Genomic DNA, 288,358 nt, shown 5'->3' on the forward strand with positions numbered 1-288,358 from the left:
CAACAGTAATCTTATGTTTCTGTGTTTGTTGCCTCACCTGATTTCTTAATCAATTTCTGTCGCAGGTGACTCAGCAATGACAGAACTAGCACTGAAGCATCTACATCCATGTTGGACATTGACATCTTTTGATGAAGTTGAAGAGGAAGAAATTGGTACATTTGAAAGATCACTTCTAACCTGTTCTATGCCACATAACTTGCGTGTCAGATCTGTTGTGAAGGTTATGAATCCATATTTATGGTGCTGTTATCAGCTGAAAAAAGCAGAATATATGAACCGATATGGCAGTGTTAGGGAAATAACTCTGTATCATGCTACAAGTGAAAGTAACGTTGACTCTATAATTAAGAGCAACTTGGATTGGAGACGCTCATGGCGAATCAAATTTGGCCAAGGTGTTAGTTTCAGTCCATCACCCAGTTATGCCAATACATATTGTAACAGGAGCAGTGGTATTTATAGAGCAATGATTGCTGTAAAGGTACTAGTTCACACTACTTCACTAGGTGGTAGTTCAACAATATTGCCCCCAAAAGGTATTGATACAACTGTTGGAAATCGTGGGCAGGTTTATGTTAAGTATTGTGACAATGAATTTTACCCAGAACATGTCATTTACTATACAATCTGAGCTCTGCAGTTTCTTTTCTACTTCCTTTCTTGATGAAAGTGCATATATTTTTGTAATAAGTGTTTTTATTTAGTTTTTTTATGAATTCTGTTTTCTAATAAAAAGGAAATTATTTTCCTACAACAACAACAAAAAATTGCTATGAAACATCTGAGATGTAAGTCTTTTCTTCACATGCTGTATATATCCTGTTGGCAACAAGTTAGCTAGGAGCAAAGTAATATCTGCTGTCTTGTCACAATGGATGTTTAGGTGCTACCTCATTGGAATGTACTGCCAGAAATATTTTAAAGGGTGTGCCTGACAGACTCTGTGGTGCCTCATTAGTTACCCAGTAAGACACTCCAAAGCACATGCGAAAAAGCAGTAATTATCACAGGATCACACAACACTGAAGGCACTAAAGGAGTGTCTAAGGTAATTACCATTCTCTGTCAGAGAAATATTAAAATATGTGCAAGATCTTTCGCGGGGAAAGGGGAAAAGGATACAGATAATAGTACAAACAAAACAAAAAGGAAATATACTTTTAGCTCATCGGAGGGATAAAGGTTTGTTTTAACAGGGCTGTGATACATACTTTACAAAATACGGAGCTCATCCGTAACACAATTTTTTGTTCACTAATAATAGGAGGTCACTTGTTAAAACATTTTTATGTACGTATTTGAAGCATGGCCATTGTTTGAATACTGTAGCAGACTTAGTATAGAGTATTGTCTCAACTGACCACCAGTGTTACAATAGGAACCACCGAGACACAATATCATGTATTGTGTGTCCCTCCCCCCGCTCCTTTTAATATTCTCATGATGTCTGAAACACACAAATATAAAAGTTTCAGCAAGTGGACTCCTGTTATTAGTGACAAGAAAAAAAGATGATTAAGGATGCCTCAGTATTCATATAATGATTGCAGGCTACCTGACTGACTATGTTGTAAGTTAAACTAACATACATCACAGAATTAATCTCAAGACTCATGGCCATTCATACAACAATTGTCTGCCGGTAAACAAGCAAAAGGAGAAAGATGTATACCCCAGACACAAATATGTAGTACATTCCTTCTACACTTAGTTACTGCAGTAGATTAAAATGATTGCTCAAAATGAAACAAAGAAAAAGCCACACAATTCCTAGTATAAATTGAATCAAACAGTTATCAGGAGTTTAAAAAGTAACAGAGCTACTGAAAATCAAATATTTGACCTAAATGGTGTTACTTCAGGTTCCATAAAGATTGCAGCAGCATTCCATTGAGTCCTTAATAAACATATTAAATGCTGCAATGGAGACAGTGTTTTACAGATTCTTCAGAACTTAAACCAGGTTTCTTTACACAACAGAGTGTATGAGAAATAGAATACTACAGGCCAGTATAAAAATTGTTTTGCTAAAATACAGGGCCTGTGCAGTGCAGTAGATGCCGGGCAGCGAGTGCTCCTTGCCCAGCGATCAGATGCTGTATCACCTGTCTACTGCTGCGGTACGACAATACTACATTTAAAATATAAGCAAATAAATTCTGTACCCACCCATGTCACGCAAGGAGATGCTGGAACAGCCGGCCATTATTTTCCATGCATTTTTGACATCTACTCAAGAAATAATTAATTACACGCTGTGTGCCGTTTATCTGATGACCGCCTGCCAGGGTATTGCAGCCCAGTCATAGAAGCCGCATCTGCCGGTTTAATGGATCCCACGGAACTGCTCTATGCCCCTCTCCCTTTTTTTAGGTGAATTTTAGCCTGGAGGCTGTACAGACATATGCGCCTTGTCAGCCAGTGTCATTTGAGCTGTGGAACAGGTATCAAGAGTCTAGTAGGAAGTTTGCGAATGCAGCTATGGCAAGTGCAAATTCTTCAATTCCACAAGTGTTTATTTACAATTCGTACATGCATACGGAATCCGCTTGTACTGATCAGAAATGTTTGAACAGAAGTTTCCAGGTGTTAGACTTCCAAGTCGTGACGCAGCTCACAAATTAGCGAATAAATTTTGTGAAATGGGAAGGTTTTTTTTTTATGTTTGTGGGGTGGTCATCAGCACCAGTGCAAAGTCTCAATTTTTTCACAGTCCAATTTTTTTACCCTATCCAATCTAGCCACTATCGTGAATGATGATGAAATGATGAGGAAAACACAAACACCCAGTCCCCGGGCAAAGAAATCGGAAGTGTTCAAGAGAAGAACAGTAAACAACAACATACAGCACTCACAGAAGCTCTTCTAGAGGACATTGCATACTGCCTAGAAAATTCCCCTATAAAGTCTCTTAGACATCTTTTACAGTATCTCTGTGTATAAAAGGTGCTAAGCTGCTTGGGCTAAGGTCCTATAGTGTATCAGTAGTACAAGAACTTCAACCTGGTGACCCTGCGCACAGGGTGAAATTTTGCAAATGGGTTTAAAAACAAGTGCATGATGGTGAAATAGATCCTTGCCTCATTCTGTTTCCAGACGAGGCTTGTTTCCATTTACATGGGTATGTTAATTCCCAAAACAGTTGACATGGGAGTGCAGATAGACCTGTTGTGTTTCATGAGGAACCCCGTCATGATGAGAAAATAGGGGTGTGGGGCGCATTTAGTGGTGACAGAATTTTTTTTTTTAATGGCACAGTTACACGTGAAAGATAGATGTAAAACATTTTGCTTTTTTTCAACAGGATTCGGCAAGGGCTCATACGGTCAATGTTCCTTTGCACACAATTAACGACGTGTTTGATGAAATAGTGATTAGTAACAACATCTGGCTCACTAGACGTCCTGATTTAACTCCGTGCAATTTTTATTTGCGGGGTGCACTGAAGGACAAAGTCTGCACAGCAAATCCTCACACGATAGAGGAACTCAAGGATAATATCCATGAATCAGTTAATTCAATGTCTCAGAGAGTTACATCGTTTCATTAATAATTTTTTTAGTAGATGTTAGAAATACTTGGAAAATAATGGCAGCCTGTTCCAGTGCATGACATGGGTGAGTACAAAATTTATGTGCTTATATTTTACATGTAGTCATGTCGTACCACAGCAGTAGACTGGCGACACAGCATCTGATCACTGAGCAATGGAGTGCTCACTGCCCGGCATCTACTGCGCCGCACAGGCAGTCATCAGATAACTGGAACTCCCTGTATATGAAGAATGGTATTTATACAAAACAGATTTGTAAATTTTATAAAAATATTTATAAAACTTAACCTATCTCATTGTGTTAATTAATCATACTTGATGTAGAAGTTGTAACTATATGAAACATTTTGTAATGATATTCAATCTTATGTAATGTGTATTAAACAATGCACAGAAATTAGGCATCCTAGAAAGGTAAATATAATCAATCAAGAAGAGTGGAAGCAGCCTTTTTGGTAGTCGCAGGTTCAACAGTCTGGCTGATTGACTGATCTGGCCTCATAACATCAGCCAACATGGTCTTGCTGTACTGGTCCTGCAATGGCTAAAAGCAAGGGAAATCTATAGCCGTTATTTTTTCCTGAGGGCCTGCAGTTCTACTGTGTGGTTAAATGAAGACATCACCCTCTTGGGTAATAAAATATTCCTGAGGTAAAATTGTTCCCCATTTGGATCTTGTGCTGAGACTACCCACCAGGAAAAACAAAACTTGCATTCTACAGGTTGGAGCATGGAATGTTAGATTCCTTAATTGAGCAGGTAGGCTAAAAAACTTAGAAAGAGAAATGGATACTGAGAGTTAACAATGTAGGAAAAGACATATTACTACTTACTGTAAAGACGATACATCAAGTTGCAGACAGGCACAGTTACAAGACACTCTCATATCGTATAGCTTTCAGCCATAGCTTTCATCATCAGTAACACATGATCGAGAAGCTGGAGTCGGCAGTCGTATGAGCATGAGGTGTACTTGCTTTCTTTTGTGTGTGTGTGTGTGTGTGTGTGTGTGTGTGTGTGTGTTACTGGTGAAGGCTGTGGCCGAAAGCTATATGTGAGTGAAGTTAGATATTGTGGGAAGTTCACTGGCAAGAGGAACAGGACTTCTGGTCAGTTGAGTCAGGGCTATAAACACAAACTCAAATAGAGATAATGCAGGAACAAGTCTAATAATGAATAAAAAAAATACGGTAAGCTAGTGTGAACAGCATAGTGTGTGCATTACCATAGCATAGATAGACAAGAAACCAGCAGTCACTGCAGTAGTACAAGTTTATAGGCCTACTAGCTCTGTAGATGATGAAGAGATTGAAGAAATATACAGTGATATAAAAGAAATTATTTAGGTAGTTAAGGGAGACAATGATTTAATTGTGATGAGTGACTAAAATTTAATAGTAACAAGAGAAGGAAAAATAGGACAAGGATATGGACTGGGGGAACAGAATGAAAGAGAGAGGTGCCTAATAGATTTTGTTCAGTGCACGAATGAACCATTGTATATGTGAAAGAGAACTGGAAACACCAGACAGTTTCAAATTGTTTATAAAGTGGTAAATCAGGTATTTTGGAACTAGACTTCAAACGGTAAGGCCTGTACAGGCACAGATGTGGACTCGGACCACAGTTTATTGGTTATGAATTATAGATTAAAACTGAAGAAACTGCAAAAAGGTAAGAAATTAAGGAGATGGGATATGGATAAGTGGAAAGAACCAGAGGTTGCTGAAAGCTTCAGAGGGAGCATTAAGTAATGGTTGACTGAAACAGGAGGAAGGAATACAGAAGGGCAAATGGAGAGCTTTGAGAAATGAAGATTGAAGGAAGTGGAGGATCAATTAGGTAAAACAGCAGGTGTAATAGAAATCTTTGGATATCACGGGAGATATTGAATTGAATTGATGAAAGGAAAAAACATAAAAATGAAGCAGATAAAAGGACATATAGACATCTAAAAATTGAGGATGTAAGAACAGTTAATGCTGAATGATGTGCAACAACTTGTTTGTCACAAATCATTGAGCATTCTTCATCATGACAATGCCAGCACCTCAAACAACCCATTATTTAACAACGAAAAACATGAAATTGATTCTCCTGTTTCATCGCCTATCAACTTATTTTTGTTCTGTATGGCAAATAAAAATTTTGTCAACCAAGGGGTACCAACATCAATGTAAAAAAACATCTCGGAATGGATTCTACTCCACACAACAGTGTGTAAGTATTTTGAGAGGTTAATATTTTGAGAAACAATAAAACTATGTGTACGATACAATGCTCCTCTTTCATTGTTTTTGTAAAAACTTGAAAAAATATTATTATAGATAATTCTGACCTGAGGTGGTCACATAGATACCACATGCAAGATAATGACATCATATGATAAACGAAAATTCCAGGATGAAAACAACAAATGAAAAGGAGGAATGGCAATTTTTCTGCTGCAGCTGATTGATGTGCAGTGGCTCAAAAATTACAGTGCATAAATTTGCAGTCTTCTGAGGAAACTGCTGTTGTAATGAGCATTAACTGTGGAACAACCACAAAACTGAGTAGATGAAGCATAAGAGTGAGGGAAAAAGGTAGGGAAAACTTGATTGTAACATCAGGACAAGGGAGGCACTGGGCAGAATGGAAGATAGGATTGGATTAGGAAGGACAGCTAAGAGAGGACTAGCAAAGCGTTATGCCAGAGGTTTTTGAGAAAGGCAGCATGCGCGAGGGACAGTTCCCACTTGCACCTTACAGAGGACCAGGTGCTAATGGATAGCGGTGATTCAAATATGACATGGGTTTTGATGCCATTTTTAAAGTAATTTACATTGCTGTGTGCAGCATATTCAATAATTGGTTGGTCAAGTTTGCAGTTAGTCATAGTTTTCAGTGCTCATTCACATGGGTAGACAGTGGGTATGGTATATGGTGAAGCTCATTTCACAGGTGGCCTTAACTTTAATTGGATAGGAAAGTCCTGTGACTAGGACTGTATTAACGTAGAGGATCAATTTTAAGTTTATGTATAACTTTATGTCTACAGCTATGTGCTAGACACACTGGAAGCAATCTGGGAAAGAAAGATGAAGTCAAGATGGTGGGGGTGGACAAATACGGTAAGGCTACGAGGTGACAGCTTGGCAGAATGGAATGGAGTGGATTCAAATTGGAACTGTTTGACACAAGGTCCATTGTGTAGTTTTGGGCTGGCTGTGATCAGCAGTGTGGATGACAAGAAATGCTTCCACTGACATGGAGTACAAAATAAGCTTGTTCAAACAAATTTCGGGCTTGCAGCCGGTCGTCGTTCAATACTTCGCATGATATTTCAACTGGGCACCTGCTAGTCATCTTCAGGTGAGCCGTCGCAGACTGGCGAAAACATCCTCCGTTCCGCAATATGTAACGTACTGTAACTATTCTGCGCATGCGTCAAAAACTTGATAGTTGAACCACACTGCCCGCCGGCAGCGCCCTCACTGGTGGAATAGTGGAACTCAGTCGCCCTCTGCGTTGCTGTTTGCCGCGGCCGTCGACGCACTCTGTCGTCTTCGATTTGAGCAAATCGTGGAGATAATGGGATTCCATGCACTGTCCAGCTGGTAGCCGCTGTCACGGTTTAACAGATTTTCCGCCAGTCGTATTTCTACGGATTCTTTAATAATGGAGTCCCAGAAAGACGTTGCTGTGGACAAAATCATTGTTCTCTCATACTCCGTTGAAAGTCCAGTAGAAATACAATGTTCAGCAATAGCGGACTTGCTTGGCTGCAAAAGGCAGGTGTAACGTTGATGTTCAGTGCAGCGTTCTTTCACGGTGTGTGTGGTTTGACCTATGTAAGCCATACCACATTGGCACGGTATCTTGTAAATTCCGGTCTTTCGTAGTAACAGATTGTCCTTAACTGATCCCACAATGTCCGCAATCTTCGATGGTGGGCGGAAAACCACTTTTACCTGAAATTTTCGGAGGATTCTTGCTATTTTAAATGAAGTGGTGCCAACGAAACGAAGAAAAGCTAAACATTGTTCCGACATGTTCTCCTCTTTATTCACTTCCTGCTTCTTAGTTTTAACTGTTAGTTCCCTGTTAATCTGCCGGATGGAATACCCATTTTCGCTGAATACTGCCTTTAGATGGGCGAGTTCTTGAGATAAGCTATCTAGATCTGAGACAGTATGAGCTCTATGAACAAGTGTTTTAAGCAAACTCATGGTTTGCGATGGGTGATGGCAACTCGATGCTTGCAGGTACAAATCAGTATGAGTGTGTTTCCGGTAAACTGAATGCCCTAGAGAACCATCATTCTTCCTTCGAACCAGGACATCCAAGAAAGGCAAACAACCATCTTTCTCTATTTCCATGGTGAACAGGATGTTGCTGTGAATGGAGTTGAGGTGATGTAGAAACTCCATTAATTTATCTTCTCCATGAGGCCACACTATGAAAGTGTCATCCACATACCGCCAAAAAACTGTTGGCTTCAGGGCAGCTGATTCAAGCGCTCTGTCTTCAAAATCCTCCATAAAAAGGTTGGCCACCAAAGGAGACAGGGGGCTACCCATGGCGACACCGTCAGTCTGCTCAGAATATTCTTGATTAATAGACTGGGGGCTCTTCGTCTTAGCAGTGTAGACCTTCTAGTAAGTTTTGATGTGGTCTCACTTTTTACAAAAGTTCCCCTTGCAGATTCTTTGACACTGATTGGTAACCATTTTCCTGTTGATATCACTGATTTGTTCAGGCATGCATTTTCCTCAACTTATTTTATGTTTAATCAAGAATATTTTGAACAGAGCAGTTGAAATATCGTGCGAAGTATTGAACGACGACCGGCTGCAAGCCTGAAATTTGTTTGAACAGTCAATTTGCCGGGAAAATTTTAAAATTCACAAAATAAGCGACAAGCATGGTTAATCCTGAGTTTTGGACAGAAGATTATCACTTTTTAGAGAACTGAGACTTCTTATGCATCTACTTTTAGAATCTAGGTTGATGACAACATCGAGAGTTCTGAAAAAGACTTCTTCAAAAATTGTAATTTTTTTTTGAGCGGGGGGGGGGGGGGGGGGGGGGGGGGGGTGGCAGTGGGTGTATAGGTAGTTGTTAATGGTAATGTGAGAGATAGAGTAGGTCAGAAAAGCAGAGTGTAGGAACTATGACAGACAAGTGAGGCAGGATATCAGGAGGAGCATGTGAAACAGGATTTTGGCTGCATCAAAGAATTGTTTTCAGAGCTTGTGGCCATAGGATGATCAAGTTTATGGTGGATCTGGTCAGAGAAAAAAAGTTGGTAAAAGAGGGATCAAAACCGGAAAACACAATAATATAAATAGTTCCAGAAGCTAATAATACATAGGAAATAGATACAATTAGTCAATAAATATATCTAAAAACAAAGATGATGTGACTTATCAAAAGAAAGCGCTGGGAGGTCGATAGACACACAAACATACACAAAATTCTAGCTTTCGCAACCAATGGCTGCTTCGTCAGGAAAGAGGGAAGGAGATGTTTTTAGATATATTTTTCCCACGTGGAATGTTTCCCTCTATTATATTCATATCATTAATTTGAACCCAACAATTAGTCAATAAGTTAGACGAGGCAGGCCTTTTTTCCGGTAAGTGAACACATTTAAAAATGTGAACTTGAGAAGATGTGTACATTATTGTAATGAAATACATGCATTTGCCTTTGTTTGTGGAAATAAGCTTATAGACTTCTTGCATATGCAACAGAGTAAACTTTGTTAAAAAGGTTGAGGACAATGTATTATGTTCTAATACTTCCACATCACAGTGAGAACAATGTATTATGGCCTAATGCTTCCACATTGCAATATGTATCTTTAATTCTTCTATGGGGAACCTTACTGTGTAAATTTATCACAAGTATGCTTTCACAACAAAAACAGTTTGCAATTATTATTAAGAGGCCACCTAAACATTCATGAAAACAGTTTCTTCTCAAATTCCTGGATTAGGATTGCGTACTCGCTGTACATATACTCTAGAAGGCACCAAAATTAAAACTGATGAGGAGCTCTCCTGGTGAAGCAGGCACTTTAAAGGCTGACTAATAAAAAATATACTTAAAGAATGTATGAGTTTTACTAAAATAAAAAAAATTTAAGATATTATTGCTTGTGTGAACACACAACTTTGCATTTATCGGAATTATATCTCCATGCAATATAAAGGGATGATATTCTAGATGTGTGTTCAGGATGTAATTATTATTAAATATTTTTCTAGGAACAAGACTTATGATGTTTTCAGTAGCATCAGTACGAAATTGGCTAGAAGGTTTGCTGGACAAAGCATAACAAAAAAAGATTCTTCTGGGCAACTGTATTGCACTGGCCAAGAGCGAGCGAGCGAGCGCATGCCCCCCGCCCCCCTACACACACACACACACACACACACACACACACACACACACACACACACACACACACACACAGGAGTGGAAAAATGGCTCGCACATGAGCGGGAAGCAAGCGCAGGTGTACTGAGGGGTGCCTGCACCCTATCAGGCAGCACTGGAACACCCAGGATATCATGTAGACTGGGTGGTTGGCAGTATATCACTTCGGTAGGGATAAGAAAGATTGTGGGTAAGGTGTTCCTCATTTTTCAGGACACAGTGATAAGTAACTGAAGACTTCGTGAAAGATACGGTTAACTCATTCCAATCTGGTTGATACCGAGTGACATTGGTGCGCTCTTTTGCTATTACTTCCTGTGGGTTGTCACAGGATTGGAAGCATGTACAGATATGACATAGAAAGTGTGTTTGTCAACTGTGTTTTACCCTTGACAAAATTGTGAATAACTTTCTTTTGGGCTCATTGTAGATTCAGTCATTTCTTCATTTGAAATAAGAAAATGTTAAATTAGATACTACTGCACATTTTTGCAGCAGTTTATCTTAATAAAAAAATATTGTTATGAAGTATTAACGAGAATGACACGTCACATGAGAAATTAAAAATCCGGATTGCAAATTCCAAATTTTGTTACATTATTTACATTTATGTTGGATACCTGTTTGAAAAGAACCACACAATGGAAAATCCACAATGCAGCAACAACAACATGAATTACGAACAATACTCACCACAACCTGAGCTTCCACTCACAGACATGACAGTGGCCATATAGATGTATGAATGAGTGTATATGTTTTTCTAAAGCTGAAGGAGGGCTGTGTTCAATAGCTTAGTTACTTTCAAATGTGCTTAACTCCCATTCAAGACATACTGTATGTGATGAGCAGCAATCTTTCCTAATTCATTCTGTTTGAAATGTATGTTATATAAAGATTCATCCATTTCTATGCATGAAACTACATTTCAAATTCAGACATCCATAGACACGAAATGGTTCCATAAGCTTTTCACTTTCTTGCAGCTAGTTTATTTGGTTTCCTCGCACATCCCCAACAGAAGAGCAAAAAAACTTTTATTCAATTTTCAATGTTCATAACACAATCATCGTCATTATTATTATTTCATGTTTCTCATGCACCATATTTGTGTGATTTCTGTTATTATAATTGAACTTTTTAGTCTACTGAAACATCTACAAATTTTAAGCATCTTCATACCAGATATGGACAAGGATTTACTGCTATCCATTGAAATTATGCGATACTTTTTGAGATATGAGATACAACAGAAATCATACTCGACTATCTAAGTTCGACATCCATAGAGAGAATAATTATTTCCTGTTTGTTGAACGTATTCCGCACAAAATTAGTAACTGACAACCGAAAAGGTCAAACTTGTTTATTAGACCTATATTTAAAAAATATGCCTAACTATCATTTTTATAATAAAAAAGTAACACGTTATTACGCCAAAAATGCTTATCCTTTAGTAAGTTACATGTTAGGTGTAATAAGTGTCCATTTTACTGTAGGCAGCTGTCACACATTGCCTTCTTTAGTAGCTGATGACAATGAAGTGAAGGGCAAGACCTAATCCTGGCATACAGCCTGCTTCTATCAAATAGTGATGGCACCATTGAGCTTAACATTTCCGTGGGATTAATTTATCATCAATAGACCGAGCAAGGTGGGATGAAACGAAAAACACTGGACTTACATTCAAGCTGATCGAGGCTCAAATCCCAGTCCAACCATCCTGATTTAGGTCATCCTCAACTGCTAAAGGAAGACATCGGAATGTTTCCTTTGGAAAAAGGAAATGGCCAGTTTACCTCCCAAATCTGGATTTGTGCTTTGTTTTCAGTGTCACTGATGGGACATTAAACCCTACTCTTCCTCCCTTTTGATTATAAATATGTGGGATGTCTCCCATGACATTGATGCAAGGTTTGGTAATCATAAATTCTATACCACCTCATTTCATCCTCTTCCTGTTCTCACTTTTTCCACAAAACTCCACAGACGAAAATCTTGTTCTGTCAACTCACTTAAAACTGGCTACGAAGATAGTGTGTCACTGCATTTGCAAGTTGGAAATTTCACTCATGTATGTAACAGAAAAGAAATAAAAAATCAGTTTTAACACAATTTCAGCAGATCACATAATCTATATATTCAATGTCAAAAGCTCTTTTGGCAGCTCAGCAAGTAAAAATTCATTCTAAACTTGACATTATTCTCATTGTGTATTGCTTATTGTTATTACTTCTTACAGTATGCTTTATACAGAAGCAGTTTTTAGCAAACACAAGTTAATTTTTATGTGGACTCAAAGCTATGTTTGATCATTTGATATACAACACATGCTGTATGCATGAATAAAAGCATTGCCAAGAAGCTTTTACTTAACAGGTGGTAACAGGTACAGCCATACCCTAAACTGACAAAAAACAATGATGTTCATAAGCAGAGGGTGTGAGGGTGCATAGCAGATTTTCAATTAGCCTCGAATACTCCTTTATCACTTGACCCTTTGCTCTCTTGTGTCACAAAATTCCATTGTTTACAAAATCTAGCCTGCTTGTATCTTTCTTTCCTGCTTGCAGGAAACAATAAACATCATGCAAACATGACAATTACCGGTAAGAAGAACAAATAAGACATTTACATACTTTCAGACAATCTTGGAAAGGGCTTAGCTAACATTATGTGTAAAATGCAAACTATGTTCAAAAAATTAGTGAAATAATGAAAGTAGGTGCCCTCTTATGTGAAGTTCTGAAACACTGTGAAAATTGTCTGAATCCTGGCAACATTGTATAATAATAGGAAGTGCTACTGATGTTAATTGGAATGAGGATACACTTGCCATAAGAGCACATTACAGAAAATTACAAATGTTAACTTCTTAACTGCTACTATTCGCAGAGACAACATGGTCTCATAGAAAACTTGTAAAATGTAAATTTTCAAGGCCGGAATTTTCACAAGTAATAAAATATTCCAGGCTACTAGGTCGAAGGGATTTCACTTTCAAACCTGACATTTTGTCCCCATCTGTGGAGGATATTTTCGAGGTGTTGAATGTCCTATTTAACCCTGTAGCGAGCCAGAGTGTTAATCCGACATTCAACAAAGCTACAATCCTCCTTGAAAATGTCCTCTGCAGATGGTGTCAAAACATAGGGTTTTAAAGTGAAATGCCTTAGACCACAGCATTATAACCCAGGATGTCTTATAGAAAACTTCTGTGTCAACAAAGAAATCACAGTTACCAACAGAAAATTTGTCACTCCTAAATGCCACATATGTGAACATACCATCTACAGAAAGATGATGTTTTATCAAGCACAAGCTACACAGAAATGAATTTTTAAAAGCATTTATTAGCCACAAAATCATTAATGCAATGATAGCAGTTAAAGTCAAGAATGGAATAACCATATCAGTTCTGCCACGAAACACAGCAACTGAAAATTTTCAACTAGAAAATGAAACAATCACTGACAACAGGTCCAGCACTAGAATCATCATTCACCACAAAAGCAGTTGATGTAATTGATTCATCGAGGGTAGAGGCCTCCATAATTGCTTCACCAGTACCAGATGCAACTACATACTACACACTGCAACTTTAACAAAAAAAAAAAAAAAAAACAGACTGATTGTGCTAGAAGCCACCAAGTCATCAGATTCAACAGAAATTCCAGCATCAAGAGTTTGCAGCACAACGAAAAGGAAGAAAGGCAAGATATAGCAAACCTGTGTGTCTAAAATATTTTTGGTACCCAGTCTCAATACAAAGAAGCCGGTGACATGAGACAAGAAAAATATGCTAGTTGTAACAACTTAAAAGTATTTATTCTTAATATACAGTGTCTTAAAAACAAGAGCTCTGTAACTTAAAATTGAAAGCTCTGATGTTTGTTTTGACTGCTTTCGTATTAAAGAGCACTGGTGCAAAAGTCATCAACCAGAAAACATTAGTACTTCCCCATATAACTGGGTTAGTCATTGCCCTAGGAAGGAAGCAGATGAATTTATGTAAAATCAGGTGTTAAAGTAAAAAATAGATCTGAAGCTGAATTCCTGAGTACAGAAAAACATTTTGAAGCTACAGCAGTGCAGCTGAAAGTAGAAATGAGAAAAATACTAGTCATGTCAGTTTACTGATCGTCATATGATGACCCAGATTTTTTTTATAAATAAGACTGAGGCACTGCTGAGCATCTTAGATGATGAAAAATCATCAATTATACAAGGGGTCATTAATGTAAAAATGCATTATGTTCAAATAAAATTCAATTCCTCAATATTTCTACACAGTTGCAACTTATATGCTAATATAAATAGCCCTGCAAGGGTAACACACACATCAATTAGACTCATACACAACATATTTTAAAATATAGAAACCACAGATACCAAAGCTACGAATATAGATCTAGGAATATCTGATAACATTTCACTCACCATTAAAGTTTTAACAGTACCAATAAATACAAAAACAGTACATCAAATGTATAAAACAATTTCTCCCTTGAAAACTACATCCATTTTTCTATCACACTGACTAACCCATCTTGGGCAGAAATATTGTCACAAACAAATGCAAATGCTGCATAAAATCTTCTGTCTTCTTTTTTCATCAGAAATGTGCTTCCCAAACAGATTAGTCAAACACAAATGCATGGATCACAAGTGATATAAAAATTGTTTCAAGACTATGAAGACTCAACTCTGAAAACTTGTACAGACCCTTAAAAAAAGTAAGAAACTACAAAAAAAGTTTACAGAAGGCTTAATCTCTGGTAAAAGTATTAAGTAATGATAGATTAATAAGGAAGTCTGACAATACAGCATGAACTACATGGGAAATCGTTAACAGGGAAATAGGAAAAATCTGTAAGGAACAGAATACTGTACTCATATCCAGTGATAACATTAAAATAAAGAAGGAAAACGTGCCCAGTTACATTAATAACTATTTTCTGTGCCTGAAAAATTGAGCAAGAACTTTACCAGAGAAAATAACAGCACCAAAAGCAGTCAGCAATATGAGAATAAATCCCACTAATGATTATAAAACCACTGGTACATATTGCCAATTTATCATTCAGTAAGCGTGTCTTCCCACACAGACTGCAAATTTGTCAAGCTGGACTGCTATTAAAATGGAGATGCCTGTAAGGTAGGAAACTGCAGACCTGCACCCCTCCTTTAACTTCTCCAAAAAGCTTCATAAAACAGATGAAAATCAGACTCATGATCTACCTTGACACTTTTAATCTCCTGAATTGTAACATGCATGATTTTCATACAGATCACAGCACAGAAACAGCCCATAAGAAAGAGATCATTAGAAATTTAAACAACAAAAGTGTTGTGGAAATCAACCTAGATCTTTCCAAGGCCTTTGATACAGTAAATCAAATTATCCCTGACAAACTAGAGGCAATACGCATCAGGAGAATTGGGAGGAAATTATTTGAATCCTGTCTCCAAGCTAGAACTCAGTTTGTGGAACTCATCTCATCTCATAATAGGCAAAAAAGAAAATGAGTATCAGATGCTAATAAAGTGGAAGCAGGTGTCCCACAGGGTAGAGTTCTTGGCCCCCTATTATTCTTGATTTATAAAAATGACATGTATATTGCTTATTTCCGTTCATTCTATTGTGTCTTATGGAATAATGTTCTGGGGTGTACCAAAATCTCCCTTGAAAGACTTTTTTAAATGACAGGAAAGGACCATTAGAATTATCAGACACAGCTCTCCACAAACACACTACAGGCCCTCATTCATGCAGTTAAAAATACTTACAGTACCGTCTTTGTACATATTCGAAAGTGTACGTATAAATGAGCCCACTTGAGAAGTTTACGTACAGATGCATTTCTTCATTGTCACTTGAATCGTGCTGTTCACATTGTGAATGTCATAGGCCTAGTTTGTTTGTATGCTCTTGTAATTCTAAGTGGTGTGATAAATGTTTTATTCAAATTATACTGCATGTATGTCAACTCATTATTTACTTGTCAACAGAGTGTAAGTAAGACCAGTGCATTAGTTCATTGTATCAATTTTCTGAATTTTAAAAATTTTATTTTATATTTATTATTTTACTATGTAGAACAGTGCTGTGCATACCCTACATGGTATTATTACAATTCTTATCTCATGTAAGTGATGCAAAAAATGATCATGAACAAAACTAAACTTGCATATCACATATTTTGCAGAAGAAGTTGTTATTGTGATTAATAGATTGTACTTTCATTTCGAAGACACTTTCATTTGTCAATAAGTAAATGCCATAGCACAGTTGAATTGAACAGAAAATGCTCCTACAACTGTATAAGAGTCTGCTAAAGATGCACAGTTCTCAACATGGAAAAACTTAATACAGTAGTGCAGCTATGTTTAAAGCAGAAATTAACTGCAGGGAGATGCAGTGTAGGCTACATAATGATTAAGCAGAATTCTGTAAACAGAGTTAAACTGTTAATGATAAAATTGCCAATGTAAAGCTTTACTTACACATTCTGCCTCCAAGAATTTTTGTTGGCAATAGTATGCTATACTGTAAACATTCCTTTTAGCCACATTCAAACCACCCCATATGGCTTGATATATCTCAAAAATATTGAATGGTTTCAAATGGGGAAGTACTGACTTCATAATAAATATAGCAACAGAATGGCATTAATATAATCTGCCAAGTAAAATCTGAATGGGCTACTAGTACAAAATTACAAATTCAAATATGAAGAGAGTGATTTTGCAGTTGTAAGACAGTAGGCCTGATTGAAATCAATGACATTTAAAATTAACAAAAAGGAATTATTGTTTCCCCATCTTAAAATGGAAGAGTTGGTGAAAAAATAGCACTGTATGTAGGATTGCGGATTTCACATTTCTGACCATAATGTTTAGCAGCAGCAAACATTTCAACATTTGACATACAGTATGTAGTAGGCACCTCAGTTGTTTTGTACACTTTAATTGGCACTGATTACTGTTGTTCTAGGACGTGATGGCGGTTTAGCTCACATAGAACTTCACTAAAGTAACTTTCGCTCTAATCTGGTCTTTACAGAAGGCAGATTATAATACCAGTAGTAAATTATTACCTTGTTCTTATGCTGTTGCAATCTTGAACACAATATTCAGTTGTGCTTTGTTGTCTATAAACTCATAAGTATAGTTTTAACGACTGTTTTGGTAGAATGATTAGCCACCGATGTCACTTTTTCCGACGATTTAGCACCGCAAACCGCAAGGAAAATGAATCGTTTTGGTGATGTATTCAGTGCCCGGCACTATGGTATATTAGTGAAAATACCCATAAACATAATCCGCAGGTATCAACAAATATGGTATGTTTGCTTCGGAAACAGTTGGTTACTTTGCATGGTGTTCTCACTTCCGTGGGACTGAACCACAGGACACGTAGCTGCGATTCTTTTCGCATAATCACAGTCATCTGTGATCATGTAATACAAATGTACTGATGTTTAAAAAATTCAAACATCAAGAACGATTCACTTTATTCATTGCGGATGCTGTAGAAAACAGTGTAACTATAAATTGCTACTGTCACATAGTAATATATCATGCATTAACTCGTGAAATGATGCAAGAAACACACAATGCAGTGTTAATGATTTATTCTTATAGATCTAAAATGTAGAAAAGAAATTTGACAGCTTCTGGAGGCCAAAATCACAACGTGATACTGGTAATACACTCGCATACAAAGTTGACACGCGGCTCGGTGGCTGTGGCTAATGGTAAATGGAAGCGACCAGGCACTTCCCGTTAGTCGCTCCCATCAGCCACCGCGCCGACTGTCGACTTTTGTTTCTTGTGCGAATACGTCTCCAACGGCAAACTTTGACGTGGCTCTTTTTTTTTTTTTTTTTTTTTTTTTTTTTTTTTTTTTTTTTTTTTTTTTTTTTTGTCGTCGACTGACGTCGGGTAGCTACGGAATGTTTACGCCACGCTCATTGCGAACCATAAGTCCTTGCGGAACAATATTGTACGCCGTAGCGATAAAAGAACCATGTTTCTCTTCAAATCCGACAGCTCTGTGTGTGTGTGTGTGTGTGTGTCTGTGTGTGTTTTAATAGCAACCTGTAGCTGCCAGTCAAACGTGGACAAGTGTAATTTTGTCCACGTTTGACTGGCAGCTACAGGTTGCTAATTAACACACACACACACAAGCACACACACATTGCGAACCCTGTCCCACAACAACCAAACAACAATTAATATGCATGCCGGTGCTACAAAAAGGAGACGTCACAACCAAATACCAGGCGCCAAAGCCCCGCTGCCGTTGAGTTTTCCAGTGGTAAAAAAAATTAAGTCGCTGATTACGGATCAGAGTAAAAGCTTTCACTCAAGAGATAATTTAAACATTCAACTACAAGAAGAGCAAAGCATAAAACGTTTTCCAGCATAAGTAACATTCAGTAAATATTAATTGATATATATAGATGTTATGGAACTTCGGATATTTATCAACACAAAATTGCGAAAAATGTACTGAATATTTCAGTACAGACCATTTCACCCGCCATCGTCATGCATTTGTTCGAATAAACAATAATTCTGGACACGGGTATCGCTGGATTATGATGATTTGATAACAGGATGTCACGCACTTGTCTCGCTTCTTTTGATTCGGATAACGTCCATGAATTTCAGAAACTACCCTGGTGTAATTTGGTACACTAACATGCTTAAAATATATACAATAATGTATTGACATTAGTTTATTTTATTATTATGTACGTAATACTACATCCTGTATGATGAAGCCAATATCACTGTAAAATAATGTATGTAGAATACAATTCTTGAATATTTACACTTAGGTAATATTAAACTGAACATCATACGTTTAAATCTCTGTTTCCATAAGTCTTACGATACAGTGAAGACATATTTATCGTTTATAACACCCAAGTGTTTCTTGCGTTGGTTATCTGCTTACGCATGATGTGGCTTTCCTTTTACTTATGAAACTATGTTGGCATACCTGTTCGGTGATGTACTGCAGTTTTCAATCGTCGATGTTATAGCATACGTAGGCTGTTCTTTTACAAGAACGAAGGAAGTGTTGGAGAGAAGTGGTAAGTTTTTTTACTACCTTCATTTAATATTTACTGAATGTTGCTTATGTTGGAAAACAATTTTCGCTTTGCTTCCCTTGGGAGTGGATGTTTAAATTATCTCTTGAGCGAAAGCTTTTTCTGTAATCCGTAATCTATAAGACTTGAATGTTTTTACCACTGGAAAACTCAAGGGTAGCGGCGCTATGGGTCCTTGTATTTAGTTGTGCCATCTCCTTTTTTGTAGCACCGGCATGCATTTTAATAGTTGTTTAGTTGTTGTGGGACAAGGTTGACAAGTTTGATAGTGAGCTGCTGCTTCCGCCGAACTTCGAATTCTACAAGTCGCTAAGGCCGGTATTACACTATCAAATTTCTTTGTCAAAGATTTGATCAAAGATGTGATCCAATATTCCGTCCAATATATTTGACAAAGATCTTTGACGTAGCGCTAGAAGGGGTATTACACTGTCATCAAATTTTTCGTCAAAGTTCAAGATGGCTGACAACAACTTGTTATTAACCGCAGCAGTTCTACGTACTCCAATTGCATTGTGTGCACATGCGGAAAAGAAGTGGGGGGAAAAAATGGAACCATACATACGAGGTTGACAGTCTTAAAAGTCCTGGGATTACAACTTGATAATATATTCAGTTGGGAGGAGCACACCACAGAACTGCAAAAAGGCCTTAACAAATCTGTATTTGCAATTCGAGTGTTAGCAGACATAGGCAACATAAAAATGAAAAAGCTTGCATACTTTCATTCCATAATGTCATATGGGATAATATTTTGTGGTAAATCTTTAAGTCAAACAAAAGTTTTCAAGTTCCAAAAGCGTGTAATACGTATTATTTGTGGAGTAAATTCACGGACCTCCTGCAGAAACCTCTTCAAAGAACTGGGTATACTAACTACTGCCTCTCAGTATATTTACTTCTTAATGAAATTTGTCGTAAATAATATATCTCTTTTTCCAACAAACAACTCAGTTCATACATACAATACCAGGAACAAAAATGATCTGCACAAGGACTTAAAAAGCACTTACTTTAGTTCAAAAAGGGGTCCACTACTCAGGAACACTCATCTTCAATAATTTGCCAGGAAACATAAAAAAATTTAGTTAGAAATAGCTTCAAAGGAGCGTGAAAGGCTTACTACTGGCCAACTCCTACTCCATTGGCGAAGTTTTTAGTAGAAACAAATGATGTATTTATTCATACTATTAGTATTGTCATTTCAGCTTAAAAAAATCGACATGTTCCACATCCACGAGGATCTCCTCAGCACGGATCTATGGAACGAAAAACTAATCTAATCTGGGTGAAGCCGTGGGTTTTACGACGACACGATAAGGAAATACAGAAGCGTCCGATCTTACCCGTCGGCTTTGACCCATGACGTCACAAATATGGCGGAAACGACCATAAACGACAATTCCAATATGGCGGATATAAAAACATCGCATACGTATCATAAACACTGAAATACACAGGTTTCACAAAAAGCCTAATGACTAACGGGACAAGCGTGGGAAATTGGGGGTTTTTGGGTGGGGAGAAACTAAATATACACAAATGTAGCCACCGACCGCCATACAAAACCACGCAAAACGACGAAAAAAATCGGGACTAGTGCAGCAGGGGATACAACCCGTCGGCTTTGAACAATCACGTCACAAGTCGCCAGAGAGCATGTATTACAGAGATGAAAGAGCTGAGGAGAATGTTGAGAAACAAAGGAATGCGAGAGAGATAAACATTGATCTTGTCAAAGGCATAAGTGTTTTTTGACTTTTTAAAAAAAAAATCTCACGAGATAGAATAAACTGATCCTACTTTATTAAGCAATATCTTGTCAAAAGCCGAGAAGCGATTGTTCTTAATGTTCTAGCTCCCTTCAGTACGTAATAAGTGTTTTTTGACTTTTTTTAAAAAAAAAATCTCACAAGATAGAATAAACTGATCCTACTTTATTAAGCAGCTCCCTTCAGTAGCTAATAAGTGTTTTTTGGCTTTAAAAAAAAAATCTCACGAGATAGAATAAACTGATCCTGCTTTATTAAGCAATAGTGTTTTTTTGGCTTTTTAAAAAAAAATCTCACGAGATGGAATAAATTGATCCTACTTTATTAAGCAATAGTGTTTTTTTGGCTTTTTAAAAAAAAAATCTCACGAGATAGAATAAACTGATCCTACTTTACTAAGCAATATCTTGTCAAAAACCGAGAAGCGATTCTTCTAATGTTGTAGCTCCCTTCAGTAGCTAATAAGTGTTTTTTGGCTTTAAAAAAAAAAAATTCACGAGATAGAATAAACTGATCCTACTTTATTAAGCAATAGTGTTTTTTAGGCTTTTTTAAAAAAAATCTCACGAGATAGAATAAACTGATCCTACTTTATTAAGCAATATCTTGTCAAAAGCCGAGAAGCGATTTTTCTAGTGTTGTAGCTGCCTTCAGTAGCTGATAAGTGTGTTTTGGCTTTAAAAAAATAATCTCACGAGATAGAATAAGCCGATCCTACTTTATTAAGTAATCAGTAAAAAACTAAATTGAAACATAACAGCAAAAGCTTATTAGAACACAGAACTGCTTTATTATCTATGCCTCGAAGTGAAGCCATTAAGATCTATGACTAAGGCCGGTATTACACTATCAAATTTCTTTGTCAAAGATTTGATCAAAGATGTGATCCAATATTCCGTCCAATATATTGGACAAAGATCTTTGACGTAGCGCTAGAAGGGGTATTACACTGTCATCAAAGTTTTCGTCAAAGTTCAAGATGGCTGACAGAAACATATTGTTATTAACCGCAGCAGCTGCTGCTTGTGCCACAATTGCTGTGTGTGCACATGAGATACAGAAGCGGGGAAAAAAAAGGAAACGTACCTGGGTGAAGCCGTGGGTTTCACGACGAGACGAAAAAAGCATTCAGCAAAACTTGTTACGTGAGTTAATAGTGGAAGACGTCAAGTCATACATCAATTTCTTGCGAATGGATGAGCATACTTTTCAGTATGTTCTCAGTGAAGTGATTCCTCATATCTCAAAACACAATACTCACCTAAGAACTGCTATATCTGCAGAAGACAGGCTCACTGTAACGCTACGATTCCTTGCTACAGGAGAAAGTTACTCTAGCTTACAGTACAGCACTCGAATTCCACAATGCACATTAAGTAAAATAATACCTGAAACGTGTGAAGCAATTTACAAAGCACTAAAGGACTATTGTCTGAAGGTAAATAACTGTTCTATACACTTTATGTTCATGAAGATAAATTGTTATTATTTTATTTATTTAATTTTATTTACATGGCAAATGAGATGTGTGATACCACAAAATTAATTGAAATGTATGAAGCGGATGAGACACTTTACAATGTGAGGCACCCTGATTATAAAAATAGATTAAGAAGATTGGAGAGATACAAAATTTGTAGACACATATATATTTATGGAAGGGAATCTTCATCCTGTATTCCAGCCTGCTGCAAGGCAACCTGGATATATCCAGAGGTGGACGGTTGTGCACGGACTGTCGCATGCAGCAAATCCCACCTGTCCATTAATGTCCGCTGCAGACTGTGCATAGTGGCAGTGGTGTATTCCCTGCTGCCCACTCTTTCCATTTCACGCAGATCTGCTGCGATGTGGGCGCCAAGGGTACTATAGCGGTCATCATGGACAGGCATGGTTCTGGCAGCATCAGCCATAGCCTGAAGTGTCCTGCTGGCCTCCTGCATGACGTTAGTTGCCACGTCTGGCGTGACTTTCCTCCTTTTGGTGGGAGGCCGCTCTTGACGCAGGGGCTGTGGCTGTGCCTCGCTACATGCGACAGGCTCTTGCACGTCTTGCTATAAAATAAAAGATAAAAGCCATTAGTTACGTACTTCCTTGCACATACAAAAAATCTTATTTATTTACAGGTACCCTCAAGCAGAGGAGAGTGGGAGCAAATTGCAGAGGATTTCGAGAAGAAGTGGAACTGTTATAACACTATAGGAGCAATGGACGGAAAGCACATTCGTATTAAATGTCCACAAGCTAGTGGATCGCACTTTTTTAATTATAAATCCTTCAATAGTATCATTTTATTTGCCATGGTAGATGCTTCCTACAAATTTTTGTATGTAGATGTAGGAACTAATGGGCGTGTTGGTGATGCTGGAGTGTTTTCAAAAAGCAAACTATGTGAGTGTCTCATTGACCGATCTATGCTCAACATTCCTGAAGGCAGGAAGCTTGGGAACACAAACATTACAACTCCAATGGTAGTACTGGCAGATGACGCTTTTCCTCTGAGTTATAACATTATGAAGCCATACCCCTTAAAAGGAATCACAAAAGAAGAAAAGGTTTTCAATTACAGACTGTCACGAGGGAGAAGATTAGTGGAGAGCAGCTTTGGCATTCTTGCAAGTCGTTTCAGGATTTTTCTTACTACCATTAATCTGCCTCCTGAAAAAGTTACCACAATAACACTGGCTGCCTGCACATTGCACAACTTGTTAACTGAGAGAAGAAAACACTTGTACACACGGCAGGAAACTGTGTCTGCCATAGTAGGAGACTGCACTTATTTTGAGACACAAACCACTGAGGACCTACAGCAAATGGAACCAATAGCCTGCCAAGCTGCTTCTGGACGTACAGTACACGGGAGAGCAGTTAGGGAATACTTTAAGACATTTTACAATGGCGCTGGGAAGGTGCCCTGGCAAGATAATCACATTTAGTAACGTAAAATGTAAACAAATGTACATACTGCTAACATATCCTCAAACATCGGTGTCGGTGTCGCACGTTCACTACCAGCTTCACTATCCGTGCTCTCCAAATTGCACATACTTTCGTCGGCCTCTGTAGACTGGTCTAGAAATTTCAGCATTTGAAACCAGTACACTTGTGGTGTGTACACCGCCTGCGCACTGGCTCCACTTTTGCTTTTATTCATCTGCAATATTAATAATGAAAATAATTTAACTACTTGTAGGTTACGTAAACATTATTGTATGCTTCAAGTCGCTGCAGTGAACAAATTAATGCTAATCATTTGTATAACATGTAAACTTAACTTGCATAAATAAATATAAATGAATATGTCAATACGTACTTTCGCTTTTTCGTACGAGTAGCTAGTACGGAGGCCATTTATCTTCCTCTTTATGTCTTCGGCCGTACATCCTGGCCGTATGTCTCGGCTGATTATCTCTGCAATATTTTTATAACTTTCCAATCTTCTTAACCTATTTTTATATTCAGGGTGCCTCACATTGTAAAGCGCCTCATCCGCTTCGTACAATTCAGTTAATTTTGTGGTAGACGCCACACACCAATTGTATTTAGCAGCCATGTTTACAAACACAAAAGATGACAGAACGCTCCAGCGATGCTGGCGCTCGGCGTGGTAACATATCGCATTGCAGTGAACAGAAGACAAGCGATTTCTTTGATCAAATATACGGCCTCGGCCTAGATTTGATCAAATATTGGACGACATTTGTCAAAGATCCCTATTACACTATCAAAAATCTTTGACAAAGATATTGGACAAAGATCTTGGACAAAGAAATTTGATAGTGTAATACCGGCCTAAGGAATGACGTTATGACGTCACACACCACAACACGCTTACGTCACGGGTCAAAGCCGACGAGTAAGATCGGAGGTTTCTGTTGACCCCACGATAAAAGCATTCAACAAAACTTGTTACGTGAGCTTACAGTGGAAGACGTCAAGTCGTACATCAATTACTTAAGAATGGATGAGCGTACATTTCTGTATGTGCTCAATGAAGTGTATCCTCATATCACAAAGCACAATATTCACTTAAGAACTGCTACATCTTCAGAAGACTGGCTCACTGTAACACTCCGATTCCTTGCTACAGGAGAGGGTTATGTTAGGTTAGGTCACGTCTCCAATCTTCTTAATCTATTTTTGTATTCAGGATGCCTCACGTTGTAAAGCGCCTCAACAGCTTCAGACATCTCTATTAATTTTGTAGTTGTCGGCACACACCAATTGTATTTACCGGCAATGGTTATAAAAACACTACAGACGACAGAACCCTGCAGCGATGCTAGCGCTCCATGTGGTAACATGTCACATTGCAGTGAACAGAAGACAAGCGGTTTCTTTGATCAAATATACAGTGAGGCCCTAGATTTGATCAAATATTGGACGACATTTGACAAAGTCCCTATTACACTATCAAATATCTTTGACAAAGATATTGGACAAAGAAATTTGATTGTGTAATACCGGCCTAATATACCGGTAACAAGAAAGCAGTGCTTCATATACGAGTGTCATCTTTTAAGTAATGTACATTATTACGTAATTAAAACTTGTTCCAGTGTCATATACCATTGTCATGAATATCCACAATCATGTCTTGCGATGATAGATATACAGGGAACTAAGTCAAGCGGAATGACCAGAATGGTAACACTGTGTTAATGTTGGAAGTTGAGAATCTAGCTGATGTGGTTCTTTTGCTTCGGACTTCATCTGATTTGCTGCACTTGTAGATAACAATACTGAGAGTTATTTGTGGGTGTTTGTTTCTGAGTAATGGCAACTCAACTCTGCAATTGGCACACAGTACAGTCTATAGAATGCAAGAGGAGTACGGGGTGTTCAGTAACACACGAAACGAGATCTTTATGTTCTTATCCATTCTTGCCGCACATACACGTGTAAAAGAAGCAGAGTAATACATTTTTTGTACCTTACGCTAATGTCTGGCGTTTCATGTTTTGCTTCCACGAGGAGTTTTTTGCTTTGTCTAGGACGTTGTCGTCACTTCTGGTTTCTTTCCAGATTGCAAATTCCCGAGTTGCCAGTTTAATTGAGTATTCTGATTTACTTACTTGCTCGTTTTTTGTCTTATTTGTCGCTTATTTTTAAGAAAAAATGTGGGGCTAATGTTTTGACCTAACACCATGAAGAGTCCTCAAGCTGGTGGATGTCTGCAACGAGTGGGCTTAATTTTTATTCGTCGTGCTTACTCTTGTGCTGTTTTGCCTTCCATGTCTAGTTACACTGGTTGATATGGAGCCTCCACTTGCACTGCTTTGCTTCCAGTGTCTAATTTGACAACTACTGATACGTCCCCCACACTTGCACTTCATCTGTCTCTGTGTCAGCTTCATTTCCATTGCCTGCCACATTATTGGTGGTTCTCTTGATATCCTGTAGTGTTAAGTCACACAGAATGCCATTACTGTGCTGTCCATATTTCATAAAATCTCTTTTTTCATTGACAGATTTAATGTATCTGTTATTTCGAGTAAGTTTCTTGAATATTTTGTATCAGAGGCACAACTACTGTAGCCTATATTTCAACTAAAAAATGGAGTTTTTTGTAGTACACCATATCACAAGTCATGGTGTTCCACAGGGCTCCATTTTAGGTCCCTTTCTTTTTTTTTTTGGTCTGCGTTAATGATTTCCCATCACATGCTAAGGATTCTGAACCAGTACTGTTTGCAGATGACACCAGTTTATTGATGGGAATAAAGAAGAAAATCTTACTGCATCTCCAAAAGATATTACAAAAGGAGTGTCTGAATAGTTTACCAGAAACAAGCTAATATTAATCCCCAAAAAACGGTACTCATGAATTTCCACACTGATCAAAATAAAAATCCGGCACAACCTGTAATATGTATAGATAACCAAAACATTAGTGCTGTCAGTGAAACTAAATTTCTTGGGATTCATATCCAGGAAAATCTTAAATGGAGCACTCACATCACAGCCCTAAATTCAAAATCCGGCCAGGGTGGCCGAGCGGTTGTAGGCGCTACAGTCTGGAACTGCGCGACCACTACGGTCGCAGGTTCGAATCCTGCCTCAGGCATGGATGTGTGTGATGCCCTTAGGTTCGTTAGGTTTAATTAGTTCTAAGTTCTAGGGGACTGATGACCTTAGAAGTTAAGTCCCATAGTGCTCAGAGCCATTTGAACCTAAATTCAAAACTAGCAAAAATAAGCTATGTAGGCTAGTAACAATTCTCTGCAACAATACTAGTGCAGAAACAGTTAGGGCTGTATACTTTGCTCATGTACATTCTATACTGAACTATGGTATTATTTTCTGGGGAAATGTACACCAGGCCATAACAGTTTTCAGGAAACAAAAGGCAATTATAAGAATAATGAAACAAGTGAGCAGCAGAAAACCATGCAAACCTTTCTTTAACGATCTAAAGATCCTACCCCTTCCCTGCATTTATACACTGGAAGTAGTCACACATGTCAAAAAAAAAAAAAAAGCATACTGAGTAAAGAAAACCTTTTTCCTCAAAACAAAAGTGCCCATGATTACAGTAACAGGTCAGACAGTGACATACGTGTTAATCATTGTAGCACCACATTATGCCAAAAAGGTGTATATCATGCAGGAACAAAACTTTGCAACAGATTACCAAGACATATAAAATCTCTTCTTGAACTACAAAGCTTTAAAAAGTCTGTGTCATCCTACCTTCTGAAAAACTGCTACTATTCAATCTCACAGTATCTTATGCAAGAAAAAATCTAATTTGTATCGTTAATTGTAGAAATAAGTTATAAATATACAGTATTTCAGAAATTTGTAATTATTAACTGTATAGTTCCAATTTGTCATAGAAATTTAAATAATGTATGTTTGACATTTGAAAAACCAATAGCTAAAAATATTATGTGTCCAATATCCTGTGTACTATATATGTACTGAAAAAGAGATAGGCCTATATATGGACAAATAAATAAATAAATATAAAAAATGCATGATACAGTTTTAAAAACATCTGTCTGTTACAAAATTTTGAGCAGCAATCTGATTGTAAGTTGTTCGTTCATCCATCCAACAACTGTAAGTTGTTCATTCATCCATCCAACCACTGTATCTCATAGAGTTTTGTGATAGAAGAGGACTCTCAGTGATGTGGAAGGAGTCAATTTTATTAAGTGCTGGAATGACCAGCAGTTTGCATGCATTGTGTTTCCATGGAAATATGGCTATTTGCTCACTCATTAGGTCAGAATTGAATGCTACGACACATTTTCATACATGTCTGTAGGGTATTTGCTATTTAAATTAATGAGGTGGTTGCTCATCTTAAATAGCACAAGTGTGTGACCAAGCTTGATGTTTGTATCTAATAGATGGATCATCATCAACATGTCTCATGGTCTTGCTAGAGAAAACAGTTTGAAGAGGTTGGTGATTTGCCCAGGATATTGGTATACAATTTAGTAAAACAGTGAAACATTTTATCTATCAACAGGATTTGAATAAGTTGCCTCTAGAGTAAGAACAACCACAGTGATGTTGATCTACAGTTTTGTATTTGAGAACTGGCCCAGAAGTCCTCATCAGTAGCAGCTTAGTTATTTGATATCGACTGCTGGATAAAGGTGTCCTCAGAATTTTCTGTGCATTACAGTCTTTGGCTGTGTACATTGACATCTCTCTTGCATGTTTTTTAATGCCATCTACTCACTTTCCATTAAGTTCTTCTCTGTTGTACTCCAGCATAGAATTTAAACTGCTGTGCATCTGTACACTTGCATACATGTACTGCCCACCTCTTATTTCATTTTAATTACAGCCATAGGTCCTCTGTTTCAGTGTGTTGCTTGATCCGTGTGCATGCTTTCCTATCTCTGCAAGTAATTCCCAACATTCTTCTTGCTATTAGTTCTCCAAGCAAGCATCAGTATATATATTTTTCACATTAAAAGTTGTGGCCCATAATTATAAATTAAGACTGGTAATACACATGGTAGTAAACTTCCCTTTTCAGACAAACTGAGAGCTTTATACTAGATAAAAACTGAAAATTAATTTCTAAGTGCTTTCATTCACAGTGGCTAGTTTATACAAATGTAGGAGCAACCATCCAGCAATGCACTATATCTGGTATGTGGCAGATGTGAGCTGTTTTAAAAACAGATGCATTGTAGCCTGCACAATACTCATTGCAGTTTCATACAAATGGCTTATTAACAGAATGTATGATTCAGGTGAGGAGAAGTGCATATAATTTCAACTTCCACAATCAAAGAAACAGTGGTTGCATAAATATTCCATGGTTAGAACATATAAAGTTACATAGGGGATATGTGTCTCGCTATTACAATCAGATTCAGAAACTGTCATTGTCACTACAATTTTTTGTTTGTTTCGGTATGTTTATATCATAATTGCTATGACTGTGGTTTATTATAATATTTATTAATTTGATTGTAAATGGAAATACTTGATTCATGTATTTTGATTACTATTACCTTCTTATCCTATCGTTCCCTTCAGAGTACTATATTATTTACTTTACCTCATTTTCTTCCAGAATATGCAGTGCTCTTGAGGTATGTTTCAGAAACATAATGACAGATACTTTTTCATGAGGGTGTTCACACTCGCTTCTCTTTGGCAGAATATTTTAAAAGTAGTTATGTAGGTCATCTCCATTTGTTATTATTGCCCAGTGGTTTCTTCATATTGAGTTCTGCCTTGACTATCATTATCTGTTCTTTAAATTCCTTAGTCAAATGATATCTTTTTTCCAAACTTTAAAATCATCAGTCAGTATTTGGTTCGTGGTTGCTATAATTTAACCTGACTATTCCCCCACCCAAAAACAATAAAAAAAAATTAAACATAAATTTTTTTGAGAACTATGCATTTCATTCAGCTGTTATCAGTTAACTTCTGTGAATATCCTCACAGTACTTCCATGTGGAGCAAATTGATTGTTTACAATCTTAACATTACATATCCTTTTATTGATGAAGATTCCAAAGTTTTTCAGTCATATTCAAGAATAGTTTGTGTGAAAGTCTCTTTACACATGTACCACACTTTCCATCAATAAACCATTTTTATATTCACCCTCTCTACATTTGGTTTCACGTGTAATTCTGTTTCACATTGGCTTATAATATTACACCTAATCTCTGTGACATAGTCCATAGATATACCATCAGGCACCAAATTTTTTTCCTATTGTCTGTGTGTATTATTACCATTTGTCAACATTTTAAGATGAGCAGCCAGTTATTACACAAAATGAAAATATTACCTCACTTTTTGTTTTTATAGGTTTGTCGTCATTAGTAAGCACATTTTTTTCTAGATAACATCAAAGACAGTGTAAAAAAAGTTATTACTCGAATTATTTTTCCTAAAGCTAAGTTGATGGTTTTGGAATGTGCAGGAGGGTTCTTTGCTCTGGGGTGTGAAATGTGCTCAGGTGCCTCAATTGGTGAACCAGTTTGCACAAAAGGGAAATGACCAGGTTCAACTCCTAATCCAACGAACTTCTAATCTGCCAGGAAGTTTTGTTACATTTGACTACTGTGTCACTTGTAATTTCTGGATCTGAAATTACTCTTTGGTAATTTTTGTCTTGTGAACATTACACTGTGGTCCAAGGCATCTTTCTGTGCCTAATATTTCATGCCCAGTGCTGGAGACATCGTTAGAAGTTGTAAAAACTCAGTAGTTTGAAACTTAAAACCAAGCTCAACACTGTGTGATAATTACTCTGTGGGTCCTGTGTGTGGGTTGACTCATGCAAACTGAATGCTGTTACAAGAAAGTTATAGTTCATGTTATAAACTATCTAAAATTTTGTCTGTTCTAATTTGAACTGTGCTTACTTTTTGATTTGAGAGCTTACACTGATTTGTTTAGTTTGCAGAATTGTTAACGATGAAAGAATTGGCAAGGAGATATATTCCTAAATACTGGAGAGTGCGGCGGTCTGCTGAAGTTGTAGAAGAGGAACTCAGTGATTATGAAGATTTAGACATAATAGATATGATGCCATATGATTTGGATATCACATCTGTTGTGAAAGTTAAGAATCCTTATTTGTGGAGCTGCTACCAGCTAAAAAAGGCAGAGTACAGGAAACGATATGGCCACGTGTCAGAAGTAACATTGTACCATGCAACAGCAGAAGACAATGTACAATCCATCATTAGTGAGAACTTTGATTGGAGGTTTTCTGTACGAACAAAATTTGGCAGAGGTGTTAGCTTCAGTCCAGATCTTAAGTACGCTAATAGACATTGTAATAGCAATGCTGGATGTGCGAGAGCTATGATAGTTGCAAGTGTACTGGTATCAAATAAATGCCAGGGTTCATACTCTACTAAGATACCCACCAAAGGTTGTGATACAACTGTTGGGAACAAGGACAAAGTTTATGTCAAGTATTCTGATAACGAGTTTTATCCAGAATATGTAATATATTATAATGATGATTCAGAGCTATACTGAATGATAGATTTTAATTGGCAGTGATTCTTCCATGTTTGTATGTGTTTTGTGGAATATAATTCTGGGATTTACAATTTTTTTTTTCTGTCTCAAGTTTAGTGCCACTATATTCTTACCCTATTTACATATTGAAAAAAATCTATGGAAAATGTGTCATATATCTTAAAAATAAATAAAACTATTCTTACACATTTTGAAGTTTGAGTTTGTGTACAAGAAGTACCTGATTTATTCAGTTTTAAAGGTACTGTCTACAAAGTGCAGCCTGCAAACTTTTGCTTTCCTCCTTCTAAGTTGTCTTATTTGATCACTTTATGTACATTGCTGTAATAGATGAACAATGGGTTGTAGGATTCATGTTATAATGAAGTCTCTCTAAGTACTGAATGTGGGAGGGAGAACTCTCATCACTATGGATTTACAGCAGGTAACAGTTTGAGCACTCCCATTGGAGATCTGTGATCAAAGAAATACTCGTTGATTGAAAGGTTTCCAGTCAAAAAATAACAAAATGTGTGCATCATGAGGATGGTGCAAAACTTCTTTTGAGCAATTTAGAAAATGAGGTAGATCAAAAGCTAACGATATATATTTTCTGTTCATACATCTGTGTACCGCACATCAACCAGTTACCGACATGTGGTTACCTTTCCTTGTGTTCCTTTGTTGTTTCTATCCTAGTATTTTCATTATTGCAACAAGGAACTGAATGACCTCCTACACGCTAACCAGCATGGACTCCAAAAATATCTATCGTGTGAAACCCGACTTGCACTTTTCTCACATTACATACTGAAAGCTTTGTTTGGAAGTCAGGTAGATGCAGTATTTCATGACTTCCCAAAAGCATTTGACTCAGTACTACACCTACACTTATTATCAAAAGTACAAACGTGTGGGGTATCAAGAGAAATTTGTGGCTGGATTGAGGACTTTTTGGTAGGGAGGTCACAGCATTTTATCTTGGATGGAAATTCATTGTCAGATGTAGAAGTAACTTAAGGTGTGCCCCAGGGAAGTGTGTTGGGACCTTTACTGGTCATGTTGTATATTAATGGCCTTATGGACAATATTAATAGTAACTTTAGACTTCATGCAGATGATACAGTTGTCTCGTAGGAAGTACTGTCAGGGAGCTGCATGAATATTCAGTCAGATCTTGGTAAGATTTAAAAGTGGTGCAAAGATTGGCAGCGTGCTTTAAATGTTCAAAAATGTAAAATTGTACAGTTCACAAAACGAAAAAGCGTAGTGACGTATGACCATAATATCAGTGAGTCACAGTTGGAATTGGCCAACTCATACAAATGCCTGGTTGTAACATTTTGTAGGGATATGAAATGGAATGATCACCTTGGCTCAGTTATGGGTAAGCTGGGTGGTAGACTTCAGTTTATTGGTAGAAGACCGGGGAAGTGCGATCAGTCTACAAAAGAGATTTCTTGCAAATCACCTATGTGACCAGTTCTAGAATATTGCTCAAGTGTATGGGACCCTTACCAAATAGGACTAAAGGGGGATACTGAACATATACAGCGGAGTGCAACATGAATGGTCACAAATTTGTTTGACCTGTAGGAGAGTGTTAAAGAGATGCTGAAAGAACTGAACTGGCAGACTCTTGAAGGTAGAAGTAAACTATTCTGAGAAAGTCAATTAGCAAAGTTTCTGGAACCAGCTTCAAATGTTGACTTTAGGAATACACAACAACCCCCTACATATCACTCACATAGGTATCATGAAAATAAGATTAGAATATTTACAGCATGCAAAGAGACAGCCAAACAATCATTCTTCCTGCACTCCATACGTGAATGGGACGAGAAGACACTCTAATAACTAGTACAATGGCAGGTACCCTCTGCCATGCATATCTCATCAGTTTGAAGAATTTTGATGTAGATGTAGGAAGAGGTAAGGTTTTTACTTCTTTAAAATTAGTGTGCTTGATTTCCTGATGTTTGCATGATCTATGTAATTTCCTTTTTCCCACCTGTGTGTGTGTGTGTGTGTGTGTGTGTGTGTGTGTGTGTGTGTGTGTATGTGTGTGTGTGTGTGGTGTTGGTTGGTGATTTACTTTCAGTCTTTTCCTGGCTTATTGTTGACGCTTTCAGTGACAGCTTTCCTGAATTAGTACATCGGTATAAGTTCGTGTATATCCCTTCATATGGTCTCTGAACATTATGACAATACATTTTAATTTATCTACTAGGCATATCTTCCATTTAATAGGTTTTTCTATGCCTTGTGATTTGCCTGTGGGATTCTTCTTGGGGAGTATTGGGAATATATCACAAAATTTAGTTCTTGACTTTTAAGTGACTGTTGGCCCTCATTTCTGCAATTTTTTACTGCCAAGTTACACCAGACAATGCTGCTTTCAGGTCATTTAGTCTTCTTTATGAAAAATCTTTTATGGTCTGGACAACCAAAGCCACAATAGATTACATTGAGAAATAAAACTGCTTCGGCTTAAAATTCTTTTGTTCCTAGGTACTACCATTTTCATAGCACTTACAGCTGTATATTCAGGTGCAAATCTGTATATAAGTGGAAAAACAATTGTGTAGGAAATTAACAATCTCAACTCTTCTTTAACAATAATCAAAGGAATAGGAAAGATTGTTACTCTCCGTGAAGATGAACCATTGAGTTGGAGGCAGGCACGATGAAAATACATACATCTGCAGCTATAAGCCAAAGCCTTCCTCAGCAAAGAAAACATACGTACCTTCACACATGCAAGCACACCTCATGCACACTCAGCCAACGTCATCAGCAACTCTGATAACAGCTGCCAGTGGTGGAAGCCAAGTGTGTGATGTGTTTGCACATGTTAAGGTGCTGAGGAAGGCTTGGCCAATAGCTTCGTATGTATCAGTATTCTCATTGTGACTGTCTGCGACTCAATGAGTCATCTTTATGGCGAGTAGCGACCATATCTATTTCTTATATTGTTATTATTCCAACCTGAAGTTTCCAGTGTTTGATTTCAATCCTTCTTTAATAATTCTTGTGCCCTCTCTTTACTACTCCCACCACCTATATGTATGTTGAACTCACCACATAATGCAATTTTTAACTTAAGGACTTAAGGCATATAAACTAAGATAAGCAGTTCTCTATCTGTGCAATATTTTTCAAAGGTACCTTCTGGTGAATGGTACACAGAGATAACTATGAGATCAATATTTGTTAACACCAATGCAAGCAGTATAGTATCCTATTCTGTACAAAAGTTTTTTTAATTCAATTTCCTGTACAGCAAGACTGATTTTGCCATGCACAGACATATCACTGTGGGTTGTTGTTATCCGATACTTTGCATTTGGCATATCCGAATATTCAACAGATCTGTATTAGTCACCATGTTGAGTCAACAAGTGCTCGCAGATACATAAAACATCTGATTTTACTTGTACAAGCAAGTATAAAAGGTCCACATTAGTTCTTAACCCTGCAGTAGTAATGCCATGATTCCTATCATTAGTAGTTGCTCCAGACTGTCGGTCCAAATGGAGATAAACATAGATTTATAAATAAAAACCAAGAAGTTATTGTAAATATATAATTAACTACACTCCTGGAAATGGAAAAAAGAACACATTGACACCGGTGTGTCAGACCCACCATACTTGCTCCGGACACTGCGAGAGGGCTGTACAAGCAATGATCACACGCACGGCACAGCGGACACACCAGGAACCGCGGTGTTGGCCGTCGAATGGCGCTAGCTGCGCAGCATTTGTGCACCGCCGCCGTCAGTGTCAGCCAGTTTGCCGTGGCATACGGAGCTCCATCGCAGTCTTTAACACTGGTAGCATGCCGCGACAGTGTGGATGTGAACCGTATGTGCAGTTGACGGACTTTGAGCGAGGGCGTATAGTGGGCATGCGGGAGGCCGGGTGGACGTACCGCCGAATTGCTCAACACGTGGGGCGTGAGGTCTCCACAGTACATCGATGTTGTCGCCAGTGGTCGGCGGAAGGTGCACGTGCCCGTCGACCTGGGACCGGACCGCAGCGACGCACGGATGCACGCCATGACCGTAGGATCCTACGCAGTGCCGTAGGGGACCGCACCGCCACTTCCCAGCAAATTAGGGACACTGTTGCTCCTGGGGTATCGGCGAGGACCATTCGCAACCGTCTCCATGAAGCTGGGCTACTGTCCCGCACACCGTTAGGCCGTCTTCCGCTCACGTCCCAACATCGTGCAGCCCACCTCCAGTGGTGTCGCCACAGGCATGAATGGAGGGACGAATGGAGACGTGTCGTCTTCAGCGATGAGAGTCGCTTCTGCCTTGGTGCCAATGATGGTCGTATGCGTGTTTGGCGCCGTGCAGGTGAGCGCCACAATCAGGACTGCATACGACCGAGGCACACAGGGCCAACACCCGGCATCATGGTGTGGGGAGCGATCTCCTACACTGGCCGTACACCACTGGTGATCGTCGAGGGGACACTGAATAGTGCACGGTACATCCAAACCGTCATCGAACCCATCGTTCTACCATTCCTAGACCGGCAAGGGAACTTGCTGTTCCAACAGGACAATGCACGTCCGCATGTATCCCGTGCCACCCAACGTGCTCTAGAAGGTGTACGTCAACTACCCTGGCCAGCAAGATCTCCGGATCTGTCCCCCATTGAGCATGTTTGGGACTGGATGAAGCGTCGTCTCACACGGTCTGCACGTCCAGCACGAACGCTGGTCCAACTGATGCGCCAGGTGGAAATGGCATGGCAAGCCGTTCCACAGGACTACATCCAGCATCTCTACGATCGTCTCCATGGGAAAATAGCAGCCTGCATTGCTGCGAAAGGTGGATATACACTGTACTAGTGCCGACATTGTGCATGCTCTGTTGCCTGTGTCTATGTGCCTGTGGTTCTGTCAGTGTGATCATGTGATGTATCTGACCCCAGGAATGTGTCAATAAAGTTTCCCCTTCCTGGGACAATGAATTCACGGTGTTCTTATTTCAATTTCCAGGAGTGTATGTTTAAATTTTAATGGCAACTGAGACTTCCACATGTTCTGAAACAAGCTGATGAGACAACAGGTGCAGAAAATATCTTTGTCTAGTGCACTTGTCTGGGTTTATAGCAGCACGAGTTACTATAGGTTGATACCTGCAGCATGCAGTAGAGAATGAGGTATTACTATGGGCAATCAGTGTGTCTTGCAGAATTGTAGACAGCACACAACCGTCACATGTCTAGATGTCTAGAATAAAGGAGTAACACAGTACTGCTAATAACTGGAAGGTACTCGGGTTATGTGATTTCTAGGTCCAAACGTGCGAAAAGGAAAGGAAAAAATACATTCATGCAGACTGTTGTACCATGTTTAGCTACTGCAGGGATAATCACTGTATGATAGTTGCTGTAACTTAAGGGATATTACTGTCTACACTAACTTTCTTTCTATATAATAATATTTGGCCCTTATTTTTAATTTCAGACTCCATTTTATTGTAGAATTGGTTGATACCTGCAATAAGAAAATGCCTTATTACAGTATTCTTCAGCCATGTAGTAGTGTCCATTAGCATGTCCTATAGATGTATTCAACAATCTTGAAACTGTTGTTTACACTCTAAGCTTGTAATGTCTGTTCTTGAAAGTTGCTGCTACTTGAATTTTTTTTTTTTTTTCCCCATTCGCTTTTCCTAAATGGAAATCATCTCTCCATGTACTACTACTTGCTTATCACCAGTACGTATTATCAAATTTTTTTGTATCTGGAACTTGAATTTCTGACTGATGATGTGGCAGATGCTTGAGGGACTGGTCTTTCGTTCTCTGCAGATTTCTGAAGTACAGTTTTAATGGGATTTTTGGTTGTAAAGGTGCATATGAGTCATTTTGTACATATTGTTTATTTGTTGCTCTGCACTAATGGATGAGATTTGCTTACTGTAATGCTGAGCAGTGCTTTTCTTATAATGTACCTCATGCCAGTCCATGTTTGAGTTGATATAATAATAGTAATAATATTTATTCGACATCAAATAAACAGATAAAATCCCTAGAAATTATACTGTTTCAGGACATCCTACACATTATTCTTCTTATACACCAGTGTGCAAATGATAAACTAAAGTTTTGTATTTAACACTAAATTTTTAATTTTAATAAATTTTACATTTATCAATATGTTGGGCGAGTCAGTGTTATCTGATGATTATTGAATTTATAGTACACAGCAACATTTTAAGATTTAGTGACTTACTGTATTTCATAAAATACATAGTGAATAGCATTTTACATCTTATATGTTAATTTTGACAGAAATTAATCATTTATGATAATATAAAGTCCTTTAAGCACTTGACCATCTTTTTTGGCGCACTTGTCAACCCTCTGCATGAAGTTTGTCATCACTCTCCAACATGTTATGGGGTACAGCATGAATTTCTCGGTCAGGGCATCATTTAATTGAAAAACAGCATATGGTTTTCTCAAGAAAACCCCACAAGAAGGAGTCATATGGACTAAGATCAGAAGAGCAAGGCAGCCAGTCAACTTGCTTAAACCAAATATTTCAATGATTTATGCCTTAGTGGCAAAGTTCTGAGACAAGAAAATTGCACAACATGGTCAAATAACGTTTGGAGCTCACGATGACAGCTCTCCCATTTTCTCCAAGGAAATAAGGTGCCATGAAACCAGATTCCTGTAATCCAGCACACACTGTAACTCTGTCACAATGCTGGTGCAGTTGGTGAGGTGTTAATTAAAACAGCCGTTTAGGAAAAATAAGCATCATCTGACATTAAAATCATAATCTCAGGTTCTTCCTCCAACGTCTCTCTCATTACTTCAGCAAAACATTTCCTTCTCAAACAAAAAGGAGGTAACACTGACTCACCCAGTGTAAGAAACAGCATTACAGAATTTTGTATTATCATTTCATTGCTTGTGAATAACGTAAAACTACAAGCCTGATGTACTTACAAAGTGTGTTTCATAAAGGCAAAGAACTAATTTGGGGAATGAGATAGATTTTCAATTAAAATTCATTTAGTTGGTCTTTTAATTTGCTAATAGGAAGGGATGTGTGTAACATTGTTCTATGGCTATTTAAGTGGTATCTTAATTTTTGTCTTATGGTATGGTAGTGCAGGTCACAGTTTAAGTTTTGATTTTTTTGTTTTCACAAGCAATATTACATTTATTACACATTCTTGTAATTTTTGGAAACAGGTTCTGACATGGCTCTGGTTTTAGCACCATAAATATTTCTGACTGCTTTTCCCTGTTGTGTTAGCAATGTTTTTAGATTGGTTTGTGTTGTTGCACTCCATATTTCAGCCACATAGCTGAAATTTGATGAGAACAATAAGTAATATGTAGTTTCTAGCACAAATATATCTTTCCAATATTTGATAATAATTTTTATGGCAGATATGTTTTTAGACAGCTTACAAGCTAAGGAATCCATTTGCATGTCCCAGTTTAGGATGTCTTGGATTGTGAATCCCAAGAATTTTGTCTGTTTCTCCTTTCTTAAAGTGTTGATAATTTCATATCAAATGCTATCTGGTCCCTGATGCTGAATTCCATTACCACAGTCTTGAAGCACTTACATTTGTACTGGACCATTTCATTGATAACATTGTTGCACAGCACTGCCACACAGTTGTAGGCTTTTTATTTGCAAATAATAGATGTATTGTCTGTATACAATATTTTTTTAGAGTTAGAACCATACTTTATATCATTAACATAAATTAAGAATAGAAGGAGTCCCAACATGGAACTTTGAGGCACTCCGTATTTGATATCAGTAATTTTGTATTTGAATGACCCACTGTTTAAGCAACCCAAGTTGTGTCCTATTGCTCATATACAGTTTTATTAATTCATCTGCAGTTTCTCTAATTACCAGGTTCTACAGCTTGTCAAGTAATATGATGATGTTGACACAGCCAAAACTGTTTTCAAGATTAGCAAACACTCCAGTAATATGTGCTTTGTTCTCTATGGCAGTTATTATTTCATCTATTAACTGTGCTGTCGATACTGAAGTTGACATGTTTTTTCATAAAGCCAATCTGATTTTCAAATATTAGGTTGTGTTTATGCAGGAATATCGTTAGTGTAAATATCTTTCTGAGTTCTCATAGAAAATGCTAGTAAGATTGAGATGGGTCAATAGCTTTCAGTTTTAGATTCATCACCTTTCTGGTAAGCTGGCATTACTTCTTGTATTTTTGGACTGTTTGGGAAGCTAGCTGATGCAGTTAAATCATTTACAACTGTGGCCATGACATCAGACTTGTTATCTATGCATCTTTTTAAAGTGCTGGTAGCCAACCTATCATAGCCTGCAGATTTTCAATTTTTTTGTTGACTTTACTATGTATTTTCCATCCTTGCTGTTAGTTGATGACTAGTATATGGTTTGTTTAACTGAAATTCCTTTATATCTGTACTGGAGATGGTTGAAGTAGTCATGGATGGATTTTCCTACAGAAGAAATGTACTGAGAAAAGGAAAGGAAAGAGGGAGAGAATCATATTTTGATCTGATATTGGCAGTTGATGATACTTTATAGTAGCTGGTAAGATAACTGACTAATTTGTCCTTGCAATTCCTAAACAGCTATGCCACTGTTACTCGAGTTTCTTAACATTGTGACTACGTATTCACTTCTAGTTTATAGTAGTAGATCTTTTTAATAATAATGATACTGGTAGTTGTTAAATTCTACCTCTATTCACTTCTGGATTTATCTAGTTATTTATTTTTATTTTTCATACTTGTTTACTGGCAGTGTTATTTCTGGGCATGAGATGTTGAAGTAATAAGAAAGGTCTGATGAAAATTCACTGAAAGTAATGCAGTTTTTTTCATACCATTGGATGCACAGTTCTCTCTCCCTCTCTCTCTCTTTTGCATAATGATTTTCTGTTTCTACCAGTACCTAAACAGCAAGGCAGTAAGGAATGGAAAGGTACAGAACTGATGCATTGTATGTAAAGTGAGGCATGTTAGTTACAGAATAGAATAGAGTCTCATAACATACAATTTCAAGCCATTGACTTAAAATTGCAAGAGATTCTTCAAAACACAAAAACTTGTTTACAATTTTCCTTACAATACAAGTAATATAATATACAGTTCTGGATAATTACTTAATTAAGCAATTAATAATTTTTCTTCAAAAGTAACAAACTTCTAAGATTAACAGTCCTAAGTATTTGCTCTCTCCTGCTCAATTTTTCAGGTTTTCATTTATGAATTCTTCTACTGAATAGTAATATTTCTGCACTAGTTTCTCATATAAGGATTTTTTCAGTGTTTCTAAATTTATGCTGAGCAATTCTCTTCCTTTCACTTTGTTATAAATTTTCATACCCATATAATGTGGAGTTTGATTATAAAGTTTTAAACAGTGGGTGGGCAGCATAAAATTATTTTGTTTCCTGGTGTTGCAATCATGTTGAAAATGATTTGCCACAAATAAATCCGGGTTACTGTGTACAAAGATAATCAGCTCATATGTGTATAGTGAGGGAACACTTAGTATACTCAGATTTTTTAGCAGTGGGCGACATGATTTTCTTCGCCCTGCATTGTGCATATTTCTAGTGATAGTTTTCTGAAGTTTTAGTATTTGACACATATAGTCTGAGTTACCCCAAAATACAATTCCATACCTTATTACTGACTCAAAGTAGCTGTGATATACTAATTTTCTTATGCCCATACTGGTAGCATTGTACAATATTCTCATTGCATATGGTAGACTATTTAATTTATTTGCAAGGTACTGTATGTGTGACCCCCCCCATGATATATTTTTATCTAGTTGCATTCCTAGGAATTTCATACAGCTAGCTTCCTGCAAATCCTGGTTTCTGTGACTGACCTGAATATCAGTTAATTTTGCTTGTTTTGTTTTAAATTGCATTAACTGAGTCTTTTCCATGTTTAATTTTAATCCTTTTAAATCAAACCAGTTATCTAAGTTTTCTGAAGTATTTGTGGGTTTCTTGGCTATAGCGACAGACCACGCACAGAAAACTCCAACTTATTATGATAAGACACTTTTATTAAAGTTCATATAATTACAGAAAACACAATAAAAACAATGCAGAAATTCACAACACACGTATCCCTCAGTCAAGTAGTAGATGGAACCTCCAAAGAATCTCAAGTCTCCAAAGACCATTTACTCTGCACTTCACCGGTGAAGTTACTGGCGGTCGACTGTTGCCACAGAGGCCCCCCCCCCCCTCCTGGCAGTGCAGAGCACTGGGGGGTAGGACGTGGGTGTCTTCCTGCGTAGTGGCGTTGAGGTATGCTCGCTGGTTGATAGCACCATGTGCTAAGAGTCCATACTGTCTGTGCAGAGTGGACGAGTGCTCGTATAGTCCGCCATCCAATGGGGGCAGGGGGCGGACTGGTCGACCTGCACATGTGAACTGAACTGTCACAGAAGATGTCGTCGTTGCAGTACAGGTGGAGAGGGGGATGCAAATCCTGAGCATCCCGTCAGTGCTGAACGTTGCAGCTATGGCAGCCGTATCCATGCCATTTGGGATAGGGACTGTGCACAGGATGGTGATATGTGACGTCGGTGTGGACCCACGTGAAGTGTCCCCTATGCAGAGGACGAAGATGGATCCCTCATGGCGCTGCAAGGAAAGCTCATCGCGTGGGCATTCAGAAGCATTGATTGAGTTGCAAATTTCGTCAACAGTGGATGTAGGGGCACTAGAGAGGGTGGGGGGGAAAAGTAACGTAGTTCAGGAGAAACACTCTGCGGGGGTATTGGGTGCCAACACTTGGGATGGGGTAATGTCACACGCAACATGTGGTTGAGCCTGAGGTTGTGGATTGTCACACACAGTGCCTGTGTGAAACGAGGGTAGAGTATCGTTATACACAACCACTGAGTTGCCCACAGGTATAGGCTTGATGCACATACGATCATGGTGGAGCGCAGGGGAGTGGGCAGTCTGTGTGTGATCGGGGTCGTCACCTGACGGAAGAGCACTCGACCCAGGGGGGGGGGGGGGGGGGAGGGGGGGTGCTACAGATTCCTCGATTGTCCAGGCTGGTTTCACGCGTTGGAGGGAAACTGTCTGCCAGTGGCCACTGACGAGAATGTCCATAGTATTGTCCGTGCAAGGGACTACTCAATGCAGGCCAGAGTAAGGTGGCTGTTATGCCAGTTTGACTGTGTCATCCCGTAACATAACGAACTTGCAAGAGTCCAGTGTCGAATACAGGAATACCCGAGGACGGGTATGTGGTCGTGAAGGAGGCGTGCGGATCATGGCTATGTGTGTCTGGACATGCTCAACTAGCGTGGGGTGATCAGATAGGTCGGTGATTGCTTCATCATTGACGAACTCTGCGGGGAGAACTAGGGTCTCGCCAAACAGGAGCTCTGCGAGTGAAGCCTGGAGGCCTGTCTTGTAAGCCGTGCATATTCCTAGCATAACCCAGGGGAGGGCGTCGCACCACTCACAACCGTGGCACATGAATGCCGCTTTCAGAGTCCTGTGCCACCGATCAACCAGTCCATTGCTCTGAGGGTGGTAAGCCATAGTGCGGAATCTATCTGCCCCACAGAGGATGCAGAGTTTGTTAAACAGCAAGGATTCAAACTGTCTTCCCTGGTCGGTGGTGATGGATGTAGCGTAGTCAAATCGAGCTATCCAGGAGGATACGAATGTGTGTGCTACGGAATCCGCTGTGATGTCCTGCCGGGGTATTGCCTCCACCCAATATGTAACGCAGTCAATGATGGACAGGATATACCTGAAACCATCAGACACGGGTAACGGTCCTACGAGCTCCACATGTACATGTCAGAAGCAGCCTTTCGGGATGTCGAATTTACCTAGACTGGGTTGTGTGTGCCTGCCGACTTTGTTGCGCTGGCACTGTAAACAAGCACGAGCCCAAGTATGACAATCCCTCTTCACACCTAGCCTCACAAAGCATCCTGTAACCAGGTGCGTAGTAGCCTTAGCATCAGTACTTGCCAGGTTATGTAATGTAGTGAACACTTGGTGACGCAGCGCAGGGGGAACAATAGGCCGGGCGGTGCCCATGGATGTATCACACTACAGTGGCCTGTAGGTAGTCAGCCACCACATTTTCTGAACCTCGAATGTAACAGATGTCTGTTGTGTATTGGCAAATTAAGTCCATTTGCCGAAACCTACGTGGGGGAAGGTCAGCAGTGATGTTATGGATAGCCTCTGCAAGGGGCCGATGTTCTGTGAAAATTGTTATATTCCTTCCTTCGATGTCTGTGCAGAAATATTTTACAGCTTCATAAACTGCAAGCAATTCTCTGTCAAATGCTGACCATTTACGTTGAGCTGTGGATAGTTTTTTGGAAAAAAACCGGAGTGGTTGTGTCATGTGATTGACATGCTGTTGGAGGACTGCACCGATTGCAAACTCACTTGCATCCGCTGTAATAGAGATGTAGGCATCTGGCAAAGGGTGGGCGAGAGTGACACCACACGCTAACGCTGATTTAAGGTCTTCAAAAGCTCTCACCGTGGTGTCAGACCACTGTACTCAGTGACTGCCCGAGGTTTGTTTCCTGGCCAATGCATCAGTCAAAGTGGCTTGAATGGCTGCCACCATCGGCAGGTTATGATGGTAGAAATTGACAGTTCTTAAAATCTGGCGTAATTCATGAAACGATACTGGGAGAGGTAGATCACGAATGCAGTCAACCCACTCCTGCAGGATACAGATACCATCCGAGGAGACGGTGTACCCCAGAAAAGTGACAGCAGTGCAGCGGAGTTGTGACTTGTCATTATTGATCTCGACTCCGTTACATGTCAATAAGTCTCGTATCATGGCCAGGTGGAATTCATGTTCCCTGTCGGACTGGGAAAAAATTAGTATGTCGTCGAGGTATGCATAGCAATATGTGCAGTTAAACAGAAGTGAGTCTATAAAACGCTGCCAAGTTTGGGTCGCGTTTTTGAGATCATAAGGCATGTAACAAATTTCTTACAGGCCCAAAGGTGTGTTCACTGGTGTCTTTGGTATGTCACTCTGTTCCATTGGTATCTGTAAATATGCCTTGCAGCAGTCCAAACACTGAAGATGCGTGCTCCACTAGTGCTTGCACAGTCTTGTATGTGAGGTCTCGCCTAATTGTCTAATACAGTCAGCACATTGAGGTGACGATAGATGCCGCAGAGCTGCACTGTGCCGTCCTTTTTGGGGACTAGATGTATGGGCGAGGACCAGTTACTGTCCGATGGGCAAACAATACCTGCCTGTAGAAGTTCTTCCACTGCAGCTTTAGCAAGGCGTAGTTTATGTGGTGGCAGTCGGCATACTTTATGATGCACTGGTGGCCCATCTGTCGTGACAATTTTGTGTGTTGTGCCATTTGTGATAGCATTCAGCTTGGCTGGCAAACGCACTTGGGGGCCATCGTGAACAGGAATCGGTAGCACACAAGAGTCACTGACCTGTTGTGCCAGGAAACTGTCTGCATAGGTTCCATGAGGTGCATCTCTAGTGTCAGATGGTGGCGGTGTTGGCAGGCATTGTACAAGGCATTGTGCCTCGGTGAGGGCTTGCATAGCCGACGATATGGCATGGTTCAGTTCGGCGTTGTGAGCAAGGAGATTGCCAACTGCAGGGCATTCGGGCTGGAGCTGGGCAATGGGAGTTGTGAGGCTGTCCGCCAGTGAAGAGCACTCGATGGGAGCTGTGTCGAACTCGTCGGGAAACTGAGGGGGAGGGGGGCTGAAGAGGTGACTGAACATGCAATGTGAGTGGACGAGGCGTGGTGCAATAATGCGGCCAACTGAAGATCTGGAGACAGTCCGAAGTGGAAAAAGAAGTCAATGCCAAATACTGGATCTTCGATGTCAGCCACGTAGAAGCACCAAGTGAACTGTTTGCCAGGTATGAGTTCAATAGGTAAGTTGGCCAAACCATTGACTCGAAGTGGCGACTTATTTGCTGCTTGAAGGGACAGTTTGGTTGGTGTCGTGTCCTTTACAGAAAATGTGGGATGTATGACACTAACGTCTGCTCTGGTATCGACGAGAAAATACCGGCGCGAACCTAAATCCAAGGCACACAGACTTCCTCGTGAGGTGGGGGATCTGACAGAATGCAACGTCTGTGGGCACCCCTGCATGTATCGGCGGGCCGTGGCGCCTACTGCGGCCCGTGTGCGGTGTTTGGGAACGCGGAAGGCGGACGGCAGTTGCGAGTGGCGTCCCTGAAACTGGAGTGGAACCAGCATATGCCTGAGTCAACTGTACTTGTCCCGCAGTCGAAGCATCATGCAAGGGGAAGGTGGGGCGGGCAGGCACTAGCCCGGTTGGGGTGGGGAGAGGCTGTTGCCGACCCACTGGCGGTTCCAGGTCGTGGCTGCTAGATGGCTGCTGTTCCATGTGCTGTCCACGATACGCATGTGCCCGGCCTCTACCACCCGATGGTGGAAGTATAATCACAGGATTACCAACCTCGGCAGTATTAGGCACTGTGCTGCATGGAGGGAGGTGGCTGTGTCGAATAATGGCGTATGCCTGGTCTGCCAGCTCTAGTTTATCCTCGAGTGACACTGTGGTATGTGGAAGCAAATGTAACTGTAGTTCTTGCGGCAGCTTCACCAACCACAATGCCCAGAGCGCTAAGTTCGGCAAGATCTCGGTGCTGACCTGCGCTCGCAAGCGTCGCCACAGCTGTGAGGGTATTCTGTCGCCTAAAGTCTTATCGTAAATTATGTTGTGAATCATATCGGCTGGTGGACGAGAGAGGCGTTCGATGAGTAATGCACGAGCAGAGGCATATTTGTTGCTCTTGGGTGGGTTCAGCAACAAGTCACTGGTGAGATCAGGGTGGTCGTGCAGGTGGTTCACTTAACACACAAAACAAGTGCCGTCGTCCGCAGTGCCATGTATGTCCAACATCTTGTCCACCAAGGTACACCACATCACTGGGTTGTCCGTTTGTAATGGCAGCAGCTTCGGAAAACGACCGGTGGCCAGTGCTTGCGGGGCTGTAGGAAAGGCACGAAACGTACAGGGATTCTGCATGGTGTTCACTGGTACGAATGGTGACGGGCGATGTGTTGCGTTGAACGTCGGTTAGCTGTGTAGGTGAGACATGGTATCCAGTCCTTGTAGGCATAGAATCTGAACGGCCACACGACGAGCACAGCACGGCAGGCGTGGAAGGATCAACTGCCGATGCAGCCGAAATCTCGAGCAGAGGCGCGAGATCGCGATTAAGCGCCGAGTGACAGGGTGTAACCATGGCAGGTGTGTCGCCCAAGGTGTGCACGGGGCGGCAGGATGGATAGGCGTATAAATGGCCCGGCGTGGTTGGCCCAAATGTCCCTTCGACCGGCGTGGAGGGGAACACGTTAAATGGCGGGCCACTCTGAGGAGGGGAGGGGGCAGCCATGCGGGTGGACCCCGAAACTGGGTGGCCGTGTGGTCCATGTTGTGCGGTAGAAACTCGGGCAAGGGGTTTCCGGGATCTTGTGCTGGAGGAGCATTCTGTCGTGCATAGAGTGCCATAGAAGGTGTCCACGATGATGTGTACAGTGCCTCATGTGGTATGCCGGCAGAGGTTAGAGTCAGCCGGCCAGGGGAGTCAAACACCGGAGATATGAACATTCCTGGTGTATTAGTAGCAAATGGGGTAAAGCACTGCGCTTCACAGTCGAATGTCCATTCTGCGGTCACAGCGTCCTGCAATGCCAGGAAAACTGGAGGCTGTGACATTGTCTATTGGCGCGAAACCGGTGATACACAGCGAGCGAATGCAGCGTATTTTCGCGACTCGGGGTCACCAGTGTGGGTTTTTTGGCTATAGCGACGGACCTCGCACAGAAAACTCCAACTTATTATGATAAGACACTTTTATTAAGGTTCGTATAATTACAGAAAACACAAGAAAAACAATGCAGAAATTCATGACACGAGTATCCCTCAATCAAGTAGTAGACGGAACCTCCAAAGAATCTCGAGTCTCCAAAGACCATTTACTCTGCACTTTGCTGGTGAATTTACTGGCGGTCGACTGTCGTCACATATTTAATACAGTTTGTGGAATTCGATCTGTAATGTTACTTTCAATGATTAAAGATGTGTCATCTGCAAATAAAACTGAGTGTTACTCAATATTAAGTGGCAGATCATTTATGTAAAACAAAAACAGAATGAGATCTAAGATAGAACCTTGGGGTACTCCATGTGAAATGGTTTTCCATTTTGTAGTATAAGTTCCTCTCTATGATGTTATAACCACTCTTTGTCTTCGGTTGGTTGGATGGGATTTAAAACATTCTAATACTGTGCCACTAATTCCATACTTTTCCGGTTTTCTGAGTAGCAAGGAGTGATTCACACTATCAAAAGCCTTTGATAGGTCACAAAAAATTCCTGTGGCATGCAATGAATTGTCTAGAGACGAGCTAATTTTATCAACAAAATTATTTATAACAAATATTGTGGTTTTGCCTTTCTGTAATTCATACTGATTTTTTGAGATTATTTTAATTTTTTCTATGAAATTTTGAATTTGTATGGTGACTACCTTCTCAAATATTTTTGACAGTGATTGAAGAAGAGAGACTGGACGATAGTTTCCTATGTGTTCTTTTGTAACTTTTTTGAATAGTGGCTTAACTGCTGCATACTTCAGTGTGCCTGCAAAACAACCTTCTTGAAGGGAATGGTTAACTATTGTAGGTAGTGGCTGCGCAATTATTTTAGAGGCTGTTTATAACACTTTTGTAGGTATATCATCGCATCCTGCTGAGGTTTTACTTTTTAGTGACAGTATCACATTTTCTATATCTTTTTACAGTGGCTTTTATAAATGTACTGAAAAATTCTCTGGCAAGTTGCTCACTGCTGAAGAAATTTACCGTTTCTGGATACTCTGCTACATTGACATTAGATCTGTTTACATTTATAAGGAATTCATTAAGCAATTCAGAAATTTGAGCACGATTTACAATAGTTTTATCATCTACCTTGATTTCAGAAATATTGTGGCCTCTACCTGTGGCCCCTTTTTCAGCTTTGATCACTGATCATAATGCCTTTGATTTATTTTCACTATCCAATATAAATCTATTATTTGTCAGTTCTTTGGCTGCCTTTACAACTTTTTAAAAAAATATTTTTGTAATCTTTTACATAGGTAACAAAATCAGAACATTTGTTATGTTTTAGTTCCCTCTGTAGCCGTCTTTTTCTTGCACTCGAGATTTTTATTCCTTCAGTAATCCACTTTACTTTATTTCCTACTTTTTTTTATTATGTACAGTAAGGGAGTAAAGTTTCATTAAAAACGTGCAGGAATTTTTCCAAGAAAGTAGCAAAATTTTCAGAGCATGAAATACTATGATCTATAGACCACTCCACCTTATTTAATCTATGATAGAATAAGTTTATATTTTCTTTGCTGAACCGGCATTTGGTGTACTTTTTTCGAGCATGGTTCTATTGTTTTTGGTAACTCCATAAACAGAGCGCATTGATCAGAAAGTCCTAAATCTAAACAAAACTTATTTGCCTCATTATAAGTGTAACTGGTTAAAATATTATCTGTACATGTTGCAGACACTTCGTTTACTCGAGTGAAATAGTGAAATTTGCGCTGAAACCCGATGTTTGAATCATATCAATGAATATTGTTGAGTTATTGGCTTCACTGGCCGGATCTATGTTGAAATCAGCGGTTACTATGACTCTTTTCTTGGTTTCTTTTTGGCGTTTTCGCAATAGACACTGGAATTTCGACAAAAAATGTTTAGTTATTGCTGCTCGCGGAATTCTGTACACAGATAAAATTAGAATATTTTGCCCTAACTTTACGTAGTAGCTTTCAAATATATATTGTTCATTTTTGGAATCTAAATAGAGTCTTGCTCTATATTCCATTGGTCTTTCAACTACACTCCTGGAAATTGAAATAAGAACACCGTGAATTCATTGTCCCAGGAAGGGGAAACTTTATTGACACATTCCTGGGGTCAGATACATCACATGATCACACTGACAGAACCACAGGCACATAGACACAGGCAACAGAGCATGCACAATGTCGGCACTAGTACACTGTATATCCACCTTTCGCAGCAATGCAGGCTGCTATTCTCCCATGGAGACGATCATAGAGATGCTAGATGTAGTCCTGTGGAACGGCTTGCCATGCCATTTCCACCTGGCGCCTCAGTTGGACCAGCGTTCGTGCTGGACGTGCAGACCGCGTGAGATGACGCTTCATCCAGTCCCAAACATGCTCAATGGGGGACAGATCCGGAGATCTTGCTGGTCAGGGTAGTTGACTTACACCTTCTAGAGCACGTTGGGTGGCACGGGATACATGCGGACGTGCATTGTCCTGTTGGAACAGCAAGTTCCCTTGCCGGTCTAGGAATGGTAGAACGATGGGTTCGATGACGGTTTGGATGTACCGTGCACTATTCAGTGTCCCCTCGACGATCACCAGTGGTGTACGGCCAGTGTAGGAGATCGCTCCCCACACCATGATGCCGGGTGTTGGCCCTGTGTGCCTCGGTCGTATGCAGTCCTGATTGTGGCGCTCACCTGCACGGCGCCAAACACGCATACGACCATCATTGGCACCAAGGCAGAAGCGACTCTCATCGCTGAAGACGACACGTCTCCATTCGTCCCTCCATTCACGCCTGTCGCGACACCACTGGAGGCAGGCTGCACGATGTTGGGGCGCGAGCGGAAGACGGCCTAACGGTGTGCGGGACCGTAGCCCAGCTTCATGGAGACGGTTGCGAATGGTCCTCGCCGATACCCCAGGAGCAACAGTGTCCCTAATTTGCTGGGAAGTGGCGGTGCGGTCCCCTACGGCACTGCGTAGGATCCTACGGTCTTGGCGTGCATCCGTGCGTCGCTGCGGTCCGGTCCCAGGTCGACGGGCACGTTCACCTTCCGCCGACCACTGGCGACAACATCGATGTACTGTGGAGACCTCACGCCCCACGTGTTGAGCAATTCGGCGGTACGTCCACCCGGCCTCCCGCATGCCCACTATACGCCCTCGCTCAAAGTCCGTCAACTGCACATACGGTTCACGTCACGCTGTCGCGGCATGCTACCAGTGTTAAAGACTGCGATGGAGCTCCGTATGCCACGGCAAACTGGCTGACACTGACGGCGGCGGTGCACAAATGCTGCGCAGCTAGCGCCATTCGACGGCCAACACCGCGGTTCCTGGTGTGTCCGCTGTGCCGTGCGTGTGATCATTGCTTGTACAGCCCTCTCGCAGTGTCCGGAGCAAGTATGGTGGGTCTGACACACCGGTGTCAATGTGTTCTTTTTTCCATTTCCAGGAGTGTAGTATGTACGATTCTCCTCGAGTTAAATTACTTCTACAAAAGCTGCTTGCAACATAAAAATTGTCAAGGTTATTTAAGATTTTGATACTATCCTTTGTAAGCCAGTGTTCACTCAAGCATACAGTCTTGATATTTGGTATTTCTGATCAGAGGATTTGCAAGTCGTTAAGTTTTGTTTCTCTGTCATTTGTGTAATTTGAACTTACCCATTTATGTTCAAGTGCATTACGGACGTATTGTTACCTTTTTGAATATTCGTAATGGCATCTGGTTTGAAACGCTGTTTGTGTATAATGCTGCAAAATTTCTTTCTCTCTCTCTCTGTCTCTCTCTCTCTCTCTCTCTGCCAGTGCTTTCAGACCATCAGATAAAACACGAAAAGTGGCGAGCGTCCTGTTTAGAGTTTCAGAGACATTTATTTCAACTTCCAAATATCGTCGTTTTGGCGTGTGAAATCAGATATTGCGGTTGATATCGGTTTCGGGATCTGTTTCCCACAAAAGCGTAGGAAGTGTCTCAGGAAGGTTTCACAAGTATACCGCAATCTTTTTAGAGTCAAGTGTGGCGGTATACAGCGCAAAATTGAGCTACCTTTCATTAAGTGTATTTATAGACTTATTCAATTAGATTTAGGAACTCCTGAAGCAGCTCATGCTCAAAGATAAGGCTATTTCCCACAAACGCGCACAAAGTGTCTCAGGGGTGGTTTCACAAGTGTGTTGCGATCTCTTCCTCGGGATAAAACGTGTAATTACATTGCAAATTGTTTAAATACTCTTCCATCATCTGCAAAGCTCTCTCACTCTCTTTATGCAGTGTTAGTTTCTGTGACATCCTCAAAAAATGCAAATGTGTGTGAAATCTTATGGGACTTAACTGCTAAGGTCATAAGTCCCTAAGATTACACACTACTTAACCTAAATGATCCTAAGGACAAACACACACACCCATGCCTGAGGGAGGACTCAAACCTCCGCCGGGACCAGCCTCACAGTCCATGACTGCAGCGCCCTAGACCGCTCGGCTAATCATGCGCGGCGACATCCTCAAGTTATGTGTGTGACAATATTCCGCACGTTGCTTAAACCCCACATGTAACAACTCCTGAAGCAGTTCGTGTTCAATGACAAAGGGGATCCATATGCTGTGTATGGGAAGAAGGAACGCTGAGGGTATTTCCAACGCAACAGGACGCGCGCAGCCGCCCCTGCGGCTACCAGCGGTGCTGTGAGCCCAGCAAGTGGTCTCTGGGGCAGGGAGCACATGCGCACCAGAGTGAAGATCTTGCCTCTTGCACTTCGGAAGATTGACTAGGCTTTTATTGAATGATTTACAGTTACAGCAAATATATTTATCAGTATGTGTTGCTAAGTGTCTCATCTATTGAACACATAGTACAGACAGAAAACAATTACATCTGTCCTCTCAGTCCAGCAGTTAGACACAGACTGAGTCCTTTTCCTGCCATTTTTTCTCAGACTGCCATTTTGGATTACATCATAGGATAGGAGAGGGGAGCGCCGACGGCGTCCTGTGGTGGTGGTGTTGTGAACTAGGTCAATTGGATTCCATATCTCAAGGTGAGCACGCTGAACAGAGCGACTGTCTATAACAACTCAATTGTTTAAATAAGCAATATACTGCAATGCATACAAAATAAAGACTTACATCCATGCTATCCAGCAGCTGAGGACAGACTGAGTCCTTTTCCCACCAATTTCCACATAGGAGAGGGAAGTGGAGGGGACGGGGAGGGGAATTGGGGTGGAGTTAGGTCAGTGGAGGTAGCCCAACTGACCTGTTCCCACCAAAATTTGAGCTTCTCGCTATGACATCAGTATGACATTGCCACATGGATCCATGATCTTTAATAAATTTGAAACAATGCAGAGTTGGGCCATACCCCCTTTGTCCCACTACTAACATGACTGATGCACCACTTCGCTGAACCCCTAGGAATGCACGCCTGAGACCATCGCTTCCACATTTCCGTATGATGATCATCAGGTGTCAAACAATTACCTAAGACAATGATCCATGTTCCATTCCAGATGTTGCCTTGTCCATCTTTCTTGTGTGCTGCGGTGATTGGGGGAGGTTTCTGCTGTTGTTCATAACAGACAACTGAAGGACAGATTGATGGCGTGGAGACCGTTGCATACTATCTGGGGAGCACACTCCTACCATGTACATCCAAAAAGACAGCAAGCAGTTCTGCTTCCTTGGAGTATTTGCCCTGTCAGTCCATAAAGTTTCGAGACTGGATTAATAAACCAAGATAAAAAATTCTGCATGGCTGTGCTTCAGCAACCGTGCTTGCAAGAATTTCAAAGGATTGGAAATAACAGCTAACCATTTGCAAAATACAGGTTTGTTAAGCCTTCACCATTGTCTAGACAGTTTTAAAGTTATTTTCTTTAGACAGTATTTGACGTAGAATCACATGTCCATATCCAATGTAAGAGTCATTGACTTCGTCTAGTACCTATGTGTCATCCACTTACTCACCATTTAAAATACATGATTTAAAAATAGTAACTTTCTACTGTAGAACTTAGTCTTAAAACTTCTTACAATACCCTACAGTTGACAATGATTCCAAAAATGTGTAGGGTGCCACTTGAAAGGGTTGTATATATATGACACTGAAATATAAAATGTGGCATCGAATCCTGTAGAGCGTAAGTATGCCATGTATAGAGCTAGTGATACCCACTGACTCGATGCAACACAACGTGCAGTGTGCCGCTTGAAAGATTTGTATATACATGACACTTAAAAAGGAAAAGTGGTATCCGATCCCACAGACCTCTACGAGGCTGGTCATCAATGTTTTGTGTCTCACGATAGGGGTAAAACGTTGGAACTTGTGTACGCAATTAGACAGGCATATTCTTGTGCTGGCAACCCTTGAAGGTGCGAAGTGACAACGCGTGCACTGCCGCGGCAGGGCCGTATTTACGAACTACAACCCCTACGCTGAACTTGGGCTCTGGGTCCTACCAGGGAAAAAATGGAGGCGGCCAGCCAATAATGGACATCTCAGTCGTGCAGCCCTACGGGTTCAGCAAGGTAGTGGACGAGTCATATTTTATGCAGTATCATGTTCGTATGTTGGACAAGTCTCATTGTTATCGAATATAATTGTCAGGCTGTGAAGTATCAAGACAAGATCCTCCAACCTTTTAGCCTGTCCTACAGTCAACATTTCGGCTACGCGTTCATTGTTCAGTATAAAAGTGTGTCATTACACCATGCCTACCTCTTGAAAACCTTCTTCCAAGAGGTAATACCCAGCCGAAAGGAATGGCCTCCTGCACCTGGTAGTTAGAAATTAATTAGATAGTTAGTTACATGTTCCGTAGGTCATTTGAGCAACACTTTTATAGAAATTATGTGGTACGAGCCAGTTTACAGGATACGTATGGATGGCTGGTGTTAACAATAATGAACACATTACTTTTTATTCCTATTCATGCCACTAAACTTAAAAACTACGCTTTTATCTTTTTTTGTGCAGGCTATCAGTTTTTAAAAAGAAATTTATTCGTGGAGTCGAAGGAATGGTCCAGGAGAAATGATTTTAGGTCATATCTGAAACTTGCTTAGCTACCTGTCAGACATTTTATGGTATTGGGCAAATGATGAAAACTTTTTGTTGCTGCATATTGAACTCCTTTCCAGGCCATTGACAGCTTTAATAACGGGTAAAAGACATAATTTTTTCACTAGTGTTGTAGGTATAGACATCATAGTTCCTCTCAATTTGTGATGGATTATTTATGACGAAATTCATTAGCGAGTATATGTATTGTGATGGTGCAGTTAAAATGCCTAACTCCTTGAAGAGGTCCCTAAATGACGAGAGTGGGTGAACTCAGCATTTTATCCTTACTGCTCACTTTTGTGCAATCAACACTCTCTTTATAAGTGGTGAGACACCAGAAAATTCTTCCATGAGTATTACTAAATGGAAATATGTAAAATAAGTCAGTAGGTTAATTAGTTTCCAAGACTAGCAATTATACCAAGGACCAAAGTAGTTGAGCTTAATTGGTTTAAAAGCTGAGTAGTATGGTTCTTCCAGTTTAAGTTTTCATCAATATGTACACCCAAAAATTTACAGCTAACTAATCTATTTACTGACTCTTAATCAAGTGCTGCGTCAACTGCTGGTATGACCCTATCTGTTGTACTGAACGGAACATTGTGTTTCTTCTCTAATTTAGGTAGAGTCCATTACCTGACAACCACTTAATAATTATTTATATAATGTCATTCACAATCTCTTGATATTTCCCTCGATGTCAGTCGGTCATCCACCGTAGCCTAAGGTAACAAGTCAACTGCCCCTGCACACGTTTGTTTAATACATGATCAGAGCACTGTCACCAGACCGCAATCACCCTCCGAACTGGTGTACAAAGGCTGGGCTGGTTCCCTCCTGGCACAAAGGCATTACTGTTTCCACCCCTGACCTGTTTGCTTGCTTGCATGCTGCCATGCTTTCTAAAGCCATCTCCAAACTCTGAGATTGCAAGAACATATGTATTGTCACATGGTTTGCCAGAACATCATACTATTTACGCGATAGTTTTATAAATCAGCCACGTAGCAATATGTTACCAAAGTATATCTCCAGATATAATCTTATCCTTGGTATCATACTGCCTGGAGATGGCTGTAGAAAGCATGGCAGCAAACCCGAAACTTTAGTGAGGCGCAGCGAGACGAAACGTGCTGCAAACCCCCAAGTAACTAGAAACTTATCTCGTCTGCAAAGATCTTTACGTGAAAACTCGAAAAAATTGAAGAAACTGGTAGTCCCGCTCGTATTTTTTAAGAATACCTACAACAATGATAAAACACATTCCTAATCATTCTTGCGCTTCACAAAGTCAACTAAGGTGTTTCTCTTGTCCAAAGAACCAACAAACGTCTCTTGCAGCCGCTTTTCACTGTCCAGATGCACACAACACACATGACAATCGATGTTCTCTCAACCAAATAAAGACAGGAAATGTATACAAGCAGTCAACTGGTCAGTCTACATGGTAGGGAATAACTGCCCAGCACAAACACACAACCATACTGAACCTTCTCAAATTTCCATGGAGAACACACGCGATAACGAAGGCTGCCCAGCACATACTGAGTATTAGTTCACTGTTCACCCACCTAGAGGACGAAAGGTCAGGCCAGGTGCATTCTTGTACTCCGACCTGTCCAGTTCAGATGGCTCCCGCCGGAAGCCGGAAATGTCAACCGTTCTGGCCACACGTCACTGATCGCAGCGAACCTATTGTACATTCCCTACAAACTATAATATTTCCCGGCCGTTCGCTGTGGCCGAGTGGTTCTAGGCGCTTCAGTCCGGAACCGCGCTGCTGCTACGGTCGCAGGTTCGAATCGTGCCTCGGGCATGGATGTGTGTGATGTCCTTAGGTTAGTTAGGTTTAAGTAGTTCTAAGTCTAGGGGACTGATGACCTCAGATGTTAAGTCCCATATTGCTCAGAGCCATTTTATAATATTTCCCCAATGCCTGAATGCTGGCGATACCAAACAACATTGAGCGAAATTCCGCGTTGGATGGATATTCCTCATTTGTTTTTCTTGCGAGTGGTACCCTTGTATCTTAGGAAGACAGACATAATCGTCTTACAATCCGCCAGATGTTAAAAACAGGATCGCAACGGGCATGTTACTGCCGACCTGCATAAAAAGCGTTCTTTGTTCTACAGGCGCACGTAAATACCACTGATGATATCCATGTTAATAACTGTACAAGCTTTATAAATCGAGGTATGGTATTACTTCCGAACGACGTGGCCTTCCACCCAAGGACCATGACATTGAATATAGATGATAATCGAGGAATGTATATTAACAAACCAAAAGCGCAGGTACTCGTCGCCAGCGGCGTAAGCTCGTAATGAAATCATCGAATTTAGAAAGTGATTCGGCTAAGGAGTGTGATAGTAAGCCGGTATTTGCAACTCCCTCATGCTGCAGCTAACTATTTCTCATGCTAACAAACAGAATTTGTAAGGCATTCTATCCTGATGCCATGTCACAGGTTCTGCAATATATCCACTAGATTATAAGTGAGGGAGGTGGTGGTTGATTGAGAATGATGACGTACAGTAGATGGTGTGCTATGTGACGGATCACTTAAAAAATGCAACGCTAGATCGAGGTCGTAAGAAACGTACAAAAGCCAGTGGCCAATACACTGGCTTTTCAGATCTATAGTGTTATGCTTTCTGATAGAAATGCTGTCTGTGATTTGGAATCAAGTCTTTCCATTCAATCACATACCTGCTTTGGATCCTATGGAGATGTCTTTTAATGATTATAGCCACTGGTTAATCATATTCGTGGCACTCTCATATCTCGAAACGAGTCACCCTTTTCAAATTTATCTGCTACAGTAAAGCTGCAGTGTAGTTTAGACAACCCATGTGCATCATGTAACAGTTTCTCAGTCTCTGCCCCGCCATGCCTGCAGCTTTGTCCATGTGATCATCCAAATTTAAGTCAGAACTGGGCAGAAGTCGGAGAGCGCTATATCTAAGACTATCTGCAACCCGTGGAGACACAGGGTGAGCTGAGTTATTGTGGCAAGACCGTCTTTTCTGACCACTCGGTGGACATTGTTGTAGCTCTGCCAACTGTGTACGATGTGTAAGGCCTTCGCCAAACGAAGCTTTCTCCTGCAACGCAAGGTAGTAGAAAAGACAGTATATGCAGTTATGTGAACTGGAAGAAGGACGAGGATTTTGCTACTGCATTGCAATGCGTCTCCAAACTACATACAGGCACTGCAGTCCGAAGGAGATCGCATCCCTCAGGGTGCATTCACCCAAACATTCTCACTGTCATCGTTATTTTGTAGCATCCAACAGCGAAAAAAATTGTAAATTATAAAAACTCTGCTAACATCATCCGATAGAGATGTCAATAAGATTTGACCGCGTCCCTGTCTTCTGACACACACACACACACACACACACACACACACACAGGGGTTCAAAAAGTCTCTGCAGTGCCGTATGATTGTTACCCGCGCGTGCCGTATGCCGCAGTGAATACACCGAAATGAAACTCTGTGAAACACAAGTTATTAATTTATTTAATATTCATTTTTACTTACAAATTTTCACATTAAATGTCGAAAGTGTCCCCCCTGTTGTTGAATACACAATTCAATTCGTGTAATCATGTTTTCAAACGCTGAACCCGTACTTCAAAATTTATTAATCAAATCTCGCACAGTATCGCGATGTGGGAATGTTGTCTCCGTGAAAACTGAATTAAATGTTTGACGAGCTGAAAGTGTGTATTTACCGCCAGCTTTGAACACTTGTTCGACTAAAAACACACGTTCTTCAATGGTTAGCATTTTAACAGTGACAAAAACGAAACTAACGATAAAGGAACTAAACTTAAACGTTCGTGTCAACACTTAACGACACACACCAACGATACTGCTGACGCTGGCTGAGATAAACGAAACAGTGGAATGTTGGGAGAATCCACTTGAAGGGAAGTAACCCAGGCAGGCGAACAATCATACGGCGCTGCGGAGAGACTTTTTGAACACCCCATATATATATATATATATATATATATATATATATATATATATATATATATACAGCCTACAGGAAAATTAAAGAGACCTTTGGAGAAAAGAGAACCACTTGCATGAATATCAAGAGCTCAGATGAAAGCCCAGTTCTAAGCAAAGAAGGGAAAGCAGAAAGGTTGAAGAAGTATATCGAGGGTCTATACAGGGGCGATGTTCTTCTTGAGGACAATGTGAAGAGTTTTCCAGAGCACTGAAAGACTTAAGTCGAAACAAGGCCCCGGGAGTAGACAACATTCCATTAGAACTACTGGCAGTCTAGGGAAATCCAGTCCTGCAAAACTCTACCATCTGGTGAGCAAGATGTATGAGACAGGCGAAATTCCCTCAGATTTCAAGAAGAATATAATAATTCCAATCCCAAAGAAAGCAGGTGTTGACAGATGTGAAAATTACCGAACTATCAGTTTAATAAGTCACAGCTGCAAAATACTAACCCGAATTCTTTACAGACGAATGGAAAAACTGGTAGAAGCCGACCTCGGGGAAGATCAGTTTGGATTCCGTAGAAATGTTGGAACACGTGAGGCAATACTGGCCCTACGACTTATCTTAGAAGAAACATTAAGGAAAGGCAAACCTACGTTTCTAGCATTTGTAGACTTAGACAAAGCTTTTGACAATGTTGAGTGAATACTCTCATTCAAATTCTGAAGGAGGCAGGGGTAAAATACAGGGATCGAAAGGCTATTTACAATTTGTACAGATAGCAGATGGCAGTTATAAGAGTCGAGGGGCATGAAAGGGAAGCAGTGGTTGGGAAAGGATTGAGACAGGGTTGTTGCCTCTCCCCGATGCTATTCAATCTGTATATTGAGCAAGCAGTAAAGGAAACAAAAGAAAAGTTCGGAGTAGGTATTAAAATTCATGGAGAAGAAATAAAAACTTTGAGGTTCGCCGATGACATTGTAATTCTGTCAGAGACAGCAAAGGACTTGGAAGAGCAGTGGAACAGAATGGACAGTGTCTTGAAAGGAGGGTATAAGATGATCATCAACAATAGCAAAGCGAGGATAATGGAATGTAGTCGAATTAAGTCGGGTGATGTTGAGGGAATTAGATTAAGAAATGAGACACTTAAAGTAGTAAATGAGTTTTGCTATTTGGAGAGCAAAATAACTGATGATGGTCGAAGCAGAGAGGATATAAAATGTAGACTGGCAATAGCAAGGAAAGCGTTTCTGAAGAAGAGAAATTTGTTAACATCGAGTATGGATTTAAGTGTCAGGAAGTCATTTCTGAAAGTATTTGTATGGAGTGTAGCCATGTATGGAAGTGAAACATGGACGATAAATAGTTTGGATAAGAAGAGAATATAAGCTTTCGAAATGTGGTGCTACAGAAGAATGCTGCAAATTAGATGGGCAGATCACATAACTAATGAGGAGGTACTGAATAGGATTGGGGAGAAGAGGAGTTTGTGGCACAACTTGACTAGAAGAAGGGATCGGTTGGTAGGGCATATTCTGAGGTATCAAGGGATCACAAATTTAGTACTGGAGGGCAGCGTGGAGGGTAAAAATCGTAGAGGAAGACCAAGAGATGAATACAGTAAACAGATTCAGAAGGATGTAGGCTGCATTAGGTACTGGGAGATGAAGAAGGTTGCACAGGATAGAGTAGCATGGAGAACTGCATCAAACCAGTCTCAGGACTGAAGATCACAACAACAACAACAACAACAAATGGCTCTGAGCGCTATGAGACTCAACTTCTGAGGTCATTAGTCCCCTAGAACTTCGAACTAGTTAAACCTAACTAACCTAAGGACATCACACACATCCATGCCCGAGGCAGGATTCGAACCTGCGACCGTAGCGGTCTCGCGGTTCCAGACTGCAGCGCCTAGAACCGCACGGCCACTTCGGCCGGCAACAACAACAACAACAACCATCTGTATGCTGCCAGCTAGCATGATAATCAGCAGAATGTCAGTGGATGGATTGGATGGAAAAGACACTTTCGATGTACTGTAACAAGCATCAAAGTTGCTAGTGCGATCAATTTTAGCGATTTTACCAGTTTTTTTCGGTAATTTCAACGTCGACCAATGACTGGGCAGCATGCTTACCAGTTTCTTTATCATCGCTAACCACCTGTCCTCTACTTTGCGAATACCATTGTGAATGTATATAAATTGTGTCTCACATCCTCCCCGGCTGTGGAGGATGTGCCCATTCGGGCAAATAGATGAGCAACCATTGAGCAACTGACTGCCCAGATGAACTAAGGGGCTACCAACAGTGTCTCCTCAATGGCCGTTCAGCGAACATTGTTGCATATGGGCCTCCGCAGGAGACACCTGGTTCATCCACCCAATATGATTGCTGTTGATCGGCGACGAAGGCCGTACGCCAGTATCGCAACTGGACGTCCACTGAGTAGCGACAGGTAGCCTTTTCTGATGACTGATGGCCACTGGCGTGTACAGCGTGAAACGCCTGAAAGCAAAAACCCTGCAGCAATCATCAGAAGGGTCCAAGCTGGATGAGGGAATGTCGTGGTCTGGGGAATATTTTCGTGGCATTCTCTGGATGATGTAGTCATTCTGGAAGGCACAATGGATCAACAGAACTATGCATCTATCCTTGGGAACCATGTCCACCCCTGCATGCAGTTTGTTTTTCCTTGTCATGATGGCATCTACCCAATGCAATGTGCCCCACAGCTCGCAGTATACGTGCGTAGTTCAAAGAGCACCAGAATGTTTACCGTTCTCCCCTGGCCAGTAAAAACCCCGGATTTAAGCCCAGTTGAGTACCTGTGGGACGACCTCGATCGGGCTATTCGCGTCATGGGGCCTCGACAGAGAAACCTGGCACAGCTTGCCAAGGCACTGGGACCAGCACGTCCCTGTCGGTACCTTCCAGAGCCTCGCTGACTCTCTCTCTCTCTCTCTCTCAACGTTTCGCAGAGACCTGCACCGCAACAAGTGGTTATTCAGGCATTTGACAGGGGGTCACATTAATGTTACTGGACTCTGCATAAATATACTAACTAACGCTATTCCTGTGTCTGTGTCCTATGCTCTTATGTTTAAACACCAAATGAGCCGAACACATCATGTCATAAGCACGCTACGCATAGAGTAAATGAGGCAAGTTTTCCTTTTTCTTTTTCTTCTTCTTTTCTTTCGATTCGTTTCTTTGTCGTTATGTCTTTACTGGATCTTTGTGAACGTCGCATGAACTCTTTCAAATTCTCTGATGAAAACTTCACACAGTGTTTTTTATTACAGGAGGGGGCCTTGACGGAACACGCTGAGTTACCGTGCTGGCGGCAAAGTAGAATGTACTGAGCAGCCGATGACAACCCGCACTGTCCGCCTCGCTAGCACGTCAGTTTTCCCCGTGTTGAGACACGCAAGTGTGAACGAGAGTTAGGAAAAAGACCGAACAATTAAGAAGACCGAGAACTTAGTTGCTACCATAATTATCAAATTATAAGGCTGTTTACTGATCTTTTTAAAAAAATGGGTCAAATGGCTCTGAGCACTGTGGGACTTAACATCTGAGTTCATAAGTCTCCTAGAACTTAGAACTACTTAAACCCAACTAACCTAAGGACATCACACACATCCATGCCCGAGGCAGGGTTCGAACCTGCGACCGTAGCGGTCTCGCGGTTCCAGACTGAAGCGCCTAGAAAAAGCTCGGCCACACTGGCCGGATACTGATCTTTATCTTCAATCGTTGACTGTGATTCATTATTAATAAACAACTGAAAATCCTAACTGATTCCATTTCTATTTCAATTTGGCAGTCTGGATTTTAGTGCAAAATGACTCGCTAAAGATAGCGCCGATTCCTGCTTTTCTATTTTTGAGCCTGTTTATCATAGCTGTACATGTAACAGCCGGAGAGGCATTGAGTAAACTACAGTGCAGGATATAGCACACAACGAGATGCTGACAAGACTCAACGGTTTCCCGAGGCAGTCATAAAACCTTGGATATGTTTAGAATGTAAATACAGTTGTATTACTTCAGCAGGATTTACACTGATGAGCCAAAGAAGCTGGTACACCTGCCTAATATCGATAGGTTCCCCGTGAGGAAGCAGAAGTGCCGCAACACGACGTGGCATGGACTCGACTAAGTCTGAAGTAATGCTGGAGGGAACTGACACCATGAATCTTGCAGCGCTGTCCATAAATCCGTAAGAGTACGAGGGGTTGGACATCTCTTCTGGGGGGTTGGACATCTCTTCTGGACACCACGTCGCAAGACATCCCAGATATGGTCAATAATGTTCATGTCTGGGACGTTTGGTGGCCAGCGGAAGTGTTTAAACCCAGAACTGTGTTCCTGGAGCCACTCTGTAGCAATTCTGGACGTGTGGGGTGTCGCATTGTCCTGCTGGAATTTCCCAAGCCCATCGGAATGGACATGGACATGAATAGATGCAGTGATCAGACAATATGCTTACGTATGTGTCACTTGTCAGGGTCGTATCTAGCCAGGCGATATGGCCAAACGGTTCTAGGCACTTGTCCGGAACCGCGCGACTGCTACGGTCGAGTACTGCCTCGGGCATGTATGTGTGTGATGTCCTTAGGTTAGTTACGTTTAAATAGTTCTAAGTTCTAGGGGACTAATGACCTCAGATGTTAAGTCCCATAGTGCTCAGAGCCATTTGAGAGAGTCGTATCTAGACGTATCAGGGGCCCAATATCACTTCAGCTGCACACGCCCCACACCATTACAGGGCCTCCACCAGCTTCAACAGTCTCCTGCTCACAAGCAGGATGCATGGATTGATAAGGTTGTCTCGATACCCGTACACGTCCATCCACTCAATACAATTTGAAAAAGAGACTCGTATGATCAGGCAACATGTTTCCAGTCATCAAGAGTCCAATGTCAGCGTTGACGACGAGGCGAGAGCTTTGTGTCGTGCAGTCATCATGGGCACACGAGTGGGCCTTCGGCTCCGAATGATTCGCATGCTGACACTTGTTGATAGCGTAGCATTGAAATGTGCAGCAATTTACGGAAGGGTTGCACTTCCGTCACGTTGAACGATTCTCTTCAGTCGCCGTTGGTCCCGTTCTTGCAGGACCTTTTTCCTGCCACAGCGCTAACGGAGATTTGATGTTTTCCGGATTCCTGACATTCACGGTACGCTCATGAAATAATAGTAAGGGAAAACCCCCACTTCATCGCTACCCCGCAGATGCTGTGTCCCATCGCGCGTGCGCCGACTATAACACCACGTTCAAACTCACTTAAATCTTGATAACCTGCCATTGTAGCAGCAGCAGTCGGTCTAACAACAGCGCCAGACATTTGCCGTGTTGTATAGGCTTATCCGACCGTAGCGCCGTATTCTGCCTGCTTACACACTGTATCTCTGCATTTGAATACGCGTGCCTATACCAGCTTCTTTGGCACTTCAGTGTAGTTTCCTTTCCATAGTTGGTGCGTTTATAGCAATTGCCTTTGATTTCATTTCATTTCAGTTCAGTGTATCATAAAGCCATGTTGTGTTTAACATTTTCTTCTGCAACTAATAAACTACTGACAGTAATCTGGAAAATAACGGATTGTGACATGGTGCCACTTGTGTGGTTATCTTCATGTACAACAACAAATAAAAAGATGGCTACTGGTATATGTGACAAGGCGCAACTTTTAAGTAAATCAGATCGTCATGGCCCTTTAAAAGATTCGGAAGGCGTGTTGTTCAAATCCATGTTCTAGATTAGGTTTCATATGCTTTCCTTAAATCATTTCGGGTAAATGCCGAGCCTCTGGTATTACTTCCCCATCAAAGTCCAACTTAAATTAATTCTAATTATCTAGTAGCCGAAGAGACGTTAGACTCGAACTTTTTTTTCATGAAACTGAAGAAATGTGCTGTTAAAACTGGCTTTTGACTGCTGCCAATCCACTGCCATGCCTATTTTACTTTTTTATTGCTGTATTTAGATATACCACAATGATTTTCAAATCTAGGATGGGAATGTTTCAGTCTGCAGCTGAGCGTGTCATTTTGTGGACTTCCAGGCTGATTAAATCTGTGTGCTGCACCAGGACTTGAACCCAGACATTGCTCTTACTGACGGAGCCGACCTGATGCTACACGCCACAGCTTGAACTCTACCCGTAGGTCTTCTCTTTCTTTCCAAACTTCATAGAAAATCTTTTATTGGATCAGTGCTCCTGGAAGGAAGGATATCACGCAGCTCTGGTTCACTACACAGTTTAATTGTTCGGGAAGTTTTTATAATATTTGTAGTTGTCCTACGTGCTAACGCACGAAGAAAATGACGCCAAAAGAGACATCACATTACTTGCTTTCAGTTAAAGTATTTGCGTAACATCTACTTTTGTTGAAGGTAGAACCAGAAACTATTTTATTGAACTGCGAGCTATTCCGTCTCGTTTAGCAACATAATGTACTTATTTGTCAAATCCTTGCCATCGTTTCGCATGTCACCTGTTACACTCGGCTTATGTTTTTCTTCCGCGTAAAGTTCGAGCGCGCTTGTGGCACGGACTGCGTCACGCCTTGCGCATCGAGTACAAACGTCAACCTATGACTCAGCCAGTCTTTTCCGAGCGGATCCATGAATAGAACGCCGGGAGTTTGGTAGGCAGTGAACCCAGGTATTCCCCTCGTGTCGTTAAGTACTCGAGCCAATAGCGTGCCGCGTAATACGGCTGGCAGATCTGTGCTTCACTTGACGAGCGAACTCGGGGAAGAACCGAGTGTTTTTCCGGTCGGGAACATGAGCGCGACATATTCCCCGAAGCGACTGCAATGTAACTCGACTAGAGTAGCTTAGACGGCTTTAACACCAGGGCGCCCAGGCTTTCCCAGCCCTTTCTAATGCCCAGAGGGGTCATTTTGACCCCTACTATATAACACTATATTATATTTTAATGCTTTTACACGAATTACATTCCACCTAAAATACAGAATTGTGAATGAAATGCAACACAACACAGAAAAAATCAGTTATTAAAAAATAAAATAATTTCACTGTAACTCGTGAAACCCAAACAAGCGCAAGGAAGTGAGGGGGTTTACTTAGATTTAAATGCATAAAAAAACTAATTAACAGCAGTTTTAGCTAGTTCATACTTCTACACATGACCCTTTTGTATTCAGTTTTCTCTTTGTCCATTTTCCGCAAACCTTCATACAAACAGTGCACTTGTAAGTAGTTTCCATGCTATTTCGTCTTCATTATCATTTCGATTAATTTCATAATCGTCTGTGGCCCTATGAAATGAGCGATTCTTCACGAATTCAGAACGTAGTTCCTCTGTTTGAATACTGCGTGACCATTTTGTGTACTATGTCAACCCCACATCTACATCTACATCTACGTGATTACTCTGCTATTCACAATAAAGTGCCTGGCAGAGGGTTCAATGAACCACCTTCAAGCCGTTTCTCTACCGTTCCACTCTCGAACGGCACGCCGGGAAAAACGAGCACTTAAATTTTTCTGTGCGAGCCCTGATTTCTCTTATTTTATTGTGATGATCATTTCTTCCTATGTAGGTGGGTGCCAACAGAATGTTTTCGCAATCGGTGGAGAAAACTGGTGATTGAAATTTTATGAGAAGATCCCGTCGCAACGAAAAACGCCATTCCATTAATGACTGCCACTCTAATTCATGTATTATGTCTGTGACACCATCTCCCCTATTTCGCGATAATACAAAACGAGCTGCCCTTCTTTGTACTTTTTCGATATCCGTCAGCCCCACCTCATGCGGATCCCACACGGCACAGCAATACTCCAGAATAAGGCGGACAAGCGTGGTGGAAGCAGTCTCTTTAATAGACCTGTTGCACCTTCTAAGTGTTCTGCCAATGAATCGCAGTGTTTGGTTTGCTCTACCCAAAATATTATCTATGTGATCGTTCCAATTTAGGTTATTTGTAACTGTAATCCCTAAATAATTAGCTGAATTTACAGCCTTCAGATTCGTGTGACTTATCGCGTAATCGACGTTTAGCTGATTTCTTTTAGTACCCATGTGAATAATTTCACACTTTTCTTTATTAAGGGTCAATTGTCACTTCTCGCACCATACAGATACCTTATCTAAATCATTTTGCAAGTCGTTTTGATCATCTGATGACTTTACAAGACGGTAAATGACAGCATCATCCGCAAACAATCTAAGACGGCTACTGACATTATCTCCTATGTCGTTAATATAGATTAGGAACAATAGAAGGGCTATAACAATTCCTTGGAGGACGCCGGATATTACTTCTGTTACTACGAACTGTGACCTTTCTGACAGGAAATCACGAATCCAGTCGCACAACTGAGGCGGTACTCCGTAGGCACGCAGTTTGGTCAGAAGACGCTTGTGAGAAACGGTGTCGAAAGCCTTCTGGAAATCTGAAAACTATGGAATAAATTTGACATCACCTGTCGATAGCACTTCATGAGTATAAAGAGTTAGTTGTGTTTCACAAGAACGATATTTTCTGAATCCGTGCTTAACTATGTGTCAATGAATCGTTTTCTTCGAGGTACTTAATAATGTTCGAATACAGTATAATGTATATGTTCCAAAACCCTACCGCAAATCGACGTTAGTGATATAGACCTGTAATTCAGCGGATTACTCCTACTTCCCTTTTTGGGTATTGGTGTGCCTTGAACAATTTTCCAGTCTTTAGGTACGGATCTTTCTGTGAGCGAGTGGTTGTATATAATTGCTAAATATGGAGCTATTTTATCAGCATACGCTGAGAGGAATCTGACTGGTATGAAATCTGGACCGGAGGCCTTACCTTTATTAAGTGATTTAAGCTGCTCTGTTACACCGAGGAAATCTACTTCTATGTTTCTCATCTTGGTAGTTGTTCTTGATTGGAATTCAGGAATATTTACTTCGTTTTCTTTGGTGAAGGAGATTCGGAAAACCGTGTTTAATAACTCTGCTTTAGTGGCACTGTCATCAGTGACTTCACCGTTGTTATCGCGCAGTGAAGGTATTGATTGCGTCTTGCCACTGGCGTGCTTTATGTATGAGCAGAATCTCTTTGGGTTTTCTGCCAGATTTCGAGACAGAATTTCGTTGTGGAAATTATTAAAAGCGTCTCGCATTGAAATACGCGCTATATTTCGAACTTCTGTAAAACTTTGGCAATCTTGGGGATTTTGCCTTAATTTGGCAAGCTTTTTTCGTTGCTTCTGAAACAACGATCTGACCCGTCTTGTGTACCATGAGGGATCAGTACCATCACTTATTAATTTATGTTGTATATATCTCTCAATTGCTGTCGATACTATCTCTTTGAAAACATTCCACAACTTTTCTACACTTACATGAACAGATCGGAAGGAATGAAGACTGTATTTTAAAAAGGCGTTAAGAGTATTTTTATCAGCTTTTTTAAATAGATATACTTTGCGTTTCTTTTTTATGGCTGTAGGTGTTACGGTATTCGGCCTAGCAGCAACTGCCTTGTGGTCGCTAATCCCTGTATTCGTCACAATACTCACTATTTGTCCAGGATTATTTCTTGCTAAAAGGTCAAGTATGCTTTCGCAACCATTTACGCTTCGGGTGGGCTCATGAACTAATTGTTCAAAATAATTTTCTGAGAAAGCGTTCAGTACAATTTCGGATGACGTTTTATACCTGCCGCCGGCTTTAAACGTATAATTTTTCCAGCATATCGAGGGTAGATTGAAGCCACCACCGACTATAATTGCTATTTCACACGAACTATTTACTTCATTTTCGCTACAAGGCAAACTACCTCTGAGAGCAATAAATACTCCACGACCAACGGTATTTAATCTATCCTTTCTGAACACTGTTAGATCGTTTGAAAAAATTTCGGCTGCACTTATTTCCGGCCTTAGCCAGCTCTCTGTATCTACAACTATTTGAACTTCAGTACTTTCTATTACGGCTTGGAGTGCTGGTTCTTTCCCAACACAGCTACGACAATTTACAACTCCAATACCAATCGTTTCCGCTACGGTCGCAGGTTCGAATCCTGCCTCGGGCATGGATGTGTGTGATGTCCTTAGGTTAGTTAGGTTTAATTAGTTCTAAGTTCTAGGCGACTGATGACCTCAGAAGTTAAGTCGCATAGTGCTCAGAGCCATTTTGAACCAATCGTTTCTACAACTACCTTACTGTGTTTTACCTGCCCACTTTTAGACGGACGCCCCTTCTGTGGTTCCCTGAGATCCTCTAACCTAAAATAGACTGGGATGAAGGAAAGTCATCACTAGCATATTTTCTACTTTCTTTCCTTGAGACACTGTCAAGGAAATATAACATGTTGTAAAATTTTTCTCGACTACAGAGGGCCCTTCAAAGACCTTCTCTTCTTGCTCTGTTTACTGGTCCTACGATGGAAACTCACTTTTTTCCAATTTCTTGGAAAGTTTGAGGGAAATGAAGTAATTATCTGTATTGACATTTCTGCCTTTATACAGGAATTTTTCCTTAAGATGCATGACTTCATAATCTGAAAACTTTTCATCTCGGGACCGTGCCATATCATTACTAAGATAAAGGAAACCATTAAGAATACGCTTGCTGTCAAACATCTACAGCTAAACAGCACTTCTTTCAGGCTGCGAAACCATGATTTGTGTGAACGGCCATCTAGTTTTACTCAGGAAGAGTTGCCCTTCTATCATTATATCAAATCCGTGTTTGTAACACATGGTGCACTTTTCTATGAGAATGTTCCAGACATCAGAAACCAATGCAAATTTATCAGTGCGCAAACGTATAGAGCGTGTAGACTTCTTGTCGAACCTCAAGAATCCCATAATTGAAATGAATTTTTTTCTAACCGTGATTTCCACACAAAACGGTATGCGTCATGAGTCTTGTGATAGGCGAATATAAATAAAGGCAAGTAATGCTTTTATTCCTTTCATGGTCGTTGTCAAGCTATCTTTTCATAGTAACCTATGTTCCTCTGTTACAGTACATTTCAAAATATGTTTGTTTATGTAGTTGTCTATGAACAAGTGCCAAGCGCTTGATACGTGTTCATCACCTACGTTTCTTTTTTCATGTGTTGTAGCTCCAGAAGATTGTCTCACAATATTGTGAGTATAGACGTTCGCCTTGTGAATTAGGCATGCTTCTACCCAGACTGTGCCATCAGGAGCAAGTTCTTCAAGTATTACATCAGACAATGAAGAAGCAGTCGCTTGTTCTACACTCCGAGGAACAGAATCATCTCTCCTGTTCTATGAATCTTCTCTATCTACAAAACACAATAATACTTAAAGCAACGAAAAAACCGCGAAGTGTAGGAAAGCAATTACAAATTCTAAATTAAGTATTGTAAATTGTTTTTATGTAAGGATACAACTACAATAAATTAGCGGCAATAATAATAATAATATTCTTACTAGACTCTGTGTTTCCATTTTCAATATCTGAAGAATTAGTATCATTAATATTAGATGATTTATCTTCTCTAGTTTTCTGTGGTATAAACTCTGCTTTTGAGTTGCTAGACAAAAGGTCACCACCATCTGAATCATCCTCCTGAACTCTTTGTAACTCTGAAAGTATCTGATCTTCATGTCAAAAATGTTTCCAGTTTCAACCTTCACCTCACTATCACTTTTGTAACACAGATTCTTGCAAGGGAATGGCAAACAAAAGTACCTCGTATAGTCTTAGTTTATACCACAGTTATGTGAATGAAATTTAAGTATTACAAATAAAATTTAAGTATTACAATAAAATGGCCTGAACAAGGAAGTGCACGAAATAAACCGATATTTGCAAGCAAATGAAAAACAACGGTAAATTATATTGAGTCCATCGCTGTCATAAGATGATCGATATTTTCGCTGTATATTTCAGACTGTACTATAATACTCACTGTGTGTGGATTGCGTTGAAAGGCTGTGCAATATTATTGGAAAGACGGGAAACTTTTGAAAAGTTCTGCGCTTCCAGAGAAAAATTGTCCGTCTGTGTGCAGTATTGACAATATCGTTGCCATTTGCATACATGCTTCGTTGAAGTACTCTCTTGGCTTCTTCGAGATCCCCGTTGTGTTTCTGTACTAAAATGATTTGAAAGCCAGAAGAAAGATAATTAATACTAGCGTGCAACTAAATGTAGAAATTATTGCCGATATTATGGGATGTTACGGCGGATAATTATAAAAACCGGAAAAAATTAAGAATGATTCCTGTGGATCGTTGCTCACCAAATACAGGATAATGTACATATATGCGGTCAGCGAAAGCGTGACGGCTCCATGGCATTTGACAGTGTGGATAGACTAATATGGTTCGAATTCCAACAGGAATCAATAATTGACGAGTAGGGGCTACGTGGACGAGGGACGCTACATTGCAGTGTGCGGTAAGCTGAAAATTTGGGTCAGTTGGCGACCTCAGACAATGCTAAAAACTGGTTCAAATGGTTCTGAGCACTATGGGACTTAACAGCTGAGGTGGTCAGTCCCCTAGAACTTAGAACTACTTAAACCTAACTAACCTAAGGACATCACACACATCCATGTCCGAGGCAGGATTCGAACCTGCGACCGTAGCGGTGGTGCGGTTCCAGACTGAAGCGCCTAGAACCGCTCGGCCACCACGGCCGGCTCAGACAATGCTCCTAACGAAAGAGGAATCCAGGCGCGATTCACAGCACGACCTCATAGCTTCAATTGTGCAGGTACCTTGACATTTACGCTGTGAATCCAGGGCGTGAAACGTGCCTGGGCACCTCTGTCAGTAAGGTCACTGCCCGCGAAAAGCAATGATTTACGTACTGCACCAAATGTAGCTGCTTCCGTGTTCGTGGGTGGCGGTCTCTGAGGGCGGGGATGAAAGTGCATCCAGCCAGCTAGGAGTCTACGCATTACGCTACGGCAACGGGGCTTAATTATCAATTGCAGACCACTCATAATTCTGCAAAATTCTTCTAGTTGTGAATCGCCTTAGTTATTACAACGCCAGATTCTAAATAAAAAGGAATTCGACGCAATCGCGTATCTTCATCAAGTTTACTTGTCTGTGCTTAGGACGCATTTTCACTCTCTTCTCTTCTTCATTAGCTTTTCTCGCTTCTTTACGAGGTCGGCGATATTATGTGAGTTTTTGCAGTGTTAGTAACAACTACTGGCTGGATGCCCTTTCTGTAGCCACCACTGTCCCCCTGTCCCCCCCCCCCCCCCCCCCCGTCCACCGCATCCCAGACAGAATAGGTGAACTCTATCTGTCTGTGTCTACAGTAAATCTCTTGTTCAAGTGCGAGGAAGTTTTCTAAATGCTTGTATCTGAGACAGGATGCGTGTGTCGCGTGGTATTCACTTAACTGGATTTGGAAAACTACCTAAAAACCGCAACCAGGTTGGCTAGCGCACGAGTTCTCGTCGTCAGTCCGCGAGGCGGATTCATTCCACGTCTGGCTCGTCCCCGAATCCCCGACTTAGCACATTAGGCTATCTGGACGGATCAGATATTTTCACGTTCATACACACTGCAAAAAAAAGTTTTGCACCACCTCGGTCTGAGAGTTGCGGAACCTGTACAGAAAATTGGAATAGAGATCAACATAAGCATAATTTCTGCCATTTTTATTGCTCATGAAAAGCACACGTTGCATGTTGTACCACCATAAAGCGAGAACTTCAGAGGTGGTGGTCCAGACTGCTGTACACACCGGTACCTCTAATACCCATTAGCACGTCCTCTTGCATTGATGCATGTCTGTATTCGCCGTGGCGTACTATCCACAAGTTGATCAAGGCACTGTTGGTCCAGATTGTCCTACTCCTCAACAGCGATTCGCCGTAGATCCCTCAGAGTGATTGGTGGGTCACGTCGTCCATAAACAGCCCTTTTCAATCGATCCCAGGTATGTACGATAGGGTTCATGCCTGGAGAACATGCTGGCCACTCTAGTTGAGCGATGTCGTTATCCTGAAGGAAGTCATTCTCAAGATGTGCACGATGGTGGCGCGAATTGTCGTCCATGAAGACGAATGCCTAGCCAATATGCTGCCGATATGCTTGATCTATCGGTCGGAAGATGGCATTTACATATCGCACAGCCGTTACGGCACCTTCCGTGACCACCAGCGGCGTACGTCGGCCCCACATAATGCCACCCCAAAACACCATGAACCTCCACCTTGCTGCACTCGCTGGACAATGTGTCTAAGGCGTTCAGCCTGACCGTGTTGCCTCCAAACACGTGTCCGATGATTGTCTGGTTGAAGGCATATGCGACACTCATCGGTGAAGAGAATGTGATGCCAATCCTGAGCGGTCCATTCGGCGTGTTGTTGGGCCCATCTGTACCACGCTTATAGTGTCGTGGTTGCAAAGATGGACCTCGCCATGGACGTCGGGAGTGAAGTTGCGCATCATGCAGCCTATTGTGCACAGTTTGAGTCGTAACACGACGTCCTATGGCTACACAAAAAGCATTATTCAACATGGTGGCGTTGCTGTCAGGGTTCCTCCGAACCATAATCCGCAGGTAGCGGTCATCCATTGCAGTTGTAGCCCTTGGGCGGCCTGAGCGAGGCATGTCATCGACAGTTCCTGCCGCTCTGTATCTCCTCCATGTCCGAACAACATCTCTTTGGTTCACTCAGAGACGCCTGGACACTTCCCTTGTTGAGAGCCTTTCCTGGCACAATGTAACAATGTGGACGCGATCGAACCTCGGTATTGACCTTCTAGGCATGGTTGAACTACAGATAACACGAACCGTGTACCTCCTTCCTGGTGGAATGATGGAACTGATCACCTGTCGGATCCCCTTCGTTAATATGTGCTGCTCATGCATGGTTGTTTACATCTTTGGGCTGGTTTAGTGACATCTCTGAACAGTCAAAGTGACTGTGTCTGTGGTACAGTATCCACAGTCAACGTTTATCTTCAGGATGGTGGTGGTGGTTGTTGGGATGTTTAAGGGGGACTAAACAGCTAAGGTTATCTTCAGGAATTCTGGGAACTGGAGTGATACAAACCTTTTTTTGATGTGCGTATGAAACGGTCACAGGGCATATATTTAAAGAAACTAATTGTTCACTTTTTCTTCTACTTTATATATTATACTGAGATTCCCCCCATAGTAAGTAGGTAACTTTTATGTTTGTTTAATCTTCTTCTTTTTACTTCCAATTTAGTGACTTTATTTCGCTTCAGCATCGTAAGCACCTATTTACTTGAGAGAAATATTCATCTTTTTTTTTTCTTTTTGCCAACTAGGATCACGTAACAACTCCCATTCCTCAACTTTTCTTGTTTTTTCAAATTTTTCCCGTACTGCTTACTCTTTCCCCCTAGTTGTCTTTTCCTTTTTCTGTCCGTGTTGATCGCGATTTCTTATTTCTTATGCATTGAAAGGCTTCTAAATTTAGCCCTTTATTCTTAAAAAGGTTTCTGTCTGTTATTTACGATTCTTTTATGTTGTTTGTTTCTGCTTCTGTAATCCATGCTATTGTCGACTTCTTCCAGACGTACGGGAATTTTGTTTCGTGAGCCTGTTCTCATTCATTCGGTAGAGGTGTTCAAAAAGAGTTAGTCTTCTTTTAGCCATTCCTTCTCATATTTTCTCTATATTTTCCTAGATCTCCTCATTACTTCTAACTTTCCAACCATCCGTAGGCTGTATAGCACCCATTATTTTTCTAACAATCAGTATTTCAAGTACCTCTATTCCGTCCCGCATGTAGTTGGTCGTTACGCATTCACATCCATATAAATATTTTGGTCGTACCACTGTGGTATCGTTTTTTAGTTTTGTTTTTCTAGGTATGCATTTCTTGTTGTAAATTTTCTTTGTCTAACCCTTTGCTCTCATTATTTCGTCGACTCTTACATCTATTGCAAATTTTTCTAATCCATTCTGTTGTACAGTGTCTCCAAGATGTTTAAATTTACTTACTGGCTCTAGTTTAGCTACTTGTGTTTCTATAAATTTTAATGACTTTCTTATATTTGTCATCAGTTTCGTTTTTCCATCTGAAATTCTGAGACCATTTATATTTTTTGTCTCCTGAAGATTTATTTTTATAACAACATCTGTCAGATTAAAACTGTGTGCCAGACCGAGACTCGAACTCGGGACCTTTGCCTTTCGCGGGCAAGTGCTCTACCAGCTGAGCTATCCAAGCACGACTCACGCCCTGTCCTCACAGCTTTACTTCCGCCAGTACCTCGTCTCCTACCTTCCAAACCTTACAGAAGCTCTCTGCGAACCATGCAGGACTAGCATTCCTGAAAGAAAGGATATTGCGGAGACATGGCTTAGCCACAGCCTAGGGGATGTTTCCAAAATGAGGTTTTCACTCTGCAGCGTAGTGTGCACTGATATGAAACATATGAACATGTCAGCGGACACTTCGCGGCAGAGTGAAATCTCATTCTGGAAACATCCCCTAGGCTGTGGCTAAACAATGTCTCTGCAATATCCAGGAATGCTAGTCCTGCATGGTTCGCAGGAGAGCTTCTGTAAGGTTTAGAAGGAGACGAGGTACTGGCGGAAGTAAAGCTGTGAGGACGGCACGTGAGTCGTGCTTGGATAGCTCAGCTGGTAGAGCACTTGCCCGCGAAAGGCAAAGGTCCCGAATTCGAGTCTCGGTCCGGCACACAGTTTTAATCATCCAGGAAGTTTCATATCAGTGCACACTCCGCTGCAGAGTGAAAATCTCATTCTGGAAACGTCCGTCAGATTTTCGGAAAGTATTGCAGGCAGTTTACCGTAGTTCCATTTGTTTTCCTTCCTAGATTAATTGGTTCAGCTTTTTGATTTTTTAGTTCCAAATTCCAGATCCCTACAATTTTTTCGAGAATGTAGTTAATCAGTAAAGGTGATAAATCATCCCCTTGTTATTGTCATATTCATTTTTAACACATAGACCTATGTATTTTTGAAGTCAACTCCTCGTGTCTCCTATCAATAGAAGCACAGTAGCCTTCAGTTTCTTTATCTCTTGCATTTGGCACCTGACGACGATAAGTTTATGCCCTTATCAACAGTCCATCCGTTCATATACAGGGACTTACAGGAAACAGATAAGATGCTTGAGTAAGCGTCACGGCTTATCGGATTACTGAGAAAACTACGCTCTTGGCAAACGGGACATATCGTTTTGTGTCATTGTTTGAGTTAAATTCGCTTAGCATAAAACGACAGAAGTATTATTCCATTACGAATACTTGCAAGGTCAATAAACAGTGTTAAGTCCATATTTGTTTGTCATATGTTAAGTTTCAGTCACACTTTACCGCTTACTGTGTTTGCGCGAAATTTTGCGCTCCAGCGGAACGCATTCGAAACGCATCTTCAGCACGCCATACATCTCGTTCGTCCGACGAAATGATGTAACACTTACTAGATCAGACTCAGTTACATATCTGAAGAACGTTTCGACTGAAGCAGGGAGTTTGACGCTACAAACATCTAACATCATTGTGGAAGCACAATTTCCTATTTTTCGGGACATCGAATAACTGTCCCTGTTTCTAGACTAAACTACCTGTAAAAAAAATTATTGATTTACTGTTGTCATATAAGCAACCATGTTAACATTTCACGTTTATAATTGAAGGTGGATCTGTGAGAGCACCATAAATACGTTCATCCCCAACAAATTCACGGTAAGTATGTCTAATTAGAGCGCTAACATATTCTGACCAAGGCCTTTAGTTATCGCAGTTCGAGTCTCGATCCGGCACACAGTTTTAATTTGCTAGGAAATTTCATATCAGCGCAAACTCTGCTGCAGAATGAAAATTTCATTCTGGAAACATCCCCCAGGATGTGGCCAAGCCATGTCTCCACTATATCCTGTCTTCCAGGAGTGGCAGTACTGGAAATTTCGTAGAGAAGCTTCTGTGAAGTATGGAAGGTAGAAGACGAGGTACTGGCTCAAGTAAAGTTGTGAGGAAGGGTCATGAGTCGTGCTTGGGTAGCTCAGTCGGCAAAGCACTTGCCGACAAAAGACAAAGACCCGAGTTCAAGTTTCGGTCCAGCACAAAGTTTTAATGTGCCAGGAAGTTTCAAAGTCTTTAGTTATGTTGTTTGCTTGCTGACTGAAGAACAGGTACAAAAATGCGGTATCTACTCTTCGTAACTCTTTACGTTTACTACATTCACAGCTGTTGCCTGCTGATCTCCTACAGCTGAGCCTTGCTTCTTTACACTTCATGGTTTTGTGTACTTGTTACATGATGGCCGCTTGTCTCACTAGCCGATTACCGTTTATTAGTTTTAGAATAACTTGTCGTTTTATCTAGCACTGCAAAATTCATACTCTATGACCTTTGAATACATGCCGTATATTTAAAGCTTTATTGATTGAGAAAATGTGACAAAAATGTATAATATTAGAGGAATAGCAGAAACATGAGGCATCAAGTCTTGAATTGTAGGTTACATATATACACATAGCGCAAAACGGAAATTTATTTTCCTGGCAGTATAACCCATGAAAGCAGTTGAGGAATAGCTCCTCAGATAGCAACAGCAAGAATTAGTTCCTAACAGGCGACATCATTGTCCTCATAATTTTAGCTACTCAATAAGAATATGCATACATTTAAGTACAAAATTACCACATACAGAATTTTATAACATTGTCAAGTCCAAAATTAATTCCCTTTGGCAAGAGGACTGGAATTCATCAAGGCAACTAAAGTGTAACTATTAAGCAGCATTTCAAGACAAGATCCCTTCGAAACCCTGGTTTCACAAAACTGACTACAGCAGGAGAAGCATCTCCGATTTAATGAGGGTGGGACTAAACCACGAAAAATTGCCAAGCCGTTTGTACCGCCTCAGCCTACGTGAGACACCTTACTGTGGGTCCGGAAGTAAAGCAGTTACTGATGTGTACCACCTCCTATTAAGAATTCACCAAGACGATCTAATCTGTTACGCAAAATTTTCCTCTCCACGTGTTCACTAACACTTCCTTGGAATCAGGACTAGTTGTCATCTACGATGCAGTGATGAAATACCGAAACAAAAGTAATTTATATACATAGTGCATGTTCACAATGAGGAAAGAAGATCATTCAGAGAAAAAATGTAACATCAATGAAAGAAAAATTTAATTGCAGTGTTAATGACATACACACATCAAAAAAAGTTTTGTTTCACTTCGGTTCCGAGAGTACCGGGACCTTTACAGAAAATTGGAATATAGATCAACATAAACATCATTTCCGCCCTTTTTATTGCTTATGAAAACCACACATTGCATGTTGTACCACCATACAGCGAGACCTTCAGAGGTGGTGGTCCAGATTGCTGTACACACCGGTACCTCTAATACCCAGTAGCACGTCCTCTTGCATTGATGTATGCCTGTATTCGTCGTGGCATACTATCCACAAGTTCATCAAGGCATTGTTGGTCAATATTGTCCCACTCCTCAACGGTGATCCGGCGTAGATACCTCAGAGTGGTTGGTGGGTCACGTCGTCCATAACAATCTTTTCAGTCTATCCCAGGCTTGTGCGATAGGTTTCCTGTCTGGAGATCATGCTGGCCACTCTAGTTCAGCGATGTCGTTATCCTGAAGGAAGTCATTCACAAGATGTGGACGATGGTGATGATGCTGAGGTCCCATACTCCGAGGAGTGTAGGGAACGATGCGGGATACACACACCGCCGACCAGGTAAGGTCGTAGCGGAGGTGGTTTGCTATTGCCTTCCTCCGACCGTAATGGGGATGAATGATGATGATGAAGACAACACAACACCACCTAGTCATCTCGAGGCGGGGAAAATCCCTGACCCCGTCTGGAATGTTTGCACGATGGGGGCGCGAATTGTCGTCCATGAAGACGAATGCCTCCCAAATATGCTGCCGATGTGGTTACACTATCGGTCGGAGGATGGCATTCACGTATCGTACAGCTTTACGAAGCCTTTGATGAACCATCAGTGGCATACGTCGGTCCCACATAATGCCACCCCAAAACAGCAAGGAACTTTCACCTTGTTGCACTCGCTGGACAGTGTGTCTAAGGCGTTCCGTCTGACTGGGTTGCCTCCAAACACGTCTCCGGTGATTCTCTGGTTGAAGGCATATGCGAGACTCATCGGTGAAGAGAACGTGATGCCAATCCTGAGCGGTCCATTCGGCGTGTTGTTGGGCCCATCTGTACCGCGCTGCATGGTGTCGTGGTTGCCAAGATGGACCTCGCCATGGACGTCGGGAGTGAAGTTGCGCATCATGCAGCCTATTGTGCACAGTTTGAGTCGTAACATGACGTCCTATGGCTACACAAAAAGCATTATTCAACATGGTGGCGTTGCTGTCAGGGTTCCTCCGAACCATAATCCGCAGGTAGCGGTCATCCACTGCAGTTGTAGCCCTTGGGCGGCCTGAGCGAGGCATGTCATCGACAGTTCCTGTCTCTCTGTATCTCCTCCATGACCGAACAGCATCTCTTTGGTTCACTCCGAGACGCCTGAACACTTCCCTTATTGAGAGCCCTTCCTGGTACAAAGTAACAATGTGGACGTGATCTAACAGCTGTACTGACCGTCTAGGCATGGTTGAAATACAGACAACACGAGCCGTGTACCTACTTCGTGGTGGAATGACTGGAACTGATCGGCTGTCGGACCCCCTCCGTCTTATAGACGCTGCTCATGCATGGTTGTTTACACCTTTGGACGGGTTTAGTGACATCTCTGAACAGTCAAAGTGACTGTGTCTGTGATGCATTATCCACAGTCAACGTCTATATTCAGGAGTTCTGGGAGCCGGGGTAATGCAAAACTTTTTGATGTTTGTATTAGAAGTAATTATTCTAGTACTATTGTAAAACTTGAATCTACACAATCATTGTTATTATACGATCAATTCAGCACTTTACTCAATATTGATATTCTTAGTGTGTATTTTATGTAAATGCGTACAAGGAAGGCGGTTGTGTGGCGAAAGAGGCTGAAAAACAATAAAGTATCAATGACAATAATTACAACTATACTCTGTAATGGGTCACATGCTCGATTTGTAGAAATTCAGTTTCGCTAAGAGTTGAATCTTTAACTTTTACGTACGAAAAAAAGTATAGCTCGTATAATATGACAAGCAATACAAATAGAACTTGGGCATCACTTCATGATTTACTGTTAAAATTCCGAGAACGTATGTCCGTAGAAGAGATAACCAACTTATTGTTTTGTCCAATGCGTGCATTTCGAAAAGACCTTCAAGGAGAAATTACAGAGATTAGAGCTCACACGGAGATTTACCAACAGTCCTGCTGCTTTCGCGTTATTCGCAGTTGGAACAGGAAAGCGGAAGTGACAGTGTACACCAAGTTATTCTCCGCCATATGCCATTAGGTGGATTGTGGTGTGCCCGCATCTCGTGGTCGTGCGGTAGCGTTCTCGCTTCCCACGCCCGGGTTCCCGGGTTTGATTCCCGGCAGGGTCAGGGATTTTCTCTGCCTCGTGATGGCTGGGTGTTGTGTGCTGTCCTTAGGTTAGTTAGGTTTAAGTAGTTCTAAGTTCTAGGGGACTGATGACCATAGATGTTAAGTCCCATAGTACTCAGAGCCATTTGACCCATTTGACCCTTTTTTTTTTATTGCGGTGTATACATGTAGATGTAGATCACATACATTCTGCTGACTGCACATATTTCAATTTTAAATTTTTTAGGTAGAATATGCGACAGTGAGTATTTACAATTCAACTCCTCACCGAGCACCTACACTTATAGAAGTGATTGTTTCAGCTATCGTCAGTTATACTGAAGAGACAAAGAAACTGGTGCACTTGCCTAACATCGTGTAGGGCCCCCGCGAGCACGCAGAAGTGCTAATGTCTGAAGTAGTGCTGGAGGAAACTGACATCATAAATCCTGTTCACAAATTCGTAAGACTACGAGGGGGTGGAGATCTCTTCTGAACAGCACGTCGCAAGGCACCCCATATACGCTCAATAACGTTCATGTGTGGGGCGTTTGATGGAAGTGTTTAACTCTAGAAGAGTGTTCCTGGAGCGACACTGTAACAATTCTGGACGTGCGGGGTGTCGCAGTGTCCTGCTGGAATTGCCCAAGTCCATCGGAATGCACATGGACATGAACAGATGCAGTGATCAGACAGTATGATTTGTATGTGCCACCTGTCAGACTCGTATCTAGACGTTTCAGGGACCCAATATCACTCCAGCTGCACACGCCCCACACCATTACAGGGCCTCCACCAGCTTCAACAGTTTCCTGCTGACATGCTGGGCCCATGGATTCATGAGGTTGTTCCACACCAGCACACATCCATCCGCTCGACACAGTTTGAATGAAACGAGACCCGTCCTACCAGGCAACATATTTCCAGCCATGAACAATCTAATGTCAGTGTTGACGGGCCCAGGCGAGGTGTAAAGATTTGAGTCGTGCAGTCGTCAAGAGTACACGAGTGGGCTTTCGTCCCAGAAGCTTATATAAATGATGTTTCGTTGAATTATTCGCATGATGACGCTTGCTGATGGCCCAGCATTGAAATCTGCAACAATTTACGGAAGAGTTGCACTTCTGCCTCGTTGAACAATTCTCTTCAGGAGTCATTGGTCCCGTTCTTGCAGGATCTTTTTCCGGCAGCAGCGATGTCGGAGATTTGATGTTTTATGGGACGCTCGTCAAATGGCCGTAAGGGAAAATCCTTACTTCATCGCTACCTCGGAGAAGCTGTGTCTCATCGCTCGTATACAGGCGTATCCTACCGCAGCAACGTATTCTGCCTGTTTACGTATCTGTGTATTTGAATACGCATGCCGATACCAGTTTCTTTGGCGTTTCAGTGTAGAAGTGATTGTTTCAGCTGTTATCAGTTTGCGAGTGTAGAAAGCTCTGCTTATCAGTTGAAGATAAAAAGTCTAAAACGAGTCCGCAATCATGTTTGGCACTTTATACATGATTGTCTGTCCTGATCGCACATTACTACTCATTGCAGAGTTCCCGTTTTCGGTTTACTGTCCTCATTAGATCCGTTATAAAATAGGAAAAAAAACAGCCATTGGCAAAATAGGTTCAATTGTCTGCTTACCAAAGTGTTTTCCATTTTGTAACAGTTCTGGTGAAGATGGGGAAAGCGAAAACCGGTCATTGTGAGCTGAGTAGTAATGTGCCATCAAAAAGGACATCTGTTAACATAGACATCTCAATGCTCATAGGAAAATTATTTCAATATATCAGTTTAGTGGAGAAGCAATTTCTTACCAAAAAATGTTCCTTTATGCCAGCCAGCATTACCATTATTTCGATACAAAATGTTAGCGCCCATTTTCATGGATGTTCTGAAAAATGCCTGCCGGTGTGCGCCGTCTGCTCAGGAGTGCAGTTTTGCGATTGCTGATCGAAAAAGAAATTAAGAAGGGCAAAAGATAAGCGCAAGAGGGTCGGCGAAGAAAGAGAAGAAAAAAGAAAAAGGAGAAAAGGTAATAAAATGAATGGAAGGTTCTCCTCCGTGAATTAAACATACGAAAGTCCAGGGTTTTTTTCCTCGACAAAAGGCGGTTTCACTGAGATGCTAACATGGACGACGTGAGGACGAAATACGAAAGCTTTGGTAGAATTTACAGCCGTAACGTGAACGGCTGTATGCGTAAATTTTGGACTGCAGTATGCTGCTATTAAGCCGTCATTCCATCTAATTATCTACAGCATTCTGGCAATGTGGAACCAGCGGTCGAATGTGACCTTCTGTGGCCGTTGATGTCGCGTCTTCTGCCTGAATGTTACGAGATGTGTATATTTATATTATAATGTATTTTGTTCAGTCACACTCCGAGTATTCTTTAAATCGCACATCTAACAAGGGGCAATGCCTGAATGAAATTTACTCATTGTGTCTCATGACATTATGTGCTTATAACAGTCCTTCGGGTTTAATTATGTGATACAGCTCTTCTATTGAGAACAGTCGTTTTATAAATCTTGTTCAGGTTGTCGCGATATCACCACCCAGAGGTTAGGAATAGCTGTGTTACATACATTTATTTAAATGATATTTGCATATTCATCTCTATCTCATGTTTCAGATTAAACGGCTCTATAGCTACTGTATCCGAGTGCGCAGTTTTTCAACCTGACATTTTCTTCTATGTGCGCTTTGTTATCATTCAAACTGAGGAACCTCTATGTCGAGGTACAGTTGCACTGACGCACAGACGTGGGTTTAAGTTGATTGAGTTGTCTTCGCGCACCATATGACAACCACGGCAAGTAGTGATCAGACTGATTTCACCCGTCTTTCCCAATCGCTTTACTTCACGGAATATTTTTACGTAATATAATTAGAACCAGTGTACCATTCATAAAAATAAGCCAAACAATGGCTGAAAAATGACTTTTTAATGCCTGCCTGAATTATTTCAGTGAGGGACTCCTGCAAACAAGTTAAGATGAACAAAACCTTGCATGCACCAGTATTCTGTAATTTTATTTATTCTCGTGCCAGAAACATTCACAGGTGCACAGTTAGTATGTGATATAGTTTTTGGACAAAATTAGGCCACTTCCACTCCATTTTCTGTCACTTGGTGGAGGTCTTCTGCAATACATGAGGCTGGACACAGTCGACACTGACGCATGTGCTGGACAGTCAGGACTTCTCCTCCGTCACACTTAATATTGATTTCTGCACTGTAGCCCCATCTTTCCAGATTAAACCTTGATCTACCCACTCCTGATCTGAGCCCATTCAAATATTTCCAGGTCATCCATTTCTCGTCATGTCTTGGAGGCAGGGCTTCACAAATTCTTTACCAACCAGAGGGAAGGGAAGTCTTATCCCTCCGAAGTTGCAACCTGGCACTTTCAGCAGTGGTAGTAAATACCTTTGATGTTCTAAGGAAACTCTTCCTTGATTTCAATTGAAGCGGATTCTCTCCATACAAGCGATGGATTTGTTCTTGTTCCACTTTCTTTCGCTCCTTATTCGGCGCTATTTCTCTTCGAATGGGAGGTGGTGCTATTCCTGCAAGGTGGTAAATCCATTCGACAGGAGTATATTTAAACAACCTGTTATAATTCTGCAGGTGTCGTTGAGAGCTACGTCTACCTGTTTGGCCGCGGGGGACAGCCGCGTGGTCTTAGGCGCCTTGGAACGGTTCGCGTGGCTCCCGCCGTCGGGGGTTCGAGTCCTCCCTCGGGCATGGGTGTGTGCGTTGTCCTTAGCGTAAGTTAGTTTAAGTTACATTAAATAGTGTATAAGTGTAGGAACCGATGACCTCAGCAGTTTGGTCCCATAGAAACTTGCCACAAATTTGTAACATTTGTTTTTGTCTACCTCTTTGGCATGTGATGAATTACACCAAACATGACAAGTGTACTGTGTTGCAGAATAGACTAATGTCTCTCGAAAGTAAGGGATCTGTCCAGTGTCATTCCAAGGTATTTTGAAGTGTAGCAACGTTGTAACTCGACTCCTGACCATAGTATCATCAACTTGCGAGGAGGTTCCCTATTTCTCAAATGAAAATACACTTTTGTCTGTGAGGGGTATGGTTTAAGCTGATTTGTGCAGTAATATCTTGACAGATTTTCGAGGGCATTCGTGAGGTATTCTCCACTGATTCAAAGTCTGAGCTCTGAGTGGGGAGAACAAGGTCATTAGCATACAAGAAGCTCCTGGTGTTGAGGGCTGTAGGTTGGTCGTTTATACTCGTATAAAGGTGTTGAGTAGGACTGGAGTCAACACGTTTCCTTGTGGAAGACTGTTTTTCTGTATCCTCATCGACTGCGCTGGCCTTGAAACTAAACAAAGAACCTGTGGTTTTGCAGAATTGCTTCGATGAACCTAGTTAGGCTGAAATCCTTGGTCATATTGTTACCGTGAGTAGTAGTATCTGTTGGCTGACAGCGTCATAGGCCGGTGATAAGTCGACAGATACCACCCTTGTCACCTTACGAGTTTCAAACCCATCTTCTATGACCTGCGTAAGATTCAGCAGTTGTCGAGTGCAGCTTTTGCCAGGACGAAATCCAGCTTGTTGAGGTATTAGAAAGGGGTCAACTACAGGTAGGAGGCGATTTAAAATCATTTTTCCAGCAGTTTGAATAGCTGACAGAGTAATGAAACTGGTCTAAAATTCTTTGGATTGTTCCTTTTTTCTGTCATTCCAAGCATGTGTGTCAATTTTTACCTCTCTATCTACATTATTCCGTGGTTTATTATTTTTCAAATTTATACTGACTTTTTGATCACCCGGTATATGTTACAGAATAGTCACCTCGCTAGTTAGGGTTAAGTGTGTGTGGAGTTTTCCGCCGAGGATACTGCACGTCATGATGCCGATGAACAGAGACGGAAATGCGCAACGAAGAGAGTGAAAAATGTTGGCGCTTTTCACGAGTGTTTGGCGAAAACCTGTCGGCTCAGAAGTTGCCTCGTTGAGCGATAGGCCTACTTCCCCGGCGAGGCCGTGCACAAGGAACGTGATAACTTGCTCGTCAGCAGTGTCAAGTGTCGATCCCGTTCTCGGAATGCTGCGTCGCTGCGTTGGGAGCACGCGATATGCACTATCAGCTTGCGTGGCTCTTAACGGGCCGCCATGACTTCAGACGACAGCAGTGGAAGGAATGCGAGGAAGAAAGATTAGGGTTTAACGTCCCTTCGACGACAAAGTCATTGAAGACAGAGCACAAGCTCGGAAATGGGAAAGGATAGGGAAGGAAATCGGCCGTATTCTTTGAAAGGAACCATCCCTGTGTTCGTCTCAAGAGCTTTACGGAAATCATGAAAAGCTTAATACGGATAATTGATAGGGTATCTGAACAGCCGTCCTCCTGAACACGAATACGTTAGATTAGATTAGATGTACGTGTCGTGTAGTTGATCCGTAGTGAGGAAATCATAAAGAATGTAGATTATGTCCTGAAACAAGAATACATAAAACGTGTTGACACAATTCTGGAGCTGCTACTGTCCTTTACACAGATAGTAAGTGACATGCTCCTCATGGACGTGGAGTAAGTAAAAAATTTGAAGAATAATTTTCATTTACCTGTAATAACTAGACTTGTCACAGACAAGTAAATGTAAATACACCGGGGTGCCAAAAGTAATTCTTACGTTATTTTAGCCACGCATTATCTAACAGCAAGGAGTTTGCGACACCTACTTACGTACATTCATCACGTTACTGCACTGAAGGTGTACCGAAGTCAGATTTTTAACTAAGTCTCGCGTTGATATGTAGTGTCCATTGTATGAGTCGTCAGGTGCGTTTCCGCTGATGTTTCGGCAGATAATTGCAATTTCATTTTTGCAGTGTGTAGACGGAAGGGAACCAAACAAATACTGCTAATCATATGTTTCACACTGCACCCATTGTCAACCAAAAACTTCGATTTGTTTTCCGTCATAAACAAACTGACTGTTAAAGCGGAATTTTGCGCACTCATTTGATAGAGTGGAACAGGGCGACGCGCAAGGCAATAAGGAGCAAGTGTGGCAAGGACTGTTCTCGGAGTACTGGATATTATTTGTGTTTTACAGTCGCTGTTAATATCGATAAAAGGAATATCGAACTTCAATAATGTGGGGCCGCTTTATCGAATGGTCACGCAAAATTTCGTTTTAAAATCATTTTGTTTGTAATGGGAAATAAACAAACACTTTCCGTTGACACTAGGCCACGCATGTAAGACAGGATGAGTAGTATTTTTTTTTTTTTGTAAGCCCCCAGCAACACATTACAAAAAAGAAACCGCAAATACCTGATAAATACTTTAGGCTTCTCTAAAACTAAACATTATTAGTAGCTACACTTTTTATGGCTCCTCGCAAGTTATTGGACATGTGTGTTTCTGAATAATATAATGAATCTTTCTCGACCAAAGTAAGTCACCTTAATTCTTTAAGTGGATAGTTCTGTGAAAAACAGGTGTATTACTTAAGAACATCCATTGAGGAATAAATAAACCAGGTGTGATTAAAAAATAATGGGAGTTTTTTGTCGCGGGCTTAATATATCCGATTTTCAATTTTTTTATCTTGTTGATATATTCCTGACGTACGCTTGCATTTTCAACTGTTTTCAGTATTTAGTTTGTTGTTGACAGTCGAAAAGGTTATACGTGTTATAGAGTGCTCGACTAATTTTTACTTTCAAAAAACAAGGGTCCAAGAATTTGCATCAAATTTTGTTTGAGAAATGGAATAAAATGCAGCACCGCATTCGAAATGTTGACTATGGTTTTTGGCGAATCCACTATGATTAAGACAGCAGTTTACGAGTGATTTAAACGTTGCAAAGTGGGCCGAGAAGACGCTGAAGACGACAGCCGTTGTAGACGCTCTAGCACATCTATTACCGACGGCGATGTGGAGGGAGTAAAGAATCCTTTGGCTCATGGCATGCTACTTCTCTGGATGTTTCGCGCATGACAGTTGCAGCAGCAAGTTTTTCCCGAAAGTACTGAGTTTGGGCCAAAGACGACGTCGCCTACACATCGCTCAGAAATTGCTGAATGAAGTGAACAACGACCCAGAGCTTCTGAAGAAGGTTATATCGCGTGACGAAACATGGGTATACGGGTATGCGTCCCAACCAAAGCCGAGTCGTCCCGATGGAAACGGCCTGAAGCGCCAAGACCTTTCATATGCGACAAGTTCAATCGCATGTGGAGTTTCTTCTCACTGTTTTCTTCGTTTACAATAAAATATTGCATCATAAGTTCCTGCCTTATGGTCGTACGGTCAATATGGAATACTACCTGGAAGTTATGCGCTATTTGCGTTAACCAATCCGAAGAAAACGACTGGAATTCTGATAACATCACGAGTGGAAATAGCATTACGATAATGCTCCCGCTCACACCTCAATGCCTGTGTTTTTGGCAAAAAATAGAAACAAACCGATACGTTGCCTCATGCACCGTATTCACCTGACATGGCCCCCACGACTTCTCTCAATTCCCGGTGCTGAAAGGAACCATGAAAGGACGCCGTTTTGTCACCACCGACGACATAAAAACACAATCGTTGAAATAACTGAACACCATAACGAAAAGCGAGTTCCAGAAGTGCTTTCAAGGTCGGAAACAGCGCTGTCACAAGTGTATTTTATGTGACGGGGATTCCTCTGAAGGGAACAAAGTTGTTAATGGATAAATAAAGATTCATTAAGAGAAACAAATATTCCCATTACTTTTTGATCGAACCTTGTATTGGGAAGCAGTAGTTAGTACAATCAGTTCGTTGAGAAGGCCTTTGCACGCAGTCCTTGAGTTCGCACCATAAATAATTCGTATTGCACACTTTGGACTCGGAAAACTTCAGTTTGGCTTGACCAGTTACCCAAAAAAATGATCCCAGTTGACATTATGGAAAGCAAGTAAACGAGGTATGTTAGTTTTTTTTAAATTTTTATATCACCAATGGTGAAAGCGTCCGCACTGCAAATAATGATTTGCTTTCAAGCTTCAGCAGTTCTGCAGTAAGCTCCTCCCTATTTTATTGCCGGCCGTTGTGGCCGAGCGGTTCTAGGCGCTTCAGTCTGCAACCGTGCGACCGCTACGGTCGCAGGTTACAATCCTGCCTCGGGCATGGATGTGTGTGATGTCCTTAGGCTAGTTAGGTTTAAGTAGTTCTAAGTTCTAGGGGACTAATGACCTCAGATGTTGAGTCCTATAGAGCTCAGAGCCATTTGAACCTGTTTTATTTAGTATCAAGTCGTAATGCATTACGCCAGTTAATGCTGCACATAGGGCCTTCAAGTGTAACCCAACTCCCGAGGCGTACGAAGCTTATAGGAAACTCCGAAATAGAGCCAAGCAAAGCTTGAGGAATGCCAAAATCAGACATGCCCGCTCTGTCGTATGCGGCATATCAAAACCTGCTGCACTGTGGAAAAAGCTGCGCAGTTTCGGTATAGGGAAGCGAAGATCTGACGCTGTTTATCAAGCGTCTGCAGAAGAATTAAACGATGTCTTCTCAACAGCTGTAAACTGCCCCGCAGCGACAAATTACCAGCCCCAAGATATCAATCTCTCGAGAGACAAGTTTTTCCTAAAACATGTCACTACCGGCAGAGTACACAAGGCAATTATGAGAATCTCTTCCGAAGCAGTAGGAAATGATGGAGTGAGCATTGGCATGATTAAGAACGTCGTAAACACTATTACTCCAGTTATCACAGACATCTTCAACCTGTCTCTTGTCAGTAGTACATATCCTACTGAGTGGAAGCAAAGTTTAATTCAACCTATACCCAAGACTGACAACCCTAAGTCGCCAGGTGACTACAGGCCGATCAGCATACTTCCTGCAATATCTAAAGCCCTAGAATACATCGTCCATGAACAGCTGACGGACTACCTCAAAACTCATAACATCCACGACAAATATCAGTCAGGCTTTCGAAAGCACCATAATACAGCAACTGCATTAATCAAAGTAACTGATGACATTAAACATGCTATGGACAGACGTGAAGCTACCATCCTAACACTGCTTGACTTTAGCAAGGCTTTTGATACAGTTGACTTTGATATATTACTAATTAAAATGAAGCAGCTGAATTTCTCAAACAGCGCAATACACTGGTTCGACAGCTACCTCAAAAACAGAAGTCAACAAGTCATTTGTGGGTCGGAGAAGTCATCATGGAAAAACGTGCGCTCTGGAGTTCCCCAAGGCTCTGTCCTTGGTCCATTACTCTTCTCACCGTACATTAATGATATTTCTTCAGTGATTCACTCCTGCAACTACCATCTGTATGCCGACGACATCCAACTGTACATAAGTGCAAGCCCCAAGAACATTGCTGACGCAGCAGCGAGTATGAACGCAGATCTTTGCTCTGTTTCTCGATGGGCACAGAACCTAGGTCTGAAACTAAACCCCAAGAAATCCCAGGTCATACTTATATCTCATCCAAAGTTAATCAGTCGGTACTTTCGCGAAACAGTCCCTCAAATACTCCTCAATGGTACCCAACTACCACACCAAAAAACAGTAAAAGACCTTGGAATAATCTTAGATGAACACCTAAACTGGGAAGAACAAACAGTCACAGCTTGCCGGAAATCGCTCTCCTCCCTACATGCAATTCAAAAATTTAGAAAAATATTTCCAACCCATGTTAAACAAAAATTAGTCCAAACACTAGTCTTGCCTAATCTTTACTACTGTGATGTAGTTCAACACGGCACAAATAGCGAAAATTCGAGATGCCTCGAGCTAGTGATGAATGCTTGCGTTAGATACGTATGCAATATACGGTTGTATGATCATATCAGTCCTTCATACTCCCAGCTAGGTTGGATACGCCCACATAAGGCACGCGATCTCCACACGATGTGCTTACTTCATCGATTTCTTAGCCACTGGTGCCCCCAATACTTATCTTCTCACATTAAACACCTCTCATCATTCCACAACCGCAATACCAGATCGGATACGTCTAGCATCTTGGCTGTACCTTTACATAACACAAAATCTTTCTCCGTGTCATTCTCCATCTCAGCCATACGACTATGGAACGCGCTCCCCTGTGATCTGCTTCTTATCCAAAACCACTCAGCATTCAAGAGGGAACTCAAGACTTACATATTAGGGACGGTATAACCACCATTGTTGTGCCCCTCTCATCTTTTTCTTTCTCCTCTCCATCATAGCTTCGAATTTTACCATTCTATTTCTCTTCCTCTAACCTATCTACCTCTTCTATATCTCTTTCACTCCATTCCATCGTCTTATGTCTCTGCTTGATGAGAATAACTCACAAGCTGCAAGAATATAACGAGAAAATTCCCAACTAGCAATAGGACTGACATTCATAAAAGAAAAATATGTTTACTTTCATATACATAGTCATTATTATTATTATTATTATTATTATTATTATTCTTGATTGTTATAATTATTTTTTGATTGTTATAATTATCATTGTACTACTTTTATAATCTCTATTTTTTTTCTTTAACATTAATACTGTATAACATGTTATATGTCCTTAATGTTCTGTAGAAACTGAAATTTGTTGAATCTGAGTATGCCTGGTTAGGTGTAAGAGAGGGCCTGAAGGCCCTAATCTTGCCAGGTAAAATAAATGCATAAATAAATAAATAAATAAATAATTTGACACCGTCAGCCTTTTCTGTGTACTTATCATCATAATTTAGATATGTTCTGGGAGGAAGTTCTGAACCGCATTAGTGTGAATTTTCAAAACTTGGTGACGAAGAATTAGCTGGGACGCATTTACTAATGTCCAGGGACATTTTGTTAACAATTCTTTGAAAAATCATGCTTGATTTGCTGGTCATTGCAATATTTGTATCGTCTGCAATAAAAAAACTAAAATAAAATAAAATAAAAAAACCAAAAAACGGCATCTTTTACTGTTACTGTTGTAACTGCATTAATATGTTTAATATACATAAGAAGAAAGTAAAGACTCTAAGGTGGAACATTGTGGAACACCATATGTAATTAGTTCTCAGCTGGATGATGAAAGATAGCTTAATACAGGACGCTTTCCCACAGACACTCTTTGTGTTCAGTATCTTCTCACTGCGAACCTCGCTCATTAAAAACCAGCGGCGTAGTCGACCATTGTGGGAATGCAAAATCTGAAGATTTACTGGCGTCGTTGATGCAAGACATATCTCCATGTGTCCAACCAGACTACTCCACTTTTATGCGCTGTATTTGAACTGCTGATACGGTCGTCTTCCTCACGTATTGCGAACAAAGGTCTAAAATGTTCTCACTGAATTGACTCCATCCAAATAGTAAGGTATTTAGAGTACAAGGAGCGATTATCAGACGAAACGACTACATCAGTCGTATATATAGTGCAGACAAGAGGTAACGTCCACCAGGCCAGATAGCCACAACATTTTTGCTTTCAGGGTACTGCTGGTGATGATAAGGACTTTCTTACATAATCAATGGATTAAAAGCATTGAAAATGTGCTGTAATCTACATTTTTCTTTATCGCCACTCGGGACACATTTGGTTTTAATTAAAACTTTAACTACTTTATTGAAGAACGTCTTTTTCTCTAGGAGAACTATGATCACTGGCTATTGCAAAATCGTAGCCTTTTTCGTCTGTTTATTGATCTACTGACATCTCTTTCCATCCACCGAATAACATTTCATCAATCTTAGGATTGTTAAAACTGACGTGTTACTGTCAACGCATTTTGTACTTCACTAAAGAAACCAAGTACGTAGCTCACGAGGTGTTAATAACAGCCGGCCGGAGTGCCCGAGCGGTTAAAGGCGCTACAGTCTGGAACCGCACGACCGCTACGGTCGCAGGTTCGAATCCTGCCTCGAGCATGGATGTGTGTGATGTCCTTAGGTTAGTTAGGTTTAAGTAGTTCTAAGTTCTAGGGGACTTATGACCACAGCAGTTGAGTCCCATAGTGCTCAGAGCCATTTGAACCATTTGTTAATAACACGAATCAACGACAAAGAACGCGATAATGCAACAGACAGCAAAACATTACAGGATTGGTGATTTAAGGAGGGTAGGGGAGGTATAGAAGCATTCCGCTACAAATGAACTTGCAGAGGGAGAACGAAAACTTTCGCCCGGTTTGGGAGACAACACCTCGTGAGTTAAGGGGTAAATCGATGGCGGGTTCTCCACTTAAGACACATGCCTACATCGAAGTAATAATGGAGTTCAAAGAGGGGTCAGTTCGCTTGGTATTGTGTCATTCACTCGTGTTGTAATTAGTTTAGTCTCTCTACAGGAGTTATAACTCATCTCTTCACTAAACCCCCCCCCCCCCCCCCCTCAGCCACAAAAATCACAAGTTTCGATTCTTGAAAACTTACGATAAAACGTACAAACGAAAAATCATTTCTTAAAAAATGGTTTTCTGAAATTCAGGTTTTTAAAACATAATTTCTTAAAATCAGAACAACAAGACCACGAGATATAATATAAACAACAGGAGCATCATGTGGTTCGCCCATCGTCAAGTTCATTGGGGCCGGCGTAGAGGCGAATTATATTCGGTTGGTGCTTAAGTTCGTAGCGTTTTTCCATAGGTCTGTGCATATGTGTGTGTGTGTGTGTGTGTGTGTCTAAACATACCAGATACACATAACAGTGATTTTAGTCATCAATAATATGAATGACTTCCAAATAAAACTGGTGTATAGTGTTTTTTGCAGTCTAGCAGAATACGATCGGGAGTTATCGTGGTGGAGTAACATCACTTAACGCAGTCTTCCTGGTCGTTGTTCTCGAATTGCGTCAGCAAAACGTCTCAGCTGCTAAGAATAAATATCAGCAGTGATGGTTACACCTCGGGGAAGTAATTCGAGTACACCTAGGGGTGCCATCTGTCCAGATATATCTGAACACTCACCATTATGGACCTTCTCTTCCCGACATCTGACAAGACCCAATTTTGTCCCGATTTTGAAAAATACTGTTACGAGCTTGGCTCAAGTACCGAAGTAATGCCACCTGTTAAGGCAAAGCGTAAATGCAGCCTCAGTTAGTTTTATTTATGTCAACAAGTTTATGTTGGCAAGGTCTTCTCACAGATGGCTTTGCATGTTGTACATCCTGTATCAACGATGTAAGCACCTTCTAGATCTAGCGCCATCATTCGCGAAAATATGACTTCTCCAGCAGTACGGGGTTGGAACTATTTCAGTAGCGCCACCTTGAAGAATCGGCAGTTCATATTTGAATAGTTGTCTTATACGTAGTGGCGGCTGTTGTGTAAGAGCAGAAGAGCACGTGAACACCCTAAAACTTTTAACATTTGCGGATTTATTGGTTATTTTTCTTTGGATGCTGTTGAACGTAAATGTAGTTGTGGTAATCTGAAAGACGCGGCACTAAATCTACCGCGATATGCTACATTGCTTCTCCTCTAGACTCTGTTAAACTTGGCATCAGGGTCGCGATCACACCTTCAGTTGTGCACGTAAAAGGAGCTTCTGCGCATGCGCAACTGGCGTTACATTATTGCCTTACAGGCCAAATACACACGGATTTCTTAAACGCCCGTTGGACTCGCATTCGGGAGGACAAAGGTTCAAATGCGCGGCCGGCCATCCTGATTTAGGTTTTAAGTGATTTCCCTAGATGCCGGGATGGTTCTTTTGAGAGGGCACGGCCGACTTCCTTCCCTATCCTTGCCTAATCTGATGAGACCGATGACCTCGCTGTTTGGTCTCCTTCCCCCACCCAACCAACTGTAAACAACGTGTACGGTTCAGGACGTGCACACTTACCACTCAGCAAGTTTACGTCAGTGCCACCAGGTGGTAGCACACTGCAGCAGACTTTTATCTCCGTTCGCTTGGCAGCACACTCATCAGATATGCCAGTTCAAACACTGTATAGTAAAATTAGATCGGATAGGTATTTGTTGTAGTTATACTGATAGGAAAATCTGTTTTGTGGGATTTTGAATGAGATGCTGTATATTAAGTTTTGGGTTGAATCACACAGTAATCCATTTGAGGCGCTGAGAACCACAAGGCTGAGACGTGAGACTGCAGCATTTATTCCTGCTTCTGACATCTGTTGTTCTTATGGTGGACCAAGTCTGTCTGCGCTGTAGGCCCACACTGTATATATGAACATTCACGAAAAGCTGTCTCACTGGTTTCTCTGATGTTCACTTAAATGTAGGATCGACGACGATGTGCTCCAGGCCCTTACGGCCCTCAGCGCCACGTTTGTATTCTGGTCAAATGACCATGATGCTGGCAGACAGTACTATTTGAATTTAATCATTCCCACAAACGGCAGTTTGCGTTTGGAGTTGACTGTTTACAGTGCAGGAACTGACTTTCGTGTGTAGTGTCAACACGAACTCTGTGGAATCTATTTTAAATGCTAACAGAAAAGAAAATTACCAGGTAAAGTTAGCTGCAAAGGAACAAGGGCCTCCCACACCAGATTCGTTGACTGAGAAAATGACGGTATCAAATAAGTGTGAATACAGGCGAACATTTAACAGAGAAGTGTCTAATAAGTGTAAGTTGTTGTGTGTGTGCAACGTAAAAATGTCTGGTTTTCAGCCCGGAAGTTTAATTCGTTAAGTAATACATGTGACAGGGTTTTTGTATATTTGTCCGAAAAACTAAAAAAGCACGAAAACTCTCATTTACACAAAAATGCGAAACGGAGAGTAACGAAAGCTTAAACATTATTTCGTTCCTGCCCAAAGCTGTTCTTAATAATGTACAAAACAACAAAATTTCACATAAACAATTCTTTCCTTTTTCATACAAGTTATGCATATTATTATTATTATCATTATTTCTCTTATTATTATTATTATAGATGTTTAGGTATGTTGATAAGCATAAGTGTTATATAGCAGATGCTATTAATTTCACGCTGTCATATTTATTTGAATCTAAAAACCTTTGAACACTCAGAATGTATACTCACGAGCCACTACTGCTTATAACACGAGTCTTTCTAAACGGAATACGAACAAGGGCAAGTCAGTAATGTTTGAAGTGTTTACTGCGGGTATATAGGGCGTGAAGTGCATAGTGACTTGTACTTCGATGACTAAAGTGTTATTGTAGGCTATTTACCGTCTAATAAACTTATCGTGTTAACGCTTACGAAAATGACTAAGGATGGAAATAGAAAGTGTCACTTTTCGGATGATTCCACAAAAGAGTCGTCTTTTGCCAAGAAAGGACGTATGAACCAGGAAGCGTTGTGTGAGATTTGTGGCTGTTTCATCTCAGTAAGTCACAGAGGCAAGACAAATGTGGGGCATTACATTTCTACGAAGAATCATACAAATAGATTCGCGGTATCTTTGACATCAAAGCCTATTTCTACATTCATGATTAAATAACACACCCAGGAAGAAATGCTCGTCGTTGTTGCAGAACTAAAACAGCTTATAAAGTTGTCAAGCATTATCAATCCTTCAGTTCTCTTGACTGTGCCGTAAAACTGAATGCTGCAATTTATCTTGACTCCAAATTGCTGCAAAGCAGTCTACAGCCAGGACCAAAGCTACAGCGATTGTTAAAAATACTCCTGCACTGTACTCCGTGTCCGCATGCATAAAACAACTGCAAGAAATTTCATTTTACGGCATAGGCACCGACGCATAGAACCACAACGCTGAAAAAATGATTCCTTTAGTTGTTCAATACCTCACTGAAACTGACGGAATCCAACAGAAGCTGTTGAAGTTTGATTTGCTGAACAGCGAAACATCGGAGACAATGGCAACTTTTATCTAAACACATTAAGACAACTGCAAACTGCACAAGATAAATTATTCGCTTTTTATGGAGACAGCACCAATACCAACAACGGAGGGATTCATCGAAGCGACCAGCGGAAAGTGTTTCACCAAATTAAAAAGGACATAGGAAAAAATGTAGAAGGAATTGGATGCCCTGCCCATATCCTACACCCTACTACACTACATCAAGCGCTGCAGTCGACACTGAAATAATTGTCGGGAAAATATTTAATGATTTTTCAATACACACGATAAGGACAGAGAATCTGAAAAAGTTCTGCTTATAAGTTGATGTCAGTCATCTATCTCATCAGTCATCTATCTTTTCAGTAGTCCCATCAGAGAAATTTACTTCATGGTTCTGCAGTCAAACTTGGCTCTGGTTGAAAAAATATGTAAAAAGCGTGTAGAAGAAAAAGTCTCGATAGTTGAAATAAGAAATATATCAAGGGACACTCAGGGATATCTGAATGAAAGGAAGGCCACCAATTTTATTGGCATGCAAACCAAGATGCATTTGAACGAATTAAAGAATGAAAACCCTAACCAACAAATATCTAATTTGTTTTCGAAGTTTGAGGAGGAGGGCAGGCTTTCTATGCAATAGCATTTGATTACTTAGAGAATTTCTTATAATAAATATCGAGTATTTGATAGGGTGACGCAATCTGAAACCCCAGACTGGGAGATGACTGAAAACTCTATTATATATCTAACTAAAAATGGTGTGAAGATTTCAGGCGACAATTGTTTTCAGGCATACATGAATCTGAAGAGCATTTTACAGTTTAAGTGTGACTCGGAAGAATGGAAGTCTAAACGCTCCCTGGAAGAAAATTGTATTTGCTTTTTTAAGGAAACCGAAAATCCTATTATGCGAGTGTTTGTTTTCTATTCCTGCACAGTACGCCACTGTGGAAAGAGTATTTCCACGGATGTCTGCCCAATGGATTGATAAAAGAAATCGACTGCTGCCAGGGACTATGGAATCAATCTCACAGTGTCAGTTTAACTACAAGCTGAGTTGCATGGCGTTAAATAAATACGTAAAATAGAAAAAATACTTGCTGAAAAAGATGAAATCTTCCGAAAAATATGGGTACCAACTACTTCTCCCGCAAGTTCCACATAATTGTGGTCTAAATAAAATGTAATTATATTAATTAAATCTTTTACTTCATTTCTACACCCCCATCTCAGAGTGTCCCGACGAGGTCCCAGCTAGGTACGGCAACGCCATCACTGTTCCACCAGATGCGTAGCCTTCATCTTTTGTGGATGCATGCAGGTCTGTGTACGGATGCTGCTTTGTTTGGGCTCAACCATTCCTTTCTTTGTCAGCATATAGACACAATTTCTCGTCACCAACCACGATGAAGGACAGGAATGGTCGGTGTTCACGAGCTAGTTGATGAAGAGCAAGCAGAGATGTACATATGGCCACCCAATGATTTTTGTGATTTTGGCTTAGAGTATGCGGTACTCACACAACCGAGTATTGAACTTTTCCCACTGCATGCAAATGTCGTACGATGGTGGTATGATGACAGTCCACCATGTTTGTCAGTTCTCGAGTACACTGACGTAGATCATTGTGGATTAATGTGTAAACGATGTTCATCAAACGCCGAAGGTCTTCCTGAACACGGAGAGTGACTAGTGTCATAACGATCCTCCTTAAAACGTGAAAACCATTTTCTTGGAGTGCTCTGTCCAATGCCATTATCACCACACACGGCGCAAATGTTTCTGACCGCCTCCGCTGCTGTCACACCTCTATTGATCTCAAACAGAAGAATATGCCGGAAATTCTCCGATTCCTCCATTTGGCACTCCGCTTTCTAGCATCCACAGCTCCACTCACTATCTCCAAATAACAAAATAAGAATATGTAAACTGAAATAGCAACAGTGAACTACAAATAAAAAAAATGACAATCGGTAAATAAATCCACGGCAACCAGAATACCAAAATGCAAAAGGAAAACGCTACGAACTTACGCATCAAGCTAATAGTTACTTTGTACTATTTTGAATCTCCGGTGCTGATTTGTTCCAGTGTGTTAAAAAAAAAATTCCTAGGCGGTGCCGGAACGCCGTTCCATCCGAAATTAAGACCTGCGTTGTAGTACAATCCTGCAGTACTTACTTTGTACTGGTACGTGAAACTTGGCGGTTAGGCTTCAGCTTTATGGTTGACATCTATTTTCAAGCGTATAGCATTTCAGGTTTTTCAGCATGTCTGTGAGTCAAACGAACTTGTGACTGTTCGTTCAATATCCACTGGCAGTCCTATCTGGAACAGGCGCTATTCACTTAGCCATGTTGTAGCCGGTTGTAGCCACTTGGCGTGTCACCTCTGATGGCGCCGCTCACCGGCTGCAAGCAGGGTATCTTTGCGTAACTAGACAGTGTTTTGTTTTCCAATGTTGTATGGCTTTATCTCTGTGACAAGTGACTGTTCATATCGGTAAACATAAACGCTATACCATGTGTGTTGACTTGTGGAGTTTGCTTTGTGTTGTTTAGCTGTTCAATTTTGCATATTTGAAGAATTTTGCTCGTACCTGCTTTACATATTTGGTTTGTGGATATCAGTATGCCCCATTTCAGCAATCGAGTGTTTAAGAAAAGGCACAATGAGTGTAACAACAAATCTTTTGTTCTTTCGAAGGGAGATGCTGCTCAGGCTGCTTTCCCGACTACTCCAGATGAATGTTATAGAACTTCTTCCAGCAAGAAACTTTGTGACACCAAAGAAAAATTTGAAAACTATGAAAGTGACAGTAATGTGAATGAAATAATTAAATTTCTTGCTCTCTAATATTTTGAAACATAATGTATTATGCCAAGTTTGCAAATAAAGAGGACTGGAATTGAAAATAACTTCACACGTTGGTTTGGCATGTAAAATGTTACTGAAATGTAACAAATGTGCTGCAGAAGTTTCGCTTTCTAATTCCAAAAGTATTCCTCAGTGGTAATAGTGGAAAGAAGGTGTATGATATAAATGTTAGGCTAGTGTATGGCTTGCATTGCACTGGCAAGGGCAATGCTTCATTGACAATATTATGTGGAACTATGAACTTGCCAAAACCACCAACCAAGTTTAGATTTTATAATGAATTGGTGGGATCTTCTGCTGAAGATATTGCTCAAGCAATAATGAAGAAAGCTGTTGAAGAAGCTGTTACAGATAATGGGAATTGTAGAGATTTAACTTGCTTTAGATGGAACATAGCTATGTAGAGGTCATAAATCTCTAAATAGAGTTGTGACAGCTACCAGTGAAGACAGTTGCAAAGTAATTGATGTTGCTATTCTTTCAAAACATTGTAGATGTAAGGGAAATACCAAAGGCGAACATAGTGAAAGTTTTGAAGCAAATTTTCTCGGCATGAGTGGAGCAATGGAAGTAGAGGGAGTGAAAGCAATTTTTTCCAGATCACAGGAGTGGTATAGTGTATGATACACTATTTAGGAGATGGCGATTCTAAAGCTGTAGAAGAAATCAAACCTTATGGCAGTGAAATACACATTAAAAAACAGGAGTGCATTGGGCATGTGCAGAAGTGCATGGGGGCTTGCTTTCGCAAACTAAAGCAGACATTAGGATCCCAAAAGCTTAGTGATAGTAAAACCCTTGGAGGAAGAGGAAGATTGACAGATGAAGCAATTGACAGATTGCAAAGGTATTATGGGTGTGCAATCAGGCAAAATATAAGAAGCATTGAGCATATGAGGAGAGCAGTATGGGGATTATTTTTTCATACTGCATCAACAAATGAGCACCCACAACATGCACTGTGCCCCACAGGTAATGACTCATGGTGTAAGTACCAATCATAAAGGAAAATGCCCATAAAAACAGTTTTCCAAATGCTGTAATTGGTGTAATTAAGCTCATATTCAGAAATTTATCACAGCCAAGTTTATTGGAAAAGTGTTTACATAGGAAAACACAAAATCCAAATGAAAGTGTAAATAATTTAATTTGGATTAGGATTCTCAAAAGAGTGTTTGTGCAGATAAAAACATTGCATTTTGGAGTGTATGATGCAGTGGCAACATACAATGAAGGAAACATTATCACATTTGATGTGCTGAAACGTTTAGGTTTCCAACCAGGACACAACACCATTTCCACTCTGCCCCTAACTAATGAAGAAAGACTAAGAGGTGCAGGAAGAAGAGACAAAAGCCTACAACATGCAGCAAGAGGGAAGAAAAGACCAGTGGAAAGGAAACTAACTTTGTAAAAAGAAGAGGATGCTGATAATCCATCATTCATCATATTGGGCAGGAATGTATTAAAAAACTTTGGAAGCCATTTCCAGTAACTTCAAATTTTCATCTTTGGGGAACATTTTCTCAAAAACTGCTTACAGTATATCAGTGAAATTTATACACAATATCATTTACTTCTTTTCCTTCATTTTTATAACAAATTGTACAAGAATATTGCATAGTTCATGAGTTATAGAAGAAAAAGTGCAAAATTTTAGAGGAAAAGAAATAATCATCTGTTTAAAAAAATTGTAAAGCAAAAACCAATAAATATTTCTTAACATGGCGTCCAAATTTCAGAGCAATATGTTTAATGGTTTTAGAAAAAATGTTCCTTCTATTTGCTAAAATTAACATGGAGGAGATGGATCATTCCAGCTTTCCTTAACAAACATCTCTTCTTCAGAAACACTTGCCTTGCCATAGCTAGTCTCCACTTTATATCCTCTCTACTTCGACCATCATCAGTTATTTTGCTCCCAAATAGCAAAACTCATCTACTACTTTAAGTGTCTCATTTCGTAATCTAATTCCCTCAGCATCACCTGATTTAATTCGACTACATTGCATTATCCTCTTTTTGCTTTTGTTGATGTTAATCTTATATACTCCATTAGGGACACTGTCCATTCAGTTCAACTGCTCGTCTAGATCCTTTGCTGTCTCTGACAGATTTACAATGTCATCGGCAAACCTCAAGGCTTTTATTTCTTTTCCATGGGTTTTAATTCCAACCCCCAGTTTTTCTTTTGTTTCCTTTACTGCTTCCTCAATATACAGATTGAACAGCATGAGGTATAGGCTACAACCCTGTCTTATTCCCTTCTCAACCACTGCTTCACTTTCATGACCCTCGACTCTTATAACTGCCAATTGGTTTCTGTACAAATCGTAATTAGCCTTTTGCTCCCTGTGTTTTACTCCTGCCACCTTCAGAATTTTAAAGAGAATACTCCAGTCAACATTATTACCTTCATCCTCATAATCAACACCACCACCAACACCACCAGTTTGTCAGCTACCCATTGAGTAACGACTGATTCAAAATTTGGGCTTGAAAACAGTCTGCTATCTTCTTTCCTGTTCCTTGTTTAGACGTAGATTCCGACAATCTTTGAGAAGAAGAACCATCTACTGCAATATTTCTCTCTGTTACGCAACACAGGAGTACGCTATCTGACAGCTGAACACAACTGCAAGGTGTAACAATGTGTTTTCTGCAATCACAACAGTGCATAAGTGTGCCAATTATGTATTCTATGAAGTCCAATAAAATGTAACTGATTACAAATCAATCTAATTTAATAACACTACAACATAAACCAAAGGGATCATCTGACACATGTTATGTAAATATGTGGTACAAAGAAGAGAATATAAGTGTCACTTAAAACTAATGATACACATTTGTAATAGTACAGTATCTTTAATTTGTTATTGGAAGACAGCATATCGGAGGAGTGGGGCTCAAATTTAAGTCTTTCATTGCAACAATTAAAATTTAAAACACTGTCTGGGTCCATTGGACCCAGTGTATCCACAGTAGGATTAAAGTAAAAATGGAAATTTGTCCTGCTGACACCAGTTACTTACGACACAAACTTAATGAAATAATTTTTAGGAAAGGTTTAGGAAATTTTGTAACAACACTTAAACATTGCATTTGATTGCGATACAAAAAGCAAGTTACTAAGCTAAGCTCTATAGCTCAAATCTGTCATCCCACTTCTCAGGTGTTGGAAATAATAATATGAATATCCACCTAATAAATTATAGTGCCACATAGAACATTCGCATTGTTAGCAATAGGATTTTATACTACTCTACACACAGAAAGTGTTCCGATTTCTTGTGATGTGCTGAGAGAGGGAAACTGGTCCTTAACTATTTATGCAGTACACACCACAGTGGATTCAGAATTTGGACGCCATGGAAAACGTATTGTTTTATCCTCCAGCTCACTACACCGATCTTGGATATTTCCAGCCGTGCGTGTGGCGGTTGTGTCATCTTGGAAGATGAATCCCCATCTGCGCCACTGGATGAACAAAGTCACCTAAAATACACCTTCCTAATTACCTTTCCTTTCGTTGTTACGAACTGGATCACTGAGAAGTATGATATGATTGATATGATATCCCGATTCAGTACGGAACTACCACTGTGCTTCACAATTGGAAGGAGACTGTATGGTGGGACACTTCTCCTAGTGTTTTTGTAGACATACGTTCCTTGGTGTTGGGAACGTAATTGTCGATTGGTCAGACTGCATTACCTGCTGCCATTGTTCAGTAGTTGTGTTTTTGTCCTCCTTACACCTCTAAGGCCACTCGCTTGTTTTATTGGACGTTTGGAAATAGTGGATCTTACGTGTTGCTGTTATCCATTTATAGTATCTGTTGTACTGTTCTCATTGGCACACATAAGTTCAGCAGTCACTTCCGTGGCAGTAGTCTTATTAAAGGCAACAATCTTGTTCAGCGCCGCCTTGTCTGGTCTGTAATCTGGTTTAGTTTGTTTTGAAATATTGTATTGAACAACTCACCCCTTCCCCCGCCCCGATCTTTTGACTGTCGTTCTCTCGTCGTGACAACACACCTTCTAGATTCACGATTTACGACAGTTGGAAGCCGTGCGCGAGGGTCTGATCCTCAAACAGAACAGTAAGGCATGTTTGACTTTACCTATTCTCTCCGATTTTCCAGCCAAAGTTTTAATTTCCTGTCAGTTTTAAATGGCTGTTTTTTGTTACCAGGAATTTATTAGCAATGTGAAGTGTAAGAGGGAAATCTACAACGCAGACTGCATCAAAATTGGCCATAAAAACATTATAGTGATCTTGATTTCTCCTCGGTCTTTATTGTATATAGCATTTCAAACTTTCAGTCAAATTATATAATTTTGACGTAACTAAGCACAGTCGAAGTGACAGCAAAATAAGTAAAAAATTTAGCTTTTTCTAAAGATTGTGATTGCCATGGACATTAGGGACGATGAAACCATTCACAAATGGTGAAACTTTCCACTCGTATTTTACTGGCTACGATCATGAAAGTGCAAAGCAAGTTTCTTTCAATTAATGATTAATTAAACTAATACAGTTCCATAAATACGCCAACATATCCTCTCAAACTACATAAGCATAATAATGCAATAGTTCTATTCTTATTTACAGTCTATTATACCAATCGGTGCACGAAAGTTAGGAAATAAGAGCAACTAATCTGCATCTACATCAGTACTCTGCAATTCTTAGGAAATAAGAGCAACTAATCTACATCTACATGAATACTTTGCAATTCACACTTAAGTGCCTGGCAGAGGATCTATCGAACCACCTTCAGACTACTTCTCTACCGTTCCACTCATGAATAGCGAACGGGAAAAATTAACGCTTAAATCTTTCGTGCGAGCTCTGATTTCTAAGATTATCATTTATCCCAATGTAGATGGGCATCAACAAAGTATTTTCGTAGTCGGAGGAGAAAGCTGGAGATCGAAATTTTCTGAAAAGTTCTCGCCATAACGAAAATCACCTTTGTTTTAATGATTGCCAATTCAATTCGCATATCATATCTGTGACACTTTCTCCCTTATTTCGCTACAACACAAAACGAGCTGCCCTTTTTTAAACTTTTTCGATGTTCTCTGTCTTTCCTATCAGGTAAGAACCCTTTACGCACACCAGTACTTTGATGACGGTGCGTTCTGAAGATCCGTGGTTCGCAACAACAACATGGTGCGGACCACAGATCTTAAGAACGCACCGTCATCAACTTGACAGCGAGAGATATAAACGCGGGTGCAATGTCGGCACTTAAGAAAGGACTTAATTTCGCACCTTCACCGCGGGAAATTCCTGTCTGTGAAATAATAAGCGGTTTTGAACAGGCAGTCCACAAGCTCCCACATGAAACAGCGGGCGAAATACGGCGAGAAACCAGCCGTATAGTGACAAAAGCGAAGTTACCAGCATCCAACATGACCAGGGCTGAGCGCAACGGCCTTCGAGCACTACGTAATGATGAAAGCATTGTGGTACTTCCCGCTGACAAGGGCAATGCCGCCGTAATTATGGAGTTCGAGGACTATGATACGAAGATCTGTGCGCTACTGAACGAAGATACTTATCGGAAGCTCCCACGCGACCCGGCATCAAGAATAGTAAGAAAGACATCAGAACTTCTTAAGCGATCTTCAGTGGAAGACAGTGTGGCTAAGAATCTTCTCCCACAGGCGCCTAGACCACCTACTGCTTATGGTTTATCGAAGATACACAAGGACGGGACGCCATTTCGCCTTATCCTGTCCACAATAGGTTCTCCAACATACAAGCTGGCGAAGTACTTGGCCAAGCACCTCGCTCCAAATGTGGGACACTGCGAACAACATAACTCAGCAGAATTTATCAGCAGAATCAACCGTCAACGCCTTAGTGAGGGCGATATTATGGTCAGTTTTGATGTAGTGGCGCTGTTTACGAATGTGCCTATCAAAAATTCTTTGGATCTAATTTCCCAGTACTTTGTAAGTGACGTGGTCGAGCTATTTAGGCACACTCTTGCGGCCTCCTACTTCGTGTACAACGGCCAGTATTACGATCAGACAGACGGCGTAGCAATGGGTAGCCCGTTGGCTCCAGCTGTTGCAAACCTCTTCATGGAGAATTTTGAGGATATTGCCATATATACTGCGGCATTGAAGCCGAAGTGTTTCTTTCGATACGTTGACGACACGTTCGTCATTTGGCCACACGGACGCGAGAAATTAGACGAGTTTTTGGAACACCTCAATGGCATCAACAGTAATATCCAGTTCACCATGGAGGTGGAAAAAGGCAATGCATTGAACTTCCTCGACGTCCTTGTCCACCGTAAACGAAATGGGTGCCTTGGCCACAGCGTCTACAGAAAACCCACCCACACAGACCTGTACCTGCACGCCACCAGCCATCATCATCCAGCACAGAAGCGCACAGTATTTCAAACATTGGTGCATCGTGCAAGAGTAATATCAGACGACGACAACCTGCCCCACGAACTGAGCCACCTACGCAAGTTTTTCAGGAATAATGGCTACAGCACCCATCAAGTGAAAGAAGTGATTTCTGGGAAATATCAGAATAAGACCAGCGACGATGAGCAGGAAAAGAAACTTGCTTTGCTGCCATTCTGTGGCTTTGTGTCGGGCAAGATAAGCCGCCTGTTGAAAAGATACAAGATCAAATCAATCTTCAGACCTCCAAAGAAAATCCGTCAATTACTGAGACCTGTTAAAGACGCTGTAGGTCTCAGAACACCTGGAGTCTACGAAATATCTTGTGAGTGTGGCCAGAAGTACATCGGACACACAGTGCGTACTGTGGAACAATGCAGGAAAGAATATGAGAGGTATTATCGCCTTCGCTATCCAGAGAAATCTGCGTTAGCTGAGCATGCGTTAGAAAACGGTCACCACATAAAATTTGGCGATACCTATGTCGTGGCTCCCACTAACGGCTTCTGGGACAGTTTAATAAAGGAAGCTATTGAAATAAAAATTACCACAAACACCCTGAATAGAGACGGTGGCTTACAGCTCAGTGCTGCATGGGATCCAGCAATCGCGCAGTTGAAGAGGGCACATCGAACGCTAACTCAAAACATACCCATCTATGGCAATGTCACGGGCACCAGTGACGTCACAGCCGGCAGTTAGCGTATATAAGGGCGCACCAACAACCCACTGGCAGTGATAACACTTGACAATGGCCAAGGAGTGCTTGGCCGAAAGCTCGTGTAGTTTTAACCAATTGACGCGGTTGGAAACCCGAGAACATTTTATTCAATGTTATCGCCGCGAGACTCTGCATTCATACAATTCAACAGTTGTTCTTAAATCTGAGCCACGAACAGCAAGAATCTTCGATACATTCGCTTTTGAAGCGAAAGTAATTACTTTTCTAAAACCATTCGTGAATTTGAAAGTGGAGTGAAGTATAAGAAAGGGCGAATGCCATGGAAAGTGCCTATGATAGTAACAACAGAAATTCATGCTTCTCATGCATGAAATGGGTGTTTACCTTTTCTTGCTTTCAGTAGAGTAAGCTGCGAATACACATATTCAAAAGAATTTCTTTGTAAATAAGCTGTAGCTTATGTCACTCAATCAGTGTTGTTCAGCTGTTTCCACGACCATTAAATGGTACTTCATTTTCTTGATAACTTACTAACAGATGGAACACAAAAATATAACAACTATTTCGTTTAATAAATAGAAAATAACTAAAAACAAAAAATTAATTTAAGACGCATGTGAATGTCTGCTTTCTCACCGTTTGAAGAGCTAGTGTCGCTCCTGCTGTCAAACAGTAACAACTTTCGCAACCAGTGATTGTCGTGGCTGTATTTATTAGCTTGTGGTGCTACTCAATAATGGAGCCAAGGGAGTAGAGGAAAAGAGGGAGGTTGGTGTCATGACCTCCCCAAATAACATTTAACCACAAGCTTTTAATTTTATATATAGGGCACATATTAATATCAAAATTTTCCAGGTAACTTTTGGAGAATGAAGCAGCATTAAAACAAAGAATCTCGAAAATGGCAAGAAATTCTAAAAAAAAAATCATGAGCTTTGGTTAACACAGGATACTTCTCAGATGCTTTCCTGAGGATTGTCACATGAGGACTCACTTGCGACCTGACTAGCTGTAGAAAACACTACAGCTAGGGGAGAGGCGCCTATTCGCTGACGGTATCTGCTGCCAACACCAGCAGACTTCAAAAAGTTGAGTAAGGTAACACAGAGGAAAAAATGACAAAAATACTTCTCGAACATAGCTGGAACCACTGAAAGAAACAACATTCTCCCCATTTACATGTTCACATCGCTGTAGTCTGCAGAACAGAGTTCACAATCTTGTTGCTAAATGGAACATTATTATGATGAGTGTGCACTTCTACTTTATACCATGAGAACTATGAAGTTGTCAAAACTGATAAACTTTTTTGCTAGTATAATTCTTAAATCAGAGCATAACACTAGTACTTTGCAAAGTTTTGGATGAATGCTTTATAACTCACGCATTTTTCTAAATATCGATTTCTTGGTTGTTATGCTGAAGCAAGACACTAAGCATTAACATTAAAAATTACTATCATTGTTATTACTATTATTATGATTATATTAAAGTGTTTTATATGTTTTTCATTATTATTTAATCTTAACCATCTATGGCTCGTTAAAAGTGGGGTTGATGGCAAGAACCAACCTTGGATGTGTATCAGGTGTAACAGGTGTTAAGTGTTCTTATATGGCGAGGCGTGGGAGCATTTAATGTACCCAGAAACACTGTCGAACCTGATCAGTTTGGTGATACAAGTGGATGGGCGCTATGACCTTCAAATCTTTGAACACAGTACAGTTGCCATTCATCATTGTTGTGAGACTGTACCTCTTATCCATGTGCATCTTTTCAGGGGTATATTTGGAAATAACTTCTTTTTATGGGTGACAATCCGTGACCACATTGAACTGTGTAGGTGGAGGAGCTCTTGGAATAAAAGATATTTGGCGAATGAATCAGCATGTCCAATCCCCTGAGATAAATCCCATTGAGGACATGTGGGTTGTGCAGGGGAGACATATTGCAGAGTGTCCACAAGCATCAACGGTCATCTATTAGTTGTCAACCACGCTGGTGGAGGAATGGAGTTCTCTACCACCAGAACTTCTCACCAACCTTGTGCCAGCATACGTGCACATTATGACAGTGCACAAATGCACTGCCACCCATGATGAACACATACCCTGTTAAGAATGATGTCTTGCTTTCCGAAATGTCCAGGATAAATCGTGGTGACTTCAGTGTAATTATTTTCTTTGAATAAAAATGTAGCTTCTGTTCTTGCCACTAAATATTTCTTTTGGTTGCTTCTGTACAATACTGTAGCAGTTCTTTCTATGTATGGTCCAAGTTTCATAATGCTCTGCTACTTGGTAGTGACACATCATGTGAAAGGTCCTTTGGTCCTTACGTTTTGCACACTACTGTATTATTCATGAGTTTCCTGCTTTGAACTGGAATTTTTTGAGGCGATGATTTTATGTTATTTCAATGAAAACTAAAAAATATGAGTTTAAGAGGAGTTAAAGTGATAAATTATCAGGCTTGTGAAGGCAAAGAAAACAGAGAGAGATCACTATGAGATTGGGAATGTCAAAAACTTGTGTCCATTAAACAGTACAATCATACAATGAGTTCACATCCATATCTTACAAGATTCGTTCAGGCTGCCCGAGGAAGACAACACCCAGACAGGATCGTAAATTGCTTCAAAGTGGTAAATGTGACAGAAATGTTAGTGCTACTAACATATCGGGAGAATTTAAACCATCCTGTGGTGTTGTTCGCAATGTTGGGAACATGTTAAAAGAAACTGGTCTAAAATCCTTTTGTGCAGTATGTAAGCCATCAGTGAATGATATTAACAAGAAAACATGGTTGGATGAACTGCAGAACCATAGGAAAGACTCATGTTTTCTGATGAATCCTGCTTTGAAATCTTTTCTCGATGCAAGGTTCGAGTTAGAAGGATGATAACAGAGTTATTTCCTCCATCTTGTGTTGTTCCTGCTGTGTGGCAGCGTGGTGGAGCCGTCACGTTCGGGGAACGTAAAACATCTGAAGTGCTAGGTCGTTGCAGGTAGGTAGATGATACAATGAACAGTGACACATATTGTGAATTCGTGGAGGAGGTTATGGTGCCCTCTGCTGAGCGTTTACTAGGTGAAAATTTCATTGTGCAGCAAGACAGAGCACCATGTGACAGATCTCTAGTGGCAAAGGAATGATTTTGGAAGCAAGACAATTAGCTGCTTCCATGAGCACCATATAGGCTTGACCACAATTTAATTGGAAACTTGTAGAGTCCCATGGGTTACCATCTTGTAAAATGCAAACCCAAGAACTTGAACAAATTGAGATTGCGGTTCATAGGCTGTGGGATGAAGTTTCTAAGGAAAAGAGCGGAAATTGACTCAGTCTACATCTGACAGGACTTTGGCTTGGTACAAGGCCCAAGATAGACCCACAAAGCTCTAAAAATGTTGATTTAGTATTCAACACTTTTTAACATATGATAAATAACAGAGTCATTGTGAAATGAAAAAAATTGTTTTTATTCAGTGGTCTTAAATTTCTTCCAGTACTTTAAATTAATAAGGAAGTCCCAGAACTTTCTAGAAAATGTGAAAGGGAATAATTTTTTTTTCTTGCTTTAGCGAGACATGAACCAGCTACACACTGTATATACTGCCTCATACTTCGGCATCTCTATTCATTACACTACACTGAACTTCCATAACATGTGACCATTCTTGTCTCCTACCAACTCCTGAATGCTTTAATCGTCATTGTGTTATTAATTTACAAGTCATACCAAGAAGAACATGCTTTTGATGGCTCTTTAGTGTGCTGATACTTTCAGATCACACAAGTAACAATTCGAAAATTCTTTGACTACCGATATGGCGTTCCTGTAATTTTATTACAACAAATCATAGCAACAATGACACATTTTCGAGAGATATTCAATGTGCTGGTGCTTTAAAATGGCATATGTTCACAGGACACAAGTTGTCATATAGGGTACAGTCACATTAATGTGAACACCACCTATATTCGACATCAACGTTCATTTTTAATGCTGCCGCATATCGTCTGTGAGTAACTATTGCACGTTGACGTTGACCATGGGGGGAGGGGGGGGAGGGTCACATAAAAGTGACTGGACTGTGTATTTATAGCCCAGGTATCAGCTCTGTTCTGTTATTGGAAAACCTAAATCATTTTTTGGTTTCAGATATCTGGCTTTGCTTGTAGAAGAACAAACAATGGAAAAAATATCCAGGATATGGTGTAACATTTGAAATTTGTCACGAAGACAAAGCAAAATAATAAAATAAAGATAAGAAACAAAAGCACAAAATCAACTACTCTAGCATGAGTGAGTACAGCAAAATTAAATAACTTCCGAAGTTATCGGACGATGACACAATTGCCCCCTCCTACGTCAATGTCAAAACTTTTTTACTGAGAAACCTCAACGGTGACGTGAGATGATGTTTCGTTCCATCAAGGGTGAATCGGCCATTAGGCTGTTCAGGTGCAAAGAGTCTGTTATCCACCACATGGATTCCAACAGGATCAGACTCACTTCTTCGCGTTACAAGCTGCGTGTTAAACCACAGCTGTTTGTATTGGAGGCCAGAGGGCTGAAATGTGAAAACGTTACATAAAAACCTATCGCATGGTAGTTGCAGTGAATTGAAGAATTTGTTTGTATACTTTTGCATCTTCTGTTTAATCCCACTATATAATGTCATTTTGGTATGCTGTACTCTGATGAAATTGTAACGATACTCGTGACTACAGTCAAATATGAAACACTAGTGTAAGTGTAGGTGAGTCCCTTGCCTCTCACCATCAGGGTGCTTGCCTTAAGTGTGTCTCCTTGCGTCTCACAAATCTTCATGTTTTACTGACACAAATGTTCTAAATGGTGCCCATTTGCTACAGTATACATTGCAACTCTATTTCTGAAAGACATTCCTACATCACTAAGTGACTCTTCACTAATGTTTGCACATTCAGTGATAATTCTGTTATATTGTAATTTTTTCTGAAGATGTATCTCAGATCAAAGTGAATATTCGAATCAACAGCAAACTCATTTCAAATGTATTGTCACCAAATAAGTGTTTGCTTCAGTATTAATCCATTATTAGAGGAGTGTGTTCGTATTTCTCCTTACTTATGTCACAAAACTCTCCTTTTAACTTTGTTCAGTGTCATGAGATACGAAAATTATGGTAACACCATTATTGCAGCAGTGTGTGTATACACAGTGTGGGGCAGTTATAACTGTTTTGGGAAATATATAGGAAACAACACATTGTATTAAAAAGAGAACTGCAATAACAGTTGTTCATCTCAAAGGGAGACATCCAGTGAGACTACACTCGATCTCCCTACCCCACTCCCAGGAGGTGGGATGGGAGTCAACTTTGAACTCTTTAATAGGAACCCCACATTTTTATTGAGGATTCGAATTTTGCAGGAAAAACCACGTAACTTTTGTATCATACGATTTTGTCATTATGACACAACAGATTAGGATCCCAGGAGGAGAGAAGGATGGTATTTCTAAATTCTGTAATATGAAACCAGAGTTTTATAGCAAACCAAATTGATTCTCCAGACCATAACACATTACAGTGTCCACATTGTTGGTGTAATTATCTTCACAGATGGCGCCAAAACGGAAAGTAGTTGGAACAGGTCATTGGTTTGTTTATCAGTGCATTAACAAATACATTTATCGTTATCTAGGAACAATGATGTGGACCTAGTAGTGTTTTGTTCCTATTAGGCTGCCTTTTATTGTGAGTTCCCTTGCCTCTCACCATTGGGGTGCTTGTTTTAGATGATTCCCCCTCCTCTCACAATTAGGGTGCTTGTTTTAGGTGAACCCCCAATGCCTCTCACCATTGGGGTGCTTGTTTTAGGTGAGTCCCTTGCCTCTCACCATCAGGGTGCTTGCCTTAACTGTGTCTCCTTGCGTCTCACAAATCTTCATGTTTTACTGACACAAATGTTCTAAATGGTGCCCATTTGCTACAGTATACATTGCAACTCTATTTCTGAAAGACATTCCTACATCACTAAGTGACTCTTCACTAATGTTTGCACATTCAGTGATAATTCGCTGCCGCATATTTGCTGGGATTGTTGGTACCTCCATGTAACGTTTATCTTTTAGCGTTCCACACAGTAAAAAATTGGGAGGCAGCAAATGGGGTGTATGCACAAGCCACTCATCAGGACCTCCTCATCCAATTCATCGAACAGGATAGTGTCGATTCAAAACTTCTCGAGATATCCATGAATAATGCGCTAGATAGCCATTGTGTTGAAACCACATATCCATTCTTGTTTGAAGTGGGACATCTTCCAGTAGTATTGCCAAAATATTATCTAAAAAAATCATTATACATTCGAGCGTTCACATTATCGTCTATGAAGTATGGGCCAATTATCTGGGCATCTAACACACCATACCAAACATTGACTCTCCAGTGGCACTGAAGCTCGACTTATCTTAACCATCAGGGATTCTCCAACGTCCTATAATGCAATTATGACGATTAACATGACCACGATTCATAAACGTTACGTTATCACAGAAAAGTACCTGTGAATGAAAATCATAAATGACTGCTAGTTGTTAGTGTAGTCAAGTGCATAAGTTCAAGCCGCTATAAAAGTCGCCCCCGTACAGGGTTTGACGTAATGACAAGTGGTATGGGTGGTATTTGCAGAACACTTCATCACAAAATTCCTGCATCTTGCTCGATCTACAGCAAACTAATGTCAGGATATGCAGCAGTTACACCTAAAATATCCACTGAGGCATTTTCGTTCGTCACAGACCGTGCTCGGATTCTTTATGTGGGTTCAACCCTACCAGCTGCAGTAAACAGTTGGATAATACTAAGAAACGTCTTTGCAGAAGGAACATTCCTCTCGAGGAACAGGTTCACAAACCGTCGACGAGCTTCTCCTGCGTGCCCCTTTGATGCAAAGTATGAAGCAATGATATCTACCCTTTCTGCACTCGTCAACATCGTTGCACATGTAGGAAGAGATGATTGTGGCTCGAATGTTTGCAGTAAAGTGAATCGCGACCGCTTTGTGGCGCTGTTTCCTTGTCCATTGCTTGCAGTGCAGTCACAGTCGTGTTGGACACAATGGAACTACATCCTTGCACCTGGAGGTGATGCAGCTACAGGGAAAGTGTCAACACGGACTGCAACGCATGTTCACCATCCGTGCACCACAGAGAGTTATTTGAATGTTACAAAATATATCACAGACAATGGTTAACATATAGAACTCCCCTATAACTTTTGAACGGTTTGTAACATATTTTGATTTGTGTCGATTACAGCGCCATCCATCACGCAACGATAAAGTTGTTCCATGTAAAAGTTACTTTTTTCAGAGTATCCGAATCTGTAATAAAAATAAGGAGCTTCTATTGAAGGTTTAAAAGTTGACCTTCCTCCCATTCCCTCAGGATGGCGCAGGGGGTTCGAGTTTAGTGTCATTGGAAGTCCCCTTTCGAGACGAACAACTTTTATTACAACCCTTTTTTCATTCGGTGTCCCAGATATTTCCACAAGAGATTTTAACTGTCCCACTCTGTATATAGTCTCTTCTTTCTATAGCGAAGATTAGCAGAAATATGCTAGTACAAAATGCAGTTTTGTGCTGGAATATCAAACTTAGTCCACTGAGACCTGAATGCCCACAACACAGAACAGGTGGCTTACATTTGCTGTGCACTGTTTGAACATCCATATGATCATGCTGCATACATAAAAAGGAATGAAATATGGTTTTGGTCTGTTATTGTTTCAACTTTTTTAAGGCAAAAGGACATCTAACTCAGTTGATAAATCGATTTCATTGAAGCAGTATTCCCTCCCCCCCATGAACCATGGACCTTGCTGTTGGTGGGGAGGCTTGCGTGTCTCAGCGATACAGATAGTTGTGATTCCTGAAGAGGGGCAGCAGCCTTTTCAGTAGTTGCAGGGGCAACGGTCTGGATGATTGACTAATCTGGCCTTGTACCACTAATCAAAATGGCCTTGCTGTGCTGGTACTGCGAACGGCTGAAACCAAGGGGAAACTACAGCAGTAATTTTTCTCGAGGGCATGCAGCTTTACTGTATGGTTAAATAATGATGGCGTCCTCTTGGGTAAAATATTCTGGAGGTAAAATAGTACCACAGTCGGATCTCTTTCGTTATCAGGAGAAAGAAAACTGGCGTTCTACAGATCAGAGCATGGAATGTCAGATCCCATAATTGGGCAGCTAGGTTAGAAAATTTAAAAAGGGAAATGGATAGGTTAAATTTAGATATTGTGAGAATTAGTGAAGTTCGGTGGCAGGAGGAGTAAGACTTCTGGTCAGGTGAATACAGGGTTATAAATACAAAATCAAATAGGGATAATGCTGAAGTACGTTTAATAATGAATAGGAAAATAGGAATGCGGATAAGCTACTACAGACAGCACAGTGAACACATTATCGTGGCCAAGGCAGATACGAAGCCCACACCTACCACAATTGTACAAGCTTATATGCCAACTAGCTCCGCAGATGACGAAGAGATTGATGAAATGTATGATGAGATAAAAGAAACTATTCAGACAGTTAAAGTAGAGGAAAATTTAATAGTCATGGCGACTGGAATTCAGTGGTAGGTAAATGAAGAGAAGGATAAATAGTAGGTGAATATGGACTGGGAGTAAGGAATGAAAGAGGAAGCTGCCTCATAGAATTTTGCGCAGAGCATAACTCACTCATCGCTGACACTTCGTTCCAGAATCATGAACGAAGGTTGTATACCTGGAAGAGGCCTGGAGACACTGGAAGATAGATTATATATTGGCAATACAGAGATTTAGAAACCAGGTTTTAAATTGTAAGACATTTCCAGGGGCTGATGTGGACTCTGACCACAATCTATTGGTTATGAACTGTAGAATAAAAATGAAGAAATTGCAAAATGGCGTGAAATTGGGGAGATGGGACGTGGATAAACTGAAAGAACCAGAGGTTGTAGAGAGCTTCTGGGAGAGCATTAGGGAACGACTGACAAGAATGGGGGAAAGAAATACAGTGGAAGAAGAATGGGTAGCTTTGAGAGATGAAATAGTGAAGGTAGCAGAGGATCCAGTAGGTAAAAAGACGAGGGCTAATAGAAATCCTTGGGTAACAGAAGAGACATTGAATGTAATAGATGAAAGGAGAAAATACAAAAATGCAGTAAATGAAGCAGGTAAAAAGGAATACAAACGTCTCAAAAATTAGATCGACAGGAAGTGAAAAATGGCTAAGCAGGGATGGCTAGAGGACAAATGTAAGGATGTAGAGGCACATATCACTTAGGGTAAGATAGATACTGCCTACAGGAAAATTAAAGAGACCTTTGGAGAAAAGAGAACCACTTGTATGAATATCAAGAGCTCAGATGGAAACCCAGTACTAAGCAAAGAAGGGAAAGCAGAAAGGTGGAAGAAGTATATAGTGGGTCTATACAAGGGCGATGTACTTGAGGACAATATTATGGAAATGGAAGAAGATGTAGATGAAGATGAAATAGGAGATACGATACTGCGTAAAGAGTTTGACAGAGCAGTGAAAGACCTGAGATGAAACACGGCCCCGGGAGTAGATAACTTTCTGTTAGAACTACTGATAGCCTTGGTAGAGCAAGGCCTAACAAAACTCTACCATTTAGTGCGCAAGATGTATGAGAAAGGCGAAATACCCTCAGACTTCAAGAAGAATATAATAATTCCAATCCCAAAGAAATCAGGTGTTGACAGACGTGAAAATTACCAAACTATCAGTTTAATAAGCCACGGCTGCAAAATACTAACATGAATTCTTTACAGACGAATGGAAAAACTGGTAGAAGCCGACCTCAGGGAAGATCAGTTTGGATTCCGTAGAAATGTTGGAACATGTGAGGCAGTACTGACCCTACTACTTATCTTTGAAGAACGATTAAGGAAAGGCAAACCTACGTTTCTAGCATTTGTAAACTTAGAGAAAGCTTTTGACAATGTTGACTGGAATACTCTCTTTCAAATTCTGAAGGTGGCAGGGGTAAAATACAGGGAGCGAAAGGGTATTTACAATTTGTACAGAAACCAGATGGCAGTTATAAGAGTCGAAGGACATGAAAGGGAAGCAGTGATTGGGAAGGGAGTGACACAGGGTTGTAGCCTATCCCCAATGTTATTCAATCTGTATATTGAGCAAGCAGTAAAGGAAACAAAAGGAAAATTCGGTGTAGGTATTAAAATCCATGGAGAAGGAATAAAAACTTTGAGGTTCGCCGATGACATTGTAATTCTGTCAGAGACAGCAAAGGATCTGCAAGAGCAGTTGAACAGAATGGACAGTGTCTTGAAAGGAGGATATAAGATGAACATCAACAAAAGCAAAACGAGGATAATGGAATGTAGTCGAATTAAATCGAGTGTTGCTGCCGGAATTAGATTAGGAAATGAGACACTTAAAGTAGTGAAGGAGTTTTGCTATTTGGAGAGCAAAATAACTGATGATGGTCGAAGTAGAGAGGATATAAAATGTAGGCTGGCAACGGCAAGGAAAGCGTTTCTGAAAAAGAGAAATTTGTTAACATCGTGTATAGATTTAAATGTCAGGAAGTCGTTTCTGAAAGTATTTGTATGGAGTGTACCCATGTATGGAAGTGAAACATGGACGATAAATAGTTTAGACAAGAAGAGAATAGAAGCTTTCGAAATGTGGTGCTACAGAAGAATGCTGAAGATTAGATGGGTAGATCACATAACTAATGAGGAAGTATTGAACAGAACTTGAGAGAAGAGAAATTTGTTGCACAACTTGACTAGAAGAAGGGATCGGTTGGTAGGGCATATTCTGAGGTATCAAGGGATCACCAATTTAGTATTGGAGGGCATCATGGAGGGTAAAAATCGTAGAGGGAGTCCAAGGGATGAGTACACTAAACAGATTCAGAAGGATGTAGGTTGCAGTAGGTACTGGGAGATGCACAGGATAGAGTAGCATGGAGAGCTGCATCAAATCAGTCTCAGGACTGAAGAACACAACAACAACAACGAAGCAGTATTCCTAATTATGTCTCAGATGTCAAAGGTAATTAGTTCCACAATATTCCACAGACAAATCTTTGGAGTGCTTGCAACATGTTCTACAGTTTGATATTGTTTTATACAGTAAAATCAATGTTTCTATATAGTGACCACAGTATAAAAAAAACAATTTGTGTCATCTTCATGTAGGCCTTTTGTGTTGCTGGAGACCATGACGAGACTTTCTTTTTGTATCTGTCATCTAAACCATTCATGTTATGATAAATAAAAGTTAGAGATGACAACTCTGAGATCTATAAAATATGGGTAACTTTCAGTTTAAAAAATAATAGATTAGTCATGCTTCTTATACAAATCTCACACCAAAGTCTCCAGATCAATCTATCTCAGAAAGCTGCATAAAAGAATTTAAACGGATATGTATGATTTGTGATGAAAAAAATCAAATTCAATATATTGAGGAACAGTCATGTACAAAGTTGCAGAAATATAATGTTGCGGTTCCCGGAGACTATAATGCTAGTTTAAGGGGAGCTGGAACGCCCTATCCTGACAACGTTAAATTTAGTGACTTGGCTTCCCTGTATTTCAGGAACCACTGTAGCCATCGATATGAAACTTTACAAGACATTAAACTGTATGTTCTGAGTCTACTGAACTACAATAATTGCATTTCAGCCACTGCTTTCGCAAATACATTTTTTTAATTACACAATTAAATTTTGTATAATTTTTTGTGCGTTATCCTAAATAATTTTAATTATACATAACATTATGTTCTACTTTTAGTTCAACAGACTCAGGATATGTATCTTATTACTCCTTGAAAATTTGAATACTCTACTCAGAGTGGTTTCTGAGATTTAGGGAAAAGTGCAACAGAAAATGTAAATTTTCAGGAACGACTTCTAAAGTTTCAAAAGACTGTAACTCACTTAATATATGCTTAATCTTTTTATTTTTAGTCACTAATCCCCTTAATCTTCTTCCAAGTTTTTTCTTCTTTCTGGACTCCATAGTGGCCGACTATGCTGCATACTCTGCTTTATCAATGCGAACCTTGTCTGTCCATTTAAGTTCTATGATGCAGGTTGCTCTAGGATTAATTCCCATATACTGTAGCACTTTCAACCCACCAACATTGCCAACATTAAAAGCAATAACAGCATCACTGATCCCCTACTTTGCTGTCTTCATTCCAACAAAAACATTTGTAATTCAGGATTTGTCAGGTCTCTGTAAATAGGTTTTATGATATCCATGACTGCTGCTGGCATGGAATGTTTCTGGCAGTATGAACTGTTTGAGTACTGGTCATTGTGGTAATTGCACCACAAATCAGGTCCAGGAGGCCAAAAGTGGTGTACTGGTTCTTCATCAGTTGATAGTCTGTGGAAGAAGGTAGCCCATACTGCCTGCTTCATTTTCAAAAAATCCTCAGTATTATTTCTAATGACCATCCCATAATACTACTGTAGTTCATCAATCATCTTGTCTGTCAGCCTGCCTCTTGTGGTTTTATTGTCAGAACGTTTGTTGTCTCTCAAACTGTGTTTCAATTTCCTCAACCTGGCGCCCATCCTCTTCTGGACATGACCAACACATTCCAGTTCTGTGATAATCTTCTCACCATAAAGCTGAGTGGCTACTGCATTGCTTTATGCTTTTGAGTCTCCATCACCTAAGAACCTAGTGTAACACTCCCCTTTCGTTTACAGATCGACTAAAAATTTCAATAGCTGCAGAGGCCTCAATACCACCACTTGTTTCTTCATAATTTCTCTCACAGATATGACATAATTTAAACTTATAACGATGTTTGATTCAGATCAGGAAATCTATTACCTTTCCAATATCCACATTGGTCACCATTGCAACAGAATTCTTAGAACTGTAGCCATGCTTCTGCCAAGTGCCACCAAAAGCTACTGGTATGTCAGTCATACCATCATTTATTTCAACAGATTCGTTTGCAGCGTCCTTCATTAACTCACATGCAACAGAGTCCACAGCAGCTCCAATAAATCCTGCATACCTGTCGATTTTATAAGGTGGGAATGGCATGTTCACCATGGCACACACTGTTTCTGCTGCAGTGTGTCCTTTGCCAATAGCTCTCAATCCATAAAACCACATAACATTTACTTCAAAATAGTTGTCTTTACACTTATCATAGTTCCAAAATGAATGAGTATATATTTTACAACTGGCACAATTAATGAAACATCTCCTGGCTAGTCCATTTGATAACTTACTATCTTTATGTAAACTAACTGGCCCTCCACGTATTTTACAACACACAAATTCGCCTAATAGCCTTCTTAGGATGTGTAAATCTATCAAAATATAACCTAACCTACCATTTACATCACTTTCGTTTTGAGGAAGCTGTGTATCATAACGTTTTATTTTAATCTTCGAAGTACTAATGAGTGTTTCTCTAGATACTGACAAGTTTGCCTGTACTTCATTGTGTGTAACTTCATATGCCACATGCTGAAAACAGTGTTTCCCTTTATTCGAAAATCTATTACTATGAAACCTATGTTTCCTAAAAACACTTCTCTTTGGCGTCATATTTTACTTATTGAGAAATTTTTCAATCTATTCGTCACTTTTCCTCGGAAAAACGTTAGCACTTCGATATACAACGCGTGTTTATACTGTGAAACAGTACGATACGGTTTTTGACAGTGCTACAAACACGTAATTTAACCTTTATAACATAGCAATCCAAAGCCTTCTATATAAAAATTACTGATTTTATTACATCTTGAAGTAAAGCACGTAAAAATTTTAACATTTTTCAGCTGGTGTAGATTATATTTTAAAAAAATAAAAGAAAATACTTCCCATGTGAGTTTGTGGGTGATATATGTATTATTTTACTCAGAAAATTGTGAACTTTACAACGAGGTAAAAATCCGAAAATGTGAAAAAAAATTCCGTTCTAACTCCCCTTAATGCAATTTATATACGAATGAAAGTAGTTATACATTTCAAACAGCAGTAGATTGAAATCATTGCAAGTGTGGAAAATATTGTACATAGGCATCTAACAAGACTGTGTGATTCCTGACTTATAATGGTAAATTCCCGATTATAAATATCATAATATGCTGTTATAAAGGAGCTAAGAGTTACTAAAAACTTTATTACAAAAGTTTGCAACCATTGCAAAGGAACAAGAATACAATGTTTTTTGTGGGTTTAAACAGATTGATTTTATTCATGACATTAAACATCACAATGGAAACTTGACATTTCTTAGTCCAAGCAAATGGATATGAACACCAACAAAATACTAATGAAGAGTAAAAAATAAATGTATTTATTTACATACAATAATTATATGATATGAAGTACACACTTCATGTTCGGCTCACTTTTGTCACTACATTACACGATCACCAATCCCCCCCCCCCCTTACTACTAATGGTATCTTTTCTTAAAACAGACATTAAATTGAGATCACCTAATGAGAAGCCCTGTGCAGGCTGCCATAGAATTGTGAATGTGAGCATCCAACATCTGTTGTGGCTGGTCTATCAATAATGCATTGGTACCAGTGTAGGAGGTACTGAAGGTGGGTTTGAGTCAGTCAACAGAGATGGTGGTTTGCTTTCCCATAACATCCACCTCAGACATCTTCTACTCCCTGCTGATAATTGGATATAGTCCATCATATGGCGGCTGCAATGGCTTGCATTCCCCAACATGTCAAACAAAAACTTGATTACAATTCCACATACCATTGAAAAAAAAAGGTCAGTGAGTATGGAAATCTCTTAGGGCAGTTGGACATAGCTGCCAAATTTGTTGATGCAGCTTATGGACGAAGTCTGATGCCTCAACAAGGTCGTTCAGCATGTTAGTGAGGAACTCATTGGGCAGCTAGATCGGTTACTATAGACCAGTTCTGCAGCCATGGCTTTTAGATCTTCCTTGACAGACGTGTAGAGGCCCAGGAGGACGACTGGGAGTGAGTCTATCCATTGTTAAGAGTTATGACATCAAAGGGATACTTTTAATTGTCAGTGTATGTATTCAACTAATCCATTTGCTGCTGGAGGGTATGCTCTAGTCCTAATACTTTTCAAGCCCAATAGGACAGCGAATGCTTTGAATAGGTATGACTTAAATTGTCTCTCCTGGTTGGCTATAATACATAATGGTACTCCAAAATAGGCAATCCATCAATGGAATAATGTGGTTGTAACTGTTTCAGCTGTAATTTCGGCCATGGGGAACATTTCAGGCCAGTGGGTGAAACCATCAGTGACTGTTAGGCAGTATGTATCTCCTTCAGAAGGTGGGAGAGGGCTGACGATGTCCAGATGTACATGGTTGATGCATCAGTTTGGTAGGACACATGTGGCAATGCATGAATTGACATAGTGGCAGATTTTATTCCATTACAGTGCAACACACACTGTCCCAAGAATCTCTTGCAGTCTTTGTCCATGATTGGTCACACAATAGCTCGTTTCACTAGGTTCATCACACAATGTATCCCGAGATGACAGAAATTGTGTAATGATATTGTTGTCTGTTGATGAAAGTCACTGGTCACAAACAGTGATGGTTTCGCCATACCAACATCATTTGCTGGTGATGCACTTGATGGCAGTACTTGGACACCATGGAGCTGCAGACCTGATGGCTGTGTCAGCAAATCTTGCAGCTTGGCGTCAGACTGCTGAGCCAAAGCGAGTGCTTCAAAATCTATCCTGACTATGATCACTTCTATCCAAGAGAGAGTACAAAGCGGGACATGATCTGTATGATCTGTCCTATGAAGTCAAGGTGGCGCAGTTGGGGTGTTCATGTTTTGTTTGGTCGCTGACAGAAAGCATACATCAGTGGTTTATTGTCCATGACTGTTATCGCTCAAGAATGTGGTGGAACTGCTTGATAGTGGCGTATGGTGCATACAATTCATGATCATAGGTTGTCCAGCTCTATTGTGGTGGCGATAACTTCTGTCTGAAAAACGACAAGAACTGCCAGTGCTCATCTCCTTGTTGTTGCAGTATGGCACCAATCCCAGTGGCAGACACATCGACCATTAGAGCGAAAGGCGCCTGCAGAACTGGGTGCGCTACCAGAGTGGCCTCTGTGACGGTAGTCTTCACTTTGGTAAATGCCAAGTCGGCCTAGCTAGTCCATTGCAGTTTATCATTAGGTTTTGATGAACGTTGTAGCAGTCAGTAGAGTGGTTAAGAGAGCACAGTGAACCCAAAATGGCGATACAAGTTGGTTGTACCGAGAAATCGTGGCAATTTTCGAACAGCCAAAGCCTGTGGAAAGTTGGTTTTGGCCTTTAGTTTTTCCTGTGGTGGCCATATTCGTTGAGCGTTGATGGTGTAACCCAGGAACTGAACCTCTGCTGCTCCAGATATGCACTGTGATGGATTGATAAGTGATCCATGTGAATAGAGGTGAGTAAAAACTTTGGTGTTCCATCTCTGAACATTACATTACCAAGACATTACCAACGCAAAAATCAAGGTTGTGCAAGACTTTGTCCATGAAGCATTGAAAGGTGTGTGCAGTGTTGTATAGTCTGAAAGGCATTATGGTACATTCAAGGAGTCCAAGGGTGCATATCGTCTGGAGCAACAGTGTGAAGAAGATGCATTTGCCATGAATGCTGAACGCAAAGTCTTTGATTTGCAGTACTGGATAACGATTAGGAATAGTCCTAGCGTTGAACTGTCTATAATCCCCGCATGGGTTCCATCTGTTATTTTTCTTTGAGATTACATGGAGTGGAGATACACAACTACTGCTCGACAGATGACAGATTCCTTGGGTGAGGGTAAAGAACTCCTACTTTGCTACTTTCAACTTCTCTGGTATTAAATGACGAGTTCAAACGTGAACTGGCGGTCCTTGTTTGGTCAATATATGATGTACCATCGAATGCTAAATCGGTGCTAGTGTAGGATTGCTGAGTGACGTTTTGGTACTACTTCAATAGTTCTATAAGCTATGAATCATCTGCAATCATCCACACTGTGGTATCATCTACACAGTGTACACATCCGTAACTAAGTTGGTAGTAATGTCAAGAAGGTGACTATGACAGAGGGCACCACAGAATGTCTGCCCTGGTAATAGGGTGTTCCACATCTGCCACGATAAATTGCCACTCGAACTTACGATGGAGACCTAGATTCAATACTAATATGACACAACCAAACGTCAGAGTGGTAAAACCGATGGCAGCGAAAAAACAGTACTCATCACTTTTGCAGTGAGGTAGCCAGGCAGATGGGTATACTGACACATCAGCACCTGTGCCCACTAAGAACTGCAGCTTCATATAATGTTCTGTTCTGTAATGGTCAGTTGATAGCTGTCATATGGGGAACCAGTCTCCATCATCACTGACTCCTGGATGCATCTGGGATGCATCTGGGGACTGCATTTCAGTGCCTCTGGACTGAACATTCTGCAGGAACAACATACTCCTGCATTGAAAGATGAGTGGCTCCCCTTCCTTGATGAGCTAAGTGCTGACATGAGCGCTGTGCCTGTAAAGCTACGACTTCTAGAGTAAGTTTGCCTATCTGTGCTTGCAGTGCAGCAAATTATCTTCTTGAGAATGTGAACAAACAGCTGCAACACATGTGAATGGGTACATTTCTGCAATGTGATCTGCAGATTGTGCAAGCGTGTCGAGATCGACAGCACATATCGTCAGTATCCTCTGTGTATCAGGTGGAAAGTGCAACAACCAGATAATGCATAATATGTCCACCTTAATGAAGTTAGAGTTATGTTTACGCTGATTCCTCGCTGCTGATACCTTGCAGCTGGCACATGGCACATCACTGGTAGCCAGTAGCATTGTTGTATTTACTCTGAAGTCCACCAGGAGTGATTACCCTGCAGCTGTTCACATTTCGCACAGAGTATTAGAAGCGTCACACATGGCACTGCTGGAGTGACCTTGAAGCAATAAATCATAGCTCAAGTTTTAGGATATACAACAATAAACACAGCGTGAAACAAACAGCTTGATATCATCGCCCAGTGAGGATTGTATTGAGCAGCAGCGCGAGCAGCGATGGTGCAGGTGAAATGAACTGGTGGGACACATTGGATTTGACTCATCATTGCCGGCCCATGATGGTGACCAGCAAGCAGTGAGGTGGCAGCATAAGCGCCCACATCCATATGCAGTGCAATAATTGCAAAGGAATGAGATTACATAGCTCCTCAGTATGGAGTAATATCGCTAACTTTTTGTCCCAGACTGCGACAGGTGGGTGAACAAAGCGTTCTTGAAGTTGTGGGTCGAACCGTGCTGAGTGTTGATGCAATAATGTCCTGCACCTCTGTAACCATGTCCTCATTTAATGCAGTGACAATGTAGCTGTACTTTGTGTCATCACTAGTTACATGAGCAAGCGTGAATTAACTCTCCAGTTGTTCAAACCATAAAACTGAATTCTGTTGCCAGGATGGTGGCAGCTTAACCATAACTTGATGCCGGTGGTTGGAGGCAGGTCTGCAGTCGATGATGGGTCTCGTATTGTTAGTTATAGGGGGAAATATACAGAAGATGCATGGCACTTTGAGGTGGATGTTGTATACTTAGAGTGTGACAAGGTATGGTATGAGGCATTGGCTAATGACACATATCATATAATGGTCGCCAGAATGTTGCAGGTTTAGATTAGATTAATTATTCATTCCATAGAGCCATAAAAGAGGGAATCCTCCTGGGTGTGGAACATATCAGATAAACACATTACAAAAATGTAATTAGAAAAACTTGAGTTTCATTAATCTTAATGATCCTCAGTCAATAAACAGTAAAATTATGTACATGAATTAAATTTAAACTTCTAATATTTACAGGTTTAATACTTACATCTGCTTTCATTAAAACCATAATTCAGACATTTGCTAGTTTCTTGGCTATTACAACCAAGTCTTGTCAAAAATTAAAGTAAATTATTCATTTCAGTGATCCTCAGTTAAGAACAGTCAGATCATCTACAAGATTTAAAATTAAACTTCCACTATTTACAGACTTAAGAATTACATCCGCTTTCCATACATCCATCATTCACACAGTAGGTAGTTACTTGGCTGTTACAACCAAGTATTGTCAAAAATTAAAGTATAATAAATTTTCATTAAAATGGTCTACTGCACTTGTTGAGAAACTTATTGATGGAATAGAAGCAGTTGGCCACCAAAAATTCTTTTAAACTATGTTTAAATTGTGCCTTGTCTGAAACTAAACTCGTAATGGTTGCTGGTAACTTATTGAAAATATGTGTTGCTGAATACTGGACTCCTTTCTGGGCAAGAGTAAGTGATTTTAAATCTTTATGTATATTGTTCTTATTCCTAGTATTGATACTGTGTACTAAGCAGTTTGCTGGAAAAAGAGATGTATTATTTACAACAAACTTCATTGAGGAATAAATATACTGAGGAGTTGTGGTTAGTATGCCCAATTCTTTGAATAGGTTTCGACATGATGTTCTTGGATTTACACTACTCATTACTCTTATTATACACTTCTGTACTCTAAAAAAATTTTCTCTGTTTGTGGAGTTACCCCAAAATATGATACCATATGACATAATGGAGTGAAAATAAGCAAAATATGCCAGTTTTTTTATATTTATATCTCTGATGTCTGACATAATTTCCATTGCAAACACAGACTTGTTTAGGCGCTTTAGCAGTTCGTTAGTGTGTTGCTCCCTACTGAATTTATTATCAAGTTGTAATCCCAAGAATTTTACACTCTCAACTTCTTCTATTTCCATGTCATCATATTTTATACACCCACCAGAAGGAAATCTCTTGGAAGTTCTGAACTGCATATAGTGGGTCTTTTCAAAGTTTCATGACAGTGAATTGGCTATGATCCGCTTATTAATGTCAGTAAAAATTTGATTAGCTGCCCTTTCTAAATTTGTATTTGATTTAATATTTATTGCAATGTTTGTGTCATCTGCAAGTAAGACAAACTTGGCATCTGGTAATGTAACAGATGTCAGGTCATTAATATACACAAGAAACAGTAGTGGACCTAGTATACAACCTTGGGGAACACCACCACCAGTCAGATGATGTCTGATTGCCAACTGCTGAAGTGTTTCATAATGACAATCTTTGTTTTCTATCAGTAAGATATAAGTGAAACCACTTTGCAACACAACCAGTGACGCCATAATATTTTAATTTACTTAAAAGAATGCTGTGATTCACACAGTCAAACGCCTTTGACAGGTCACAGAATATGCCAGTTGCTTCTCATTTGTTTTTGAATGAATTAAGGACATTCTCGCAGTAAGTGTAAATAGCTTTCTCAATATCAGAACCCTTAAGAAACCCAAACTGTGACTTTGACAGTATGTTATTTTCACTAAGGTGCTTAAGCAGATGCTTGAAAGTAACCTTTTGAAAGATTTTTGAAAAAGCTGGCAAAAGTGAGATCGGTCGGTAATTTGACGGTATTTCTTTGTCCCCTTTCTTGTGGAAAGGTATAACTTCAGCACATTTAAGCCAGTCTGGAAATGTTCCTGTGACAAATAACTTGAGATATAACTAAGCTCACATGAACACTCTTTTATAAACTTTGTTGATATGTTATCATAACCACTAGAATGCTTTGATTTCAAGGACTTTATGATGGGTTCTGTTTCTTTGGGAGAAGTAAATGTCAATTCCATTTTACTGAGATTGATTGTGTGCACTGGTCTCAGATATCCCATTGTATTATTCACTGAACCTGACAACCCCATGCTATCAGTAACAGAGACAAGATACTTGTTTATATGGTTTGCAACACAACATGCGTTTGTTACCATGGTTTCATTTATTTTTAGAGCTATTTGTTCCTCCTAATTTCTGGTCCTACCTGTCTCTGACTTAACTATATCCAATATTGTTTTTATTTTATTGCTGGATGTATTTATCTTCTTCTCATAATGCAGGTGTTTAGATTTCTGGATAACCTTCTTCAATATTTTGCAGTAGTTTTTGTAATGCGCTATAATGTTAGTATCAAAGGGATCCCTAGGTATCAGATAGAGTTTCATTTTTGTCTCACATGATATCTCTATCCCTTGTGTGATCCATGGTTTCTTATTAGACTTCTGCTTAATTTGAGTTACCTTCAGGGGAAAACAATTTTCAAATAAGGTGCTAACTTTATTAATGAATGTCTTGTATTTTCCATTTGTGTCTTGGATGTTGTAAACATGCATCCAATTAAATTCTTTGAGCAATCTCCTAAATTTCTCAGTTTTTGACTGTTTTATTGGCCTTCTGTACTCAGTTCTGATAGATGTTTTTCACTGACAATTTTCAAAATTTAATGTTAAGTGTTGCATGTCATGGTCAGATAGCCCATTTACAACTGGTTTTGTAATGTGGCTTAGTTGCCGAGCATTGTCTGTGAATATATTATCAATGGCAGTCTTAGAACATTTGCATATACTAGTTGGGAAATTTACAGTAGAAATTAAATTGAATGACAATGTAACTGATTTCAGTAACTGTTCACTGACAGTGTTTTTCAGTACATCTATATTAAAATCACCAGCAACCACTAGTTCTTTGTTTTTTAATTTTAGATGAGATAGTAAATCTTCAAGACCGTTTATATACAGGTTGAAATTTCCTGAAGTTGTTCTATACATGGCTACTATTATAAAGGACCTATTATGAAATTATATCTCTGTTACACATGCATCTAAGTGCTGCTCTAAGCAAAATTTATTAATGTCAATATTCTTAAATTTAAAACTGTTTTTAACAAATGTGGCAACTCCTCCTTTTCCATCTTTTGTCTACAGAAGTAGGAGGCTAACTTAAAATCAGTAAGGTTTAACGTATCTATACCAGTGGTCACATGATGTTCAGAGAGGCGGATTATATCAACTGGGTTCAATGACTCTAATTCATCAATGCACATAAGTAGTTCATTAATTTTACTTCTAAGCCCTCGAATACTTTGATGCACTAAAGGTAGTTGGCATTTCACATTTATCGAGATGAAATTGGGTGGAAATAAAATTTCTGCTCATTGCTGTAAATTTTTAACCAACTGCTGTGTTCGCTGATCCAATGTGTCAGGATTATGCTGTTTGATTTCTTTATCAAATGGAAGGTTTGTTTCAATCTTTACTTCTCTCAGAACTTGACTTCGTTCTGTCCTACCTATCCTAAAAAAAAAGGTGCTACTCCAACACCTATGACCACTGGTATATTACCACTCATGGCAGTGCCTCCCCCCTTACATTTCCTGCTATTAGCCCAGCCAGTTTACCCTTTCCTTTCCTGTTGAGGTGCAGGCCATGTATAGTATAATCCCACCTACTGAGAGAATCAACAGGAACCAAACCAATATGTGACTCAGCACCCGACCCAAGCAGCCGTTTAAACAGATTTACTTTATTCACAACATTAAACATGGTAACTATAACGTGACATTTTTCGTTTCAACCAATTATATACAAAAACAACAGAATACTAATGAAAGACAAGGAATAAATGCATGTCAGAGATTATATGATATGGAGTACACATTTTGTGTTTGGCTCACACTTGTCTTACCTTGTATAATCGCTTCAGCGCAGTGGCATCTTGAAGTCTGTATATTACTGAGAAAAATTAGGTTTTAGAAGTTTCTGTATTATTTGTTGGAATCACATCTAAAAAAAGAAACTGATTACAAATTTAGAGTAGCTGTTACACTGTCTGCACTCAGCAAAATGTTAAGTGATATCTCAGCCTAGCTGGCACACTGATGTCACAAGCTAACACATGGAGTACGTGATGAATCTGGACTCTCAAGCTCTCTACAAAGCCCACATGAAAGTGATCATAAGCGAATGTGCAACAGTGAACGAGAATTTCTCTGATGTAAACAGTAGGCAACCATGCACAAATGGCATTTGGCTGTGAGTGGGTCACATTCACAGGTGTTTGTTTGTGATCCAGTGGTTGTTGGTTTTAGAAGGAACAATCAAAGCATGTTCATGTCCTCTCCACTTCAGCACTAGCAATACAGAAAGCTTTTGTTTGCTATCTTGTCTACTTTTGTTGTTATTGACATGAGTTGCATGAGCTCAGAATTCTGCATCAAAATCTGTAATTCATGAGTAATAAAAGAAACTAGAAGTAGAACTACTGGCAAATGAAATATGCCCACACATATTGTGTATAAGCGAACATGACTTAAAAGAAAATGAAATTTGCAGTCTTACCATAAAAAATTATGTTCTTGTAAACTATTTCTGCAGATCAGAATATAAAGGTGAAGGAGTAGCAGTATTTGTCCAAACAGCAGAGAATTATGATAGTAGTATGAATGATACATACAAAACCTTACCAAAATGCAAATAAAAAGATTTTGAAATTACAGGTATGGTCTACAGTGAGTTAAGAGTATTCTGTGTGTACCAATCACCATGTGGCAAAATACATCCTTTCTTCAAAAAAATGTCCATTCTACTAGAAAAAAAATGATAATAAAGATCGTGTAATATGTGGTGATTTTGACTTTGATATGGGAAGAGAGACACAGAGAAAGCAAAAATTTGAGGAGCTGCTACAACAATACAACATGAAGACAACTGTTATGGAACGAACAAGAGTGACTTTGGAAACTGAGTCAATTATTGACAATATTATCACTAATATAGATAGCAAAGCATATACAACAAAGGTTCTACAAACAGGAATTTCTGATCATTTTTGACAGCTTTGTGAAGTATATGGAAATCTGAACTCACAAAAGGAAGACAAAAGTGTAGAAAGAGATGTTAGGCTTACCAGCCAACAAAATATCAACATCTTCAAAGTGATGTTAAGAAAAGAACAGTGGACAGACACATTTCAAGCCCAGGGAACAGATTGAAAACACAATGCTTTCAAAAACACCATAACACATTACTTCAATTTAGCATTTCCAAAAACCAAGAGGAAAAGAAAAATCTCGAAAATAAGCAGTGGATCGTGAAGGAAATATTAGAACAGAGACCTACCGTAAGAGAAATGAAACAGAGAGAAAATATTGAAACCTACAGGCAGCAGCAGAAGAAATACGGGCAGCTGATAAGACAAGAAAAAGTAAAATCAATTAATGAGACTATTTCAAAATCAACAAATAAAATGAGAGCAGCTTGGAATATAATTAACTCTGAGAGGGGCAAGAAAAAATACTCACAGAAAACAAGAAGGTACAACAAAATCATCACAGATGAAACAAAAATTGCCAACGTCCTGAATAATAACTACACAGATGCAATAGAAAAACTAAAGCATGGATATAATAGCCAAGGAACTTACCAAACTATTGTGACAGATAAGCCAAGCCACTCAATGTTCCTGAAACCAGTGTCTGAAAAGGAACTGACAAATGTTATGAAAAAGATAAAAGCAAAAACGTTTGCTGGACATGATGAAGTGTCAAACTACCTAATCAAGCAGGTGGTAGCAGAAATAATTACGCCACTACTGGATTTTTCCAACTGCTCTTTCCAAGATGGAGTATTTCCAGATAAACTCAAATTGCTTAAAGTAGTACCTGTGTACAATAAGGGAAAGCACGACGATCCTAACAACTACAGGCCAGTATCTTTAGTATCAGGCTTCTCCAAAATATTAGAAATTCTCAATGCTAAACAGACTAACCGCTTATTTGGAAAAACATAACGTAATAACTCCAGCACAGGGCGGATATCAGAAAGGGAAATCAACGGGAACAGCAATTGAATCATTAACCGAATCAATCGTACAGGCCTTGGACAACAAGATGGTAGCGTTTGGAGTTATTCTTGACCTATCCAAGGCGTTTGACACAGTTGATCATACAGTCCTAGTGAAGAAACTAGAGAATACTGGTATTTGTGGACATACAGCAAACTGGATAACATCGTATCTAAGTAACAGTAGGCAATATGTAGCCATTAATAACTTATACAGATCAGAAGTTAGAAGTATTAAGTATGGTGTTCCTCAAGCATCTGTAATGGGACCTGTTCTCTTCAATTTATTTGTGAATAATAAACAAACATGTGAAAATGAAATCAAAATACTTTATACAGATGATATGACTGTGCTAAATGTTTCCAACAATTTGGAGGCACTTGAGCAAAATACATTCATATCAGTCAGTAGCAGAGCACAATGGCTCTCTGAAAATGAGTTAATTATTAATCTGAAAAAAAATCTGTGTACACGGTCTTCAAAAATAAAAGAAGAAGAACATATGGATGTTTTCTTAGACGAAAAAGGACTGGAAGAAGTAGCTTCAGTTAAGTTTTTGGGCATTACAATAGACAGTGAGCTAAATTGGAAACAGCAGATAAATACTGTTTCCAGTAAGCTAAGCTCAGTGATATTTATAATGAAACAACTGGCTCAGTATACTCACTGTGATCTCTTGTGCACTGTCTATCAAGGACTTTTTGAACCTCACATTCAATATGGAATCACAGTATGGGGGAACTCAACTATCACAGGAATGAAGAGAATATTCTACAGATGCAAGCCATTTGAATTATATTGACAAAGAAGCAAAAGGAATCGTACAAAAGTGGTTTCAAAGAACTAAATATTCTAATATTTCCATCAGGGTGAGGCAGTGAAACGGCACGATTTCGATAGTGGTTGTCGGGCGCGGAGGGGGGTTGCGGGAGTGGGGGAAGTGACCTTGGGCGTCTAGAGTGGTGGAAGTTTCAGTAGCCATGGAGCGTTGGTCGAGTGCGCAACGTGCATATGCCGTAAAGGCATATTACAAAAATGCGGATAGTGTGGTTGGTGATCAACGCGCCTTTCGTCGTGAATTCAACCTGCCGCCACGGGCTCCCGTGCCATCAAGGAAAGCCATTCTCCTTTGGGTTAAAACCTTTGAAGCTACTGCTAGCACAACAAAGAAAAGAGGCGGCAGCACAAAAACAATCCGGACACCCGAGAACATTAATCGTGTGCGCAAAGCGTTGGGACGAAGTCCGCGAAAATCCGCGAGACGGCACAGCGCAGAACTTGGTCTCAGCAATCGATCAGTAAGACGGATTTTGAAGAGTGACCTTCACTATCATCCATACAAAATTCAGGTAGTGCAAGCCCTTAAACCTAATGACTACAATAACTGTATACGCTTTTGCCAGTCAATGCTTAACGTTATTGAACGAAATGAAGAAAGAGTGCATAACTTATGGATGAGTGATGAAGCCCACTTTCATCTTAGTGGGTACGTAAATAAGCAAAACTTCGGATATTGGTCCTCAGATAACCCGCACGAACTTCATGAAAAACCTCTCCATTCTCAAAAAGTAACAGTCTGGTGCGCAATGTCATCTCGTGGAATCGTGGGGCCCTATTTTTTTGAAGATGAAGATGGCAACACAGTGACGGTAAACTCTGGACATTATGCTGACATGTTGACCATTTTTGGTCTGCCTGGAATTGATGGACATGATCCAGATGCTGAAACACTCTTCCAGCAAGATAGTGCAACAAGCCATACTGCTAATGTCTCAATGGAATTGCTCAGACTTGCATTTCCACGACGTCTAATCAGCAGGAATGGCGATTTCCCCTGGCCTGCCCGTTCACCAGATCTGACGGCACCAGACTTTTTTCTTTGGGGCTACCTCAAGTGCAAAGTCTTCCAGGAAAATCCACCAAGAACAAAAGAAGACCTGAAGGAGCGAATTCGACAGGAAATTAACGACATTCCAGTACAGATGCTACGAAACGTCATGGGACAATTTCATCTCAGGCTTAGACAATGTGTGCAAAACCAAGGACGACACCTCACTGACACCATAATTAAAAAATGATTGTTTTTAAGTTAAATCTTTAATTTCCACTCTTGTACTTGAGATCCATGTTCAACTATTATGATTTTACTTGTAAATAAATCTTTGGTGGTTTTACAAAATCGTGCCGTTTCACTGCCTCACCCTGTATATATTCAAAACTGGAGACTGCTGAAACAAAACAACAAAAACAGAAAACAACGGTGGTGCGTTCCACATAGACTTAAGAATTTTGAGAAAGGACCCAAATACTCTGGCATCAAGTTAATAAAAGCAATTCCAAGGGAATTACAAGACCTCAAAACTGAGAAAACGTTCTCGACAACTCTAAAAAAGTTTCTGATACAAGAATTTTATATCGTAGCTGACTACATTAGCAAACAGTGATCAGAAGTTTATCCTGTGAGTGATATATATATATACACTCCTGGAAATTGAAATAAGAACACCGTGAATTCATTGTCCCAGGAAGGGGAAACTTTATTGACACATTCCTGGGGTCAGATACATCACATGATCACCCTGACACAACCACAGGCACATAGACACAGGCAACAGAGCATGCACAATGTCGGCACTAGTACAGTGTATATCCACCTTTCGCAGCAATGCAGGCTGCTATTCTCCCATGGAGACGATCGTAGAGATGCTGGATGTAGTCCTGTGGAACGGCTTGCCATGCCATTTCCACCTGGCGCCTCAGTTGGACCAGCGTTCGTGCTGGACGTGCAGACCGCGTGAGACGACGCTTCATCCAGTCCCAAACATGCTCAATGGGGGACAGATCCGGAGATCTTGCTGGCCAGGGTAGTTGACTTACACCTTCTAGAGCACGTTGGGTGGCACGGGATACATGCGGACGTGCATTGTCCTGTTGGAACAGCAAGTTCCCTTGCCGGTCTAGGAATGGTAGAACGATGGGTTCGATGACGGTTTGGATGTACCGTGCACTATTCAGTGTCCCCTCGACGATCACCAGTGGTGTACGGCCAGTGTAGGAGATCGCTCCCCACACCATGATGCCGGGTGTTGGCCCTGTGTGCCTCGGTCGTATGCAGTCCTGATTGTGGCGCTCACCTGCACGGCGCCAAACACGCATACCACCATCATTGGCACCAAGGCAGAAGCGACTCTCATCGCTGAAGACGACACGTCTCCATTCGTCCCTCCATTCACGCCTGTCGCGACACCACTGGAGGCGGGCTGCACGATTTTGGGGCGTGAGCGGAAGACGGCCTAACGGTGTGCGGGACCGTAGCCCAGCTTCATGGAGACGGTTGCGAATGGTCCTCGCCGATACCCCAGGAGCAACAGTGTCCCTAATTTGCTGGGAAGTGGCGGTGCGGTCCCCTACGGCACTGCGTAGGATCCTACGGTCTTGGCGTGCATCCGTGCGTCGCTGCGGTCCGGTCCCAGGTCGACGGGCACGTGCACCTTCCGCCGACCACTGGCGACAACATCGTTGTACTGTGGAGACCTCACGCCTCACGTGTTGAGCAATTCGGCGGTACATCCACCCGGCCTCCCGCATGCCCACTATACGCCCTCGCTCAAAGTCCGTCAACTGCACATACGGTTCACGTCCACGCTGTCGCGGCATGCTACCAGTGTTAAAGACTGCGATGGAGCTCCGTATGCCACGGCAAACTGGCTGAGACTGACGGCGGCGGTGCACAAATGCTGCGCAGCTAGCGCCATTCGACGGCCAACACCGCGGTTCCTGGTGTGTCCGCTGTGCCGTGCGTGTGATCATTGCTTGTACAGCCCTCTCGCAGTGTCCGGAGCAAGTATGGTGGGTCTGACACACCGGTGTCAATGTGTTCTTTTTTCCATTTCCAGGAGTGTATATATATATATATATATATATATATATATATATATATATATATATATATATATATATATATATATATACTGTGAAAGCTCCTATGTGTATTTAATGAGTAAGCTATTTTATATACTTTTATATTTCATATTATCTAGATTGTAAGCCTTATGACCTGTCCTGTGTTACAAGTACATATCTGTACAAAAGATAATTTATGGGACCAATAAAAATCACAATCACAAGCTGAAGAGAATCTATTGCTGCTGACAGATGAACACAGATAATAATATGACTGAAGAGATACACAGTGCAAATGCCAAAGGCAAAGAAGTATGATCAGTAAATAATTGCTGAACCACTCTAAGGTCCAATTGGGGACGTGAGAAAGACGATAAATTCATTACGTTCTAGTATCATGCGGAAACGGATTGAATAAGCATAAGCTTCATAAATATTTTTATAAAAAAGGAAATGCACAATAAACTTCTGTGAAAGTAAATAAGAGCGAAATTGTATCTATTATGTTGGTAAAAATTAAAAATATGCGAAAGACCTAATCTTTTTTGCTTACATTCGTAGTATCTGTAATGATGTATCACTGTTAGTGACTTTTGATGATAAATAAATATGGTTTATCTGACATTATGCTGTTTGCCCTCTAACAAATTATATAGCGTATTTTATCAAGTAGCCTATGTGACAAGTCATATATGGCCTATATTTCACATTTCAGTAATAGTATCTTATTGACATTACCCTCCTTAAATGTACTTTAATAAAATCGTTTTCACATATGTCACCGCAGACATCAGAAACTGCCTGATGTCTTGAAAGCTACTGAAATGCGAAACAATCGCTGCTATAGTTCAATTCTTTTATCTTGGCGGCTCGCGCATGCCTGCCCAGACGCGGGAGATAGCTGCGTTGCCAGTTGCACACGACGCATGCGCCAATAGAAGCAGCGCCATAGTATAGCATTCGTTCGCAAGATTACGTGTAGGTGGGAGCGTGCAGTTCATGAAGTAAAGCCACCACGGCCGCATTAACCCTTTCGCTACTACAAAGACGTGCTCCCTGCATTCCGCGCTGTGCGCGATTTTGTCACTGCACTGCTCGCCTGTGCAGACACATCATGTTCCGACTGCTTTGACACTCTTATCAATAGATTCCACAAAAACTATTTGGCCCAAAAATTGGATTCTTACACATCTTCTTGACTGACACCTTCCCCCCATAAATGACTTAATTTTGTTTCGATGTTCAACGCAGTTATTATGCAGCATTAAATATAGTAAACCATTGCACGAAATTTTGAAGAGTTTGCAGAGGTAAAAGTCCATAGAGTATACTTTCCGTATGGTCGATTTTAGTTGACACAATGTTGAGAATGAAATGTGGACAAGATACTTAAATTTCATATTCTCCTTGTAATAGTGTATTCTTTGCCTTATCCTACATTTGAGTGCAAACTCTGTACAGAATGTAATTGATGATGATGAGCGTTTGGCGTCAGTGGCCGGGAGGCCCCTCGCGGGGCAGGTCCGGCCGCCATATCGCAGGTCTTATTACATTCGGCGCCACATTGGGCGACCTGCACGCCGGATGGGGATGAAATGATGATGAACACAACACAACACCCAGTCCCTGAGCGGAGAAAATCTCCGACCCAGCCGGGAATCGAACCCGGGCCCAGAGGACGGCAATCCGTCACGCCGACCACTCAGCTACTGGGGCGGACAGAATGTAATTTAACAGGACCAAATAAACATTAACTCACTGACGAATGCTTACTCAAGCCTCCGTATTCTTGGTACACACGCTCATTCCTGAATGCTTGCATACGCATGTGTAAGCGAAATTTGATGAAGCAAGCTCCTTGTACACACCTGATGCTAGCGCAGATTTATCGTACACTACATCATGTATGTTTGGTCACACAGTCTTGCATACATTTTGTATTTTTTTTTTTTTTTTTTTTTTTTGCATGGAGACACCAACTGGCGTCTTTTGCAAACGTCATAGCATTTTTTTACAAGTTTAGTACAATATATACATATACATACATACAAGAAATGTTTCAGTTTCACTTTGAATAAGTTCACTTTGTGGCACCTTATAGAGCTCGGTAATCTGTTGTACCATATTTGACCACTAACGCATGGACTATGGTCTGTTGTTTTTAATTTTGTTCTTTGTCTGTAGTAGCAGTCTTTATTTCTTGTATTATAGGCATGCATATCAGAGCACTTTGTTTCTTTGTTTTGATGTGTCACAAAAAATATAATTAATTTGTAAAGATACAGTGAGTAGACTGTGAGGTATTTATGATGAACAAAGATTTCCCTGCATGAACCTCTGTACCCTAATCCATGGATAATTCTGATTGCTCTTTTCTGTAGGGTTAATATTCTGTTCATATGTATGTCGGCAGTACAACCCCATATCTCTATCCCATAATTAATCTGTGGAAAAATGGCTCCATAATAAATTGTTTTTAATGTCTGATGTGGAACTGCTTTTGATAACTGGCTGATTAGATGTAATGAACTGCTGATTTTATTGCATAAAAATTTGATATGGTTTACCCATCTTAGATTTTCATCTAGGTGAATACCTAGAAATCTGCAGCCTTCTGTGTCCACTACTTCAATTCCACCTATGTTACTGATAGAGGTTTGGTGTGGGTTTGTAAGTTTAAATGGCAATAACTGAGATTTACTGATATTAACTTGCAAACCTTGATCTTGGAAATAAGTAGTTATTTGCTGTAGTCCCTCAGTGGCTACCAACGTTAACTCATCATTTTGTTTACCAAGAAATAACAGTGAGGTATCGTCTGCATAGGTTACCAATTGGGAGTTGAAAGGTTGCTCTATATCATTTATGTACACTAGGAAAAGGAAAGGGCCCAAAATTGAGCCCTGGGGTACACCTTGTGTGACTGTCTCATATTTGGACTGGAAATTAATGATCTGATTATTGATTTTGTAAGTCAGCATTGTACACTGCATGCGGTTAAATAAATATGTAGCCAGCAATTGCATGGATGCAGCATTTACATTGTATGACTCAAGTTTACTTAAAAGTAACTCATGGTTTACCGAGTCAAAGGCTTTAGTAAGGTCTAGAAATATGCCAGCTGTTTACATTCCTTGATCAAGGGCACCATACGTTTTGTGAAGAAATTCCGTAATTGCTGTGATAGTACTATGATCTTTTTGGAATCCGTGTTGTGTCTCTGTTAGGAACTTATTTTTCAAGAAATAGTCACTAAATTGTGTCAGCAGCACAACTTCAAATACTTTGCTGAAGACAGGTATTAATGATATGGGCCTGAAATTTGAAACCTCTTCCTTGGATCCTTTTTTATGCACTGGTTTAACTGTGCTCCATTTCAATACATTTGGATATGTATGTTCTCTGATACTGCAGTTTACCAGGTGGGTGATTATTTTAACTAATTCCTTATTACATTTTTTAATCAGGATACTACTCAAACCATTCCATCCAGATGAGAACTTATTCTTTAGGTTATTTATTATCCTGCCTATTTCTTTTTCACTTACTTGTTTGAATTCAAAAGGTGGCTTTTCAAAGGGGCAGAGCTTTACCTCACTACTCACAACTGTGTTATTAATTGGACTAACAGCTGCAGATATAAAGTATTTATTGAAAACATTGCAGACTTTATTAGGATCTTTAATTGTGTTTCCTTCATGTCTTATAATTAAAATTTCAGTTTCTGGCTTCGGTGTGGCTTTGCGAAATTGATTTACAATTCTCCATGAGGTCTTGGCTATATTGTCTAATTGAGCTATTTCACTTCTGTATATCTGTTTTCTTAGATTTGAAAGCTCTTTCTTAAAGATTTTCTTGGCTTCGTTGCACTTGGCCTTAAAAACCTGCAGGTTTGTTGACTTGTGTAACACATCCAGGTCCTGGATGTTTTGCCTGAGTTTTATCATATTTGCTGGAAGTATCAGTCTGTTGGTTTTTGCACTTTGGTTATGGGTGAACACTCTTTGTATTTTCTTAACAGGGCAGCATCTGTCGAAGTGTCTTAGCATAGTATCGTAGAATTTGGCCCATTTGTTTTCAGATCCTTCACTCTGGTAAACCAGATCCCAGTCCTCTATAGCTAATTTATTTCTTAAGGCAAGGATGTTACCCTCTTTTAGGATTCTTTTATTTTCGATAACTTTTGTCATTTTTGGGATGCTTGTGTTTACATACTCTACAAGCTGGCATTTGTGGTCAGAGTAGTGAAAATCCATATTCCAGCACCTAATACTGTCTTTAATATGTTTACATAGTATAATGTAATCAATTCTGCTAGATATGGACTTTGTTACCCTGGTATCACTATTTACTACATTTATGAGATTATATGAGTTAAGAATATCTATTAACCTCATATTACACAAACGTCCCACTACTCTACTAAATATGTCTATGAAGCTAACTACATCAGCCTTTGGTGGATGGTAAATCCCAATAACTTTATGTTTTCTCATAACCTCTCTACACTCTTTGGTGTGGACTTCAATGCCTGTCACTTCAATCAAGCCTTCTTTGTTGTACTGGTCTAGATAGTTTATTTTCTTGTACTCGAGATTCTCACTAATGTAAACTGCCACACCACCACCCTTATGTTGCTGTCTACAATAACTATTTGCTAAGGAGTAGCCCTCTAGTTTACAGTAAATAATTTCATCAGATTTTAATCCATGCTCAGTTAACACTACTATATGAGGTGACTGTTCACTTACAAAAACCTGTAATATATTAAGCTTATTTCTAAGGTACTGGATGTTTAGGTGCATGAGCCTTAGTGGTATTTTTAACTGGTCACTCTGATTATCTTCCTTTAAAATGCACTGAGTTGGTTCACTTACATAAGTTCTGGATCCAGGCACTAAAAGTGTTCCTGTTCTTTGGCAATCTTGCATTTCTTGATCTACTACCCAACCTGGCTTCTGTCTGTCTAGTTGTCAAGGTAGCTGTTGAGGTGCCTTCTTGCTCCGTACAATCCGAGGAGGTGCCGAGCTGACTGGTGTTGCAGCAACTGGAGTTGTATGCTCCACCACATTTGATTGAATAAGTGATGCTGAAGAGTCTGCAGTTGATGCAACAGCTTCTGTTGTTTTAACTAGCTGGTTTGGCCAGTTGTTTTTACCCAGTCCTGGGAATTTGTTAGTTGCTTTGAACTCTGGGTTTTATTGGTCTTGAGGATCTTCTAGGAGCACAATGTGTTCCTGGACTTTTGAATATCCTGTTCCTGCAAACTGATCTTCCTACTCCATTGTTCGTTACTGTCCTCTTGACAACATTGTGGTTGATTTCTGGTACTGTAATTTTTTCTTGCTGTGGTATTATTTGCTCAGTTCCATCTGGATCCTTCCACTCAAGTGATACTGCAGGCTTTAGTTGATTTTTTGGAGAGATGGCTGCAAGTAGAGTTCTGGCCATTTCTTCCTTGCCATTAGCATTTAGGTGTAGTCCGTGGGAAGTGTACCAGTCTCTGTTCTCAGGGACTGTTACAAACTGAGTGTTTTGGAAAGATTTCACTATTTTGGCTATTTTCCTATTTGTTCGCCTGGTTTCATCGTTCACACAAGACCAGCTTTCAAGATCATATCTACGGGGTATCCCTACTATGATTACATTTGTGTGCTGAAGCTTAATTAATGCTGATGTTATAGCATTTAATGCCTTGTCTGCTTCGTTTTTGGCTACATCATTTGTGCCACCCCAGATTATAACTGTGTCATTCATTGTGAGATCTTGTAAGTTGTTACACCTTTCAAGTATTGAAGTTAATGGTGCACCTGGTATAACATTTCCTTGGATTACGAAATTATTATGACTTTGATGCATTAAGTTAGCTGCAACTGATCGCCCATGGCTGTCTGCAAACACTGTTATTCTTTTTTTGTGTTTAGGTGAACTTTTTGTGTTAGTGCTGTGTCTGTTGTACGAATGTATCTTGCTACTTATGCTGTTTTCTTGAACTATGAAGTTTTTATTTACCCCAGTGCTTTGTTGTTCACAATTTTCATCTTTTTGTAGCACATCAAACCTGTTTCTCTCGTTAGAACACACAAATGATCTAGATTCACTTTCACTTGTCTTATTTTTTGAGTTCACATTTCGTCCTGTCGTGTCTTTATTACCAGTTTTTCTTTGCACTCTATTTACTGACGATGTCATACAGCCAGAAAGATTTCGTTTACTACTAGCAGAAGTTTTGTTTGAAACGAAAATTGCCGGTATGTTTTCATTACACTCGTTTTTTAAATCGTCGTAATTCCGCTGCTTTGTCAGTTCCTCTAACTTGTCAAGCATGCTGTACATGTATGATCATATTTATGTAAATTACAGGACCACAATAAACAAATTTACACCGAAGGTAGCACATGACAACAGACTTCTGGCTTTATTTACATCATTGCCTAGCAACTCGGAGTTTACCAGGTCTCATTTTGTAGTTGCGCTGACACATATTCAGCTACTATGTGAACATTAAAAGGTGTATAAATATCATTTATTGTGCTGAAGCTTCGTAACAATATGAGTATCCATAGCGAACAAAATAGTTTACCAGTTTCGGAAAACTCGCGTGTTGATTCCGGAACAGCTAGCCCCGAAAGTGAGGAGCTCAAAGATCAGTCCGATTCGAGCTCACCACAGCAGTCCACGGAGAGCATTTCTATTTCAGAAGAGACAACTGTCAGCACAACTCACATTGTACTTTCTCCACTTGAAGCGATTGGAATTATATCTGTTCTAGAAACATGTATTGATCAAATTAATATACTGAGTTACACCAACGACAAGCCACCCATTGAACCGAATATGGACTACAAAACGCTGGAAGAGAGGTAATCTGTTCCGTAGAATCGTTTTAAACCTTGAAAGAAGAAAGAAAAAGTATACCAGTACATACATGAGTCAACAGCCATATCATCGAATATACACGAATACCTTCGTTTCTTGTTGTCTACATTGCCAAGTAATATAAAACATTAATTCGTCCGCGGATAGGCAAGGTGTCACAAGTGAAATTTTTGTGTGAAACTCAGTATGGGGCTGCGCGTCGATAGTTAAGTGTTCCATTAGCTTAGACCTTGATTTTTTCCATTACTACTGGTTTTAACTCATACTATCGTATCTACCATTATGTCGGATAAGAATCGTAACTGCCCAATAAAAATGTCGTATGTATCTTCATGGTGGCGCAGAATATGGCAATCGACAGAACTATTGCATCGTAACCACTACAAATGCACCAAACGCACTGTAAGCGCACTGCCGTCCGAGTTGAGGTGGCAAACCTGTTACTGTATTTCCACCAAATCTAAATTTGCCCATTCTTCCGATTGCCTAACAATCTGAGTCAACATGTCTTATGCTTAAAGATGCCCCAAATGTATGACGTGAAAGTCAAGACATAAAATAAATGACTCTAAATTATACCATTGTTCAGCATACATATTCTTGCAGATTTCATTCACTCTACAATTGATCGATTTAACTCTAAGTAGATGATTTATGCATCTTCTCAATGGTAAATGCCCCTCCCCCCATCCTCTCTCTCTCTCTCTCTCTCTCTCTCTCTCTCTCTCTCACACACACACACACACACACACACACACACACACACACACACACACAAGACATGAACCTAGACCATATAAGACCAGCTGCCTCTCTTACACTGATCTTGATGACAGGGCTTCATCTGAAGCAGAATCTAAAGGCACACCAATGAACCCAGTACCTCTGCCTGTAGAAGAAGCTACATCTGTTAATGAATAAACTGCTGTAGTTCAAACCGTGAAAGGCAAATTATTGCCCAAAGGAAGGAAGAAATTTGAATGTTCAGGGACATTTTTGTGTATTTAAAAGATTAGCCCAACCTCAATGAACAAACAATCTCTAAATCATTGTATTGTGAAATACAGTTATGTAAATGGTCAGTCAAGTGAATTTATTTTTGGAGGTTTTAAATATATTAGAGTGAAGTAAAGTTACTCTACAAGAAACAGATGAAGAGGACGATGTTTCAGAAATGCAGGATAAGGTATAAATTTCGTTTCTAGGGTTAAAATAATATAATTCTTATATGTTTCACTTGGTATATTGAATTGTTTTTAATTATTATATTGGTGTGACAGGTTTTGTTTTGTAATTCTTTGTCATTATCATGTGTGTAGGTGGTGGTGGTGGTTAGTGTTTAACGTTCCGCAGCTGCTCATGCTAACCATGGGACCACAGCGCTCTTGAGCTCGCACTCTCCTTGATGTTGCCTATCTTGCACATGGACTACTCAGTTCGTATATTTTGCTTATTTTTTTCATAGTTCTACACAACTTCTTCCTGTTTTCTCGATTGATCTGTGTTCAGTTTTTCAAGGCCTATCCACTCTGCCAACTTATAACTAAATCTGAGGGGGGTGCGATGGGGAGGTTCCCTTGTCAGAACCCTGGGTCAAGGGATTTACCAGGTGGAATGAGAAGGACAAGACTCTTCTGAGTGACTTTTTCAAACTCTCCCCATTTCCTAAACCACACCAGTCCTTTTCCTCCACTCTCTTCCTTCCCCTTCAACTCTTGTGCCAGAGGAAGGGGCCACTGGCTCCAAAACCTTGCAATTTTCAATATCTTTATATGCATGTTCTCCTATCACTATTTGATAAGTAGATTTTTTTATCCATCCAATTACATAACACTGAAAATTTATATCATAATAATAAAAACTCTCTGAAACTCCCTCTGCGTCTCTTTCTGTGGATAATCTGAAATGAGAGGCAGTTAACGAGTTTTCCTGTAGAGTTGCTTTTTGGTAAAATTCAACAATACAGACTGGTAAATAAAACACACTAGATATTATCTGCATAGGTATGTACTACATGATTTCATACCTTCTGACAGGAATATTTGTTTAATTTTTGCAGCAAGTCACAACATTGCAATTTAGGTTGCACAGAGAGGAAGTGTAACCCTCTAAATCCTCAAAGCTGTTGGACCAGAGACTCAGACATTTAATAGTATCCATGTTATTGCTGCTGTAATTAGACTCCACTACAGAAATATGAAAGAAGTGAAATGGAATGTATACATTTGGCTATCCTGTTGATCTCCTTCAAAGAGACAGTCCTCGAATGTTAACATTTTCATTTCTCAGTATTGTAACAAATTTATTGCTTACCATGGATTCCACCTTGTGTACTAGACAAGTTTTGCATTTAGTCTTGTTCACAAAAATGTGTCTTAATTTTTGGAATATTTTCTAAATAGTATTTTAAGCAAAAGGAGTAACTTCATTCTTAACACTAATTTTTCCTTAAGAACAGTTCATAGAAAATTCTTTCTGATCATCATTGACTGTAAAAACAAGAGAAAAATGAAGCATCTGATCTTTAAAAGTTAATACACAAATATTATATACACTTCTGTTTTTTGCTTACAATGAAACAATTTCATTACAGGCTTGGTGTACCCGATGAGAAGGACAGCGTCATTGATGTAGAAACTGATCTGTTAAGAGAAGTGGCTATAGCCTCAATGAAACTGAAGAAATTGCAAAGGGATCGGTATGTAAGTGCTTCATGGGGATGTAATTGGTATCTGTATAATGGTTAGTCCTACAAAATTGAGAAGTGTGGTTTACCCACAACAGATGGAATTTGATGTGTAATAAATATTATGTTGACGTGTTAAGCAAAATGCTCCATTCTCAACTTGAAGGTCAGTTTGAGCACTTTGTTGTTGTACTGGGCATAGTTTTATTGGAGGTAGGATGCCCTTGCCTTCCTTGACATTTGAATTGACTAACTCATCCACTTTACAGGGAGACCTACAGTTTAACAATGAATCCAAAACATGGTACTATTTGACATTTTCCACATTATCAAATCATTGCCAAATTTGAAAATAGAAATAAGTGACAGAACAAGTCCTACATCAAATGTTTACAACGGTTTACAACACAACAGTTGATGTAGGACTTGTTCTGTCACTTATTTCAATTTTCGTATTATCAAATCATTGCCAGATCTGAAAATAGAAATAAGTGACAGAACAAGTCCTACATCAACTGTTGTGTTGTAAACATTATTTTTGTTGAACCACAAACCTCTCTCGCGTGTTGTCAGGAACATTTGCTCTAGAGTTTTGGCAGATATTTGAAATTTTATTCTTGGAATGTGTAATCACTTGAAGCAAATACTGCTGATCACATGCTTAATGCAAAACCAATGTTGGAGACAAATGCAACCAATGTTGCAGACAAATGCTTGTTTGTTTCTTGTTCCAAACAAAATATTTTTTTAAGTGGAATTTTATGTGGTCATTCAATCTTAATTCCAAATTAATCTAGCACAATATTTGGTATAACAAAATGTATTAGCTGGGCTAACAAAACATGAAAAATAACCAGTACTCTAGTAATGGTGCTTTATGATGGTAGCAGACTAACGGTGTGGCAGAGGCCAGCATATGAGACTGGACAAGTGGAGCACAGAAGACATGGTGAACAACAGTTTACTAATGTTTTTATATCTTTGGTCTTACTGAGTGCATAAGAGACAGATTGAGAACAAGCTATGTAGCCACAGTGGTGCACAGCTCAGGACCTGGACAGTATCATTTTTAAGACATTTTAGCGGAACAGCCTGGTGCGTTATTTTACTTAACACTAACACAATAATATTTGATGTATTTTACTGTGCTTTGGGATTAGAAACAAACAATGGGCTTCAGTATCCTCTAGAACACATGACCTCTGTAGACATTTATTCACCATGGCTTCCTTTCCATTTTTTGGTCTGACTTGTGTGCCAGCTACTATCATGACACAGTAATGCTCAATTGCTGGTGAAGCACTGTAAAGGCATAATGTTATATATCACTAGACTAAGTTTGGGTCACCCTCTCAAATGGACACACAAAATTCTACTCATTTATTTATTTTTGCAAGAACCAAACCAGTATTTTCCACGGACACTGATTGTCACATGAAATGTGATGAGAAGTATTTTTGGCTGACTGTGTCTACACATTTCAAAATCAAAATTGCAAATCTCTTCCAAAACACTGGAAAATATGTGGCTGATGACTCATAGGAGATACGCAGTACAAAAAGCTTAATGAGCTGATGGACTGTGGTCTAGCAGAAGATATCATCGTGATGTTTCACCTAGTATTGTGTTAGGCACCATCAGGGCTGTGATATACCTCTGATGTTCAGTTTTTATTTGACACACGTACCAAGCAACAACTGACTATTGAAGGAACACCAGACCTCTTCATCCACCCAGAAGGATTTGCAAATTCTCTGAGAATCTGGTTAATGCCATCTATTGATATTGATAATACGTATAGAGCTTTTCCACTTTCACATGTGTGTGTCCTGAAGGTCAGCCATTCTGTCTCCCGGGTATGTTGTGCTTGTTGTGGTCTTCATTCTGAACACTGGTTTTCTGCAGCTCTCATTGGTTGTCTATTGTCATGCAAGCCTCCTCATCTCTGCTTACCACAACCTACGAGGTGCCATCCCTGTTCTTTGAGGGTGTTTGTCACCGCCAGTGATGCTTCTTGAATCCTCTCTAGAGTGTCAAACCGATGGCCTTTCAACTTGAGTTTCAGTTTTGGGAATAGTGCGACGTCGCAAGGTGCCAAATCTGGCGAGTATGGTGGGTGGTGTACAACTACCATGTTGTTTTTTGCCAAAAAGGTTCTGATGAGAAAGGATGTGAGACAGGGCACATTGTCATGATGCAGCAACCAGTTCCCTTGACGTGCACGTATTCACGGAGCTGTCGCTAAACGTTACAGTAATACGCGGAATTCACTGTTTGGTTGGGTGGGACGAATTCTTTGTGCACAATTCCCTTGGTATCAAAGAAAATGATGATCATGCTCTTGACTTTGCTCTTCACCTGTCTCGCTTTTTTGGGTCTTGGAGAGCCCAGGCTCTTCCACTGGGACGATTGTTGCTTTGTCTCTGGGTCATAACCATAAATCCAGTTCTCATCACTGATGATAACCCATGACAAGAAGGTTGGATCATCAGATGTGGTCTGACGAAGGTCTGTGCTTACTTCAACACGCTGTGCCTTCTGATCAGCAGTCAAGACCCTTGGCACAAATTTTGCGGCGACACGATGCTTGCCCAATTCATCAGTCAACATTCATTGACATGTCCCATAACCAATACACACTTCATCCGCAAGGTATTGAATGGCTCAATGTCGATCCGCATGAACCAATTGTTGAAGTTTGGCAACAATGAATGGCGTTGTGCAGCTAATGGGCTTTTCAGTGTGAGCATCATCATCGACATCTGTACGGCCAGCCCTGAACCAAGCATGCCACTCAAACACACACATACGGCTCATGCTGTGTCCCCCAACACTTGTTGAATCATTGCAAGGGTCTCCATAGCACTTTTCCCGAGATTCACACAGAATTTGATACACACGTGCTGTTCTGTTCACAGATCCATTGTAAAATCACCACAGACCAAACACAGAATATTATAGAAATCACTGTGAACACGCAACAAGTCCTTCCAGCTGAATGCTACTGTGCACACTGACTCCTACTTTCCAGATGACAGCACCAGTCCTGAAAATTTTGGATTCCACCTCGTGCATTCATTGGAACCTTCTTACTGTAGACGAGCCTTGGTTTTACTCTACAGTCTTTACCCTCCACTCTCCCTTCCATTATCAAACTGATAATTTTTGGATGCCACAGGATGTGTCCTATCAATTAATCCATTCTTTTAGTCAAGTAATCCCATAAATCTCTGTATTCAGGTGAGTACCTCCTCATTAGTTACACATATCACTTACTGTCTAGAAATAATCATTGTGGGGTAAGAATCACCAACCCATCAAAGGGATGGAGCTGAAAAAGCAGTGTAACCCACAATGCACGAATACACAGACTTTATTCATCCAGTTTTTGAGAATGAGAGCATTTAGTGACTTGCAACAAACTTTGCATATAATTTTAAATGTTTAAGAAACTTTTTTTTTGCTGACAACCACCACAAAATGATGAAAGAATAAAAGCAAAAGGAAAAATATTGTCATTTACTTACATTTTTTTTGTTCTTGCAATAAAACTGCCACATCAGGCATCATTTTTTAATTTATTACTTTTTTACTATTTACTCTATTTGCAATTTATTTTGCTGACAGTATTTGCATATGCCACGTGGAAAATACCTACAAAATTATGTTGTTGTATGACACAAAGTTTAGGAGACATGGTGTCATAAACATTGAGCTGCATGAAAATGAACCTGCTGGGTGAAATTCACTAGAGATATAGGTGAAATATGTGCACAATATATTAAATATATGTGACATGTGCTCATGTAGCCAAAGCCATGGTTAAAAGTTTCCTCCTAAGTGCCAGGATTGATTTCAAGCAAACTTGGTACACATATTACTTAAGGTCTTGTAAGAAATGCCATGGAGGTAAGAACCAGCAACCTCCTGCTGGGGTGTGGGTGATAATGGAGAGACAGAAGTGAGGAGGAAGAGATGGACAGACAGAGAGGGGAAAGAAGGACATGGACACAGTTATATGGGAGGAGTAGATGGATAAGGAGAGGGGAGGGAGAAATGGACAGAGAAATGGAAGAAGAGGAGATGGTCAGAGAGAGGAGGAGATGGACATAGAGAGGGGGAAGCAGTGGCAGAGAGAGGAGGAGGAGGAGGAGGAGGAGGATAGAGAGAGGGGTTGAGGAGGATATAGAGTGGGTGAGGGGGAAATAGGGGTGCAAGAGAAGATAGATACTGAGGGGAGGAGAAGACCGAGGAGAAAGAGCAAATGGACAGAGAGAGTGGGAGAGAGCAGATTGACAGAGAGGGGCAGAAGGAGATGGACAGAAAATGGAGGGGTGGACGGAGAGAAGGGGTGTAGGAGATGACCAGAGAGGAGTGCAGAGGAGATGGACAGAGATGGGGAAGAAGAAGGTGGACTAATAGAACTGGAATAAACACATACCCGAGCAATACTGGATACTCAGATACGAGGGTAAGTCAATTATTATCTGCAATTTAGCTATATTTTTGTTTATTTTGGTAGTGCTGTCGTTTTATGTTGATAATGCATGCTTTGTTTATTTGTTGTTGTATCTTTGCAATTTTCAAGCTGCTATGTTAGTTTCGTTGTCACTGCTGTGCTGTTAATAATGTCTGCTCCAGTGTCTATTTGCACCAAAGAAGAGCAACATTCAGTGATCTGTTTTTGTGGTCAGAAGGCATATCAGGGGCCAAAATTCATCAAAGACTTTTGGTACAGTACGGAAACAGTGTTTTGCCACAATGGGTTGTCTATGAATGGATTAAAAAACTCCGAAATAGTCGCCGCACAAGTGCTACGCACGATGAAGGAGCCAGACGTCTGTTTACCACCACAAATGAAGAAACCATTGAGCGTTCATGTGAAATGATTATCTTAGACAGACATGAAGTGGCACATTGTCTGCAATTTAGTCACGGCTCTGCCTACGAAATCATCCCCAACAGACATGGGTTTCATAAAGTTTGTGCAAGATGGGTTCCAAAACAACTCACACGGTTGCATAAACAAATGCACTTGGACATCTGCAAAAAGCATTTGGATCGTTATGATAACAGAGGGGACAAGTTATTAGACAGGATCATTACTGGTGATGAAACATGGATCCATCATTATGAGCTGGAGAGTAAACGGCAGAGTATGGAATGGAAACATCCAAATTCGCTGTGCAAGAAAAAGTTCATGACCCAACTGTCTGCAGGAAAACTGATGCTTACGGTTTTTTGGGATGCACAAGGTCCAGTAATGGAACATTATGGGAATAGGGCTACAACAATAAACAGTGTATGTTACAGTGAGATGATTACTGCCAGGCTAAAGCCTGCAATTCGAAGCAAACACCAAGGATTGCTGTCAAAAGGTGTTGTGTTGTTGCACAACAATGCCTATCCACATACTGCTGCCCACACTACTGAAACACTCCGAAACTCAAATTTGAAGTACTAGATCATCGTCCATATAGTCCCGATCTTGCCCCTTCTGACTATCACTTGTTTGGTCCACTCAAACAGGCATTAAGGGGCAGTGGATTTGCCTCAGATGAATCAGTGAAAGAAGCGGTGCATTCCTGGCTTGCAGTTCAACTGAGAACCTTCTTTTATTAGGGCATCAGGAAGCTTGTACAATAATGGACCAAGTGCATTGAAATGCAAGGAGACTATGTCGAAAAATGATGTTCTTGTAAGTTTCCTATCGGAGTACAATAAAATTTTATAACGACTTTGCAGATAATAATTGGCTTACCCTCATAGTACTTTCAGAAAAGACTACCAAACATTTAAGTTTATACAGTATTAGGTGTTAACAAATCTCTCTTTTTCAGAAATGCCAGTTTGCATTTATACCCTCTCTATTTCAGCTAACATCACTTTCGCCACTGTCCACGTAACAAAACTCATCTACTGTTTTTAGTGTCTTATTTACTAATTTAATTCCTGCAGCATCAAATGTTTTAATTCAGCTACACTCCATTACCCTTGTTTTACTTTTGTTGTTGCTGTTCATCTTATAACTTCTTTTTAATCCACTGTGCTTTCTGTTGAACTGCTCTGTCAAGTCCTTTGCTATCGTTGTCACAATGACAGTCTTATCAGCAAGCTTCAAAAGTTTTATTTCTTCACCTTGAACTTCAATATCCTTCCAAATTTTTCCTTGGTTTCCTTTACTTTTTTCTCAATGTATAGACTAAATAAAATTGGACATAGACTACAACTCTGTCTTATTCTCTTCCCAACTACTGCTTTCCTTTCATGTATTTTGATTCTTATAACTGCAGTCTGGTTTCTGTATAACTGTTGATAATTTTTTGCCAACTGTATTTCATCCCTACTACCTTCACAATTTAGAGGAGTCTTCAAACTATCTTCTAAGGGTCATTATTGCCTCACGTGTTCCTACATTTCTCCAGAACCCAAACTCTGATCTTCCCAGATGTTTGCTTCCACCACATTCTCTATTTTTTTCTAAATAATTTGTCTCAGCAGCATGCAAACATAACTTATTAAACTGGTGATTCAATAATATTAACAACTGTCAGTGTCTGCCTTCTCTGTAATTGGAATTAATCTACTCTCCTTGAAGTCTGAGGGTATTTTGCTTGTCTCACATGTCTTGAATAACAGAGCATCTTAATAATTCTGTGGGAATTTCGTCTACTCCAGGGGCCTTATTTTGTCGTAGGTCTTTTAGTGCTTTATCTAATTCTTGCAGTATACACTGAGGTGACAAAAATAATGATTACCTCCTAATATAATGTCAGACCTCTTTTTGCCCACTGTAGTGCAACATCTCAATGTTGCATGGACTCAACAAGTTGTTCGAAGTCCCTGCAGAAATATTGAGCCATGCTGCCTCCTTAGCCTGTCATAATTGCCAAAGTGTTGGCCTCTTAATTATGCCCCATTAATGTTCAATGGGATTTGAGTTGGGTGATCTGGGTGGTCAAATCATTCACTGAAGTTGTGCAGAATGTTCTTCAAACCAATGGCCAACAATTGAGGGAACATGATTTCTTGAGAACCTGATGTCCATGAATAGGTGCAAATGGTCTGCAAGTAGCCAGACATAACCATTACCAGTTAATGATCAGTTCAATTGGACCAGAGGACCCAGTCCATTCCATCAAACACAGCCCACATCATTATGGAACCACCATCAGTTTGCACAGTGCCTTGTTGACAGCTTAGGGGCAACAGCCCTGCCGCAGTGGATACACCGGTTCCTGTCAGATCACCGAAGTTAAGCGCTGTCAGGTGTGGCCAGCACTCGGATGGGTGGCCATCCGGGCCGCCATATGCTGTTGCCATTTTTCGGGGTGCACTCAGTGGTGATGACAATTGAGGAGCAACTTGACCGAATATTAGCGGCTCGGGTCACAGAAAACAATCATAATGACCGGGACAGCGGTGTGCTGACCACGCACCCCTACTATCTGCATCCTCAGCTGAGGATGACACGGTGGTTGGATGGTCCCGATGGGCCACTTGTGGCCTGAAGACAGAGTGCTGCTGCTTGTTGACAGCTTGGTTCCATGGCTTTATAGAGTCTACATCGATACCATCAGTTCTTACCAACTGAAATCAGGACTCTTCTGACCAGGCCATGGTTTTCCAGTCATCTAGGGTCCAACTGATATGGTCACAATTCCAGGAGAGGCACTACAGGTGACATCATGCTGTTGACAAAGGCACTAGAGTTGGCCATCTGGTGCCATAGCCCATTAAAGCCGGGACCGATGACCTCTGCAGTTTGGTCCCTTTAATCCTTAAACCAACCAACCACCCCATTAAAGCCAATTTTTTTTGCACTGTCCTAATTGATACATTTGTTGTACATCCCACATTGATATATGTGGTTATTTCACCCAGTGTTGCTTGTCTGTTTGCACTAACAACTTTACGTAAATGCTGCAGCTCTGTGGTGATAGGTAATGCCTGAAATTTGGTATTCTTAACACACTCTTGACACTGTCAACCTTGGAATAATGAATTTTCTTACCAGTTCCAAAATGGAATGTTCCATGCGTCTAGCTCCAACTACCATTCCTCGTTCAAAGTCTGTTAATTCCTGTCATGCAGCCAGTCAGGTTGGAAACCTTTTCACTTGAATCACCTGCGTACAAATGACAGCTCTGCCAATGCACTGCCCTTTTATGCCTTGTGTATGTTATACTACTACTATCTGTGTATGTGCTTATCACTATCCCATGCTTTTTGTCACCTCAGTGCGATGTCTGACATTTTAAACACTATCCTACAGCACAACCACCCTTACTTGTGGCTTTCTTTCCAGATAATTTTCATTTCCTGTCTCTCTAAATTATGAGCTAGCAATGAATTCAGCTAGATATAATATACAAATTCAGTTCCTTTACTAAATTAGTTACAAAGATCTAACTGGTGTGATCTATATGCAATATAACATGTGAAACTTTAATGTTGATTTCATGTGGTCAGTTCTTTCAATTTCAGTGCTAAATACAATAAAGAAATCAGTTGTTCTCAAAGGGGAAAAATGTTGGTTTAAATCTGTTTATTTGTCAAAGTTTAAATTCTAATTTAGTTTTTTATTACTTCAGTGCATTTTTAGAAAAGACATTGCAGGCAACAGTGGAAGAAATAAAGGCCACTGGATCATTCCACGTGTTAAGCAGAACTGTTCTCCAAGAGATATTGGTCCAAATGGAAGAGAAAGACCTTATAGAACAAGAAGAGCGAAATTCGGAGGAAGTAAAATATCTGCAGGCAAAAATTGTTGAAGAAGCAAAAGAAATTCATGACAAGCTTTATCAGAGGGATGAAATTATTGCAAAACTAAAGGTTTTCATAAAATTCACACATAATCTGAATAACAAAGCACTTTCTTTGTGATTTATTTGAACATCATTCTCATGCAGATGTTTAAATTTGATTAGGATCAAATGCAAGATGTGATGTTTGACAGCGAAATGCAGCTCAGATATGTTGATCACTGGGAAAGGGCAAGGCAAAGTCAGAATCTTCTCAAATATAATCTACAAGAGAGACATCTTACTGAAGCTATCGAGGAACTTGAGGGACAAAGCAGTACTGAGGTCAAAGTTGGTGAGGCTGTTGAACGATACATAAATGAATCACAAAATGTAAGTAAATTTTGAACATTATTTCATTTCTGTAAAATAAAACACTATACAAAGAACAGATTGTAAGCATTAAAATGTAATGTGCCATACACATGGAAAAATGTTCTGTAGCCTTATTTAAGTGACAGAATGCACTGAAAAATAATAAACATAGTGTAACACAGTAATCATAGATGAAAAATGGAGTATGAAATGACCACTGGTTATACTCCTAATGTGATATAGAAAGAATGGTAATGATATTGTTGTATTATAATCTACCAGATTTTTCTTCTTTTTCTCATTGAGGAGGGGGATGGGTGGAGGTGGAGAAAGGCAAAGGGAAATCAGAAGAAATGTAATAGGAAGTGCTAAAAACTGAAGCTCATGAGATGTGCATTTTCATGCTTAAAAAGGAAACAATTTCCAGAATAAGATATTGGAAAATCTCAGAAGCATTCTGAGTCATATGAATTTTTGTGAGACTACTTATGCTGATTTCAACCGACACCAGCAGTCCACAATATTGTGGTAGCTCAAAGACAAAAATCAAGTTCTTTGGTTACACACCCTTTCCATATGTATATGTTTTAGTTGTCTGGCTCCAAACTAAGTCATCAGGAAACAAAACAATGTTCTGTTCAGTGTGTGCAGATTCATGATATTTTGTCATTTAGTGTTCTCAAGTGCACTTGTTTAGTGTTGCTAATGGTGCACCTGTTTTCAATATTACGCAGCTAAAGAAGGGTGTATATTCGTGAGGTTACAGCCTGTATCCTGTTTCACAAAATGCTTTGCACTATAAAACTAATCACAAGTGCTAAAATCTACTTCTTCCTGTTTTATTTAATGTTTCTCCTTTCAGTTTGCTTAAAAAAAATTCAGATGGAAGGAGACATCCACTTACATTAGCTGAATTCATAAGTATAGGCATACATTTACAAAATAATGACAGTAGGCACATTTCAGGAATTTTCTCTTATTGTCTTTGTATGCCATTCAGTCAGCAGGTGAAGTACAGTGGACTTGTCTTTTCCACCCTGTATTATAAAAATTTCATTATGTCAATGTGAATATCTCACAGACAGGCTAGAAGCAGTTGCACTGAGACAGGTAATTATAATAGTCAAATTATACAAAAGAAAGGATTCAAGGATTAGCTAGAGGCATACTAAACTGGTTGCATAATGAAGCATAATTTGTAAGAAAAAAAAACATAAAACTAAACAACTGTATGCATTCAGCTATTTGATAAATGAAGCAGGGCTTTTTTTCTGTTTATGTTTCAGAAACTTCTGCAAGAAATAGACGATTGGCAACATAGATACATCACTGAACTTGAAGAGAGGCAGCTCCATATCTCAAAACTGACAGAACAGCGTGAGCAGCACTTCCAGGAACTGGAGGACCTTGCGGTTCTGGTAAGATTTTTAACAAATTAAAAACACCCAAGACCAAGGCAGAACTTCTAATTGCTGAACACACTTCAGTATCTTTGTGCCCCATTCAGTCAGCAGGTGAATGAGAGAGTTATGAATTAATGTTGAGCCATGACTCTGTAGCTCCCAACTGAGGTACAGTGTGTATATCATCTCCATCCTAAATTATAAATGTTTTATTATGTTAATTTTTTTAATGCATGGCTTGGCCAGTGTTGCTTTCTCTAGAATGTCCATTACTCCAGTTCTAGGTGTACTTTACTGTACAGTAAAGTGGTTATCCTGGTTAAAAATCACCTTTCTGGGGGTATGAAAACAAAATGAATGGGTGTAAATGGTCTCCAGTTTACCATATGAACCATCATCAGCTGCCAGTGTGTCAATGGATCCAGCCTTGTCCAGTTAAAACGTCGTATAGAGAATCAGTGGTCCAAAATAAACAAGTTTCATGGTGCTGGTGTTTGTACTACATTCAAGATGAAAATTAGCATGAAACAACTAATTTTGTACTTCATCCTATTACTTCACTGACGTGAAGGCCAGTGCACATGCAACAATCTGTCTGCATGAATTGTATGTGCATGCAATAAGTTGCCTTCAGTTTACAGACATAACTCCAATATGCTGCTGACCACTATCTATTAGTCTAGGAAAGAACTTTTAGTGGCAGGCACTCACCCTCTTTTGAAGAATATTTCAATTCAGGGCACAGGAAATTCTGGTGAGATCTGTGTTTGCAACTAGCCTTAAAGATTGTTAATAAAGATTCAGTGGCAGAAATAATGATCTAAATAGTCAAGGTAGTGGCTCCTTAAGGTACAGCAGTTTTCACAGTTTTATTTTGTGAGTTACTTTGCAAACCCAATGATTGACAAATTATTTGCAAATGAGCATGGAGACATACAACACATCAAAATATTTTTATGTGGAGAGTAAATTCATCACATGAATGGCTGATAGCACAACACTATGATTCCTGGCAACAGGAAGAAATTACAAAGATTTAGAATTTTTGACATCAATGTCCAAGAAAACATTGAGTGAAACGGTAAAGGATACATGCAACCTATGTAATTGTCGTGAACAAAGATTTCATTAAGAAAAGCAAAGTATCTCAATTATGTAAAATTTAAATTGTGACAAGTTACAGGGACATGTATTTTATACTCCATGTGTTCTAACAAATTGCAGGAATGGCCACATCATCTTTGATTTTGGTTCTAAGCATACGGATATTTTTAATTTAGGAGGAAACCTGGAGGTCCGCAAATTTTAAGTGAAGAATGTGAAAAATTAATAGTAGAAGATATTTAAATCTTTGCGCACTTGGGGTGCCCCCCCCCCCCCCTCCCCAAAATGGTGATTTTAGTGATATGGTAAAAATTTTCTTGATTAGTGTGGACATCATGTGAACAAGATCAAGGCTTAAAAAGACCTGTGAGAGATGGGATTGAGAATCTCTTCCATCAACATCCCAGTTTCACAATTTCATTTATCTGAAAATGTGAAGAAATCAAGGGCTGCTGCAGATGAAGAATATCTAATTGCCTGCTTTAAAGATCTGGAAGCTAATTTAAAGGTATTCCTCCAGAGAAGATACTAAATTATGATGAGACAAATTTGACAGGTGATCCAGGGTCTTTCAGGATCATTGTGAGAAGAGGGTTTTGATGTAGAGAAAGAGTTATTGATCTCAGCAAACAATCAAGCAGTAAATGTTTGCTGTATCTGGAAGTGGAGAGATGTTTCCACCTTTAGTTGTCTGTTAGGGTGGTGTCACAAGTCTCTACTCAACTTGGCCAGAAGGTGATGTTGAGGGCTCACACTACACAGTAAGCAAAATTGGCTGCTTTAATATACCATTATTCAACGAATAGTTTGTGAAAAGAGGTCTTCCATACTTGAGATGATTTGATGGAAGAAAAGCTGTTATGGGGGACAATCTTCCAAACCATCTCTCCCAGGAACTGGTGAAGCTGTGTCATGATCACTGTATTGCTTTTATAATGCTGCCTCCAAATTCTACGTATCTTACTCAGCCCTTGGACGTTGCAGTATTCACACTCATTTAAAGCAACAAGGCAGGCTGTTCTGATGAACTGGAAAAATTGTACAAGGGCTACCTGCCAAATGTCCAGTTTCCAAGAAAACTGAAGGAAGCATTGGAGAAAGTTGAAAGAATGCTGAGGAATGTCACCTCTGGCTCTAGCACATGTGGTATAATACCATTAGAACATGAAAAAATGCTGTAGAAATTGCCAAGGAAAGTTCAGCACTAAGGGTCGGAGAATATATGGGCTGATGTTTTATCTCAAGAGCTTGTCATAGCTAGCTCCAGTGGTTCACTAAGAAGTAGAGGCAGAAAGCTGACTGTTCAACCAGGTATGAACATTTCTCCAGCCAATTTTGGACGTCTTGCTACAACTTCTCACACTCACACCAGTATATCCGAACATCAGTCTTCCACTAATGTCTGATTGGCTGAACATTGATGGATGAGGAAGGAGGCACTGAAGAAAAAATACAGGCTCTTGCAGATGAGAACAGCAGTTGTGAAATAAAATGTCAATTTCCGCTTAGAACTAGGGAATAAGCTACGGACTTCATTATGGTGAAGCTCCTCACAGATGAAGACCATAAGACAAAACTTTATCAAACAATGGAAAATCCAGGCTGGAATGTAACAATATTATGAGAAGAAAAGTTGCTACTCACCATACAGCGGAGATGCTGTCGCAGATAGGCACAACAAAAAGACTGCCACAAACAAAGCTTTTGGCCAGTAAGGCCTTCGTCTAAAATAGATGATGCGCATGTGTGCCGCCCCCCCCCCCCCCACGCGTGTGTGTGTAATCGCCACAGAAAAGGATAAGATGATTGCAGCAAATTTTCTAAGACAAAAGGAAGGGAAAAAATTATGTTCCATTTTCCTAAAGCTTCTGGCAACCAAGATGATGTGTACAATGATATTGTATGGAGAACTAATGTCTGTAAAGATGTCAGGAGAGGAAGAGCTCTCTTCCCGTCATTGTTCAAGCACATTGATATAATGGAAGTTTGATAAGCAGATGTTTGCGTGGTATTCTTTTTTTCATGTTAGAGTGCATTAAAATTGAGTTCTTTTCAGAAATTGTCCTGTTGTTAACATAAACCAGTAAAACTTTGTATGTGATAGCCTGAAACAGACAGTTCTCTACTTACTGTTGTCTGTAGTGTTATTTCCCTCCGGGGCCAGGCACAGGGGGAGGGGGGGGGGGGGAGGGGCAAAATCTCCATAAATGTTTTTAAACTCACAGAACTGGTATTAACAAAATATACTTAAAATATGAGTTCAAAGACATTATAACACATTGTTGAATGATTCTCTATATAAAGTTTCATGAAGCTGTTGTTGAACTGTTAAATATGCAGAAAATCGACTCAGACAATCTAACTAAATAATTTTCAGAATGGAATCTTTGAACATTCTTCAACTTCTATACCTTCTGCTCCTGTAGCAACTGTGAATGTAAAATTAAACTAATAATACCTTCTACTACGGTGAGTAAGCTGTCTTTTTTTTTTTTTTCCCAATTTGGCTGTTACTGGTGTAGGAAGAAAATATAAGAATTATATATCAAAACAATTCTGTTGCACTTTATTATATTTTTTATAGTAAAGGAGGTGGCCCTTGGGAAGTATTTGTTTTGCCACATGCAACCCGTAGTCTGCTCAGTCAAAATGTCTTATGCTTTTGGAGGAAGAGATGGAGCTGTTCCAATATTCTGGGCAAACAAAAAACATAACTTTGCTCCATGTTATTCTCCTCACTGTAGAAGAAATAAAAGAGAATAGGGAACAATGTCGTTCGGGAATAGAGAATTTCAAGTAGGTCCAAAATGCACACCCCCCTGTCCTCACCTTATAGGTACACATTTTCCTTGGTCATATTATCATTGGCAGACTCTCTCTTTGCTTGTCAACAAAATATCTCTTTGGAATGAATGTTGCACAACTTTCATTCTGTCAGTGTGTCACCTGCAGTTTCTCTAATTGACCAGTTTGAAGTAGCAGGAATCAAGGTCACTCTCTCAACCTTTTGTTCTGCAATAATATGAATTTTCATGAACAACGTAAGGATGTCACTTTTGACAAATATTAATTTCAGTATGCAATCTGTCCTCATAAATTTTCTGCCAAGAAAATGCAATATTGAACGTACTAACTTCCTCTTCATAAACTATAAACATACGAACCAGTTTTTCATGGAGTCATTAGAATGAACTAATCCAGAATAGCATAAAAAACATATTTAACTGTTTCCATCAGCTGCAACTTGCAGCATATTTAGTATCTTCATCCTTTCTTTCTTGTTAATTATAACATATAATGTGACATATAAGCAGTTGCGAAAAAGAAAAGCATAAATGGAGATAACAAAAATGAATGTAGCATTGAAACAATAGTAGATAAATGAGGAATTAGTTTGATACAAGTCATTGTAAAGATGGTGTTTAGGATTAATTAAGAAAATATGAAATAAGTGGGGTAGGAATGGCAAATATTATCTTCCAACATTGGGCTCTGACAACACTTGTGAATGGTACCTGAGTGTGTACCCCACTGACTTGTGTGATATGCAAATTGTCATTGTGCTGCAGCTCAAAGAATTTTCCATTATCAAGTATTACTGAATGTGCATAAACAGATATCTCATAACATTAAATAAGTTTTTTGTAATAGCCGTAACGCTGTAAAAACTGAGCAATGTTCCAATACCAGCAGTGATACGACTCCTTTTACTAGAGATTTTCCTCTTGCTTATGAATGAAATGCTTCCTTAAGCATTTTGGTCAATTCTGATAAAGTATAGATATGATTTAGATGTTATGTGTACCTCTGATGGATTCAAACCATCATTTTTTTTTTTAATTGACAAGTCATATGGCAAAAAAGACAACCTTGCTGGACACTTGTGCAAAGCTTACATGCAAATCAGTTCTTTGTTTCTACTTCTTTGTTCAGATGACAAAAAGTTTTGTCCTTGTATACTTACAAAAAATTCTTACAGCACTACTAGTTAAAGTATCTGTCAACAGACCACATTAATTGCACTATACATGCCAGTCTCTTGTCCATTATTCTGAGAATGGTCTCCTACGTAAATTGATCTTAACATTTGATGTCTAGTTCACCAAATGTTATCAACCTCCTCGCATTTTATTCACAAAAATGAGAAGGAAATAGCAACTATATTTTCTTCAAAATCTTTTCTTTTTATTAAGTATGTACTGTATCTGTTGCTGAAAAACTGTGCAACTATGGATAGTGTGCACATGTAACAGCAGTTTTAAAATTCTGCACTGTAATTCTGAGCTTTGTATTTAAAATAACTTTTCTGTCATTTCAGTATCAGAAACACCAAGAAGAAATAAGAGACTACCTAGAATTTGTAGCTGAAAGAGAACGAAAGGCAGCTGAAGAAATTTTTATAAATATGACAGCTACAAGAATACAAGCCTGGTGGAGGGGCACAATGGTTCGCAGGGGTCTAGGTCCATATAGAAAGAAAAAGGGCAAAGGAAAGGAGAAGGATGCTAAAGGAAAGAAGGGGAAAAAGTAATAATTGTGCCTCACTAATCAGAAGCCTCACAAATGACTTACATAGTAAAAATCTCTACAAGTTTATAAATGTGACTATTCAGATTCCACTCAGTGTAGTTATAGATATGTTTCCACTTCTATTTCAGTAATACAGAGAATGAAACTGTCAGTACAGAGAGGGAGATGCCAAAATAAGATGCTATGCTGTTTTGAAAATTACATGCAAAATTAACCCTGTTCTTTCCTTTGAATTTTCGGAAAATAACCAGTGCCAACCGTTGTGTCAAGACTACAAAACATTCATATAGTTTTTAAGAATACACATTTATAATGATAACAATTTTTTGCAAACTGAAATGATAGTGAAGAGTCCTATAACAAATGGTAGTGCTAGATTCTTATTTTGTTTGGATCACACACAATAACTGTGTAATCATATTATTGAACAGGAAAAATTATCTTTCAACAAAACTTTAACAATAATCAAATAAAAATGGATAACTATACTTATATCTGACTGAAGGAATCTAAAGATTATGATACACTCAACTCAAAGGTTGGTTTGAACATAACAGTGCTATACTGGGCATGGTATGGCGTATCCTTCCTCTGACTTTTCCATTGAATCATCCAGTCAACAAATTGATTAAAAAGAAAAGCATTAAGCATCTGTTGCGAACCACTTAGAACGTATTTAAGTTGAACATGAATTATTTCGGTAACGACAGTCAGTAACTGTTCAAATATTCATAAAAATTATAGCAATTAAAAAGTCAAGAATGATGAGGTGTTTCCAAAAGCTGCATAGCTATGAAGGTGATTTATTCGCAACTACTGGTTTCATGTCAGTATAGATGCATCTTCAGTTTTATAATGATTATGTTTTCATAAATCAAACAATGGAAAATCCAGGATGGAATGTAACAATACGAGAGAAGGAAAGTTGGTACTCACCATGTAGCGGAGATGCTGAGTCGCAATAGACACAATAAAATGATTCATACAATCATAGCTTTCGGCCGTTAAGGCCTTTGTCAGCAGTAGACACACATACACACAAGCGCACACTGTGTGTCTACTGCTGACAAAGGCCTTAATGGCCGAAAGCTATGATTGCGAGTCTTTTTATTGTGTATATCGTGACTCAGCATCTCCGCCATATGGTGAGTAGCAACTTTCCTTCTCTCGTATTGTTATGTTTTCATAAGGTAGATGGACAATTACAGAGTCCCAGTTTTCAGAAAGTTACCCACGTTAAGAGTCAAACCTCAACCATGGGTCATCTTAATAAAATTGAGTACACACAAAGATGCTTGTCAAAATCTATTAAGCATGAATGCTGAATGAACCAGGCTGCATAACACCCCGTAGGATTTATTATAACATCTGATGGACACGGGCTGTATAAAAACCAGTGAAGTGAAACTTAAAATCCCATATAATGTGCATATTTCCGCTGTATTGTTAGCAGACTGATGTGGTGTAAGCAGCCCGTGGAGACCAGCAATACACTGGAAGGTGGAAGACCACTGTGCCGTTACTAGTGTCCACTTTTGTCACATTTGGCTCTGTTGCTTCTTTCTTATTTTTGCCGTTGTTCATTGATTCTTGATGGTAGATTTTTGTAAACTGAATGATTCACTGTTCACAGTAGCAACACTGTGATACAGAGTTCTTCCCAAAAGCTGAGACTCCATAGTTGGCCATCTACATTATGGAAATATAACCATTAAAAACCTGAAGATGTGCCTATACTTATGTGAAACCAGTAGTTATGAATAAAGCACCTTCACACAGCTATGCAGCTTATGGAAACATCTCATCATTCTTGACTTTTTGATTGGTATAATTCTTATGATAATTTGAATGGTTAATGTTATTTATAAGGTTTCAGAGCTGCGGTCACCATCCCCAGAAAGTTGTTTGTGTCACTGGAATTTGATTTCATGCTTGCCTTATGTTGTGTCATGTGTTGACAGCTAGTGTTTTCCTTTGGCTTGGAAATCTTACTTTTGAAATAATTATATCTGTGAAAGTTATCTTCAGAAAGACTTTTCAGTTGAGAAGCTTTGTGAAATGTGGTTTATTAGTCTCATAACAAACATAATCTAAATCATTTGATTCAGGTACAGGCGACACATCAAAATTGTGGTAATATTTCATCGTACACATAGAACAGCTGTTAATAACAGCATCTTATAATAATAATAATAATAATAATAATAATAATAATCTGTTATATACCAAATATTAAAAAATCTAGCAATAAATTGCCCCTTGCTCAAATTATAATTTCATCCTCTATGAATTCCTTTACCAAATAGTAGAATCTGTCCCACATGATTTTGCCATAGCCTTATTTTTAGAATCTCTGGCTACATATTAAATATGTTATTGCCCATTATTTTGTTATACATTGTCGTTTCCAAATACTTTGGAGTCTGTGCATAACATCAGCTGGTATGAGAGTAGAATATGCTTTTTATTTCTTGCGTTGTATGTATGGTTAAAATTATTCTCCTCAATTTTTGTCTGCTGTGTAGGAACATTGTAATTTTGTAAATTTATATAGAGGGGGCAGTTAGGATTTGCAGTTTCCAAAATAATGGGTGACATTATTCTTCTTGCTGTGCAGTACACATGTATCAGATAATTTTCCTCTGCAGATTCAGTATACAAAATACACTATTTGAACTTCCCCAGAAAATTATACCGTACCTAATGACAGATTCAAAATAACTACAATATGCTATATTTCATGTACTAATGTCAGAATTTACTAGTATGCATTGAAAATGCAAAAATGCTTAGTTTATTTGGTAGAAAATGAGGAAGTGTATTCCACAAGTTGATTGTTATTTTGTATTTTAAGTTTCATACATTTGGTTTAGAAATGTATCACATGGACTTTTGCAGTATTCAGTTTCAACCAATTTAACTGAAAAGAGTATCATGTGGGCTCACGATAGAGCTCAGACTTTTTTCTGTGTCGCCATTTTCAATGGAAACAGTATCACCTACAACCAGAGCTAATGGCGAATTTATATTCACGGATAAGTCATTTATGTAGAATAGGAATAGGATTGGCCCTAAAATGGAACCTTGAGGCACACCTTGTAATACTAGACTACATTTAGAATAATAATTCACTGCATTTGAGGTGATAGTTACCTTTGTTTTCTGAAAATACAATTTAAGCCATTTCAGAGCATTGCACTTTATTCCGTAGTAATCTAATATGTAGATAAACAAGGCATGGTTTATAGACTCAAAGGCTTTTGTAAGATCACACAAGATACCTGCAACTTTACTCCTCTGATCCAATGCTTTGCATATGTCTTCAATAAAGTTATTCACTGCATCCAGAGTGTTTGTTCCATGTTGCAATGCAAACTGATTACTTATACTAATATTTTTTACAATAAAATTTTGGATCTGGTTCGCAGCTACTTTCCCTACGACTTTCCAGTGGATTGGAAGAACAGAAACAGGGTATGTTAAAGTATAATCTTAACTAAGGTTTTTTTAAAAAAGCTCTGAACTGGACATGGCATATACTCAAAAAGTTTCATTTTTGCAAGATTAAATGGACACTGGATCTAAAAACATTTAAGCAAAGATGTAAATTACCATTATGCAAAAAGAGTTTTATAATCCTTTCTCAGAAATTTCCATTACTACAATGGAAATCCATGCTCTAATGGCATGCTTCCATCTCTCATGGTCAAAGCGTGTGCCACAGAACAAAATCAACTATCAGAAGATGGTAGTCACTTGACACAACAACAAGACTGTAGACTTCCCCCAAATTGAAAATATTCAGCAGAAGCCAAGAGTAAGAGATGCAGAGAAGTCGGCCATCAAAATGAAAACGGAAGTTAAAACAGTACACAATAAAATTTAGACATTCATCAATTGCTCACTCCTTTTCAATTGTATTGCCATTGGTAGTAGATATAAACTGCAGCGACTTGGAACATATTTCAATACGGTAATGGTAATACAGATACAACAGTATGATCAGATTAAATGTGGATTTGTGTGGTCCCACAAATACACAAACTATCACAATACTATAGTATCCCTCCAATCTTTCTTCTATACCGCAGTTCCTAATAGTGTGTCTGTAGTTATCATGTACCTTGCATCACATATTTAATTTAGCTTTAATGGCATCAAAACAAATGAGGAATCTAGTTTCAAATACCACTTTAAAAAATTGGAACTTTCTAACAATACAGGAAATCCTGGAAACATTCATGGTGAACATATGCTTCTATACTGTGTTGGATTTACAGTGTATATCAAGAACAGTAGTAACTGTAATAAGATTATATATATAAGAACCGGACCTGTCTATTTTATTTCTTGTTATAAGTCACACATCTAAAACAGGCATTATGTTTTATCACCAAATGTGATCCAAAAGAAGTCACATACAACATTTTCTACTTATTCTGCTATTAGACGTTCCTTAATAATTAGTGCAACTTAACTGTATAATTGTTTTAGAAACTCTGCCTTGCTGATAATTAAAGATACCACAGTATCAAATGCCACAAATGGTAAATATTGACAGAAATAAAAGACCAGTGAAAAATAAAACTTTATATTATTTACAATACAGTTGACTTAACAAAATGGGATACTATATTACAGAATTCATTCTACATGGACACTGCTAGCCTAAAGTCCAGATCTGTTCAACATTTTTCATAGCATCTTCGGGACTCTGTTTATAAAACATGAAATATCCCTGTATCTGGGCAGGGCTCACTGGTTTCTTGGTCTTCATCACTGCATCTGCAAACTGTGCAGCTCTTTCACCAACAGCCTGATCAGAATAGAATCTCCTAAACATTTGTTCAACCTGCTGATAACTGCAGTATCCAATGTATTCTTTAAGGTCCACACGCCCAGGTCGAATTAGTGCAGGATCTAACCTGTGAAGAAGCAGGGTTGAATCCTGGTTGTAAGAAGGTACACAAAAATCAGTTGAATATTTACACATGCTCAAATATTGACAAGAGTTTGCTATTTTGTAACTGATCATAACAGAACAAAAAAGGCCGTGACAGCATGCCTTACCTTTCCAGATAATTTGTCGTCATGAAAAGAATGCGAGCTTCTGTTGAAGCAACCCCATCCAAGCAATTAAGAAGTCCACTAAATGTTACACGATTTAGGCCTTCAAATGCTGTTTTTACTGCAAAGATACCAGGAAAGAAACATCTATTATTCTTTTAAAATTATGATCCTTCAGTAGTGTACAATGTAGCCTTTTAATTTTTATTTGTTTCATTGATAAAGTGTGTGTGTGAAACTAAGTACAGCTGGACTTAGCAAATGCAAACATGGTTGTTAATTTACCAGTGGTTAAAGTTGTCTGAGCAGTACCGTTTATAGCAAGCAAAGAAACCATACTTTGGTGTGTTAGATTTGAAAAAAGTATTCACTAACTTAATAGCATGATTGTAGTATGCTAAAAACAGGCATAACTTGTTTCCTGCTATTTTATAGAAGTTTCATGCTCTTTTGTATACATTATGATTGAATGCTCACTGGCTGAGCAGGATCAACATATTAAAAATACTGGACTCATTACACCATGTGGTATCAGAATAGCCACTCTACACACTGCTTTCACCTAGTGACAGGTGAGCTGATGACTGATGAATGGCCCTTGTGGCCAAACAAGCATTCAAGCTCCAGTTGTTTCCAGCAGAACTGGCCTCTTCTGTAACAATGTCTGTGCAGCCTTGGAATGGCTTTACAAGTTTGGTGTACAAGTAAAGCAGTATTTAATGAATGTGTGTGTGCCTCAAATTAACATGCAGAGGGAGATACCCAGGATAATTAATTTTAGACTCAGTAGACTGCAATGAACAGGCTATGTTTCCAAGATATTTTTTTAATTTTTTTTATGAATGCCATGATTTTAACGTATACACTGGACCTGAAAGTAGTATAACTGCTTGTTCTATCATTTTCCCTAATCATGTTTTCAGAATCTGTATCCCCAGTGAGTTCAATGTATTTTAAGTTGAACTCTATGTGATTATGAGAGTTATAGATCAGTTGAAATATGACCAGGTGTTAAAATTCCTCATCAGCTGTGATTTAAGTTACATTCTTACTTTCTGACATGAACAAATGAGGAATCACCATAGTCATCAAAAACTGCAATATGTTTCAGACCAGTAATGTTATTAAATTTTGCTCAGACGAGCATCTGGAAGCATATGCAGTAGAAGTAGAATTTCATACTAAATCTTTATAAGATGTCTACATACATGCTCCACCAGTCACTGTACGGAGTGTAGCAGAAGGTACCCTGTTCCCCTACTAATTATTTTCTTTCTTGTTCCACCCACAAAAAAAGCAAGGGAAAAATGACTATCTGTATGCCTCCGTATGTGAGGCCCCTCCTTTCTTTCATCTTCGTGGTCCTTATGTGGAATGTATGTTGGCAACAGTAGAAAAGTTCTGCAGTCAGCTTCAAATGCCAGTGGCTTGCAATGGCTTACATAGGTTGTAATAACACTGGATTTTGTTTAATGTAAAACAGTTATCTGTAATATGCTTTTGTCCAATGGAAGACGATATTATCGAGTCACATCACCACAGTGGCATCTGGTGGGCTTACGTAACAGAATGTTTACCCTGATTCTCAGTCGGTTGTCAGCTATGTGGGCACTCTTAGTCAGTGCATTAGTATCATGCTAGCACATAGTATTTCTTTTCTGTTTGACATGCTGATTTCCAGGGAATTTCGTAACACTGACACACATATATATGTGATGTAGTGCCATTTACAGTACAGATGAAAGAGATGATCAAATGTTATAAGGCACAAGGTATGTTGTTGTTCCACATATTGTGGTAACTGGAAATACTTGTGTACAGTGCTATATCATGCTAGTTAACTGTTTTTTCCTGTCAACTTCGGTTCTACCTTACTGCAGATTCAACGGTGGCAACATAGTCTTGCGGAAACCAGTTATATGAACCTAACGGTTGGTTTACAGGCGGGAGAAGGGCCCAAACTACGAGGTCATTGTTCCCTTGTTCCTAATAAAACAATGCCACAAGTGCGAAAATAAAACGGACAAAACATAACACAAAACAGAAAGAAAAGCCACAAGAACAAAGGGAAGGCAACGAATACTAAAAGGGACAAAAGAGGACAAGAAAACAAGAGAGGCACTAGAAACAGAAGAGAGTAAAACATGAAAGCAGATTACAGTGGCTGGCCAACCACGAGAATATAAAGGGAAAGCACTAGGGTGGAGGACACAGAGGGACAAAGGACATGCATTAAAACCAACATAGAAAAACCCACTCTCACAGATAAAATGTGAAACTAAAGCTGCTGTGGAGGCTTTGTCGCCCAACACCGAAGGCAGGGTGCTGGAAAAGTTAAAAGTCTGCCACAGAACAGCTAAAAGTAGGGCAGTCTAAGTCCAGCAAGAGGTGGACGACTGTCATTTGGGAGCCACAGCGACACTGAGGTGGGTCCTCATGACAGAGTGGGTAACCACATGTTAGCCACGGCCAATGTGGAGCCGGCAGAGGACAACTGATTCCCTGCGAAAGGCCTGCATGCATAGAAGACTTCCACACATTCATAGTCTCCTTAATGACATGCAGTTTGTTGTGCATGCTGTTATGCCATTTTGTCTCCCAATGCCGGAAAACCCCGCGATGTAAGACAGAACGCAGGTCAGCTTCGGAGATGCCTGTTTGGCCAGCCTGTTGGGAAGTCCATTGCTGGGGATTCCGACGTGTCATGAGGTCCACACAAACACCACGGAACGGCGGGACTGTTCCAGGGCATAGATGGACTCCTGAATGGATGCTACAAGAGGGTGGTAAGGGTCGATAGCTTGTAGGATGCTCAACGAGTCAGTACACAGGAGAAGTGATTCGCCAGGGCAGGAGCGGATGTACTCAAAGAGCACGAGATACGGCTGCCAGCTCTACAATGAAAACACTGCAGCCACCTGGCAAGAATGCTGTTCAATATGTCCTCCATGAACATATGTGAAGCCTACATGACCATCAGTCATTGAGCCAAACTGCTTCAGAGCCCCAGAACATGTCAAAAATCGAGAGGAAGTGACAGCGGAGAGCGGCGGGGTTAACGGAGTCCTTAGGGCTATGCAAAAGATCCAGACGGAGCTGCGGCCGAGGCGTTTACCAAGGAGGCGCACATGAACGGACCGCAAGCAGAGGTGGTAGAGGGAAGGACTCCAGTTTGGAGAGAAGGGACCGCACGCGAACCGCAATCGTTAGCCCCGATCTGGGCCTCCGATGCGGGAGATGCAACTGCCGGGAAAAGGAGACCTAATTTGGATGCTCAGTGGAACTATGAATGTGTGCTGCGTAACTGGTGAGCAGTTGCACACGTCTGATCTGCAGTGGAGGGACACCAGCCTCCAGCAGTACGCTGGTCACTGGATTCGTCCTAAAAGCTCCTGTCACTAATCGAACCCCACAGTGGTGCACAGGGTCAAGTAAATGCAATGCTGAAGGCGCTGCTGAACCATAAACCACACTCTCATAGTCAATTCGGGATTAGACAAGGGCTCTGAAGAGCTGCAGCAGCGTACAGCGATCTGCACCCCAATTAGCGTTGCTCAGGCAACAGAGGGCATTGAGGTACTTCCAGCACTTCTGCTTAAGCGATGAAGATGAGGGAGCAAAGTCAATCGAGCATCAAAAACCAGTCCTAGGAATTGATATGTCTCCGCTAAAGTGAGTGGATCGTCATTAAAGTAAAGCGCAGGTTCCAGATGAACGGTACGACACCAACACAAGTGCATGACACACGACTCAGCGGCTGAAAACTGGAAGCCGTGGTCTAGAGTCCATGACTGCGCCTTGCAGATGGCTCCCTGGAGGCGCCGTTCAGCAACAACAGTACTGGAGCAGCACTACGAAATGCAGAAGTTGTCTGCATACAGAGAAGGTGAGACGGAGGGCCCAATAGATGCTGCTAGACCGTTAATGGCCACTAAAAATAGAGACACTCAATACAGAGCCCTGCGGGACTCCATTCTCCTGGATATGGATGGAACTATGGGAGTCACAAACTTGAAAATGGAAAGTACGGAGCGACAGGAAGTTTTGGATAAAAATCGAGAGTGGTCCCCGGAGACACCACTCACACAATGTGGCAAGGATATGATGCCGCCAAGTTGTGTTGTATGCTTTACGCAAGTAAAAAAAGACGGCAATCAGGTGTTGCCATCTGAAAAAGGCTGTTCTGATGGCAGACTCGATGGACACAAGATTATCAGTGGTAGAGCGACCCTGGCGGAAGCTGCCCTGACATGGAGCCAGCAAGGCACGTGACCCCAGGACCCAACCCAACCACCAACATACCATGCGTTCAAGCAGCTTACAAAGAATGTTGGTGAGGCTGATGGGCCAATAGCTATCCACATCAAGTGGGTTTTTACCGAGTTTGAGCACCGGAATGATGGTGCTCTCCCGCCATTGCGATGAGAAGACGTCATCCCAGCAGACGGTTGAAGATGACGAGAAGATGTCGCTTGTAGTCAGATGAGAGATGTTTATCATCTGGCTGTGGATGCAGTCAGGCCCAGGAGCTTTGTCGGGGCAATGTGCAAGGGCACTGAGGAGCTCCCACTCTGTAAATGGGGCATTATAGGATTCACTGTAGTGTGTAGTGAATGAGAGGATGTTCTCTTCCAGCCGCTGTTTGAGTGTGCGAAAGGCTGTGGGGTAATTCTCCGATGCAGAGGCTCGAGCAAGTTGCTCGGCAATCATGTTTGCGTCAGTACGTAACTCACCATTTATGATAACACGGGGGACAGCTCCGCCACACACCGTCAGGTGGCTTGCGGAGTATGGATGTAGATGTAGATGTAGACAGCTGTTGGGGCCTGGTACCCGAAAAGACGTTTGATCTTTGTCCAGACTTGGGAAGGTGACGTGTGGCACCCAATGGTGGAGACATATCTCTCCCAACACTCCTTCTTCTGTTGTTTGATAAGGTAGCGAACACAGGCACAGAGCCGTTCAAAGGCTATGAGGTGCTCCAGGGAAGGGTGCCACTGTAGAGCTCACCGACACTCCTTAATTGCTGCAGCGACTTCCGGCGACGACCACTGGCCACCTGCTCAACCATCACATTGATGTTACCATGGTGGGGGAGATTCAGCAGTGACAGCAGAGGTGAAAGTTCCCCAGTCTGCCTTGGTTCAAAGCCCATCTGGGCAGGCTTCCATGTGCCTGACGCTGGGGCAGTGACACAGGTCGTCATGTACTCTCCAGTGGATAGATGGGAGAAGTCCTGGGCTGCAAACTGATAAATCAATGGCCGAGTAACTACTATGAGCCACACTGAAATGTGTGGCGGCCTCAGTATTTAAGAGGCAGAGGTCGAATTGTGACAGTAAAGTTTCGACATCTCTGTCTCAGCCAATAAGCATGGTACCACCCCACATGGGGTTATGGGCATTAAAATCTCCCAGAAGCAGGAAAGGTTTAGGGAGTTCATCAAGCAGTGCAGCTAATACATTCAGAGGTACTAGCTGTGTCGTCCTTATTCTGACATCCACAGCTTCAAGAGGGGTTTGAAGGGGCACATGTTCACTACAGACCGAGTTTAGGACATAAACGCAAACTCCACCTGACACTCGATTATAGTTGCTACGGTTCCTGTAATATCCCTTATAGCCACGGCAATGCAGATAGCAGATGTAAAGCTAAACAGTTGCCATAGCTCAACCAGATGGTGGAAAAACTGCCGCAAATCCACTGGAGGATGACATCGTGAGACTGGGAAGGCATGGAACATTCAATGAGGCAGTTTACACCTCAGAGTCACCTGCTGCCACCGATTTATTGCCTGAGCATCTATATCCATATCTCTGAGGGTCTGGCGAGATCTAGGTCCTCAGCGGACACCAAAATTTCCATCCCATCCCCAGCCTCAGAGCTTTTAGGTAGCGATGGTGTGGGTACCACCGCAATTACTTGGTTTTCTTTTTGGATTTCTCTCACTGCTCCTTGGGTTTCCCTGGCTGGGAGGACTTCACTGGCTCAGTCTCTGGGACTGAGGATGAGTGTGAAGCCCTACGACCAGCTGCTTTTGGGCTCTTCAGCAATTGGAGGGTGTCATCTTTCCCACTAGAAGAAACCTGGGAAGGGAGTGATGCAAGGGACCCCTTCCTAGCAAGAGAAGCCAAAGAATACTTGCGCTTGTCTGGCTTAGAAGTGGGGATGGACGTCCCCAATGGTTGGGAGGGGGTGGGTGTGCAGGAGCAACAGGGAGGGAAATGCGCCCCCCTCCCCCCCCCCCATCAACGGGTGAACTGGGTTGGCAGAGCTGATGGTGCCAGAATTGTTGTAGCAGTGGCGTAAGACGATGTCATACGCCAAGGATGCAGGCGTTCAAATTTTCTCTTAGCCTCAGTGTAGGTCAGTCGGTCCAGGATCTTGTACTCCATGATTTTCCTTTCTTTCTGGAGAACCCTGCAGTCAGGTGAGCAAGACGAATGGTGCTCTCCGCAGTTTACACAGATGGGAGGCGGGGCACATGGAGTACTGGGATGAGATAAGCGTCCGCAATCTCAGCATGTGACGCTGGAAGTACACCGGGGAGACATATGGCCGAACTTCCAGCACTTAAAGCACCGCATCGGGGGAGGGATATAGGGCTTTACATCACACCGGTAGACTATCACCTTGACCTTCTCGGGCAATTTATCACCCTCAAAGGCCAAGATGAAGGCACCAGTGGCAACCTGATTATCCTTCAGACCCCGGTGGACATGCCAAATGAAATGTACACCTCATCGCACAAAATTGGTGCACAGCTCATTGCCAGACTGCAAAAGGTCTCTGTGAAATATGATACCCTGGACCATACTTAAGCTCTTATGGGGCGTGATGGTTACAGAAACATCCCCCAGCCTGTCACAATCGAGTAACTCCCGTGCCTGGGCAGAGGATGCTGTTTTGATCAAGGCTGACCCAGATCTGAATTTGGACAAGCCCTCCATCTCCCCGAACGTGTCCTCTAAATGCTCAACAAAAAAATGAGGCTTCATTGTCATGAAAGATTCCCCATCACTTCTTAAACATACAAGGTACCGGGGCGAATAAGATCCGTTGCCATCCTTAGCCTGATGTTTCTCCCATGGTGTGGCCAGGGAGGAGAACGATTTGGGGTTGTACTTCTGTGCGTTGAATTGAGCTCGTGATCACTTAGAGACTGCTGGTGTTTCATCACCAGCAAGAGATGATGGACTACACTTCATCACGTGTCATCCGCCCTGATGCCACCCACTCCGACCAGGGGTCCTCCCCACGGGCGCCACCCAGTCGCAGCAAAGGCCACCTGGCAGGAGTCCCAATGCCCCAGGGGGATGGGCATGTACCCCTTGACATACATGGCGAGTTAACGGTGCAGGCATCAGCAGAACGATCCCTATGTGGTCAGGGGGCTACAGCCAACAGGGTACATGGCAGCCCCACCACAACAGACTGGCTACCACACTGGATATCAGGCGCAAAGAAGTCCATGGTCATCGTCGACGCAGAAATCGACACTGCATAGCGCATGGTGGAAAACGCACCTAGGAAAGTGTTCTTGCCCAAGAGATGGAGAATGGGCAGGACTGCAATGACGAGAAAGGGGGCTAAAGATCTCAATGCACGATGGACACGATGCACCTTGTAAGGCGCCCTTCCCTAATTGGCTCACTCGTTGGGAAAATTTTGAAGAATGGAGGTCAAACCCTACAGGGGACCATCACATAAAGGCCGAAACGTGTGAAACTCCTTTGAGTCGCTCCCTATGACAGGCAGGAATACCTCGGGCCTATTCTAACCCCCTGACCCGCTTTACTAGTGATCTTGGTGTTTGAAAGTTTCCTCAGAATCCACACTATTGCAGATCACCCCAATGCTGATAGAATATCACGAATATTGTAATTTTTGTATATCGCCTAACACAGAAACTATTATTCCTAGAGAAAAAAATGAATATGACCTTTTTTTGTAAGAAATGTAACATAGTTTAATTTTGTACTGGCAAACATTTTAGCTTGAAGCTGCAGTTTGAGTTATTCAATAAAATCACAAAAAGGGACCTCTCCCCCCAATGCTCACTGTCCACTGGTCAGGATTATTAGTATGTTGTTCCTGACATTTCCTCTTACCAGTGTACAAAAATTTGCGACTAGATGAAGTTTTTCCCCTTATTTTCCTTCGTTGACTGTTCTAGTGTCTAGTGACACAACTGATGATGGAAACTGTTTCACTCTGCTTCTGAACATACAGAAATATGATGCTTGCATGAAGCTCACATTTGGCATAAGACAATCTTAGTGCTATTAAGTGCTTCTGACATTGTGCAATAACAACTGCACTATATTCAAGCCTTACACTTCTTCCTAGAGGGTGTCCCAGAGGGAACGGTCAGTATTCGGGGATACGACAGGTATGATCATTTGAAGCAAAAAAGTCTAGTGAACTTGGGCTCTAAAATGCTTACTTAAGAGCTATGAACACTACATCTTTGCTACTGTGAAACATCTCTTCTACTGAAAAAGTGCCCACAGCTCTCAAGGTACGCAGTTTAGAGTCCATGTTGGCTAGACTTTTTTGTGTGAATTATTGTTCCTTTGTATCGCTGAATATTTACCATTCCTCCTTTGACACCTGTATGCACATACTTTCTAGTCCAACTAGACATGCCATAAAAAGTACCATTCAACTCTCTTTTACCGACTTCCTTCAAACTTTAACAAAATTAACCGTGATCCATGGACCTTGCCATTGGTGGGGAGGTTTGCGTGCCTCAGTGATACCAATAGCCAAACCATAGGTGCAACAAAACCAAAGGGGTATCTATTGAGAGGCCAGACAAACATGCGGTTGCTGAAGAGGTGCAGCAGCCTCTTCAGTAGTTGTAGGGGCAACAGTCTGGATGATTCGACTGAACTGGCCTTGTAACATCAACCAAAACAACATCACTGCGCTGGTACTGCGAATGGCCAAAAGCAACGAAAAGCTACAGCCATAATTTTTCCCGAGGACATGGAGCTTCACTGTATGGTTAAATGAAGATGGCGTAAAATATTCCGGAGGTAAAATAGTCCCCCAATCAGATCTCCGGGTGGGGACCACTCAGGACGACATTGTTAGCAGCAGAAACAAAACTGGCATTCTACGGACTGGAGCATGGAATGTTAGATCCCTTAATTGGGCAGGTAGGTTAGAAAATATAAAAACAGAAATGGATAGGTTAAAGCTAGATATATAGGGAATTAGTGAAGTTTGGTGGAAGGAAGAGCAGGACTTCTGGTCAGGTGAATACAGGACTATAAACTCAAAATCTTAGATAGGGGTAATGCAAGAGTAGGTTTAATAATGAATAAAAATAGGAATGCAGATAAGCTCCTACAAACAGTATAGCACTCCGTCGTCATGCCATGAGTGGCCTACCCGGACCATCCGACCACTGTGTCATCCTCAGTGGAGGACGCAGATAGGAGGGGCTTGGGGTCAGCATAACGCTCTGCCGGCCATTATGATGGTATTCTTGACCGAAGCCGCTACTATTTGGTCGAGTAGCTCCTCAATTGGCATCACGAGGCTGAGTGCACCACAAAAATGGCAACTGCGCATGGCGGCCTGGATTGTCACCCATTCAAGTGCCGACCACGCCCGACAGCGCTTAACTTCGGTGATCTCACGGGAATCGGTGTATCCACTGCGGCAAGGCCATTGCCCACAAACAGTATAGTGAACGTATTATTATAGCCAAGATATACACTAAGGCCACACCTACCACAATAGCCCCAGTTTATATGCCAACTAGCTCTGCAAATGCTAAAGGGACTGAAGAAATGTTGACGAGATAAAAGAAACTATTCAGACAGTTAAGGGAGACGAAAATTTAATAGTCATGGGGGACTGGAATTCAGTAGTAGGAAAAGGAAGAGAAAGAAAATTAGTAGGTGAATATGGACTGGGAGTAAGGAATGCAAGAGGAAGCTGCCTCATAGAATTTTGCACAGAGCATAACTCACTTGTCACTAACACTTGGTTCCAGAATCATGAAAGAAGGTTGTATACGTGGAAGAGGCCTGGAGACACCGGAAAATAGATTATATATTTCAGATAGATTATATATTGGCAAGACAGAGATTTAGGAATCAGGTTTTAAATTGTAAGACATTTCCAGGGGCAGATGTGGACTCTGGTCACAATTTATTGGTCATGAACTGTAGATTAAAACTGAAGAAACTGCAAAAAGGTATGAATTTAAGGAGATGGGACCTGGATAAACTGAAAGAATGAGAAGTTGTAGAGAGTTTCAGAGAGAGCATTAGGGTACATTTGGCAAGAACAGTGGAAACGCATACAGTAGAAGAAGAGTGGGTAACTTTGAGATATGAAATAGTGAAGGCAGCAGAGGATCAAATAGGTAAAAAGATGAGAGCTGGTAGAAATCCTTGGGTAACGCAAGAGATACTGAATTTAACTGATGAAAGGAGAAATTATAAATGCAGGAAATGATTCAGGCGAAAAGAAATACGAACGTCTCAAAAACGAGATCAACAGGAAGTGCAAAATGGCTAAGCGGGAATGAATAGAGGGCAAATGTAAGGATGTACAGACATATATCACTAGGGGTGAGATAGATACTGCCTACAGGAAAATTAGAGATACCTTTGGAAAAAAGAGAACCACTTGTATCAATATCAAGAGCTGGTGGAAAACTAGTTCTAAGCAAAGAAGGAAAAGAGCAGAAAGGTGGAGTGGAAGGAGTATATAGAGGGTCTATACAAGGGCGATGTACTTGAGGGCAAATTATGGAAATGGAAGAGGACGTAGATGAAGATGAGATGGGAGATAAGATACTGCAAGAAGAATTCGACAGAGCACTGAAAGACCTAAGTCAAAACAAGGCCTCTGGAGCAGACAATGTTCTGTTAGAATTGTTGATAGCCTTGGGAGAGCCAGTCCTGACAAAACTCTTCCATCTGGTGAGAAGATGTGTGAGACAGGCGAAATACTCTCAGACTTCAAGAAGAATATAATAATTTCAATTCCAAAGAAAGCAGGCGCTGACAGGTGTGAAAATTACTGATCTATCAGTTTAGCAAGTTACAGCTGCAAATACTAACACAAATCCTTTATGGTAGAATGGAGAAACTGGTAGAAGCCGACCTTGGGGAAGATAAGTTTGGATTCTGTAGAAACGCAGGAACACATGAGGCAATACTGACCATACGACTTGTCTTCTAAGACAAGTTAAGGAAAGACAAACCTCTGTTTATAGCATTTGTAGACTTAGAGAAAGCTTTTGACAATGTTGACTGGAATATTCTCTTTCAAAGTCTGAAGGTGGCAGGGATAAAATACAGGGAGCGAAAGGCTATTTACAATTTGTACAGAAACCAGATGTCAGTTATAAGATTCCAGGGGCACGAAAGAGAAGCAGTGGTTGCGAAAGGAGTGAGTGAGGCCTGTAGCCTATCCCTGATGTTATTCATTCTGGATACTGAACTAGCAGTAACGGAAACCAAAGAAAAATTTGGAATGAGAATTAAAATCCAGGTAGAAGAAATAAAAGCATTGAGGTTTGCCGATGACACTGTAATTCTATTAGAGACAGCAAAGAACTTAGGAACAGTTGAACATAATGGACGGTAACTTGAAGGGAGGATATAAGATTAACATGAACAAAAGCAAAACGAGAACAATGGAATGTAGTTGAATTAAATCTGGTGATGCTGAGGGAGTTAGATAGGAAATGAGAAAGTAGTAGATGAGTTTTGCTGTTTGTGCAGCAAAATAACCGATGATGGTCGAAGTAGGGAAAATATAAAATGTAGACTGGCAATGGCAAGGAAAGTGTTTCCGAAGAAGAGAAATTTGTTAATATCCAGTATAGATTAAAGTGTCAGGAAGTCTTTTCTGAAAGTATTTGTATTGAGTGTAGCCATGTATGGAGGTGAAATGTGGACGATAAACAATTTAGACAAGAAGAGAATAGAAGCTTTTGAAATGTGGTGCTACAGAAGAATGCTGAAAAATAGATTGGTAGATCACATAACTAATGAGGAGGTACTGAACAGAATTGGGGAGAAGAGGAATTTGTGGCACACCTGGACTAGAAGAAGGAATCAGCTGTTAGGACACATTCTGAGGCATCAAGGGATAACCAATTTAGTATTGGAGGGAACAGTGGAGGGTAAAAATTGTAGAGGGTGGCCAAGAGATGAATACACTAAACAGATTCAGAGGGAATAGGTTGCACTAATTACTCGGAGAGGAGGTGGTTTGCACAGGATAGAGTAGCACTGAGAGCTGCATCAAACCAGTCTTTAGACTGAAGACCACAACAAAAAAAACTACATAGGTGGCTTCTGAACCATACGATTACTAGTAACATTATCAAAAATCACAATATGGATTCCTATAATGTTGATAATTTTGTGTTTATTTGAACCTTTCATGGCAGCTTTCCCGAAGAAAAATTTTCTTGGCATTCAATGGAGTGTAATTTCAAATGAAATTCTCAAGCTTTCCACAGATGTGCCTGCCACCATCCTCAGAAGTAAATCTACCCACTGCCATGTTGGCAGGACAAGAGCACCAGTAAACTTCTACAAGAGGGCCAAAGTGGTGTGTGCATGGGAAGGCACATTGGGCCAAGGAACTGAGCACGAAGCACAAATTGTTTGCAACACATATACAAAGAACATTACTGACACTTCAAAGTCAGTCAGTCAGTCTCTCTCTCTCTCTCTCTCTCTCTCTCTCTCTCTCTCTCTCTCTCTCTCTCTCTCTCTCTCTGGAGTAAATCACTTCTTAATTGCACACCACTTGAATAAAAAAGAAACTATATTTTGGTCTTGAAATATTTCATTATGATATGATGAGTTTCATCAGGATCAGTTAACTTAGTGGGCAGTGTATGAGCAATTTGCTACTCACACTTTTAGGTATTGTACCATAAGGCCTGTGTTATGTGGATCTTACGCTGAAGGTGACCATCACTAATTGAACACATTTGGTAAATATATGAATTTTTAATGTAAGTCTTGTTTCTTTTGTGCTGGACTTTGTAATAAACTAGTTAATGTCAGGTTGTAGCAGACTATCCTACTATGTTGGTTATCCAAAATTTATTGTATGAGAACTTGTCTAGTGCAAAAGGGTTAAAGCTGTATTATTACAACAACAGACAACACAATTGGTTAAATACTGAATTATACAGGTGATAAAGGATGAACACAAAAGTTATGTCACAAAATAACTCACCTTGTGAAGATTCTTCACGGCTGATAAATGCTGCATCCACATCCTCCAGTAATATTATACTCTGTTGAGGAGCAAGGCTCAATAAATGGTTGAGTCGGTCATCAGTGAGTCCTCTATCACTTAGGTTAAGTACACAGATGCTGTGCTCCAACTCACCAGCAAGTGCTGTAATGAATGAGGATTTCCCACAGCCGGGTGGGCCATAAAGAAGGTATCCTCTACGGTAAGGAATTCCTAAAAAATAAAACTTACTGTTTATATAGCAGGTGGATCTCTCTCCTCTTTCCTTTTAAAACTTTCCAACCTATCCATCTCTCCATCCCCAACAGAAGAACTATTAGTTCCTAAAATAGGTAGTGTGTCACTTTTACTGTTGTATGTATCGATTGGCAGTACTACACATTCTGTCACCTGAAAGTTATAACTTGGTAGTAGTTTTGTTTCATAATGTATTTATTTATAAAACTAGAAAGTTTGAAAATCCTAGAATGTAGGAAAACCGGAAGTAGTAATTTACTTAAAGGGAACTTTAACAAAAGCAAAGCACCTACTTGAGCACTGCCACAAGTGGAACAGCTGAAGCAGTTGAGATGAATCACCAAACTTCAGGAACTCATAGTTCCTCTCAGATATAGCTACTTTTTTCTTAAACCAATTATAGTTTTCTCTTCTTTTGCTAAAGAAACTCAATGTTTTCCCCAATTTGTGCCTGCTCTGTTTTCATTGCCCCATTTGTGGCCAATGCAAGTAACTGGTACCCTCACTTATATGTACTTAATAATAATTGTTTTGGTATTGTGGTATCGGTCTACCAGTAAGTTGCTGACATCAGCCTTCAACAATAATAAGAAACGTGTGAGTACACCTGCATAGATAGGTGTGTAAGGAAGACTTTCTATTGTCACTCCATGTCAGTTGCTTTACAATGTGATATTTCAAAAAATTGTGTCAGCATATATTTTCATGAGTACTGTGTGTATATGGGTCAATACTGGATCAGTATACTTGGAGACCCTCCAGGTTGTGTAACCTAATGCAACTATATCCTAAATTGACAAATGTATCCACTTTCTCTCATAACACACACTGCTACAATAGGTGCTGAATGGTAATCTGCAAGTGCTTTTGTTCTGAATGTAGTAATAATAAAACAATGGCACCAACTGAATTCTCATATGATGTACATTTCATCAACCAATGGCATATATTTATAGACTGTTTTCCACAGAAAAGAAAAAGGCACAAAGTGAATATATGTAAAGATGGGAGAGAATGTAAGGTGTGCTGAGCATCACAGAGGAAGATCTACTGGTAGACTCCATCAAAATGAGTGTTGCAGTTCCAATCACAACTTGTGCTCAGTCTTCTCTAGTACTTGTCTAAAATTAACGACTTTATACTTTGTGTTTATAATATAATTTTAGTTCCCGGCATGTATCTCAGGATAATTAATAACTGAGTATGGCAATGTCACTCATAGATTCCTCATATGTATAATTTTTGTCAGTGTATTCTGCATCGGTGAATTCACACTATCAATTTTCAGTTGTTTCTTGTCAAATGGCTGCACTATCACTAAAAGGATAGTTTCTTGCTTGGTACTTGCAACTACCCCTGGCTATCAATACCTGGAGTTACAGCAATTATTATGCACATGATTGAGATAAGTGTTATCGCCACGGTGTTCACTGAAGAATACCACATCACGGTTTTGTTGAAATGGGAAGCTAATATTCATTTTTCGGAGCTCTCTCTCTCTTTTTCCCTGCAAAGTGTTTACAGATCTTTCCAACACTAGTTTGAGTTTCAAAAATATTCTGTACATTTAGTTTCAGCTCATAGGTAACACAGAACTCTGTGTGAATGTTTTACCGATTGCTACGGAGATTAAACAGATGCCGCCAACTGAAACAATCATTCGAAAAATATGGGCAAAGATTACGTGATGTATGGAATGTTGGATACACTGTTAAGACTAACATTTAAATAGTACAACCATCTGATACAAAACAACTGAAAAGCTTGATATTGCGAATTCACCGGCGAGAAACACTGACAAAAACTATACGTATGAAGAATCTTTGAGTGACATTGTCACATTCAGTTATTAATTATCCTGAAATAAATGCCAGGAACTAAAATTATACTGTAAACACAAAGCATAAGTTTGTTAATTTTAGTGAAGCTTGCACTTACAATGCAGAGCAGTCCAATTTTAAAAAAGAACTGTGTGTTGAAAGGATGCTTTCACTCAAAGGGGGGAAAATAGAGGCAACCACTTTAATTCGTGCCTGCACCCACACATTCACACACAACAGACCCCGTAATCAGTATGGATAGTCTATTGTTACCTATGCTATATGTATGTTTTCAGGAATCAACTGGGAATTATGGAGCAAGTATGAAAAGATCAATGCTTTACACAGACACTCTTATGGTACACAATGAACAGGTTGTAGTTATTCCACACATCTATTTTTTGTATGAGGTAGGGCCACCTGAAGGCAGAGGATCAATTCCATGCCAAGTGGTCTAGAAGTTCTTGCTTGGCCATCATGGATTTTGATGAACATTCACTCGCATTCCCAATAGACATTGGTACAGCTTCACGACCACAAATTGAATACTTCCAGAGATATAGTAATTTGTTTGACCCCATAGCGCAACATGTGAATTTTCGGCAACTTTGAGACAGAATATCTCCGGTAATATTTTCTTGAAAGAAACAAAACTGACCATCTGGTACAATGTTTTAGGCTCTCTTAAGCAAAACAATGACAAAAAAGATTTTCTGGGCCATTTTCTTATAGGTAATAAGAAATAACGTCATCCTAAAAAAATAACCTTTTTTATATCTCTAGAAGTAAATCACAGGATAAGCCTGGAACTTGGCACCTAAGGTCTTAGAATATAAATTTTCGTTCTCCTACTGCTTTCAAATAGTTTAGAAATTGAGGGTAAAGCTGGCAATTTTTCTGAAAATGTCAAAAATGGTTATTTTTGGCCGCATTAAAAAAAAGAGTTCTGCAAATTCTTTTCAATCATTTTCATTAGAAAGGACTTGTTCTAAACCACCTAAAAACTACATGTGGTTTTGCAATGCGAGCATATAAAGCTCTAAAAATGAGATGATGTAGGTGAATTGAAAATGCATCCATATTCCACTGGTACTCAAATCTGAGATCTTTTATTATGTTCTACAATTGTTAAGTACTCTCTGGGGAGGTAATATCAAAAGTTTTGATGACTAGGTGAGATAACCACCATCCCCACTGCCATAGGGGCCATGCCTGATAGCTATGGAAGAGCAGCCATTGGTGAGATTCTTAACCCCTAGTTCCCAAGCCTGATAAGTCTTTCAGTACATAGAATCCCAAGCTTAATGATGCAGTTCTGTATGCATCAGAAGCCGAGCTACAAGAGGTCTCTTTTAGTATCCTAAGCTTATGTTTACTTCAAGCTACAGGTTTCATTAATTTGCTGTAGAATGACATGAGGTAAACTATACTGGCAGCCAGATGACGTCACTGATGGGACCATCTAGGATTAAATTTTGATGAGACAGAACAAAAAAAAAAAAAAAAAAAAAAAAAAAAAAAAAAAAAAAAAAAATTACAATTTACAAATATAATTGCCTCAAATTATTGGGGGGGGGGGGGGGGGGGAGGTGAGGGGGACGGGATGGTGAGAGAGAGAGAGAGAGAGAGAGAGAGAGAGAGAGAGAGAGAGAGAGAGTGCAGTTTTTCTGACTCAAGCTCATTTCCTAGTCATCAGGACTTTTGATATTATCTTCCACAGAGAGTACTAAACAATTGTAGAACATAATAAAATATGTTAGATATGAGTACCAGCAAAATTTTTTAAGGGACTTATGCGCTCCCATTGCAAAATCTAATATATTCTTTAGGTGGTTTAGAACATATTTGTAGTGAAAACAGTTTAACACTTTCGAGACGAGCGACGTAGCTCCTACGTCGGTCCGACAGTACCCCAAAAAGACGATTGACGTAGCTATTACGTCGGCCGATTATCAGCGATGTTAACGACTCCCAGCGCATGACTTTCATATTCTGTAGGTTTAAAAGTACACTCTGGTTATCTTAGTACCAAGAAAAAATTATAGATGGCAGCATATGTCACTGTTGGAGGTGGTACAGGAGTATATTTTGAGTCATTTGCTTTGCCACGCTCACGCTCGACTTACAACAGGCGCGCGGCAGTTCGAAACTTTAGATTGTTGTCGGCTGATAGCTTTGCGCTTTATTTTCGTCATGGCCTTGCGAGATGAAGAAATAGAATTTTTATTGAACAATAGTCCTTCAGAATTATATGGAGAAATTGCAGATATTGACATTAGTGATGGTAAGCTATTTTTTGTCCGAATTTTCCGTAATTCTGCGGTTTGATTCCTGGTCGGAAAAAAGATAATTTTTACAAATTTTCTTATAGATGAAAACGATCGCTTGGACGGTGAACCGCTGTTAACATCGCTGTCACAACAAACACAACTGGTCATTGCAATTTGCCATATTCTTCTGGCCTGTGGAATTCAAGATGGGATTGACCAACATTCTTCAGTGTTTGATTGTTTCACGTACTTTTTCAATGAAGAACTGGGGACACTGATCAAACGAGAGACAAATCGCTATGCTAGAATGACAATAGAGACACTAAGTGCTACAGGAAAACTGAAGCCTCAGTCAGTGTGGCGTAAGTGGACAACAGTGAAACTCAGTGAACTGTATAAATTTTTTTGTATTATTTTGCATATGTGCCTAGTCAAGAGACCAAAACTATCTGACTACTGGTCAACAAATCCCGTGTTGCAATCCTCATTTGCGGCAAAGTGTCTGCCAAGAGATAGATTTTTGTCAATTCTACGAATGTTACATCTCCTAGATAACGCAACATATATTCCTAAAAACCGGGTAGGTCACGATCCTATTCATAAGGTAAGACCTATATTCGACAGATGCGTGACCCAAAGTGGAAAGGTTTACAAGCCAGACGAAAATATTACTATAGATGAAGGAATTTGCTCTTTTCGTGGTAGACTGAGTTTTAGAGTGTATATGAAAAATAAGCCTAATAAATATGGCGTAAAATATTTTATGCTATGTGAAAGTGAAAGTGGGTACGTTCTGAACTGTGAAATTTATTCTGGGAAACAGTCTAATGCCGATAACAGCATTTTACACATTGTAGACAGACTGTGTCATTCGTTTCATAATAAAGGTCACACATTACACATGGACCTATTTTACACCAGCCTTGATTTACTGGATTATTTGTGGGGGGAAAAGAACTAAGGCAGTTGGTACTGTGCAGAAAAATAGAAAAGGACTACCAAGGGATCTTGTTGGCCAGAAATTGAAAAAAAAAAATGAACTTTCGTTTCGAAGGCGAGATCACTTACTGTTTGTAAAATGGAAGGACAACAGAGAAGTTTTTCTTTTGACAATAAAGCATAAAATGACGGCAACAAATGTCTGTGTAAAAACTAAAACTGGAATGGTGAAAAAAATGAAGCCAGCCTGTGTTTTGGGCTAAAATAGTAAAAAAGCTGGTGTGGATCATAGCGACCAGCTAATGGCGTATTATCTTTTTGAACGAAAACAAATAAAGTGGTGGAAAAAAGTTTTCTTTCACATTTTCATGCTCATGACTGTAAATTCATACATTTTGTACAAAATGTTGCGAAATACAAGCAAACATCTGGTTGAATACATTACAGAGGGAAGTTGGTTCACAAAGGTGGCCTCAGACTCATGCACTTCTCAGAATAGTTCATCCATCAACAGACTAAGCAGAAGACATTTTCCAAAATTAATTCCACCCACAAAATCGTCTAAGTGGCCTAAGAGAAGGTGCAGATTATGCGCAGAAACAAACAAGGCCAGATATGGTGAAGTTTCAAGGAAAGACACGCGATATTATTGTGAAACCTGTGACGTAGGGCTTTGTTTTCCAAAATGTTTCGAAATATTTCATACGAAAGCCAATGTAACTGGATTATTAATAAAATAAAAGTTCATATTTCAACAGTTATTCATTTAAAACTAACAACTTCAATCCTATGTCCCTTAGAGGCCCTAAAAGAAAAAAAAATTTTTTTCACTGTGAAAACAGCATACTCTGAAATTAATATACAACCCTTGTCACTAACATAAATGTTTATTTCTTTGCGGTACTCTGAAGGGAATGGACGTAGTTTTTAAATGCAAAAGGGCAATCTATTTTCTGTGGTATAGAATCTGCTGTAGAAAATTCAGAAAAACTGTGAAATCGCTCAGTACCAGCCGGTTGAGCGTCCACACTCACGCTCAGTCCTCAAAGTGTTAAAAGAGTTTGCAGAAGACTCTTTTCTGTAAAAGTGGACAAAAAATAGCTATTTTTGGCACTTTTAGAAAAACTGTCAATTTTGCCCTTAGTTTGTAAACTACTGGAAAAAAGTAGTAGGAGAACCAAATTTGGTATTCCAAGACCTTGTATTGTTAAGTTATAACGTGCAATGTTTCAGGTTTATCCCAGGATTACTTCCGAAGATATAAAAAGTTAAATGTCACATTTATTCCCGGCATCTATTTTTTTGTCTGATGTTGTTTCAAATTATTCATACAAAAATTGTTCAGAAAGTCTTCTTCATTATTTTGTTTAAGAGAGCATAAAAGTTTATAAGATGACCTACTTTTATTTCTTTACAGAAAATATTGCTGGAGATCTTCTATCTCTAAGCTACCGAAAACACACAGGAGCACTGTTGATAGCTGCACTATGGAATCAAACAAATGACTATATCTATGCAAGTATTAAATCTGTGAAAGTAAAACAATACCAATGTTTGTTGGGAACATTAGTGAACATTCACACAAAATTTCAGCAAAATCCATGATGTTCATGCAGGAACTTTTTCCAAAATTACACCACTTGGTACTGAATGGTCCTATATTGCAATGTACTTATTACTAATCAAATAGAAATTGATATTTATCAGAACACATTTCAAAAACTTCCCACAAGAATTTTTACACTGATGGTCAGTATTTTTGGAAGTGTTCATACTGAGTGATGTTTTTCGAACAGGCAGAAGCTAGGCTTAACACTGTGGCTTCAAATGCCTTGTAGCTCTGTGTAGCAGAGGTCTGGGGGAATTGTTTCTGTGGAGTACAGCTGTTTTGGGCCTCCTGAAAGCTGTGTTCATTCAGCCTAAAGATGTCCTACCAACAGCCTCATGATTTTCTCCTTCCACTGCTTACAATGAAATGGAATGAACAGAGGGTCTAAATCTTCCCTAGCAGAACCCAGTCTGTATATCTCTATTCAGCAGTTGTGCATCATTAATTGATATTTACTATTAACGTTTTGATAGTCGAAGAAAACTGTTTAAGGCATTGGCAAGTCTATCCATTGTAGGAAGTGCATGCTAAGTTTGTAAATTCTTGCTAGAGTGCACTAAGACATGGTAACATAAGTGGCACCGCCTGGTGAGAGTTTCACGAATGATTGGAGGACATAAGTGTGGAAAACATGTCCACTTAATTTTATTAGTTGCAAAGAATTTACTTGCTTGCTGCAACATCTGCATAATAAAGTTTGTTATTAGGTACTTCCTTATTGTGAGTGTATTGTGTCCTTATTGTGAGTGTATTGTGTCCGATTTATCTTCATATGAACAACTGAAGCACACAGTGAGTCTGAAAACAGTACAACATTTATTAGGCAAAAACATGGAATATGAGATTACGGTGAAAGTGAGGAACTGTGTGTGCCCAGACCCAGTCTAAACATTAATCACGAACAAAAACAGTGCAAATCCAGACAAGGTTATATACATAATTTCTGTGTAGCAATATTTAGCAAACGATATCACATTTCTTGAGACTTTAGCCCAACACACCATACTAAGAAGGAAGTCTTTGGAGAGAACTTTAATGCAGTGTATTGCTTAAACTGCATGTTTTCATAATACACAAGCATAAATATAAAAACAACATATATTGCATGTTAGGCCGGTATTACACTATCAAATTTCTTTGTCAAAGATTTGATCAAAGATGTGATCCAATATTCCGTCCAATATATTTGACAAAGATCTTTGACGTAGCGCTACAAGGGGTATTACACTGTCATCAAATTTTTCGTCAAAGTTCAAGATGGCTGACAACAACTTGTTAATACCGCAGCAGTTCTACGTACTCCAATTGCACTGTGTGCACATGCGGAAAAGAAGTGGGGGGAAAAAATGGAACCATGCATACGAGGTTGACAGTCTTAAAAGTCCTGGGATTACAACTTGATGATAAATTCAGTTGGGAGCAGCACACCACAGAACTGCAGAAAGGCCTTAACAAATCTGTATTTCCAATTCGAGTGTTAGCAGCCATAGGCAACATAAAAATGAAAAAGCTTGCATACTTTCATTCCCTAATGTCATATGGGATAATATTTTGGGGTAAATCTTGAAGTCAAACAAAAGTTTTCAAGGTCCAAAAGCGTGTAATACGTATTATTTGTGGAGTAAATTCACGGACCTCCTGCAGAAACCTCTTCAAAGAACTGGGTATACTAACTACTGCCTCTCAGTATATTTACTTCTTAATGAAATTTGTCGTTAATAATATATCTCTTTTTCCAACAAACAACTCAGTTCATACATACCAGGAACAAACATGATCTGCACAAGGACTTAAAAGCACTTTAGTTCAAAAAGGGGTCCACTACTCAGGAACAATCATCTTCAATAATGTGCCAGGAAACATAAAAAATTTATGTTAGAAATAAAGATCAGTTTAAAAGGAGGCTGAAAGACTTACTACTGGCCAACTCCTTCTACTCCATTGGCGAAATTTTTAATAGAAACAAATGATGTATTGTATTTATTCATACTATTAGTATTATTATTTCAGCTTAAAAAAAATCAACATGTTCCACATCCACGAGGATCTCCTCAGCACGGATCTATGGAACGAAAAACTAACCTAATCTGGGTGAAGCCGTGGGTTTTACGACGACACGATAAAAGCATTCAACAAAACTTGTTACGTGAGCTTACAGTGGAAGACGTCAAGTCGTACATCAATTACTTAAGAATGGATGAGCATACATTTCTGTATGTGCTCAATGAAGTGTATCCTCATATCACAAAGTACAATATTCACTTAAGAACTGCTACATCTTCAGAAGACAGGCTCACTATAACACTCCGATTCCTTGCTACAGGAGAGGGTTGGGTTATGTTATGTTAGGTTAGGTCAGGTCAGGTCAGGTCTCCAATCTTCTTAATCTATTTTTGTATTCAGGGTGCCTCACGTTGTAAAGCACCTTACCAGCTTCAGACATCTCTATTAATTTTGTAGTTGTCGGCACACACCAATTGTATTTACCTGCAATGGTTATAAAAACACTACAGACGACAGAACGCTGCAGCGATGCTAGCGCTCCATGTGGTAACATGTCACATTGCAGTGAACAGAAGACAAGCGGTTTCTTTGATCAAATATACAGCGGGGCCGTACATTTGATCAAATATTGGACGACATTTGACAAAGTCCCTATTACAATATAAAATATCTTTGACAAAGATATTGGACAAAGAAATTTGATAGTGTAATACCGGCCTTAGCTTTGCAAATTCTTGAATTAGCATGGGGGCTGCTTGGTTCACTTGTGTCAAATGATCACAGCATATGATCTGTGACATCACTAAACATCAGTGTTCAGTTTTGGAAACTCATTAAAGCTGCAAACTGAACACACAAATAAAGCACTGACAGTCTCAAGTTCGGATGCAAAAACATGAAAAACATTAAGCCTGCGCGAATATACACTGTGTTAAATATCTTTCCACAAGTGTCATTTTTAGTAAGGTTTGATGCAATAAAGTGTCAGAAAACATGACATTGGGAGCTATATATGCTATGTTATTAGATCATATTTGGGCGTAGCTTTTGATGTTACATATTAGCTTTTAGCCAAAAGCGAAGATGAACTTGCTGAGCTACTAACAAGAATAAAGGACATTAGTCCAGCATATGGATCAGACATCAAACTCAGCAAGTCCAAACTCATGATAATTGATTGAGGAGAACAGATCCAGCTCACAGGTCGATTAAAGGAATTGGAAGTCGTGCATTCCTTCATCTGTCTTGGGTCAACCACCTGCAGCACCGGAAGTTGTGAAGACGAGATAAGAAAACGGATCACACTAGGGCAAGTGGTTATGAAGCAGTTCATCAAGATCTGGCAGAGCAGAGCAATAACAAATAGCACAAAGATCCGGCTAGTTGCAACACTTGTGTTTTCTGTCTTCTTTTATGGTTGCGAAACATGGACACTCAAGGCCAGAGACAAACAGCCCATTGATGCGTTTGAGCTTTTGTGCGGGCACAGGATGCTACGCACAAAATGGACCAAAAGAACAACAAATGTGTCCATCATTGAACAACGCAATATCCCCAGATGCCTTTCTTTTCAAGTCACCAAAAAAATTCTCCAGTTCTTTAGCCATATTGTGAGAAGAGATGGAGAAAATCTAGAGAAAATAGTCTTGCAAGGAAAGATCCGAGGGCATGAGACCAAGAGGAAGAGCAGTGAGCAGATGGACAGATCAAATCAAGATGATCTCCAGTCTACCTCTTCAGCAGGCACTAAGACAAGCTGGCAACTGTCCGGGATGGAGACACTTGGTTCATGGGGTCACGACACTCAGCACTGAGCACAATGACTTATGATGATGATGATGATGATGATGATGATGATGATGATGATGACTAGCAGATATTGAAAAGGAAAGGAGATACTGTCAGTAAAATTTTAAGAGAGCTGTGCACCATGAATTTTACTGGTAAATGTCACCGGCTTCTACAGTGTGGAAACCATGATCCACACCTGTGGTAAATTGGAAAAATGGGAAAGGAAGACACATTTTTTATGTGTTTCAATCTTCTTCCATTTTGTGTAAACAAATCTAGTCTCTCTGGGTTCTTGGTGTGGTCATTAAAATTCTGAATTAGTATCAGTAGAATTTTGAGCTTACGTTTATAGAAGAGAGACTTCAGAGTTCACAGATAACGATGAGTGAACTTCAACTGTTAGAGAATTATTCCATCAGAGGAAGGTATTTTACATAATATCGACAGGGAAAACATTACAATGGGAAAATTACTGAGGTTCCCAGTCTACCACTGTGAGACAATTCTCAAGTAGCAATCACATGCACTATTGGTTTACCTATCCTTTGTTTTCAGCTCTGACTAAATGGGTATGGAATTCCTCGCAACACATCAATATCAGACCTGATTCATTCCTAACTCTGGCCCAATTTTTTATGGAAACATTTAAGTCTGCTTGCAATTCATGTCAAATGTTCTTAATTGTATGTTCATGGCACACAAAAATATATGTTTGGATCATTACATCAATAATTCAGTTTTTTTTTTCAATAGTTGCAAGAAACAAAATTAGGAGTGACATTTTGGTAACCTTGTACTTATCTGTGTATTTTCCATACAACTGTGGAAGAAACATTATGGAGAAAATGTAGGTTGTATTTCTGTATGAATATTTAATTATTCTATGATTTCTTTCTATCAGTAATTCAGTGTTTGCCGACAAGCAAATGGAGGCTGTGACAAAAGAGGGCCACTTCACACAGTGGTACAATTCAGGGTTGTACATCAAGCAGTTTCAATAGTTCATGTTGGTGGCTGAAATTTAACATATGGGTTTCAACTGATGTTAACTAACTATGAATGGGAGACACACACACACACACACACACACACACACACACACACACACACACACACACACACAGAGAGAGAGAGAGAGAGTAGGTTTTGACACAAGTGTGACTATTCCCATATTAAACCAATTCAAATGTCAGATTAACATCTTTAACTTAATACACTGACCAGTCTGGGTGCAGTTTTAAGGCAGTTTCCAACACCCATTTAGGCTAATTTGGGCCTGGTTTTTCAACTCTGTCTCATAAAAAGTGCACACACACACACACAATTTGTAAACCTATCTGTACAGTGAATACTGTATGTAATGAATATTTAGGTGAAACAGGGTTCAATTTAATCCAGTTGCAAAAAGTACTAGTCACTCTTACATATAAAACAAACAACATTCTCTTACATGATGATTGAGATTATCATTTCATTATTGAAAGGCAATTCAAAGTAAAATAACTGTCCTGCAATGATAGCATATGCTGCCTAATAAACTGAGTTTACATTGGCAGAATGATGGGGCTATAGAAAGCGACCGAGACAGACGAAGTCACCATACGCAACTGTCCAGCACCACAAATGGAAGCTCTTCAGGTAAGAAATCAATAATTATTAGAGCGGCCACACCAACAGGAACTGCTGGAAGGCAGTATTGGAGTTACAAGTAGTAGTCATACAAACAGCCAACTGGAAAGGACTGTCACCAGAAAATGTGTTAATACAAAGGGTCACTTTGTTCTAAGGAATCTGAAAGAGAAACTGTCACTGCTACTGAGCGCTGGCTTCACGTATGACTGGGGATGTTATAAGCATGCATGTTGCCTGCGGTGCAGTAGTTGGGTAAAAATTTAGAAAGATTCCACTTAAGTTGAGCATCAGGCCTCGACTTAAGAACAGAAACTTAATCTGCCACTCAAATACACATGAGATCGAAATTGAAGCTGCATGTGAGTTTGACTGGGCAAGACTAAGTGTCAGGGACGGGCATAAAATGGTAACTGGATCATCCTATCACTCACCAGACTCATCTCCTGATGTTACTGAAAACTTTAGAGAAAACCTCAGTTTACTTGTATGGAAGTTCTCAATCATACAGTTATCATAGGTGGAGACTTTGGAGATTAAATTCAAGGTTATCAGTGTGGAGATTTTAATCATCCACCAATGAACTGGGAAAATTACTGTTTCATTAGTGGTGGGTGTGATAAGGTATCCTGTGAAACATAACTAAGTGACTTCAATGAAAACTACCTAGAACATGCAGTTTGGAACCCCACTCATGATGTAAATATATTTGATCTAATGGCAACAAATAGACCTGACCTCTTTGAGGATGTTCACATAGAAACTGGTATCAGCGACCCTGATGTGACTGTGGCAGCAATGATTACTGAAGTGCATAGGTAAATAAAACAAGCAAAAAGATATATATGTTCAGTAAACTAGATAAAAAGTCATTAGTGTCATATCTCAACGAGGAACTTAAAACTTTCAGCAGAAGACAGAGGCATGTAGAGGAACTGTGGCTCAAGTTTAAAAGAACAGTTCATAAGGGAAGGGACCTTATATGGTAGACAGTCACTGTAACGAAACTTCTAAAGAAAGAGAGCCGCATAATAGATGAAAAATAAACCATAGAACTCTAGACAGAATGAAACACATTTGGGTGTCAAGGGAGCAGTGAGTGAAACCTTGAATGACCACATAGCACAATACTGTCAAATGATATGTCCAAAGAAATTCTGGTTGTACATAAAGGCTGTTAGTGGCACTAAAGTTAGTGACCAGTCACTAGCAAGTGAGACAAGAATTGAAATATATGGTAGCAAAGCAAAAGCTGAAATGCTTAACTCTGTTTTCAAATCTGCCTTAGAATTGCTGTACCACTAAAATGATGAGTGAAAAAGAGTTAGTGTCAGTGGTGCTGAGAGACAGTCGAAACTTTTAATACTGAACAAAGCTCTGGGGCTTGATGGATTACTGTGAGGGAGGAAGAAGGTGTGTGTGTGTGTGGGGGGGGGGGGGGGGGGGAGGGGGGGGGCAATGCTCGTCCTCAGACTCTAAATTACTTGTAATACAAGCACATCAAAATCCACCTATCAGTAGTAAGAATTGAATTTATGATGCACTAAATTACAACACTTAAAATCAATCAATAAAAATGCTAAACTGCTAGTGAAGCTTTCCACTCAGAGCTCATTGATTTACTCTTCCCAAAACTTTAGGGACGAGGCCCGACATTTAATAGTATCCTGAAATTTTTTACACGGTCGTCATCAGTGTGGATGGGGGACAGAGCTCCAGCCAAACCGAGGTCGCCCTTATGTCCACATATACACACATTTAGTTAAAACATACTGCATCAAAAGTGGTATACTACAAGCACCACACAATGACAGATCTTCCTGCTGAAGGAGGGAACTATATCAATGGACAGTGTCCCCATTATTTGCATGGTGAGCATCACTTCCATCCGTCTGGTTGGCATTAGGTCTGCCATGCCTGGGTGGTCAATTTGATTGACCACTGAATGAGATTTTCACTCTGCAGCGGAGTGTGCGCTGATATGAAACTTCCTGGCAGATTAAGACTGTGTGCTGGACCGAGACTCGAACTTGGGACCTTTGCCTTTCGCGGGCAAGTGCTCTACTGTTTGAGCTACCCAAGCACGACGGTCCGGCACACAGTTTTAATCTGCCAGGAAGTTTCGTATCAGCGCACACTCTGCTGCAGAGTGAAAATCTCATTCTGGAAACATCCCCCGAGGCTGTGGCTAAGCCATGTCTCCGCAATATCCTTTCTTCCAGGAGTGCTAGTTCTGCAAGGTTAGCAAGAAAGCTTCTGTAAAGTTTGGAAGGTAGGAGACGAGGTACTGGCAGAAGTAGGGCTGTGAGGACAGGGCGAGAGTCATGCTTGGGTAGCTCAGACGGTAGAGCACTTGCCCGTGAAAGGCAAAAGGTCCCGAGTTCGAGTCTCGGTCCGGCACACACTTTTAATCTGACAGACCACTGTTTGTTTACCACTTTGAACCATTTATTCTCCCACTAATGTGTGTCTCTTCTATCAGACAATGAGGTGATAGCGTGCTGGGGGACTGTACACTGAATTACACCACTTCTACATCCTTATTTGGCCACTTCGTTTGTTGCATCATTTCCCTGTATCCCCAGGTGTCCCAGCACCCAGTAACCCCATCTCTTTGCCTTCATTTTGCATCTCATGTAGGATGGTTTGAAGAACATTTTCTCTACTGGGAAGATTTGTTGTACGGCACAGTCAGAGCAGATTAGAAACTTTCTGCTGTGATGATTTCATTCCTACTCCAGTGCCTTCTGGACTCTGTATATTTCTGGATCATAATTTGTTAACTATTCCTGAAGGTGAACTGTTAAAACCCTATCAGGAATAACTGCTGAACAGCTGAGTGCATTCCCCTGCTACGACCTATTCATATTATGTGACCATAAAATCTTAGTAAATTCTTAAAAGTAAAGAGAAACTTTTAAAAACGTTATCTTGACTTCAATATTTGCAATTTTTCAAGCTTAACAAACATCAGCTCTTTGGGCCTCTGAACACAACAAGGCAGCAGCTTTTACCATCCTTGGCTGCTTATGCTGAGGACTGACACATGAAACAGTCTTTAGCACACAGCCTGAACAACTGGAATGCACGTGGCCGATCACTGTACCGTAAAGAAGTGTCTACACCGCTAATTGGATTAGACAAGGTGTCATACGTTCTCTGTAAATGGTTACAGTGACAGTATAGAAACAGGGTAACATGAAGGGCATCTGTTAGAAGAAAAAAACTGCTTGATTTCTAATCATCACATGTGGAACATTGAAAATAGGATAGCATGAAGAAAAATACGAGAAAGTAAAATTACATACTAATTACTTAAGCATGTACGGGCACAACTAAATTCTGTAATTCTAAAAAAAAGCTGAGGGGGTGAGGTCAGTGGAGGGGGGGGGGGGAGGGGGGGAGGGAGAGGGAGAGGGGGGGGAGAGCCAGGGGGTGGTGGGAGAGGGGGGGGGGGAGGATCTGAGGGAGGGGGAGAGGGAGAGACATAGATATTTGGGGGGAGGGCTGCAGAATGCTGCTTTTCTGGTATTGCTGGTGTGGTAAATATAATTAAGAACAAAAATCTCAGTCACCAAACAAAAAGAACATGTGCAAAGTCTGTAAGTTATAAACAATTAACCACATACACAGGTTATGCCAGTCAACTTCTCACCTCGGCTTCCATACCATGATGGATTTCCAATGAAATCTTTCACATCGTTGAGTATTCTTTCTGCTATTCCAGTATCTAGAACTACAGAACTCAGCGGTCTCTTTTTCCGTGGATGCCCAAACTGCCGCCACTCAGCTCCCATAGCAGTGTACATAATAGTTTTCCCTTCATGCTGTCTGAGAGCCATCTGCCTAGCTGGACAAAAACTGGATTAAGGAAATTGCACATTAATGAAACATTTGTTATCTCACCAAGAAATACGTACTCCATGATGTGGATACACAACAGACTATAGTATACAAACTTTTTCAGAGACTGAACAATGTTGGCTGTACAGTATATTTACTGTAATATCTAATTTATCAGCTATCAATAAGCTTATTAATATCAGCCCTCCTCCTGCCTTCTGCTTTTTTAATAAAGGGTGTATATTTATAATAGCCACTCAAAAGTTTTAAGAATGACTGAATTTGGTTACACTGAAACCGTCGAACTTAAGTCTCAAATGCTGTCATTCTCCTTTGGTTAACTTTTTGAAATTAAACTTGTGGTGACACGAGTGATTTATGGCACATACATATGAAATTCTTAGACACACTACGGGAAAAGAGAGAGAGAGAGAGAGAGAGTGTGTGTGTGTGTGTGTGTGTGTGTGTGTGTGTGTGTGTGTGGGTGGGTGGGTGGGGGGGGGGGGGGGGGTGATTATTAGGTACATAAACACAACTACGTAATGTACAAAACACAGGCTATGCACCCACTAATAATGGCACACCTCCCCTCTGTGTAATGTGGTCTCAATAATTTCACAGTATTAATGTTTTTGAAAGTGATGACAAGAACGTCACCGCCCAAAACCTCGTATTCCAATATTTCCACGGAAGTCATGATACTCTGCTAAAATAAGGATGACTGTACAATGTCCCAGTAACTGTATTAGTTTTATAATTGATTAGGTGACTTGATACAATTACAGGGCAATGCTGATGGGTTGTACAATATTTTCAACTGCCACATAGCAACATTTCTGATAAAGGCATGTGAGTTCAGCACATAATCTAATCAATACTTGTAATTTTAAAAATGTATGACTATTGGGAGTAATGGCAGGGTATCATCTGAGAATCACTACAGAATTTCATTACTCTTCAACAACTCACAATCAAACTGCAACCTTCCAACCTAACTTGGACCTCAGGCTACGTTACAGATTAGTCACTCACCACAACCAACTGTTCTGTTCCAAAATCTAATATAGACATAAAAAAAAGATATTGCCAGTGTTCTCTTTCTGCCTGTGCATGTATGTCACTGACCCCCCCCCCCCCCCCCCCCCCCCCCCACTCTCTGTCCATCAATAATTCAAAAAACCATGGAAATCTATCACTGTCAGCCACATAATTTAAATGACACCATTCTTATTCAATAATTTTCACAATCTCGAAGTGGCCTTAGACTATGATTTTTAACATTTGGGAATTACTTTTAATCCAATGCAACAGGTTTTTCACTCCTAAGGCAAAGCCATCCAAACATGAAAGAAATTATTTTGAAGATAGGAGTGTCTATACATCCAGAAAAAGCCACTAGAATATAAAACACTTGTTTACAGAAAACGAATGTCCTGGTGCACCTGCTTTCCATATTTAGTGACCTTTGGGGACAGGATTGAGAACCATTTCTTCATTTTACAAAGTTTTGCAGTCCAAGAATAACATGCCATCTAACTCACAAACAGAAAGTTTACGTTCTGAAGTTTGATGGAAAGCATGTTTTCGGTATAAAGTAAAAATTTAACATGAGCATTAAGGCTATAGTACATTGGGTGAGAGTAGATCCCTGGCCAGCTAGCAATACTGGTGTCAGCTTTCAATTGTGAAGCATAAACTGCTGCTGGGGAAAACAGTTGTCATCTACAGAACTGTGATGACACTGAGACATGGTCGTAGAGAGACCTACAAAACCACTTTACCTGATTGTCTATCAAAATCAAGGGAAGTGGCCACACCAAACCCACTGCAATGGAACTGTCAAAGGTCTTTTCTCATTGACTCTACTATACAGTGACAATATACTGTACCAAAAGTGGCATTAATGCATACGTGTCTTTACTTTTGATGTACATCCTTATGTAAAAAAAGGATGGTATGTATTCTGTTGTAAGTAAAAATATCATATCAATCAAATTTTGAGGAGGGTTAGTAACAAAAATATGACACAATCATCAACATGATATTGAAATAAACTGCTGAATGATGTGCCCCTCTTCATTTCTGCATGCCATTACATACATGCCATGCTGCCCATGCATGCTGTCAATCCAGCTTCCATAAGAACATCATTTTCACCTTTTCTAAATTCTAAGAATCTGTCAACTAACTTCCTTGGTCCACCTTCAACTTATTCACCTGGATAAGTGTTCCACTTAAACAAATATTAATTCTGTTAGTCTTAACTGTATCTTCCAATCCAGTCTGCTCCCTGATAAATTTGACTGTTTTCCTGTCTCCCTTGACATAACAGAAATCCTTCTAAAGCTCACTGAGAAATCCTCACTTTAAAATGATTTGTGCATTAATACTCAACATCTCACTGCAGCAGGTCAAAACTGCTTTAATTTCAGCTCAGAAGCATAGTTTTAAATCCTCTGTTAAATTTACCAAAACAACTCTAGGCTTTATTTCTTTTGACATCTGAATTATTGGTCTCAATGAAATAACTCAGTAACTGGTTAAACATTTTTTTATTAATTTCTACTATTTTTTGTTTGATCATGGTACACTATTTTTATCTTTTCCTAACTGACTTTCAAGCGTACTTTCAAATTTGTTCCATTAAGTTCCTGTGAAATTTATCTGCACTACAAGCAAATATATTGCCATGAGCATATTGCACGTTGTTCAGCGATGTTGCATTAAGATGTATCCTTTTGGTTGCACAGTTTCAGAACCTGGAAATTTTCTCTGATAAAAACTTTGGAGATATGGTATCTCCTTGCCAGATTATCTGTTCTCATAGAGTCCACTGGAAATTGTAGCATTTATGTGTATTTGGGTGAACTTATTTGTTTGTTATATAGTGGTTTTTACCACTAACATAAAGATGTATTGGTGTGTGACAAGTACCTGAAAGTTGACATGTGAGAAGAGGATATTTTGGAGCAACTCTTGTAAATTTTGGTATCAGGAAAAGTTGTTGGATGTGGCGTTATCTGTAAAAGGTTGTTGTGTATGTTGTTTGTTTGATGGACCTGACATTGTAGTTAACAGCCATATGTCGATGGAGGAGATGACATGCTGAGTACCATAATTTCACTTCAGTGTTAGACTGTGTTGGTGGGACATATTGGAAGCAAATGATGAGGAAAACCTATCAAAATTACTAAAATGGCTCCTTCCCATAGCAGCAATGTTTTTATGTAGTGCTATTACAAAGAAAATTTGCAAACCTGGCCAAAATGTGTAGGCTGACGATCGACGATAATGTTTATTTAGCTTGTTATTTTTGATATTGCTCATTCATGTGGTTTTGCACCCACAAAACATGTGTTGGTGATGATCCAGTTATCGACTGGTTGGGATGGTGAGAAGGGAAGTGCTATATTTTTTCCTGTTTCCTTTTTTTTAGTGTTTATTTTGAAATGAGTATTTTTTATTCTCTTAACATAATTTTAATTTCTTTTGTTGTAGGAAGGTAGGTATGGTTGTTGGAAGGGCTATTATTTGGCTGCGGCAGCAGGTGGTGACGGTGGTTCTAGTGGTGATGGGTTGGTTGGTTCATGGGAGGAGATCAAACAGAGAGGTTATCGGCCCCATCAGATTAGGGAAGGATGGGGAAGGAAGTTGGCCATGATCTTTCAAAGGAACCATACCGGCATTTGTCGGAAGCAATTTAGGGAAATCATGGAAAACCTAAATCAGGATGGCGGGATGCAGGTCTGAATGGTCGTGGTGGTGGTGGGGGGCAACAGGGTTAGTAAGGGTTACTGTTTGAGAGAAAGTTATGGTTAGGTATATTTTTTGGTTGTATTCATTTTTTCTATTGTTTACTTTGTATACTGAATAGTGTTTTTATGAACTGTCTTTCCCAATAGTCTAGATTTTTTGCACTACATTTTTTTACAGAAAAGTATCCTGTAAGGATGTGTTTTTGGATTTTTATTATAAATATATTGATGTATGTTTAGTGAATGTAATGGATTTAACTTCATTTAAATAGGTAAACTGAAGTTAAAGATATAATCATATTGGCACGTTATTTGGTTTCTTTGAGAATATTGTTTCTGGCATTATGGAAGTGTCTGCTTCCACCCATCTGCTTTGACCCACGATGTCATCCACATGGCGGAAGTGCCTACTTTCAACATATACAAAATGGCAATGATTTAGCACTACATACACATGCCACCAAACATGAACAAAAACAAAAATGACACAAGAATGCCTCACCCTAACAATAAAACGAAACTAACAGGACAACCGCAGGAAATGGGGTTTATGGCAGGGACAAACTAAACTATACAAAACACTGCACCATCCCAAAACAAATATTCATACTACAGCCCAGGATACCAAAAAACCACCATTTGTAATTCCAGAAAGTAGAATCAATGACTTCTATAGTTCAAAACCTACTAGCAAAAAAAACTACAAACGTCACAAACCTACGTAACTCACAAAACAGCTCCAAAACCACAACCCCAACAACTCAAAAATCCAAAACCCCATATTCTTTAGATCAATCAAAACAAAAAACAAATACCATGAAAATAAAACAGACAAAGCATCACAATTACTATAGAATAAAATCAAAACCAAAATTACTTACCAACAAAATCACCTAGGTTGGCCAACACACACAATAAACCCATGTTACCATAGTGATTACCAAGATTCAAATGAACCCAAGACCACATCAACATCTACCACCAGAGGGCGCCATCAAATACAACAACATGAGATCCACAAACATGAACAAATTCAAGAAGTGCCACAGTGACATCTCACACTACAACACCATTACATCACAGGTCAAAGCAGACGGTGGAACTGAATGCTTCCAATGACCCTAGTTTCCCTTCCAATAGCTGGTGGGTACTGCGGCATCTATTTCAAACACATAGAGTAAGCAAATATAATGATACCAGTCTTATGTCTCAATTCACTTGCTTTGCTTTGAATGTTGCTGATTCATGTTTGGTTGCTATTGTGAAATTATTCTTCTACGTATAGACCAAGTGCAAATAATGATACCAGTCATATGTCATAATAGGCTTTCATGTTTAGGATATTATTGTTTTTGTGGTTGATGACTACTGGGAATACATTTTGCTATACACACCTAAAATGATATGTGAAGTGAAATATAGCATGTAACACTATTGTGAAAAGGAAAGTTGTTACTTACCATATAGCGAAGATGCTGAGTCGCAGAAGGCACAACAAAAAGACTGTCACAGATATAGCTTTCGGCCAGTAATGTCTTCGCCAAAGATAGATGACAAACACACATACACACTCATGCATACACAACTCTCTCTCTCTCTCTCTCTCTCTCTCTCACACACACACACACACACACACACACACACACACACACACACACACACACACGACTGCAGTCTGAGGCAACTGAGGTCTGAGACTGCTATATTTGTGACAGCCTTTTTGTTGTGCCTATCTACGACTCAGCATCTCCGCTATATGGTGAGTGGCAATTTTCATGGAAATACGGAAGCATCCGATCCTGCTCGTCTGCTTTGACCCATGATGTCACAAATATGGTGGAAATGACAATAAACCACGATTCCAATATGGTGCAAATAAAGTCGTTACGTACACACTAAGAGGACGAAAATACATCAAAAAACACACACACACACACACTCACTTTCCACAAAAAGCCTAATGACACTAACAGGACAAGCGTGGGAAATGGGGGGGTTTGGGTGGGGACAAACTAAATATAAACAAATATATCTAAAAACAAAGATAATGTAACTTACCAAATGAAAGCGTTGGTATGTTGATAGAGACACAAACAAACACAAACACACACACAAAATTCAAGCTTTCGCAACCCACAGTTGCTTCATCAGGAAAGAGGGAAGGAGAGGGAAAGACAAAAGGATGTGGGTTTTAAGGGTAAGGAGTCATTCCAATCCCGGCAGCGGAAAGACTAACCTTAGGGGGAAAAAAGGACAGGTATACGCGCGCGCGCGCCCACACACACACACACACACACACACACACACACACACACATCCATCCGCACATATACAGACACAAGCAGACGTGCTTTCCGCTCCCGGGATTGGAATGACTCCTTACCCTCTCCCTTAAAACCCACATCCTTTCATCTTTCCCTCTCCTTCCCTCTTTTCTGATGAAGCAATTGTGGGTTGCGAAAGCTTGAATTTTGTGTGTGTGTTTGTGTCTCTATCAACATACCAACGCTTTCGTTTGGTAAGTTACATAATCTTTGTGTTTAGATATATTTTTCCCACGTGGAATATTTCCCTCTATTATATAAATATAAACAAATTTAGACACAAAATAGTCAACCAAAAGAAAGACCCGACCCACCCACACCTCAACCCCCCCCCCCCCAAAAATCAACCCAACCTCCTCCCTCACCCCAAAATAAAAAACCCACAAACAAAAACCAAATGCAACATAAAAATATCTCAATCACACTCTACAACTCAACAAAAACTTCAAAAAAATATATCGTCCACACCTAAAACACAAACCAACACACTCCCCCTCACAAACACTTAACACGAAATAAACCACCCTGAGCCGCAGCCACCCACCCACCTACCCAGACCACCCTAACCAACCACTTTCGGCCTATACATTTTACTGACAGCCGTTAAGAAAACCCAAAAAACACAATAGCCCTCAGGGACACTCTTCCTCCACCAGTACTCATCTAAATGAGACTGAAGGCTGGAAGAGTGCCTCTTCCTCCTCCCAAGAACTGACTTAACAGCCCCCCACATCCCCTCTATTGTATTGGTGCAACCCCCGTCTCTTAATTTTAGAACTCTAAGATATGGTTAACTACTAAATGATGGAATCCCCTCTCACCCAACCCCCTATACGAAGAAAATGCATCTGAAACTACTGTGGACCCCGGTTCTATGTACTCCTCAATTAACCCCACTAATTCAGCCTTAGACCTCCCTTCCACAACCCTAAAAACACATTCAGAACACCCACCTCCCGAAACAACAGCACCCTACACCCAGAGACCAACCACAGACTTACCCCTCCCATACTTCCTTTTCCCAAACTGTGACTCATCCACCTCCACAACAACCCCATGCCCCCCCCCCCCCCCCCAGCTTACCCCTGTACTTAATGAACTCTGAACACACTTCACGGCAAAAAGAAAACCAATCAAGCACACTCCTCTCACTCATACCAGTCTCATGCGCACAAAAACTGTGTGGGGATCTATAACAAAAATAATAAGTCACCAGTACAATCTCGCACATGCCCAACCTAGACTTCTCGAGCCAGGTACCGCGCCATATGGAACGCCAAATGTCGTCTTTCCAACAGCGTCACATATAACCGTCCCCGGTCCGAGATGCCAGAACTTTAGCCAACTTCATTTCTTCGCCACAAATACAGCATTTGACAACCTCGGCAATTAAACCGAAAAGCTGCAAACTGATTAACTTTAATAAAGATACCACACAACGTACAGCGAACAACACTAAATTAACCTTCACACAAAACCACAAAATCGTTAACACACTGAAACGAATTCCACTACAAACACACTTGAACAATACTGGATAATGAGCAACAGCAAACTGAGCCCATTACACCACAGAAACGAAAACCCTGAACATACCACCAGAGGGAACAACAAACCACAACACGACGACATCTACAAACACGCCACACTCACTCACAAACCAAACTCCGCGCCGTCATGACATCACACACCACAACACCCTTACGTCACGGGTCAAAGCTGACGTGTGGTATCGGACACTTCTGTCGACCCATTTTCATTTTCAAAATATTGTTACACTCCATCCTGGATTTTCCATTGTTTGAAATAAGACATGAACAACAACTAAGGACAAATGCTACAGGCAATGCGGTGTGAAACTATAGTGGGGCTGGAGAGAGATGTACTATCAAGCATAAACTAATCATGGAGGATTTTAGTACTGTAATTATTACAATTCCCTACTGCAAAACAAAATTACATATTTTTAAAAATTAAGAACCTAACTTTATATACACAATATGATAGGTTAAACTAATATGGGTTCCTACATTAGGTGATACACCAGTGAATGCTTTTGCTCTTATACTAGGATTAGGGAACCACAGAAAGAATATCACCAGAGCTATAAACAATATAACAATTACAAGGTTTTTTTTTTCTAATTTTAACACAGAAATGGATCAAGAAAGAAAACATGCATTTTTACTGACGAGTTGGAAAATGTATTGCATAGGCCTATGTCAATATAATGAAACTTATGCAGTTAATATTCATCAGGTTACCCTCCATTCAGAGGCTGTTGCATGCAGTGACCGTTATTTTGATTTGTAAATAATAGATTTCAGCTATCAGTCGTCCTTTGGAATCTTTATTGGCAGATCTAAATTTCGGCTAGCAACTAGCCATTCTCAATGCACTATCCTTTTTATTTTTTTGGTCAATGCATGTAATGCCTGTCTGGCTTTGTACACAGTTCATGGAATACTCAACTGTGATTCCATGAACTGTGTACAAAGCCAACCAACAGGCATTACATGCATTGAAAAAAGAAAAAGGATAGTGCATTGAGAATGGCTAGTTGCTAGCCGAAATCTAGATCTGCCAACAAATATTCCAACGGACGACTGATAGCTGAAATCTATTATTTAAAAGTTAATGTTCACGTTAATACAATTGTAAAAATTATCTGTTTCCTTATTTTACTTACAACTTTGATACATGAATTTAGTGTATGAAGGCATGAGCAGGTATATATTTGTACATAAAGATTCTATGTATTACCTGAAGCTTATGATTAATTTGAACATAAAAGCTGTTACTGGATCCTTAAGACTCACCGTCTTCCAGAATACTGAAGAACATGCCTTTATTTTTTCCAAATGCTGTGAGTGTAACTGTTTCCCAAGGTATGCCCATATGCAGGTCAAGAGTTTGTTGCTCTCTTGTTCTTTCTACTCTGATCCAGTTTCCTTGGTATCTAACAGAAACAAGGCAAGGAAATAAAGCAATGAATTGTGTGTATCCATCAGATCAGCGAAACAAAACAAAAATCAAAGTACGCCTAATAAACTTGCATTATGTAAATAATAAGTAATGGTACTGCCAACAAATGAAAAACAATCTCAGTGCTCTGATTTCTGCATAGGAAGTGCCTCTGTTGTTGGTGATTTATTAGGTATCTACAAAGTAAGAATCTGAAGTTAACCTGTTTCTTTACTGAACTTGCCTGTCCACTGGCAGATCTTGGACGATATATTTAGTTACTTACATGTTCCATTAATCATCTAATGATGTTAAACGAGTCAGTTTATGGTGCAAGCTTCTGAACTCACCTGAATAAATGTGTTCCAACGCTGGGTATAAAATCGTACTTGGTTCTAACCTGACCTGTATCTTTTTGTTCGAAACTAGTTTCCACACTTAAATGCTGGGTTTGTCTAGCGCCTTTTTCTGTTATCCACTGGAGCAGCCACTGGTAACTTTTATCACGACACGGAACTTCCAATGTTATCATATAATGACGCCGAAATAAAATCATACCTCCCTGAAGCACCTTCCTTAGTACCGCGGCACCTGCTCCCACCCCAAACAAACCGAAACCAGCCCCAAAATATGGGTTATCGGATAACCCTGACAACAAATCTGTTAAAGTCATGTTCAGAACTTCTTCAGATTCAAATATTTCACAAAACCACGTTCCCAACAAGTAAAACACCACGCATCAAAATCTTAACCTATACCTAGAAACAAGCATCGGCTATCGATGTCGATTGTCGATCACTAGAAACCTTAAGGCCCGTCCACACGCAACGATCTGTCTGCGCAAATGTCTGCGCACATCACATCTGCGCAGACAGATCGTTGCGTGTGAACAGAAGATTTGCACCAACCTGAGGTGTGTGCAAACCTGGAAGTTGGAGTTGGAGGTTTGAGCGAAACCTCTCAAATCTGTCGGTTCAAACCACATCTGCGCAGACAAGTTGGAGCGTGTGGACAGGAGATCGTCGCAAATCTGGCGCGAAACAGCTGTTTGTATTTGTGTGCACAGGGCATTAAAATGGCTGATACTCGTCAGTGTTCTCGAGAGTTTGTAAGTGAATTCATTGCAATATACAGAAACCACCCATGTTTGTGGAAGATTAAAAGTAAAGAATATAGTGACCGAGACAAAAAGACAGCAGCATACAATGCTCTAATTGAAAAATTGCGGGCAGTTGGCACCTCGGCAAACAGAGAAACGGCAAAAAAAAAAAAAAATAATTTCGTTGCGAACTGGCGAAATTATTTGCGGATGGATGTCGAAACTTATAATTATCTCTTAAAGCATGTAACCCCTCATATTATGAGAAAAATCTTGTATGAGAAGGGAAATTTCTCCTCATGAACGCCTGGCAGTAACATTAAGATTCCTAGCAACAGGAAGGAGCTACAATGATTTGGAATTTTCATCTACAATATCGAAACAAGCATTGAGTGAAATAATACCCAACACATGTGAAGCTATTTACACTTTCCTGAAAGATGAGTTCATGAAGGCAAGTCAAGTAAATTAGTCTGTCAGCGAACTGTTTACCGAAAAGAGTTATCCAAAGTTCAGAAATCTAGAAGATCTGGTGTAGGAGTAGATCCAATATACCAGCCAACGTTATGGTATTTTGATCTACTTGGCTTTCTTAGTGATCAAGAAACGCCAAGACCAAGCAGGAGCACAATTGAAGATGAAATTGGAGTGCCAATGTGCGAGGAAATGGAACACGAGGTTATGTGAAACAAAACAGGTTCGCCCTGCAACTCTCGCAGTAAATTTACGTGACAAAACTGCTTTCGCTTTAGCAGCCACTGTCTGCACCATTTTGACCGCTTTCTCAGTTTCCTGCGGTTGGTCTGAATGTTTTTTGCAACACAAGTTGCGAACACAGACCACAACAGAACTTCCTCCATTTCTATTTTTCAAAATAACTGAATTAAATTTTGACGTTTTCGGTGAGCGTAGTCGCTTGCTACTGATATTTCTTTTCTACACCGACAGATGGCGGGCGAGTAGTAGATTGGGGTTTGTGTCGTGTGAACACACCACATTTGCAGCGATCTTTTGCATGTACAGACATCTGCGCCGATGTCTGCGCAGACAGATCGTTGCGTGTGGACCGGGCTTTACCGGTCCACTGGAGTTCCTGATATTTTTCACAACTCCCTTTGTTAAAAAGTATCAAAATTTATTTCTGTTCACTATTGGTATCATAAATCATGGCTTAATATATTGCTTGTACTATATGCTCGACTGAAGACAACATTGAGACTATTACATGCAAGTAGAAACTGAGCGTCAGATTTTAAACATCACAGAACGGGAAAATACAAATTCATGTCACGGACGATACAAAGTGTAATAAAACATTTCTCTAAAAATTATCCACAACTGATGTTTCGGAGAGCTACCCATCGTGGAAACAGAAAAAGAACTGATCACATTGTGGATGTTCTCTTAGAAATTTAGGCCAGTGACTATAATGTAGCTGCAGCAACAATGATCGCCAAGATAAAAGGAAAATTTGACGTTCTGTCGACGATGAGATCATTTGGGTGGAACTCGAAGCGGGGAAGTAAGTCAACTATGCGTGCCCTTTTCAGTGGAACCATCCCGCCTTTGCCTCAAGCAATTTAGGAAAGCCACGGAAAACGTAAGCCTGGCTGGGTATACTGGTTATTTGTAACGTCGTCTTCTGCAGTGGCAGGCTAGCTCACTTGGTGTCACCAATAAGTAAAGAGCTACAAAACAACCATAAAACTAAAACATACTCCCAATTAAATGGAGAAGTCATTTAATTTGGCCAAAGAACGTATAGAGGAACTATGTGTCATATTGAAGCGAACAGTTGATAATGCTCTAGCAAAATATATTCTAATACAATAATTAAAGATGGTAGAAAAGCTGTTGGTACAAAAACAGTATCAGGAGTTTCTTAATGAACAACGCTCACCGCAAAATTGGTACACAACAAAGCACACATCCACGGACGTCATTTGAAACACTCTTCATTGCTGAAAGGACAATGTGTGAAGTCTTCAATAAATAATAAAGCAGTAAACGTCGCGGGGTCTTTTCAAAACACGTAATAGTTATTGGTTGTACGTGAGAGCTGCCAGTGGAGGAAAAATTGATAGCCTAGAAATGGAAGTAAAGCAAATGTCGGTTTAATGTCGACTAGGTCATCAGAGGCACAAAATTGCCTCGAACTGGACAAGGACAGAGAAGGAAAGCAATCACGTGTATACGTGAAATTCATCCTAGACAAACGTACAGCTTTGCAATCACCTTTATAGATTTAGGAAAACCACAAAAAACCTTAATCTGGTTGGTACAACGGGCATTTGGATTGCTTTTTGCAAGTGCAGTGCTGTAACAGTTTCATCACCTAACTTGGTACAAAAATTAATGCCCGGACTTTTGTTGAGGAATCACAGATCGATATAAATACTTGCAGAAAATAACACGAAATACTGAATTCCTTTTTTGAAATCAAGAAGTGCTCCATTATTAAATTCTTATAGCGTTGCTGAGATGAATAGCATAGTATTCAGTACTAACGATGTCCGCCCCTGTAGCGTAGCCGTAGCGTTTCCGCCTACCACGCAAGGGGCCTGGGTTAGAATCCCAGCACGAGACTGGGTGTCGTGTGTCCTTCATCATCATTGACCCGCAAGTCGCCGAAGTGGCGTCAACTAAAGAGGATTTGCAATACGGCGGCCGAAATCCTCCGCTTGGGGCCTCCCAGCCAACAATGCCATAAAATCATTTCATTTCAGTACTAATGGTGTTGAAAAACAGCTGAAATTATGAAGCTCAACTCGTCCCCAGTGCTCTACATGATCCTTGTCAGGTTCTATACGTAATTTGTTAGTCATTAAATTCCTTTATTGAGTGTAGTTTATCAAATGTCTCTTGAGGAGAAATTTATTTCTTCTGACTGGAAAGAAAATGTGGCAGATCTATCTAATTACTACCCAATATTGCTCATCTCTGTTTAAAGCAGAGTTCTAGCACAGATTCTGAGTTTCATGTCAGGTATCTGGAATAAACTAACTTGTTACATGGCAACCAAAAATGGATTATGTAAGAATTAATTACGTGAACCCAAGTCACGTTTCTTGCAGATGATATCTTCAGCAACATTGATATAGGTAACCAGGTAAATGCAGTCTCCCTAGGCTTTGGTGAGCTTTTAATTTAATACATCACAAGTACCCAGTAAAGAAATTACATTGATTACATTGATAAGGAACATCTAACCAGGATTGTGATTGAGTTGAAAATTTCTTGATGGCAGAATGCAGAATGGATAATGAAGCCAACTACAACTACATGGCAGTAGCTCATATGCCCCAGTGAAGTGTGATGGGACCATTACTATTCATTTTATGCAGTATTGTAATTATACTATAAAGTGTCACCTTGGATGAGTGAGTGAAGTTTTTAATGGTGATTTAAATTGTATATATCTTGATTAAAAGCAGTGAAGGTTAACAAATAAATCAATAATTATACCCTGTTAATCACTTACCACAACATTCCATAAATCATTTGTTTGATATTAATCGTAATTATATATATATATATATATATATATATCGATAAATGTCACACAAATGATCTGTAGAATACTTAACTAAGTAAGTTATCCTGTACCCTGGAGTCCAACTAAGTAATCATTGATTTATTTATTAACCTTTACAGCTTTTAATCTAGACACATACAGATTAAATCACCATTAAAAACTTCGCTGACACATCCAGCATGACACTTTCTCCTTTGTCATATAATTACAATACTGCATATATATATATATATATATATATATATATATATATATATATATATATATATATACAGGGTGAGTCACCTAACGTTACCGCCGGATATATTTCGTAAACCACATCAAATACTGACGAACCGATTCCACAGACCGAATGTGAGGAGACGGGCTAGTGTAATTGTTTAATACAAACCATACAAAAATGCACGGAAGTATGTTTTTTAACACAAACCTATGTTTTTTTAAATGGAACCACGTTAGTTTTGTTAGCACATCTGAACATATAAACAAATCGTAATCAGTGCCGTTTGTTGCATTGGAAAATGTTAATTACATCTGGAGATATTGTAACCTAAAGTTGATGCTTGAAACCTCCGACGTTCAGGGGCCCAAACAGCTGCAACATACATCGCGTTTCTACAGAATGATCTGCCAACGTTGCTCGAAAATGTCGCACTGGAAACGCGTCGACGTATGTGGTATCAGCATGATGGTGCACCTGCACATTCCGCAATTAACACTAGGCTGACCCTTGACAGGAAGTTCGACGGGCGTTTCATAGGACATGGAGGACGCATAAATTGGCCAGCCCGTTCTCCTGATCTTACACCTCTGGACTTATTTCTGTGGGGTACGTTAAAGGAGAATGTGTACTGTGATGTGCCTACAACCCCAGAGGATATGAAACAACGTATTGTGGGAGCCTGCGGCGACATTACACCAGATGTACTGTGGCTTGTATGACATTCATTACGCCAGAGATTGCAGTTGTGTACAGCAAATGATGGCCACCACATTGAACATCTATTGGCCTGACATGTCGGGACACACTCTATTCCACTCCATAATTGAAAACGGAAACCACATGTGTACGTGTACCTTACCCCTTATGGTAATGTACATGTGCGTCAGTGAAAAAGACCAATAAAAATGTGTTAGCATGTGGACGTAATGTGTTGTTCCAGTCTCTTCTGTACCTAAGGTCCATCACCGTTCCCTTTGGATCCCTACGTAATTCGATGCTCTCCGATACACACGATCGAACAGCGGAGGAGTAGTACTCAAGCGTCAACTTTAGGTTGCAATATCTTTGGATGTAATTAACATTTTACAATGCAACAAACGGCACTGATTACGTATTTGTTTATATGTTCAGATGTGCTAACAAAACTAACGGGGTTCCTTTTAAAAAAACGTATGTTTGTGTTAAAAAACATACTTCCGTGCATTTTTTTATGGTTTGTATTAACCAATTACACTAGCCCCTCTCTTCACTTTCGGTCTGTGGAATCGATTCGTCAGTATTTGATGTGGTTTACGAAATATATCCAGCAGTAATGTTAGGTGACTCACCATATATATATATATATATATCCATTATGGGGGATAACTTGGTATATATATAAAAGGGGATAATGGGGGATAAAGATGAGATACAGCAAATTGGTTTAGATAAAATTTGTGGGTGGCATAGAGAATCATGCACTGTTACTAATGGCTGTGACCTTGAACGTAAGTTTCAAGATCATGTGGAGGTTAAAGTGATTTTTTTAAATGGTAACTCTAATATTTGATTTCAGATTTGAAAAGAGCAATAAATTTGACATATAAAATGATACATTAATCAAGACCATGACAAGGTTCAGAAAGGTCAAATAAGAATATATGTTTTTAGTCCTAGTAGGGATTAACTCGGAATAGAGCAGGGGTACAGCAAAATACTGTGTTAGATACAAATTCGAAGGAGGCATCTCGAGGAATGAGAGCCAAGTGGATCCACTTTACGACTTTTAAGTGAATGATCTGCGTTATATTAATGTTTGTTCTATCTCACAAGTGTCAAAATAACATTTATACTTTGTGGTGTAGTTGTTTTTTGCCAACAGACATTTTAATTAAAACTTAAAATTCAGATCTGTCTTTGCTCTTTCCCAGTCTGACACGACAAATAGGGGTTCCCATGAAACAAAACTTTTGAATGATCTTCACTAATTGTCTCTGAGATCATAGTTATTGGTAATGATATGTGACCCCTTATGCCCCTTCCAGTTTGTATCTAACACTGTATCTTGCTGTATCTCTCCTCTATTCTGAGTTAATCCCTACTAGAACTAAAAACATATTTGCTTATTTGACCTTGCAATGGCCTTGAATAATGTATGATTTTTTACATAAAATTTACTGCTAGTTTCAAATCTTAAATCAAATATTAGGGTTCCTATTCAAGAAAATTACTTTAACCTCCACATCACCTTGAAAATAATGTTAGAAGTCAGGGCCATTAATAGCAATATGTGACCCTCTTTGCCACCCACAACTTTTATCTAAAGCATTTTCCTGTATCTCATCTATATCCCAAATTACTCTCTATTGGGGATTAAAATGGTCCACCCTCTAACTACAGGGTTGTTAGAAACAGTCCAAAAAGCTTGTAAGATTGTTGTAGGGGAGATTGTATTGAGAAATAAACGTTGAGGAAAAAATTAGATATGTTTCGCCATTTCTGAGTTATTTAGCATCGAAATTAGCCAATCAGGTTGTAGTGCACACAAATTCAAGTGGACTTCCAGAGAAAGTGTTGCCAAATTTGTTCTTCATTTGGTTTTTTCAAACTGAACAAATGCAGCTTTGCTCATCTAGCTTAAATTTACCACTAAAATGCACATTTTAACTGGTAATGAGCATTTGACCAAGTGGTAACTCACAGATCCACAGATGTCTGTACATTATTGAATTTTAAAGCATCAAGTGCCTCAATTTGAGGGTGTCCTGATTGGCTACCTTCAATGCTAAATAACACTGAAATGGTGCAACATATCGACTTTTGTTCTTAACAATTATTCCTCAGCACAACCCCCCAACAACACCCTCACAAATTTTTCAGGCTGTTTCTGATCACCCTGTACATGAAATTATAATATGGAATAGCAATTACTAGAAATATATTATTTTAGTCTAGATTTGAAATCCCTTTTTGTACCTGTTAGACATTTTATTTTATTTATAAACTGACAAATGATTTTTGTGGCCACATATTGGATCCTTTTCTGAGTCACTGTCAGCTTTAATAATGAATACTGTAATAATGGTAATTTTTCATTCTGGTCACGTAGCTGTGTACACCACTACTCTCCTCAAGTACTTACGAATTATGTACAGTGAATTTCATCAAGTAATGTACATATTATGTATGAGCAATTAAAATGTCTATCTCCCTGAAAAAGCATCTCCATGATAATTGTAAGTGAACATAACATACTATTCTTACTGCTCACTTGTGTTCAATTAATATTGTCTTTTGAAATGATAGGATATGCATAAAAGTATACCATAATGCATTAATAAGTGGATATTAGTTTGCTTGTTTCCAAAAGTAGTGACTTAATGAAGAGCGAAACTTTCTGAACCTAGTTGATTGAGCATCTTAGTAACATGTTTCTTCCAGCTGAAGGTTTCATCATCAGTATGTACATGCAAAGTTTGTAACATTCTACCTTACTTACTGACCTGTTCATGTGCTACATTAATTGTTGGTGTATAATATTTGTTGCATAGAGCTGAATATGGTGTTTTTATAATTAAGAGAGAGTCCATTTTGAAAGAACCACTTAATAATTCTTTGAAACTCTTTCTTAACAATTTGTTCTGTCGCTTGCTTTTAACAGGATTAATATTGTAATGGTGATCAATAACTTAAACTGATGAATAACAGAACATTTAAATGTGTGAAAGTATCTGAAATTAAAGCCAAATTGAATTTGAGCTTCCTATTTATTGCAAAGCGAAGTATTATGTGAAATTCATTTACTCAAATGTATATAAATCTAAGTAAGTCATGTTTCGAAAATCGTAAAATAAAAGTATGGTTTGGCCTAGAGATATGAGATTCAACAGATACATATATGTCCTTTGTTTGGATGCATTTGTAAATAGTTGATCTACCTCATTCACTTAAGTCATCTATGACTCAGGTAGAGAGCTTACTGCTTTATCATGACTGTGTGACCTGAAAGATAACAAGTGATCATGCTCTGATGTTGACACACATCACTCATCGCTTTTTCTGTGACGTCTATGACAGCTGAAGGAAATTGTAAGTACTGCGAATCTGCAAACTTCGTAGATAAATGATTGCAGACATCTGAAGCTAAGTCGTCTAGCGTTTGATCAAGACATCTGCTCATGATTTGGGAGACTAACAACACCAGTCAGATAGCAGAAATGGAGTAACAACACCACGAGTAATAGTAGCAGAGATAAAATGGTAAGATGACGAAAAATAAGAATAATAAGAAATATACACCTTCTTCACAGTATTTCAGCTCTTTTTCTTTTCGGTTTGGCTCTCTCTTAGTTTGTGATGAGTCATCAAGACTGATTTTCATGCTAATTGGAGGAGAATGGTTGAGTTTCCCCAGAAACCATCAATGCTAGAACTTGGTTCTCATCTCACATTCCTTGATGCTCACACATTCCTTGATGTCTTTCAATCCTTTGTTTATATTTCAAAGATCTCTTGTAGAAGAGATTAAATTAACAAACTTTTGAGTTCTGCACATCCCAGGGAATCGTGATTATTTACCAGTAGCTTCAGTTGCAGCACAAGCTCTGTGCATTTCACACATCTTAGTTTTTATATACTTTTGTTTGGAAGGAAGCAACAACTTGTTTTTACTTGAAGTTAATGCTTTTAATTTTTTGTTTGTTATTATCTTTGCTAGCAATATGCTCACATGTAGCTTTCATGAGTAGTTATGGCTCAAGATTGGGTTGATTGCAGGGCCTTGATTGAAGTGTTTCATGCTGTTCACAGATGACTAAAAGGTATGTTGATAACCATCGACCAACTTCATATGGCCATTGAGAATTGAGCCAGTGGTGGAGTAAAGATCGATTCACGTTAGGCATCAATGTACCACCACGTCATGTCACGGTACCTCACCATCATGCGAGCATCATGTCAGGGTGTATTCACACTTGATGTCACATCATTTCACATCAGTTTGCTTAAACCCAGTACTGAATGGTCAAAGAGAAGTTACAAGATATAATCCATTGCACAATAAATCCGATTATAGTGTCAGAATTGAGTAACTAGAAATGATAAAATTTATTAATGCCAAAAGCAAATTTCGTAATGTATGTTCTTGATCAATTTTGAGTGGTAAAGTGTTAAGAACTGAAATAACATTTGAAAACTTCAAAATTTATCAGACAGCGGAAATATACACATACAAACTCACCAAACAATATTTATAATAGAATAAATAGAGCTTGTTTACCTTATATATTGCGTTTTTTCCTTATGTAACTAATACCAAATTGAACAAACGTATTTTTCTCCTCCATTAAAACTGAGTTTTTCACTTAAAAATGTTGTTGTTGTTGTTGTTGTTGTTGTGGTCTTCAGTCCTGAGACTGCTTTGATGCAGCTCTCCATGCTAACATATCCTGTGCAAGCTCCTTCATCTCCCAGTACCTACTGCAACCTACATCCTTCTGAATCTGCTTAGTGTATTCATCTCTTGGTCTCCCTCTACGATTTTTACCCTCCACACTGCCCTCCAATGCTAAATTTGTGATCCCTTGATGCCTCAGGACATGTCCTACCAACCGATCCCTTCTTCTAGTCAAGTTGTGCCACAAACTTCTCTTCTCCCCAATCCTATTCAATACCTCCTCATTAGTTACATGATCTACCCACCTAATCTTCAACATTCTTCTGTAGCACCACATTTCAAAAGCTTCTATTCTCTTCTTGTACAAACTATTTATTGTCCATGTTTCACTTCCATACATGGCTACACTCCATTCAAATACTTTCAGAAACGACTTCCTGACACTTAAATCTATACTCAATTTTAACAAATTTCTCTTCTTCAGAAACGCTTTCCTTGCCATTGCCAGTCTACATTTCATATCCTCTCTACTTCGGCCATCACCAGTTATTTTGCTCCCCAAATAGCAAAACTCCTTTACTACTTTAAGTGTCTCATTTCCTAATCTAATTCCTTCAGCATCACCCGACTTAATTCGACTACATTCCATTATCCTCGTTTTGCTTTTGTTGATGTTCATCTTATATCCTCCTTTCAAGAGACTGTCCATTCCGTTAAACTGCTCTTGCAAGTCCTTTGCTGTCTCTGACAGAATTATAATGTCATCGGCGAACCTCAAAGTTTTTATTTCTTCTCCCTGGATTTTAATACCTACTCCAAACTTTTCTTTTGTTTTCTTTACTGCTTGCTGAATATACAGAGTGAATAACATCGGGGAGAGGCTACAACCCTGTCTCACTCCCTTCCCAACCACTGCTTCCCTTGCATGTCCCTCAACTCTTATAACTGCCATCTGGTTTCTGTACAAATTGTAAATAGCCTTTTGCTCCCTGTATTTAATGATAACTGCTTCATCAACTTAGTTATTATTTAGACACAGAGTAGGCATCAGCTCTATTCTGTTACTCTAACAGCTAAATCATTTTTCGCTTGTAGATATCTGATCTCGCTTATGGAAGAACACTCAATGGAAAAAATATCGAAGTCGTCATGGAACATTTGAAATTGTCCACGAGAACAAGACAAATGGTACAATAAAGATTAAGAAGGCACAAAACCACTCTATCTACTACTATAAGTTGAATGTGTGTGGCGATAATAGATTAACTTTATATGTTAACAGACGACACCCCCATCAAAACTTTCTTCTACATCTTCATCTACATCTACATGATTACTCTGCAATTCACATTTAAGTGCTTGGCAGAGGGTTCATCGAACCTCAATCATACTATCTCCCTACCATTCCACTCATGAACAGCGCGCGGGAAAAACGAACACCTAAACCTTTCTGTTCGAGCTCTGATTTCTCTTATTTTATTTTGATGATATTCCTACCTATGTAGGTTGGGCTCAACAAAATATTTTCGCATTCGGAGGAGAAAGTTGGTGATGAAATTTCATAAATAGATCTCGCCGTGACGAAAAACGTCTTTGCTTTAATGACATCCATCCCAACTCGCGTATCATATCTGTCACACTCTCTCCCCTATTACGTGATAATACAAAACGAGCTGCCCTTTCTTCCGCCGTTTCGATGTCCTCCGTCAATCCCACCTGGTAAGGATCCCACACCGCACAGCAATATTCTAACAAAGGACGAACGAGTATTGTGTAAGCTGTCTCTTTAGTGGACTTGTTGCATCTTCTACTTGTCCTGCCAACGAAACGCAACCTTTGGCTCGCCTTCCCCACAATATTATCTGTGTGGTCTTTCCAACTGAAGTTGTTCGTAATTTTTAGACCCAGGTACTTAGTTGAATTGACAGCCTTGAGTATTGTACTATTTATCGAGTAATCGAATTCCAACGGATTTCTTTTGGAACTCATATGGATCACCTCACACTTTTCGTTATTTAGCGTCAACTGCCACCTGCCACACCATACAGCAATCTTATCTAAATGGCTTTGCAACTGATACTGGTCTTCGGATGACCTTACTAGATGGTAAGTTACAGCATCATCTGCGAACAACATAAGAGAACTGCTCAGATTGTCACCCAGGTCATTTATATAGATCAGGAACAGCAGAGGTCCCAGGACGCTTCCCTGGTGAACACCTGATATCACTTCAGTTTTACTCGATGATTTGCCGTCTATTACTACGAACTGCGACCTTCCTGACAGGAAATCACGAATCCAGTCGCACAACTAAGTCGCTTGTGAGGAACGGTGTCAAAAGATTTCCGGAAATCCAGAAATACGGAATCAACTTGAGATCCCCTGTCGATAGTGGCCATTACTTCGTGCAAATAAAGAGCTAGCTGCGTTGCACAAGAACGATTTTTTTCTGAAACCATGCTGATTACGTATCAATAGATCGTTCCCTTCGAGGTGATTCATAATGTTTGAATACAGTATATGCTCCAAAACCCTACTGCAAACCGACGTCAATGACATAGGTCTGTAGTTCGATGGATTACTCCTACTACCCTTCTTAAACACTGGTGCGACTTGCGCAAATTTCCAATCTGTAGGTACAGATATATCGGTGAGCGAGCGGTTGTATATGATTGCTAAGTAGGGAGCTATTGTGTCAGCTTAATCTGAAAGGAACCTAATCGGTATATAATCTGGACCTGAAGACTTGCTTGTATCAAGCGATTTGAGTTGCTTCGCAACCCCTAAGGTATCTACTTCTATGAAACTCATGCTAGCAGCTGTACGTGTTTCAAATTCTGGAATATTCCATTCGTCTTCCCTGGTGAAGGAATTTCGGAAAACTGCGTTCAATAACTCCGCTTTAGCGGCACAGTCGTCGGTAACAGTACCATCGGCACTGTGCAACGAAGGTATTGACTGCGTCTTGCCGCTAGTGTACTTTACATACGACGAGAATTTCTTCAGATTTTCTACCAAATTTCGAGACAATGTTTCGTTGTGGGACCTATTAAAGGCATCTCGCATTGAAGTCCGTGCCAAATTTCGCGCGTCTGTAAATTTTAGCCAATCTTCGGGATTTCACGTTCTTCTGAACTTCGCATGCTTTTTCCGTTGCTTCTGCAACAGCGTTCGGACCTGTTTTGTGTACCATGGGGGATCAGTTCCATCTCTTACCAATTTATGAGGTATGAATCTCTCAAATGCTGTTGCTACGATATCTTCGAATTTGAGCCACATCTCGTCTACATTCTTCCCGAGAAACTTGATGGGGACATAACATGACGTGAAGTGACATGTTAGTCCGTTGATGGTCTGTGTGAATGTCGCCACTTGAAATAAATTTTGAAATGTTTTGACATAACGTGACCTGATTTGTCATCAGACAAGTGTGAATTGGCTTTAACAGGGCAGTTTCCTGTTCCTATGAATGCACCGCAAAACTTAGCAGTTATTTCTATTGCAAACATGGTCTGCAGAGAACTTGAATCCATCACTAAGAAATAACCATCAAGTGGTGTGTGGCGCATGTTCAGATTTGTAGCTGTTTCACAGGGAAGGCTGTATGTGGCAAATGGCTAAAAAGCTAGCCTGATACTGCTAATGAATAGACTTAAGGTATTGTTTCTCACTAATAATAGAAATGGTCCTGATAGTCTTGTCTCTCTTGCTCAAGCTGCAGTCTCTCCTTTGTCAACACCTGGGAAACTACAAAGGTAAAAGAAGGGTCTGTTAGTTGGAGGTCACTCGAATGTTAAGTGAGTGGTGGTTCCTCTTACAAAAATAGTATCATACTGGGTGGAAGATACCATCCACTGCTCATGTCTGCGCCAACTACATCTGTCACCAGGGATCTGAGACCAATTTTAAATTTTTCCAAAAACTTGTGGGAGCCTCACTCGCAAGCATAACTGTCTATTTGCAGCTGATCAGGATCCTCTGGTCTGGAGCTGAGTAGAGGATCTGGTTCAAAGACTTTGTAGGTTCTGTAATGAACATGGATGTGGATTCTCCAACCTACCCTAAAGGGTGGAGTCATACTGGATGAACTTCGAACTTTCCAGTCCTATTCTGTGCCGACCTCTACCCATTTTTTGTTTAAGCCCTGTCCCACTTCTCATCCTGTACATCCTTGTTAATTTTCTACATTTGAGTGCACAAATAAAGTAAAATTGCAAATTACATGTTTCTCATTAATTATTGAGTATTTTAGACCAGAGAAATTTTAAGCCTAGAATTCTTTAGTTATATCACCCATTTTGCAAACTGTCAAAAAATTTCCAATTTGAAACTGCAGACCAAACCAAATCGTCTAAACTTCTAAATGAATTGGGTTATAGTAAAATGTGAGCAATAATTAAATAATTTGGATGTTACAAACTTTTATTAGTTATTGTGTTCTTGATAACAGGTAACTTTGAAGTTATGTTGATATTAAAAGAGAACATAGTAGGATCTAGTTTGTATAATCCATATGTACGATGTTTTAACACAAAGAACATACAGTAAAAACTCAACTCTTTCAAAAAAATATTTTTTCACTGTGTCTTAATTATGGGATCTCATTTCTTAGCTACGTTTCTGCTCTGTACAGGAAAAAAGTTGAAACTATAATCAACAGAAAAGTAGTTTCGTTTAATGGCACTTTAAGCCAATAGCTGGTATTAGTCATATTTTTGTATCTGAAAGTCTTTCGTTTCACTCTTTTCACAAAAACCATAAAATGACATAAGAAACTCTGATTGCACTTTTGCTGCAGCAAATGGCTGAATTATGTTTGTTTCAACAAAAACTAAATAAAAATTATTAAAATTCTCTTGTATGATTGACTTAACCTAACAACTATTGTGCTTTTGTAGCTACAAGCTGCTCAATCACTCCATCAAAATTATCCTAATCTATCTCTTCCCTTGCAGTACTAAGTGAAATGATTAAGCATACTTTGTTTCATTGGTACTCTTAAGTTCGGTATAGAATCTCTCACAATGATGGAGGCAGGGGCAATCAGTATGATGTAGACAAATACTTTCGTCACTGTATTTAACAATGACTTGTAAAATTTCTCCTATTTTGATGGAAGTACAGCCTGACAGCTTGCAGCTTAGCTGGATAACGACATCGATTTCGCTACTGAAGATATCAGCGCTACCGAGCCAAACAGATTGCGGGGTATGGCAGCACAGGATAGGCAGCACTCCCAGCAAGCCACCTGGTCTCACCATCTTGAGGCCAGATTGCCTTAGCAGTAGTCAGGAAATCCAGGCACAGAATCATTCACTGTTGAGATCATCCCTGTGATGTGCTGCTGGAATCTGGCTGCTCTTTATTGGATTTGAGTACAGACTGCGATATGGAAAATTGATTTCAGTGCTGATAGTTACTGTGGGAGGAATTATGAACTTTCTGGTAATATTCTTCCATCATCGAGTCTGTTCGCTGATGCTGACTCAGCTCATTCAGATTTTACGTACCTGAACTTCGTTCTATGGTTCTATAATTGTGAATTAATAAAACCTGTACATGTAGGTGCACAGGAACTAATCAAGCAAATACAGAAGGAACAGAATCCGTCAGTCCAAAATTTGGGAACATAGCTGTTAATGGCTGTAAATTATGCAAAACTTTCGCATTTAGTCTTCAGCTCCTCCCTGTCAGATCTCATCTGTGAAAAGGAAACCAGAACTTTTCGTCTATCTCATTTCAACATTAAGACAGTTCAATGTTACTTTCTTCACTCTTTCTATTTCTTTCTCAGCCATCAGTCCTGCATCTCTTAACTTCTTGTCAATCATTGGCTTTCTTTATCCATCGCTCAGTACTTTACTGACACTTCACTCTTTGCATAGGTTAGATCCTTCCAGATGTGTGGCTTGGTCAGTAACGCCACTCTTCATTCACAGATCTAATAGTGAAGAGCCTTCAGATCAAGTGCAGAGTCATGGAATTTCATAGAAGGTAAGTGGACCCTCTTCTAAACTCTGTATATGGGGTGAGAATTTCGCTCAGAATCAGAATCAGAGTTGGGAAATCTTTAACACAACATGTGGCTATACAACTGGCTTGCTTTAAATCTTGACCGTTTCTTATGTGCTGGGAAACTGTTACTATATGGCGTGATGGGGTATACAGCTTGTTTTCTCGCACCCCATCTGATCTGGGATCCAAATTTGGACCACAGATACGGCTTTTTAAATTCTTCCTGGTACAGCGTCCATTGAGAAAAGAAAACGAAGAGCACTGGAATACTTTCAAAGAATAGTACCATCGTTGTACCTTTGTTGGTCAAAAGCTTGCATGTTAAATTCAGAAAGTGGCTGTTACATATCACAAAGACAGTAAGATTATTTCTCTTCTCAATCCATCAACTAACTCTGCTTTTGCGATCAGCCATTATTGCAGGATTGTCACAATATTATGACCTAAAATCCTCTTCCATTTGGTCGAACATGTCATTTGTAAGGCTACTGCTGTCCTTCTGGCTATCTCAGTGAGGCTAAAGAAAGGTTTCTGAAGTGATTTATCTTCATAATGTATGTCCATATACGTCTGCTTACAATGTACCTGACCAAAAGACAGCACTCGTCATTGGCTAAATAGACTGGCGAATAGCGGACGCCATTAGCTGAATGAGCTAGTTTTGTGTAAGTGGAGACAGGTAAAATTGTACTATCGGATTGGCTTTTCCACATGGATGAGGTGGAAGCCAGGTAAAATGCGTTATCTAGTTGATTTTCCAAATGGATGAACTGTTCTTCCATGACACGGTCAAAATTGGTAAGTAGCTTCCATAGACCATGAAGGTTCCTTGCACTAGAGGGATTATTGTCTCTGTGAAGCTACTCCGTTGTGTACACACAAAACCAAATTTTGCGTTGTCAAGTATAGTGTGCAGTGAACAATTCTTTTTAAGATGTTGCGTCATTCTCCTTGGCGTCTTTGATCTGTTTACTTAGTTCTTTGCCAATCAGTCCTACATTTTCAACGAAATTTCTATCAAACGGCTTCCACTGTGTAATGCATTGACAATGACTTCTTGCGTTTTCGTAATGGCCATTCTATCAGATGTCTTCTATTGCCTATATCTGTCCTTCTTTTTCGAAGAAGACCAGGCGCCCATCTTGAAGAGGAAAAGGCAACATACAAAATTTTGATGTTATGGTGTCAAGTGCACCAACCTACAATGCATCACTTCATCACCAAAACCATTGCCTCGTCCCTTTGAACCAATGTTTGCTAATTGGTCATTATTTGTTGAATGAACTGGGATTTCATGGTTTTGAAAGTGCTTTGAACTGTACTTCACGGCTTAAGTTCTTGATTTTCGAGGCAAAACTACTCCTCCAATCTATCTGACGACTGTCGAGAGCTCTGTATCATGTTGTGGAATTCCATCTGGCACGATACACTGAGCTTTTCCAAGGTTCTTGGCACTCATTTCTCCAGTCATTTCAGCTGCTGAGTATTGTTTGGATAGTACGTATTTGTCTTCAGAGATGTTATCCAGAATCTTGCTGGCAATTTCAGTCAAAGTACTTTCATGATCAGACTTGTTTAAATCCACTTTGTTGCAAGCTTCATCTGATTCAGATGTGACATCATCTAGTGTTCTGGACAGTTCAGTAGATTTCAGTGAAGTCGAAACACTTGTTTCTTTGGTTTCCAAAAACATCTTGAGATACTGTACTTGTACCTCTTTGCTCTTACTGTCTCTACTATACAGCAATGAAAAGAAAAACCCTTCTAAATGCTTGGGCACAAGACGTAAAAAGTATAGTACACTGTCTGTTAATCACCTAATCATGATTCAATTATGGCAGCATGTACTGACTAGAATCCTCGTTTTTCATGCAATAATAATTCCTTAAATATGCGTGCAGTTAAACATTAAAACCGTGCTATACAAATGTTTAAATGTTCAGTTAAGTTATTAGAGTGATCTATAACGTGGAACCTGAACTACAGTGCTACCCGATATTTTTCACATGTCCAGAAGCAAGCACGATTTGTGGTTTCCATACTAGGAACACCTGTAAATCTGTTACCTATGTGGTCAAATTCTCGACTGCCCAAGAGTCACGAGAATTTTTTGTCCCTTTCAGTTAACTCACAAAATACGTGTTTTTGATAACTGTGGTGACTCAAATGATCAAACATTAAAATCAAGACAGAAAGCGTGGAATATCTTTGTTTAGTTATTGATTGACCAGCTCTTTGAGTTGCTTTCTTTTGCCACATTTCTCTTTGTGTTCATGTTGCATAACGTTTATCCTCCATTGTGTGTCGCATATGTGTTTTTGGTAAGTTAATAAAGTGTGTACTGCTCATACTCATCGCACTTAACTGTGGATCGACGTTACGACAAGTGGTGTGTCCGACGAGCACCATAACAGGTGACACTCACATCAAAAGTGAGGATATTCTGCCAGCCACTCTGGATGCTCTCTCTCACAGGATAGTTATTTGCCTCTGAGAGAATGATTACCGTTCCAGAAGCGGCGATAAATTTCGGACAAGTGCTGGACACTTCTCATGACATGCAGTTCGCAAACATTTCGCCAATAAGGTGCATCGTGTCTGCCGTGCCATGTGGAAAATTCATTGTTCCGATGTACATATTGTAACAACCAGGTCTGTGGTTCCGGCTTCTACAACTTTCATTTACCAGCTACGGTATCACTGATGACACCCTGCAATTCGTTCTGACACTAGGAACATTAGACTCTCAAACCATGTTGTTATTGCCCAACATAGTGCATAACATGGCACAGGCGTGCAGATACACACACCTTAAGGACAATGTGATTCATCGAGTGCACAAAACAACAGATCATAGCATCCAACAAGTCTTTCAAAATAAGTTTATTGGTAGCAAATCTCATTCTGCATTCTGGCGTCATCTCTGACCACTAGTTTACAGAGGCAATACTTAGAAATGCGTGGAGTAATCGGTTGCCTTTTGCGGGCAAGAGCATTGCGGTTGCCAGCAACACCTCAAATTTATACTCAAAGTTACTCGTTGCTGATCAACTATATAATTTTTGTAATACAATATCGGAAGTAGGGTCCTACAAACTGGACATGGTGTCATGAGTACAATTACAGGCGACACTGTTGTAGAGGAGCAGCTTCTGCCAGCAGAAATAGTTAGCATGCTATACTTTAGTGCTGTCCAATGGCAATTGCGCCAAGCTCCAGTGGCTCCCGGCAGTCTTCGGTCTGCCAAACGACGCAGCACTCTCCGTGACGTCAGCAAGTGCCGCAGACAGTCTTGGTGTCAAGCCTGATTTGGACAAATGGCTAGAAAATGCACACTCTGTGTAACTACCAAACAAGAACAGTGGCTGGGAATAGGTATAAGTGATTGCTCTGATGTAAAGTGCCTACACAACACCCGTACAAGAATTTCTGCTTCACATGAGCTGACATCAGCTTTGAACACCTAAGATGGTGAGTTTCTCCCTTGTATTACCAGCCATGTCTCACTGACATTCCATTCTTCGCTGTTTTCCTACACCACCCCGATTGTATGTCCAAGACACCTGTGGTGCACGAATTTATTTGATTGACTAGGGATCAGACATCAGTGTTCTACAGGTGAAACTTGAAGATCAGTCTACTGTTGTCTCTTGTATCACTGCTGTGAACTAACTCTTAGGTAACTACTTTCAGACAACACAGCAAAGTGGGCAAGGTGGTGAGTTTGGGTTTTATGAAGAACTTGCAGTGGGCCTTATGACTGCTGATGTTGCTGAACCCGTTCTTTTCATATTGACGTATCCTAATGGGGGACTCAACTCTGAATGAATGGTGAAACGCTTTATGGATATACTAACTGTTCACGCAATACTCTCAAACTGAAAAACGCAGTGGTTCTGCTCTAGACAGCACCATAAGGGATAGCCATGTTCATCTGCCAATGTCAAAGAGAGGTAATTAAAAGATTTTGTTATCATAACAAAGACTGTCAGTGAACTATTTGGAAAAGTGACGATCTTGGAGACAGAGAGAATAAGGATTATGCCAGCCAAAGATATCTACATCTGCATCAGTCACCTAACAGTGTGTGGCAGATGGAAGTTTTGATTCCCCCAACTTATCATCCCTTCCCTGTTCCACTCATGAATAGTGCATGGGAAGAGTGATTGTCAGTAAGTCTCTGCATTAGCTTTAATTTCTTGAATTTTCTAGTGGTATATTATTTGTTCGAATTACCGACGGACCACAGCCCTCTAGGTGGCTCAAGTTAAATTATGTATTTTACATGATGACATCACTCCCCAGGTGACCTTGGATGACATGAATCAACTGCGTGTGCCACTCTCTAGAATAATGCACAATAGTAGCCATCACATACCTGGGGACTTCCAGTTGTTTCAAAAGACAACTGGGTGGCACATGAGAAGTATGGCGCAGGAAAAAAAAAAGTTTTAATCGATGAAGGAATTATTTGCTGTTCAGATAGACTGTGGCCATCTCTCCTCCGTTTAGTAAAGAGGAATATGGTTCCTGGCGTCCTTGTGGGGACTATCACGCTTTAAAAGCATGGGTGACTATTGACTGTTATCTCCAGGACGTTACAGCCACGTTAGCGGGGGCTCAGCAGCTCTGAATCTCACCAGTTTCCAATGGAACCGACAGATGTACAGAACAGTTAATAAAAACAGTCAAGATCACAGAATATCTCATTTATTAAAATGACCAGCTTCGGTGCGTTTAGTTGGCCGTCTACAGATTATGAGCAGTTTACGGACATACTAACTGTTGACACAATACTCATGAACTGAAACTGGAAAAATTGGAAATCTGTGGTAAGGTCTTATGGGACCAAACAGCTGAGGTCATCGGACCCTAAGCTTACACACTACTTAATCTAACTAAAACTAACTTAAGCTAAGAACGACACCCACACCCATGCCCGATGGAGGATTCGAACCTCCGACGGGGGAAGCCGCGCGGACGGTGACAAGACGCCTCAAACCGATCAGCTACCCCGCACGGCCATGAACTGAAATTCATGGTGGTTTTGCTCTCATCGGCACCAGCAGGGACAGCCGCATTTCACCTGCCAACATCAAATGGTCGTTATTAAAATAACTTCTTACCACAATGAATGCTGTTAGTGAACTACTTGGGAAAGTGATAACATTGGAGACAGAGAAGCCAAGTATTATTCCAGACAAAGATATCTACACCTACATCAGCCATCTTTGTGTGGTGGAGGGTACTGTTAGCGCTGTGACCACATACAGCTGTTCACCATGCTACCAGCTCCAGACAAATGATGCACATAATTTGAAGATGGCTGATTAAACATGTCAAACAAGTCATTTAAAAAAATAAAATATTCTACGATCTTGGCTGTTTATAGTAACTGATCATCAAGAACAGATCACAGTTACCTCCATACCATGTCGATTAAAATTAAGATATTCAGAAGACAGCAGTGGTTAATCTCTCGGCCTTTTCGAATATGTCAGAATGCTGTTTGGCTTACAGAATCCAGATCAAACATGGCCACGCTTCGCGGACAAAGTGCTTTTGGGCCTTCCCTTCTGTGTCGCATATCACACGACACAAATCTATAGACTATTTTTGACAGACCTTCCCATTACAGATTTCAGACTGACAAGGCGGTCTCTTGAGACATTGCGTGACCTCCTCTAGTTTTCAATCTTTGCAAACTAAGGTTGCCTTGACTCGCTCTGTGCCTCTCCCAGAGAACTTTCAACAGTTATGCCGTTTTTTCGGTATGGTGAATTTCTACAGGTGTCACCTACCATATGCACAACCATACAAGCACCCCTCACTGCTTCACTCTCTGGCCCAACTTCATGAGGACATCACCCTGTCCTATTAATGTTATAAGCATTTAACAAGATCAAATCCAGCTAAAGAGATGCAGTGCTTCCAGCACGTCCTATTTCTTCTGCTCCCCTGGCTATCGTTGTTGATGCTAGCCAGACTGTGAAGGAGTGGCCCTACAACAGAAAGTAAGTGGTACGTGGCAGTTGCTTGGGTTCTTTTTGCGCACATCATTGGAGTCACAGTCAAAATGGAGTGCCTACAACAGAGGAACTTTTGGTCATCTACAAATCCATTAAACATTTTAGACTGAAAGTAGAAGAACGCCATTTTACTTTTTATACCGGTCATAAACCAGTCTGCTTGGCTCTCAGCACTCCTCGTGATTGTTCATCAATACAACAATATCGCCATCTGGAAATCAGCGACCAATTTGCTACTGATATTCGTCATTGTGAGGTACTGATAATGTCGTGGCTGACTATTTCTCTAGCATAAATGCGGCTTCTGCAGGCATCAGGATCACGCAACTGGCTATGGCACAAGATACTGACGCAGAGTTAAAGGAGTTTATCATGAAAATAAACATAGGACTTTGTCTGCAGAGGTTGCCATTGGCCAGTTTCCTAGTTGATATGATATTTCTCAAAGCCGTCCATGACCTTTCATTCCATTGTGCTTTAGGAAACAGGTTTTCAATTCCATCCATGAGCTCGCTCAGTCTGGAGCCAGCGGTACTAGAGGAATCGGACAGATTTGTGTTGCCATGTGTGAGGCGTGATTGCAGGCTGTAGGTGAAAACTTGTTTGCTTGTCAATCGGCTAAAGTAGGACGTCATGTTCACTAACTAACTGGTTCATTTAAGGAGCGTACACAACGTTTTTCTCATGTCCATATCGACCTGGTAGGATCTCTCGCCGCTGTCGAAGGCTTCATGTATATTTTTTCAACAATTGGTAGGTCATATAACATTTCTAGCTACGTGGATCTTGAAGTCTGGCTGCCCTGTTAGTGTAATGAAGGACCAGGGCCGCCAGTCTGAGTCCATCTTGTTTCGTGAACTGGAGGATTTATGTGGTTTTATACATCATACCAGCAGTTACCACCCATCCATAACAGTATGATGGCATGTTGGCACTGGGCCTTCAAGTCGGCCCTAATGTGTTATGATTCAACATCGTTTTCGTCCCTGCCCCAGAGGCATAAACCACAGTGTTCATGTATGGTGAAACCGTCAGGATTCCATCGAAATTCTTCAGTAAGGAACAGGACTACCAACCTCAAGAGCCTCTCTTCATAACACAGCAAGTCAAGAACTGCATTTCCAGTTGTCGTCCGACCATAGCTTACTACCATGCAGACCCATCCACTTTAATTCAGAAAGACCTCACTACATGCTCTCATGTTATGCTGTGCATAGACTCCAGCAAGACCCCTTTGCAACTCCCTTATATGGATCCACATCCAGCTTTGGACCTCATTGCACATGTCATTTTGTACATACCAATGTTTCCATTAAACACGCCAAGCCGACCTACCTGCTCCAAACAGTTGACACTGTGGGTCAGTTCCAGTATTATTGCCTCATGCCTTCGTTATAGCAGACTGTGAGCAACTTGCTTACACCCTCACTATATGAGTCCATTCAGTCACCACCTATGTCAGTAAATGCAGTTACCAATGACGCTATGTCGTCCTTGGACCGAAGCTCACAGGACTCTCACTCTATTTCTCCAATATGCATGAGGACTGACAGATCTCTTTGGTATAAATACACCTTTATACCTTAAGCTCCGCTCTATTTGGGGGGGAGGGGAGACAGGGGGGGGGGGCGTTCGTTGTAACGCAAGTAGTCGAACATTAAGACCAAGACAGGCAGTGCGGAGTATCTTTGTTTTGTTTCTAACTGACGAATTCTTTCGATTGTTTCTGGCTGCTGCATTCGTGTTTATTTTGTGTAAGTGTATCTTCCACTGCATGTTTCATATGTTGATTTGGTAAATTAATAAAGTGTGTACTTCTAATACTGCTCATACACAGTCGCGGATCGTTGTTGCCACAGTTCTATCCAAAATGGAAAAATAGTAGCATTAAAAGTTACGTTAAACAACGCACTTTGTCAAGCGTTAACACGTATTAGTGCACTTTAGCGAGACATTTACAAACTTAGCACGCATTTAAATCTACATCTATACTCTGGAAACCACTATGAAGTGCATAGCAGCGGGTATGCCCCATTGCACCAGTTATTAGAGTTTCTTCCAGTTCCATTCAAATGTGGAGCATGGGAAGAATGGTTGTTCAAATATCTTTGTGCACGTTGTAATTGCTAATCTTGTCCTCATGGTCGTTATGAGAGTGATATGTAGAGGACTGTAGTAGGTTCATACTGTCATCATTTAAAGCTGATATTTGAAACTTTGTCAGCAGGCTTTCATGAGACAGTTTACGTCTATCTTGCAAGAGTCTTACAGTTTAGTTTCTTCAGCAGCTCTGTAACGCTCTCGCTTGGGCCAAACAAATGTGTATCCATTCACGCTGTACTTCTCTATAGACGTTCGGTATTTCCTGTTAGCCCTATTTGACTTGGATGTCACACACTTGAGCAATATTCTGGAATGTGTTGCAAGAGTGATTTGTAAGCAATCCCCTTAGCAAACTGATTGAATTTCCCAAGTATTCTACCAATAAACTGATGTCCGTCAGCTGCTTTACCCACGATTGTGTTTAAGTGATTATTCCATTTCATATCTCTACAAAATGTTACACCCAGGTATTTCAGTGAGTTGACCGATTCCAGGTGTGCCTCAGTGTTATTACACTCACAAAAACTTACGTATTTTTGTTTTGTGAATTGAAGGATTTTACATTTATGGACATTTAAAACGAGTTGGCAGTCTTTACTCCACTTTGAAATCTTACTAAGAACTGACTGAATATGTATGCAATTTTTTTCAGCCAGTACTGCATTAGAGTTAATTTCATTAACTGTGGAAAATCTGAGGTTGTTATTAAATTTGTCCGCAAGGTCATTAATATACAACATGAACAGCAGGGGTCGCAACACACTTCCCTGGGTCAGACCTGTAGTTAAATCAACAATGTTGATGATTCTCCATCCAAGATACCTTGCTGTGTCTTCCCCACCAAAAAATCCTCAGTCCAGTGACAAATTTCTATTGACACCCCATTCGATTGAACTTTTGATAATAACTGTAGATGTCGTATGGGGACAAATGCTGATAAATACTGCTTTCAGTATATCCTGTGAGAAAAGAGCGACTTGTGTTTCACTCGATCGATGTTTTCGGAATCGACGCTAGTCGGCATTGAGGAGCTCACTCCGTTCAAGGTACCTCATGACGATTGAACTCAGAATATGTTCTATGATCCTATAACAAATCGATGTCAAGGATATTGGACGGTAGTTTTGTGCATCACTTCTACCACCCTTCTTGTAGACGGGCATGAATTGTGCTTTCTTCCAAATACTGGGCGTGGTTTTTTGTTTGAGGAATCTGAAATAGATTATAATTAGAAGTAGGGCTAACTCAGCTGCTGTTTGGACTCTGCAACTCACTCCAAGCGCCATCTAGTGGCAGCTACCAAACTGGGAAGTTTAGTCTGCTCCCCGTCGGGAGGCCTTGCAACCTAAGTGTGGATGTGGATCTCTCTGGACATATGTGCGTGCAGGTAAGATTAGCCGCCATTGTAACGACCGAATAGGTAGCTTCAAGACTCTGTAGCGGACGGACGTGTGTATGTCTCCCAACTAAGCCAGGAGCCGCAGTTGGCGCGCTGCCTGTGCACGTTGTGAAGCTTATTCTAATAAACACTTAAATCATATAATTTGTTTCGTCCAATTATTGTGAGTGGAAATAAGGGGAGGACAGTGAGTCCTCTAGCACTATACACTCACACTCCAATGTACCACCGCGGGAGGAAGAGCCCGTGAGTACAATTTTTGGTTCTCCAGGCCGGATGCAGTGACTACGGGGAATTTACGTTCGCGCGGATTTATTTTCCGGTATTTGTGAACTTTTAAAAAGCCACGTGTGAGCTGCGCACGTTACGTTTCGTTGGTGACCGCTATCGAGTATCCCAAGGCCTGTTCAGAACTTTGACAATAACAGCCGTAACACCGGTGATCAGGGACTTATTTGTGGACGTTTAATGTGTGTCGAAGTCAAACGTGAAAAGCACGGAAGCGTGTCGGTGCCAGCATCATCTGTGACGTCACCTCCTGCTCCCGCCGAAACTTCGCGCCGTCGGAGACTGCAGCGCCTGTCTGCCACGCCAGCTGCCAGTGCCCGTGACGCTGCTGCTGTTCCAGTCCGTACTGCCTCCTACTGCCGCTGCAGCCTGGTCAGTGCAGCTGTTGGCTTCCCGCTATCATCTTCTCAGTCCTAAAATGGCGTCCTCAGAGAAAACAAAATTAGTCAAACAGAAAGCTGTAGCAAGGGCCGCTCTCGCGCGCTTAGCGAGCATTGTGCAGTATCGAAATGCTGGAATCAAAATTAAGTCGATTGGCTGGGAGTCACACCTAGTGATACGTGGCTGGCGACCACGGGGCCCCGAGCTGAGTCCTGGCATTGCTTCCACTTACTTATGCCAGGCTCCTCACTCTTATCTTTCCTATCTGGCCACCCTCGGCCAGCTCTTGTTCTTTTCCGACCCTGACGCTATTAGGTTTCGAGGGCTAGGGGTCTTTCATTTTCCAACCTATACTTCTCATGCAGCGTCTGACCCGGAGCGGGCGGCTGCAAAAGGCGTCTGTATCCCATGTTAGGGGCAGCCTCCAGAACTGCGGAAGGCAACGGAATACCACCGCAGATTATCTTCCCTGCATAATGCAGTCTCCATTTTATGCACAAAAATGGCTTCCTCTCATGTTAAATCAGTGTCCGGAGGTAAAATAGTCCCCCATTCGGATCTCCGGGGGGGACAACTTGAAAGGAGGCAAAAAATCAAAACGAGAATTGGTACCTGGAATGTCAGAACTCTGCTACAAGCAGGAAAACTAGAAAACCTTAAAAGAGAGATGGAAAAGAATCATATGGACCTCGTAGGAGTTGCTGAAGTAAGATGGAATGGACATGGAGAGTTGCAGTCAGATGAATATGTATTCTACTACTCAGGAGGAGAAATAAAAGGAATTAATGGAGTAGGAATGATTATGACAAAGGAATTGGCTAAATGTGTGGAATATGTAGAGTATGCAAATGACCGGGTTATTGGTGTAAGGCTGAAAGGAGCACAAAAAGATTTACTGATTGTCCAGGTGTATATGCCAACTTCAGAACATGATGACCAAATTGTAGAGGAAACGTACAATGTAATAGAGAGAATAATGGACGAAAATAAAAAATGCTGCAAAATAGTAATGGGAGACTGGAACGCCATTGTGGGAGAAGGGAAAGAGGGAAACATAGTAGGCAGTCATGGTCTTGGAAAGAGAAATGACAGAGGTGAATGGTTAATTGACTTCTGCAGGGAAAGGCAGTTGATAGTGGCAAACACATGGTTCAAGAACCATAAGAGGAGGCTCTACACTTGGAAATCACCAGGGGATAAATATAGAAACCAAATCGATTTTATACTGGTAGAAGAAAGATACAGGAATGGAATCAAGAAGGTGCACACATTACCAGGTGCAGATATTAATAGTGACCACAACTTACTTATGGCAGAAATAGAAATAAGAATGAAAAAACTGAAAAAGGCGACAATGGTGAAGAAATGGGATCTAGAGAAGATAAGGTCCAACAAAGAACAAATTGCAGAAATGCTGTCTCGGGACTTTCTAAACACATTACGAGACAGAGAAGCACCTGATAATGCCAACGAGTACTGGAATATGCTGAAAGAAGGAATCATTAAAGCAGGACAGCAAAATATAGGATATGTAAAAGGGAAAAGGTCAAAAAAACCATGGGTCACACAAGAAATGATTTCCAAGATGAAGGAGAGAAGAAAATTGAAAAACAAGAACACTGAAGATGCAAGAAAGATATACCGAAGGTTAAATAACGAACTGCGAAGAGAAACAGAGCAGGCTAGGAAAAAATGGCTAAAAGAGGAATGTGATGAAATTGAAGAATTGGACAGGAAAGGAAGATACGACTTACTATACAACAGAGTAAAGACTATGACATGGGAACAAAACAGAGCAGGAAGTGCTACTATGGAAATTTTGAGTAAAGACAAAGAGGTAGTGTATAAAGATCGTGACGATGTCCTCCAGAGATGGGAAGAATATATAAAAGAGCTATATGACACAAATAGCAAACCAGAAACTCTGGAACTTGAATCACACAACAGTGTAAGTGATGAAGAGAAAGGACCGACCATCATAATGGAAGAAGTAAAGTCTGCTATTGCTGCAATGAAAAATGGCAAAGCAGTAGGTACAGATACAATACCGGGAGAAATACTAAAATGCTTGAACCACAATGGAATAAGAGAAATATTGAGGTTATGTAATAAAATATATGACAGTGGTGAATGGCCTGAGGACTTTTTGACAACAGTAATGATTCCATTGCCGAAAAAACAAGGAACCAAGAAATGCAGCGAGCACAGGACAATCAGCCTCATTTCACATGCAGCCAAAGTGATGTTAAGAATAATTAATAAAAGACTTGAAAAAGTAATAGAGGAGAATCTCGGCGAGGAGCAGTTTGACTTTAGACGGAATACGGGCACCAGAGATGCAATAGGGCTCCTACGAATCTTAGGAGAAAGGTTTATTGAAAAAGGAAGAGACCTATATATGTGCTTCATCGATTTAGAAAAGGCATTTGACAATGTGGTTTGGGACAAGCTGGCGACTATTATGAGGGAAAAGAGAGTGGACTGGAAAACCAGAAGACTTATAAACTCATTGTACCTTAATCAAAAAGTTTCAGTTAAAGTGAGAGGAGAAAGTACAAACTGGATCAGACTAGGGAAAGGAGTAAGACAAGGATGCTGTTTATCACCTACTCTTTTCAACCTGTACTTGGAAAATATGATTGACCAATGCTCATTAGATGACAAAGGAGTAGAAATTGGAGGAAGAAGAGTAGGGTGCTTGAGATTTGCTGATGACATGGTCCTTCTAGCCACAGGGGAAAAAGAATTACAGGATTTGGTGGACACCATTGCAACTAACGGAAAAAAATATGGAATGAAAATTAACACAAATAAAACAAAAGTATTGGCAATAGGAGGAAATAAGGAACTAAAAATTGTGCTGAATGGAGAAAAACTAGAACAGGTGCAAAATTTTAAGTATCTTGGAAGCAGAATAGACACCGACTGGAAGTGCACCACAGAAATTAAAACAAGGATAGCAATGGCAAAAGAGGCGTTTTATAAGAAAAGGAGAATCTTCTGCAGCGGTATGGACAGAGAACTCAGAAAGAGACTCATAAAATGTCTTGTATGGAGTGTTCTTCTATATGGCGCCGAAACATGGACTATGAGGAAAAAAGACAGAGAAAGGCTGGAGGCTTTTGAGATCTGGACATGGCGGAAGATGGAAGGAATAAGTTGGATGGACAGAGTAAAAAATGAAGAGGTACTGAGAAGAGTGGGAGAGAAAAGGCAGTTACTAGATGTAATAAAGAGAAGAAAAAGAAATTGGATTGGGCATATATTAAGAAAAAATGACGGACTGATAAAAACAGTTTTAGAAGGTTATGTAGAAGGGAAAAGGAAGCGAGGAAGGAAGAGATTCCAGATACTGGATGACATGATGGACGGTACAACATACAGCAGCCTTAAGAAGGAAGCAATGGATCGCAGAAAATGGAGAGGCAAAGGACCTGCTAATATAGCAGATAACTGATGATGATGATGCTGGATTCAGGCTGATTTTGAGTCGTCTCAAACACGGCTGGAAACTGAAGACGAATCAGCAGATCATAGTAAGGACAGGGCAAAATTCGGGGATTCGTGGGACTTCGTTGAATCCACTATCAAGGGATCAATGAAGAGGTACAGCCAGCTTTTGCAGCCTTTGGGCTCGAATCCTTCAGGCAGCGTCAGTTCTTTGAAGGTACCCGCTATTAACTTGCCAAATTTTGAAGGCGACGATCTTAAGTGGTCATCATACGGGGACACATTTTTGAGTCTCAGTATGAATAACAATTCAATTGATGTCGTTCAAAAACTTCATTACCTTAATTCGTCTTTGTGAGGTGAAGCTAAAGACCTATTGAAACATATACCTGCCACAGCAGGAAACCTATCGATAGCCTGGGGACTTATTACGCAGAGGTATAATAACGCAAAAATAATTACAGCCATATATGCTAAGGCTTTGTTGGCCCTACCTACAGTTGACCATGGTGCAGCGAGCGATTATAGGCAACTAATTAATCACGTATGTAGCCATTTGAAGGCCTTAGAAGCTATCAAACCTGATGTCCCACTTCATGAAGTTATTATTTCGGAAGAGATTCTGTCTAGTATGCGACCCACAGATCGTCATGAGTGAGAGGTAAAGATGTCTGGGTCGACATTCACCACATTAAATCAACTGATAGATTATTTGGAAACAAAATGTCAGGCCTTTGAGTTGATCAGATTCATGTATAACACCTCAAGGGGCCCGCAAGGAAATGCCGATAATTCAAATCAAACGAGACATGTGAGGAGAGCTCATCTGGCTAATGCTGATACTGAGAAGTCATGTAATTTTTGTAGTGAAATGCAAGGGGTTTCAATCACTAAATGCCGATGAGCGGCGGGCATATGTGACAAAAAATAAGCTTTGTTTTTTGTGCATCTGCTCTGGTCATTTGTCGATTAAATGCAAGATTTCTCCTCATAAGACCTTTAAGGGAAGGCACAACATACTGCTCCACAATGCTGATGATCCAAGGAATGCAGAACAGTGAATCTGGTGACCATTCCTTGGGCCATCAAGCTACGAACGGGAAAGCAAATATCCATTGTAATCTTTTGTTGGCAACAGCTGTTGTCAACATTAAGGACAGCATGGGTAAACAGCAGGTTTGCAGAGTTCTGCTAGATAGTGCGAGTCAGCTATCCTTTATATCTAAGGACATGGCAGAGAAATTAAAACTGAAACGAAGTAAACATTCATTTCCTGTGAAAGGCATAAACAATGCCTTTGCAGCGTCAGTGTCTTACACTTGTAATGTTGAACTGTCGTCTAGGCTCAACGACGGTCGTGTTAGAACCATTTGTACTATTGTAGACCATGTCACCGGCGACCTACCAATGAGCAAGACAGACACAAGGTCCTGGAGTGTCCCATGTAATCTTCCGCTCTCTGATCCAGAATTCAACAAGCCTGTCACAGCAGATTTAATTCTTGGTTCTGAGGTGTTCTTTGATTTTGTTTGTAAGGAAAGGCTGGTGAAACCAAGTTATCCTTCACCGATCGAAACAAAATTTGGCTGGATTTTGTCTTGTAGGATGCCTTCAGCTGCATGCAACATGCCTCGTTCCACAGTGACCTCATGCTTTGTTAGAGGTGACAAGTTAGACGCCAAACTGCAAAGGTTTTGGGAGTTAGAGGAACTGTCTGCAAAAACGACGAGTAAGCAGGATAAAATATATGAGGCTCACTTTCAGCACCAAACGGCACAAGATGAAGAAGGCAGAATTTTTGGTTCGGCTGCCAGTGAAACGTGACTGTAAGCCCTTAGGTGAATCACGACAACAAGCCTATCCGAGACTGGCGCATCTTGAGAGGAGATTTAAAAGGCAAGCGTATCTGCAGAAGGAATACGCTGCATTTATGCATGCATATGTTGAACTGGAACACATGGAGGTTTCTAATTCTCAAGGTATTATTGGTCCAAGGTGCTACCTTCCACATCATGCTGTCTTCAAAGAATGCAGCTCCACTACTAAGTTGAGGGTAGTATTTGATGGCTCTGCTGCCGCTTCTAATGGAGTATCTCTCGGTGATGGTTGATCCCACTGTCCAGCCATATTTATTTTTCATTATTATAAATTTTCGCTCCTTTAATGTGGTTTTGTCAGCTGACATAGCAAAAACGTATCGCCAAGTGTGTCTCCATCCTGATGATTGGAACTTCCGGAGAATTCTGTGGCGGGAATCACCGTCTAAACCGATGCAAGAATATAGACTGTGTACACTCACTTATGAAACAGCTCTTGCTGCCTTTCTTCTTACCAGATGTCTTCAACAGTTGGCTTTGGAAAATCAAAACAGGTTTCCAGTGGTGTCGCAAGCGTTGATGTCCAGCTGTTATATGGGCGACTTCTTAGGTGGATCAGCTACAGAAGCTGAAGCTCAGGAACTTCAAACCCAGCTGACTCAACTAGTCACAAGGTCATGGAAAGAAATACTGTGCAGGACAGAGAAACATCTTTGCCTTGTCATCTTACTGGTGAACAAGCCATAAAAACGTTAGGGATATTATGGCAATCAAGGCTTAGTTGCCACAAGCGCTGCAAGAACAATTTACATCTTATGACTGCTGGACCTAGAAGTACCAGTGTGTCATAGATTGATGCTATGGCTCTGGCACATTCCAGTGCCATGCACAGCTGAAGAGTCATCGGCTCTCAAAGGTTACCAAGCGCAATGTCCTGTCTACAATAGCATCAATCTATGACACACTGGTACTTCTAGGTCCAGCAGTCATAAGATGTAAATTGTTCTTGCAGCGCAATGTGGCAACTAAGCCTTGATTTGGATGAAGTTCTTCCATCCAACCTCACTGATGAATGGAATGCTGTTTGTGTGCAACTGCCTTCCCTAAATGGTATTTTGATTAACAGGAAGATCATTCCTTGCCCCCAGTATGTTAAATTAGAAATTCATGGTTTTTATGGTGCTTCACAGTTGGTATTGGTGTGTGTGTGTATACGTCAGATGTGTTCTTCCCAATAACAGTGTGTTGGTCTCATTGGCTGCAGCCAAATCTCGGGTTGCCCCTGTAAAACAACTGTCTCTTCCCCGACTAGAATTATGTGGTGCTCTGCTTTTTGCTCGACTCATTCACAAGGTGGCCAATGCCTTAGACATCATAGATAGCAGTGACATTCATTTGCAGACGGACTCCACAATAGTTCTCTGTTGGCAGCAGTATAGTCCTGGTCACCGGAAAACTTTTGTGGCCAACAGAGTCTCTGAAATCCAGGAACTGAGTTCAGTTGCCAACAGGAGACATGTAAAACCAGAGGATAATCTGCTTTGAGTTCACTTGTTCAGTTGTGGTCTGGCCCGCCATGGCTATCCATTTGCGACCTCGACTGCAACACCTGCACTCCACATAGTGTAGAAGATTAGAAGATGCTCCCGACAGAAGGTGTACCAAGTATCCTTGGTGTCAGTCATTAAACTTGATGATGAACTGCTGTGTAAATATTCATCATTCAAGAAAACTTACATAGTTTTGGCCTATCCACTAAGGTTTGCTAATAATACTAGGCTTCAGCAATCAGACAGGATAACAGGGCCACTCACTCCACAGGAATGCCAAAACGCTATCAAAAGCGCATTTGGTGCAGCTCACCATAGTGAAATGGTAATGAGATCGCCTTGTTGAAGACCAGTTCCCCTATTCCACATAATAGCAAATTAAGGGATTTGCACCTGTTTGTTGACGCCAAAGGTATTTTACGAGTGGGAGGGAGATTAATGAATGCTGATGTACCATATGACGAGTGCCATCCTATTATCGTACAGCCTAAGCATCATTTGACAAAAATTCTCGTACTAGATGAACATGAAAATCTGTTGCACGCTGGGTCACAACTTTTGTGGGCTATGTCGTGTAGGAGGTTTTGGATCCACATGGGCGTAACACAGTCAAAGGAGTTCTCAGGAAATGTTTAAGTCCAAGACAGCAGTTCAACTGGGATTAGCCGACCGCTCTAGGGCGCTGCAGTCATGGTCTGTGCGGCTGGTTCCGGCGGAGGTTCGAGTCCTCCTTCGGGCATGGGCGTGTGTGTTTGTCCTTAGGCTAATTTAGGTTAAGTAGTGTGTAAGCTTATGGACTGATGACCTTAGCAGTTAAGTCTCATAAGATTTCACACACATTTTTTGAGCAGTTCAACTCATGGGTCAGCTACCTGCAGCTAGAGTAAACCAGTCTCGTCCATTCCAGCACTGTGGAGTAGATTATGCAGGCCCTATTGCTGTAAAGCATGGTGGAAGACAGAGTAAGGTTACCACCAAGGCTTATATTGCTTTACTCATTTGCATGGCAACCAAGGCCATCCACTTAGAACTAGCTAGTGACTTGGTAACAATTTCATTTTTGGCCGCCCTCAGGAGATTCATTGAAAGAAGAGAGAAACCTTCTAACATGTACAGTTACAATGGCACAAGGTTTGTAGGCCCAAACAATGAGCTTAAACGTTTTTTCTCTAATCATGCTACTGTTGAAGGTGTGGTGAATTTTTCGACCTCAGAGGGAATTAGTTGGAGGTTCACTCCACCTCGTGCCCCTTACTTTAGTGGACTCTGGGAGGCAGGAATCAAATGTATGAAGTCGCATCTCAAACGCGTCATCGGCAAAGCGGTACTGACATTTAAGGACTGACTACTGTGTTAATTCAGACAGAAACATGCTTGAATTCAAGGCTGTTGTGTCTTCTCTCTGATGACCTATATTCTCCTGCCACTCTCACTCCTGGTCATATCCTAATCGGACAGGCCCTTTGTCCTCATCCTGAACCCTCTGTCCTTCAGGTTCCTGCCAACAGGTTGCACGGATGTCAACTTGTGCAGCGGTTGCATCAGTCTTTTTGGAAGAGGTGGTCCACAGAATACATACATGATCTGCAGCAACGCAGAAAATGGACATCGGAAGCAGCGTGGCAACTCCAGATCGGCGATCATGTGCTGGTCAAGGAGGATAACTTACCTCCCTTGGTGTGGAGGCTGGGTGTCATTAACTAGCTGTTTCTCGGTCCTGATAAGTGTGTGCGTGTGGTGATGGTAAAAACTGCTATTGGGCAGATTAAGAGGCCTATTGCAAAACTGTGTCCTCTGCCTATGCAGTGAATCAGTCAAGTGTTCCCTCAGATCTGTGTAGTGGTATACGATACAGGGCCACTGCCAAATTACCATTTACTGGAACAACCTCTTAATCAATAAAATCAGCTTGGGAAGCTGTGGATGTTTCTTGTGGACTAACTGCTCTTAGTACTAATTTTCATGTTTTTATGCAGTATGATATCAATACTTTATTGTTTTGTGTCCTTCATGTTAGTATCCATTGTGTTTCATATGCAGTGTGACAGTGGTGTTTGGTGGTGTGGGCATCCCAAATATTAGTGTATTCATGTTTTATGTGCATTGATGTTGTGTCTAGTTATATTTTTATTGTTTTCCTTGTTTTGGTTTTGTTGTTTGTTAAAATTATGGTTATTTGTAAAATAAGAAAACTCATTTTAGAATGGGGGGGGGGGGGGGGGGTGGGGGGGTACGTTTGAACTCTGCAACACACTCCAAGTGTCATCTAGTGGCAGCTTCCAAACTGGGCAGCTCAGACTGTCCAGTATTCCAGTATAGTCTGCTCCCTGTCGGGAGACCTTGGAACCTATGTACGGAAGTGGATCTCCCAGGTACTTTGCGCGCACACGTAAGATTAGCCACCATTGTAACGGCCGAGTAGCTTCGAGACCTTATAGCGAACGAGCATGTATGTCTCCCAGCTAAGCCAGGAGCCGCAGTTGGTGCACTGCCTGTGCACGTTGTAAAGTTTATTCTAATAAACACTTAAACCATATAATTTGTTTCGTCCAATTATTGTGAGTGGAAATAAGGGGAGGACATACACACTATACACACACACACCACCACGGGAGGAGGACACCGTGTGTACAGCTGTTAAATCGGTATAGAATCTGACCAGAAATTCAACAGGCCTTGGATCTTCGTTCAATTTTAACGATGTCAACTGTTTCTCAAAATCACTAACGCCAATACTTATATCACTCAGTTTTTCAATGGTACAAGGATTAAATTGGGGCATTGTCCTGAATTTCTCTGTGTAAAGGAATATTTGAAAACGGAGTTAAGCATTTCAGCTTATGCTTTGCTACTGTCATTCACTGCGGACTGGATACTAAATTTGGTGCCACTATCAGCCTTTACATATGATCAGACTTTCTTTGGGTTTTGTGATAGGTCATTTGAGATTATTCTGCTAGGGTAGTCATTGAAGGCAACAAGCATTGCTCTCTTGACAACCAAACGCGATTCATTCAGCGTCTCTCTATGCATAGCCGCAGACCTATTATGCAGCAATCTCTGTTTCTTCAGGAATTTCTCTACAGTGACTGTATGGCATCGAGGTTCCAGCCCATTATGAACTGTTCTATTTGATACATATCTATCCAGTGCATGGTCAACTATTCTTTTAAACTTGCGCTATAGTTCCTCTACGTGCTCCTGCCCTGTGCTGAAAGTTTCGAGTTCCTCATTGAGAATGACACTTGTGATCTTTTATCTAGTCCACTGAACATATATATCGTTCCGCTTTCTTTATTTGTCCTTTGTACTTTGGTAACCATTGTTGCCACAACCGTGTCATGCTCACTGATACCAGTTTCGATGTGGACATCCTCAAAGAGGTCAGGTCCATTTGTTGTCATTAGATCCAACATATATCCACCATGAGTGGGGTTCTTAACTATCTGTTCTAGGCAGTTTTCAGAGAAGGCATTTAGTATAGCTTCACAGGACGTCTTATCAAATCCACCGCTAACAAAACTGTAATTTTCCCAGTTAATTGTTGGATGATTAAAGTCTACACCTATGATTTCATTTTGACTGAGACCTTACATACAACTGAATTGAGATCTTCTCTAAAGTTTTTGGTTACATCAGGAGATGAGTCTGGTGGGCTATAGAGCGATCCAATTATCATTTTATGCCCACTCTTGATACTGAGTCTTGCCCAAACAGTCTACTGCGACAAATACACCACCTCCATTTCCCATTTGCCTATCCTTTCGACATACAGTCAAATTTTCCACAAAAATCTCACTGCTATCAGTTTGAGATTGCGACCAACTTTCTGTCCTAGTATTATGTGAGCTTCCTTGATTTTCATGAGCGCTTCAGATTCTGGAACTTTGTCGCAAATGCTGCGGCAGTTTTTTGGATTTGGATTTAAATAATCTTACCTTGGGAGGCATTTCTTTCGATCGTACACTGATACTTCCTGGTTTCCTACAGTTATCGTTATGTGGATTGGATGGAGAGTTACCTAATCTAAAGAACCGTTGTGTACACCCTACGCACAGCCAGCTACCCCAGTAGCAGCCTTTGATGTGTAGTGCACACCTGTCTCATACCTATGGTGCAAGTCCAGGAAGTTGCAGCGTAGCTTGTCGCAGGATTTTTGAAGTCTCTGGTTCACTCCTTCACTCGACTCAGAACCAAAGGGCTAAGATCACTTATGGGGACAATTCTGATCTTCGTTGAAACTCCATGCACAAGGCTGGTCTTCTCACCCTTCTCTGTCAGTCGCTGGAATGACCCAAGTATGATCTCAGAACCCAGGTAAAAGGCATCTTTCTACATCTACATCTACATCTATACTCCGCGAGCCACCTTACGGTGTGTGGCGGAGGGTACTTATTGTACCACTATCTGATCCCCCCTTCCCTGTTCCATTCACGAATTGTGCGTGGAAAGAACGACTGCTTGTAAGTCTCCGTATTTGCTCTAATTTCTCGGATCTTTTCGTTGTGATCATTACGCGAGATATATGTGGGCGGTAGTAATATGTTGCCCATCTCTTCCCGGAATGTGCTCTCTCGTAATTTCGATAATAAACCTCTCCGTATTGCGTAACGCCTTTCTTGAAGTGTCCGCCACTGGAGCTTGTTCAGCATCTCCGTAACGCTCTCGCGCTGACTAAATGTCCCCATGACGAATCGCGCTGCTTTTCGCTGGATCATGTCTATCTCTTCTATTAATCCAACCTGGTAAGGGTCCCATACTGATGAGCAATACTCAAGAATCGGACGAACAAGCGTTTTGTTCCAATGTGCGCCACTATCTGCAGTAGGTTGCACCCTGTTCACTCAGTGGCTGCTAGAATAGCTTCTTCAACATGTTGAATGAGGCCACTAGGCATACACAGTGAGTGCACCTGGTGTCCTTTCCTGCCCCTTGCTGCCATTTCCCTAACGGTTACCATAATTTGCCACTCATTTGAACTTCAGATTATTAACAGACTCCTACGCTTTTGCGTCTGCCTCTTCTTGACATCAAACAAAATAGGTTTCCCCAAAACTGGTGAAGTGAGTCCTACTGGCTCAGTTTCAGTTCTGGTCAAACATAACATCTCAAACGTGTTGGTTAGGGGGATTGGTACAAAACCCTACGTCCTCCTTGGTCCGCATACACCCTGTACAGGAGACATAGAACTACCTTTGACATGCCAGTCGCATTCAAGTGGATGAGTAATGACAGATCCTGTACTCCCTGCAGAGGAGACAGAATCCACAGGAGAGGATAGTGCTTGAAGTACCTCTGGTACCAGTATTACAGGTAGACCACTCTCGGGAGTTCTTCCAATGCACAAATTTGCAGCAGTTGCCAATCGTTTGACAGTAGTCGGGGCGATTTCCAGCTGCTTATGTAGTTCAACCAACTCATTTCTAGGTCAGCCATCTTGGATTCTGAAGTCATCAAAGATTTCATGAATTCTAAACTTAGAACCATGTAGATTAGTACCTGTAGAGCGATGTCACAGAAATACGAGTTCCATTCAAAAAACTCCGGAACATTCGTAATTTCGCGCCAATGGTGTGTTGGAGCGAAATAAAGTTGGCATCCCTGCACATGGCTGTGTTTAACGTGTAACTGCCGGAAGTTTCATTGTTGTACGTCTGTTAGTTATTGTTCAGTGGCCTACTGAGTATAACGTGTTGCACAGTGTGCAAATTTCGCGACGGCAGAGACATAGGAGCAACACGTCTGCATTGAATTTTGCGTGAAACTCAAGAAAACCTATACAGAGACACGCCAAATGATGCAGGAAGCCTACGGTGATACGAGCTTAAGCCGCACTCGGTGTTTTAAATGGGTGATACAGTTTAAAAATGGCCGGACGGAAGTTAATGATGAAATGATGACCCTCGTTCAGGACGCCCTTCGACCTCTAACAGCGATGCTCATGTAAGGAACGTCAACGAAGTTGCACATGCGAATCGAAAACTGACTGTCCGAGAGAGCAGAAGAATGTGACATATCAGGTGGATCATGTCATGAAATCCTGACACAGCGTCTTGGAACACATCGTGTTACTGCCAAGTTCGTCCCACAGCTCATGAGTCAAGACGAGAAAGACCTGCGTCTCGGAACATGCGCAAATGAAAACGAGATGTTCCTTAAGAGAACCATAACTCGTGATGAGACGTGGGTCTACGATTGTGATGTTGAGACCAAGGTTCAGTCTTCACAATGGCTCTTGAAAAATCAACTGGTCATGTCAGGTGAAATGTCAAATCGATGCTGATAGTGTTCTTTGGATTTGAGGGATTAGTTCATCATGAATTCGTGTCACAGGGAAAAACTGTTAATCGATCGTACTGTCGGCAGTATTACGAAACATGACAGAAAATGTGAGAAGGAAACGGCCTGATATGTGGTGAGACAATTCATGGCTCTTGCGTCACGATCACGCACCTGCACGTTCATCCCTGTTGGCGCGTGACTGTTGCAAAAAAACGAAATCACGGTGTTGGCTCATCCTCCGTACTCTCCAGACCCGATCCCTGTGGACTTTTTTTATTTCCAGGCTTGAAAACACTGCTGAAAGGATGAGGATTTGCAGCAATAGACGAGATAAAAGAAAATTCGTAGACAGTGCTTCGCGCGATCCAGCAAGAGGCGTACCAAGATTGCTTCCTGGAGTGGAAACGGCGTTGGGAGCGGTGTATCAGTTGTGGAGGAGAGTATTTCGAAGGAGACCATGCACGATAAATAAAAGGTAAGTATAGAAAATTTTTGTGGACGATGTTTCGGAATTTTTTGCACAGACCTCGTTCCGTTATCCTGCTCAGTGGTTTATTGTGTTGGAATGTCACATGTGAATAACATACTAGAAGTTGCTGGCAGAGATTTCTTATTCTGCAGTGTTCTGAAAATCTGAAATATTTCAGATGAAGTTTGAATTTTGATAAATTTATAAGAAACAGGAAACTGATAGGGGGAGACTACATAACGCTTCAACTGGTAGACGCTTCAAATGGTTCAAATGGCTCTGACACTATGAGACTTAACATCTGAGATCATCAGTCCCCTAGAACTTAGAACTACTTAAACCTAACCAACCTAAGGACATCACACACATCCATGCCCGAGGCAGGATTCGAACCTGCGACCGTAGTGGTCGCGTGGTTCCAGACTTAAGCGCCTAGAACCGCTCTGCCACACCGGCCGGCGTACATACTTCAGCAGAAAACATTATACCAAAATGTTTCCAGTCCGCATCAGAATGTCCAACAAAATACACGACATCTGTATCAAAATATTTCCCAAATTACGACTTCCATCATCATCACCATCATCAGCACCCTCAGAGCTCTCACTACCGCATCCTAACTGCACAGTGCTGGTAGGAATCCTATGAGCTCCACCACAGCAGTGGAGTTGACAAATACATTCTTGATGGCTAGTAGACCTGGACGCTACGGATGAGAGGCGGATAGGAATCTGCTGGAAATGTTAGACACCCTATATACAACGTGAAACACTTTAAATTTTTGTGAAGAATCACTTGAAAATGTAGCCCAGACATTAGATCAGACACTAGATCACATTCTGTTTATAGGAAGGATGGTTGGAGTTTAGTGTTTTGTCTACCATCGATATCGCATTTCCATCACACCAAGACATACCTACAGTGAAAGTTGGTGTTAGATAAAAGTAATATTATCACTCATCAAAAGAATGTGCAGATCGCTGGAATATAGCTGGCTGAATATCCTGCAGCTAGTTGGGAACCTATTGCAATCTGAGTTCGCCATGAGACCTACTGTTTGAATATATTGAGTCTGCTTCTACTATTACTACTACTCTAATACTAAAATCGTTACTACTACACCATTCGACTACAGAGACCGCCAAATCTGTATGAACTATTACAGCACATTTTTCTGTCCAGAACACCATACGTTCATCAGAAATAAGATGGGTGATGTGCGATTTCTGGCGTGCCTTGTGTGTGGTGTAAAATACTTTGAAGCTGCCTTGCTCCAATATATTGTTGATGGGTTGTAAGCTTGTATAAAACACATTGTTGTTAGTTAATCTCTTTCGCTATTGCACCTGCATATGGAACAACGGGAGAACGAATGTATGTTTCTGACAAGTAACTATAAGCGTTCAAGTATGGTGAACCTGTGCGACTTGTATTCTGCAAAATGGATCACCATGGAGGGACTCAACCTGTGGTAGACATATCTTAAATTACTCTTCGATAATGTTGTCAAGTATGTGTTGCAATATAAAGTTAGCGTTCTTGACTTCTGGTCTGGCACTGGTGACTGTTTTTCATGTTGAAATGCGCTGTGGTCTCGTGTCTGGTAATGGTGACTGTTTTTCGTGCTGAAATTTCATGGATAAGAAAGGAACAGACTATTACTCTTGTAAGACTTCGTTGTTGCACCACGTACGTTTACCATCGTTGACGATCATTTTATATGAGATTATGTGTACATACTATAATTTCCGAACTGTAATCGGATGTGAATTTTGTAAACAGTGGATCTTATACGTTTCTGGATTTGGTTGTGTCGCTGGCTTGCAGCGTTGTACCGTAGGTCTCTAGAAGAGCGTAGTGTTCCAAAGGATTCGAAAAGGGCACAGGTCATCCCCGTTTTCAAGAGGGGATGTCGAACAGATATGCAGAACTATAGACCTATATCTCTAACGTCGATCACCTGTAGAATTTTGGAAAACGTATTATGTTCGAGTATAATGACTTTTCTGGAGACTAGAAATCTACTCTGTATGAATCAGCATGGGTTTGGAAAAAGACGATCGTGTGAAACCCAGCTCACGCTATTCGTGCACGAGACTCAGAGGGCCATAGACACGGGTTCCCAGATACATGCCGTGTTTCTTGACTTCCGCAAGGCGTTCGATACAGTTCCCCACAGTCGTTTAGTGAACAAAGTAAGGGCATATGGACTATCAGACCAATTGTGTGATTGGATTGAAGAGTTCCTAGATAACATACCTTCACCGAGGAGTCAAGCGGTATATTGCTCCCTGGCTTGCGGAGTATGGATGTAGATGTAGGTGTAGATGTAGATGCTACAGGGATCTGCTGACAGATGGCGCTGCATGCTGCTGGGGTTGTCAGTTCAATTTTTCGTCTTGAATATGATGTACAAGTACAGTATTGGCCACTATTCTCATACAAAATATCATAGTTTCCCATGATATGCATACGCCCGTAAAAAAATTAATTCACTCTTTTAGGGGTTTCCAATTCACTCAAGATTTATTGTAGCAACAGTGCATTATGGAATACATGAAACGATTACATTAACGGATCAATACCACAAGTCGTTGTGAGGTACCAGGTATCAACCCATGCAGGAACACTGATATTAGTATGTGCATTAGCCTCCATGGGCCGCAATGCAGGCAACTGTACCGAAGACGAATACTGTCCTGGAATACGTTATGCCACACCTGCTCGACCTGTTCACGTAGTTCTGTAAGACTTGTAGGTTGATGAGTTACACTAGTCACTTCTTGCACCATCATATCCCACATGTGCTCGACTGGGGAAAAGTCCAGAGATCGTTCTGGCCAGGGATGTTGCCGCACGTCTTGCAGAGCACGTTGAGTTTCAAGGACAGTGTGTGGCGAGCATTATCCTGTTGGAACAACACGTCACCTTCATATTGCAAGAAAGACAAAATAATGGGTCTAACAACATTCTGCACGTACCAAACACTTGTTAGAGTCCCCTCCAGAAACACCAAAGGTGAACGAGAGTTGTAGCTTATTGCACCCCAGATCACATGGATTGGGGTGAGGCCAGTGTGTCTTGGATGAATGCACTTCACAACACAGCTCTCATCAGATCTACGTCGTACATGCAAACGACCATCACTTGCGTGCTGTTAGGATCTACTTTTATCACTGAAGATCACAGCACGCCATTACATCTTCCAAGTGATCCTCTGACGACACCAGTCGAACCGTGCACATTGATGCTGTGTCGTGAGTAGGAGACGGGCTGGAGGTGCGTGTGCCCATAGTCCCACTGCTAACCGGTTCGCAACAGTTCCTATTGACACACTTGGGCTCACAAGCCATCTTATCTCTGCTGTGGTAACTGTATGGCGTGCCACTGCTGTCCATATAGTACGACTATCCTGGCAGGTGTCTGCACCGAGTGGATGTCCAGAATCTCGTCTATCGATGCGAGAATGTTCGCGTGACTGCTGATGCCAGTATCATTGCAATCTGACACAGCACGTCGAACGTGTGTGACAATTCTCTAAAAGGACCGTCCTGTCATTTGGAGGGCCATCATTGATCCATTTCAAACTCGATCAGTTGGCTTAGGAAGCACGAGTGCATCCCTGTGGCATGGTTGCTTGCTTGCTCCACACGTTTGCACCGCACTGAGCCTTTTCTACATCTACATGGATACTCTACAAATCACATTTAAGGATACAGGGTACTTGTAAATGGTGGAAAAATCGAAATTTTTTATGGCTTTATTAAATTCTTGTCTTTCCTGATTACATTGATGTATACATTATAGGGTTTCAAATTAAAAATGACCTATATATACCAAATTTTAAAGTTAAAGTCATGTATGCCACCACGCCCCCTTTATTTCTTTTCCAGAAACCAGTATTATTTCGAAAAGAACGGTGAATTTTCTGTTTCCAGCGATTATACGTGTGATACATTGTATGTGTTGGTTACAGTGCAGGTTTATGGTTTCTGTAAATGATTATCTTTGCTAGTATTTACTTTTGTTTAGCTGAAGCAGTTTGTTTACATATTACTAAATGTTTGTTGCCCAAGTCCTAAATATATTTGTGGAAGTACATATCCTTTAGTGTGCAATAAACATGAACTATGCCACACATCAAGAAATTCAGTAAAAGGAAATTCCGTGGTAACCAGTTCACAAACAAAGCAAGCCACACCGTTGAAAGTAACCTATGGATCAGTTCTTCAGGGAAGAAAATCGCATATATCGCGCCACCTGGTGATTCAAATTTTTGTGGTTACAATGACGCTGTTTGTAGAGGATTTGTTGTTGTTCATGTGGGCATCTTACCTTCTTTTATAAAGGAAGTGGCGAAATGTAAACAATGTGATGGTGTAGGCTGTTTAGAAATAACTCAACAATAACTTAGCAGGAAGGGTTTAGCGTCAACATTGGTTGTTCTGTGTAGATCCTGCAATAAATCTACCTCGCAAATGACATCGAAAATTGCGCATAATTCATATGATGTGAATTTGAAGTTAGTGTATGCAATGCGTGCAATAGGAAAAGGAAAAAAAGGTTGCTCAAACGTTTTGTGGTTTGATGGCCTTCCTCCTTCTCCCAGTAGGTTCAGAAAGTACATAAAAACACTTTTAGGTGCCTTGACAGTTGTGTCTAAAGCAGCTATGAAATGTGCAGTAGAAGAAACTGTAATTATTAGAGGAACCAAAGACATTGCTGTTGCACTTGATAGGACACGGCAACATCGAGGACATCGTTCCTTGAATGGCGTTGTAAGTGCTATTTCTCTGGAGAATGGGGAAGTTGTTGATGTTGAATGCTTATCTAAGTACTGCCACACCTGCCATGGTAGCACTGAAGAACATATTGAACATCATTGTTCTAAGAATGTTGATGGTTACAGTGGAGGTTGTAACCTCCCCACAAAAATAATAAAACAAATATGAACCATGAACCAAGTGTAGCCTCCCCACAAAAATATTAAGTAAATGATCCATGTGTAACCTTCCCACAAAAATAAAAATTGAATGAATTTTAAAATTGTAACCTCTGAACAAAATTGGCTTCCATTTATAATCCCTGTGCAGAAATGCATTCACATTTAATGTACCCACAAAATTCTTTTCTCATTTAATGTTAAGTTCGAAACAGAAAAATTCCTAAACACCAAAATAATAAAAAAAATTCAGTAATCTGGTAAATTCTATGACGACAGCAGCGCTGCGCCTCGGCCCTGTATTTTGAATAAAAAAGCAAAAATTCTTACCTCAATAAAAACTGCGAATATATCTGCTCTTACCTAAAAAAATTTCGGCACAGCTCCGTGCAATGCTGGCCTATGCTTTATGACTCGTGAAAGGAATTAATTATTCATTGGATAAAATCTTTAAATTGAAATGAATGCTTTTTTTTTTTAAAAAAATTACTTTATATTATAAAAATTATTGGGGCATTTTTTGAAAGAAATTGGATGACAGTTAACATACATTACTAGATATGAGCAAGGCTGCTTATTTACCTTCTACAATAATACTCATCGTCCAGCATCCCGACCAGAGCAGACTGCAGACACGCGCAGACTACCGCACACTACCGCCGACTCACGCAGACTACTGTCGACTACTGCAGACTACTGAAGACCACTGCCGACCAGCGGCAAGCAACAACTAACTACATACTTCTCTCTGGTCAGAGACTCTCCTAAGTCTTGTCTGTTGCAGGCAGCACATATAGCGCATACCTCTTACAAGGTATGGAGTGTGATGGAGCTCTAAAAATATTTCAGAGGTCGGTGCCCGTTTATAACGTTAGAGACACGAAGTACCTGGGCAATGGGGACTCTAAAGCTTTCAATAAAATGAATGAGTTCAATGTTTATGGTGATACCTTGGTAACAAAACTGGAGTGTTGTGGACATGTGCAAAAGATAATGGGTGTTAGATTGAGGAAGCTACGAAGAGAAATGAAAGGAAAGTTGCTATCTGGTGGAAAATCTCTGTCTGGCCGAGGCAGATTGACAAAAACTGAAGTAGACCTTCTTCAGAGTTATTATGGACTGGCCATTAGACGAATTGCACCTCTGAATGATGTTACAGCAACGAGAAAAGCTGTGTGGGACACCTGCTTTCATAAGTTGTCCACAGATGACCACCCTGTTTATGGACTTTTCTCTAAAGGAACAGATTCTTGGTGAGGTTACCAAAAAGCAAAAGAAAGTGGTCAAATATACCATTATAAGCATTCTGTTCCTGAGCCTCTTATGAATGAAATAAAACAAATTTTTGAGAGCTGAGTGACCCTGTTTTGCTCAGTAAATGTCTTCATGGGGTCACTCAGAACACAAATGAAAGTTTCGAGCATTGCATATGGGAAAGATTACCCAAGAATGTTTTTGTAGGACTAAATACATTAAAAGTTGGTGTACTAGATGCAGTAATATGTTTCATTGATGGAGTGATAGGGAGGTTGGAAGTCCTGAGAAATTTAGGCATAAAATGTGGCTCTAATATGGAAGATCAATTGCTTGCGTGTGACAGACAATGGTCACATGAAGCTGAAAGATTCGCTCTTCAAGTTACCAAAGAAGCAAGAAGTGCTAAAAGGAACGCCAAGAGGAAGCTTGAAGATGAAGAAATGCTGCAGGATGAAGACTGTGCTTCAGGAATGTTCTGAGGCACCGTTTAATTGTTCACATATCTTCATTCGCAATTTCCTGCAACTTGCATTTTTCAGAATTCAGGTACAACTATTTCCTAAAGTTTATAAGGCATTGCTCTATTTTTTTCTGTAACTTTCAGTAGTCCATACGAATGTAGTAGACCTAAGCTTTATTGCAGAATCAACTAAATTACAGAAAAAAAACATTTTTACTAGGAAAAAAATTATAAAAATTAAAATGTAAGATGTGTTTTTTTTCCTTTTAATATAAATAATAGGTGGAATTAAATAGGTCTAGTAACTCAGCAATCATGCCATGTATATCTGGTAAAAATTTGGTTTCCATCAAATGTATAACATTGGATTAAATGGTACCTCAATGTGAGGAAGCATTTTGGGAAAAAATTGCATTAACTTCTTTGTAATTTTTGTAATAACCCTAAGCAGGTTCAATAATATTCAAAATACTTCTAATTTGTTTACAAAGTGTGCTATGTTTCCTGATATCAACAAAAAAATCTGTAACACATTATAGAATGAGATTTTCACTCTGCAGCGGAGTGTGCGCTGATATGAAACTTCCTGGCAGATTAAAACTGTGTGCCCGACCGAGACTCGAACTGTGGACCTTTGCCTTTCGCGGTGCGAGTCTCGGTCGGGCACACAGTTTTAATCTGCCAGGAAGTTTCATATCAGCGCACACGCCGCTGCAAAGTGAAAATCTCATTCTGGAAACATCCCCCAGGCTGTGGCTAAACCATGTCTCCGCAGTATCCTTCCTCTCAGGAGTGCTAGTTCTGCAAGGTTCGCAGGAGAGCTTCTGTAAAGTTTGGAAGGTAGGAGACGAGATACTGGCAGAAGTAAAGCTGTGAGAGCGGGCGTGAGTCGTGCTTCGGTAGCTCTGACGGTATAGCACTTGACCGCGAAAGGCAAAGGTCCCGAGTTCGAGTCTCGGTCGGGCACACAGTTTTAATATGCCAGGAGTTACATATCAGCGCACACTCCGCTGCAGAGTGAAAATCTCATTCTGGAAACATCCCCCAGGCTGTGACTAAGCCATGTCTCCGCAGTATCCTTTCTTTCAGGAGTGCTAGTTCTGCAAGGTTCGCAGGAGAGCTTCTGTAAAGTTTGGAAGGTAGGAGACGAGATACTGGCAGAAGTAAAGCTCTGAGACCGAGCGTGAGTCGTGCTTCGGTAGCTCAGATGGTGTAACACATATACATTATAAACAGTGCCTGAAAGAAATAGGTGTTGATTTTTACATTATATTGAGCCGGAAAAGTACACTGTATCCTTAAGTGACCGGCAGAGGTTTCATCGAACCACATTCACAATTCTCTATTATTCAAATCTCGTATTGAGCATGGAAGGAACGAACTCCTATATCTTTCGGTAAGAGCTCTGATTTCTCTTATTTTACCGTGGTGATCGTTTCTCCCTATGTAAGTCGGTGCCAACAAAATATTTTCGCATTCGGAAGAGAAAGTTGGTGATTGGAATTTCGTGAAAAAATGGCTCTGAGCACTATGGGACTTAACATCTATGGTCATCAGTCCCCTAGAACTACTTAAACCTAACTAACCTAAGGACATCACACAACACCCAGTCATCACGAGGCAGAGAAAATCCCTGACCCCGCCGGGAATCGAACCCGGGAACCCGGGCGCGGGAAGCGAGAACGCTACCGCGCGACCACGAGCTGCGGACGAATTTCGTGAAAATATCCCGTCGCAACGAAAAACGCTTTTGTTTTAATGATGTCCAGCCCAAATCCTGTACCATTTCAGTGACACTCTCTCCCATATTTCGCGATAATACAAAACGTGCTGCCCTTCTTTCACCTTTTTCGATGTACTCTGACAATCCTAGCTGGTAAGGATCCCACACCATGCAGCAGTATTCTAAAAGAGGACGGACAAGCGTAGTGTAGGCAATCTCCTTAGTAGATCTGTTACATTTTCTAAGTGTCCTCCCAATAAAATGTAGTCTTTGGTTAGCCTTTCCATAACATTTTCTATGCCCTCCTTCCAATTTAAGTTGTTCGTAATTGTAATTCCTAGGTATTTGCTTGAATTTACGGCCTTTAGATTTGACTGATTTATCGTGTAACCGAAATGTAACGGATTCGTGTTATGACCTCACACTTTTCATTATTTAGGGTCAACTGCCAATTTTCGCACTATACAGATATCTTTTCTAAATCGTTTTGCAATTTGTTTTGATCTTCTGACGACTTTACTAGTCGATAAACGACAGTATCATCTGCAAACAAACTAAGACGGCTGCTCAGATTGTCTCCCAAGTCGTTTATATAGATAAGGAACAGCAAAGGGCCTATAACACTGCCTTGCGGAACGCCAGAAATCACTTCTGTTTTACTCGATGACTTTCGTCAGTTACTACGAACTGTGACCTCTCTGACAGGAAATCACAAATCCAGTCACATAACTGTGACGATATTCCATAAGCACGCATTTTCACTACAAGTAGCTTGCGTGGTACAGTGTCAAAAGTCTTCGGGAAATCCAGAAATGCGGAATCCATTTGAAATCACTTGTCAATAGAACTCAACACTTCGTGCGAGTAAAGAGCTAGTTGTGTTTCACAAGAACGATGTTTTCTAAATCCGTGTTGACTGTGTGTCAATAGATCGTTTACTTCGAGGTAATTCATAACGTTCCAACACAGTATATGTTCCAAAATCCTGCTGTATATTGACGTTAATGATACAGGTCTGTAACATAGTGGCTTACACCTACTACCTTTCTTGAATATTGGTATGATCCGAGCAACTTTCCAGTCTTTGCGTACGGATCTTTCGTCGAGCGAACGGTTGTACATGATTGTTAAGTATGGAGCTATTCCATCAGCATACTCTGAAAGGAACCCAATTGGTATATAGTCTGGACCAGAAGACTTGCTTTTATTAAGTGATTTAAGTTGCTTCACTACTCGGAGGTTATCTGCTTCTATGTTACTCATGTTGGCAGCTGTTCTTGATTCGAATTCTGGAATATTTACTTCGTCTTCATTAGTGAGGGAATTTCGGAAGGCTGTGTTTAGTAACCCTGCTTTGGCAGCACAGTCTTCGATGGTATCTCCACTGCTGTCGCGCAGAAATGGCATTGATTGTGTCTTTCCGAAAGCATACTTCACATACGACCAGAATCTCTCTGGATTTGCTGATAGGTTTCGAGACAAAGTTTCGTTGTGGAAACTATTATAAGCATCTCGCATTGAAGTTCGCACTGAATTTCGAGCTTCTGTAAAAGATGTCTAATCTTGGGAATTTTGCGGCGGTTTTAATTTGGTATGTTGTTTTCGTTGTTTCTACAACCGTGTTCTGACTCGTTTTGAGCCACATGGGGGACGAGCTTCATCGTTTGTTAATTTATGTGGTATAAATCTCTCAGTTGCTGCCGATACTATTTCTTTGAATTCAAGCACATCCGGTCTACACTTATTAATTTGGAAGGAGTGGTCTCTCAGGAAGGCTGTTTTGAATAGATATATTTTTCGATTATTTCTGGATGATTTGGGGGTTACAAAATTCAATCTCGCAACGACAACCCTGTGTTCACTAATCCCTGTATCCGTTTTGATGCTCGTTATTAACTCAGGATTGTTTGCTGCCAAGAGGTCAAGTGTGTTTTCTCAAACGTTTACTATTCGCGTGGGCTCATGAACTAACTGCTCGAAATAATTTTCAGGGAATGCGTTAAGGATAGTTTCAGATGATGTTTTATGCGTACCTCCGGAATTAAACAGGTGGCTCTGAGCACTATGGGACTTAGCATCTTAGGTCACCAGTCCCCTAGAACTTAGAACTACTTAAACCTAACTAACCTAAGGACATCACACAACACCCAGCCATCACGAGGCAGAGAAAATCCCTGACCCCGCCGGGAATCGAACCCGGGAACCCGGGCGTGGGAAGCGAGAACGCTACCGCACGACCACGAGATGCGGGCAATTAAACAGGTATTTTCGCCAACATATCGAGGGTATATTAGTCACCACCAACTATAAGTGTGTGTGTCGGGTACGTGTTTGAAATGAAACTCAAGTTTTCTTTTAACCTTTGAGCAACTGAATCATCTGAATTGGGAGGTCAGTAAAAGGATCTAATTATTATTGTATTCCGGTTGCCAAGAACGACCTCTGTTCATACCAACTCTCAGGAACTATCTACTTCAATTTCGCGACAAGGTGAACTACTTTTAACAGCAACAAACACGCCACCGCCAACTGTGTTTAGCCTATCCTTTCGTAACACCGTTAGATACTTCGAAAAAATTTCGGCTTAAATTATCTCCGGCTATAGCCAGCTTTCAGTGCCTATAACGATTTGAGCGTCTATTAGCGCTTGGAGCTCTGGTACTTCCCCAAGACAGCTATGACATTTTACAACTGTAAATCGATGGTTCCTATGTCTATGTTCTTCCTGTGCTCGGCCTGCACCTTTTGTGACTGAAGCCCTTTTTGTGTTTTCATGAGACCCTCTAACCTAAAAAAAAAATCCCAGACCACGCCACACAGTCCCTGCTACCCGTGTAGCTGCCTCCTGCGTGTTGTGGGCTCTTGATCTATTCAGCGGAACACGAAACCCAACCAACCTATGGCGCTAGACGAGGAATCTGCAGCCTATACAGTCGCAGAACCGTCTGGGCCTCTGATTCAGACCCTCCACTCGGCTCTGTACTAGAGGTCCGCAATCGATCCTGTCGACTATACTGCAAATGGTCAGCTCTGCTTTCATCTCACAAGCAAGACTAGCAGCCTTTACCACTTCTGTTAGCCGCTCGAAACCAGAGAGAACCTCTTCCGATTCAAAGTGACACATATAATTGGTACCGACGTGAGCCACTACCTGCAGTTGGCTGCACCCTGTGCTCTTCATGGCATCCGGAAGGACCTGTTCCACAAATGGAATGACTCCACCTGGTATGCACACAGAGTGCACGTTGGCTTTCTTCCCCTTCTTGGCAGGTACACTCCTGGAAATTGAAATAAGAACACCGTGAATTCATTGTCCCAGGAAGGGGAAACTTTATTGACACATTCCTGGGGTCAGATACATCACATGATCACACTGACAGAACCACAGGCACATAGACACAGGCAACAGAGCATGCACAATGTCGGCACTAGTACAGTGTATATCCACCTTTCGCAGCAATGCAGGCTGCTATTCTCCCATGGAGACGATCGTAGAGATGCTGGATGTAGTCCTGTGGAACGGCTTGCCATGCCATTTCCACCTGGCGCCTCAGTTGGACCAGCGTTCATGCTGGACGTGCAGACCGCGTGAGACGACGCTTCATCCAGTCCCAAACATGCTCAATGGGGGACAGATCCGGAGATCTTGCTGGCCAGGGTAGTTGACTTACACCTTCTAGAGCACGTTGGGTGGCACGGGATACATGCGGACGTGCATTGTCCTGTTGGAACAGCAAGTTCCCTTGCCGGTCTAGGAATGATAGAACGATGGGTTCGGTGACGGTTTGGATGTACCGTGCACTATTCAGTGTCCCCTCGACGATCACCAGTGGTGTACGGCCAGTGTAGGAGATCGCTCCCCACACCATGATGCCGGGTGTTGGCCCTGTGTGCCTCGGTCGTATGCAGTCCTGATTGTGGCGCTCACCTGCACGGCGCCAAACACGCATACGACCATCATTGGCACCAAGGCAGAAGCGACTCTCATCGCTGAAGACGACACGTCTCCATTCGTCCCTCCATTCACGCCTGTCGCGACACCACTGGAGGCGGGCTGCACGATGTTGGGGCGTGAGCGGAAGACGGCCTAACGGTGTGCGGGACCGTAGCCCAGCTTCATGGAGACGGTTGCGAATGGTCCTCGCCGATACCCCAGGAGCAACAGTGTCCCTAATTTGCTGGGAAGTGGCGGTGCGGTCCCCTACGGCACTGCGTAGGATCCTACGGTCTTGGCGTGCATCCGTGCGTCGCTGCGGTCCGGTCCCAGGTCGACGGGTACGTGCACCTTCCGCCGACCACTGGCGACAACATCGATGTACTGTGGAGACCTCACGCCCCACGTGTTGAGCAATTCGGCGGTACGACCACCCGGCCTCCCGCATGCCCACTATACGCCCTCGCTCAAAGTCCGTCAACTGCACATACGGTTCACGTCCACGCTGTCGCGGCATGCTACCAGTGTTAAAGACTGCAATGGAGCTCCGTATGCCACGGCAAACTGGCTGACACTGACGGCGGCGGTGCACAAATGCTGCGCAGCTAGCGCCATTCGACGGCCAACACCGCGGTTCCTAGTGTGTCCGCTGTGCCGTGCGTGTGATCATTGCTTGTACAGCCCTCTCGCAGTGTCCGGAGCAATTATAGTGGGTCTGACACACCGGTGTCAATGTGTTCTTTTTTCCATTTCCAGGAGTGTATATCCCTAAGGTGCCCCATAATGCGCCTAACGTTGGAGTTCCCAACAATCAATTAACCCACCCTCTGTGATTGCCTGGATCTTTCAGGCTGAGAGGTTTCCTCTGAAACAGGACAGGTGACTGCATCTGGCTCAGCGACAGTGTCATCCACAGACAGCATCCGGAACCTGTTTGTCAGACAAACCGGAGAGGTCTTATGTGCGGCCGCCTGGGAAGTCTTTCGCCGCCTACTACGCCCTGGGGCGACCTCTTATTCCACCACAGGTGAGGGCTCAACCTCAGTGCGAGTAGTAACTGGGCTGGCCACCTGTGAGGACCGATCGGAGGACTCTGACGTGCTGGACGTCGGTTGGATCCCCACGGTCGGCCCACAACAGTGGTGCGCATCCACTGCAGCTTCAAGCTGTGTAACCGAAGCCATCACAGTCTGAAGCTGCGAGCGAAGTGTCACCAACTCGGTTCGCATCCGCACACAACAATCACAGTCCCTATCCATACTAAAGACCGTGGAAAACTAAACTACCGAGACAAACGGACTATCGGCACATGCTGCGGAACTCTACTGTAGACCTTGACGAAAACGCAGGATCTGTGTCTAATAAATTAGATTAATGCGCAGAGATTCAAAAACCTAGCTACCGAAGCACTCAGGTGAAACTAAATAACTCGTCCATGATCGGTTTCCTTTCCGTCGCAAAAGAAAACGCGAGAACTGTGGCTATTAGATATTAAATTAATACGCAGAAACTCAAGAAACGAAACTATCAGAGCACACAGATGAAATTATACAATTCGTTCCTGGTTAGGAACTCGTAAAAATCACAAAATCGGTTACTTCCCTGTTGCCACGTCTGTCTCGGATGGTCGCTGCTGCTAATAAAGTTGTATTATGTGTAAGATTTTGCACATCTTGCAAGCACACTGAGGCATCAAATACGCGTAACACCTAATGCAAGAGACCGATGACCTCGTTGTCTGGTCTCCTTCCCCAAACCAACCAACCTAATGCAAGACATCTCTGTAAGCACACCATTGGATAACCACCCTCCCCGCAATACGTATCAAAGTGATATTAATTTCTATAAAGTACAGATATGAGGATGTAGATGGAAATGACGTCAGAGATCCTATCAACCTTCGATGCTGCTGTTGCTGAAGTATATCATTAATATCATGTCCTCAAGCACATCGTTAATGTCCCGACCTCCAATCAGCAAAGCTTAAAAAAATGGCTGTAAATATTATGATGTATGGTACTTCAACGTTGCAATGTGTACGTGAATGTGACGGCACGACATTGCTAATTTGCAGAGATGATGTTGTCGACATCATAGTGCACAAAAAACAGAGACAAAAGAATGTGATTACAACGGCAACAGCGGTGGGCATTACCCATAGTTGTTGAAGTAACGCGATTATATTCCATAACAGAGTAGTTGAAAAGAAAAATACAAGTCATAGTTGACATATCTAAACAATCTTGCTCCTAGGAAACTTTATAGACCTACTTGAGCAGGCTGGTTTCTATGACTGCAGCATGGCAATGAAGAACCATAGAATAGTATGTGAATCCCACGAGATGTGTGTATAAATTAACTATATCATAGCACATTCTGCAGAATGACGGCAAATACCAATGTAATAGAATAATTTAATAGTGAATTCCGCGATTTGTGTGGGCTGAGTGCCAAATGATGGGCAGGCTATTGTGCTGGTGGTATTGTGGAGAATAGGCCTAATTGATGTTTTCTACTGTTTTAATATAGTCCTTCCATGTCATACTTGTTGGAGTCGGAGTAGTTTATTAAAGCCGTTCAGATGGTTCAGATGGCTCTGAGTACTATGGGACTTAACATCTGAGGTCATCAGTCCCCTAGAACTTAGAACTACTTAAACCTAACTAACCTAAGGACATCACACACATCCATGCCCGAGGCAGGATTCGAACCTGCGACCGTAGCAGCAGCGCGGTTCCAGACTGTAGCGCCTATAACCGCTAGACCACCGCGGCCGGCTATTAAAGCCGTATGCAGATAGAATGTGGTTAATGGATTCTTGTATGTCAGTAGACAAAAAGCAGAAACGGTGTTAACACCACAAAGCAGCTGTTCTGTGAGCTATTCGTTTTCTTTAACCGACATCACATGGAAGCGGTCGGCACAGAACAGGGTGGAGCACATCGTAAATACTGTTCTATGGTGTCTAATACCCTTAAGAAGTATTGCACAGGGTCAAAACACACGATCCATCGTGTTCCCAGCTATAAGATTCTATTGTACCCTATATTTTGGTTCTGAATGCTGTTGTATTCCATTCCAATACACACAAGCTGCAAGTAAAGTTCCGGCAATAACATAACAACTGTTGTCAATCTGCGTCTCGCGTTCTCAGTTTATATACTGGATTAATAAGCCCCTAAGCACGGTTAATTTGTTATGTATACGAAAAAAATCCGGAAATGTAGGACCTCGAAATCAAGAAATAAAAACTGGCGTACTTGGCGTAAAGCCGGCCGCGGTGGTCTCGCGGTTCTAGGCGCTCAGTCCGGAGCCGCGCGACTGCTACGGTCGCAGGTTCGAATCCTGCCTCGGGCATGGATGTGTGTGATGTCCTTAGGTTAGTTAGGTTTAAGTAGTTCTAAGTTCTAGGGGACTGATGACCACAGATGTTAAGTCCCATAGTGCTCAGAGCCATTTTGAACTTGGCGTAAACAACAGCTGAGTTGATACATTGTCTGTAAAGAATAAAAAACAAGACCACCACCTGTCTTTTACATACTCGCACAGTAAAGCGATATCTACAGCATAAAAAAGGTCCTTGTAACTGCTAAAGTATAACCATGTCTTTCTACACGTAAGATGTCATCTTCAAGCAAACATTACGTCCCATCTACCAAATTTTGTAGAGTTACTGAAGCAAATTGTTTAATTCGGAAGTTACCATCCCATATGCTCACTATAATTTATGGTGTCCTAGTGCAGTTTTGTGTTAACAAGATGAAGTGTGGAACAATCGATAATAGACTCCACCATAAGTATTATACAATGCTTGATTCTGCGGAAATGTGTTCAGCAAGGTCATTGTCCAGAGACTGAGGAATTTTTCTTAAGATTTCGGAACATATAATGCTTTCGAACGGTAGGAAAGAGTTCCACACTTTCGAATTGTCTTATCTTCTGCGTAATGCAGCGTACTGAGGACAGAATACAACACTGCAACCTGCCCTACACATGATTAGTGGTATGCAAAACTCCTAGGAAGCTTGCGGCTGTGAAAAGCCTACAACCAATATTTTAGACTGCACAGATGTGGTGAAGTAATTGATTTGAGCCTTAAAGAGATTTTTCTTGTACTTAGCCTCAACTAGGTCCAAGATAATTGATGTAAACTTTGCACTTCACGTGTTTCCTAAGTATTTTGCAGACATTTTAGAATATCTCACTTTACAGATGTGGAAAATAATTAATTTTAGCCTCTATTGAATCTTAAACCAAGTGCGGTTCATACACTGAACTTTGAACATTTTTACCCTGTACAAACACATTTTTGTGGGAACAACTCATGGTATAGATACCGAACTTCTGTTGGTGACAGTGAAAACAATTTGTAATACAGATCCCAAACTTTTTCGGTTTTTAACAGAGGAGCCAACTGCTGGTGACGGTAAACAACTGTGTTGCGAAACAGAACTTAATTTTATTTCATGGTTTCAGGATTTGCAGAGCAGTATTTAAGGTAAAACTCACACTCAACAAATAGAAATTCCTAATTCGTTACCTGCATTTTTTAAATAAGTGCTGATTTTCAATTATTTATAGAGTGTTATCTACTTATTCCAGTATTCCATATATAGCTTCAAACGAAAATTATCAATATGACTGGTGAGCCAGTCCTAAACGAATGTTTGGAAGTCAGTAATGGAAAAATAGTTGATAGAATTTACCGTACTTAGAATCTTAGAATGGGGGGGGGGGGGGGGGAGTGCTTGATGATAAGAAAGTGTTGATATTGATGCCAGTGAAATATAACAAGCACGTTTGCGTGAGAACTTGTAGGTGCACTGCAGGCAAAATAAAATTGCTCTAAGGGTGAGGGCTTGTATTCAGTTGGCTGACAGTATGATGGTGAATGGGGATGCAGGGGGGATGTGGACACATGACGCTCTTCTCCTCCCCTTCCATGGCCTTGGAACGTGTCACATGACTTCCCGATTTCAGTGAAATACAAGCACAATTGCCTTGACACCATGAATGCTGGAACCACCCTTCCTGACCTTCACTTATGTTGACAGTGACTTGTTTATTATATATGCAGTTGCATGAACTGTAATATTACACCGCTGTGTCAACACAGATAGGAAAGCGCTGATGCTGATGTCAGCCCATTTTCTGCCTATATGCCGAGTCACCCAATGCAGTCGTCAGCAAAAGTGATGCGTCGCCCAGTGTTGATTCCCGCCCGTATGCCCAGAGAACTACTACTACTGATCCTTCATTTTCAATAGGTAGGAAATGGATAGCGGAATGCAGATGTGGTACATTTTCTCTTGAAAATAACCTACATGAAGGAGGCAAGACTGCAACTATCAAATTTGAAGGCTGTAAATTCAACTAAATACTTATGGATTACAAATAACCCAAAATTGAAACGATCACATAGATAATGTTGTGGGTAGAGCAAACCAAAGACTGCGATTCATTGGTAGAACACTTAGAAGGTGCAACAGATCTAGTAAAGAGACTGCTTACACCACGCTTGTCCGCCCTATTCTGAAGTATTGCTGTACGGTGTGGGATCCTTATCAGGTAGGACTGACGGATGACATCGAAAAAGTACAAAGAAGGGCAGCTCGTTTTGTATTATCGCGAAATAGGGGAGATAGTGACACAGGCATGATACGTGAATTAGAATGGCAATCATTAAAACAAGGCGTTTTTCGTTGCGACGGGATCTTCTCATGAAATTTCAAAGACCAGTTTTCTCCTCCGATTGCGAAAACAGTCTGTGGGCACCCACCTCCATGGGGAGAAACGATCATCACGATGAAATAAGAGAAATTAGGGCCCGCACAAAAAAATTAAGTGCTCGTTTTTCCCGCGCGCCGTTCGAAAGTGGAACGGTATAGAGACAGTTTGAAGGTGGTTCACTGAATATTGTGCCAGGCACTTTACTGTGAATAGCAGAGTAATCACATAGATGCAGATGTAGATGTGTACAGCGGGAAATTACACGATATACACTCCTGGAAATTGAAATAAGAACACCGTGAATTCATTGTCCCAGGAAGGGGAAACTTTATTGACACATTCCTGGGGTCAGATACATCACATGATCACACTGACAGAACCACAGGCACATAGACACAGGCAACAGAGCATGCACAATGTCGGCACTAGTACAGTGTATATCCACCTTTCGCAGCAATGCAGGCTGCTATTCTCCCATGGAGACGATCGTAGAGATGCTGGATGTAGTCCTGTAGAACGGCTTGCCATGCCATTTCCACCTGGCGTCTCAGTTGGACCAGCGTTCATGCTGGACGTGCAGACCGCGTGAGACGACGCTTCATCCAGTCCCAAACATGCTCAATGGGGGACAGATCCGGAGATCTTGCTGGCCAGGGTAGTTGACGTACACCTTCTAGAGCACGTTGGGTGGCACGGGATACATGCGGACGTGCATTGTCCTGTTGGAACAGCAAGTTCCCTTGCCTGTCTAGGAATGGTAGAACGATGGGTTCGATGACGGTTTGGATGTACCGTGCACTATTCAGTGTCCCCTAGACGATCACCAGTGGTGTACGGCCAGTGTAGGAGATCGCTCCCCACACCATGATGCCGGGTGTTGGCCCTGTGTGCCTCGGTCGTATGCAGTCCTGATTGTGGCGCTCACCTGCACGGCGCCAAACACGCATACGACCATCATTGGCACCAAGGCAGAAGCGACTCTCATCGCTGAAGACGACACGTCTCCATTCGTCCCTCCATTCACGCCTGTCGCGACACCACTGGAGGCGGGCTGCACGATGTTGGGGCGTGAGCGGAAGGCGGCCTAACGGTGTGCGGGACCGTAGCCCAGCTTCATGGAGACGGTTGCGAATGGTCCTCGCCGATACCCCAAGAGCAACAGTGTCCCTAATTTGCTGGGAAGTGGCGGTGCGGTCCCCTACGGCACTGCGTAGGATCCTACGGTCTTGGCGTGCATCCGTGCGTCGCTGCGGTCCGGTCCCAGGTCGACGGGCACGTGCACCTTCCGCCGACCACTGGCGACAACATCGATGTACTGTGGAGACCTCACGCCCCACGTGTTGAGCAATTTGGCGGTACGTCCACCCGGCCTCCCGCATGCCCACTATACGCCCTCGCTCAAAGTCCGTCAACTGCACATACGGTTCACGTCCACGCTGTCGCGGCATGCTACCAGTGTTAAAGACTGCAATGGAGCTCCGTATGCCACGGCAAACTGGCTGACACTGACGGCGGCGGTGCACAAATGCTGCGCAGCTAGCGCCGTTCGACGGCCAACACCGCGGTTCCTTGTGTGTCCGCTGTGCCGTGCGTGTGATCATTGCTTGTACAGCCCTCTCGCAGTGTCCGGAGCAAGTGTGGTGGGTCTGACACACCGGTGTCAATGTGTTCTTTTTTCCATTTCCAGGAGTGTAGTTCTGGATCTTCACTGATTAAGTGTGTCTAAAGCAACTGTCACTCTAAACAAATCAGAAGAAACAATAATGTATATTGCGCTTGAAAAATTAACTACGAAAAGGTTTTGTGCAAGATTAATGCTATATTTTTTTCATGCTGAGTACAAGTCAATGAGAAAACGAATTTGTGAACACTGATTGGACGAATTCGAATAGAAGTCAACTGATTTTGTGCACTTACTTGTAACTATAGATGGGATATGTGCGCAGAATTTTATCACAGAAGGGAAGCAGTAATCCAAGAATTGGATGGAGCCTGATGGCTTGGACCAGGAAAGGCAAAATCGATTACATCTTTGGGAGATTATGGAAAACTTTGTCCAGAATGGGAGAGGGACTTTTCTTATTGAATAGAGTACAAAGTGTAAAGTAATAACTGCCAAATACTATGCAAGTCTTCTGGATTAATTGAATGCATATATATGCGAGAAAAGTTGTACTAGAAAAGAAAAAAATCCACCTGGACTATGTACCGACAATCGAAAAGCAGACAATTTCAAGTACTGGGTGGTAATAATTAAAGTGCAGCTTCGTCCAGGAGTCCACAGTGGACTGTAATTATCCTATGGCAGCAAAACTTGGTAGATATTCTAATGCACTGATGCAGAACCGATTTACGCTGACAAAAAATTAATTCCAGTTTTGGCCATCAGTCGCAAATCTGGTGCTGTGCAGCATCTCGTCGACATCTCCAGTGCTCATACTGAACAAATTTTGTAAGTAGCGATTAATAATAATAACAACGTTATACCCTTCTCACTTGTTTGACCTTTTCTGCCCGTGTCCCACTCCCTATCCGTTATATATGGAAACATTTCTAGGCGTCTTTCTTGCACTCGCAGTACCAGTTTTGCACCTGGTAGCCAAAATTGGAACTAATTTTTTTTCCAGTGAAAGTCGTTTATACATTAACGCATTAGAATTTCTACCACATTTCGCTGCCTACAGCCCACACTGGACCACTGTGAGGAGCGCCGCTTTAATTATATCCACCCAATAGGAACTGTTGCAACTTCCATGCTTGCCATTAGATTTTGAACCTACCATCTTCTAGCTATACTCACAGATAAAGAAATGCGTGAGTGGGAAGAGTTTTGGGTACCTCGAAGATGTTTTCATATAGACTACACAAATTTCTATATCAAGAATGTAAATTTGCACATAAATTGTGCAGTTTTTCATATTATATCCACCCCAATCTGGGATCCGGAAATAAGTTTCATATTTTTGTGTAAAAATATTTTCCACGTTACTGCCAGAAACCGGGCAGAAAATAAGAAATCTCTAAATACTCAAACTCAGTTAAAGGAGGGTCTTATTAGCTATTCCTACATTAACGAGAATATTTATGGTCAGGGCTATAAAATCTGATTAACACCTACATTCACATTAAACAGGTTTTAACTTTAGCAGTATTTGTACAGCTGGTAGCAGTCTATGTTAAGATTATCCAACTGCATGTTCTCTATTGTTTTGTTAGATATTTGCAGTTTCGTTTTTGCAGTGTGTGGATAGAGTCAGTCAGAACAGATACTGATTGTCTTGTGACTCATGTGACGCCCAGCTTTCGTGTCTTGTTGCAATAAAGGTTTTAAAATGGAATTTTATCTAGTCATTCAACAGTCGGACCCAGATTAGTGTAGTGTGATGTTATGTTTAACAAAATATGTTAACAAGAACAGGGAAGAAGACCCACTGCTACATCAGTGATGAGCAGTGCTCCTGTATATTAATCGCAGACGAATGTGCCACCTTAGTAAAAGTTGGTTCACACTTGACAGAATGGAATATCAATTCATTACGCAATGTTTTTCAAAAGGCAGTATTCACACAGGCTGTCAATGCGATGAAATGGGACGGGACAGAAAGGGCGGTCGAATTTATTTGCTTATAGTCGACCTGTTATGCTAGTAAAACCGAAAGTATCGATTTACTTGCTCATAATCGATGTTTGGATCGGGATGTTTAGACTTTGTGAATAAGTGGTGCGAATATACAGTCATTCATTGATTTCTTTTGTTTTAAGTGACTTGATTTTGCAGATGTATCATGGTCTCATTATGAAGAATATATCAAATTTTTGTTGGATTAAAATACTGAAACTGATGATGAAAAGGATTCTGATCAATTTTCAAACTAAAAAAAAAAAATACATAACCACATATGATGGAAAATCCGAGCCAAGCCAGAAAAAATGATAAAAGTGCATTGACTCGTGTAGTAGTGAGGATCAATTTAATGAATTAATTAAAATCTCGCTGTTCTTCTTTGCAGTGCCAGCCCATAACGCTTGTATTGAGAGTTTTTTCTGCTGAATACAGGCGCAGTGTTCAAAGCACGGAAACAGACATAAAATCGAATCTATAAAAGGAATTGCAGTGGTGAAATTTAATTTTAGAGTTTTGAAATGTAAAAACTTTTTAAAAATATTTGTCGTCAACAAAACGTAACTTACAAAAAGATTCGATACAACGAAAATACACGTAGGACGTGGGATTCCAAATAATGTAGGTATGTGCGATGAAGGTAACATTTTTGTCCATAGGGGAGACCGGGGCTAGTTGGCATATGGGATAAGTTGGCACACTGCTTCTTTTTTCTACCGCTATAAAGACTGAGCGCTAGGATCGCAACACTCAAAATCACGAACAACTATGAACCTTCCAATGTAGTTTCAGTCTGATGAGAACTCCCAGAGAGGAAGGACTTCATGCTTCTTGTTTTTCAGACAGACGAGTATTTTTTCACTCTAAGTTCCTGTTACTCCTTGAAGCTCTAGAATATGTCTGGGAGTTTTAAGCAGCTGTGATGGGTACAGGAGACAATAATAACTGTATTCAAGTACTGGACTGCTTCGTAAAACTTTTTGTGTAGCGGTGAGGCATCCATCTTGTCTAAAATGTGTTGTTGGGGCAAGATGGCATCTTGGCTTAGGGACATGTTGGTGCAGACCACGTGGCGTATGCCAACTTACCCCTCACTCACATTTTTCTCACATAGGTTTCTGCTGACGTTTTTTTAACTATTTTATGATACATTTCGTTGAATGTTTGCCATGAGGAATTACAAGAGAAAGAGGAACAAGCAAAGCATACTGCTCAGAACGTAAAGAAAGCCGTACGTGCTCACATTATCGACAGAGGAAGCCTAGCCACCACAGCATAAGAATTCATCCCTGTACGGAGCTTAGCTAGGTATTGCCAAAAAGCGAGAGAATGTGATGCTTCCACTGATGAAGTCCGTGATGTTCTAAGTGGATGTAAAACTCCTAGGAAGATATGTATCGACCAAGTGATATAACATTTTTAAAAATTTTTTTTTTCCCTGTGGACCTATTGAACTCCAAGACCATATATCTAGCTACTACACATGCCTGTCATGATATTAGGTTCACAACTTATGGCATACTTCGTATTTTGTGTTACAGGTTTTCTCTCTTGATTTGGAGTATCTATCTATACCTTAAGAAAGCCTCAGATATTTATTTCGGCTCAAGCCCGAAGGGGGTTCAGAAAATTTGCATTGCAATACGCCACCAAAAACGAAGTTAACGTACCACTTTCTTGGGAGGAAAAGAAAATGGCGGGCCCTGTATTTTATGAAGTGGCATCCATCCGAACATCTGAAGCCACAAACCTAGTTAGGGGCACCAGTTACAATTAAATAAATGTGAACAATTTCTTCAGTTAGCTTAAAAAGATTTTGGACAGAATGAAGTTGCAAGCTCAAGATATATGGAATACGGATGAAATGGGGACCGCAACTGTACAGAAACCAGACAGGGTGGTAGCACGGAAAGTTCTGAAACAATTTGGAAGGACAACCTCTGCTGAAAGAGACGGTCTCGTAACACTAGCAACATGTGTATCAGTTGGAGGTAATGCTATCCCTCCATTCTTCATATTTCCTAGGGCAAAATACAAACCACATTTTGTTCGAGACGCTCCAGCTGGCTCTGACGGCGATGCCAAGTCAGGTTGGATGATAGAAACAAATTTTATTAAGTTCTCCAAGCACTTCATTCCCTATTCCAGAAGTTGGAACGATCGACCAACACACGACTCTCATTTCTCTATTGAAGCACTTAGTTTACTGAAAGGAAGTGGGGTGGCTGTCCTATGATTTTCTCCACACTGCAGTTATAAACTGCAGCCTCTGGACCGGAGTGTGTTTGGGCCACTTAAAAAATATATCAGTACTGCTTGTGATGCTTGGATGGGTAATCATCCTGGCCAAACGATTTCAATTTATGACATACCTAGCATCGTGAACACAGCTTTTCCGCTTGCAACAACCCCATCCAACATCACCGCAGGGTTTAGAGTAAGCGGGATTTGCCCTTTCAATCCTGACATATATCATGAATTCGACTTCCTGGCATCATCTGTCACTAATCGCCCGCCTCCTGACGGTATCCAGACTGTGGATACTGAAGTTGTAACCGATCCTCTCCTCAATATAGTCCTTCCATCTTGGTCCTCCACTGATGCACCTACTCCAAGAACAACATCATCGTCCCGAAAAATAACACCAGAAGAAATTCGCCCTTTTCTAAAAGCAGGCCCACGAAACTGTCTAACAGTGGCAGGAAAAGGAGACACACTACTATCTTAACAGACACTCCTACCAAAAATATACTGGCAAAAAGTAAGCAAGTGTCAATTAGTAGACCTATTTCAGAAAAGACAGGCAAAAGGGCTGCAACTCAAAAAAAGAGGAAGGGAAAGTTCTTGGGGAAATGATTCAGAAATGACGAAATCTGGAGACGAAACGTCAGATATAATAAGCTGTGATGATTCTGAGGATAGCCTCGATTTCCCTGTAAGTACAGACACTGAAGAGGAATATGAGCGTAATCCTCCACCATCCTGAGAATGCCCACCAACACCGACTGCTAAAGAGAACAGGATGAATGTAGTTCAAGAAGACAATTCGAAGCAGTATGATGGTGAGGTCTAGTGCACGTCTGAATGCTAGAAAGACATTGGAAATTGATGGTGATGAAATATTTGTTTCCACAATGGTGAAAGAAAAGAAATTTTGGAGATGGTCTGACGTTCCCGGCTCGATTTGGCATAACAGAATAAAAAATTGTTTGAAAACTAAAACCACCAGTTCAAGTGAGCAATCGAGCTACTTTCTTGGTGGACATGAAGTTGTGATTCTATAATTTCGTTGCTATTTTTTATTTTATTATCATGTAGCCTTTCTATGTCCATTTACTGACTTAATTATATTTTAATATTGTTGCCAATTTGACAGACACTAATACAAAATGTACTAGCAATTGAAAGATCTAAATGTAAGAAAGTTTCCACACCATTTGTCCTTCATATTGTATTGATAAAAAGTGTCTTAGTTACTAACTTGTATTTATTCCTCAGAACCCGTTAACAATGTCAACGTACCCCAGCACGTGTGCCAACTTGTCCCGCATGTGGGGTAAACTGGCATAGATGTAATGTTTTAGTAAACTTCTTTTTTCGAATTCAGCATGGAATTCTAACAAGGGAACCTCCCCATCGCACCCCTTCTGATTTAGTTATAAGCTGGCACAGTGGATAGGCCTTGAAAAACTGAACACAGATCAATCGAGAAAACAGGAAGAAGTTGTGTGAAACTATGAAAAAAAATAATAAAATATACAAACTGAGTAGTCCATACGAACATAGGCAACATCAAGGGAATGTAATCGCAGGAGCATCGTGGTTTCGTGGTTACCGTGAGTAGCTGCGGAACGAGAGGTCCTTGGTTCACGTCCTCCTTCGACTGAAAATTTTACTTTGTTTATTTTCACAAAGTTATGATCTGTCCGTTCGTTCATTGACGTCTCTGTTCACTGTAATAAGTTTAGTGTCTGTGTTTTGCGACCGCACCGCAAAACCGTGCGATTAGTAGACGAAAGGACGTGCCTCTCCAACGGGAACCGAAAACATTTGATCGCAAGGTCATAGGTCAACCGATTCCTCCACAGGAAAACACGTCTGATATATTCTATACGAGACTGGTGACGGCATGTGCGTCACATGACAGGAATATGTTGTCGACCCACCTAACTTGTACACTTGGCGAATGGGTAAAAGGATTCTTCTACCTTGCCCGATTTAGGTTTTCTTGTGGATGTGATAATCACTCCCAAAAAAGTGATGAAAACATAAGAGTTTGTCACATAAACTGAAAATAAAAAATTAAACTTTTCACTCGAGGGCGCTAACCACGGGACCACGGCGTTCTTTCATCCTCATTGTCCTTGATGTTGCCTATCTTCGGATGGACTACTCAGTTTGTATATTTTACTAATTTTTTTCATAGTTCCACACAACTTCTCCCTGTTTTCTCGATTGATCTGTGTTCAGTTTTTCAAGGCCTATCCACTGTGCCAACTTATAACTAAATCAGAGGGGGGTGCGATAGGGAGGTTCCCTTGTAAATAGCCTAGTAAATAGCCCAGTGAATAGCCAAGGGATACCACTATCTGCAGCATCGATCATATAAGCGGAAAGAACTATAGGAAAAGATAGAAAAATCGTAAAGTAAAAACTAGCCCCGGTCTCCTATATGGAAAGTGTACTCTTTTTCGGATTCCAAAATATGGCAAACATAGTTGCAGGGTCCACATTTCTCGTGCTGTGACGTACTCCCCAGGTTCGGCGAGGCAGTCGCGGGTCCCTCCCTGTCCCTGGCCCCAGCCGGCCCAGAGCAGAGGCTTTCCCGTCCCGTCCCGCATGGCGGGTCACGTGACCCAGCTGGTCTCATTTGGCGGCACGCGACCCGCAGCCCGCACCCGCCACTCCAACAACGCCGTTCCCTGCAACAGCTCGTCAGATAAATGGCCGCACGTGGTCACCGGTCCAGGGGGTTGCTTTCTTCGAGTCAGGGTGCTTTTCACACGCCTCCTACCGAGACAAGAAAACACTCAACCAGTTTGGCCCTGTGGCGCAACGGATAACGCGTCTGACTACGGATCAGGAGATTCCAGGTTCGAATCATGGCAGGTTCGTTCTATTTTTTCCCTTCGGCACTACTCTCGTGGCGATGTCTTCTGCAAGTCCATTTAAAAAAGTTGTCAGTAGAAATACGAGAAACTGAAAACTTTCGTGTCCGGTTAACTGGTAAAACTAGAACAAATCGAAATTTTAAATTATATCTTTAAATGGAAATGTATAAGGGGCAGTCAAACGAAAATGAGAAACGGAAGAAAGTAATTAAGCTGTTTATTATTTCAACAGTAACTGCCGTAACCGTTAATGCATTTATTCCATAGTAACACAATATGGTCAGTGCCTTCAAGGTGTTTCGTCTGCATCTACATAACAACTCTGCAATTCAAAATTAAATGCCTGGCAGAGGGTTCATCGAACCACATTTAAATTACTTCTCTACTGTTCCACTTTCGAACAGCGCGCTGGAAAAATGAACACATTAATTTTTTTGTGTGAGCTCTGATTTCTATTATTTTGTTATGATGATCGTTCCTTCATATGTAGTAGGGTGCCAACAAAATATTTTCACAGTCTGAGGAGAAAGTTGGTGATTGAACTTCATGAGAAGGTCCTGCCGCAGGGAAAAAAGCCTTTGTTTTAATGATTACCACCCCAATTCGTTTATGATATCCGTGGCACTCTCTCCCCTATTTCGCCAAAATGCAAGACAAGCTGCTCTTCTGTAAACTTTTTCGAAGCCCTCCGTCAATCTATCTCATTTCTCTGCATCATGATGACTGGGTGTTGTGTGATGTCCTTAGATTAGTTAGGTTTAAGTAGTTCTAAGTTCTAGGGGACTGATGACTATAGATGTTAAGTCCCATAGTGCTCAGAGCCAATCTATCTGATGAGGATCCCATATCCCACAGCAGAAATTGTAAATTTGTGATAAGATCTTATGGGACCAAACTGCTTAGGTCATCGATTTCTAAACTTAAACACTACTCAATCTAACTTAAACTAACTTACGCTACGGACAACACACACACCCATGCTCGAAGGAGCACTCGAACCTCCGACGGCGGCAGCCGCGCGGACCGTGACAAGACGCCTGAAAAAATGGTTCAAATGGCTCTGAGCAATATGGGACTTAACATCGGAGGTCATCAGTCCCCTAGAACTTAGAACTACTTAAACCTAACTAACCTAAGGACACTACACAAATCCATACCCGAGGCAGGATTCGAACCTGCGACCGTAGCAGTCGTGCGGTTCCGGACTGAAGCGCCTGGAACCGCTCGGCCACCGCGGTCGGCCAAGACGCCTGAGACCGCGCTGCTACCCCGCGCGGCCCACAGCAGAACGCCGGAAGAGGACGGACAAGTGTAGTGTGCACAGTGTCTTTACTGCACCTGTTACATTTTTTAAGCGTTCTGCTAATAAATCGCAGCTTATGGTTTGCTTTCCCCACAACCTTATCTGTGCGATCGTTCCAGTTTAATTGTAAGGCCCAAGTATGTAGTTGAGTTTACGGCCTTTTGGTTCGTGTGTTTTATCCTTCCTTTTAGTACTCACACTTTTCATGATTTAGAGTCAATTGCCGCTTTTCGCACCATAATAATATCTTGATAAATCGTTTCGAAACTTTTTGATCATCTAATCGCTTTCTACGACGGTAATCGACTGGCATCATTTGCAAACAATCTAAGAGGGTTGTTCAGATTGTCTCCTAAATCAGACCAGGAACAACAGAGGACCTATAACACTTCCTTGGGAAATGCTAGATGTTATTTCTGTTTTACTCGATGGCTTTCCGTCAGCTGTTACGAACTTTGACCTTTCTGACAGGAAATCACGAATCCAGTCACACAACTGAGACGATGCTCCGTAGGCAGGAAAATTAGTTAGAAGTCGCTTGAGAGGAACGGTGTCAATCTAAAAATATGGAATCAGTTTGACGTTCCCTGTTGATAGCACTCATTATATCGTGAGAATAAATAGCTAGTTGTGTTTCACAAGACACAGACGAATCGAGTTCTATTGTCAAAGCAATTCTGTGAATGAAGCCGTATTGTCCTTTACGGTCATGCCAACACAATGGTGTTTATCGCAAGTAGAGGTCGCTTTCCGTAATCTGATGTTTGCTCGTTGCTGCATATGATCTTCTACTCATTGATTCCACACACACAAGTAAAAGTAAGCATGAATGTAAGGCCGCTGTGGACGAGCGGTTCTAGGCACTTCAGTCTGGAACCGCGTGACCACTACGGTCGCAGGTTCGAATCCTTCCTCCGGCATGGATGTGTGTGATGTCCTTAGGTTAGTTAGGTTTAAGTAGTTCTAAGTTCTACGGGACTGATGATCTCAGATGTTAAGCCCCTAGTGCTCAGAGCCATTTGAACCATTTGAAACAAATAGGTTTTTGTGTAGAAAAATTAAAAGAAGAATGAAATTGTGAAAATGCGGCGTTTATATCGTGTGCAAGATGCCGAGAAAGTTACTGCTTCTACAACCACATCTACATCTACATACATTCTCCGCAAGGCACCGTATGGCAGGGGGTACCTTGTACCATACGATGAATACTACCCCACCTCATGTAAATTATTACCTGTAAAGAAATGACAGTATCTCATTTTATAAACGAAGTTCTCGGGTACACGTTACATTTCCTTCCTGAAAATTTATTTGCTGTCCTAAATATTCTTTGCCTTTCCTTTTCATGCCTTTTATGGGGATATTAATAAATATAATATAGACCCAAATGGCATTATTTCGGTTTATTTGCAATGTAAATCAAGCAAACATTCGAAATTGAAGAAAAGCTTCCGGAAAGGGACTCGACACATCGACCCTCGGATTACTGTTCTGTATTCTTTCTGTTGCACCAATCGCTGCCGGGACCTATTTTATCATAAGTGGCACGTGCATCGTCCGACCAGCGCCGAAAAAATATGCTATTGTTTCTAAAAGCTCGGCCATCTGGAGGCCCCACTTGTGTCACTTTTGTTTCTGGCGAAGCCCTGCGTATAACCATAAATCTTGACGAAACCGGCGATGACGAGTAGGCATGGTCCCCTTATTACTCTCTTCCCCCATCATCCCCCTGGTGAACTAACGCTTCGTCTCTAATGACCTCGAGGATAAATTGTTCTTTCTCACAAAGTAAACTACTTATATGTCGTTACAACACAGTGGGTTTTAATACACTCTGGAAATGGAAAAAAGAACACATTGACACCGGTGTGTCAGACCCACCATACTTGCTCCGGACACTGCGAGAGGGCTGTACAAGCAATGATCACACGCACGGCACAGCGGACACACCAGGAACCGCGGTGTTGGCCGTCGAATGGCGCTAGCTGCGCAGCATTTGTGCACCGCCGCCGTCAGTGTCAGCCAGTTTGCCGTAGAATACGGAGCTCCATCGCAGTCTTTAACACTGGTAGCATGCCGCGACAGCGTGGACGTGAACCGTATGTGCAGTTGACGGACTTTGAGCGAGGGTGTATAGTGGGCATGCGGGAGGCCGGGTGGACGTACCGCCGAATTGCTCAACACGTGGGGTGTGAGGTCTCCACAGTACATCGATGCTGTCGCCAATGGTCGGCGGAAGGTGCACGTGCCCGTCGACCTGGGACCGGACCGCAGCGACGCACGGATGCACGCCAAGACCGTAGGATCCTACGCAGTGCCGTAGGGGACCGCACCGCCACTTCCCAGCAAATTAGGGACACTGTTGCTCCTGGGGTATCGGCGAGGACCATTCGCAACCGTCTCTATGAAGCTGGGCTACGGTCCCGCACACCGTTAGGCCGTCTTCCGCTCACGCCCCAACATCGTGCAGCCCGCCTCCAGTGGTGTCGCGACAGGCGTGAACGGAGGGACGAATGGAGACGTGTCGTCTTCAGCGATGAGAGTCGCTTCTGCCATGGTGCCAATGATGGTCGTATGCGTGTTTGGCGCCGTGCAGGTGAGCGCCACAATCAGGACTGCATACGACCGAGGCACACAGGGCCAACACCCGGCATCATGGTGTGGGGAGCGATCTCCTACACTGGCCGTACACCACTGGTGATCGTCGAGGGGACACTGAATAGTGCACGGTACATCCAAACCGTCATCGAACCCATCGTTCTACCTTTCCTAGACCGGCAAGGGAACTTGCTGTTCCAACAGGACAATGCACGTCCGCATGTATCCCGTGCCACCCAACGTGCTCTAGAAGGTGTAAGTCAACTACCCTGGCCAGCAAGATCTCCGGATCTGTCCCCCATTGAGCATGTTTGGGACTGGATGAAGCGTCGTCTCACGCGGTCTGCACGTCCAGCACGAACGCTGGTCCAACTGAGGCGCCAGGTGGAAATGGCATGGCAAGCCGTTCCACAGGACTACATCCAGCATCTCTACGATCGTCTCCATGGGAGAATAGCAGCCTGCATTGCTGCGAAAGGTCAATATACACTGTACTAGTGCCGACATTGTGCATGCTCTGTTGCCTGTGTCTATGTGCCTGTGATTCTGTCAGTGTGATCATGTGATGTATCTGACCCCAGGAATGTGTCAATAAAGTTTCCCCTTCCTGGGACAATGAATTCACGGTGTTCTTATTTCAATTTCCAGGAGTGTAATAATTAAACCAAGAGATCAAAATTTAGTATGTAGACCTACATAACTGAAAATGTCACTAGTGGCGTTTCCTTTCATACTGAATAAATTGAGTCTTGGTGTTTATCGGTGGAGATCACCATGAGCCAAATCACGGATCCTGTGTTATAAGAAGCAGATTCCAAGGCAGTTTGTCGCATTCGCTGTCCTGCATAAAGCCATGACTTCCGAAGACCATACAAGGGACACGCTGTAAGGAATAAGAAGGAGACGTCTATCTCGTAATCAGGCAGTGCGTAAGCTTCTGACCATGTTTCATCATCCTGCCAAGTTCACCGTGCAAAGATGTGTGTCTCATAATAAAATTCAGTCCTCAGTTGCACAGATATTTATTATTACGTATTTCGCTGTACCGGTTTCAACAAATTAATCTGTCATTTTCAGAAGCCTCCAAAATTTGCGATATTATAAATCACCAGACTTTGGCTATACATTTACGTAAAGAATAGAAAATATATCATCGAAAGTTACTTACGAGGGAAACTCCTCATCGCACCCCCCCCCCCCCCCTCAGATCTAGTGGTAAAATGGCCCCTTCAAAATTAGAACACATATCAAGCATGAAAACAGGAAAAGGTATACTAAACTGTGAAAAAAATAATCAAGCAAAATCCAGTGAACGGTCGAAGCTTAAGAGATGTGCAACACCGAGCGAGCTGGAATAGCCCTGTCGTCGTGGTTTATGTTGTCGCGGTTTTGGACTGTGACTGGGGAAATCTGTGGTCAGTTGTCCCTCATGACCCACTTTTTTTTTTTCAAAAAATTATGAACTGTCCCTCCACTCATTGACGAGTCTGTTCCCCCTCTGTAGTCCTGGCAATAGTCATACTATACGTTGGTTTCAGAATATGAGTCATGTGGTAAGAATATATTACCATCGCAAGTAAAAATTATGGATAGCGAGAGCAGGCGAGATGCTGCATAGACCTCTCATAGAAATGGGTGTGAACTATGTTTCAACAATGCGATTCAAGATTCAAAACTTCCGAAACGGAACGCAAGAGTCATAACACGTGGTACTTGTGTAGAACAAACAGGACGTCTCTTTCTTACACCTCGATGTTGCAAACGGACGCTACTCCACGACACAGACGCAAATTTGAATACAGTGAACAGGCACGTCAATCACCGGGCGGACAGTTTATAATTTCGTAGGAAAAAAAAAAAAAAAGGAACCGAGCGAGGATGATTTACACACGGATCTTACCGTTCGGAGACCAACACTGTGACCACATAACCACGGCACCGTGGCTATTCAAATGCGCTCGATGTTGCACATCCTGAACTTCGACCTTTCATTTTTTCTATTCTGCTCCTTTTTCACAGTTCACTACGCCTTCTTCCTGTTTTCACACTTGATCTGTGTTCAGTTTTTGACGGGCTATCCACAGGGTCATCTTACCACAAAATCTGAGGGGGTCGCGATGGGGAGTTTCCGTTGTTAGTACTGTTTTAGCAGACGTCAATATGTTCTTCATGGTCAACGGCCTTGGCTCCGTGGTAACACCAGTTCCTGTCAGATCTCCGACGTTCAGCGCTGTTCCGCTTGGCCAGCACTTGGCTGGGTCACCGTCCGGGTCTGCCGAGCGCTGTTGGCAAGCAGGTTGCACCCAAACCTTGTGAGACCAAATAAGGAGCTACTTCACTGAAGTAGCGGCTCTGGTTAGGAGTACGGTATGCTGACCACATGCCCCTCCACTTCGGCATCCAATGACGCCTATTGGCAGAGGATGACACGGCGATCGCCGGTACCGTTGGGCCTTAGGAGGCCCGTTCGGACGGAGAGAGAGCGAATATGGTCTTCACAGAAGCGTGATACTGTTCCATGTCCAAAACCGTACATATTGTATGTGAAGATTGTAAACAGAGATTGACACGTTGATAAATTACAGTAAATGGATCCACATCTATGTAAATGCTAAGCTGTTGTGTCAGCATCAAGGAACATGAATAAAAGCATATAAAAACTACAACTAAGATATGTAAGGACGTTATACAGGGTGTTACAAAAAGGTACGGCCAAACTTTCAGAAAACATTCCCCACACACAAATAAAGAAAAGATATTATGTGGACATGTGTCCGGAAACGCTTAATTTCCATGTTAGAGCTCATTTTAGTTTCGTCAGTATGTACTGTACTTCTTCGATTCACCGCCAGTTGGCCCAATTGAAGGAAGGTAATGTTGACTTCGGTGCTTGTGATGACATGCGACTCATTGCTCTACAGTACTAGCATCAAGCACATCAGTACGTAGCATCAACAGGTTAGTGTTCCTCACGAACGTGGTTTTGCAGTCAGTGCAATGTTTACAAATGCGGAGTTGGCAGATGCCCATTTGATGTATGGATTAGCACTGGGCAATAGCCGTGGCGCGGTACGTTTGTATCGAGACAGATTCCCAGAATGAAGGTGTCCCGACAGGAAGACGTTCGAAGCAATTGATCGGCGTCTTAGGGAGCACGGAACATTCCAGACTATGACTCGCAACTGGGGAAGACCTAGAACGACGAGGACACCTGCAATGGACGAGGCAATTCTTCGTGCAGTTGACGATAACCCTAATGTCAGCGTCAGAGAAGTTTATGCTGTACAAGGTAACGTTGAGCACGTCACTGTATGGAGAGTGCTACGGGAGAACCAGTTGTACCATGTACAGCGTGTGCAGGCACTATCAGCAGCTCATTGGCCTCCACGGATACGCTTCTGCGAATGGTTCATCCAACAATGTGTCAATCCTCATTTCAGTGCAAATGTTCTCTTTACGGATAAGCTTTCATTCCAACGTGATAAATTGTAAATTTTTACAATCAACATATGTGGGCTGACGAGAATCCGCACACAATTGTGCAATCACGTCATCAACACAGATTTTCTGTGAACGTTTGGGCAGGCATTGTTGGTGATGTCTTGATTGGGCCCCATGTTCTTCCACCTACGCTCAGTGGAGCACGTTATCATGATTTCATACGGGATACTCTACCTGTGCTGCTAGAACATGTGCCTTTACAAGTACGACACAACATGTGGTTCATGCACGATGGAGCTCCTGCACATTTCAGTCGAAGTGTTCGTACGCTTCTCAACATCAGATTCGGTGACCGATGGATTGGTAGAGGCGGACCAATTCCATGGCCTCCACGCTCTCCTGACCTCAATCCTCTTGACTTTCGTTTATGGGGGCATTTGAAAGCTCATGTCTACGCAACCCCGGTACCAAATGTAGAGACTCTTCGTGCTCGTATTGTGGACGGCTGTGATACAATACGCCATTCTCCAGGGCTGCATCAGCGCATCAGGGATTCCATGCGACGGAGGGTGGATGCACGTATCCTCGCTAACGGAGGACATTTTGAACATTTCCTGTAACAAATTGTTTGAAGTCACGCTGATATGTTCTGTTGCTGTGTGTTTCCATTCCAAGATTAATGTGATTTGAAGAGAAGTAATAAAATGAGCTCTAACATGGAAAGTAAGCGTTTCCGGACACATGTCCACATAACATATTTTCTTTCTTTGTGTGTGAGGAATGTTTCCTGAAAGTTTTGCCGCACCTTTTTGTAACACCCTGTATATAATACATTTGAAAAACACGGCACATAATTCTAATATCTAAAAGGAATGGGCTAATTTTCACGTCCTATAAGAGGTGTTATAGAATCAAAATAGTGTCTATTTTTCAATGCAAGCTGGTCATTCAACAAATCTTTCGGATTTAGGTAGGAATATTTACTTATTTCAAATTCTTCTATGAGGTTCATTTTGTAGCCCTTGTCAACTGCCTGAAAATTTCCATCTTAAACCACAATGGAGGAGGAAGAATATGTTTCTCGGTTTTGAGATGTTCAGTAAAAGTTGACCTGCATGAATTCTCACCGACTTCGTTGAGCGTGTGCTCAGGAAATCGGGTCTTAAATGCCCTCCCTGTCCGTCCTATACAAACAATGAGACATATATTACAAGTATTTTATATACCCAGATTTGAGATATTTTTCAGTTGGAGGTTTCTCATTATGTGTAAAGAGCAACCTGGTGAGGAGGAGTGTAAAGGAGTTTATGTTATTGTTGGTTTTATTTTTATAAAGTTTCTGTACGAGGCTTGCTTGATATCCATTTTTGGTGGCTATATAGGCTACTTTAAGTTATTAAGTTCATTAGCAGTAGCACAAGCGGTTAGGGGCACCTCAAAAATACCGTCGATAACAGGGTGAAAGGACACCGATTTATACTAAAGGGGTGACAAGAAGAAGCATAAATGATGTTACCTGATTTGGCGGGTTTTCTGTAAAGATTAAAATTACTTTTACCGTGCACTAAACGCAGGTTCCGGTCCAGAAAGCTAAGTTTGTTGTGTTGATCTTCTATTTCATACGTAAATTTGATTTTAAGATGGGAGCGGTTCATGAACTCACTACAAGATTTCACGTCATTCGTCTGCATCTACATCTACATCTACATTTTTACTCCGCAAGCCACCCAACGGTGTGTGGCGGAGGGCACTTTACATGCCACTGTCATTACCTCCCTTTCCTGTTCCAGTCGCGTATGGTTCGCGAGAAGTTCGACTGCCGGAAAGCCTCCGTGCGCGCTCGAATCTCTCTGATTTTACATTCGTGATCTCCTCGGGAGGTATAAGTAGGGGGAAGCAATATATTCGATAGCTCATCCAGAAAAGCACCCTCTCGAAACCTGGACAGCAAGCTACATCGCGATGTAGAGCGCCTCTCTTGCAGAGTCTGCCACTTGAGTTCGTTAAACATCTCCATAACGCTATCACGATTACCAAATAACCCTGTCACGAAACGCGCCGCTCTTCTTTGGATCTTCTCTATCTCCTCTGTCAACCCGACCTGGTACGGATCCCTCACTGATGAGCAATACTCAGGTATAGGTCGAACGAGTGTTTTGTAAGCCACTTCCTTTGCTGATGGACTACATTTTCTAAGGACTCTCCCAATGAATCCCAACCTGGCACCCGCCTTACCAACAGTTAATTTTATATGATCAATCCACTTCAAATCGTTCTGTACGCATACTCTCAGATATTTTACAGAAGTAACTGGTACCAGTGTTTGTTCCGCTACCATATAATACAATAAAGGATCCTTCTTTCTATGTATTCGCAATACACTGCATTTGTCTATGTTAAGGGTCAGTTGCCACTACCTGCACCAAGCGCCTATCCGCTGCAGATCTTCCTGCATTTCGCTGCAATTTTCTAATGCTGCAGCTTCTCTGTATACTACAGCATCATCCGCGAAAAGCCGCATGGAACTTCCGACTATATCTATTAGGTCATACTCCTTTCAGTACAATGGTGGTAGCTCTTATAAAATGTGAAAATTAGCCCATTCCTTTTGCGTATTAGAACTTCGTGCCATGTTTTCATATGTATTATATTTAACTTCCTTGTATACCTTACTTATCCTTTTTATATGTTCCTTGCTGCTGACACATCAGCTTGACATGTACGTAGATGTGATTTATTTACTGTAAATTGTCGACTGTCAGTCTCTTTTTACAATAATCATACAATACAGTATGTACAGTTGGGGATGTGTCATGGCATAATGTTTCTGTGAAGAAGATATTGACGTTTGCTAGATATACTATGTAACTTCCTGTAACACACTTATTATAATTTACATAATTGTACGGCCAATGTCCAGTGATTTATAATATCCCTAATTTTGTAGCCTTCTGAAGACAAGAAATTAATTTTTTGAAACAAGTAAATCGAAATAAAAATAGCTATGGAACTGAGGACTGAATTTTATTCTAAGAAATACACTGCAGTTGCTGGCAAAACAACAACTGGGAATAAAATTTTAAAAATATGTGTGTACCTCAGTAGCATGGGTCGCTAGATTTCACAACAGTTTTTATAATTTATTTTTGTTGTTGTGATTTAGATACATTGCAGCCCATTAAAACTGCGTTCTTCTCACAAACAAGCAACATAAGATTCCTGAATGAGAAACTCGCTGCATAATCTTTCATTATAATACAGAATGTATATGACGTTACTCCTGCCTATTTCGTGGCTAGGCTGAAATCTTAATCATCTGTATATCCAAGCGTGTAGTACACTCCATGATAATTTAACGTCAGTCCTGTGCCGCCTTCATGGTGTTGGAGTAGGTCAGCAGGGTCGATTGTCACAGCGAGAGACGGTCGGACTGAGCTGCAAGTGACATGGACCCAGACAGTCACCGAACTAAGGGTTACGTGTGGCTGTCCACAACATGTGTTTTAAGTACCACGAGGTAGCGATATGCTCATTGCTGGATAATGAAAGTTGAACATCCTGAACAATGGCCTCAACTGTATGAAATATTTTTTGTACAAGAAACTAAACTAAACTCCATCCTAACATGCCTCCAAAGGCCTATTGGTACCGCCCGACCGCCGTCTCCTTCTCAGCCGATAGGCGGCACTGGTTGTGGATGTGGAGGGGCATATAGTCATCACACCGCTCTCCCAGCCGTTGTGAGTATTCGTGATCGAAGCCGCTACTTCTCAGCTGAGTAGCTACTCACGTGGCCTTACAAGGACTGAGTGCACCCCGTTTGCCGGCAGAGCTCGGCAGACCCTGACGGTCACCCAACCAAGTGCTTGCCAAGCCCGACAGCGCTTAACTTCATTGATCTGACGGGAACCGGTGTTACCATTGTGGCAAAGCCGTTGGCCTCCGTGCAGGAAAACAAGGAGAAAATTAGTGTGCTTGGTAAAATAAGACTGTGTTCTTGTTTAGGTAACGATTGCACTAATCTGTCGACAAAACACCACTTTAGTTCAGTACGCTTTGTCGAATGTTTTATAGTAAGTGGATATCGTACCTGACGCGCGACTCTGAAGGTCTTCAAAACACGCATCTATGGCTGAACTAACATCTCTCTACACTCAAAACCTTTGCCAGTCGCCAGTTTCTTCAGGCGTAGCAAGCAGACGATGGCAAGTCTGTTGAGTCAGGTGGACGTTCTAAAAATACATTTTTAAAATCCCTCAAATTTCACAGTCCCCAAAGCCCCCCCCCCCACCCCCCCCCCCCCTCCCAGAAAGGAGTGGTCTTTTACTGGAGTTTAAGGGTCTTCTCACGAACTTTTCCACCGTCCACATTAATAAACCGTAGCACAGAATCATATGGATTAGAAAAGAAAAAAGGGGAGCCAAGAGTACAAACAGTATTCACAAATTCGTTTTAGTGATTGCTTCTCACCAGCTTTCAACAACATTTTGTAAGTTCAGAGTCAATGTTTTACTCTCCTCAACAGTAAATACGACACCTCCTTAAAGCATGCCGGTTTCCTTCTGTATAGAGTTTCCTCTTGTTTGTATGCGGACGATGTGAAAGAGAAAAAAGCGCGTCTATTGTCCGTTAATTGTCGGCGTCACGAGCCGGACAGCTAGCCCTTGGGTCGCGCAGTCAGTCTTGTTTTTCTTGCCATGGGGTTCCGTGTAATGCGAGCTGCGAAAAAGCGCTGCAGTACGGCAGCGACATGTCTGCTGCAGCTCCTCGGCTTGTTTGTTGTCATACTTCGCAGGACACTGTCATCACTACACTAACAGGCAACGTAAAGAAGACTGCAGTGTAGTTCTTATTTACATCTACGTCTACGTGATTACTCTGCTATTCGCAATAAAGTGCCGGACAGAGAGTTCAATGGACTACGTTCAAGCTGTCTCTCTACCGTTCTATTCTCGAACAGCGCGCGGGAAAAACGAGCACTTAAATTTTTCTGTGCGAGCCCTGATTTATTTTATCGTGATGATCATTATCCCTATGTAGGTGGGTGCCAACAAAATGTTTTCGCAATCGGAGGAGAAAACTGGTGATTGAAATTTCATGAGAAGATCCCGTCGCAAAGAAAAACGCCTTTGTTTTAATGATTGCCACTCCAATACACGTATCATGTCCGTGGCACTATCTCCCCTATTTCGCAATAGCACAAAACGAGCCGCCCTCCTTTGAACTTTTTCGATGTCATCCGTCAGTCCCACCTGATGCGGATCCAACGCCGCACAACAATACTCCAGAATACCAAACGCGTGGTGTAAGCAGTCACTTTAGTAGACCTGATGCACCTTTTAAGTGTTCTGCCAATGAATCGCAGCCTTTGGTTTGCTCTACCCACAACATTATATATATGGTCGTTCCAAGTTACGTTATTTATAATTGTAATCCCTAAATATTTAATTGAATTTACAGCCTTCAGGTTTGTGTGACTTGTCGCGTAATCGAAATTCAGCGTATTTCTTTTAGTACTCATGTGAATAACTTCACACTTTTCTTTATTCAGGGTCAATTACCACTTTTCGCACCATGCAGGTATCTTATCTAGCTCATTTTCCAATTCGTTTTGCCGGCCAAAGTGGCCGTGCGGTTCTACGCGCTACAGTCTGGAACCGCGAGACCGCTACGGTCGCAGGTTCGAATCCTGCTTCGGGCATGGATGTATGTGATGTCCTTAGGTTAGCTAGGTTTAACTAGTTCTAAGTTCTAGGGGACTAATGACCTCAGAAGTTGAGTCCCATAGTGTTCGGAGCCATTTGAAGCCATCCAATTCGTTTTGGCCATCTGATGACTTTACAAGACGGTAAATGACAGCACCACATGCAACAGTCTAAGAGGGATACTCAAATCGTATCCTATGTCGTTAATATAGATCACGAGCAATAGAGGGCCTATAACACTTCCTTGGGGAACGCCGGATATTACTTCTGTTTTACTCGATGCCTTTCCATCTATTTCTACGAACTTTGACCTTTCTGACAGGAAATCACGAGTCCAGCCGCACAACTGAGGCGATATTCCATAGGCACGCAGTTTGGTTACAAGACGCTTGTGAGGAACGGTGTCGAAAGCCTTCTGGAAATATAAAAATATCGAATAAATTTGACATCTCCTGTCGATAGCATTCATTACTTCATGAGTATAAAGAGTTAGTTGTGCTTCACAAGAACGATGTTCTTTGAATCCGTGCTGACTATGCGTCAATAAATCGTTTTCTGCGAGGTAATGTTCGAACACAGTATATGTTCTAAAACCCTACTGCAAATCGGCGTTAGTGATATGGGCCTGTAATTCAGCGGTTTACTCCTATTTCACTTTTTGGGTATTGATGTGACTTTAGGCGCGGATCTTTCTGTGAGCGAGCAGTTGCTAAATACGAAGTTATTGTATCAGCATACTCTGAAAGGAACCTGCCTGGTATACAATATGGACTGGAGACCTTGCCTTTATTAAGTGATTTAAGCTACTCTGCTACACCGTGGATATCTACACTACTGACCATTAAAATTGCAACACCACGAAGATGACGTGCTACAGACGCGAAATTTAACCGACAGGAAGAAGATGCTGCGAATGCAAATGGTTAGCTATTCAGAGCATTCACACAAGGTTGGCGCCGGTGGCGACACCTACAACGTGCTGACATGAGGAAAGTTTCAAACCGATTTCTCATACACAAACAGCAGTTGACCGGCGTTGCCTGGTGAAACGTTGTGATGCCTCGCGTAAGGAGGAGAAATGCGTAACATCACGTTTCCGACTTTTATAAAGGTCGGATTGTACCCTATCGCCATTGCGGTTTATCGTATCGCGACATTGCTACTCGCTTTGGTCGAGATCCAATGACTGTTAGCAGAATATGGAATCGGTGGGTTTAGAAGGCTAATACGGAACGCCGTGCTGGATCCCAACGGCCTCGTATCACTAGCAGTCGAGATGACAGGCGACTTATCTGCATGGCTGTAATGGATCGCGCAGCCACGTCTCGCTCCCTGAGTCAAAAGATGGGGACGTTTGCAAGACAACAACCATCTGCACGAACAGTTCGACGACGTTTGTAGCAGCATGGACTATCAGCTCGGAGACCATGGCTGCGGTTACCCTTGACGCTGCATCACAGACAGGAGCGCCTGCGATGGTGTACTCAACAACGAACCCGGGTGCAGAAATGGCAAAACTTCATTTTTTCGGATGAATCCAGGTTCTGTTTACAGCATCATGATGGTCGCATCCGTGTTTAGCGACATCGCGGTGAACGCACATTGGAAGCGTGTATTCGTGATCGCCATACTGGCGTATCACCCGGCGTGATGGTACGGGGTGCCATTAGTTACTCGTCTCGGTCACCTCTTGTTCGCATTGACGGAACTTTGAACAGTGGACGACCCGTGGCTCTACCCTTCATTCGATCCCTGCGAAACTGGCCTTTCTGGATACAGAAAATGTTCGACTGCTGCCCTGGCCAGCACGTTCTCCAGATCTCTCACCAATTGAAAACGTCTGGTCAATGGTGGCCGAGCAACTGGCTCGTCACAATACGCCAGTCACTACTCTAGATGAACTGTGGTATCGTGTTGAAGCTGCATGGGCAGCTGTACCTGTACACGCCATCTAAGCTCTGTTTAACTCAATGCCCAGGCGTATCAAGGCCGTTATTACGGCCAGAGGTGGTTGCTCTGGGTACTGATTTCTCAGGATCTATGCACCCAAATTGCGTGAAAATGTAATCACATGTCAGTTCTAGTATAATATATTTGTCCAATGAATACCCGTTTATCATCTGCATTTCTGCTTCGTGTAGCAATTTTAATGGACGGTAGTGTTCTTCTATGTTTCTCATCTCGGCAGCTGTTCTTGATTGGAATTCAGGAATATTTACGTCGCCTCAAGAGCTGTGCTTGAAGACTTTTCTTTGAGCGACGTGGCCTCCTAATTAAGACAATGATCTCATTTCCTTATGAACAGGGATAAAATTCGTGGGTGGACATAGAGATTTGGTTTTCCATGGTTTTGCTGAATCACTCCAGACGAATGTCGGAAGGGTTTCTTCAACAATACCGGTTCTGCTTAAGAATACACACCTCAAGTCACTATACAAGGTGGTCAGAAACAATCTGAAAATCTTGTAAGGGTGTTGCAAGGTACGTTGTGTGGGGAAATATTTGCTAAAGCCTTGCACGGGCAAATATAAGCAGCCCGTCAGAGACGGTTTCGCCAAACATGTGCTTCGTTTGGTTGTCTAAAACCGAACCAAGCTATACAAAAATTGGACTTAGAACTGTAGTAAGGATCGAACCTGTGCCAAAGGATGAGCGGTCTCGACCTCTACCATCTACGCTATGGGAACAACTGACACTAACTATCTGGTGGGACGCTTCGTTTGAGCGCGCAACGACCTTATTGGCTAATTTCAATGCTAATTAACTCGGAAACGACACAACGTATCGATTTTGCTAACAATTATTCCTCAGTACAACCTACCATGCAACACCCTTACAAGTGTTTTAGATTGTTTCTGACTATCCTGTATAGTGCTTGATGCAGAGTACTTCGTACCGTTAGGGTCTATTAACGATTCTCTGTCCTGCTCCACTAGCGCATAGAGAGAGAAAAAAAAGAATGCCTATATGTCTCTCTGCGTTCGTTAATCTTTCTGATCTTTCTCATAGGTTTCCTATGCGAGATATATACAACGCATCCCCCCCAAAAAAAACACCGATAACGATTAGTATGTTTTGCGGGAAGGAACACTGATCGGTTTTTCTAGAAGGAATCCTAACCGTAAACGCACGACTTGGGCGCTGGAGAGCGTCGAAGTCTAAGATGGCTGTGAGTTCGACACTGCGTTAATAAACCCAACACGAGTAGCACATCGCGCTGTCTGCATTGCAAACGGGTTTCGAACGCGTAGCTCCTATATAAATGCAGAGCCTAGATCGGCGATGCAGAGCTTCATGCACATGAGCCACTACGTTCAGTTGTCCTTGAGGTATTTAAATCGCACCTTGGACTCGAGAAATAAGGTCCACCGCTGACGTTACAGGTGTGTCATACTCTTCACACTACCCCACAGACAATAGTCGAGAGGTGCCAGATCTGGCGACCGTGTTCGTTGTGTAACTGGTCCACTTGTAGCATTCCATCGATTGGGTCATGCAATGCTGAGGTTATTCCGTACATCGATATCAAAGTGTGCTGTTACCTCGTCGTGTTGCAGCCACTTGTCCATGCGAACATATATAGTAGCACTATATCCAATAGGGTAGGCAAAATATTTTTAATAAATCTGAGGTAGATCGGTCCTCTTAGTCTGTTTGGAAGTAGATATGGCCCAGTGATATGGTCACCTGTTATTCCGGCCCAGATGTTAATACCGACACTGCGTTGGTGATTTTCAGTCACTTGCACACGGGGATTTTTGTCTGCCTGAACATTCATGTTGTGCACGTTTAATATGCCGTCTCAAATAAACATGCATTCATCCGTCAATAGCACTAAGCTCGGGAGATGTGGCTGGAGAATGCATTGTGTAAATACCAATGCGTAAACTGTATCTGTCGGGCGTAGCCCTCCTCCTGTGACGCCTGCACTTTCTGCAGATGGTGTGGATGGAGTCGGTGGACAACACACAACGCGTCACTTTTATCCATGTGCAGCGCCTCTGTCACCGGGTGAGTGCTCGTGGCTGGATCCTCTTCGAACATTGTCTGCACGTCCTCCCCCAACTGGACAGTAGTGTGCGAGCCGAGCGTGGATGAGCCACACCACATTTAGCACCTACAAGAAAACAAACCGTATAGTGGGGATGATATTCACAAGTACCAAGAACAAAGGGCTACTGTTTTACTGTACGTTGGACACATCTCAGGCACAAAATACTTACGTGCAACTTTCCGGCTTTTCTGAGGTGTCTCTCGGTGGCTGCGACGTGGAATGATGTGGGGCGTGTCTGTCTGGGAAACGTTCCACATACAAACTTGCAGCAGCTCTCCCATTGCAGTCCACTTTGTCGTATGCGAGCATTGTGTCGGCCATTTCCGCAGCTATGTAGTGATACATGTTGCACTGTTGTCAACAACGTTACAGCGCTGGCAAACCCCACAAGACCCGTAGTAGGATGCGGACAAGGTCTATGTGGAGGACTGTAGCGCATCTGCAGGAATGAGGGCTCAGGCCGTCCATCCGCAGTACGCAGGAAGCTTAGGGTTGCATACCTCCTGTATTCTGACTGCGGTGTGCGTACTGTAAGACACACCATCAGATTATTTGACTTGTCGCTCTAACGAAGTAGGCGAGTGTCAGCAATATGTCTCGTGGTCTTATCATGGCGTGTTTATCTTCTGCCGTTAGGTCAGACGATAGAAATGCCACTTGCACGCTTAGAGTAGCAGATTGATGGTAACCAACTTTAAACAGAACCTGATTAATTTTCACACACATTCATTAAAATAATAATAAGCATAAAAATCACTTAACTTGGTTCTGGATGCTATTTACATATGACAGTCTGAAGTTCCTTTGGTGTTGGTACGGTAATCTTATTCTCACATATATCTCTGATACTTGACAAAAGTGTCTATACATTTATCTTCATGGTTATGTACAGGAATATGGTAATCTTATTAGGCGCAGACTGGAACTCGACTATAGACTGGTACAGACAAATGTAGAACTGGTACAGACTGGTGCAGACAAATGCAGACTGACTAATCGGAGGTCTGTACACTCGTTATAAT

At 40.9% G+C, this 288,358-nt stretch overlaps 4 protein-coding genes and 1 pseudogene across 5 annotated transcripts; 4 read left to right on the plus strand and 1 right to left on the minus strand.

Moving 5' to 3' along the window:
• The first annotated feature begins 76 nt into the window (after positions 1-76).
• Positions 77-634, plus strand: LOC126456331 (protein mono-ADP-ribosyltransferase PARP12-like). Its single transcript, XM_050092081.1, has one exon. It carries the CDS (start codon positions 77-79, stop codon positions 632-634), a length of 558 nt encoding a protein of 185 aa, XP_049948038.1.
• An 18,397-nt stretch (positions 635-19,031) lies between these two features.
• Positions 19,032-160,947, plus strand: LOC126457826 (dynein regulatory complex protein 9). The gene is made up of 6 exons (XM_050094455.1): positions 19,032-19,089; positions 143,691-143,795; positions 152,378-152,618; positions 152,714-152,920; positions 154,189-154,320; positions 159,728-160,947. The coding sequence occupies exons 2-6, from the start codon at positions 143,767-143,769 to the stop codon at positions 159,938-159,940; spliced, it is 822 nt and encodes a 273-aa protein (XP_049950412.1). The 5' UTR covers positions 19,032-19,089; positions 143,691-143,766; the 3' UTR covers positions 159,941-160,947.
• On the plus strand, positions 25,282-31,559 carry LOC126457825 (protein mono-ADP-ribosyltransferase TIPARP-like). Of its 2 annotated transcripts, none has more exons than XM_050094454.1 (2): positions 25,282-25,401; positions 30,771-31,559. In XM_050094454.1, the coding sequence occupies exon 2, from the start codon at positions 30,789-30,791 to the stop codon at positions 31,359-31,361; it is 573 nt and encodes a 190-aa protein (XP_049950411.1). In that variant the 5' UTR covers positions 25,282-25,401; positions 30,771-30,788; the 3' UTR covers positions 31,362-31,559. The 2 variants fall into 2 exon arrangements, with proteins under 2 accessions (XP_049950411.1, XP_049950410.1); XM_050094453.1 differs by lacking the exon at positions 25,282-25,401 and adding an exon at positions 25,418-25,526.
• On the plus strand, positions 150,988-151,105 carry LOC126458914 (5S ribosomal RNA; annotated as a pseudogene).
• Positions 160,948-164,511: 3,564 nt separating the features above from the next.
• LOC126457824 (mitochondrial chaperone BCS1) lies at positions 164,512-204,220 on the minus strand. Its single transcript, XM_050094452.1, has 6 exons — positions 203,793-204,220; positions 203,298-203,437; positions 194,212-194,406; positions 178,237-178,470; positions 165,010-165,127; positions 164,512-164,864 (listed from the first exon to the last, which is right to left on the minus strand). The coding sequence occupies exons 1-6, from the start codon at positions 204,113-204,115 to the stop codon at positions 164,603-164,605; spliced, it is 1,272 nt and encodes a 423-aa protein (XP_049950409.1). The 5' UTR covers positions 204,116-204,220; the 3' UTR covers positions 164,512-164,602.
• Positions 204,221-288,358: the final 84,138 nt, after the last annotated feature.

The sequence above is a fragment of the Schistocerca serialis genome, chromosome 2, assembly GCF_023864345.2.
Source record: "Schistocerca serialis cubense isolate TAMUIC-IGC-003099 chromosome 2, iqSchSeri2.2, whole genome shotgun sequence".
NCBI classification, from domain to species: Eukaryota; Metazoa; Arthropoda; class Insecta; order Orthoptera; family Acrididae; genus Schistocerca; species Schistocerca serialis.

What these genes read in the sequence shown, in the direction of transcription:
- LOC126457825 (XM_050094453.1), top strand. Translation starts at nt 25,482, where the DNA reads ATGATAGATATACAGGGAACTAAGTCAAGCGGAATGACCAGAATG. An exon ending in CAAGCGGAATGACCAGAATG is followed by an intron (nt 25,527 to 30,770) that starts GTAACACTGTGT and finishes TGATTTGTTTAG; the next exon opens with TTTGCAGAATTGTTAACGAT.
- LOC126457826 (XM_050094455.1), top strand. Translation starts at nt 143,767, where the DNA reads ATGAAACTGAAGAAATTGCAAAGGGATCG. An exon ending in AAGAAATTGCAAAGGGATCG is followed by an intron (nt 143,796 to 152,377) that starts GTATGTAAGTGC and finishes TTATTACTTCAG; the next exon opens with TGCATTTTTAGAAAAGACAT. An exon ending in TGGAGGACCTTGCGGTTCTG is followed by an intron (nt 154,321 to 159,727) that starts GTAAGATTTTTA and finishes CTGTCATTTCAG; the next exon opens with TATCAGAAACACCAAGAAGA.
- LOC126457824 (XM_050094452.1), bottom strand. Translation starts at nt 204,115, where the DNA reads ATGACTTTAACAGATTTGTTGTCAGGGTTATCCGATAACCCATATTTT. An exon ending in CTTCAGTATTCTGGAAGACG is followed by an intron (nt 194,407 to 203,297) that starts GTGAGTCTTAAG and finishes GTTTTTGTCCAG; the next exon opens with CTAGGCAGATGGCTCTCAGA. An exon ending in ACGACAAATTATCTGGAAAG is followed by an intron (nt 164,865 to 165,009) that starts GTAAGGCATGCT and finishes GCTTCTTCACAG; the next exon opens with GTTAGATCCTGCACTAATTC.
- LOC126456331 (XM_050092081.1), top strand. Translation starts at nt 77, where the DNA reads ATGACAGAACTAGCACTGAAGCATCTACATCCATGTTGGACATTGACA.